Below are 288358 nucleotides of genomic sequence, written 5' to 3'. Positions count from 1 at the left end.
ACATTTTCCGTTTTAGTCACCGTTCCCTTTCTAATAATTCCCAACATTCTGTTTGCTTTTTTGACTGCCGCAGCACACTGAACCAACAATTTCAATGTGTTATCCACTATGACGCCTAGTTCTCTTTCTTGGGTTGTAGCACCTAATATGGAACCCAACATTGTGTAACTATAGCATGGGTTATTTTTCCCTATATGCATCACCTTGCACTTATCCACATTAAATTTCAACTGCCATTTTGATGCCCAATTTTCCAGTCTCACAAGGTCTTCCTGCAATTTATCACAATCTGCTTGTGATTTAACTACTCTGAACAATCTTGTATCATCTGCAAATTTGATTATCTCACTCGTCTTATTTCTTTCCAGATCATTTATAAATATATTGAAAAGTAAGGGTCCCAATACAGATCCCTGAGGCACTCCACTGCCCACTCTCTTCCACTGAGAAAATTGTCCATTTAATCCTACTCTCTGTTTCCTGTCTTTTAGCCAGTTTGCAATCCACGAAAGGACATCGCCACTTATCCCATGACTTTTTACTTTTCCTAGAAGCCTCTCATGAGGAACTTTGTCATACACCTTCTGAAAATCCAAGTATACTACATCTACCGGTTCACCTTTATCCACATGTTTATTAACTCCTTCAAAAAAAGTGAAGCAGATTTGTGAGGCAAGACTTGCCTTGGGTAAAGCCATGCTGACTTTGTTCCATTAAACCATGTCTTTCTATATGTTCTGTGATTTTGATGTTTAGAACACTTTCCACTATTTTTCCTAGCACTGAAGTCAGGCTAACCGGTCTGTAGTTTCCCGGATTGCCCCTGGAGCCCTTTTTAAATATTGGGGTTACATTAGCTATCTTCTAGTCTTCAGGTACAATGGATGATTTTAATGATAGGTTGCAAATTTTTACTAATAGGTCTGAAATTTCATTTTTTAGTTCCTTCAGAACCTTGGGGTATATACCATCTGGTCCAGATGATTTACTACTCTTCAGTTTGTCAATCAGGTCTACCACATCTTCTAGGTTCACCGTGATTTGATTCAGTCCATCTGAATCATTGCCCATGAAAACCTTCTCCAGTACGGGTACCTCCCCAACATCCTCTTCAGTAAACACCGAAGCAAAGAAATCATTTAATCTTTCCGAGGTGGCCTTATCTTCTCTAAGTGCCCCTTTAACCCCTCGATCATCTAATGGTCAAACTGACTCCCTCACAGGCTTTCTGCTTAGGATATATTTTTTAAAGTTTTTACGGTGAGTTTTTGCCTCTACGGCCAACTTCTTTTCAAATTCTCTCTTAGCCTGTCTTATCAATGTCTTACATTTAACTTGCCAACTTTTATACATTATCCTATTTTCTTCTGTTGGATTCTTCTTCCAATTTTTGAATGAAGATCTTTTGGCTAAAATAGCTTCTTTCACCTCCCCTTTTAACCATGCCAGTAATAGTTTTGCCTTCTTTCCACCTTTCTTAATGTGTGGAATACATCTGGACTGTGCTTCTAGAATGGTATTTCTTAACAATGACCACACCTCTTGCACATTTTTTACTTTTGTAGCTGCTCCTTTCAGTTTTTTTCTAACAATTTTTCTCATTTTGTCAAAGTTTCCCTTTTGAAAGTTTAGTACGAGAGCCGTGGATTTGCATACTGTTCCTCTTCCAGTCATTAATTCAAATTTGGCAATATTATGATCACTATTGCCAAGCGGCCCCACCACCGTTACCTCTCTCACCAAGTCCTGTGCTCCATTGAGAATTAGATCTAAAATTGTTCCCTCTCTCATCGGTTCCTGAACCAATTGCTCCATAAAGCTATCATTTATTCCATCCAGGAATGTTATCTCTCTAGCGTGTCCCGATGATACATTTACCCAGTCAATATTGGGGTAATTGAAGTCTCAAATGCTGCATCGGGAGGGACCAGGTAACAGTATCAATCTGTAATGTAATAACAATGTGTAAGAAGTGGAAAAACTAAGGCTACGGTGAAACATTACAATGTAACCACATACCTGTAAAAGTAGTCACTCGCGAACAGATATCTTCCCTGAGGGAAGATATCTGTTCGCGAGCCTGATTTGATTGGGTCTCGAGAGAAGTTCGCCTTCGCGCCTTTTTTCGGGTTTAAATGGCTGTCATTGTTGAGGGTGCTTGCGCTCCAGTGACTACTTTTACAGGTATGTGGTTACATTGTAATGTTTCACCGAAGCCTTAGTTTTTCCACTTCTTACACATTGTTATTACATTACAGATTGATACTGTTACCTGGTCCCTCCCGATGCAGCAGTCGCGAAACACGGGACCGTGTCGGGGGACTCTAAGAAACTTTTGTTATTACTGATGGAGTTGCCACGATTGAATATTTGTTATTATAATAAAAATAAATAGAACTGTTTGAAATTCTCAGTGGAAGTGAGAGTTGTGTCCTGCACTAGTGTGTCTGAGTACTTGCGGATGTGCAAGGTTACTGCTTCAGTGGATTATCGGTAATTGAAGTCTCCCATTATTACCACACTACCAATTTGTTTAGCTTCCTTAATTTCTCTTAGCATTTCACTGTCCGTCTCACCATCTTGACCAGGTGGATGGTAGTATACTCCTATCATTATAGTCTTCCCTGACACATAAGGGATTTCTACCCATAAAGATTCAATTTTGCATTTAGTCTCATGCAGGATGTTTATCCTGTTGGATTCTATGCCATCCTGGACATAAAGCGCCACACCACCTCCCGGGTGCTCCTCTCTGTCATTGCGATATAATTTGTACCCCGGTATAGCACTGTCCCATTGGTTATCCCACCATGTCTCTGAGATGCCAATTAAGTCTATGTCATCATTCACTGCTATACATTTTAATTTTCCCATCTTACTTCTTAGACTTCTGGCATTAGCATACAAACATTTCAAAGTTTGTTTTTTGTTTGTATTTTCATTCTGTTTTTTAATTGATAGGGATAAGTTAGAATTTTTTAGCTCAGGTGAGTTTTTACAGGCACTTGGACTACTTTTCTTATTATTGGACCCCTCACTGTCGGGATGCCCTAATTCTAATGCATCATTAGTATCCTTTGAAGATACCTCTCTCCAAACCATGCGCTGCTGAGCGACTGTCGGCTTTCCTCTTTGTTTTAGTTTAAAAGCTGCTCTATCTCCTTTTTAAAGGTTAGCGCCAGCAGTCTGGTTCCACCCTGGTTAAGGTGGAGCCCATCTAAGTAAAGCCAGTCTAAGCAAGAAACCATAAAGAGCTTTCTAAGACTGAGCATTTCCTATCTGAAAAACATAACTGAAAACTCACATGAAACATTTATAATTTGCATAACCAAAAGATGGCAGCATCCATCAACCATATATTTAAAATATTCACTTGAGATACACTGATTCACTTTCCTTTGTATAGATACTAAAAAGTATGAATTCAATTTATCCACAACCACGCAGAGAAATATTTGACAACTTTGTCAAAGAAAAAATAATCAAATCCTATGTTTAAAAAAAAACCCACAGCTCAGAGGTCCTGCCTATCTCGTAACAATCCTGTCTAGAAGAGATTTTAGGCCTGGATTGGCCACTGTTGGAAACAGGATGCTGGGCTTGATGGACCCTTGGTCTGACCCAGCATGGCATTTTCTTATGTTCTTATGATTGTCCCACTTGGCATAGTATAATATATTATCATCCTCATATGTTTGACCTGCATTCTTCCTTCTGGAATACCCATATGTTCTTCATGTTTTGGCAACATCAGAAAATGGATAGAGGAAGCTCACAGGCCAATTTTATAACAGCTCATTTAGGGGTGAATTTTAAAAGCCCCAAACTGGCAGAAACGCGAGTATGTCCGGCCAGCAAACGCCGAGTAGATTTTAAAAGCCACCCATGTATGCGTGTATCTGCTGGTATGCGCACAAAAGTAAGAAAGCCCAAAAAGGGATGGGGCATGGGTGTTCCAGGACTTTAACATGAAATATGAGCGTATTTACATGCTCAGTATTGGTGTGGGTCCCCGCCACACAGCTATACTACTGCTATGGATGGCGTGTAAGTAATAAAAAAAATCTAGGCTAAAGGCTAGCAGGGTTAAAGGGAGAATATTAAACTAGGAGGTTGGGAAGTCCTATCCTTTAACTGGGTGAACTGGGAACAAACTGGGAAAACTGCCTATGGTGTCAGTGTGCGCCCCTTATAAAATTCTCCCACTTATGCAGTAGAAGCGGCATTTGTGCCCACATGTGCACATCCATATAAAATTGTGCATACATGCACACATGTTCAGCCTATTTAATACGCGCAAATGTTATAAAATGACTGCTTCCTTTGCCACGAGTTGGCATACGCACATACATGGGCACCCCGTGCCAGTATCAAAGTTACCATCCCAGGGCTTCAGCATGAATTTTCAAAGCAGACATTCACCTGTATGTTCACTTTGAAAATTAGCAAGACTGTTATGGCCGCCGGCTACGGCGGTCCACAACCGGTGCCAGCCACTCTCAGGCGTGGACGGGCCGTCCCTGGGGTGCTGGCAGTGGCGGGCAGCCATCCCCGATGTTCTCCTCGCGGCAGTTCTAGCCACCGCTGAACATGACCGCGTCCCTGGCCTGCCTTCCTTTCCTGTTGCTGCTCCTCCCCCGCCAGGCCTCCCTAGAGCTGCACGTGCAGCTGATCTCCTGCATTTAAAGGACCATGACCACAAATTGTTGCGGACCCTCCCTGGGATTCCTTCTACCTGTTTTCCATTTAAGGTAAGGTCTGCTCCTCAGACCTTGCCTTGGTTTCTTGGCTCCTAGTGCTGTGTTGGTTTTAAGTTCCTGCTTCCGAGTTCCTGTTCCTGTATCCTGTACTCTACTGCCTGCCCTCCTCAGTCCTGCTCCTGTCTTCCTGCCCAGTCCCAGCTCCCACTCCTTTCCTCCTTGGATGGATCTTCTGGCTTCTGACTCCTGGACCGGCTTCTGAGCATTCTTCTGGCTCTGACTCCTGGACCGGCTTTCGAGCATTCTTCTGGCTCTGACTCCTGGACCGGCTTCCAACCATTCTTCTGGCTGTGACTCCTGGACCGGCTTCCAACCATTCCTCTAGCTTTGATTCCTGGACTGGCTTCTGACCTCTCTCAGGCTTCCTACCTTGGACTGAACATGGACCTTTCTACTGTCTTCACTGGGGTCCACCTAAGACCAGCCAGCCCCACACACCCAAAGGCTCAACCCGCAGGGAACGGGGCTGGTATTGGTGAAGCTCCAGTCGGCCCCTGCATCAGTTCAGCTTCGCCTTCCAACAGTAGGGACCTGAGAGGGCCTACTCTCTCAGGTAGTGCCAACTCTACCTTGGACAAAGGATCCATCTCTCAGAAGCCTAACAAAGACTGCATAAACTTTTGCACTGCATAGGTGCACACGTTTACACCTGATAGGGAGAAGTAGGCTGACTACTGGACCATAAAAGTGATTTAAAATCACAAACCTAAAAGCTAAATTCAATAAAAATTAACATATAAAAAATAATTTTAAAGGGTTAAAAAAGTAATTAAAAAATTAAAAATTATGGGTAGATTTTCAAAGGGTTACGCATGTAAGATACATGTAAGATACACTAGTAACCCCCGAAAACCTACCCCTCTGTGCGCTGAGCCTATTTTGCATAGGCTCGGTGGCGCCCACAAGCCCCAGGATGCACGTATGTCCCAGGGCTTTCCAAAATGGGCAGTCCGGGGGTGGGGCTGGGGCGAGGCCAGGAGCGTGGTGGCGGGCCGGGGGCGGGGCAGTGTGCCGGGGGTGGGGCGCCGGGCCGGCGTGGTGGTGGGCCGGGGCAGGGCCGGGAGCGTGGCGGTGGTCCGGGGTGGTCCCGAGTGCTCCGGCACAGCGGCCTGTGCCGGACCATGGCGCGCTGGCAGCCGGCCGGCGCACGCAAATTATGCCTGCCTCGGCAGCGCACGCATATTATAAAATCAGGTGTTCATTTGTGCACGCCGGGTAGTGCGCACAAATGTACCCCTCGCGCATAACATTTAAAATCAGCCCCTATATATAATAGTAACAACATACCATCTGTGAGAAAAACATATAAAGACCCCCTTGGAGGCACCACTGATGGTAGAATGGATATTCTTCCTTACTAAAAAATAAAATAAAATGATAAATAATTGGGAAACATCCAAACTAAATATTATTTATACACTCAGGCAAGAGGGATAGAGAAAAAGGGGGGAGTGGGGAGGGGGAAAGGAGCAGGAAAGGAAAAGAGCTTCTTAGTTAGGAGGTATATTTCATTCTTAAGTATTTTATTTTTGAATTATTTGTTGTTTTTTAGCCATAGTTTTTTTCATTTATTTCTTTTATGTGATACCATTTTTAAATTTGTATCATTTTGAAATATCATTTTAACAGTAGTATTAGTTTATGTATGGTTTTATTTCCTATGGTTTATACAATTTTTGTAATATTTAGTTATTTATTTATTTAAAAGCTTTTTTATACCGGTATTCGTGGGTACATCATATCGGTTTACAGAGAACTTAATGCGATACATAGAACAGCAGGGTATTAATGAAAACAAAGAGGGGGTAAAGCAAAAGGAAACTTTAACAGCGTTAACAGGCGATAAAAACATGGCATAAGGCATAGTAGCTAATATACACCATAAAAAGTACACTAATATACGCAATAAATAAATACACTATATATACACTAATATACACTATTTGTTATTTATTGCAGTTCTACTCATTTGATGATAGATTTTTATTGTTTCTTGATAGAGACTAAGGACAACCATTTATGTAATCAACCTGATGTAGACATCTTGTCAAAACATGGCCATGTTGGATGTATTTGATTCATCACTGTGTTCATTTTACATTAGATTTTTGATTTTTGATGTAGTTATGTTTTATTGGTATTAAATTTGTAATATTTTAAACACTTTTATTTATTTATTATTTTGTATGTACTGTATTTATTTATTTATCATCTCGTCCTTGTGTTCCACTCCTGTTGTTTATATTCAAAATAAAAGCCATGTAGACTAAAAATATCTTTTCTATTGATACCTTGTGTGTGGCAAATGTATTATGCATCTATTCATATTGCTGGACAGCTTGAAACAGAGTTTCTTACATTTTAAAACCATAAGTACTGCATCGCACACATTTTATCATGCATCAGCAAGATTGATGGTCTGTTTTTCATATTGGGGCATGGTACTGTAAATATGAAATACGGCAAGTTAATGCAAATGTGATCAGCAAGCACTCTGTAACTGTGTTTGGGATTATTTTTCCCAATATGCATCACTTTGCACTTTTCCACATTAAATTTCCTCTGTCATTCAGAAGCCCAGTTTCCTAGTCTCACAAGGTCCTCCAACATTTCCTCGCAATTTGCTCCTGTTTTAACAACTTTGAATAATTTCATGACATTTGCAGATTTGATTTTCTCACTCATTGTTCTCTTTTCCAGATCATTTATAAATATTTTAAACAGCACAGGTCCCAATATTGATCCTTGTGGTACTCCACTAATGTTTCTCCATTAAGTTCTACCCTTTGTTTCCTGTCTTTTAACCAGATACCACTCCACAATAGGACACTGCCTCTTATCTCAGGACTTTTTAATTTCCTGAAGATTCCCTCAAACTACTACTACTACTACTTAACATTTCTATAGCGCTACACGACATATGCAGCATTGTACAAACACTAGGCAAGTGCATTCTTTTTAACCAAATTTGAAAAATGCAATGAATAAAAGTCAATTTGTTTCTTTGGGGAGCCCTGAAATGAATTGATCCCCCCCCCCCCCCCAAAAAAAAAAAAAAAATAATTAAATAAATCCTATTTGTTGCATTCAGTGAAAAAAAATGTCTCCTTGGGCCTATGCTTAGGCCCAAAGCCAGGGCCTAGCCTAGGAATAGATCAAGACCAAAGCAGAGGACTATGGCCTATGTCAAAGCACGACACTGGCATCTTGGCCTAGGCCCAAGTCCTGGACCTCGCCTAGGAATAGGCTGAGGGTTTGTTGAGCTGCAACCTAAACCCAAGTGTTATGACGGGGTCTCAGCCTAGGCCTGGGCCTAATGCTGGGACCTTGACCAAGACCCAAGAAAAGGCAGGCCTCCCCCTGAAAATGTTTGCTGGGGTCAGGCAGTTAATTCACCTGCAGTACAGTAAAATGGCACCCTCCAACACAACTCCAGTAGATGGCATCATTTGAAGGAAGAAGACAGACGACTTCTATGAGACCTGGTCTGTGATCGCCGGGCCTGGACCTGACCCTGGGTTAAGGCCCAGACATTGGGACCCAGCTTCTGAGCTGGGCCCTGGCATTGGACCTGGACCTGGGCCTTGCCAGTAGATCCCCACTGGACTGGATAAGTGGAAGCCAGGGGCGATCCTAGCCCTGGCATTTTATTGGGTGGGGACGGGAGACCTTGGGAGGTCTGTTTTCCTTTTTTTTTCCTTTTTGTTTTTTAAAATTTGATTAATTTTTTTTAAATGAAAGAAACAAATTGAACATTAAACAAAACAAAATTTGTGGGGGGAAACCCCACAAAAATGAAACGAAAAACAAAACACATTTTTTACCCCTGCACACCCCTAACAAATACACAAAAAATACATCCCTTGCTCAATATCGCTTACAATCTAGTAAGACAAACATATAGAACAAGAAACTCAGGGCATTTCATAAGGTAGGACAATAGTTAATAAAGAAAAGAAAAAAAAGTTAGTTAATAAAGTTAAAAGCAGATAATCAGACCTGAGATTAAAAGCAATATCAGAAAGGTAGGTCTTTAAATGGGATTTAAACACGGGGAGAAAGGGAGCATGACATACCAGTTCAGAAAGACTATTCCAAGCACACAGTACAGCCAGGTAGAAAGCACGGAGTCAAGAATTGGCAGTACAGGAGAAGGGCACAGATAGGTGTATTAGTGGTAAGTGACAATCTTGTGGAAGTCACTTTGTATCTCGCAAAGGTTTAATTTAGCTCCTTTTGAGAGACAAATACAGTGATTTTGATTAATAGTTATAGGATACAGCTTTGTGCTTGATTGAGTTCTGAGAAAAACTTACCTCACTTTTCAGCACACCAAACCACACCCCCACACCCAAGTCTCATTAGAAGCAGCCTGGAACACTTCAAGGTCATAGACAGAGAAATATAAAATGCAAGATGGAGACAAGATATAGTCAGAAAAAAAGAACATCACTTAGATGTGAAAGCAAACCAGCTGGTAGCTAGGCAGTTAAAATCTTGTCCTTGAAGCACAGTACAAGCATAGTACAAGTATAGTAGAAGCTGGAATACCTGGAATTTGCCTTGATAGACACAGAATATAGTTTTACAGGTTCTATGGATATGATGTGCTTCTGGGGCACACACATTCTTATCTATTTTGATATTAGGTTTACAGTAGTGTTTGCTCCTGCAGTAACACTTATAAGATTTCTTTTATTTATATGACACTGATGATACTGATGCAGATATTATTATTATGATTCTGGGCATCCAGCAGAATGTGTTAGATTAACAGATAGTGCAGGGCTAGTAGTCCTACATGTGAAAGAGAATGATATACAAAATGGCGATTAGAAGTAGTGAATAAAAGATCAGAATCCACTATTTCAGAGTAGTCTGAAACATGCAGTAGTTTTTTTGTTATCAGTTAGTTTGGCCATTCTTCAAGGAGAGCAAGGAGACCAAGAAACACTACAACATATGTGCCAGTCAAAGATATAAGACCCTAATACTCGAGAGGAAGGGTGGATTCCTGCCAAAGGCTATACTGTTAGCATGACCATCTCGACAAAGACCTAGAGTTCCCTCAAAAGAGATCTGCATGCTGTCACATGCCAGCCTTCAAAAGAGATCTGCATGCTGTCACATGTCTGAAGAGATAGAGGGCACTCTTACAGGAAAGTGACCATTCTTGCTAGGCCATTTGTATATATATTATCCTTGTTAGCTGGGGAAGATTATTTACTCTGCTTATTTGTGCTTATATAATCTGTTTTGTTTGTTATTGTCAGACATTCTTATAAACATCTATTTGTGCATATATAATACAGAAAAATATTGCTTTTCATATTTTCATGTAAGATATAGTCAGGTGTCATTATTTTCTTAGTGTATATGTGTGTGATCCAGTCTGTAAGGTAAAAACCCCAATCCTTCCACTCACTACAAAAGGAGTGACTTGCCTGATGAGCAGAGTGCCCAAGGAGGGTTGTAGGAAGGGATTGGCAACATAAGAACATAAGAAAATGCCATACTGGGTCAAACCAAGTGTCCATCAAGCCCAGCATCCTGTTTCCAACATTGGCTATCCAGGCCATAAGAACCTGGCAAGTACCCAAAAACTAAGTCTATTCCATGTTACCATTGCTAATGGCATTGGCTATTCTCTAAGTGAATTTAATAGCAGGTAATGGACTTCTCCTCCAAGAACTTATCCAATCCTTTTTTAAACACTGCTATACTAACTGCACTAACCACATCCTCTGGCAACAAATTCCAGAGTTTAATTGTGCATTGAGTAAAAAAGAACTTTCTCCCATTAGTTTTAAATGTGTCCCATGCTAACTTCATGGAGTGCCCCCTAGTCTTTCTATTATCCGAAAGAGTAAATAACCAATTCACATCTACCCGTTCTAGACCTCTCATAATTTTAAACATCTCTATCATATCCCCCCTTAGCCGTCTCTTCTCCAAGCTGAAAAGTCCTAACCTCTTTAGTCTTTCCTCATAGGGGAGCTGTTCCATTCCCCTTATCATTTTGGTAGCTCTTCTCTGTACCTTCTCCATCGCAATTATATCTTTTTTGAGATGCGGCGACCAGAATTGTACACAGTATTCAAGGTGCGGTCTCACCATGGAGCGATACAGAGGCATTATAACATTTTCCGTTTTATTCACCATTCCCTTTCTAATAATTCCCAACATTCTGTTTGCTTTTTTGACTGCCGCAGCACACTGAACCGACGATTTAAATGTGTTATCCGCTATGACGCCTAGTTGGGTTGTAGCACCTAATATGGAACCCAACATTGTGTAATTATAGCATGGGTTATTTTTCCCTATATGCATCACCTTGCACTTATCCACATTAAATTTCATCTGCCATTTGCATGCCCAATTTTCCAGTCTCACAAGGTCTTCCTGCAATTTATCACAATCTGCTTGTGATTTAACTACTCTGAACAATTTTGTGTCATCTGCAAATTTGATTATCTCACTCGTCGTATTTCTTTCCAGATCATTTATAAATATATTGAAAAGTAAGGGTCCCAATACAGATCCCTGAGGCACTCCACTGTCCACTCCCTTCCACTGAGAAAATTGTCCATTTAATCCTACTCTCTGTTTCCTGTCTTTTAGCCAGTTTGCAATCCACGAAAGGACATCTCCACCTATCCCATGACTTTTTACTTTTCCTAGAAGCCTCTCATGAGGAACTTTGTCAAACGCCTTCTGAAAATCCAAGTATACTACATCTACCAGTTCACCTTTATCCATGTGTTTATTAACTCCTTCAAAAAAGTGAAGCAGATTTGTGAGGCAAGACTTCCCCTGGGTAAAGCCATGCTGACTTTGTTCCATTAAACCATGTCTTTCTATATGTTCTGTGATTTTGATGATTAGAACACTTTCCACTATTTTTCCTGGCACTGAAATCAGGCTAACCGGTCTGTAGTTTCCCGGATCGCCCCTGGAGCCCTTTTTAAATATTGGGGTTACATTTGCTATCCTCCAGTCTTCAAGTACAATGGATTATTTTAATGATAGGTGACAAATTTTTACTAATAGGTCTGAAATTTCATTTTTTAGTTCCTTCAGAACTCTGGGGTGTATACCATCTGGTCCAGGCGATTTACTACTCTTCAGTTTGTCAATCAGGCCTACCACATCTTCTAGGTTCACCGTGATTTGATTCAGTCCATCTTAATCATTACCCATGAAAACCTTCTCCCTTACGGGTACCTCCCCAACATCCTCTTCAGTAAACACCGAAGCAAAGAAATCATTTAATCTTTCCGCGATGGCCTTATCTTCTCTAAGTGCCCCTTTAACCCCTCGATCATCTAACGGTCCAACTGACTCCCTCACAGGCTTTCTGCTTCGGATATATTTTTTAAAGTTTTTACGGTGAGTTTTTGCCTCTACAGACAACTTCTTTTCAAATTCTCTCTTAGCCTGTCTTATCAATGTCTTACATTTAACTTGCCAACGTTTATGCTTTATCCTATTTTCTTCTGTTGGATCTTTCTTCCAATTTTTGAATGAAGATCTTTTGGCTAAAATAGCTTCTTTCACCTCCCCTTTTAACCATGCCGGTAATCGTTTTGCCTTCTTTCCACCTTTCTTAATGTGTGGAATACATCTAGACTGTGCTTCTAGAATGGGATACTGGTGTTGGCCTGAGGGGAGAGAGGGAGATATTGGTTCTCACTGTGGAAGTGGGGAACAGAGAGGAGGACACCAGGATGGAAAAAGAGGATGCTGGTAGTGTGGGGAGCAGACAGATACTGGGCAAGGGTGAGAAAGAGAGAAGGGGTGCTGAGCAGGAGGAAAACAGTAAGAGGGCTGCTGGCAGAGGGTGTCAGGGGAAACTAAGAGAGGGAGACGCAGCTGCTGGGATGGGGGAGAGAAGAGGGTGGGCAGGGCTAGCCAGTGCATGGCGTGGATGTTGTACACATGGCGGGATTATACTTTCTCACTTCCTCAGAGGTGCCAAATTGCCTGGCTACAGTTCTGTATGTCAGTTTTGAAGTGTTGGATCATTTTAACTTCAGATGTATTAGGTCTCTGGATGGTTCTGAATTTCCCTTTAGGTAACCTGATCATGAACCGTTGTGATGGCACCCGCTTAACGACGGTTTAGAAAAGACTTTAAATAAATAAATAAATAAATAAATAAATAAATAAATACATTTTAGTCAGCAGGCAGATAAGCCTTCTAAAACTCTGAAGAGGAAAAATAGGAGGATGCATGACATGGAAAGTAAGAAAAGTATCATAAAATTACCCAAGACAATAAATACCATCAATAATAAAAGTCATGAATTTATTGGTGTGTATTAGTGCAAGCTAAATGGTTTGATTCCATGCAATCTAGAACACAAGACCTTAATCCACTAGAAATACCATTTAACAAATACAAATATTCATTTCTTCTGCTTCTTTAAAATAAAATCATTGAAAAAACTTACAAATCCACAAAGTGAATAGATTTTGATATCATGTGAGTGATTTTTAAACTCTCTGCATTGGGACAAAGACCATACACACACTTTCTACCCACGAGCTTTGCACCAATTTCAAAGTGAAAATACATGTGTACTCGTGCTTTTATGTTGTGATTGACCAATCCGGAAGTGGATCCTTGGGCCGACCGCCGGAGGGAGACGGACGGGAGGCAGACTAGATGAAACGATGAATCTTCACCTGGGAACCCGTGACCCCTCCAGAGGAGCTGTGGAGGCCCGGGTCACTAGGGCTTAGGAGTCTTCGCCCTGGAAGCCCGAGATCCCCCCAGGAGGAGCCTGTAGGGACCCGGACCGCTGGGTCTTAGGTGATAACAGAAGAATCCAAGGAAGCGATACGAACCAGGGTACAAGCAGGCAGAGAGCGGAGTCAGGCAGGCAGAGATCAGGAACCAGGCTGGCAAACGATACCGGAGTCAGGCAGGCAGAAGTCAGGAACCAGGCAGGCAGATAAACGATACCAGAGTCAGGCAGGCAGAAGTCAGGAACCAGGCAGGCAGATAAACGATACCAGAGTCAGGCAGGCAGAAGTCAGGAACCAGGCAGGCAGATAAACGATACCAGAGTCAGGCAGGCTGAAGTCAGGAACCAGGCAGGCAGATAAACGATGGCAACTAGCACTCTGAAGAGAAACCTCGTTGCAAGGCGAATTGCAACTTCAAAAGTCCCGGCTTAAATCCCCTGCTCAATCAGCTGACGTCAAAAGAGGCGTGTCTGCACATCCGGGTGCAGACGCCTTAAAACACGGCTCTTCGCGCGCGCGCGTACCAGGGCTGGGGGGAGGAGTTTCTGACGACGTCTCCACGAGGAGACGCCACTGCCATGCGGCCCTGGAGGCCAGAAACCCGGCGGTTCGCGGCGCCACGGAGGAAGGTAAGAGCCCGGTCACTAGGCTAGTGACCGGGATCGTAACATTTTAAGCTCACCCGGGGTGGGCAAAGAACTTGTGGTCACGTGCACCTGTTTTTTGAGCAGGCAGAATTTTGCTTGAGATGTACATGCAGAGATATGAAAATGGTGGCCTCGTGCACGCATTTCCTGCTCCGACTTAAACATGCCTTGAGGAGCCTCGCCCCCTCAACGTGGCTAAAAGTCGTAGAACAACGTATGGTCAGATGTCTAGCTGCTTTGATGGTGGGCAATTGCCAGACAGCCAATTTATGCAGATAAAATGCTTTTTAACTTGCAGAAATCCCTTTGAAAATTGTCCTCCCCATCATCAGTAATCTGCCTGGGGCAGAACGCTCCCTCTACGTTAATGACCTGTCTGGCTCAGAGTCCTTAGGCATTACTTCAACACTTCATTTCTGCTAGGTAGGGTCTCTACAGAAAACAAACCCTTCCCATCAGAAACGATTGCCTAATTTTATACTGTTTTTACATAATTATGCTGGAAGTCCAAATAGAGTTTACTGTAATTAGGGATCAGATTGTTCTATGACCACAGTGTCATAAGACTTTTGCAGAGTTCATCCTTATGACTTTTTATTAACCATTAGAGTCCTAGTCACGCATTTTCTGCCTGTGTTTATTTCTCATATGATCAAATTGCCCATGCTAGAGAAGCCCAACCAGACCAATCTGATTGTTCAACTCAGCCTTTACTGATGCAGGAAGCCCTTGAATTGGATATGCCCTCTCAGAATGTTGTTGCTGTGGATTTCTTATGCCATTGAAAATTCCTGCATAAAGGTATAAATTTACATTGGTGCAGCTCATAAAATAAGGAGATGCTATATCATTTAGTGCAAGTCATAAAGTCATTTGCTCACACTTTTCCAGAAAAGAAAAAAAAAGAACAATGTCTCATATCACAAGCCAGCAAAGAAATGTGAGAACACATTAATGTAAACATGAGTTCTATATTCTCACATCTGACTAAGCCCCGAAATGTTTGACAAATTTAAGGGCCTTTAGGATTCTTTCCCAGTCTAATGTGCTCCTTTATACATGATATATTAGTGGTGTGTAGTAAACAGTATGAATTATTTGTATGTGCATCCCTTTCGGAGGTTGCCAGAATGGACTGTGCTAAAAATAGTGAGGAGACCTCTAGACTGTTCTAGAACATGGTAGTGGAGGAAAATAGGGGGTGCCGTTTGTTCTCTCTCTGCTGCAGTAAGTTGCAGGGTGCACACAGGCAACAGAGGAGCTGTGGTATGCAGGGTAGAAGCTGCAGGCTTAAAGAAAGGGACTTGTAGGCTCTCTCTATATTTTTGGAGAATGAGGAGGTGAAAACAAGTCTGGAGATTTCTCATCTTGCTTTTCCTTCTAAGTGTTAAAGTTGTGGACCAGAGAAGGAATACAGTTTCCCCAGAATGGAAGCTTGATCTCACTCTTAGGATTTTGATGAATGGAAGACAAAAATCCCAGTTTCAGTCTATTTTTGGTTCTCCAGGAGGAGAGCTAAGAACCTGCAGCTATTCGTTTGGTGAGGATAAGGCATTTTCCCACTAACTATTACAGTTAGTATACAAGGTCGAGTGAGAAAGGAGAGTGAGCTAACCAGGTACTACACAAATCTGAAGAAACTTGGACCCATATGGTGCTGAACCTGAAGAGAGGCACGGAGTGAAGACTGTCCTGGGGTGCAGGAGAACAGAGCCAGTGGAACTCAGGTACCAAGGAGTCTCCTAGAAAGTAAAGGAATTCATAGACCCCCCATCCATTAGGAGATTTCCACCAGCGAGGAGCAAGGGGACCCTGAGAGAGTGCGGTTTATACCTGCAAATATAATAAACAGATTCTTCCCCTGGTAAGTGCACTTTATGTCAGATTATCACAACTGCATTAAATGTAGCGCCTGTCCCTCTGGCTAACAGGGCTCAGGGTTTTCTGGGAATCAGTGGGGCAAACACCCCATGCTCCCAGGTACTTCTCCAACAGGGGCAGGAAAGGACAAACCTTTCAAGACCCTTAGGATTTCTGGAGGGCTTCTGCACTGGTCCAGTAAAAGAAATCACAGAAGCACCAGGTAGCTGTTGTTAAAAATTAGATCATTTTACTGAATTCTTGATGATTGCAGATAAAAGAACAACAAGGGGTGCATACACTTTGGAAAAGTTCAATACAGAAAATAAAATGCCAGAAGATAATCACAGGCACAGTCACTGATGAATGTGCCCTCTTCCTCAGGGACCTTCCCCAGTGGAACCTGCAGACTCTTTCCCAGCAGGAAACTGAAACTCCTCCTTACTCTTCAGGATCTCCTAGGCTAATGCTTGCCTTGCAAGTGATTCTTCCCTCTGATTCCCCACAAAGAAAATCCTCTTTCTTCAAAGCACTGAAGAATCTCTCTCAGACTCCCCTCTTCTTTAAGGCCTCTGCAGAAATCCAATACAAATCTAACTGATCTTAAGGGCCTGGAATACCCACCCTGCGGTCCACCAGGGGAACTCTCGCCTTGAAAGAACCCCAATATCAAAAGACCTCTGTGCCAAAGTGCTGATGACCTTTGCTAAACCCTTATTGCAGCCAGACGCCTCCTGCTGGGGAGTATCAGATACACTACTACACCCCTACTTCCTCTTACCTCATCTACCAGGGCCTTGGAGACACTGAAGTCAATAGTAAGGGGACACTGGTGATCTCCTTGAATAAGTAAAGTACAGTGCCCTCCCTTGTCCTCCCAGCAGAGAATGGTCTATACTGGCCTGACACAACTTATTGCGGCCCCAGGGTTCCTTTTGATCAGACAAGGAAGATATACTCCAGAGCCCTTAGGGATGTTTCTTCTTGAATTATAACAGATAATACAGGATTGTCAAGTGGTGTTTCAACAATAAATTATTACTTAACTATCAACATCTTCAGTGAAAATAACTTGATATAAGGTACAATTTTATTTATTTTTTTTTTAGGACAGGAGTGACCAACTCCTGCCCTCAAGAGTCATAAACAAGTCTTGAGTCACAAACAAGGATATCCACAATGAATATGCATGAGATACATGTGCATGCACTGCCTCCATTCAGGGCCGGTGCAAGGGTATTAGGTACCCTAGGCAAACCTTACAGTCTGGCGCCTCCTCCCCATATACAATTTTAAATTATGCATTTATAACATATTTTACATGAAAAATGACATTCTGAGGTAAAATTAATAAACAAGTTTTTGTGATAATTTCATGCACTGTTGTGATGCCAACAAGAAAACTTTGCATCTTGGAATTCATATGGCATCATACCTATTGTGATATATTTCGGCAAGGTCCTCCCGTATCAACACAGTACTATTTGCCAACACTCAAAGAATAACAACCTCACCTATGAAAAAGAATACCACAAATATTACACCAGAATCTAAAATATCAATACACCTCCTATCAGGAAAACAGAACAGGACAAGCTACTACAGATCCCTATAGAGAAACCACATGCTAAAAGAATGCTTCATCTCAGTCTTTGCATGCAGAACTCAAACCCTCACCAAATACAGAATAAAGCCACACAAAGTATAAATAGAAATGTGCAGACAAAAACTGAACTGTAAAACGCATCACGCCAGACTCTATACAGTGTAACAATGGAAAAACAAAAATTTCACCATTCCTGTGAAACAAATCAATAAAATCAAGATTATATAGATCATTAATCATAATTATAAAATCATACAAATAAAATTATTTCAAAACAGCTGATGAATAGAATATCCAATAATTAAAGACTCATGCAAATTTTGAAAGCTTTACCAAACACCAATAAAATATTTCAAACAGCAGACACATCACATACTACCCAATAATTAAAATGGTAATCAATCAAGAAAAATGAACTTAAAAAGCCATCTTTACTTACCCTTTCCAACAGTTCTCCTACTCCTTTCCCTTGCAGGCCACATTAGAAGCAGCAGTAGCTGCTGAAGCTGTCCTCACAGTCCTCTTCCTTAGGGACCACAACCAGTCTCTTCTCTCTCTCACACACACACAGCAATCACACCCTCAGGACCAGTTTCTGTCTCTCACATACCAATCATCTCCCCAACCAGTCTCTCTCTCTCTCTCTCTCTCTCTCTCACACACACACACAAGCACACACATACCAGTCATCTCCCTGATTAGTCTCTCTCACACATAAACACGTCACCTCTCTGGCCAGACTCTCTCAATCACACAATGCTCTCGCTCTCTTTTACTTACACACAGGCTTTCAATCACACACATGCTCTATTTCACTTACACGCAAGCTCTCAATCACACACATGTTCTATCTCACTTACAAACAGGCTCAATCACACACATGCCCTCTCTCACAGCCACAAGCCAGCCAAAAACATATTCCATCTCTCTCGCACACACACATTGATACACACAAGCACCCTCCCTGACTCACATATACACCATACACATACAGAAGCACCCTCCCTGTCTCACATATACACCACACACATACAGAAGCACCCTCCCTGTCTCACATACACACCACACACATACAGAAGCATCCTCCCTGTCTCACAAACACATTACACTCTCACAGAAGCACCTTGCTTTCAGACTTGCAGCATGATTTTTCACTTTTATTAAATGTGAAAGTGATGCTCCCAACCGTTAAATAAGAAAACCAAATTCCTATCAGAAAGCGAAATGACACCCTTCCTTCAGGTTCTGTCCTCCCAAGGGACAGCCACCCACACCATACAGCTTCTCTTGTTTTACGCTTTCAGGCAATAAAGCAAGTGTCTTTCTTCAAACTATCAGTCGTATGATTATTCATGTGGGAGATATGGAACAGAAAGACATCCTTAGTCAGCTTCCCTTTTAAATGGGAAGATTCCAGTCTTAGTCATTTAAAAATATACATTTTCTAAAGGCTTAAAAAAAAAAAAAGCAAAACTGTTTCAGATTGGAACTATTCTAGTCTTCATGCTTAAATTATGCTTAAAAAAAAACCAAATCCCACCTGGCATCAGTATCTTAACTTTGTGATTTTGCTGAGATGAACATTTTAAATACTTTAATTTTCTTTGCTTTAGTATTTGTCTCTACCCACTTTGTTAAATTTTATTTTCTAGAAGTGGGATGCTTAAAATTCAGTAATTTCATCTTTCATCCAACTTTTCAAAAGTTGCGCTACCAGCACAAAAGTTGAGGTATATGTATTATCACATTTCATTTTTTTGGCAGAATCCCAACAAAAAGGTTATTAATACCTGTAACACACACCTAGATATTAAAAGAAAAAGTTTGATCAAATAGGCCGCATGACCAAGTTTGTTAAAAAGTATGTCTTCCTACTAGAAGGGATATGTACCTCATTTCCCCCATTATAGTACCCTTTTTTTTTTTTTTAGATCCCATCTAGGATAAAATTTCATATTTTTTATTCTCATAGTCATCAGTCAAAACACCCTGCTGCGTAAGGATGGTGTGCGCTTAAATAGCTACTGCCATAAGTCATGGACACGCAGTGTCGGGTCTCTGCTTCTATGGTGGCCTGCATGGCGACAGGCCTCTGGATAGGAAGACTCCGTGCCACAGGCTGGAGGGCAGCCTGGAAGCTGGTGGTATAGGGCCCTGTCTCACACACAGAAGCACCATTCCTTTCTCACATACACACTACGTACACATACACAGAAGCACCATTCCTTTCTCACATACACACCACGTACACACACACACACAGAAAGAAGATCGGCACAGCCGATCTACCTGATCACGTGGCTGCAGAAAGATCGGCGCAGCCGGAGACCAGGCGCCGAGACTTAGGGAGCACCGCGGCAGGCAGCCAGCCCCAGACTCGCCCTGCCTCCCCCCCAGTGCCACCCTCCCGACACCCCCCGGTGGTCCAGCGGAGGGCCCGGGAGTGATCTGCTGCTCCCGGGACCTTGGCTGCCACTAACCAAAATGGCGCTGGTGGCCTTTAGCCCCTACCATGTGACAGGGGCTACCGGTGCCATTGGTTGGCCCCTGTCACATGGTAGGGGCTAAAGGTCACCGGCGCAATTTTGCTTAGTGGCAGCCGACGCCCCGGGAGTGGCAGATCACTCCCGGGCCCTCCGCTGGACCACCAGGGGGAGGCGTCGGGAGGCACTTTTTGCCCTTTCAAAATTCTGCTGCCTGCCGTGGCGCCCCCTAAGTGTCAGCACCATAGGCACAGGCCTAGCTCGCCTAGTGGTTCCTCCAGCCCTGCCTCCATTTTATGCAAATATATCTCATGCATATTCATCAGGGATAGCCTGAAAACTAGAACTGTCTGTGGGTCTTGAGGACTTTAGCTGGTCACTCCTGCCTTAGGACATGAATCAGTATCTTCCATATGACTTGCATTAGCCTTATATGCTCAGGAACCTTTTTCCTTGGTAGAAACTATTTCCAGAATGGGGTCGAAGAATTCCTATTCTCTTAAGGGTATGCCTCAATATCTGGGATCCTTTAATCCAGGGTTCTCAATCTGGTCCTCTGGACACACCCAGCTAGTCAGGTTTTCAGGATATCCACAATGACTATGCATGAAAGAGAATTGCATATAATGGAAGCACTGCGTATAAATCTCGCTCATGCATAGTCATTGTGGATATCCTGAAAACTGACTGGCTAGGTGTGTCCCAAGGACTGGGATGAGAACTCCTGCTTTAATATGAGCTTGCTCCACTTCAAGCCATCCCCTTTTCTTCTTTAGTGGGTTTAGTATCAGATGGGCTCGCTCCTTTTCCCTGCTCCTTATGGTTCTGAATTGACACAAGGTGAACAAGCTGAACAAGCAAGCAGGAGTAGCCTAATACCCAGGGAAACCAGGATTCAACTCCTACTATTGCTCTTTCTAACCTGGGGAAAGTTACTTTACCCTCAGGGACAAAATTAGATGTAATCCACTTTGAAGTGCTGAAAAGCAGGATATAAAAACCTAAATAAGTAAAACCCATTCTTGTTGCTGCTGGTTCCCAGAACCCTTTTCTCCACTTCAGAGACAAACCCTACGAGCTATCCTCCTGGTCAGTGGGAAAAATCGACACTCCTTTACGTGGTCTACGACCTCCACAACATCAGTTCACAGGCAAGGCCTCTCTTTCAGGTTAGGATAAGGGAAGGGGACTACATTTGCTTCTCTAGTTATAAAACAAAAAAATTATTTTATGACCTTAAAAGCAGCTGCATGTACCTCCTATTTTATAAACCATTACTGATAATTTGCTAATTCAAGGGTCCTCTTTTAAAACAACATTTTACCTTTGTCATAGAATGAGGAAAGTCATTTTGAAAACCAGACTCTAGGACTGCTGTGTTGAATAATTCTAAAAGCCTGGTTTTATCAGCACATTACTATAATTTTTTCTTTTAACTTGTTGACTGGGAAAGCCAAATTAAGACAAATGCATTGTTTTCAGCTGGATTCCAAAGGCACAGAAAATAGCATATTTAAAAGAGATTCTCTTCCATGAAAGCCATATAAAGGGTGACATTGAAACCAGGCAGGCAGCTTGCAGGCCTGCGGGGACAGACCTGCAAGCAATTTTGAAAGGGAAAATCTCTGTAGAGTTTCCCTTTGAAAATGTGGGCAGCAGGCATGTTTACCCACATATTTGCATCTCCATGCCAGAAAGTGCATGCAGCGATTTTAAAATGCAATCTATGCACATATTTTCCCCTCTCTCGACCTAACCTGGTCCTTTTATCCCTGCAGATAAAAGTTGTGAGCTGTGAAACAGCATGCATATTCTTACCCACAGTAAGGAGTTGGGGGAGGTGCAATAATCAAACCACATCTTTACATGGATGAACATGGGTTTACCCACATAGATTGTTTAATTATTGCCCCTTAAAAATATATGCCTTCCAAAAAACAAATAAAACATATATTAGTACTATGTTCATATTTATGTTACATATAAGGATGTGTCTTCATTTCTGTGTAATTTGTTTATCTTCATTTCTGACAGGGAAACTGGCCTTTTAAGATCTGTGGTCTGGGTCTATGTGGCTGTCCATCCACTGCTGTTAACTTTTGAATGGATCATCCAATTTTATTTAACATATCTGCTACGGAGAGTAGAATACCAAGTAACCAGATCACCTTTCTATGTGCTTCCAATATCTCCTATACTTATATAACTCCATCTCCGAATGATGACGATCTACCACTGGGGCCATTAAAAAATGTATTTATATATATTGGGGCTGGCTCCACTTCCACTGTCTCGCTCACAAGCCTTTTGCCCCAGGGCCAGATTCTTTTACGGGTGGAGGGAGGAATTTATCCTCCAAGGCCCTGGGTGCCAGGGGTGACAATGTAGCTCTTTTGCCTGGGAGAGGTATAAACTCTTTACCACTGTGGGTGATGCAGGTGCTAATAACAAACGCAGAAGACTGATGGAATGTAGAGAATGAAATTTACTGGATAAGGAAACGGCACAGTTCAAACAGTTCTCATCACCACAGACGGCCTTTACTATTCACAGTCTTTCCTCCAACCGTTCAAGGCTCTCTTGACCCCAGGGCCAGGGACACACTCACCCTCCAGGGCTTGGATAAATGAAGTTCCCAACTGAGTAGGGCTATTTTGGGCAGAAAAAAATCCTCCAATCCGGCCAGCAAAAAGGATAACACCATCTCTGCATAGAGCACCGATTCTCTTTCTTTCCCCCAGGGTGAAGACTCCAAGTGGGGGACCTCAAAAGATTTCAAAATAGTCTTACTCACAGTTCTCCAGAGTCTCTCTCACTCATGATCCCTGACTGGAAAGGATTGTCAAAGGAACACACAGCCCTCTGATGTGCCTCCTTCAGGGCAGGAAGGAGACAGCAAAACTCTTCCCTCCAGGTCTTTTAACCAAAAAGTCTTTTCCCAAAAACTGTGACCACCACCATACCTCTGTCCTCCAGGAGGGGTAAAGGGGCAGATCTTCCCTATCCTGGCCCCCCATAGGGTGACACCCCCCCCCCCAAACACACACACACACACCCCATAATCTTCTTCCAGGCAACACCCAGGAACCTTGCAAGGCTTCTTATATCGGAAAAATGACAAAAAAAAATTTAAAAAACTACACAACCCGAAAGGCAAACCCAACCAGTCAGTAAGTGGACTGGAAAGGCAGCTTCCTGACCTTTCCCAGTGACACCAAGCTGGAGTGCCTGAGCGCCAAAGGTAGGCCCCAAAAAATCCAAAATAGGAAAGAGCTCCTGCACTTCCTCTAACTCCACAAACCCAGACTTCGCTGCCCCAAGCTCTCACGGAGAAAGCTGCTTTTATCATCTCACAAGAGGGATGGCTATCCCAGGCTGTATCGAATGGTGCCTCCCCTGATTACTAACCTAGATCAAGGGATTCACTAGGGTCTTACCGGCAATGAACCTAGAATTGCTGTTTGTGGTAAGGGGGCACTAGAAAATGTGCTGTCAGATCATATGTAAGAGAGATCTCCTTGAGGAACAAGTTAAAATAATAATATTTATCCTGATAGTTAACTGTCATGGCCCAAGGTGAATCAGGTAAAACAGAAGTGATTTTCGCAGCATCACAGGGAGTGAAAAGGTCCAAACAAACCTCTCCTTGGCCACAGAAATTCACTGCTAGCAAGGAGAATGAAACTGAAACTGCCTTAAAGATGATTATGAAGCAGTAACTGCAATCCCTAAAGGTAGAAATGACAGAGGTTCATGCTTAAGCAGAGGTGGGCAAACTATGGCCCGTGGGTCACCTTTCACTTGTAGCAGCTTTCCATCTGGCTCATACAGGCGAGTTAAGTGGCAGTACAGAGACAGACTTGTCTCCCAACTTGCAATATTTATCAACAGGCAACAGGAAAATGTACAACTTATTGGAGGATGGTAATTCATGAACAGCATGCAGGGCATGAATAGCTCTGTGCAGCATACACATTGCACACAGCGCCTCCTCATCTTCCCCTTTCAGCTCTTCTGGCCACTGTCTTATCTCCAGGCTGAGTACAAAGGGAGACAGTGTGTATTGTGTAATGGTAAATGGAATCTACTTGTAGAAAGAATGGTGTTAAGTGGAGTGCCACAGGGATCTGCTTTGGGACCGATTCTGTTCAATATCTTTGTGAGCGACCTAGCGGAAGGGATAGAAGGTAAAGTTTGTCTATTTCCGGATAATACTCACCTGGAGTACTGCGTTCAGTACTTGTGCCCAGATCTCAAAAAGGATAAAGACAGGATAGAGGCGGTCCAAAGAAGAGTGACTAAAATGGTCAGGGGTCAGCATTGGAAGGCTTATGAGGAGAGGCTGAAGGATCTGAATATGTATACCCTGGAAGAAATAAGGTGCAGGGGGGATATGATACAGACCTTCAGATTTCTGAAAGATTTTAATGATGCACAAGCATCAAACCTTTTCCATTGGAAAGAAATCAATAGAAGTAGGGGTCATGAAATGACACTCCAGGGAGAATGACTCAGAGCCAATGTCAGGAAATATTTCTTCATGGAGAGGGTGACGAATGCCTACAATGCACTTCCAGAAGAGGTGGTGAAGACGAAAACAGTCAATGATAAACACTGTGGATCCCTAAAGGCTAGAGGATGGAAATAATGAAAAAAGTGCATGGGAGTAACTGGGGGGTAACTTGTTGGTGTGGCAGTTGCTACCCTTAACAAATGTATTTATTTTATTTATTTAAACATTTGTATATACCGGCATTAGTTGTGGACATCATGCCGGTTTACAGCAGAACTGGTAAAGTTTGGAAATTACATTTGAACAGGTAATTAAAACTGGGAGGAGGGTAACAATAAAATAGGAAAGAAGAGAAATAACAGTAACATTAACATGAACATGGTTCCTCGGTAAGAGGGAGGAGGGAGGATAACAGCCTATGATACTGTTAGTGCAACTCCATCATTGCTCTCTGCTTCAATGGCAATGAGAAATGGGGAACTGGATTCAGACAGCAATCAACGAGGGCCCCGACTTGTACGGTTTGGGGAACAAATAAACATGGGGGTAACCTGCTGATGTGGCACTTACTACCCTTAATCACTAAGCCTGATATTTTGATGCAACTCCAACATTGCTCTCTGCTTTCACAGCAATGGTTAAGGGAAATTGGATTTGCACAGCATCCAAGGGCCCTGACTTTTACAGTCTGGTAAACTGATAAGCATGGGGGTAACCTGCACAGTGGAGCAGATTCTAGCATAAGCTTGCTGGGCAGGCTGGGTGGATAATTTGGTCCTTTTCTGCCATCATTTCTATGTTTCTATGAATATTAGTGCCTAATACAATAAACCTTGGTGTGGACTTAAATGTGATCAATGCTCAAAGCCTAGAAGAGACCCCTGACAGGGAATCCTGGATACCAGATTGGTTTAACACCAAGGGAGAATCTTGCTACCTGAACCTTTTCTCTGAGATGTGGTCCCTGGGGCCTCTATCTAGGACTATCACAATTATATCTCATGCATATTCATTATGGATGACCTGAAAACCAGGCCTGTTTGTGGCTCTTGATGACCAGAATAGGCCACCCCTGTTCTAGGGAGAAGGTGCAGGGGTTAGAGAGGGAGGCAGTCAGACTCTTTTCTCCATACCTGAGGTGATGTGCAGATACTGCCTCGCAGGACATCCCTATGGTGGTGTACTGGATAGTGCACTGTAACTAGTTTTGAAGCTTCCTCCCAAAATTTGTTAGATAGGATGACAATTCCCAATTTAAATGAACTTAAGTAAAGTCCCAATTACTAATATCTTTCATCCACTTAATCAATCACTCTCCTTACTTCCCTATGGTTGGTACCTGGAATGTGCCTCATTACTCCTGTCTTCAACATCTCGATGATGGAGGTATGATTAATATCAGATGGGTGCCATTATTTTCTGCACTCCTCATTTCCCCTTCTCCCACAGGAATCAATAAGGATCCATTCCCTTCCAAGACGTTCCATAGTCTGCTGGGCCTTCCCCTATGAAAAACTCCATTCTTTACTGATGTTGCTGATCTGATTCTCAGGTACACTCAGACAAGTGGTGAAAATAAAAATAGTCTGACAATATAATTCAAAAAGGGAAAAAGGAATGGTGGAAGATTTAGCTGTTATCCTCAATTATATTATATATAATGTCTTAGGAATATAGGAGAGGGTTGGGAGTTCAATGGATAGACTTAGGTGGATAATCAGGGGAGGGGGGAAGTTGGGGGAGAATATGGTTCCTTTTTTCCTGCTTATGATGTCTCAGAGACCTACACTCCTGGATCCCTTGAATCGAAGGAGGTACTTACAGAGGATAATGATGGTCCAACCTGAAACTGTGTAACGCAGCATAGACAGGCTCAACGGTCTATTTGTAAGAGCTGAGTATATTTGTGGGCAGTGTCAAAAGGCAGACTGATTTCACCAAGAGCTGGGATACCTTCACTGGACAGAGTTTGGGGGTGTTAGACTTTCAACCTGATAGAGAGAAGGGGTCCAGGGAGGCTGACTGGAGGGATGGGGTGGAAACGGAGTGGAGAGGTGTTGGGTTGATGTCGGGAGAAGAAGGCTGGTCTCAGGGTGTCCCCCACTTGTCCTGGTTCTCTCTTGTTAGGAACAGTGAAGATATGGGGTTAGTAGGGGGTTGGGTCATCCTGGGTTTATCAAGTGTAGGTACTTGGATGCTGTGAGTGCTGGGGTTGGGTTGGTTTGGGAGAAGTGGGATGTGGGAAAGGGAGAGTAGGAGGTGGGTTCGTTTAGATCAAACCAGGAATAGATGCAAGCAATGGTTCTCCCTTTTTGCAGCTTTGGAGTTTTCTTAACTCTCTGAACACAGACTATGGCTAGCTCATCTCTTAATGTTATTTCCTTATATGTTCGGGGAATAGGGTCTCTGATCAAAAGAAGGTGGGAGGGAAGCAGCATCTTAAATCTTTCTATGCAGATCATGTGCTGCTATTTTTGGCTAATCTCAGGAGAGCGGGGGCCGAAATTGTTATCAGAGTTAGCAGCTTTTGGGGCAGTGGTTGGTTATAAAGTTAATTATCACAAAACTGAGGTTTTTCCTAAAGGTATTAGTAGGGTAGAAGATATCCTGGGATGTTTTGCTCCCTTCAAAAAGGTGTCATCTCATATTAAATATCTAATATCTTAGTCCCAAGTAACATGGGGGACCTTTGTAGGCTTAATTATGCACCGGTTTTTACTAAGATCAAGCAAGACAAGGATATGGAAGAGTCATATATATTCTAGGGGAGGTAGAATTAATGTCATCAAGATGAATATCCTGCCTTGGCTGTTTTACCTGTTTCAGCCCTTACCCTATTTTCTTCCGAAAAGGTTTTTTGTGGCAGTTAATAGTATGTTATTAGAATTTTTATGGTAGGGTAAGGTTACGCACTTTGTGCAGGCCTAAGGAATGGGGGGACAGGTTTGGCATTCCCAGACTTACAAGCATATTTCTGGGCTGCTCATTTAAGTGGAATTTTTCTCCTGATTGTATAGGGATAGATCTTCCCAGTGGCTTCCCATCGAGAGAAACTTAGATGAGGGGATAGACCTTATTTCATTAATTACATTGACATCGTTGTCATTGGGGGGGAAGGAAGGCATGTCGGAACTGCCCTACCATAGCCTGTATGATCAAATCCTGGAGGGCATTATGTAGGATCTGGGCATCAGAGGGATGGGGCCCTTTGCATTCTCTCCTCTCTGGAAAAACCTGGCATTGTCATTTCATACATATAGTCAAGGGGCAAAACAATGGTGAGGGGCAAAACAATGATGGGAGGCAGAGTTGTGCTGTTTGAATGATTTGTAAGAGGGGGAGAGAGTTAAATCTTTTTCAGAACTCCAAGATGAGTTTGAAATTCCAGTTCGGTTCCAATCATACTATGATCATTTGAGTGAGGTATTGAGGAACATGCAGGGAGAGGGTTGGCGATGGACTGAGCCTACACCAGTAGAATTAGCCTTTGTAAAGGGTTTTGCTAAGCGAAAAGTGTCCTCAATATTGATTATGCAGACTTATTTGGACCGTGATCCCACTCTGAAGGTGGAGAGGATATGGGCTGAGGACCTGGGGTTCCAGTTGGAGCCAAAGATGTGGAGGACAATCTGGCGTATAGCACACAGGTTTTCTTTATGTGCAAAAAGGGCAGAATTAATGGTAAACCTTATTATGCATAGTTATAGATATCCCATGCTCTTCTGTAAGTTTTCAAACATAGCCTCTCCCTTATGTTGGCGTGGGTGTGGGCAGGAGGGCTCCTATATGCATGTATGGTGGGGGTGCCCCTATAGTCACGCCTTCTGGATGAGGGTGGGAAGAATAACTGAGCAAATTTTAAATGCTCTTTATCTTTGGCACGAGGGTTGTGTCTTTTGGGATTATGGGGAAACCAGTCACTTAGCAAGTTTCAGAAACTACTGATACAGCAGCTGTTGCATTCTCCGTACTTTTCAATAGCTCTGAAATCGAAATCAGTACCAACTTTGGAAAACTGGCGAACTCAGGTTCACTCAGTTGATATAATTGAAAAGCTAACCTATATGTTAAAACATAAAGAGGTATTGTATGATAAGATTTGGGACCCATATTGGAAATGTTATCACTCTGTGTAACTGGAGGAGGGTAAAACCATTGTTTTGTATTTCACTCCAAACTGTATAAGGACTGTGTAATGCTAGGGTGGCTATGCTTGTAATCTGGTGTTTACTTAAATAAAAAGTTAACAAAAAAAGTCCCATATAGCCAAATATGTATTTAGACCGGGGTTTCCATACCTGTCCTGGTGATGCCACAGCCAGTCAGGTTTCCAGGATATCCACAATGAATATGCATGAGATATATTTGCAAATATTTGAGACCTAGCATCTGAAAATGTATCTCATGCTTATTCTTTGTAGATAGCTTGGAAACCCAATTCATTGTAGGGTCAATACGACAGGTTTGAGAACCAATATATTAAATTATATACAGTTTGTCAAATGCAGTAATAACCTAATTCATGTGATTATAGTCTAAGATGAGAAATGAAATTAGAATGTAAAATAGATTATTGTATTTCTTAATGTGAATGCTAGCATTTCATCTAAAACTTAAAGACTACATAACAAGGAAGTCTATCCAAGTGAATCTTTTTCTAAATGTCTAATTAATAGAGTGCAGTTTACTGAAGGAATAAGTGATCCTTTTATAAGTACAGATGCTTCAGTCAACTTCTGTGTAATAAAGGAGAGGACCATTAGTATATCAAATATAAATGTTAGTCCTCAGCTATACTTCATAGATAAAACTATAATGCTCAAAACAGAACTTTCAGCTTTTATCAATTTAGACATGACTCATGACAAAGAACCTCTTTTCTCCTTTTCACAACTTGAAATGGAATTTTGTTGAACAGATGAGTTCCATTATGCGGCTGTGTCTCATATGCCTTTGGCTCAGTGCATCTGCCTATCAGCATGAGTAACTGTCTGATAAAAAAAAAATGGCATAGAGATTATTGCTTAAATATTTATTTTTTTATTTACTTACTTATGATTTATATTCCGCTTACAAAATTGCTTACCAGGCCCGCTCATTCCATGTTTCCAAATTATTGCCATTATTTATTATTTATGATGTGACCTTATAACTGGGTCCATTTTCTTCAGGACTGGTTGATCCAGTCTTGGTTTTACCCAATTCCATACCTGTAGAAAAGAAGGACTAAAACCCTGGGATCAGCATGCATAATATTTTGCATGTGAAAAGCCAAAATTAATGGAAGATGCGGAATACAAGAACTGATAAATAAATGCATAAATTAAACACAATTCGTGACATAAACAATAAAGAGAAAAAACAGGCCCAGAATGCTCTAGGATCCTACTCCCATCAATAATAATGATAGGTACAGGGTAGAGAGGGGAAAAAAAACACAAGGGAGTAGTCAATGCATTAATACTGCAGCAGGGAACAAGGATGAGAAATCATGGCCTGGATACAGCAGAAAAAGTGAATGTAAATGCAGTGTCTGAAGAGAAAAAGAGAAAAGAAGATCTCATACTCATTCTTTCATGCCTTACCATGGAGAGTGCTCCAGGTATGGTACAGCAATATAAAAACAGAATCATGACAAAATAAATCAACAAAAGATACAAAAAAAATTATTTGCCATCAATACAATTATTATATATAATATATATAAAATAACAAACATGAAAAATTCAAATAATTATCTGTAATAAAATATATGGCAAATATTTTAAAATACAAGAAAATAAAACAGCAGAGGGCAGCTACTAAAATAGTGAACACTCTTTGAAAGCATATGAGGACAGATAAAGATCTAAGCATGCTGGAAAGGGGAGATATGCATTTAAATACATCCAACGAATAAATGCACAGGAGGTGGGTTTCTTTCAACAGAAAGGAGGCTCTGGAATAAGGGGGTCATGGGATGAGGGGGAAAGGTGGTAGGCTCAGGAACAATCTTTAACAGAAAGGGTAGTGGACAGTGGACACACGGAGGTAATGGAGATCAGGACCCGATCAGACTTTAAGAAAACCAGGGACTAGCACAGAGGATCTCTGAGGGAGAGGAAGGGACCATAAAGCTGAGTGGGAGATGTGGATGGGGCAGATTAGATGGGCCAAATGGTCTATGTTCTCTGTTTCTATGTAGATAATAATATAACACAGCATAAGGCCGGATTCCACCAGAAACATACATAACATGTGCCTTCACAGAGCAGGAGGCCTGGAGAGTAGTCTCCTGCGAGACGCTCTCGGCATTTCTCCTTCACATAAACACAGTAGTGACCGCACCACCTGGGTGGAATGCCTGAGCACTGCTGACCCTGGCATGATGAGAGATTCAAATACCCAGGGCTGAAACTTGAGCCAAGTGGCTCATCCATGATATTTTAATTAAAAAATAAACTCAAAAAGCTCGGTAACAAGGCTCCTTTAAATCCCCAGTAAAATGTGTTGAAATAAAACCCCTTTGAACTATAAATGCATTTCAGTAAATATGCTTAAAACTCAAATGGGATGTATTTCAAACTCACTGGTGGAAATTTAAATAAGGACTGCACTCTGGGGTTCGAACTTAAAATGTTTCAGACCTATTTTTTTTCTTCATCTTACTCAACTATGCCATAAACCAGCCCAAGTCCTCTGGAGTGAGGTAGGATAAAAATGTGAAAATGAAGTGAAATATTTTGGAGGGCACAGAAATGTTTAGCATTTGTTCTCAGTTTTCTATTACAGTGTTTCCCAGCCTTTTCACACCCAAGGCACACATATGCATTAACAAAATATTGAATGCCTCTACCAAGCAGGCATGGAGAAGACTCATGGCCAAAACAAGTGCTAGAAATGCAATAAAAGCCCTACCAGTCTTTCTTCCAAATTTGAAAACAATGGGGCAGAGACACACAATGAACCCATCACATCCATCCAGCTCCCTCTATACAAGTGCAGAAGGGAGAAGTGGGTGTGGTGCAAGCAACGGACTCAATTTCCTTGGCTGCCAAAGGCAGCTGGCAGAGCTTCTGCATCGCAGATGCCCTCATCACTCGGAGGGAGTGGCATCCAGTGCTCCGTGCACTCTCCCAGGCTCACCCCGCCTGGAGATAAGACACAGACTGGAAGAACTCGAAGGCAGGCATGATGAGGAGGTGCAGTGTGTATAAAATATGTGCTGCACAAAGCGGGACCCAGCTGCCCATGCCCTGTGTGCCTTCCATCCATCACTCCCTCAGGGCTCGTACTGTAGCTAGGAAGAAGAGCCTGCACGGTTGCACGTGTTCTTAGAAAGGAGCTCCTGTGCATTTTAACAGCCACCACTGGTGTCTCTTGCTGCTGCGAGGCGCTAAGAGCAGGGTCTAGGGGGTTTTGTGGAGATGAGTATGGTGATTTTTCCATGGCACATCTGATAGGTCTGACGGCGCACCGGTGTGCCCTTGCACAGTGGTTGGGAAGCACTGTTCTGTTAGTTATTGTGTAGTAAGAAGCACTTCTCTCCTCAGAGGATTCTGGAGAACCCAGAGGCCAATCTACAATCTACTAAATATTCATGCACAGGACCATTCTTAAATAGCTTCCGTGCATACTGATATTTTCATTTTCCTCAAATTAATGTAAATATGTTTATTTGAAGAGGAATGTGAGTATTTCCTGCAGTAAAGAACCTTAACATTTATTTATTTAAAAATTCTTGTATTCCACAATTTGCAGCATTGCAGTTCAATGCGGATTACAATTTTGCATGCAAAATTTAAATGTAAACATATTCAGAGCAATGCAAACATTAGAAAACAGGACTAAATATTCCCTTAAAAATAGATTAAAAAGTTAAAAGAATCTCAATTTTTACCCCTAAGCCTGCTGAAAGAACTTTTGCCTTTGAAATTGAGGTGCCCTAATTAGAGAGGTCTCTATCTGAAGTTAATGATCCAGTTACCCAGAAACATCCATAACTGTAAGCCAGCATAAGCAGAAAGCTTGAAAAGGCACATTTGCAATCAAATTTAATTAAAGAACAACATACAACCAGCTCTGCAAGCTGGGAAATGACATAACATTTCCCTCTGCCGAATCCATCATCTCTTTGGCTGTAGGGATTTCACACCCATGTATCATTCAATTCTCCATTAATATACAATAGATTTTTTCCAGCAGAAACTTAGCCCCCAGTCCCAGGTTTTCCTAGACTGCATGGTAGACAGATTCTGCAATGCAGCACTCAAAATGCATACCAGACAGGATGTATTGCTGGGATCAAGAACCATATTCAAAGAGCATGAAAACCTAACCGACCAACAAGTTGATTACGTCGGCATGCTCTTCAGAGACGTATAAAAATAAAATTTAGGGATACCCATATACAGTATAGACCCTCAGAAGGAGAAGATAATTATTTTATGAAAATCTGTTTCTATAAATGCAGGGCTGGATGTAAGATTTTAGCGCCCACAGGCAGGTCTGTAGGGTGAGTCCAGGGTTCCCCGCCAAGAGCTCAAACAGCAGGGATTTCACCACCAGATACTGCAAAGCAGGGGAGGGTTGTCTGGCAAGAGTGCCAGGGTGGTGGCTCTAGGAAGTAGCAGTGTCACATGACCCTAAAATAAATGAGGGAAATGCTCTTTTTAGGCCTGGATATTTGGCACTGGAGGCCAAAATTTGCCCATGTTGCCTCTGCCTAAATCCAGGTCCGAATAAATATTTTTCTTAGTCATCTAGTAGCTTGCTAAGCACATGTCCAACCTGTTGTCATTTGCTGAGTCTATGAGGGCCAAAGGCTCAGCGAAGCAGAGGGAAATGCTGGAGAGCTATCAGAGAGGGAACAGGAGTTCTCATGGTGTGCGCCAAGTCCCTATTTGGAGAAACAAATCATAATAAGCAGTTATTTTCTTCTCCTCAGGGTATGCTATATTTTAAGTGCTATATGAACCTATGCAACGCAATCTACTAAAGGGTTTTTCCTCATTTTGTGTCAATGAGAAAAATGCTTAGTACCTAAAAGGTAGATTTTAAAAGCCTTGCGTGTGCAAAAACAGCCACTTATGTGTGTAAGTGGCCTGAGTGGGAGCTTTGTGAATGTAAATAGCCAGGAAGGGTTTGTGTTCCAGGGAAAAAGTAGGTGAGGCTGGGTCTGGCATGCATAGCTCTACATTTTCCTCAGCTGGTGTGTGTGTGTGTGTGTGTGTGTGTGTTTTGCATGGCACTTTGCTACAGTTCCCTGTTGGGTGCAGGGGTCTAGTGGGTGTGGGGGGGAGGAGGAGGGAGAGGGAGGAAGGGAGAGAGAACCTCTTTATAAGGCTCAGTCTGATACCGTCTATATGGACCATTGTAAGGGGGCTCTTTCATTCGGGGTGAGTTTTTGGGTTGGGGTTGGGAGGGGGGGTTACAAAAACACTCAGAGGTATCCATTGTAAAATTCACATCATTAAAGAATTTTAGACCTTATAAGAGATGAAAAGGAGTTGATTTGAACAATGCAGCTAGCAGAGACTGCAGGGTACAAATCAACTCCTCTTTTTAGAATTTTCATCACTTATAAGGTCAAAAATTCTAATAAAGATTTGGCAAAGACTTTCTTGGGCATCTACTTCTTTGTTGTTTCCTCTAGTCAAGAATATGCCATATGGCAGAAAATTCTTGAGCTAATTCATTTTCAGGCCAATGCAGTAATCTGGGTGTTAGGAAAGTGTGCATTGGATTTCAGCATACAATTTTAACATCCAGATTAATTTTTTTTTTCACTCTTGATGCAATGCTATGCAAATGCATCGGGAGTTTAAAAAATGAGCATTGAGTGTAATGTGTGTGTTTGGTACAGCCTGAACGCACTTTTTAACTCAGGAATCAGGTGGGGGGGGGGGAGGGGCATCTCTGACAGGCCAATACAGGGTGTCCCTGACAGTCCTATTAGCCGCCACCGCAACTTATCCAGATAACTTATCTGCCACATAGCTGGATAAGTTTATATTTATCCAGCTAAGTAACAGCCGCCACCACATAGCCTGATAGGTATGGGCTTATTTAGACAAATGGCAGCACTGCTGCTTAGCAGGAAAGTCCATACTTATCCATCTAAGTGGTAGCCCTAAGCTGGATAAGTCCAGACTTCTTTTTCTTTTAAACTTTTTATCCATTTTAGAGGGTTTTAAGTAGTGCTGGAAGCTCCATCTCTGACCCTGGAGTTGTTTTCAGCACTAAGAAAGACCGCATTTGGCTAGCACACCTATCTCCATAGGGAAGTATTGCCCACATTTGCATGGGATTTCCATGCGAGGGTGCTAAGTAGTACTCCTATTTTAGAATGCACAGTTTGTGCATCAGCAAGGTCTACATTCACAAAATGAACATTCATTTTCAGGCAAAGCTGTGCTCTGGCCTGAACATGCCTTTCTGCATTAGCCTGTTTGTGAGTGCAGCCTACAGAACAATAGATAGAAGAACTAAGGCAAGTATTATTATACAGAAAAGCTGAATGCAACAGAAGTCTCTTGCACTAGAAACATGGCATTTACTGGTAAGGAAGAACCAGAGGATGACAGGCATAGTACCATTATTCCATAGACAGTGGCTGACATGGGATCCAGGAGAACAGAGTACAGATAAGAGTCCCTAACACATCTCATACCCGCACTTGCAAGTTCTCAAAGGCACAGAAAGCTGATGGAGAAAGACAGGTCACTCTTATAACTGAGAATCAGTTTATTTATTTATTTATTTATTTTAAAACTCTTCTATACCGTCGTTAAGTTAATTCACCATCACAATGGTTCACAGAAGGGCACAATAAGAAAAAATTATAATTGGTATAGATTACAAATTAAACATGTGCCAATATAGAACGGTAACATATTTTAATAATAGAAACTATGTGTTAAATGAAGCTTATATGTCGGTTAGAAAACTGTAAAGCGGTTCAAATCTACGTTAATATGTATTTGGAGATATAAAAGAAAAAACTAATTGCTTGGTGTGTCCTTATCTATCGACTGTTTTCCTCTTTCTCTGTCTTTCAAGAAAGCTTGTTTAAAAAGCCATGTTTTCAGATTAGTTTTAAATAGTTTCAAGGTTGTCTGCAGCCTTATTTCGAGTGGCATGGAGTTCCATAGAACAGGTCCAGCCAGCGACAGTGCTCTCTCCCTTACCTGAGTGAAGCGTGCTGATTTAACAGAAGGAACAGTTAGTAGGGCCTTATTAGCAGATCTCAGGTTTCTGTGTGGAACATGTACGCGCAGAGCTGTGTTAAGCCAGTCGGCCTTTTCATCATAGAAACATAGAAACATAGAAATGACGGCAGAAGAAGACCAAACAGCCCATCCAGTCTGCCCAGCAAGGTATGCACTTTTTTTTTTTTCTCTCATACTTCTGTTATGAATTATACACAGTGCCTTGTTCAGGCAAGTCACCTTGACGCCAGAGCTAGCAGAAGATATTGTAGAAAGATCCGATACTGCTCAAACCCTCGATAATCAACTAACTAGAGGCAAAATAATTTCCTTTCAATCACTGTAATCTCTAATCGTATCAGAGTAGCCTCTTGTGCTGACTGAATTACTGTTGTGCCATCGCTGTCCGACGTCTCTGCTCCGCCAACCTTACCTCATTGGCGACTCCCTCCGGAGTTGATGAAAGGCTAGCTGCTGCGGCGTCTCCAGGCCGTCCTCCTCCGGCATTCCCGGACCGGCTCGACGCTGCAAGCCGCCATGTTGACAGATGCCTAAGGGCGTGTGCACGCGCGGCCCGACTGATGTACCGGCGTTGGCGCGAACCTCAGGGGCGTCCCCCTGAGATAACGTCATCAGCTCCAGATATTTAAGGTCTCAGTTTTCGCTAACAAGTCAAGTTAGCAAGGTATGGGTTTCGCTACCTCCGGGTATCGTTGCGGATGGGACTCGCTCTCCGCAAACCTAGCTACTCTGCCTCCTCGGACTTCACTAGAGGTATCCGCTCCTCGGGGGCCTCGCTCTCTCTTTTTCATTTCAGGTCGCAGTCCAGAACCGGTACTCGCTCTTCGAGGGCCCACGTCCCGGACCAGCTCCTGAATACCACTTCTGTTAAGAAGTCATCACTGCTTACAGCATTAGTGAGTTTCCATCTATCTCTCAGAGCTTTCCCTGAGACCAGGTACTCGCGAGGGCCTACTGTATTCCAACTCCTGGGCTGCCTCAAGAGACTATGGTGTGAGTGTTATCATCAAGGACTTGTTCCAGAACTCTGCATATCCTATCTACTCACTTTCTTAGTTTCTCTGCAGCTCAGCCACCTTGGGATCGCTGTTCCAGTACCTGAGGGACTACAGCCCAGCCAGGTGCTTCAAGCTCACTACTGCCACCTCTGGTGGTTTAATATACTGCTTACTAAGAAGTCTGTTGCTTATAACATCAGTGAGTTTCTATCTATCTCTCAGAGCTTTCCCTGGAACCAGGTACTTGTTCCTCGAGGGCCTAATGCATACCAGCTCCTGGGCTGCCTCAAGAGACTGTTGTGTGAGTGTTATCATCAAGGACTTGTTCCAGAACTCTGCATGTTTTGCCTACTCACTTTCTTAGTTTCTCTACAGCTCAGCCACCTTGGGATCGCTGTTCCAGTACCTGAGGGACTACAGCCCAGCCAGGTGCTTCAAGCTCACTACTGCCACCTCTGGTGGTTTAATATATTGTCTAATAAAAGAACTAGTGTGAGTCTGTCTCCTACACTAAGCCTGACCAGTGGTCCCTCTCAGGATCTCCCCCGAGGGCGTGGTCACCTGCCACTGGTCCAAGGATCCACCCACAACTATTCTAAATAATAACAGATTGCTATATCCAGCAACTCCGTTAATAACAGATTGCTTTCTCTCAGCTTTAACAACAGAGCTCTAATAACAGATTGTTAATTCCCAGCTTCAACAACAGAGCTTTAGTAACAATTACTTAACAAACCAGCTCCTAAAACTGGCTGAATTGTGAACTTTGTACACAGGTTGGCTCTGTAATGCTGAGGTGTTTGATGGCTTGGATAAGTAATGATGACTTTAAAAAAGAAATTCTATAGCCTTTCTAATGTAGACAAGAAAACAGACAGCAGTTAATACATTTTTACTTAACATAAGCCCCCAATGTCTATATTAGCTAAATTGCACTAGTCTAATAAACCCAGATTTACAATTAATTAATTGATAAATGTCTTAAAGAGAAAGGATGATATGCTATGTGAATATTACTCATCTGTTATCATTAACAAAGTTAAGTTGTTGATCAACTTACCTGCACTTTTCTGTATTCTGAATGGATATTTAGTGCCACAGCTCTAAGTTTTAATAGGATGGCACCATTTTATGGACTAATAAACCTGAAAGAATTAGTGTGACTTAATGTTGATTGCCTTGAGAAGGTTTAGGTCTCTCAAAGTTTAGCTATCGTTATCAAAAGACTGATTTTCATTTTGCAGCTTGCTGATTTCTGCAATAGATAGGCTATAGGGCATACATAAAATAAAATTAGAAATGTTCATTATGTCTAAAAAGCAAAACACACAAGAAATGAAATCGTGTTGTTTATCTCGAGAAAAAAACTAGAAAGGCATTTTTCCTCAGGAATGGGAACAAAATTATTCAGGCTAATCTACTGTTATTACTTACCAGGCATATGCAGCACTTTACAGATACTTGAAAAAGACAGTCCCAACTCAGTAGAGCTCACAATCCAATGACAACACGCAAATGAGACATTTTTTTATCAATTGTAATTTTAGTAATTTTTATAGCAATTGTGTGCATGTAATTGCATGTTTTTGTGAGTATATGTGGGGTGTAGGAAGGTGTGGGATGTGTGTGTGTAGGGGAAGTAGGAGTGTAGGGTGGGGAGTGTGTGTTTGTATGTATGGTAGGTACATTTGAAGGTATGTCTGAGGGGTAGGGGTGGGGGGAGGTGGGTGTGTGTGTGTGTGTGTGTGTGTGTGTGTAATACTGTGTATGTGTGTGTGTGAAGGTAAAGGTAACTGTGTGTGGGGGATGTGGAAGTGTGATGTGTGTAGGTGTGTGTGGAGAGAATATATGTATGGAAAGAGTGTGTGGGGAAGCATGGCGATTTTAGATTTTCTAATTTATTAAGACCCTGGTGATTCTTTCCACAATTTTAAAATAGACAGAAATGAACCTATGAGGAGAGGCTGAAGGATCTGAATATGTATACCCTGGAAGAAAGGAGGTGCAGAGGAGGTATGATACAGACCTTCAGATACCTAAACGGTTTCAATGATGTATGGACTTCGAACCTTTTCCATTGGAAAGAAAATAATGAAACTCCAGGGGGAACAACTTGGAACCAACATCAGGAAATATTTCTTCATGGAGAGAGTGGTGGAGGCCTGGAACGCCCTTCCAGCGGAGGTAGTGAAGAAGATAACATTCAAAGAATTCAAAGAGGCATGGGATAAACACTGTGATCTCTAGGGATGTGAATCGTTTTTTGACGATTTAAAATATCGTCCGATATATTTTAAATCGTCAAAAATCTTTAGGGCCATGATACAATACCAATTCCCCCGATTTATCGTCAAAAAATCGTAAATCGGGGGAAGGGGGAGGGCAGGAAAACCGGCACACTAAAACCCCCTAAAACCCACCCCGACCCTTTAAATTAAATCCCCCACCCCCCCGAACCCCCCCCCCCCAAATGCCTTAAATTACCTGGAGGTCCAGCGGCGGTCCGGAATGGCAGCGGTCCGGAACGGCCTCCTGCAATTGAATTGTGTTGTCTTCAGCCGGCGCTGAACGACCTCCTGCAGTCGATCTCCTGCCGGCGCCATTTTCCGTACGGAAAACGATTCGCAGCAGGAGATCTTTTTCCGGACCCCCGCTGGACCCCCAGGGACTTTTGGCCAGCTTGGGGGGGCCTCCTGACCCCCACAAGACTTGCCAAAAGTCCAGCGGGGGTCCGGAACGACCTCCTGCAGTCGAATCGTGTTGGTCTATGGCCGCCGCCATTTTGCACCGCCATTTTGAAAAATGGCGCCGGCTGAAGACAACACAATTCAATTGCAGGAGGCCGTTCCGGACCGCTGCCGTTCCGGACCGCCGCTGGACCCCCAGGTAATTTAAGGCATTTGGGGGGGTTCGGGAGGGTGGGGGATTTAATTTAAAGGGTCGGGGGTGGGTTTTAGGGGGTTTTAGTGTGCCGGCTCACGATTTTCACGATACTTCAAACACCCAAACGGCAACAATACGATTCCCTCCCCCTCCCAGCCGAAATCGATCGTTAAGACGATCGAGGACACGATTCACATCTCTAGTGATCTCTAAAAGCTAGAGGACAAAAATGAGATAAGCATGCAGGGGGGTAACTTGCTGGTACGGCGGTTACTACCCTTAGTAGAAGGCATGGAGATTACTACCCTTAACCATAATGCTTTGATGCTTTTAATGCAACTGCTTATGTTTAAATCTCCACTAAGAGGGTTGTCCCACTTTATAACACAAAATATTCACACAGCCCCCTTTTTTATTATTCACACAAATCCGCTTCTATGAGATCCAGATTTTTTTTTAATATATATTTTCTTTCATATTTCATTATATATTTCCCCACCACTTCGTGATTATTTTACCTTTTTCAAGAAAAAATTTTTGAAGATGGAAGTAGATGTCTCATTCAATGACTCCTTTCATTAACCACATTTTAGTTAATGTTGGTCCAATTGTATATTGTAATCATTGACATGCCACCTTCCATCCTTCTTTTATTAAAAAATCTGAAAATCCCATTTACAAATAGTCTAACTTCAGTTAGTCAGCGAGAGTGACTCACTGCTCTCTTGATTAACAAATGTTGGTCCCTATTCAAACCCAATCACACTACCTCAACACCTTTCCAAGGTGAGTAACTGAGCTGAACTATTCAACTTTTTTACTTAGGTAGACACTGCTCCTAGCTTATTTCTAGCTTCTGGCTACTTTTTGGGGTGGGTTTTTTTTGTGGGGTTTTTTTTTTTTCAATACAAACACTCAGTTCTTTAAAAATCTGCAGAACACTCAGTTCTGCAGACTTTTAAAAATAAACAAACTACCTACTAGACATCATAATGGATAATACATTGTAATCGTCGGCTCAGCGTACTACAGCAGTCAAAAAAGCAAACAGAATGTTAGGAATTATTAGGAAGGGATTGGCAAATAAAACGAAAAATGTTATATTACCTCTGTATCTTTCCATAGTGAGACCACACCTTGAGTACTATGTACAATTCTGGTCACCGCATCTCAAAAAAAATATATAGTTGCGATGGAGAAAGTACAGAGAAGGACGACCAAAATGACAAAGGGGATGGAACAGCTCCCCTATGAGGAAATACTGTTCAGCTTGGAGAAGCGAGGACTGAGGGGGGATATGATAGAGGTCTTTAAAATCATGAGAGGTCTAGAACGGGTAAATGTGAATTGGCTATTTAATCTTTCAAATAATAGAATGACTGGGGGGGGGGCACTGCATTAAGTTAGCATGAAGTTAGCAAGTAGCACATTTAAAACCAATCAGAAAAAATTATTTTTCACTCAAAGTTCAATTAAGCTCTGGAATTTGCTGCCAGAGGATGTGGTTAGTGCAATTAGTGTAGCGGGGATTAAAAAAGGGTTGGATAAGTTCTTGGAGGAGAAGTCCATTAACTGCTATTATTCAAATTGGCTTAGGAAATAGCCACTGCTATTACTGGCATGGGATCTTCTTAGCATTTGGGTAATTGCCAGGTACTTGTAGCCTGGATTGGCCACTGTTGGAAACAGGATGCTGGGCTTGATGGACCCTTGGTCTGACCCAGTATGGCAGCTTCTTATGTTATTATGTTCTTAAATCGGGAAAGAACATTATTAGCTAAATTGAACTATATTGCACTACATTGAACAGAGAGATACGATAAAGCTTTGAGACTTCCTTAGGAGCAGTGTGGAGGGGGGTGCTGTGTGTGTGTATGTGTGTGTGTGTGTGTGTGTGTGTGTGCACACTTTGAAAGCACCTTTTTTGTACCATCCTTTGCCAATTGCCTCATGTATTTTCCCTGCCTATGTTGCTCTGCAGCAAAGTGCTGAAAATGAAAGAGAGAGGAAGTGAGGGCAGTGGTGAGGAGGTGTTTAAAATGAAGCGCTGATCAGCATTCAGTTTCTAACACTGTCCGATAGAAAGCAATGGGGATTTCTTTTAGGAGACTCAATTATATGAAAATACTGATATGAACTTCTTTCTGTATGCCAAATTTGGTGAATTTCTATCTTTTTTTTATTTTTAGAGTTATTCTGTCTACTGACAGACAGATGGACATTGATTCCTTTTCTGTAATTCTTGCCAACCTTCTATAATTGAGCCTGGCTAGGAGGCTTTGCCCATAGCAAAGAAGGAAGATGACAAAACCTGTTTTGGATAAAGAGTAAGATCTTACAAGCAGTTGTGCTCTATGGCTGGCAGCTGGGATATATCCTTAGTGAAATGGGCAGGAATAACCTGGCAGACTGGATGGCCAGTTTGTCATTTCCCCAGTCATGAGAGTTTCCCAGTTCAGCCAAATAAGGCAACCTGGTATGTGGCACCCAGAAGAAAGGCTAAGGGATATTTCATATCATAGCACTATGCAATCACCCTTAGGAAAGCATTTTCACCTGGTTTTGTCCAATATTTCTTTGGGAAACAAATTGAAATTTAGATTGCAAACTCTTTGGGGAGGTGGACTTCCGATTATTCTATTGTATCCCAGATTTTTTATTATCAAAGAGAGAAAAGATCAGTTCAAAAATGAATGCAGAGCAGTGGTGACAATATGCTTGGTTTAGATATAAAGCAAAGACAGATTTCAAGCCAAAATAGCAAATACTGAGATTTTCCTGAGGTTTTAATGATCCATATTCGACATGGAAAGAAATCAGTAGAACTAGGGGTCATGAAATGGAACGTCAGGGAGGAGAATTCAAAACCAACATCAGGAAATATTTCTTCACGGAGAGGGTGGTGGATGCCTGGCATGCTTTTCTGGAGGAGGCGGTGAAGACTAAAACACTGCAATCAGAGGACACCCAGATTTTCCAATTGTTCCAGTTACAATATTGATCTCAATTAATTTTTCCTCTGCTGGGACTGAAATGCATCTCAAAGGTCAGCTCAGTGGTTCAGTGACAGCACCCTGCACCGCCATGTGGAAGACCTGGGTTTTATTCTCCTGCCTGGACTCTGTGTCCCCAACCAACCAGAGTTGGAGGTGCTGCAGAAGCCACGATCACAGTCCCCGGTAGAGCAGAGAGGGCATCCCAGCCATTCTACCATGATGACACCCGGTGGTGACCAGATGCAGGGTCCATGTAAACACACTCCAGAGGAAACCACTGTATGTGTGTCCTCTGATTGCAGTGACTGCAAAGGCTGGATTTTGGAACATGGGAGGGCATATAAAAACGGGATCAGAATGAAACAGCTGGGCCAAAAAATAGAAATGCATTCCCTTTGTGTTTCAAATAGAGTCACTTAAATACATTTTAGATGTGGCTGAGAGAAACAAATGAGGTCTGTTCAATAAGAATGCATCAGCTTCTAATGTTCAAAACTATGTGAAATCAGTAAGAAATCACCAGGAAAGTTTGCTTTCTGTATTTGAGGAAAAGTGGGGAAGGGGGAGGCAGGTGAACTCTTAATTAAATCCCATACGTGAGGACACTAGATGGCAGCAGAGAAGGTCAAAAGATGATTACATTGTAGGTCAAAGCAGAAGACTTCCAATCAAAAAGAGAGAAATGGAACTCATTTGTTTTGACCCTGGCAGCTTCCCCGTTTGGGTTGCCAGCTGGGTCGGAACCTGTCTACCGCCGTGAGCCTTCATTTACATCTACTAGGACTCGAGCACAACCAAGGTGATGCAGTGTGAAATTAAACCTTCAGAGGACAGAGTGGAAAATTATATAATACATGGGTTAGTCGCTTTCAAATATTACTAATCGTTCTGCAGCCATGCCCCCTGGTTTTACAGGTATTCTTGAGCGAATACATTTGCTCTCACTGGTTTTTAATTTCTGCTACAGCAAAACAGCAAAATGTACTCAGACCCCACTAAGGTCCTCACAAGGAGCCTCCACTACAAAGGAAACAACAAAAGAAATCAAAAGAGCGGAAGTGGCGCCTGCTTTATGGAACTCCCTCCTGGAAGAGCTCCGCTGAATAAATGACTCCTCCCGTTTCAGGAAGCCCACAGAAACTTGGCTTTCCCACCAGGCCTTTCATGCCAACCCCCCCCCCCCCCCCTTGCAGAAGCGTGCATTAAATAACTGCAATAAACCGCCAGCACGCCACTCTGAAGCCTGAACATGCTACTGCAAACGTCGCATTTGAAGGAAACGCTAACGTATTTCGGTCAAGTTAAGTTTATGGCGTTCTTATATATTTCTCTAGAGTAGGTATAAATAGCGATTTAAAGTTTAGAAAAGGTTCTGCATTTTGTTCTACGTCAAGTTGCATATAACCCCAAATTATATGTTGCTATTTTACTTGCTGTACCCGGCCTCATATTCAAAAAGGTGGGTAATAAATGAAAATAATAATAATAATAATAATAATAATAATAATAATAAAAGGCTGGGATCAAGAGTTTTTAATTTTTTTTTTTACTTTTATTTGTTTACTTTTCTCCTTGAGCAGGGAGATGTGCTCCCTTCCGCAGATTCTTCAGTAAACACATTCAACCATCACACTGACATGGAGTATTGATTTTGGAAGTCAAAGATGGATGCACTTGCTGTCTATTTGAAAACGTGGCTTGTCACCAAGTAAATACACAGCAATTAGTTCATAAGTCAATCCTTTTAAAGTTAAAGGTAACTTGTCCTATATGACTGTAAGGGAATCTCCAAACTTGCCCTTTCCCAGTAGAGTTGACCTTAACTATAATCGCCACACTGGTCTCAACAGACCTGGTGTGCCAGTAGTGTAGAGTCCTTGATTTCAACAAAAGCTGCTCTATTAGTGAGGTCACTGCGTGTGTGAATGTGTTAGGAGGTGTCACATTTAGTAGCTTGCAGGACAGCCCCGTGAGCTGCACTTAGCAGACTACCACTCGACACTGCCGGTCCATCCTGAGGCTGAACGCCGCCGCCGCTATGTCTCCACTCCTTCCTTCACATGGGAGCTCCCTAGGCACGCCGCCATGTCTCCACTCCTTCCTTCACATGGGACCTCCCTAGGCACGCTGCCATTTAACGGCTTCGCGGCGGGAAGCTGGTCTGCTGGCGTCTCCTGATGACACCATGCGGCTGGGTATATAAGGCCCAGATGCACATCCTAAATTTGCCTTAGCAATGGACCTCCCAGATCTTCATAAAACAATCTATTCTGGTCCCCAAAAAGTAAATAACACCAGTTGCCCCATTCAATGGGCCACCACCTTGGAGGGAAGGTCTTCATTATCCCTGGGCATCTCAAACAGAGGGTTCCCCATTCCCTGAATACAGTAAAGTCCCAGGTATCCAGCAAGGCTCCTACTATGTAAAAGTCCAAAATTCCAAAATATTCTCATGAGGAAACCCTTATTCACAAGGGAATGATTAGCCAGGGAAATTTCCGACCTTACTCACAGACTGCCAGCTGATAGGGCCAGAATCTCAAGAGTAGGCCCAAAATCAACTTAGGAAAATCTCCAACCCTCCTCCTGAACTACAAACTTATAGTGCCCCCAAAGCTCTTGACACAGCACTGCCATAAAACCTCTGAAGTGGGATGTCCATTCCAGCACCCTCAAGGGGAGGGGCTGCACATGAATGGGTCCTCCCCTCACTAACTGCACTACCATGATATGTCCCAGGACTTCCTGGTTACCTGTCAGGATGGTCAGGTCACACCAATTTTTGGACTTTATTTTTCCTGCCATCAGTACCAGTAATGAACTTTTATTTGGAACAGCAGTTTTCGGAGTCAGTGTGGTGTTTGTGATACCCTGTACTGGGCTGATGAGTAGAAGGGAAGGAGAAACCCTTAGGACTTTGAAAAGTAAAATGTCTCCCCCCACCCCTCCCACTCCAACCATGCATTAACCCCAGGTGTTCATGGAGCCTCAACTATGTTATGAGCGAGGATCCTTGGACCAAGGTGGAGTTGGCACAACCTGAGGGAGGAGCCCTATAGGTCCCTACTGTCGGTTGGCAGAGCTAGCAGAAGCAGAGGCCCCACTGAAGCTTCACCAATATCAGCCTACGCCCCCTTAGGTTAAGCCCTCGGGTGCCGAGACCAGCTAGACTTAGGCGCCGGCCTCTGTGGAGGTGAAGATACGAAGAATCCAAAGAGTTGCAGGCCAAGGTCTGAAGAAGCACAAGAGAGTTGGAGTACAGGTAGAGGTCAGAGGTAGGCAGAGATCAATCAAGTCGGTATCCAGGCAGTGGTCAGTGGCAGGCAGAGTTCCAGATCAGTATCAGAGTCCAGGCCAAGGTCAAACCAGAAGATCCGTCCACAGTGCAACAAGGGATGGAGCATGTAGGGAGGCAAGGAGTAGGACAAGCAGGAGCGAAAACACTAAAGACTGAAGACACAGAAGGAGGCTGACCACAAGGAAGACAATGAACCGAACACTGACCACAAAGAAGACAAGAACTCAGGAGATGGACCAGACTGCCAACACAGGAACCAGGAACAAACTTAGGAATACATAACAGGAACAGGAACATGCTGAGCCAAAGCACTAATTCAAAGAAGTGGACCTATTGCCAAGGCATAGAGTCCAGGGAAGGAGAACCTTTTATAGTGGAAGGGCTGAGATATCATCTGCGGATTCCACAGGGAAATTCCCGTCATGGGCCCTTTAAATCATAGACGTTTGGGCACACGCGCACCTAGGGGCAGCCCACACAGTGTCTGTGACTCTCAGAGTTTTGCCACAGGGGCTTTGGGGGGGCCTGCCCCATGGGCCCCTCCAGCCCGTGGGGCAGGAGGGGCCCGTGGGGGCTGGAGTTCTTACCTCCAGCCCCCACGGGCATGGGGCTGGAGGTAAGAACGGCGGTCCACAGGTTGGGATCGTGGGTTGCTGAGCGCAACAATCTAGGCTATGAGCCTCCTTGTGAGCCCTTGGACCAGGACCACGTCACGATAGGGGCTACATGACTGATGCTCTTCAGGAACCAGCATTCTTGGCATTATAATTTTTGTGGTGCACATTCCAGATAACCTACATAAAACAAGTGTTTTTCAACATAAACAATCTCCAAGAATCCTGGCAATTGCAATTTCATGATCTTGAAAAATGTGACCTAGATCTTGCAAGCCAGCAATCACAATAAATTCAAATCTGTACTCTTAAACTTATGTGCAGACCCGATTTCATGATGAAGACCAGAGGTGTGTGGAGCCAGGCATGGGAAGCTGCCAGACTAAAGCATGTACCCTGTAGGCGTCTTCCCACCCTTACCTGAGTAAATCCCTGAGACTCGGGAGGGGGGGGGGGAAGGGGATGGAGCTGATTGCTCTACTCTTCTCTCACATATGCACACAATAAAAGGATACTGTCCGCTGCTGCTTCTACTTGAGCTGGCCCAGAGGGACCTCTTTCTTTAGCTGCTACGGCCTGGCCCAGCGAGTCATCGCTCTTTTGCTACCACTACTGTTGAAGCCTGACCTGATGAGTCCTCATTTTCGGCTGCTGAGATCTGGCCCAGCAAAGCCTCACTTTTCACCACTGTTGCTGCTGAGGCCTGACCCGATGGGGATGGGGCTGGGGGCCTCTCCCCCCCTCCCCTCCCCCCCAACCAGTGCTTCAACCAGCAGAAATCACATGGAGCCAGGAGCAGGAGGCCACCAAACAGTGTGTATGCCTCAATGGCTCTGGTAATGTGTCAGGAGTTTTGGGTGCCTTGGCAGGCAGAAGCAGCATCCTTTCTCCTGCAACCAGACCAAGATTGGTGGACGAGAGTGACAGAGCAGTGGGGGAAGGCAAGTGTTTAGGTAGGCTGTGCTGTAAGTGTGCTCTGTGAAACTAACAAATAGCTAAAACCTTAAAATTCATGAATTTCAAAATACAGGGACTGGGAAATTTCTGAAAAGAACAAAGAATTAAGCAGGGCCTTCCTAATTATGGCAGTCATGGATAGCAGGCAGCACAGGTGCACAGAATGCAGGAAAGGGGCACAATCCAGCAAAAAGTATCCAATTTCATCACTTCGTTAAAAACGAAGGATCAGCTTAGAACAATAAGATGGTGTCTGTTTATTAATCATTGCTATTTTGTCAGTGCAACTGGAACTGATTTGCATGAAGGGGAATTCCTGTCCTCAAAATGCAAGACAAATTCTTGGAAGTACCCCCTGGATGGACATTAAGACTGAAACCCCAGTGAACTGTGAGCTTTCTTACACATGAGAAGGCTCTCTGCTTCTGATGGTAGCAAACAGTTGAAGGGGAATTTCAGCAGGTCATCCTTATTGTGGGAAACAGTGGGCTTGCTAACGTCATTGACAGCCCACAGAGGCCTTTTCATTGCAAGATAGCTCATAATCCACCTAAACCCAATTGTCCAATCAGGGTGGGAGTGTGGCACCCTTTGGCCAGACAATAAGCAGTCTTAATTTTTAAGGATGGTTCCCCTTTAAGATGCTGAATCTGAACGTTCTTTATGGTGACTCATAATGCTTTTCAGGGCTGTTTTTACCTTTTTTAGATTTCTAGTGCTTTGGAGGAACTGCGGACCACAAGATCTAATTGTGACGCCCTCTCCTTCTACAGCCACATTATACCTGGGAAAGAGAGAGAGAGAGGAGGAAAGGGTACAGCAAGCTCCTCAAATTTATCTTCAAAATGAAAATTTGGCTGTAATTTTGTGTACTAATAGACAGGAGTGCAACTTCACCCTCTGATCTGCAACCCCAAAGTTAGATATCCTCTCATCTGGGAGCAGAGGACATCCTATAGTTTGCTTTTAATGTGGGGGAAAGGAAGAATAAGGGGGTCTGAGTAGGAGTGCTTTAAGGGTTGGGGGAGCTTAGTGAATGAAGTGGCTTAATGGGTGATAAGCCTGGGTTGGGGCAGTGCATTAGTAGGTGGGGGGCTTGTTGGGGGGGGGGCTAGAGGAGTGATGGGTTGAATTGCTTAGGTGGGGGCTTCAGTGGGGCGTGGGTTAGTGGGTGGGGGCTAGAGTAGTGGAGTAGTTAGGTGGCTGGGGGACATAAGTGGGGTGGATTAGTGGATGGGGTCTAGAGTAGTAGGGTGGATTGGTGGATAGGGAAATTTAGTGAGTGGGAAGTAGAATGGTGGGCGGTGCTGATGGATTGGGGGGAGGGGACTAGAGTTTGGAATGCATTCATGAATCCATGTCCCTGGGATTCTGGGTCACATGATCTCTGCTGCTGCCCTGCTGCCGCAGCACTGTCCCTCTCTCAGTACCTTTGGGTGTGCATGCCACTGCTTCCGCTGCTCTCTTGGTATCTTAGGGGGTTGATGTTACTGCTGCGGCTGCCGTGCCCCTCTTGTGCTGTCTTTGGAGGTTATTTGGGGGATTGATGCTACTGCTGATGCAGCCCTGCCCCTCCCTTGCTCCCCTGAAGCATTGTTGCCTCTGTTGCTGCTGTGTGCCTGCAAGTTTCTTAAAAACTGGATTGAAAACCACAGTATCATAGGTAAAAACATATCAGGCAGGCACTCCTTCTCCCATTGCATATAATTGATAGATTGTTTGCAGAGGGAAACTTTCTTAAAGCACTAAAAGCAGTGGTGGGACCCCTTTTGAAAAATCCTTTTGATGTTGCTGACATTGACGATTATAGATTATATAAAAGAGAGTGGTGAGAACTATATATGAGAGAAGGCATCAACTGGTACAAACATAGCAAAACAAAATGCCCCAATTCGCAAGTAAAAGCAGCAAGAGAAATGTGTCTTATTAGTCCAAACGTGACAAAACCCAATCGGGCCGATTCAGTAAAATGCGCAGGAGAGCCGGTGCTCCGAGGCGAGCGTCCGCTCTCCCGACGAGCGCCCAGGCCACTCTCCTGGGCACGCGATTCTATATGCAAATGAGGGCCTGTGGTAAAAAGGAGGCGCTAGGGTCACTAGCGCGTCCCTAGCGCCTCCTTATTGGCAGAAGCGGCGGCTGTCAGCGGGTTTGACAGTCGACGCTTAATTTTACCGGCGTCGGTTGTCAAACCCGCTGACAGCCACGGGTTCGGAAAACGGACACCGGCAAAACTGAGCGTCCGTTTTCCAACCCGTGGGCTGCGGGCAGATTTATTTATTTTTTTAAGATTTTTTTTTTTTTTTTTTTTGGGTCACAGTTTTTTCTGCTTTTCTGTACACTTTCCTGGTGCCAGCTGAAAGTAACTCATGCCTTTGGGCAGGCGTTAATTTCTGAGAGTAAAATGTGCGGCTTGGCTGTATAAGGGGTAATAATAGCGCGTGGAAAATGCGCGTCCAAACGGGGGCTAACGGTGCGCTCGGCCTGAGCGCACCGTACTGAATCGGCCTGATTGCCAGAGAAGTGGTGTGGAGGAGAAGAATTCCAGGGTGGAAGTTCCCAGGAATCCAAAAGAGAGAAGACGGCGTGAAGATTTTGGTGAACTAATGTACTGGGTGAGGCCAGCGGAAAGGGCATCCTGCCTGGGAAAGTTCGCCAGAATCAAAGATTGCTCCTGCCACAAGCAGCCAATTCAGAGAGAAAGAGAGAGAGAAAAGGACATTGGAGGAGAGGAGTAAAGCCATATTACTGGTACTGGGAGGGCCCTGTCTGGGAGACTGTGATCAACTTTTGTGATTTTTTTTTTTTCTGGGTTGAGTTGCAGCTTTAGTGCAGTAACCCAAGTGTTCTGTTTTGCAATTTGTGTTTTCCCTGCCATCAATCAGTAAAGATTTTATCTTAAAACAACAGTGCTGGTGTGGACATGGTCTTAGTGAAGTGCTTGAATGTTGTATACAGGAAGAGCCCCGAGAGACAGAACTATCCAAGGACTTTGAAAAAACGTTTTCCCACCCCACCCCCCGCAGTCTGGGAACGCCATGAGGTCACAGGACCTTGCGTGCTCGATGGACCTCCCCTTGTTACACCTGTGTCCAAGAGCTGACCGGGACTTGGGTTACAGTGTATCTAGGATAGGCAATTTTTAAGAATCCCATTTCTGCAGGTCAATCACTGTTTTATCCATGGTAATGGCTTTTAAAAAATATCCTGTCTATGGCCAATATCATTGAAAGTTGTAGTTCATTTATGGGAATTCCTAGGTCAAATTTTAGCTCCATTCCGCAAGACTGCATCTCTGCTATTTTTGTAAAAAATTGCATTTCTCTCCGGGCCCTCTTCTTCTGTCCCCAATCCCGAGGTAACCGCATCTACCTATTGATATTTAAATTTCTCAAGGCAACTCCATAAGAGTTACAGTCCAAAGTTCTGCTCAGCCATTTCAGATCCAAGCATGACATAAAGTAAATGTGAAATATACTCTCCACTTTAGATTAAGAAAATGTTTTATGATGATTGAATTGTGAATGGATGTGAAAGATGTGTGAATGGACAGTAGCCAGTACTGAAGCCTTGACAATTGGCGCTACTGCTTGCAAGTTTCAAATGTGCTGAAAGAACCCCTTTTGAATCAATCATCTGTCCAATATATGCGCAAGTATTTTTCTAGATCAAATAGAGAGTTTGAATACTTTTCAGCTGGGTGTTTGTCCCAGACACAGTACTGACACAGTCTCGGTTGCTCTTATGGATGATTTATATCGAGAGCAGGATATTCTCTATGGGTTTATCTGATGCTTTCAACACAATCGGCTCTAGTATTTTATTGGCCCATTTATGTAATCTGGCTCTGGATCTTTTCCTTTTTCCAGAAAGTAGTGCTGGGAGATTCATCTTTTGCCCCTTAGCCTACACTGAATGAAGTCCCCCAGGGATTGATCTTGCTTCCTTTATTATTTAATTTGTATATGATCCCTGTGAAAGGGACCATACAGAAATTTGGTGTCCACAATCACAGCATGTAGATGATATTCAGCTCTATGTGTCAGAAAAAGGGGATTTTGTAGAAGAGACTACTACATTAAATTCCTGCTTTACTGTTCATTGGTTGGAAAACAAACTTGTAGTAAGAGAAACGTGCTTACTGCTTAGGGTTAACATTTGTATGCCACAAAATTTAGCTATGCCTTTATGATTGGATGGGATTACCTTCTCTTTTAACCCTAAATTTGTCGTGTTGGAATGATTTTAGATCTATTATTACATATGGATAAATAAATTGCTGTCATTTCTAGGTGTCATTTTTTTATAGTTGAGGACGATTTGCCAGCTAAATCCTTTTTTAGACAGAGCAAATCTAGCAACAGTGATTCATGCACTTATAGCTTCAAGGCTGGACTATAGTAATGCTCTTATATGGGCTCTTCTCAGCGATCAATAAGAAAGCTCCAGTTAATTCAAAATGCAGTGCACAGCTATTGACAGATATTGTATTATATGATCATACTGGCCTTAGACTTAAGGAGCTACATTGGCTGCCAATTTCCTTTTGGAATTAGTTTAAAGCTTTGCATAGAACCAACCCAGTGTGCTTAAAGAATCCTTTACATTTTTATACCCTTCTTAGAATTTTAGGTTCAGTCAGTGAGGGTCTCCAAGTTATCCCTCCATTATCTAAAATCATTTTAACTAAGACTAGGAGATGTGCACTCTCCTATATGGCTCCACTGCTCTGGAACTCATTGCCAAAGGAAATTAGGGTAACCAAGGACTACTTAGTTTTTAAATGTTCAGTCAAAACCTGGTATTTGTATTAATATTTCTTATTTTGCACTTTTTGTTTTTTCCTCATCTTGCTTCCTCAGAAAATTGTTCTACAATGAATAAATAAATAAATGTACCTCAACTTATTAGGCATGTGAAGGGAGGAACGGATAAGAAGGATTATTTTCAGTCAGATCTAGTTGTATAAAAGCAGTATAAAGGAGCTGGATGGAACTGCTTTAAAAATGCCTCCAAAGCCAACACCCTACCTCCACCAGCACCACCATTTTAGTGTAAATAAGAGTTCTTTCGCAGGTACATAGCAGATTCAAAGTATGTCAGTACAAAAGTACTTGTGGTGTCTACTGGCCCTGAATTTTCAAAGGAAAATTCCATAGGGAGTTTCCCTTTGAAAAATGAGCTTACAGGTCTATGAGAACAGAATACCTGTGGACCTACAAGATGCTCTGGAGCTTCTTAGCAAATTTACATCAAATTATTATTAAGTAGGGGTGTGCATTCGGATTGACCGCATTAGTAAAACGCAACTCATATTTTTTTTTTACTTAAAAAATTGATTCGACATAAACGATCGGATTTCCCACATATCGAACATAGATATGTTCGATATGTGGGAAATCGCGATTGTTGAGCCAAAATAAAAATATAAACCCCCTCACCCTCCTTAATCCCCCCCCCCCGACTTACCACAACTCCCTGGTGATGGAGCGAGGAGTGAGGACGCCATTTCTGCAATCCTTGGCGAGAAGCATGTGACGTCGGCGGCACGTCGAGTGACGCCGGCGTCACGTGATTCCCGGCTCGTTCGCGCCGGACGGCTCGTTCGGCCCAAAAAGAACTTTTGGCCAGCTTGGGGGGGCCTCCTGACCCCCCCAAGCTGGCCAAAAGTTCTTTTTGGGCCGAACGAGCCGTCCGGCGCGAACGAGCCGGGAATCACGTGACGCCGCGTCACTCGACGTGCCACCGACGTCACATGCTTCTCGCCAAGGATTGCAGAAATGACGTCCTCACTCCTCGCTCGATCACCAGGGAGTTGTGGTAAGTCGGGGGGGGGGGGGATTAAGGAGGGTGAGGGGGTTTAAATTTTTTTTTGCACATATGTACATATACCCAACTCATTGGATTTTTTTTATGTCCATATTGGCCGCAAGTGGGACCCCCTTTCGGACATAAAAAATATGAACATAAAATTTTGCTCTGCACATCCCTATTATTAAGTAGAAATTTTCTGTTTCATCATCATAATGTGCTGAACATTGTAGAATGTTTTCTTGCTTGATCCTTTCTATGGCTATTTTTTAAACAGATATATTGACTTGCTTGCCAAAATTAAAAATAAATGTTTGCTTAACTATCAATATATGACAATATGTGATGAACATTTTCTTTACAGATGCACTATGTTTATGTTTCCTTCTGTAAATAAGTTAAAAAATGTTAAACTAATTATCTTTAAGTTCTGTTTCCTCAAACAGCAGGACCACCTGCAATGGCTTATGCATTGCTATAACAAGCAAACTTTACCAACTGCAAATGAAGGATTGACTCATCCATCCATCTGTACTCAGAAATAGCAGGATGCTTAGCTTATCAGCAAAGGAGTAAAAAGTACACACACAAGATGAGTTACGTAATTCAAAATTCCCTTTCTTTCTGGAATCAAAACATTATGGGGCGGATTTTAAATGCCCTGCGTGCCGGCGTGCCTATTTTGCATAGGCCGTCGGCGCGCGCAGAGCCCCAGGACGCACGTAAGTCCCGGGGTTTTTTTAAAGGGGCGGGAGGGGGCATGTCGGGGGTGTGGCTGAATGACGTGGCGTTTCGGGGGCGTGACGCGGCATTTTGGGGGCGGCGACGCGGGCATGGTTTTGGCCCGGGGGCATTCCAGGGGCGTGGCCGTGGCCTCCGGACCAGCCCCTGGGACCGGAACACGGACAGGGCAGCCGGCCAACGCGCACAGATTTACGTCTGCTTTTCGCAGGCGTAAATCGTGCGATAAAGGTAAGGGGGGGTTAGATAGGGCCGGGGGGGGTGGGTTAGGTAGGGGAAGGGAGGGGAAGGTGGGGGGAGGACGAAGGAAAGTTCCCTCCGAGGCCGCTCCAAAATCGGAGCGGCCTCGGAGGGAACAGGCAGCGTGCGCTGGGCTCAGCGCGCAGGTTGCACAAATGTGCACCCCCTTGCGCGTGCCGACCCTGGATTTTATAAGATACGCGCGGCTACGCACGTATCTTATAAAATCCAGCGCTGGATTTTATAAGATACGTGCGTAGCCGTATCTTATAAGTTATCAATGAGGACAATAAAAGTAACCACAGCAAATTCATTTTGCAGGACCCATAGGCAGATTCATATCTGCTAGCAAGTGGGGCATGGGAGCCAAAAGATCAGTCTGGTACTGCTAATGTAAGGTTTCATTCTGGTGGCGAGCAGCTGCTGCCAAATATATCCAGTAAGTGGTAAGAAGAAGAATCATCATGACTCAAAGGAGTGGCGAGTGGACAGGAAAATAGATCAGAACAAGAACAGTAGAAGGAAGAGAAGTAATTTACTAGGAACCATCAAAATCCATGTTCATTGATTTTTACGGAGCAATTCCTGGAAAATGTATTTGCTTAAGCTGAAAAAAATGATGATTTATCCTATTTTACAGAACGTAAAGAGAGAGAGCGTGAGAGAGGAAGAAAAATGTTAGTCTGACAAAAATAAAATTAGTTAAAGAAAACCAGCAAAAAAGTAGGGGAGGGATGATGCCTTCAATAGAACAACAAAAGCTTTAAGATGCATATTTTGGAGCCTACTAAGGTCCAGTCTCATTGCCTGAGGAAAGAAACTCAGAAGTCCTAGCATCATGCACCTTTAAATCATGGTTACCTTTATAAAACTGTCATCTCTACTATACGGAAACAAAGAAGAATAGAATCTAACGGCAGATAAGGACCATCTAGTTTGCCCAGTTTCATACCTGGTGCAAAGCCATAGACCAGCGGTTCTCAACATGTGTGTGTGTCACGAAGAGAGCTGGAGGTGTGTCACCATCCTCTGCTGGGCCCAGAAAGATACCGCACTCTTCTGCTCCATGGGGGCTTGGCAGGAGACAGCCACCCCATTTCTATCTCCCCCTTTTACCCATCATCCACAACAGCGCCAGGACTTCAGAAAGGGGTGAAGGGTGGGAATCAAACTGCATTTGCGGAAGGGCCATTGTGCAGCCCATGAAACAGAAAGTAAGTACATGAAATAGAAAGTAAGTGCAGTCTGCAGTTGACAACACTCAGACTCTGAAGCAACCCTGCCCCTCACAAGGGTTTCCTAAGTAACCGGAAGCCTTTGCGGCAGACGTTGGTAGGGTTATTTCAGGGCCTGAGTGCTGTCGGCTGCAGACAGGCTCTGCGTTTACTTTCTTTTTTTGTGTGTGTGTGTTTCTTTGGCTGAACCGTGGCCTTTCTGCAAGCACAGTTTTACTCTCTTCGCCTCACTCCATAGTCTTGGGGTCCTTTGGTTTCAACCAAGCAAATTGAGGGAGGAGGAGAACCTGGGATGGGACCATAATGAAAATATGCTGGGCAGGGGGAGATGCTGGTCTGGGGTGAGAGGAAGAGAGTGAAGGGAGATGCTGGATTAGGGTGAGACTGAAAGAGTGAGAAGAGATCCTGGGCTAGGATGGGGGGAATGAGGGGAGATGCTGGGCTATGATGGGGGTGAGAGAGTGAGGAGAGATGCTGGGCTAGGGTGGGGGGAATGGGCAGGGGGAGATGCTGGTCTGGGGGGAGAGGGAGAGAGTGAAGGGAAATGCTGGATTAGGGTGAGACTGAAAGAGTGAGAAGAGATCCTGGGCTAGGATGGGGGGAATGAGGGGAGATGCTGGGCTATGATGGGGGTGAGAGAGTGAGGAGAGATGCTGGGCTAGGGTGGGGGGAATGGGCAGGGGGAGATGCTGGCTGGGGGGAGAGGGAGAGAGTGAAGGGAAATGCTGGATTAGGGTGAGACTGAAAGAGTGAGAAGAGATCCTGGGCTAGGATGGGGGGAATGAGGGGAGATGCTGGGCTATGATGGGGGTGAGAGAGTGAGGAGAGATGCTGGGCTAGGGTGGGGGGAATGGGCAGGGGGAGATGCTGGTCTGGGGGGAGAGGGAGAGAGTGAAGGGAAATGCTGGATTAGGGTGAGACTGAAAGAGTGAGAAGAGATGCTGGGCTAGGGTGGGGGGAATGGGCAGGGGGAGATGCTGGGCTGGGGTGAGAGGGAGAGAGTGAAGGGAGATGCTGGGGTGGGGGAAGAGAGTGAGAAGAGATGTATGAGCTAGGGTGTGTGAGAGTGAGAAGAGATGCTGGGCTAGGGTGGGGAGAATGGGGGGGGGAGATGCTGTCTGGGGTGGGGTGAAGAGAGTAAGGGGAGATGCATGGGTTAGGGTTTGGGAGAGTGAGAAGAGATCCTGGGCTAGGATGGGGGGAATGAGGGGAGATGCTGGGCTATGGTGGGGGTGAGAGAGTGAGGAGAGATGCTGGAATGGGGGAAGAGAGTGAGAGGAGATGCTGGACTAGGGTGATGGGATTATGCAAGGGGAAAAGCTGAATTGGGTGGAGGGAGAGTGAGGGAAGATATTAGGCATGGGTAGAGATAATGAGAGTGGATAATGCTGGGTGGGGGGAATGAAGGGAGGTGATGGGCTGGGGTAAATATCAAGGTCCGAGGCAGATGAAGAAGACAGGAGGAAAGTCAAGAAACAGAAAATGAACAGAAGACTCATTTTTCTAACTCATTAGAAAAATGAGTTAGAAGAAACAAGAGGAAAGCTGAGAACAAGAGACTGGGACCAACATGGCTGAAAAAAATAAAATGTCCAGACAAATCAGGTAGAAGTAAAAAACATTTTACTTCCTCTGTCTGTGTTTTGTGTGTGTGAGAGAGGAGAGGGATTCTGCTACCTTGCAGTTTCTGTGTAGGGATCTATAGCAGTCCAGCTTGTTCTGTTTTACTCATAGGAAATGTATTGGTATTCTAGGCCTGCTGGAATATTTGCACTGCTGCCTTTTCATAGACAGGGCTGTTGATGTGTGAATCCTCTGAATTAGTGCTGTTTTGGAATGGCAGGATTGCTATGTATGTGCTGAGCAATTTTTCCAGGGTTTTATGTTTCATAGCATGTCTGGCAGTGGAGGGAACTTGTCTTGTTGTTGCTGAGGTGACACCAGAATTTGGATTATATTTTTTCATGGTGTATTGTAAGGGAAAATCTCCTAGCTCTGCTCTGTATAGATTCCAGACTCCACTCCCATATAGAAGAAATGGTCAAATACTTTTTAATGATAGTTTTACCGAGGGCTGAAACTGACCAGAGGTTTCTTTGCACCAAGATCCCTCAGGAATTTTTCTTGTAATGTCTTTTATAGCCAATTAAATAAGTGAAGATTAAATCTTTGTGGAAAAAAAATATATAACAACTAATTTCAATAGCAGCTTGTAAAAATGCTGTTAGCAATAGTTTATTTTTCCCTTGTGTCATTTTTAACAAGAATAAAAATAATATTTAGGCTTTTTTTTTTTTGCTTTAGTAAAGACGCAGATTGTAGTGTTCAGTGCATTACGCACATAAGCAACGCTTGTAAAATGAGTTGCGATGGAAAAAAGGTTGAGAAGCACTGCCATAGACCATTTGCTATGTCTCCCACTGGCATTTTAAAAGTTTGTTAAAATGAGGTCAGGGACAGATTTTCCTTTTTCTGCCTCTAGGCACGGTTGGTACTCTAGCCCACCTCAGTCCACCCCCTCCATCTTCCCTCCCATCACAGACCAACTCAGAACTGAAACTATTAAATAAAACTTTAATAAAATATACAACTCCTGAATGAAGGCATGGGGTATAATATCAGATATTCTGCACCTAAATTGTGACCTATGATATCTGATTATATTAAAGTTATTTTACTTGAAATATGTTTATTGAGCATATGGGTAACACACAAAACTGCAGTGGAATTCAAACAAATAGGACACAATCAGTCAAGTGCATAACTAGTACAGAACACCAAGTTCGTTAAAGAACACTTGAACAATGGTAGAAGTGTTATCCCAAGTAAATAAAATCCCCCTCTCCACCAAAGTAGAAAAAATACTATTCCATCTTGAAATCTATGTCACAAATTAACAATTTTTAATAAGATCTTCCTGGCTGTCGTGCTCTGGTCCAGCCAGGCCCAAGAGAAATCAGGAAAGAGTGTCAACACAGAAGACATACAACCCCCTGCACCGTCCAACGCACCCCAGTCCTAATAGTGATATAATAATGCAATACATATAGTCAAATAAAATGAAAACAAGATAAATGAAAAAAAAAACAAAAAACCCAGGGCTTCTATAAGAGTAAGCTCCTGGCTCTACTGGAGAGGCTCTGAACATATTTATCCCAAGTGCTAAAATACTTCTTTTTGGCGGCAGGGGATACAGCAGCTATCAAAGATTCCATTTGTGAAGTACTGTGGAGTGTATTCCACCATTGTCAAAAAGATGGGGGGGTCCTTCTCCTACGATTACAGCAAAATAGACCGTTTCCCCGTGTCAAAGCCTTACGTAGCAAAAATCTACCTTCCTCCTTCTGCGAGTCCAGTGATACACTTTGAAACTAATCCCCTATCTTCTTATCCTAAGTCTGACAGACCCTGGATGCCTCCTAATCCAGAAAAGGACGCAGGAGATTTGCAGCCACCCAAAAGGAATTGTAACTGGGGACAGCGACAAAAATACAACCAGAGACCGTCTGTGGAGAATCAGCTGGCTGAGTTGATGGCTGCCATCCAGAAACTCATTGAACAAAACCACAGTTTGCCCGCTAAGCCTGAGAAAGTTCCTCAGAAAAAACAGAAAAGGTCTGAGGAACCCAAGAGTAGCACCAGGTCTAGCACACCATAAGAGAGCCCCAGTACCTCTGGGTCCTCCCCTAGCATACAATCACTAACTGATCCTGTTTTTCCCCAGATCTCTACCATAAATACCTGAAAGCCTTCCCTGTTGGAACCCAGAGATGCATCCAGCCACAGGAGAGTTCTGCGCCCCTTCTGGATGTGGGCTCTGTCAGGAAGCATAAGGATTTTTTAGGGAAATTGAAGCCTCAGGGACTCTGCCATATGATCCCCATCTAAATACAAGATGTATTCATTTGTGAGGGTCTTCTAGAAACAGGTTCCGAGGTCACCCTAGTCACTCAGAGCTTGTTTGACAAGCTCTCTGCTTCCTTGGAGAATAGCTCCACTCCAAGAGTAGTCCCATGCGAAGTGGACCTAGAAGCCTATGGAGGAATTCCTATGGAGGTCAGAGATAAGGTATGGCACACCCTTCAGATAGGGAAGATGAAAGTGAAGCATCCAGTTCTGATCAGCAAGACTCCCATGAGGAATTCCTAATTTGGAATGAACTCCTCATGAGAAAGTCTCCCATCCTTGAATATGTAAATGAGGCCATGTGGACTCAGGTCAGGTACCCTCTCCCATATAGAAGAGTGGCTTAAAGGGGGAAGGAGACCCCCCTAGTTCCTGCTCCACAGAGAAGAAAGAGACTACTCTCAGAATAAATATCCAGAGGTCGGCAGATCCCTCCCTACTAGTACTTCAATACAGACAGGCCAAAAAAGGGGTAGATAATAATGACAATGTTATCCTATTAAAAAGGAGGCCATACTCAGCATTGTCCTAGATATATACCGAATGGAGATTTGCATCAACAAAACCCTACCTTCAAGTGACAAGAGCCGAGCAGACTCAGGAGTTCAAGAGGTAAGTCTACCTGTAACCAAAAACACATACCTGGTACACCCCAGGAAGCTGACCGCCATACACTGGAGTGGAGATGCCATTTCAGTATATGCCCAGCTAGCAGACACACAAAACATACAGGTACACCTGATGCTCAGTAGAGAAGACTCCTTGACAGAGTCCCTCTTTCGCAAAGTGAAAGATAAGATAGAACTGGATGCAATAAAACACAATAATACTTTAGTAGAGATACCCAGACATGAAACTAAATTGCAGATGGGAGCATGTAACTTAGAGCTGAAGTTAGGTAGTAAAATGTTCAAACACAACTTCTCCATAATTAGAGGTTTAGATTCACCGATATATTTGGGCTCAGACTGTCTCATCAGACTGGGAGCCTATGTCAACCTAGTGAATGATATTATCTAGAACAGACTGGAAGGTAATCCTGTAAGCAGCCCCAACATTCCCAAGTCGCTCAGGTCCGGCCAGGCAGTCCCTCAGGGATGCGAAGTAGTGAGTGCTGAAAAAGCTCACATCCCTAGCAGTGAGCAAAATTATCCCCTTAAAATAAGAATAGCCAAAGGTCAACAAGTGCTAGACAAGTTGGCTTTCTTCTAACCGAATATCAGATTTCTAGAATCTGGGTTGTCTGTGGGAGCCATACCTTGTATGGAGATGTTGGATTCAGTATTGTACCTGTTAATAACTGATACCAGCCCAGCCCGAATTACACTGAGAGACAAAAAACCCCTAGGCTCCCTAATCGGTGAGTCCTTCCCAGATCTAGAGCTAAACCTTCCAGTCATAGGTAAATTACGACATAGGAAAATGTGGGAGAGAGGTTCTGGAAGCCAAATTTAGGATTTTAGGTAGGAAGCTGAAATCCAGAATCTCCATGGTGGCATTCTCTGAAATGCTTCCTGTTCCAAGTGCAGGTCCCAAGGGGCAGGCAGAGCTCCAGAGTTTCAATGCGTGGATGAGACGATGGTGCAGGGAAGAGGGATTCAGCTTTGTAAGGAACTGGGGAAACTTTTGGGGAAAGGGGAGACTTTTCCGAAATGATGGGCTCCATCTTAACCAGAGTGGAACCAAGCTGCTGGCACTAACTTTCAAAAAGGAGATAGAGCAGCTTTTAAACTAGAACAAGGGGGAAAGCAGACAGTCACTCAGCAGTGCATGGTTCGGAGAAATATATCCTTGAAGGATACTAATGAAACAAGAGAGTTAGGGCATCCCAACAGAGAGATTCCATTAAAAGAAAACATAGTTCATGTGCCTATATGTAAAAAATCACCAAAGCTAATAATTTCTGAATTATCCCTAACAACTGAAAAGCAGGTTGTTAATACAGACAAAAAACACACTTTGAAATGTCTGTATGCCAATGCCAGAAGTCTAAGAAGTAAGATGAGAGAGTTATGTCTGCTTCTCGCAGGCGTAAATCTAGGGACAAAGGTAATGGGGGGTTTAGATAGGGCCGGGGGGGTGGGTTAGGTAGGGGAAGGGAGGGGAAGGTGAGGGGAGGGCGAAAGGAAGTTCCCTCCGAGGCCGCTCCGATTTCGGAGCGGCCTCGGAGGGAACGGAGGCAGGCTGCGCGGTTCGGCGCGCGCAGGCTGCCCAAAATCAGCAGCCTTGCACGCGCCGATCCAGGATTTTAGAGGATACGCGCGGCTATGCGCGTATCTTATAAAATCCTGCGTACTTTTGTTTGCGCCTGCTGTGCAAACAAAAGTACGCAATCGCGCTTTTTTTAAAAATCTACCCCTTAGAGTGTAGAGCAGCAAATGATGAGATTGACATAATTGGCATCACAGAGACTTGGTGGAAGGAGGATAACTAATGGGACAGTGCTATATCAGGGTACAAATTATATCACAATGATAGGGAGGATCAACTTGGTGGGGGTGTGGCACTTTATGTCTGGAAGGGTATAGAGTCCAACAGGATAAAGATCATTCAAGAGACTAAACGCTCAGTAGAATCTATATGGGTAGAAATCCCATGTGTGTTGGGTAAGAGTATAGTGATAGGAGTATACTACCGTCCACCTGGACAAAATGGTCAGACAGATAGTGAAATGCTAAGAGAAATCAGGGAAGCTAACCAATTTGGCAGTGCAATAATAAAGTTCCTGGATGTAATAAATGACTGCTTCATGGAGCAATTGGTTCAGGAACCAACAAAAGAGGGAGCTATTTTAGATATAATTCTTAGTGGAACGCAGGATTTGGTGAGAGAGGTAACGGTGGTGGGGCCACTTGGCAACAGTGATCATAACATGATCAAATTTAAACTAATAAATGGAAGGGGGGCAATAAGTAAATCTGCAGCTCTAACACTAAACTTTCAAAAGGGAAACTGATAAAATGAGGAAAATAGAAAAAAAACTGAAAGGTGCAGCAGCAAAGGTTAAAAGTTTTCAACAGGCATGGACATTGTTTAAAAACATAATCCTAGAGGCACAGTCCATATGTATTCCACACATTAAGAAAGTTGGAAGGAAGGCAAAACGATTACCGTCATGGTTAAAAGGTGAGGTGAAAGAGGTTATTTTATCCAAAAAAAAAATATCCTTCAAAAATTGGAAGAAGGATCCATCTGAAGAAAATAGGATAAAACATAAACATTGTCAAGTTAAGTGTAAAACATTGATAAGACAGGCAAAGAGAGAATTTAAAATGAAGTTGGCCATAGAGGCAAAAACTCATAATAAAAACTTTTTAAAATATATCTGAAGGATCACGTGAGCAAGTGGAGACAGCGGATGTGGAACCCTTAGCTCCGGGTCCCGTCTCCCTATCTGGGTCCATCCCCAGCCTAAAATAGCTTGGCACCCTTTCATTTCTCTCCCTACCTCTTAAAAACCTTGTCAGCGCCTCTCGGAGGGAAGAAGTATGGCAACACGGACCATCCGCAAGGACAAGGACAGAGAGAGGCCTAGAGGAGCGGATCCGCCAGCTTCGCCAGACCGTCCGCCGCCAGGCCAGCCGGCGCAAGGTATTGAGCTAGAGCACATAAAGACGGCGGTAGCGGCGGCGATTGGCCCCGATCTCAAAGCGATTGCGGAACAGATCGCCGAATTAAAGCAATCCCTGCAGGGGTTTGAACCCCGTATTGTAGAATTGGAATCGAGGATGTCGGAGGCGCACGACGACCTCGTGACGGCGCGGTCTGATATTGCTGCCCTTAAGGCCTCGGTCTCACAACAGGCCGCAAAAATCGAAGATCTTGAAAATCGTTCGCGCCGTTCCAATCTCAGACTGATCGGGATACCGGAGTCGCTGAAGGACTCCGACTTACCTGCTTATTTGGAAAAGTGGCTGGCGGAGCAACTGTCTCTCCCTCAGATGAACGGTCCGTTGCGCGTGGAGCGTGCCCACAGGTTGGGCCTGCGGCAGAGGGAAGCCATGCGGCCGCGGCCTGTCATCGTCAAACTGTTGAACTACGCTCACAAAATCGATATTCTTCGGGCGCTGCGGGGCGGGCGAAGCCTTCAGCTGGAGGGGCAGAAGATTTTGCTCTTCCAGGATTTCTCAGCGGGCGTATCTCAGCAACGACGTGCCATGGCCCCGCACTGCTCGCACCTGATTAACTTAGGCCTCCGAGCGACCCTTGTTTATCCAGCGCGTTTGCGGGTGGTGACTGATGGCGGCCCCCGTTGGTTTGAGACACCGGATCAAGCTAAGGTCTTCGTGGAGGAATGCACGGCGAGAAATGCGGCGAAATCATGAGCCCACGGCGCGGAACCGTGCTTGAAGGGAGACGCTATGAGGAGTCCAGCTGCTAGGTCTTGCGTTGTATATTGACTTTTAGTCCTGATTTTTTTTCTCTTTTTCTTCTTTTTGCAGTTTCTATTTTTTTTTCCTTTTCATCTTGGAGACCTGGGTTTGACTCTGGCAGGCAAGGCGCCACTGAGTAGTTTTTTTTTTTTATAAGGCTAACGCTTGCTCCTGTACCTGGTTTCTGGACTGGCACGCTTGGCCTGCCCAGTTCCCTGGCCCCGCCAGAATGCCTGGCTCTCGGACATATGTTTTGAGCCTTTGAATTTTTTTTATTTTTTTTCCTCCCTTTTTCCCTTTTTTTTTTTTTTCTCTTTCTTTCTCTTTTTCTTCTTTTTCTCCTTCTCGTTTGAGTTTTACTTTCTTTATTTCAGACTGCTGCCCACAAAGGGGTTTTTTATGTATTTTTATTCTTTGGTCGATGCATCGTGTGAAATGACACTGACACGAGTAGTGCTCCACAGACTGAGGGCGAAGTTGTTTAATCGCCAGCACTGCATATAGTGGTTTTTTTTATCTCTCCTCTCTCTTTTCTTTCTCTCTCTCCCCCTGTGCAGTTTATAACAGGGGGGAGGTGATCCAGTGTTTTTTTTTATTTATATCTATATTTCTATATTTAGGTTTTTATTTTTTTTTCTTATTCCCTTTTCTGGTTTCTTTCCTCTTTTTTTATTATCTTTTTAATTTTCTCTATTATTTTTTTATCCACTTTTGTCTACCGAGATACTTGTACGGGCTGATATTGTTGGGTTGTTGGGTTGCCAATGTGCGGTGTATTGTTATTTCTTGTTGGGTGGTAAGGGAGTTGGGCATGATACTATATAAGTTTGAGGGATGCCTAAGTCTAGTTTCGGGGAGTTGTTGGCTGCTGGGGGTGGGGGTGGATGGGGGGGGGGGGGGGGGGGTGAGGGGTATTCACCCGCTGGTGGGGAGGGGCTCCGTGATCTTCCTTGGCATAGCTCACGGGAGGATTCCCCTGATGGGTGCTATGCTATCAGTGGGGAAGGAACGAGGGGGTGGTGCGGAAGGGGCGGGGTTGCTAGGGGGGGATGGGGGGGGGAGCTTCTCTGTTAGGTCTCGAATTTGGTCCAGTTCGGCCGCAATGCCTGTTTACTTGGGTACCGGATTTTGTGGATGGCAGGCTCAAGTCTGGACTCCGGCTGGGAGAGTTCGGATTTGTTTGAAAGTATTACCTCTGCAATGTATGTATGATCTCAATGTATATCTCTAGTAACCTTACGCGTTTAATATCCTGGAATGTCGGCGGACTACACTCCCCCATAAAGCGTACTAAGATCTTGACTCATTTGCGGCGGAAGGAAGCGATGGTGGGTTTTCTCCAGGAAACCCACCTCACTGATGCTGAGCATCTTAAGCTTTGCCGTTTTTGGGTGGGGCAGGTGGCCTCTGCGTCGGCGACTTCCAGGTCTGCTGGGGTGGCGATTTTGTTTCATAAGAATCTGCCGCTTCAGATTCGTCGGGAAATTAAGGACCCGGAGGGCCGCTTTATCATTGTGGTAGCTGACCTATTTCACCGGCAGATCGTGTTTTGTAATCTCTATGCCCCCAATACGTATAATGCCCAATTTTTTCAAACGATATACGAGCACTTGCTGCCTTATTTGGCAGATATTATTATTGTGGGTGGCGACTTTAACACCATTCGGGACCCTAAGGTGGATACGTCTCAACCGGGCCGTAGGGAACATGGTATGGGGAAGGGTCCGGGGATGCTAGCCTCCACGCTGCATTTGGTAGATGTTTGGCGAATGCTTAATCCGGAGGTCCGGGAATTTACCCATTTGTCTAGAGCACATGCTACCCATGCCCGCATAGATTACATTATGCTTAGTGGAAGTGCCTTTCCTCTGGTGGCTGAGGCGGGAATTGAAACTGTTCTTATCTCTGATCACGCTCCGGTATGGGTGGACCTACAGCTTACGTCTCCCAGTGCTGGCACTCGGTCCTGGCGTTTTCCGTTTTACTTGGCGGAGGATCAAGCCTTTCAGAAATATCTGTTGGAGCGGTGGTCGGATTATGCAGCACTTAATGCGGCGCATATAAATAATCCATCTTTATTTTGGTATACAGCTAAAGCGGTGATAAGGGGGGACATCATCTCTTATGTGGCTCATCGCAGGAAGTCTATCAATGCTCAAATTATACTACTTAATGATCAGCTGCGACGGGTAAAACGCCAGCTGGTGAGGAGCAATACGGCTCAGGTTCGGGAACAATATCATTCTATACAGTGTACTCTGAATACAGTTCTCCACTCTCGTGCAAAAAAAAGTATACTGTATTACCAATATCAATTATACCGATATGGTAATAAAGCCGGGAGAATGATGTCCCACTTGATCCGCTCAGCCAGAGGAACTCGACACGTGGCGGGTTTAAAGAATGAATCTGGCCAGATTGAAACTTGTAACTCCACTATTTTGCGTCTTTTTCGGACGTACTATGAAAAATTATATAGTGCAGGGGAATGGTCAGAGGAGAAATGTAGCCATTTTTGTGACTCTTTGCCTATTCCAGTCCTTACCTTGGACCAGAGGCAAATGCTAAATGCTCCGATAACAGAACTTGAAATCAAGGGGGGAATTTTACAGTCCAAAAAGTTAAAGGCTCCCGGTCCTGATGGATACACGGGTGAGTTTTATAGGTGTGTGGTAGATAAGATCTGTGGCCCGCTGAGGGAGTTTTTTTTAGATTTGATTGCTAAGGGAAGGTACCCACCCCAAATGAATACTGCGCATATTACCCTAATTGCTAAGCCAGGGAAAGATCCTCAACGGGTGGACTCGTATCGCCCTATTTCTTTGATAAATTACGACCAGAAGCTACTGGCAAAAATTTTAGCTGATAGGCTAGCGCGGGTACTCCCCACATTGATAGGAGACCACCAGGTGGGTTTTGTGAGGAGACGATACGGGTTGACCAACGTTCGAAAGATTCTTACCGCTCTAGATTTATGTCATTATACGCAGACTCCTTCCCTTACGATTAGTTTTGATGCGGAAAAGGCATTTGATCGGGTGGAGTGGCCTTATCTTTTTTCTATATTACGGCGCATGGGGCTTGACGGTTTATTCTTACAGACCATACAGCTGCTGTATGCAGACCCGCAGGCGTCCTTATTGGTTAATGGTGACCATTCAGCCCCGTTCGATATTAAGAGAGGCACTCGTCAGGGTTGTCCCCTCTCTCCCTTATTATTTGTTTTACAATTGGAACCTCTTCTACTAACGATACGACGAACCCCTGGTATTCGGGGGATACGTTTAAATGATATGATTTTTAAAAGCGTAGCGTTTGCGGACGATCTTCTCGTTTTTCTAACCCGCCCGCGGACATCCCTTCCGATTTTGTTGGATCGCATGGGAGCTTTTGGGGACTTCTCAGGGTTTAAACTGAATCGGGGTAAATCCATGGCGTTAGCTTACCCTGCTACGCTCCGGGAGGGTTGGCCGGGGGATTTCCCCTTACAATGGGCTGCGCAGGCCATTCGATATTTGGGAATAAATATTACGTTGCACCCGGATCAGGTGTATGCGGCAAATATACCTTCGCTTCTTCAGCAGACACAGGTACTGTTACGCCGATGGGCCCCCCTTCCTCTATCTCTCAGTGGTCGGGTGCATCTTTATAAAATGGTGGTGCTACCTAAGTGGCTGTACCTTCTGCAGAATTTGCCCCTTCATCTTAAACGTTCCGACAGGATTTCTTTAGACCGCACCCTTGGTACTTTTCTTTGGAGAGGAAGGAGGGCACGCCTGCCCTTGGCATGGTTGCAACGGCGGTGGGGGGACGGGGGCCTGGGGGTACCCAATTTATATCTGTATAACTTAGCGTGTAATATGCGCATTATTAGGGACTGGATATTAGACGAGGCTACCTTTACTGCTCTTGAAGCGGACAAGGCGTTGATCACCTCGGTTGCTCTTACATATGCAATGCAGGCGGAACACACAAGTTTACCTTATATATTTGCTCACTCAGTAAATTTGTGTCCGATTAGAAATGCTTGGGTGGCGCTCACTAAGTGGTTGCATATGCCACGGATCTGCGCCTATCTTCTGCCGGTGGGGGGGAACCCAGATTTTACCCCGGGCACACAATCCCGGGTCTTTCAGGGGTGGAAAACCAAGGGCCTCCTCTATTTAGGTCATTTTTTCCATCCGGAGGGGCGTAGGCTTACTTGGCCTGAGCTACGGGAATGTTATGTTGTGGGAGGTAAAGATGTGTTCTCGTTCTTGCAAATTGACCATTATTTGAAATCGTTGCCTCCGGCCTTTCTGCAGCATGATATGTTTCAGAAACTTGAGGAGGTACTGCAATTGTCTGGTGCTCGGGCACCCTCCATCTCCTATTATTATCGATTCTTAATTAAAGACAGTAGCAGGGAGATCTTTGAGCAATTGACTGCTCGTTGGAATGTCGATGGGGAGATTCATGTGACCGTTTCTCTGCTACGTATTTGTTTCAGGGGGGTGTCCAAGATCTCGAGTAGTAGCGTTTACCGAGAAATGCAGTATAAGTTCTTGGGACGGGCATATATTTCCCCTCAAAGGGCATTTCAGCAGCGACTAGTGCGGTCGGACTGCTGTCTTCGATGCCCGGGGTGCGTTGGCACTTTGACCCATGCTTTTTGGTCCTGTCCGGGGGTTTTGCAGTTTTGGACTCTTATTGCTAAGTTTTTGGCGGAGCTTTTGGGGGTTTCTATTCCAATTGCACCCACTTGGTTGCTTTTTGGTTATATTCCAGCGTTGCGGATTCGAGATCTGGGCACTCGTCTTTTTATTCAAAAGGCTGGGGTAGTGGGGAAAAGAGTTATCTTATTGCAATGGAGAGAGGTGGATCCACCCTCCTTTTGGGTGTGGCGAAACCTCTTATATACTATGATGCACATGGAATCCATGTCTTCGCGTGGGACGCCTCAGCTGTGGACCCGGTTCTTGGATGTCTGGGAACCCTACCTGCAGGCGCTTCCTCACAGAGCCCGGAGTAGAATCGTAACTGCATGAAGTCGGGGTGACATACCTGCGGGATCTCTTCAGCCTTTGCATACCGGAGGTGCGGTGGACGATTGGCTTCTTGGCCGAACTGGTCGATTTGTTTGCGAGATCTGTTGGGGACTGGACAGAGGAGAAGATGGGAGGCTGGGGTGTGGGAGGGAGAGGGGGGGAGGGTCCTGTTTATCTTGTTCATGCGATGTTGTTTTCAGTATTGCTGGGAGCGGGAACAGAATCCACCCGCACCCAGACGTTGGTTTCTGTGTATTTTGTGAAACTTTAATAAAAATGTTTTGACATAAAATATATCTGAAGCAAGAAACCTGTGAGGGTGTCGGTTGGACCATTAGATGATCGAGGGGTTAAAGAGGCACTTAGAGAAGATAAGGCCATCGCAGAAAGATTAAATGATTTCTTTGCTTCGGTGTTTACTGAAGAGGATGTTGGGGAGATACCCGTATTAGAGAAGGTCTTCATGGGTAATGATTCAGATGGACTGAATCAAATCACTGTGAACCTGGAAGATGTAGTAGGCCGGATTGACAAACTAAAAAGTAGCAAATCACCTGGAATGGATGGTATGCATCCTAGGGTACTGAAGGAACTAAAAAATGAAATTTCTGATCTATTAGTTAAAATGTGTAACCTATCATTAAAATCATCCATTGTACCTGAAGACTGGAGGGTGGCCAATGTAACCCCAATATTTAAAAAAGGCTTCATGCCAGGTCCCAGCATTGGGCCAGGCCCCGGTATTGGGCCTAGGCCTAGTTCTGGGCCTCACTGATGAGACCTAGACTTGGTCTGGGCCCTGGCATTGGGCCTGGGCCTAGATCTGGGTCTCAGCTTCACTGACAGGACCCAGCCTTGGGTCTGGTCTCATCATCAGACCTAGGCCTTGACCAGGCCTCACTGACAGAATCTGGTTCTTATCAATGCGACCCAGCCTCAGGCCGGGCCCTGGCATTGGGTCTGGGCCTAGGCCTAGGCATGGGCCCTGGCCTATTTTTTTCTTTTACAGTGAAGTCAATTTGGCCTATAAATTACTTCACCCATTGAATTAAACCAGTATGATGTTTCCCACTAATGTCGGTATATAAAAGCTTTAAATAAATAAATAAAATTGAATTCAATGTAAAATGAAAAAAACCAAAATGAACAAACAAAATGAATGAATGTCTGTGACCTTTGAAACAAATGAACAAAACAATACAAATGTGTTAATTCTGCATACCCCTATTGGGATTTAAGGTTGAGTCTAGTTGCTATATGTTCATTAAACTAAATAGGATACCACCTATTTGTAGCCCCTGTCCTGGTAAACCTTTCGGCATGGGGACACTTGGGCAGGGCCATAGATCATGCAAGGCCCCATGACCTCCTATAATTCCTGCACAGGAGGCAAAAGTTCAGTCTTTTCAAGACCCTTAGGGTTTTTTCTCTCTGTACTTCATTTGCACACCAGCAACAAGCACACAAAAGAACCACTCTACACTCCTGGTCTTTTGTTCAAAACTAAATACTATAAGCTGATGGCAGGTAAACAATATCTAAGACAGTACACTAATTAATAGGGCACCCACAGCAACAAAGTCAAAAAGGCACAAAACTATGCGCAGTCACTTTCTTCTCCTTCTAAAATATCCTCAATTAGGTAAGCTCTTAGGTAAAGTTACCCTTCTACTCTAGTCCCTCCCACTACCTTTTGGGTAGCTGAAATTTCTTCTCTGTTCCTCCTTCTGTGTGGCAGATTTTTCTTGTTGAGCCAGTGCTCTGTGGATTTTCCCAGGCAGGATGCCTCACAACTGCTCCCCCCCAATTCACTCATCCTACAGATTCCAGGGAAACCTATCCTTATCAGGCCTCCTTGGAATCTGATGCTCATCAGCAACACTTTATCCTTCCACTCTCTGGACTCCCAGGATATTCCCTCCTCCCTTTCAGATGAAGCCTTACCAACCTCTCCCTAAGGCCCAGCCACCTCCTTTTAGCAGGATTACGTCTCCTCTCCTGAATCTTCCTTGTGAAGGGATAGGCCCACTGGTGCCACTCTGTGAAGAGGTAGTCCCAACATATATCAGAACTCCAGATCTTGGCATTCCTCTCCTTCTCTCTTTGTATCACATGGGTAAAGGGGTTTTATACACTCATCAAGCCCCTCCCATTGAGGAGTGGTATATCTCACTTTTACACTGATACCAACACTATCATACATGGCACTATCACACTCTAAGGGCATTCAGGCCAGCTGAAGCCTCAGGTGCCATGATTGTAAATGGAAAACACTTCTTAAAAGGGGCAGAATTGAATCCCCTGATACATGTTTATTTTTACCCTGTTTATTATTTTGGAAATAATTTTGCAACTTTGTGCATGAAGTAGCTGAAAAATAAACACATAAGTTACACCAATTTTCAAAGTGGACTTTCAAATCTAAATCCACTTTGAAAATTATCCCCACTCAAATTTACCCACACAAATTACTTCTGCTAAAATATCCACACAAATTTCTTGAGAAAATCAAATGCATGCCTTCAAGTGTAAACCTCTCCCGCATTGCAGCCCCAGAACACCCACTGCTCAGCTCATGTAAACTTACAAACGAACCGGACGTACGCGCGTAGGTTTAGCCTTCAGATCAGGCAGGCAATTTTTAAACAGCTCATTTCTCCAGATAAAACACTCTTTTACCCACTAAAATGCTTTTGAAAATTACTCTCCATATGTTTTGTTACTCATAATAAATTGTTTAATAAAGAAACCTAGACATTAAAATATAGAGCTTCTTGCTACAAGTTAAATAAATGATTTTCAACCTGTGTCTGATTTCCAGCCCCTACTTTTGCTCCTTTTCAGTCTTTCCTTAGTTCCCTCTCTGCCTCCTTATTCTTTTTCTTTTAAAATGTATTTTCCTTCTTGCTCTCATTTCTTTAGTTTTCTTCTTTCTTACATTTCTACATCTCTATATGCAGCAGACAGTGCCACATTTTCCACTTATCCTAGCAATTGTCTTTTTTTCTTACCATCTTCTAAGTCTTAGAAGCTTAGCTCCTGGTTCCTCCTCCTCCTCTTCTCATAACCCTTCTCTCAGCTTAGCAATCCTATCAATCACTTCCTTTGTCATAGATACCCCTCCATCCTCTTCCTCATTCTCTCCCACTTCTCCATTGCTTTCTCATGCCATCCCACCACCACCTCATCATGCTGTTAACCCCTCTCCCTTTCATCAGTCCATATAAACAGCTATAATTTGTTGCAGTTCTAGTCTACCCTCCTCTAGTCAAGTCCTCTTCTTCCAATAGGGATCCTCCTCTGCTCTTCTCGCCATTAAGGGTTGGGGAGGACATGAAGTTGTCACTGTTGCTATAGATTCGCCCTTCTTTGTGTTGAAGGGGGGGGGGGTGCTCCTGACAAGAGCCAACTACTGCAGTCCTCCCAGGATTGTCTCCCTCTCACTAACAGGCCGATGCAATATTGGCACGCACGTTAAAGGGGCGTTCATGATTAAACGCACGCCAATCCACCTCCCCGGGGCACCCAATGCTAAATGCAAATGGGCTGCTGCAGTAAAAAGAAGGCGCTAGGGGAAATTGCTTGCCCCTAGTGCCTCCTCGGCAGTGAGTGCCCAGGAGAGGTGGCTGTCAGCCCCTTAGGAAAATGGACACTCAATTTTAGAGCATCCATTTTCCTAACCTGACTGCCAGCGCACTTTTTTTTTTTTTTTTTGTGACATTTCTATTCTAGTTTTTTAGTTCCTCTGACTTAATATCGCCACGATTTAAGTCAGAGGAAGTACAGAAAAACAGTATTTTCTGCTTTTCTGTACACTTTTTAGGCTTCTCAAGACAATGCCAGCTACAAAGCTAGGTGCACAATTTATGTTTTGCGTGGAAGGGGAATCAATAGCCTCATCAACATGCATTTGAATGTGATGAGCACTATTACATACACACATGTTTGGATGCGTGTTCTGGATGTGCTAAACCTCCCTGCAGCCAGCACACGGTATCGCATCAGCCTGTTGGTGTTGGTGTGGGAAGTGCCTGGTTTCAAAGATGTTACCATCAAGGGCTTCTTTCTCCCCTCTTTCTGAAATCGTGGGAGAGACTGGTTCTCCTCCAGAAAGCTTTGCTCACTGCAGTTGAGTGCTATATGGTGCTATCAAGCACAGCATATGCTGCTTCTCTGGCAGCAGCTGCCATTCTTCTGCAGAGGCTCTGGAACTCCAGCAGGAATTTGGATTGTCCTGGCAATGTGTGCAGGTGATGACCTGCTGATTGAGGAGACTTTGCAGGCCTGAGTATAAGCAGCTGAAAAATCTTCACAGAGGAGCAACTGTGAACAGCATGGGAGTCAGAGGCATAGCAGGTGGCAATAGGTATTGGCCCAGCAGGGGCTGCCGGGAGCCATGAACAGTAACAGGAAGGGGACCAGATAGCAGCTGTTCAGAAGGCAAGAGGGGACAGGAAGTAGATCTTTAAAAGGCAGAGGAATCAAGGAAGCTGATCTTTGTTCTTTTTCCCCCATAGATACCGCTTGGAGACAGGAGCAAGTGTCCGGTTTTTGGCCCATGTGGGCTGCTGCAGTCAGAAGCAGCAAGTTGTCACCCCTGCAGGCTATCTGAGAAGAGGCAGCAGTGACCACTCACTAATATGGCCTCAGCAACTGTGGTTCTGTCTGGCCCTGTGGCGGACCACAGTGACATCAGGGGTGAGCAGAAGCTCTTCCACCATGGGCCCCACTGGAGGGAATTGGCAGCTTTACTCTGGCCCTGCTATGGACCGTTTAGGGGGTGAGTGAGAGCTCTTCTTGGGCCCTTGCCACAGGCCACATTGGCTGGGAGGGGTGGCTTTTCCTTGGCCCTACTTTAGGCCACATCAAGTGGGGGGAACAATATCTCTATTTTCTTTTCAGCCATTGGCCACCGAGGTAGTAAATGTGTTCCGCCTGCCGCCTTCCCTCCCCCACTCCAGTTTTTCCCACTCTAAGCACAGGCCTAGTGTCTAGGCCTGAATGAAGTGTGACCTTAATGTTGAAAGCTGTATTTCTTGATGTTGGGGGTAATTGTAAAGCAAAAGCCTAGGGACAACACTAAGGGTGTGCAGCCAAAAGATTTTTATTTTTTTAGGGGGGTTGGGGGGGGGGTCATTTCCTTTTATGTTATTTCATTTTAGCATGCATGAAATTTTGTAAGTTTGTTTTTTTTTTTTTTAATCATTTTTAAGCATTATAACAAAGACAGAACCAAGAAACCTCGTACAGAAATAAAGCATTGATAAAAATTGATAAAAATAGCAGTTCAAGAAAAACAAACCATAAAGATAACTATGTTTACTCAAATGCTACCCAGTACACAATATAAGAGGCTAGGATTCACAATTCAAGGAAAATAAGTATCTGATGGAAAAAATATAAGGACTCGTAGAAATACCAAGACATGATCTTCATACCAAGAACTTCAAGGATTAACAAAAGATATAATTTCAGGAGATGGAACTACAGACAGCTCAGCACCCACTTTGTTACTAAGAAAGGCAGTGAGGAGAGAGGGAACATAAACATAACTGATAGATTGATACTGAGAAAATTAAGTAAACAGAAAGCCTCCAATCTGTATGACTTTAGGCCTTAAAAGAAGAAAAATGTTTCTGCTTCTTCCGCATGGCCTTATCAGGAAACGCTCTCATTTTACAATTCAGAAAATGAGTCTCCGGATGCCTGGCTCTAGTATAAAATTCACAATTAAAGTAGCGGGAATTGATTTATCATCTTACCCCTCAAGCATCTGAGTTAAATTCAGAAAATCAAATGAGAACTAAGCAGTCTGACCTTGATCAACTTCCCTCTTCTTTTTTTTTTTTCTTTTTTAAAGGGAGGCAGGTTATAAGCGCTAAATAAAGTGGGGAAAAAATTTTAAAATTTTCAACCATTCCATTATATATCTCTTAAACAAATTCAAAGGTGTAGCTGTAGATATTTTGGGAATAAATCTTAAAGTATAGTGCCTAACCGTATTTTCAAGTCTCTCAATTTATCATTTAACAGAGAATTGTCTCTAATTAGGCAGCCTTCCTTGTCTAGTATTCTCTTCACTTTATTCCGTCTGGTATTATCAGCAAGATTTGTCTCAAAGATCACCATTTTCTCCATAAAATTTTGCAATTCATTAAATACTGCTTGCGTGTCGAATAAGAAACGTCTTAAGGCCAGCAGTGGCATCCCACAAGTTCTCCATTCTAACTACTTTAGGCTTCAAAGAAATAATACTTCAAGAAAAGCCAAGATCATGACCCACGGAATATGGCTTACATGATTCCACCACACGCTGCCCCTCCAATAGTACCTGTGGGCTAAGATCCTCCAGAAGCCTGAGCTGCATACTCGGCCATCCGATCGTCAGTCTTCATCCCCCAACTGAAACTCCAACAGGACTCAGCCATGGAGGCAAGCTGGTGTGCTGCTTGGGGGCAAGAGGAATCCCCCCTCCCTTCTGCAGTTCCACATCATCCAGCAGCACCTTACTTCAATGTGACCTTTCACCGGTGGTGCCTTTAGGTCAGGGCTTAGCAATGTTTCCAACTCTAGGAGGGTCAATGGCTGGTCCCCGGGCAGCTTCAAAGATCGGTCCCAGGGCAGCTTGATGTCTTGGACTCAAACAACAAAGCCCTCAGTTGGATCCATCACCACAGGGGATACTTTGGATGGGAACACCTACACCTTTTCCTTCCACTTTACCATCAGGACTCCACAAGGCTGAGATAAAAGGTTATCAAAATGAGGAAAGTAGTGGAGTACCTTCGCTCTGTGTCCGCCGTGTTGCTCTTCGTCCCCCCTTGTAGGTTTATTCTTGTCTCACTTCTGTGCTGGGAAATATTTTATGGGTGCATCTACTCTGACAGCATACAAACCTCTGCAGAGGAAAAGGGAAGATAACCAAAAAGACTTCCTATGGATTCACCAGAATACATTTTGATATATTTTCTTTTCATTAGATTTATCCTTTCCAATCTAGCAAATATAGTAAAACTCACATCAATATTCATGTATTGTGAAAAAAATTGCTTTCTTTTTCAATAGAAAGAATTCCTCATACTCTTTGTGTTCCACTGACAAATAACTTTTCTGATAGCGAAGACAGCAAAGGACTCCAAAATCATTCTTTATAACATTAAAGTTACAATTCAAAGCATAGTAAGATTAGATGAGCATTATCAATGGGAACTAATGCTTTCTAAATCATATTTGAAGTCCAATTCTTATCAAACAGATATGACTTTTAATCAATTGTTATGGCTTTATTGTGTTATTTAAAATGATTGTCTTTTATATGTTCAAGGTTTTGATAAGAATAGAATGTACAGAAAAAGTTTTGCATTTTTTTTTTATAAGAACTCAATATCACATTGCATGCTGGAATGAGAATCTAGCAAAATGGTGCCATCCTGGTTAAATTCTGAAGAAAACAGGAGACATTTACCATTTACCATTTCTATAACTTTCAAAATAAATAATAAAAAATCACTCTGACTATAAAATTTGTCATTTAAGTATATCATCATTCTTTAGTCTAGCCAGTTTGATAAGGGGAATTGCCGTGCTCTCATTCCTGTATGTACAGGAAGAAGGGTAGGCAAGGTTTTCCTGATCTCTTACATTTTTCATCTCAGGAGCAACAGGAGGGAAAGACTTTGTATACAGAGAGAAAAATTCATCTTCCTGGTAAATGAGCCCTTTCCAGACTCATAATCAACCATTCAAGGAAGCTCCAGCAGTGAAATTAAAACCTTGCTTAGCAGTTAATAGATGTTTTAGCAGTAGGAATATATGTGAACCATCCAGTCTGAATGTTGAGTTCATGGCACTCTTATAATGGTTTAAGCAGCTAGATAGTTGTTCTTCAAAGCTTTATATTGCTCTATATATCTTGTAGACCAAAAAAGCAATATTTGCCAGTGATCACTCAGTGGGGCAGATTTACAGAACTCCATCTCAGTTAGTGACTGGAGAGACTGGAGAGTATAAATAGCTGATCTAAAATACTGCAGATTAACACACAATACATTTACTTTGTGTCTGTTCACTTTCATATTACACATTTAACAACTCTCATTTTCTCTAGGAGACAAGAATGCAGTTTCCTAGAGTAAAAAGCAAATTATTTTATACAGAAACATTTCTTCTGCCCCAACTGTAAAGAAATATCAGGTAAATATCAATTTGCCCTTGCCTATGGACAACACAAAATTACTTTTAAGAAAATATAAAAATATAGAGGTCAGTATTCAAAACTAAACATGACGAGGTCCATATTCAAAAGCCATTTAGATGGATAACATAATAGTTATCCATCTAAATGGCTTACCCGGCTATATTTAGCTCTTATCCGACAGATGAGGGAGTGTTCCTTAGGAGGCAAGAGGTCTTCCAAGGAGGAACGGAGTTAGTCGCTTAATTTATGCAGCTAACTCTGGTCGGGCCGTAGAGTTAGCTGGTTGCACTGTACCTTGTGAGTTAGCTGGATATCTTGTGAGTTATCCATCTAAATGGTTTTGAATGTCAACCTCAGGGTGTATGCCACTCTGACACTCACAATACTTATGTAGTTGGTCCTCTGCTTGGGTGACTTAAGCCACATCCAGGTACACCACAGGTCCAGGTCCAGTCCAGAAAGGGAGAAAGAATTATGTTAATCATGATCTCAGCCACAAACTCACATGATAGTTCTAGGATTTTTAGAAGGTGCCAAATTGTCCAGAAAAGTAGTAAAGAGCCAAAACCAATAAAAGGGGTAGAAACCAATCTTCAGACTAGTGTCTATCCATTCAGTTCTTACACTGGGGTTGTAGGAAAAAAATCATCATGAATCCAACGTGATGCTCAAAAGAAAATCTTTACTGCAACTTAAAGAAAAGTATCCAGGCCAAAAATCACAGAAATAAGAACCAGCATCAAACAAATCCCCAAAACAGATGGTTTCCTTGTCCATTCTTTTCCCTCTCACTTCTCTCCCTGTTCTTGTACCTGCATCCATAGAAAATATATCCTCACAGGGGAGGGTGGAATAACTAGAATGTAGCTTCAGCATAAAACTGATCAGATGGAAAAATATCCCCAGGCACAACCAAGAGGGAAAAAAAACACTTTAAAAATCCCCAGAACATGGGTCAAAACTCTTAACTGAAATCCAAACTCAAGAATCTTCAAGTCTCTTGAGTTCTTAGCTCATAAGTCTTAGACCGTCTCTCATGCTATTAACTGGTCACCTGGGCAAAAAGATCTTTGATCCAGTAATTTGGGTTACCTGTTGTAGACCCTTCAATCTGGCATTGGTCAATCAAATCCAAACATCTCTAAATCTCTTCCCTCAAAAATCTTGCTTGAATGCTTGAATTGCCTTTCAGATCCTGGGGAAATCTCCAGCTCTCCAACCACTCTGCCTTGATATCCTGGGGGAACCTCTAGTTTTCCAGCTCCTTCTCCAATCTCTCTCTCCAATCCACTTGCTTGATCCAGTGGGGATCTCTAGCTGTTCTTCTATCCCTCTGAGTTACTGAGCATTTTCTGGGGGACTTTCTATGCCACTGAAGTCTTCCCTCCCAAAAGGTGGGGGTTTATAGCCAGAGGAGGAATCAAAATGTCAAAAACCCCTCCTACTGCCTTGCTAGAAAAATACTTAGGGATAATGTTAGTGACTGGCAAAGCCCCATCACATTTATATAGAAAAAGGACATTGGAGAAAAAGTAAGTATTTATAGTGAGTTCTAAAAACTTACTTAGTTCCTATTAAATAACCAACTCAAATTAAGCAAGTATGTGTCACTTAATATTAAAATTCTTGCCAGAATTGCATGTCATTGTTCAGTCCAAGCTCAGATGACCAGTAGGAGGGTTTAAATTAATCCCACATGTTATCTGGATGATGAGCAGACAGTCAGTGATTCTGGATGCTTGCACACTCCTATGATGAACCCTCTTCCACAATGTAGGATACGGAAGCCCACTTGATTTGGAGCATTGAAACCTATTCTAACAATATAAAAAATTAAACAAAACGTTCTCTCTGTTCCCAGTTCAGCACATGATCCTTCCACATATCTCCTATAATGATATAAAATGTGTGTGTCCTACTCATCATTGTTTTTAATAAAACAGAAAATACAATGATGTAATCTATTTCGTTCCATTTTATTTTTATCATCTAGTTAAGGTATATTCTGAACCTTGGGTTGTTTTCACAAAAGCTTGAATTTCTTCCTCTACCTACTAACCAAAACATCCCAGAAAATTCAAAGGGGGAGGGGGGGTCAGAAAGCACATTAGCTTCAATAAAAGCATTTACTTATTCACTTACTCCCAAAGCCCAGCTGGGATTGTTTCCCCCTAGACTTCACATGGCAGCTCTGTTCTCTGAACAAAGAATTCATCAGTTTTTATATAGGATTCTTCAAAAAGAAAATTACAATTGGCTAATTCACATCTGAACAGCCGACACTCTGCTTCTTACTGGTTAACATAGTCAGTTTTCCAGATTTGAATTAGCCAATGGTAAACAACGGGTCATTGGTCTTTCAGCCAATGAAATCTTAAGCTTAAACTGCAAGGAGCAGATCAGAGCTTCATATAGTTTTTCATATGAATTGATTCTTCCCTATAAATTCAGAACTAAACTTTCTTTCATATCTGAAAATGCATTAGTTTGTGTTGCAACAGAATATACTTCTCATGGCTACATTTTCAAACTTTTCTGGCTTAAAACTTTCACAGAAATCTAAAGGGTCACTTTGTAAGTAATCTTTACACTGACTAATGAGTATTTTGCTCACAGGGAGATCACATCCTCATGAAAAAAGTCGAATGGAAATCATGACAGGGCGGGGGGGAGGGTGGAAGATTTGTTCTAACAATCATCTTTGCAAAGCCTCCCAAGGATCTCTCAGATATCTAAGGAAGATATAGTTACGGTGATCATCCAACCATATAAAACCAAACTTTGAAATCTATGTTAGTGAAAGGCAACTATAATTTCTGTTACAGGGCTAGCAAGAGAAAATAATTAATTTAATAAAGATTTCTTAATCTCTGACTTACATTATTTCAGGACCAGTTAATACATTGCAGATTGAAAGTACTCAGTCTATGTTTTTGTCTTTTTCTTTTTCAAGGTAGGAGAATACTACACGACATAAGAAAACATAAGAAAATGCCATACTGGGTCAGACCAAGGGTCCATCAAGCCCAGCATCCTGTTTCCAACAGTGGCCAATCCAGGTCATAGGAACCTGGCAAGTATCCAAAAACTAAGTCTATTCCATGTAACCATTGCTAATGGCAGTGGCTATTCTCTAAGGGGTAGATTTTCAGACGAGCGCGAACAGCCTACTTTTGTTTGCGCTCCAGGCGCAAACAAAAGTACGCTGGATTTTAGTAGATACGCGCGTAGTCGCGCGTATCTACTAAAATCCTGGATCGGCGCGCGCAAGGCTATCGATTTCGTATAGCCTGCGCGCGCCGAGCCGCGCAGCCTACCCCCGTTCCCTCCTAGGCCGCTCCGAAATCGGAGCGGCCTAGAAGGGAACTTTCCTTTGCCCTCCCCTCACCTTCCCCTCCCTTCCCCTACCTAACCCACCCGCCCGGCCCTGTCTAAACCCCCATCCTACCTTTGTCGGGGGATTTACGCCTCCCGGAGGGAGGCGTAAATCCCCGCGCGCCAGCGGGCCTCCTGCGCGCCGGGCCGCGACCTGGGGGCGGGTACGAAGGGCGCGGCCACGCCCCCGGGCCGTAGCCACGCCCCCGTACCCGCCCCCAAAACGCTGCCGACACGCCCCCGCAACGCCGCGCGCTCCGGCCCCGCCCCCCGACACGCCTCCCGACACGCCCACTCCGAAAACCCCGGGACTTACGCGAGTCCCGGGGTTCTGCGCGCGCCGGGAGGCCTATGTAAAATAGGCTTCCCGGCGCGCAGGGCCCTGCTCGCCTAAATCCGCCCGGTTTTGGGCGGATTTAGGCGAGCAGGGCTCTGAAAATCTACCCCTAAGTGAACTTAATAGCAGGTAATGGACTTCTCCTCCAAGAACTTATCCAATCCTTTTTTAAACACAGCTATACTAACTGCACTGACCACATCCCCTGGTAACAAATTCCAGAGTTTAATTGTGCGTTGAGTAAAAAAGAACTTTCTCCGATTAGTTTTAAATGTGCCCCATGCTAACTTCATGGAGTGCCCCCTAGTCTTTCTACTATCCGAAAGAGTAAATAACCGATTCACATCTACCCGTTCTAGACCTCTCATGATTTTAAACACCTCTATCATATCCCCCCTCAGTCGTCTCTTCTCTAAGCTGAAAAGTCCTAACCTCTTTAGTCGTTCCTCGTAGGGAAGCTGTTCCATTTTCCTTATCATTTTGGTAGCCCTTCTCTGTACCTTCTCCATCGCAATTATATCTTTTTTGAGATGCGGCGACCAGAACTGTACACAGTATTCAAGGTGCGGTCTCACCATGGAGCGATACAGAGGCATTATGACATTTTCCGTTTTATTCACCATTCCCTTTCTAATAATTCCCAACATTCTGTTTGCTTTTTTGACTGCCGCAGCACACTGAACCGACGATTTCAATGTGTTATCCACTATGACACCTAGATCTCTTTCTTGGGTTGTAGCACCTAATATGGAACCTAACATTGTGTAATTATAGCATGGGTTATTTTTCCCTATATGCATTACCTTGCACTTATCCACATTAAATTTCATCTGCCATTTGGATGCCCAATTTTCCAGCCTCACAAGGTCTTCCTGCAATTTATCACAATCTGCTTGTGCTTTAACTACTCTGAACAATTTTGTGTCATCTGCAAATCTGATTATCTCACTCGTCGTATTTCTTTCCAGATCATTTATAAAGGATTTGATTCAGTCCATCTGAATCTTTACCCATGAAAACCTTCTCCATTACGGGTACCTCCCCAACATCCTCTTCAGTAAACACCGAAGCAAAGAAATCATTTAATCTTTCCATGATGGCCTTATCTTCTCTAAGTGCCCCTTTAACCCCTCGATCATCTAACGGTCCAACTGACTCCCTCACAGGCTTTCTGCTTCGGATATATTTTAAAAAGTTTTTACTGTGAGTTTTTGCCTCTACTGCCAACTTCTTTTCAAATTCTCTCTTAGCCTGTCTTATCAATGTTTTACATTTAACTTGCCAATGTTTATGCTTTATCCTATTTTCTTCTGTTGGATCCTTCTTCCAATTTTTGAATGAAGATCTTTTGGCTAGAATAGCTTCTTTCACCTCCCCTTTTAACCATGCCGGTAATCGTTTTGCCTTTTTTCCACCTTTCTTAATGTGTGGAATACATCTGGACTGTGCTTCTAGGATGGTATTTTTTAACAATGACCACGCCTCTTGGACATTTTTTACTTTTGTAGCTGCTCCTTTCAGTTTTTTTCTAACAATTTTTCTCATTTTATCAAAGTTTCCCTTTTGAAAGTTTAGCACGAGAGCTGTGGATTTGCACACTGTTCCTCTTCCAGTCATTAAATCAAATTTGATCATATTATGATCACTATTGCCAAGTGGCCCCACCACCGTTACCTCTCTCACCAAGTCCTGTGCTCCACTGAGAATTAGATCTAAAATTGCTCCCTCTCTCGTTGGTTCCTGAACCAATTGCTCCATAAAGCTATCATTTATTCCATCCAGGAACGTTATCTCTCTAGCGTGACCCGATGATACATTTACCCAGTCAATATTGGGGTAATTGAAGTCTCCCATTATTACTGCACTACCAATTTGGTTAGCTTCCCTAATTTCTCTTACCATTTCACTGTCCGTCTCACCATCTTGACCAGGTGGGCGGTAGTATACCCCTATCACTATAGTCTTCCCCGACACACAAGGGATTTCTACCCATAAAGATTCAATTTTGTATTTAGTTTCATGCAGGATGTTTATCCTGTTGGACTCTATGCCATCCCGGACATAAAGCGCCACACCTCCTCCCGGGTGCTCCTCTCTGTCACTGCGATATAATTTGTACCCCGGTATAGCACTGTCCCATTGGTTATCCTCTTTCCACCATGTCTCTGAGATGCCAATTAAGTCTATGTCATCATTTACTGCTATACATTCTAATTCTCCCATCTTACTTCTTAGACTTCTGGCATTAGCATACAAACATTTCAAAGTTTGTTTTTTGTTTGTATTATCATTCTGCTTTTTAATTGATAGGGATAAGTTTGAATTTTTTAGCTCAGGTGAGTTTTTAGTTACAGGCACTCGGACTGCTTTTCTAATTATTGGAACCTCACTGTCGGGATGCCCTAATTCTAATGCATCATTAGTATCCTTTAAAGATACCTGTCTCCGAACCATGCGCTGCTGAGCGACTGTCGGCTTTCCCCTTTGTTCTAGTTTAAAAGCTGCTCTATCTCCTTTTTAAAGGTTAACGCCAGCAGTCTGGTTCCACCCTGGTTAAGGTGGAGCCCATCCCTTCGGAAGAGACTCCCCCTTCCCCAAAAGGTTCCCCAGTTCCTAATAAAACTGAATCCCTCTTCCTTGCACCATCGTCTCATCCACGCATTGAGACTCCGGAGCTCTGCCTGCTTCTGGTGACCTGCGCGTGGAACAGGGAGCATTTCAGAGAATGCTACCCTGGAGGTTCTGGATTTAAGCTTTCTACCTAAGAGCCTAAATTTGGCTTCCAGAACCTCCCTCCCACATTTTCCTATGTCGTTGGTGCCCACATGTACCACGACAGCCAGCTCCTCCCCAGCACTGTCTAAAATCCTATCTAGGTGACGCATGAGGTCCGCCACCTTCGCACAAATACCATCTGGCTTCATTGTTTTTGTTTTTTGCTGCACAGGTTAATCCATGCCTAGTTGTACCATACTGCAAGTATCAACCTTTAGTTCAGATTTTCCTAATATTAAAAAATATATTTAGAAAGACCAGCCCATGTATTCAATGGGACAAAACCAGGATAGATTAGTCAGTCACGAAATGGTGGAATCAGTTGGTATGTTTAGTTTAGGTTTTTTTTAGTGTTTGATTGATCACCTTTCTTTATATCATAATCAAAGTGATTTACACAGTTTTTAAAAGATATTGTAAACTTTTAGCTAACACTATAAAACCTATGAAATGCAAAGTAATTTACAAAAGTTTAAAAATTATTGTAAATTAACATTTAAAAATACTATAGAGCCTATAACAAGCACAAAATAAAAGGTACTATAATAAAAATGCTATTAAATAAACATAGAATTTCAGAGAAAAAAAAAAGCAATTACATACAAGATAATGGGGATATGATTACAAAGCAAGAGTACAAAGTAAACAACTTAAAAATATAAAAAGAAAAATCAGCATTAAAAACTATTAAATTAACAGAAATAATTAAACAAAAAAACCCTCTAAAACTCAGTAGAAGTAAAATCAAAACAGTAAGTGGATCAGAAAGAGCTGATATAATTGTGCATGAAAAGGTAAGTTTTGAGATCTCTCCTAAATTTAACAAAATCTTTCTCAATATGAAGGATAAAAGGAAGAGAATTCCATAAACTGGGTGTCAGGTAAGAGAAACTTTTCTCGCATGTCATCTCTCATCTTATTTCCTTCAAAGAAGAAATTCTTGTTGTGAGGAGCGAAGGTTTTTGCCAGGGGTATAAGGACAAAGTAAAATAAAAAGATACAGTGAAATGCCTTTTATACCATGCATCTGTTTTTTGAAGAAAATATGGAAAGACACTGCTAACCAATGAAGCTTGTATAATAGTGGAGTCACACAATTGATTTTTTTTTCTTTCCAAAGATTATTTTGACGTCTGTGTTCTGGACTAATTGCAGTCTTCTAGCATGGTTTGAAAGAAGAGCAGAATACATTGTATTACAATAATATAAATGGCTGAGTACCAGAAGTGAATGGATTAAAGTTTTGAAATCATCTGTACCTAGAAATGGTCAAAGTCTGCGAATGAGTCATAAAGAAAAATAGCAGCATTGAATAAGTCCTGAAATACGAGCAGAAAGAGAGAGAGATGGGAGTCAAGCATGGTAGCTAATGTAGTGACAGTTTTCTTCAGGGTTATCAAGGAGCCTGACATTGTGGGCGAAGGAAGACTGTGCAAGTCGGCATTTCTGGTAAACCACAATGCTTCCGATTTAGATGGATTCACTTTCAGCTGGAAGGTGCTAAAGCCAGTTTCCAATTTTAGTAAAGGCAATGCTTGGCTGATCCCTTGGAAAAGTTTAATTTGAAGCTCTGGAAAAGCATGCAAGTAAGGCAATTCAAGGTTCCTTATCTTTCCAAGGTCTCTGACCACCAAACCAGCAGACAGGCTGAGAAAGTACAGTCTTGAAGCACTTAAAATGCCACTGGAAGCAATCCTCACTACGGTCAAGGTTTATTATTTGACAGGGAAGAAGCAAAGTGGTGAGGGACAAAGGCCTGCTGATGGTGAACTATTTATGAATCGTCTGAACCTAAGGCAGGTTGTAGAGGGTCTATGCATGAAACCACCCCTAGGGCTTTACTCCTGGTATCTTATGCTTTTGAAACAGAGTCTAGATTCTGAGGGATTTTTCCGGCATATAATGTTAAATGATTTGTTAATCAACCAGGAAATTTGGATTTGCTTGACCTCTGTAAAATTAGAGTGTAAAAGAGATAATTTTCTTTCTCTGCACCAAGAGGATTTGATTAGTGGCGCAATATTTTTTTTCTTTGCTATCCATTTAAGTGCTTAATTAAGTGGCATATTAATCTGTATATTTTCTCTGACTCTGAACAATTGAGTTTTTCTGTGAAATAAAATGTCTTCCAACTTGAAGATTGTTAACATGTAGGCCAATGGGCCGGGTGCTACATATCACTGCTATTAACAGGGACATTTGGATGCCCATTAAAATATGTATGCTAAGTACTGTTCAAGTTTTCATTTTCCTAATTATTTTTCCATGATTTTATTATCCTATTAATTAGCTTATAAATTCTTCTTTCTTTTTGGTGGTCTACTAGTAAGTAATAAGCTTTTCCCTTTTTATTGGCATAAATATTTCCTTTCTTTATGTTTATTCCCTGCATATGTATTTTATTTCCTATTTCAAGTGTTCTTGGAATTTAACTGTACAAAAATAAAGTTTAAAAAAATCTGTTCTCCCTTTCACTACCTACCTAAATTATTCTTTTTTAATGCAATCTAACTTTTCAATATTACATAGGCAGGCAGCAATTAAAACACAGACCTGTGAAATCTGTAAAAGTTCATTTCCCATGTCCACTATTCACTGTTTTTCTATGCCATGCCAACAATAGTAGAAGCTAGATTTTTGTGTAGAGTAATAGTAGCCAAAATGTTTCTGCAGCAAACTGAAATTTTTGTGAGCTCTGTGATACACTTTGTCTAGCTAAGAGGAAAATGGTGTAGTACAAGAGTTTGAGACCTATCTTGAAGAGACCAGTGCAGTCTCTAAAGGTCATGCACTATACCATCTTTCTTGATGGTCCACTGAAAGGTATTGCAATCTAAAGTTATCAACATGCCTCCTTTACACCTGCTTCTTCCTCTAATGATTATATTTCTAAGACACCTTTCATTTTTAATTCCTAATTATTTTCTGTTGTTTGTCATGTAGCCAAATGAAAAGCAGTGAGGCACTATGAAGGAGTGTTTAAGAAACTCCCTCGGAACACAACTATCAGGTCCAGTCATCCTTAAGAGCCAACCCAGCAAGAGATTCTGGGCCAGGGAAGATTTTCTCCTGTTTGGGACATCGTGGTAAACAAGTCTACAGCAATTTCAATTACAGATTCAGAGACCTCTCGGTCCACTTCATATCATCCTACTGTAAATCTCTCCCGGATTGACTTCTGCAATCCCTCCTGTTGTGCATAATCATATGAGAAAATCCTTATTAAAATATTTTTCAGCTATGGAACTGGAGGCCTTCGGGTCCGGTTGAAGTTACATTTCCACACTCTTTTGTCCGCGATGGTCCCAGCGGATGAACTCCTCTGGTGGTGCAGATTTGTTTAATTTTTTCAAACAGGAGAAAGTCTTTGAACTGCATAGTTCCAAGACTTGTTGAACTGCTTTAGTTTCAAATTCACTGCTTCTAGCTCTTTGATCTCCTGTCTTGAGCTGCTTGTTTACCATCAAGTTATCTGCAGACATCTTGTCCTCATTGTTAACTTATAAATTTTGGAAACTCTTGGCCCCCTGACGCAGCCTGACACAAAACACAGCCGTGTCGGGGTCGTTTAGTAACACAATAATAAAAAGTTGTTTTGTCTGTTAAACTATTATTGCTCAGTATATTTATTTGCTGCACATTATTTTTTTGGCTAATTATCTAAATGTGTGTGCTTTCTACTCCGCACCTCCTTTGTGCTTTGGACATTTAACTGATGACACGGATTAGTTTATCGTAGGGCCGATGCAAAAAACTCACGCTGAAAGCGGGCGCTGTGTATTCAGCGCCCGCTTTCATAAGGCACCTCCAGGCACCTCTCCTGGGGGTGCGATGCAATATTTAAATTAGGTCTTGCATTGTCGAGGAGGCACTAGGGGTGATTGCGCACCCCTAGCGCCCCATTGACAACACAAGCCGGAAAGAGGTCCTCTGTGGTGGCTGTCCGCCAGTTAAGAAAACGGACGCTGAATTTATCAGCATCCTGTTTTCCTAACCAGCACACATGCAGGGGTTAGGAAAATAGACGCTGATTCAGCATCCATTCCCCCAACCTGACTACCGGCACCAGAAGGAGTGTATGAAATCAATATTAAAATGACGGGCACTTAATATTCATTTATTCACTCCTTCACTTATTGAAGATTGGTCCCTTTACTGTCACATGTCAGTGAAAGGACCAATCTCCTTTCAGAAGGCTGTCCTGAAAGGGGATTGGTCCTTTCACTGACATGTGACAGTATAGGGAACAATTGCTGAATGGTCCCTGTAAGCTGTAAGAAAGCAAGTATTAATCCCATAAACAATCTATATAAGAAAAGCAGTAAACAGGGTGGGTGCTTGAGGAGTAGAGAGAATGGGAAAAGGGTCTAAAAATTAGTATTTCACCCCTTAATTTTTTAAAAGAAATTCAAAGAGAAGCATGCAGGTAAAACCAGAAAGTGTCTTCAGCCACTTCTATAGGCTCCTCTATAAGTGCCAGAGAAGACAGCACAAAAAGGAAAGTAACAGACTTATAAAGTCAGATAATAAGACCATAAGACCATAAGAAAATGCCATACTGGGTCAGACCAAGGGTCCATCAAGCCCAGCATCCTGTTTCCAACAGTGGCCAATCCAGGCCATAAGAACCTGGCAAGTACCCAAAAACTAAGTCTAGTCCATGTTACCATTGCTAATGGCAGTGGCTAATCTCTAAGTGAACTTTATAGCAGGTAATGGACTTCTCCTCCAAGAACTTATCCAATCCTTTTTAAACACAGCTATACTAATTGCACTAACCACATCCTCTGGCAACAAATTCCAGAGTTTAATTGTGCGTTGAGTAAAAAAGAACTTTCTCCGATTAGTTTTAAATGTGCCCCATGCTAACTTCATGGAGTGCCCCCTAGAGTCTTTCTACTATCCGAAAGAGTAAATAACCGATTCACATCTACCCGTTCTAGCCCTCTCATGATTTTAAACACCTCTATCATATCCCCCCTCAGTCGTCTCTTCTCCAAGCTGAAAAGTCCTAACCTCTTTAGTCTTTCCTCATAGGGGAGTAGTTCCATTCCCCTTATCATTTTGGTAGCCCTTCTCTGTACCTTCTCCATCGCAATTATATCTTTTTTGAGATGCGGCGACCAGAATTGTACACAGTATTCAAGGTGCGGTTTCACCATGGAGCGATACAGAGGCATTATGACATTTTCCGTTTTATTCACCATTCCCTTTCCAATAATTCCCAACATTCTGTTTGCTTTTTTGACTGCCGCAGCACACTGAACCGACGATTTCAATGTGTTATGCACTATGACACCTAGATCTCTTTCTTGGGTTGTAGCACCTAATATGGAACCCAACATTGTGTAATTATAGCATGGGTTATTTTTCCCTATATGCATATATGCATATAGTGATGCATATATGGGTTATTTTTCCCTATATGCATCACCTTGCACTTATCCACATTAAATTTCATCTGCCATTTGGATGCCCAATTTTCCAGTCTCACAAGGTCTTCCTGCAATTTATCACAATCTGCTTGTGATTTAACTACTCTGAACAATTTTGTGTCATCTGCAAATTTGATTATCTCACTCGTCGTATTTCTTTCCAGATCATTTATAAGTATATTGAAAAGTAAGGGTCCCAATACAGATCCCTGAGGCACTCCACTGTCCACTCCCTTCCACTGAGAAAATTGTCCATTTAATCCTACTCTCTGTTTCCTGTCTTTTAGCCAGTTTGCAATCCACGAAAGGACATCGCCACCTACCCCATGACTTTTTACTTTTATAATCCAATTGGCCCTTTTCACTGTCATAGTGGCATTAAATTACAGGTGTTACATAACACCAGTGGGAACTATGACTGATGCAAAAAGGGGAGGTGATCTTCTATCACAACTACCCTCAACCTCCATTCCTATTCCGTTATTAACTAATGACATAACCCATTCAATATATGATTTTTCCAGAGGTTGGGAGGGAAAGCAAAAGTAGAAAGATGTCACAATTTTGATACAGGGTAAGTTGCATTTTTTTATTTTATTTGATAAGCTGTGACACTATACAATGGAACCAGTGATGACAAGATGATACATTGTAATGCCACTGTGAAACACCTGAATAGCTTAGATAATTATTATTTATAACAATTTAGTTAGATTTTTTTTCTAAGGAAATTTAAAATGCAATGTTTATTTTCTTTACAATATGACTTTTCTTTTTACAGGTTTTTCAAAGACAACCCAGAAATTGGGTAATATAGGAAACTTGATTTGATACCAAACTGTCTTTTCATATGCAGATTTCAGCTGTGGTACATGCACCATTTGGCTATTTACATATGGTCCACCAGCTGAAAGTCTTATTGACACTAAAAAAAAATCTAGCTACATTGATCCAGGCTTTGGTTTTTCCTAGCCTGGATTACAGTAAAGCTATTTATGTGGGCTTATCACAGATAAATCTGGGTAGACTTCAGCCAGTACAGAGAGCACAGCAACCAGAATTCTTGGAGGTTTTGGTTATAAAGATCATATCTCTCCTTTGCTGATAATGCTCCACTGATTACCTGTGGAATAGTGTTATAGATTCAAGGTTCTGATCATGACATTATAAGGCTATGAATGATTTGGGTCCAGAATATTTGACCAATAGGCTTATGTTCACACCAGCACAGAGCTTGTATTCTTCACAAAATGAGCTGCTATGCAATGCTTAAATGAAGGATATTCATTTGCAGAGAGCCATATGCTGAGTATTCTCTGTTGCGGCATCTATTCTTTGGAATAGCCTTCCAAAGAAAATTCAGTGGCAAAAAGACCATCATCATTTTCCTAAGGAAATAAAGTTCTGTTTTTTGGGGGTTTTTTTTAATATGGAATTCCATTAGTGAGCAATGTTGTTGTAGTCACAGTTTTATAGTAATTTGCAGTCACTGCATAATTGTGTGCAGGTAGAATAGCAGCAAATGTCATGGAGTATGGGTTTTATGTATATGTTAAGGGAAGTTGATGCTAAAGGAAGATTATTGCTTTGGAAGGGTCAGTGGATTATTGTTGCAATGCATTGTATATTTTATATAATGTATTACTTCATCTCTTTTGGATGATGTTTTGGAATTATTTGTTGATTGTTATGTGGAAGTTTGTTGTATTGTAATTGCACATGTTGTGAATCACTTTGAGCTGTTAGTGGGAGCGATAAATGTAAATAAATGAGAAATGGAAAATGTGACCCACATTGTACTTTTCTAGAGCTCTAATTATCAAAAAATAAATTAAATTATATGAGAGTAATGTATTTGTAATTCTTATCAGAATTATGTGCAACCACCCAGTTGTTTTGGTCACACAAAAAAGAATTTATAATCATGGGGTTCTTGTCATAGGATGGCAGACATATATTTTGTAAGGCCTTCTTGTGGAAATATATTGCTTTGTCCTGTTTACATGTGCTCTCAATTAACATTCTGGTAGGGATGTGAATCGTTTTTTGACGATTTAAAATATCGTCCGATATATTTTAAATCGTCAAAAATCTTTAGGGCCACGATACAATACCAATTCCCCCGATTTATCGTCAAAAAATCGTAAATCGGGGGAAGGGGGAGGGCAGGAAAACCGGCACACTAAAACCCCCTAAAACCCACCCCCGACCCTTTAAATTAAATCCCCCACCCTCCCGAACCCCCCCCCCCCCCAAATGCCTTAAATTACCTGGGGGTCCAGCGGCGGTCCGGAACGGCAGCGGTCCGGAACGGCCTCCTGCAATTGAATTGTGTTGTCTTCAGCCGGCGCCATTTTTCAAAATGGTGGCGCAAAATGGCGGCGGCCATAGACCAACACGATTCGACTGCAGGAGGTCGTTCCGGACCCCCGCTGGACTTTTGGCAAGTCTTGTGGGGGTCAGGAGGCCCCCCCAAGCTGGCCAAAAGGCCCTGGGGGTCCAGCGGGGGTCCGGAAAACGATCTCCTGCCGCGACTCATTTTCCGTACGGAAAATGGCGCCGGCAGGAGATCGACTGCAGGAGGTCGTTCAGCAGGGGTTCCGGACCGCCGCTGAACGACCTCCTGCAGTCGATCTCCTGCTGGCACCATTTTCCGTACGGAAAACAATTCGCGGCAGGAGATCGTTTTCCGGACCCCCGCTGGACCCCCAGGGACTTTTGGCCAGCTTGGGGGGGCCTCCTGACCCCCACAAGACTTGCCAAAAGTCCAGCGGGGGTCCGGAACGACCTCCTGCAGTCGAATCGTGTTGGTCTATGGCCGCCGCCATTTTGCGCCGCCATTTTGAAAAATGGCGCCGGCTGAAGACAACACAATTCAATTGCAGGAGGCCGTTCCGGACCGCTGCCGTTCCGGACCGCCGCTGGACCCCCAGGTAATTTAAGGCATTTGGGGGGGGTTCGGGAGGGTGGGGGATTTAATTTAAAGGGTCGGGGTGGGTTTTAGTGTGCCGGCTCACGATTTTCACGATTTTCACGATACTTCAAACACCCAAACGGCAACAATACGATTCCCTCCCCCTCCCAGCCGAAATCGATCGTTAAGACGATCGAGGACACGATTCACATCTCTACATTCTGGATACTAAGAATATGATTCCCAAATAAAGTAGTTCCTTTACTGAAAATCTTTAACAGAGGAAATAGCTGTAGCACGTATGTAAGACGTATGGACCCTTGCTACTGTGGTGAGATTGGCTCAGTCCACGGGGTAGGCCCCCACAGCTGGTGGAGCTACACAGGAAAGACACTGGACTGGTGCTTCACCCTTACCAACCACTTTCCCCTTGGGTTGAGGCCTTGGGTTCTGGGGGCTGGCAGGTCTTAAGCGAGAGTCTCTGTGGATATGGCATAGGCCTGCCATTTATCCAGGGCTTGGCTAGGGTCAGAAGCAGGCAGCAAACAAGAATGGTCAGTGTCCAGGCAAGGGTCAGAGGCAGGCAGTAAACAAGAATGGTCAATGTCCAGGCAAGGGTCAGAGGCAGGTGGCAAACATTCCCTTGTGGACGGTAGGCTGTGAGGAGATCCAGGGTAATTCCAAATTTTTTACAAAGACCCTTCCGATATTGGGCCGAAAACTGGACGCCTCTGACAGATAGGATATGAGAGGGTAGTTCATGTAATTGAAAGGCATGCTGGATGAAGAGGAGGGCTAGCTTAGGAGCAGAAGGCAAGCCCAGGAGAGGAATGAAATATGCCATCTTGGAGAATCTGTCCACCACGACCCATATCGTGGTGTAGCCATGAGAGAGGGAAGTCTGTGATAAAATCAGCAGACCAGTGGGTCCAGAGGCTTAGGCAGGTGTCTCTGTTGAAATGGCATAGGCATGTATCCAGGGCTAGGCTAGGGTCAGATACAGGTGGCAAAAAAGAATGGTTAATGTCCAGGCAAAGGGCAGGACCAGAAGTCAGTCTGAGTGGAGGTTGGGAGACGAGGAGCAGGACTGACACAGCAGGGCAAGCAGGCAGGCAAAAGGAACTGGATGAAATGAAGCAGGACAGGCTGGAGAGACAAGGTAAGGTTGGGCTGGAGAGACAAGGCAGGAACAGAAACGCAGGAAGCAGCAACACGCACCACACACAACGATGCAAGAGACCCATTACTGAGGCGAAGTGGGGGTGTCCAAAGGTCCCCTATATAGGGCAGCGGCTGCCGTGTCCGAGAGCTCTGGTTGGGTCCTGCCACAGAGGAGAGACCTGTGGTTTGCAGCATTGGAGGTGAGTGCGGTGGCCTACGGGGATGTCCCGCAAGCTGCCAAATGAAACAAGTTAGTTCAGATAGCATTATCTACTGCTCTAGAGATAGGAAAGGACTTATCTTCATGATTCTACATAAGGGGACTTTGGATACTAGAAATATCTTCCTGGTTGTATCAACTCCTTACTTCTCACATCTCTCTTTACTGCTCATTGAAAGTCACTTTCTGGTTTTCAAAGAATATGACTTACTTCTGACTAGGAATTAGCCTAGCTTTGGAGTAGCTCCCTTCACTCCTTCCTCCTTGGAATTCCTAGCTCCACTCTCTTTTCTCTCTGCTTTCTGCAAGACTAACTCTGAACTGCATCCTTCCTCATCCAGGGACAGTTTCCCTTAGGGTCTCTGCATTGCCACTTACTGGCAGGAATCTCCATTTGCACTCGCCATACCAGAACATTCTCTGTGCTAGAGAATGCATTTACCATGTATCAAGGTAAATTACTTTTAGCAGGAACAAAAGCTCCCTACATATGTTTAAAGCTTATGAACTGGAGAGTTCACCTGACTCTTCTAGTAGTTTAAAAAGGTGAAATCCTGTGCAGCTCCCTCAACGTTCAGTCCCTCAAAGCAGACTGGAAAAGCCCTCTGGGGCAAGCTAGATGCTCGTTCTGGAACTGAAATAAAACTGCTCGTCTCGACTGGGTCCATACTTTCGGAGTTCCCTACACATTCCTATTATCCTGCCTGTGCAACTCTTTTATTGTATTTTAACTATTGAAATAAAATGCAAACAATTTACCTCACTAGGAACATGTTTAGGTTGCAATATTGCCAATTAAGATGCTAACAGTATTCAATTAGCTTTTTAAAAACACCAGCTGCTCACTCCTAGGCCAATTAAGTTTAAGCCAAACTAATAGAAGCAATTGCAATACAATTTTTACAACTCAACACAACCAGCCCCCTTCATCCACAGGTGGTGTTCTCAATGTGCAGTACTTACCCTTATTATCACCATACAGGAATTTAAATACTTTTACTCTACTTCGGATCTCTGTCTGGGTTACTTTGCCTCTCTCCATCTCTGTGTTCCAATCACACAGACTCATGTAGCTGCTGTCAGCAGAGGTTCACTTGAACCAAAGAAAAATCAAACAACATTCCATCCACTTTTGGTGAATTATAGGGTATTATAAGAAAGAATGTCTTACTGGCTGAAAACAATCTTGCTAATTAAACCTAAATAGCATTGGCTAAACCATTTCAATTCTGCATATTATTGTGAACAGGGCAGGAGCACCTAGGCACACGCACCTAGCAGCCGCTCTTGCTACAACTAGGATAAACTTCCCCCAGCTGTGCTAAGGCTCCCTGTCTGTATCATGCATTCAGATACAGACGGACGCAGCCAATGGAAAGCCAGGAAGCAGGACTGTCACAAGGGCGGGACAGAAGAGCAATCGGCTATTACGAATCTGCCCGGGCTAGCGCCATGGGCAGCTTTTCCACCTCTCTTTTCTTCTTTTCCCGCGGCCCGGAGGCTGCCCATGCCTTCCTAGCACGGCTGGAGCCGTCCCTGTGCAACTACATGGCCGGAGGTCACCGACGTTCTTGCTACTGCGCTGCAGCCAGGAGGCCCCCAAAGCTGCTCCACGCGGTCAGGAGACCCAGCGGCGTTCCAGCTGCTGCCCGGTGGCAGGGAGCCATCCTGGTGCACTCCTGCGCAGTCCAGAGGCCGCTGAAGTTACCTTTTCCCCGAGGGAGGGGCCTCCATCCTCAGTCTTTCCTGCAGCGGGGAGCCACTCTCAGCTTCTCCCTGTGGCTTGGACGCTGCCACTCCAGTGTCGGGGGCCTGTTCCATGGCCCAGTCCTGCTACTGCTTGCTCAGCAGCAGGGATGCCGCTCTCCAAGGTCCTGCCCACTCCTTCCTCCTTAGGCACTGGGCTGCACCTCTCTTCAATTCTTAAAGGGCCAGTGAAGGAGTGGTGCTCGTGTGATGTCATCATGGAAGTCTCCTCTTCAGCCATATAAAGAGGGCCTGTCTTCATTGTTTTGTTGCCTTTGCAAGGAGCCAGTCCTCCCTAGGACTTCTCTTTCATCTTGCTTCTCATTGACTGTTCCATGTTGGAATTCCATGTCTTCGTCATGTCTTCATCTTCGTCAAGATCTCTCATCGGATCCTGTGTCTTCTTCGTCCAGATCCTGATGTTCCTGATGTTTTGTCCTTCAGAGTCCCTGAAGTCCTGATGTTCTATCTTCCTGATGTCTTCATGTTCTGATCTTCAATATTCAGATGTTCTTTGTCTTGGCAGCGTAAACCTCCAGAGGATTCCGGCTTTTAACCTTCTAAGCTTCAGGTTCCATACTCCGAGTTCGCTCGAGCTCCTTGCCGTGCCTTTTACTCCGAGTCTCTGGATCCTGAAGTCCTTCTCTGTATCCTGAATCCTGTCCAGGTCTTTGGAGCCACTTGCGTTGCTTGTCCATATGAATGAACTCTGCATAACCTGTTTCATAATAGCATGGTCTGTGCCTTGCCTTAACTGGCTGTGGAGGGCGCACCTCGGTGTAGGCCTCATCGGAGTCTTCGTTGTGGAATCTCCAAGTAACCTGAGTTGGGTACCATCAGCGTGGTCCGCGACCAGCCTTGATTGGCTGTATAGGGTGCGTGGTGTGGCAGTACCTATTCAGAGTTCTTAAGTATCTTTGTGACTCTTTCAGAGTCCTTCTCTTCAAGTAACCTGAGTCTCTCTCAGTTCTTCAAGCAACCTGAGTCCGTCTCAGTTCTTCAAGTCTTCATGTCAATTCTTTAGTATCCTGAGTCTCGACTCAATCTTCAAGTCTTCGTCTCAACCTTCAAGTATTCTGACCCTTCATGTGAAGCCCTCACATATCTTGAGTCTTCATCTGCGTCTGATGTCTTCACCCTTCAGCCTCTGTCCATCCTGTCGCACTCGCTGTTTCCGTACGGCGGGTCCGAAAGGGCTATTGAGTGGCCAGAGGGCTACCCGAGGACAACATTGCGTTGCTGGGTCTCTTTGATGCAATCAGGTTTGGCAGAGGCCAAGGTTCTGCATCTTCAGCCTGTGCTTGGACACTCCTCACCTGCCTCACCGCTTCCCGGAGCTCCTCTGCAGTTGCATCGTGGCCAAAGGGTACACGAAATCCCAGAAATGGGACCGCCTTGGAGTTCCCATAACACCGGCCTGGATGGCAAGTCTGTGTGGGGGAGCCACGCTTCCCTTCTGAATTGGTCTGCAAGCACAAGAGCCTGAAAAGGAAGGGGAGCACTGAAAGCAACCCTTGCCTGAGGCACTATTTTGTCCAGTGACTGTTCTGCCAGAAAGAAACTCCTTTGTGCACAGGAGCATAAAAAGTACTAGAGAGATCCAAGAAACCAAGAAAGATGAACATGCACCAGTGAGTGTGTTCATTTAGCTAAGTCATTAGTTTACTTTATAGTTAATGACAAGTAGAGGCTGTCAATATTAATTAATGAGCTAGTTTTCCTGAGGGTCTATAAAGAAGTGGCTAGGCCTCTTGTGGCAAGTTCCTGGAGCCTAGAAAAGGAAATCCATTCTGAAGGAAAGCACTCCAGTGAAAAAGTTGGGTGAGTCCAGTAACAGAGCAACAAAGAAGCAACAGTGCCTAGAAGAGGCCAATGGTATCTACCCATGCCTATCGGTGCCAACACCCAGTCTCCAATAGCATTAAGCTAGTGCCCTGCATAACAGCCTTGTATAACAGCTGCTATTAGCTAGAGTTGGGGTTACAGCACAGTGAGATTGAGTTACCTAATGTGCCACTACAGAGCCAAGAACCAAGAACATGAGTAGCAGACTCTGCCTGCCATTATTCTTGCAGTATATTCTTCATTTACAAAATAGTTTATTGGACCTTCCTTTCTGAATCATTTTGATAAACACCACCACAGAACCCAGCATCTCAGAGGTGGGAATGAAAGAGGAACTGCAAACTAACATCATTATTAACGATAAAGCCACTGGATGTCAACACCACATCTTAACATTCTGAGCTATCAAAATTTATCTGAGGAGAGTTAATGATCAGGTCTCTCTAAATTCTAGTTCAAATTCAATAACCATAAAATAAATAAACTATACAAGATTGCTGATTATTCTCTTTGTAATTCTATTTTCATATATGATTTTTTTTCTTGCAACTGCTGTGACATTTCCTTAATCAAGTTTTACTTAAATGTTACATTTTGAAAATGAATAAAGCTAAAGTAAAATACACAAGATTCATTTCTGCTATAAATAAAGCTTCTAAATTATATTTTACATTATCCCAACTCCTAAGGAAAATTAATTAAATAGAATAAAATACTCTCAAATTAAAAAAAAAGTGGAAGATAATTTTCAAAGCCATTTACACAGGAAGTGATCTACCTGCAGAAATTGTCCATCTGAAAATTGCCCATCAGTGCAACCATGGCCCACCCACTTTGCACTCAGGCCCACCCATTCAGTTACCTGGCACCTGAGAAGAGAGGCTCGATACAGGGCCATCACAAAACTCATCCCGCACAGCCTGACACTCGAAAAGAGGCCCGACTGTCTCAGAGCAATCGCGGAGCTCATGCTGCATGGCCCATGAAGAGGCCCAACCATCGCAAGGCCATTGCGGAACTCATCCTGCAAGGCCTGACCATCTCAGTGCTATCGCGGAACTCAACATGCACAACCAGAGAAGAGGCCTTGCAGCAAGGAGGCCCAGAACAGAAGAAGAGGACCTGATAGAGAGAGAGAGAGTGTGTGCGTGTGTGTATTTGTGTATGTATGTGAGAGAGAGAGACAGAATGGGAGTGAGAAGCATTTGTGTATGCATGTGTGTGAAAGAGCATGGGAGTGAGAAGCCAGTGTGTGTGTGTGTGTGTGTGTGTGTGTGTATGTGTATGAGAGGGAGCATGTGAGTAAGAAGTGTGTGTGTGTGTGTGTGTGTGTGTGTGTATGTATGTATGAAAAAGAACATGGGAGTGAGAAGCCTGTGTGTATGTGTGTGTGTGTGTGTAAGAAAGAGAGAGAGAGAGAGAGAGCATGGGAATGAGGCCTATCTGTGTATGTATGAGAGCATGGGAGTGGAGAGCCTATGTGTGTATATATTAAAGAAAGCATGTGGGTGTGAGAGATAGTTGATGTATATGTATTAAAGAAAGTATGTGGGTGTGAGAGACAGTTGGTGTGAGAGAGAGCATGTGGGAGTGGAAGCCTGCATGTGGGAGAAAGTATGTAACTAAGCGTGTGAGTGTGTGGGAGTTGAAACCTTTGTATGAGAGTGGGAGTATGGGTAAAAGAGAATGCGTGAGAATGGGAACCTGTAAGGGACAGCCTACATGTGAGAGAAAGCATGTGAGAGAGAGAAAGCATGTGAGAGTGGGAGCATGAGTGGGAGCCTGTGTCTATATGAGTGAGAGCATGCAAGAGAGGGAGTCTATGTGAGAGAAAGCATGTGTTTGAAAGAGTGCATGTGAGAGAGAATGTGTGTGTGTGTGTGTGTGTGTGTATGTGTATGAAGGAAGAAGAAAAAAAGACGAGAGAGAAGGAACAGAAAGAATAAAAGAGACCCTGAAAATGGCTGTACTAATATAGCCCAGAGCTCTGTGTGCATAAAAGCTCGAGAGTAACACTGTTATGCAAGCACTTTTTCACAGAGGACGTCATTTTTCAAGGAGTTACGAATGTAAATGTAACATAGTATCATAGCAATTTTCAAAACCCATTTATATGCATAAAGTGCACTTACACATGTAAAACCCAGTTTTAAGGGTGTAAACCCTTTTGAAAATTACCCCCAAACTATAGAGAGGTGTTCCGGGGCTGGAATTGGAATTTATGTGCACACAGATTTTCAAAAGTGCGCACAAGTGTACTCTTGTAATTTACTCCTGAGGAGGAGCAGAAGGTATGACTTGATGCGAGGTTATCTGTGCATGCTCTGGACCAATTACGTGAAGATTTTCAAAGCAAACTTATGCATGCATGTACGCTTTGGAAATTCTCAGTGAAGTCTGTATGTACAATCAATCATTATGCAGGGAGTTTTAAAATTACCCTCTAAGTAACCTGATGCTTTGTAATGGTCTAGCAAAAGCTTTTCTTCAGGAAATTGTTGCTCAGGCACTATATCATCACTATGGATTTGAGCCAGGGGATCTTTTATATTTTTTTTTATTTGTTTTTCATGTGTCCATTTGTACTTACAGGAGGGGTACGCTGAAAAGATGTTGGGATGGATACTGTTTACCGGTATTTACTTTGACATGCTAAGACATAAAACCATTTGGCTATGAATCTGATAGATGGTAAAACCTCTCCATGCAGAAGTAGCACACAAAAATCTTCTCCCCTTTAAATTTACTGTACGTCATGTGATTTCATTAATTTCACACTTTTATAGAGAACCAGTGTCCAAATTGAAATCATTCTGTTTGCTGATTTCATATTGAGACCCATGAATGAGGATCAATGAATGAATGAGGAGGTGGTGAAGACAAAAACGGTGAAAGATTTCAAAAGGGCATGGGATAAACACTGTGGATCCCTAAAGGCTAGAGGATGGAAATGAGGAAAAGAATGCATGGGGGTAACTTGCTGGTGTGGCAGTTACTACCCTTAACAAATAAGCCACATCTTCATCATTGCTCTCTGCTTCAACGGCAGGGAGAAAGGAGGAAAAAGGAATCAAATATAGACAGCAAATAACTAGGACCCTGAATTTTGCGGTCTGGGAAAAATAAACGTGGGGTAACTAGCTGATGCGGCTGTTACTACCCTTAACCAATAAGCCTGAAACTCTTGATGCAACTCCATCAGTACTCTCAACTCCAAATTACTCTCTGCTTCTACGGCAGAAGGTAACAGGGAATTTGCACTCTAATAGCAACCAACAAGGGCCCTGACTTTGACAGCCTGGGAAACTGATAAGAAATGGGGGACTTGTATGTGGCTCAACAGAAACTACCATATACTTGCTAGGCAGAGTGGATGGATCATAGGTCCTTTTCTGCCATCGTTTCTATGTATATTTGACCTTCTGCAATGCTGTTTCATCAAAGTTACCTTCTGAAAAAAACATCTTCTCTCACTCGGTTGTGGGTTGATAAATGTCATCAGCCACAGTATCTCCAAATGGGGGGGTTTTTTTGTGCATATCTTGCTTGACCGGCATGAACCTCATTCATAAGCCAGTGTATGTTATGAATCACCTCAATCTCTCAAACTGACTGCTGGTGCTCTTCCTGAAACTTGCATTGTGCCAAAGAGAGCTTCCTTCTGGTGAGAGTAGGGTGTAACACAGGATTTGCAAGCAACATATCAAAGTGCACCAGGAAGTTCTTTGCAATCAGGTCAGTGGCATCCAATAAAATTGGAACAATTTCTGTAACTTTCTGCCATATTTTCTTGGTCTTTAATTGCATTTTTTGGTGCTTGAGGATCTTCTCTTTCTCCATACTTCATGCAGAGTTGTCTGTTGCTATTGAGACCTCAATTAGCAATGCCATTTTTGTAAAACTTTCATCAACAAAGTGACAGAGGTTGGAAAGGACAATGTCTGGACACACTGCAATGCAAGATGACAATTTGTATCTAAATTGTAATAGCTCTTTATTTTCACAGCACTTTCTTCCATTTTCTCTTGGATCCTGTTTGAGTCCCTTTCAAATCCTTAATGGTAGCCTTTTTCACATGCGTGTCTTTGAAACACCAGTCTCCCATTCATCACATGTACACCTTAGCCAGTGATGAGGATGGGGAGAAAAGCATCAACCAAATTCAAAACATCATGGAACAAGTACAGAGAAGTATTAGTGAAGGTAAAGCTATTAATGTCCTATAGATAAATTGGGTAATTTAGGGGTTCTCAACCCAGTCAGGTTTTCAGAATATCCACAATGAATACGCATGAGATAGGTTTGCATGCTCTGCCATATGCATATTTATTGTGGATATCTTGAAAACCTGACTGGCTAGGTGTGTCCCAAAGACTAGATTGAGAACCACTGGACCAGATGGGCCTTGTGGTATTTTTCTGCCATCGTGTTCCCATGTTTGTGTAAGAGAACTGACTAGAACAACTAAAATAGTCACTAGTATTAATATCTTTTTCTTATATCTATGGCCCATTCAATAACTGGTTTTAAGTTATCGTGGATTGGCCACTGTCAGAGACAGGATGATGGGCTTAATGGACCTTTAGCCCAACATGGCACATGTATGTTCTTTATGATGCCATGCAGGGATTTCTCAGGGGCATGTTACCTTTGACCTTAGTGATACAATGGTGCAGCATTGGCTTTTGTGTGTATCCTGGTCACAGAGATGATTCAAACTTCTTCTGTACAGTGTGTTTTCTGAGAAACCCTTGCACTAGGTAAAATTAATACAGTAGACAACATTGTGATAAATGTATACTAAACATTTTGTTAAATAAAATATCTCATTGTAAATTGGTCATCTAATGCTAATATATATGTATAATTTGTTACCCGCCAAGTACATTGGATCGTAGAGGGATATAAATCTTTTAAAATAAAATAAATTAATATAAAGTTTTGGATTGCACAGCAGCACATGGACAGCTTAATGTTTGGTATATTAAAATTCAGTGTAAAGATCTTTGAGCCTGGGACTTGATTTTTTTTTCACCAGCTTTCCTCTACTATTAGGTAAATTCGTGACACATAACAACCTTTAGATGAATTGGCTGCCACAAAGATCGCATTGGGAAATGTGACACAAATAAAGGAAGAAGTCTCAGAGTCTGACTATCAATCTACTATCAACTCTATTTCTAAACAAATAGGTCTCACTACTTCTAGCCACAGTCTGTTAGAACAGTTTCAATCAATCCAGCAGGAAGGAAATGTTCCACCAGCTCTGTGTCAAGGTTTCACCCTTGTGACACTTCACCATACAGGCAAACTACTGACTGTTCTCAAGAAGAAGAAATCAAACCATGCATTAAATTGCACTTAGTGAGACTCGAAATGTTGTATCAGCAAGTGTAGTTTTGTCGGCAAGGGGCTAGAAAACGAGCAAAATAAAGAATTGGGTAGGAGAAAATGAGGAGGGAGCTTCTGGAGTAGGGGAAGGGTACTGGTGGCTGCAGTTTTTATTTGCTGGTTTTTAAATGTGTGGCTTGGGAAAGCCAGATTAAGGAAAACACCTTGGCAGTTTCCTGTGTCTCCAGGCTTGCCGAAGGTGACACAGAGTCAGTGGCAGAGGGACGTTTTGAGTATAAATTTGGACCACGCCTCTTGCCCCCTTAATCTGGAATAGAGGGCAATGGGTAGGAATGGAAGAGACGCTAGGGATGGGCACTTTCTTTCTATTTACCATGGGTCTGAGCTGATACTGCAGTCTGTTTTCCTCTAGAATATATGTCAGCATATGTCAATCAAACAGAATAGTAAAAGTGAATAGGAATAAGCTCATTCCTGTGTGAACAAATAATTTCATTTCCTGTATGTGTGAAGCCTGTCTTACAAAATATCAAGAGTTCAAACAGATTTGGGACTGGAGAGCATCATCAGCTTTTGAAGTGCATGGGCCTGTTGTAATAAATCCCTGCACAAGTGCACGGATTGGAATGTAGGGGTTCCATCCTGTTATCTTAGGGTACTAATGGGATTTCTTATTCATTACTTTGCATTGCCTGTTTTATTTACAACAGAAAAGGTTTACTAAGATGTGTGGTGGACGCATTCCCGCTCTATATAAAGTTTTAACTCTTTCCTTATATTTCTCATGCTCCAAAAGGATGATAGCAAAACGAAAGTGAACTGTAGTGACTACTAGAACATGGAAACCTCTCATTTTAATGATGATACACAATGCATGCAGACTGAGCCACACTCCATTGCTCAAGGGAGACAGGTTTACTTAACAGAAAATAGATAGTAACCAAATAAGCACAATATCTTATTGTTCAGTAAGACCAAGAATTGGAGATAGGTTTATTGATCACTTGCAATCTATTTGACTCTAACATAAATATTCTATTTGTCATACAAGGGAAGGATTCTCATTTAAATGATTCACATTTTTCTCTATTAGTTTAATTTATAAAAAAAATCCAATTCCTAGAGTTATGGGCTGCCTGAAAGCATTAGTAAATGTAGTGCCTCTGTCTGATTTATCAAAGCTTCTGGATTGCAGGATTGGTGCTACGACAAATATCGATCAGATCACAGATCACTGGATTCCTGTGGACCCACACAGCATTTCTTTTATAAGAGCTTATTTATACTATATAATGGGGTCTATAGATGGAGCAAGAAGAAGATTTATTTATTATTTATTTAACATTTTTATATACCGACGTTCTGGTAACAATGTTACCAATCACTTCGGTTTACATAGAACTTAGAAATGACTTAACACGAATGTCTTACAGAGAACAGGGAAACTATGGAACTTGGACAACATTGAATTGAATAAATAGTAACTTATACAATATACAATATATACAATTTTAACTAGCAGAATTCCTATAAATTAGGTTAATCATGTAACAAGTGGTTGAAGATTGGCAGGAGGGAAATTCAGAATAATTCAAGGATTATTAAGCAATGTGGGATAAAGAGATCATTAACCAGGCAGGAAAAGTGATATAAAAATGATATATAAAAAAAGATGTTGCAACCGTCGCTGCCTGATGGCTTCACTCCGCCTACCTTTCTTTTTCTGCGACTCCTCTTGCTCCTTGTGGACATCTGGCTGCCACGGCGTCTGCCCGCCATCCTCTCCGGCGTCCCTGGACCGGCTTGGGCACTGCCTCCTGCCATACTCCTCAGGTACCTTAGGGCGCATGTGCCGCGTGGCCCTCATTCTTATTTCCTCTATGGTGCGAACCTCAGGGGCGTCCCCCTGTGATGACGTCACGCTGCCCAGATATTTAAGCCTACTGTTTATTGCTAGTGTTGAGTTAGCAAGGGTGTTCTTACGGATGGGATTCGCTCTCTGTACCCAGCTACTCTGCCTCCAACTTCTATTGGACTCATTTTTGTTAATGGGGTACCCGCTCCTTGGGGGCCTCTCTGCTTTTTTCAGGTTGCTATCAGGAACCGGTACTTGCTCCTCGAGGGCCCATGTTCCCTGACTCGCTGCCTGTGTCCATCTTGTCTTCTACTTGGAAGAATTCGCTACAGACACCATCAGTGAGTTCTACTACCATCTACTCCTCAGAGCTGTTTCCCTGGAACCAGGTACTCGCCCCTCGAGGGCCTGCCTCCGTTCCAGCACCAGTGCCATTTCCTACATGGAACTGCTGCGTGAGTACTTTGCCAACAAATCTCATTACCTCCAGGGATCTGGTACTCGCTCCTCGAGGGCCAGCTCTTCCTATCTCAGGGCTTCTCCATACAGGGGACTCTGTGAATGTCTCATTGTACTCATTCTCTCAGTTCTTTTCACTACAGCACTACTACCAGAGGAACCGCTGTTCCAGCGCCCTGAGGAATACTAGCCCAGCAGGGCTCCATCTTACTACCGCCACCTCTGGTGGCTTCACAAACTGTCTAAATAAAGATATAATCTGTGTTTGTGTGTCCAGAGCTGAGCCTGACCTGTGGCCCCTCACGGGACTTCCCCCTGTGGGCGTGGTCAGCTGCCACAGTGTCCAAGGGTCCACCTAAACCTTACAAAACATAACAGAAGAACAGTCAATCAACCCAAGACCAAGAACTTGCTTAAGCTTGATTATATTAGCAGACAGCTTACCATCTGGTTTGGATTAGTACTTTTCTTTTCATTAAAGGCATTCTCCATTTTGCTTGTTTAGATTTTGTATGATACTCATATTTGTTTTTATTGTGTTTGTATATTTATCCTTATTGTTCACCGCCTAAGGCCTTGGCATAGGCGGTATATAAATAAAGATAAATAAATAAATTCCGCCTGAATAAAGCTTGAGAAAAGGGAAGCAAGTAAGAAAAGACTTGCAGACCAATTCTTATGTGACACTTTTTTTCTCAGGTAACCCCTGGGCTAGCTGTACCCAGATAGAATTACCAGAGGCCATATCTCAAATACAGATTCAGATGATAAAACGTCCCATAATGCTAATGTGTCTTAAACTTCAGAGTTCCCTAAGAGGGGGGTAAAGATAACCTTCAAAGCTGAGTGGGGCATCCCTAGGTGCACGTGTGTGCGACACAGCCCTATTTAAGGCCCATGGCGGGGAAACCATTGAGGCACCCGCTGATGACATCACAGGTTCTTCACTTCTTAAGGCCTGCTCAGACCAGCCTCAGACGCCTCAGCAGTGGTGCGAGAATCTGATTGCCTTGCTGTTCCTGGTTCCTGATCCTGCTTCTGTTCCAGTGCCTTATCTTTGTGTTCCTGGTTCTTTCCTGTGTCTTTGGATTTCCTGCGTTCCTGTCTTGTGGTTCCGCATCCTTCCTCGGTGTCTTCCTGCTGTTCACCTTGCCTCCTTCCCTTGGATTCATTTCTCATCTTGACCTCGGACTGTTTCTTGAAAAGTTGCCCTCTGCCTGCCTTGTGACCTCTGTTGCTCCTTGTCTTGCCATACTCCATCTGCCCTTGACCTCAGTCCGCTCTCTTTCCTGCTATCTGCTGCCTGCCCCGACTTCTGCTTGGACTGACTTCGTCTTCTGCCTGTTGGCCACAACCCCTTCTGAGACAGAGTCTTCTCTTTACAGAGGCCTGCACCTAAGTCCAGTCGGCTCCAGCACCCGAGGGTTCATCCTAAGGGGAACATGGGCTGGTATTGGTGAAGTTTCTGTTGGGCCTCTGCTCCTGCCCACTCCACCTGCTGATGGTTAGGACCTGCAGGACTCCTCCCTGTGGGTAGCACCAACTCCACCTCAATCCAAGAGTCCACTTCCACAATAGTGGTGTCTTCTCTGTGCCCTGTGAACCTTTCTAGTGTTTTGTGTTGTGCCCTTTAAGTGCATGCCTGTTTGATGTATGGATCTGTGTTTGTCTAGTCATGAATGAGGCAATTTTCAAAACTGCGTGGGCAGGTGCAAATTCTGTGGATAATTTTGACCAGGGTTATCGCAAAGGAATGTAAGTGCGTACTTTCCTTTTGAAAACTGCCTGTAGCCCGCCTTTTGAAAAAAATACCTGTAGTTCCTCTTCTGGTATTTATGTGGGAAGGCAGGGGTCACTCTCAGTTCTGAGGCTAAGTCTTTGCGAAGTCCCAACAGCCCCGAGGTGTAGATTCTCTGAAAGCAGCAGGGTGTTTCAAAAGTAAAGTTTACTGCAGAATATCTTCAGTGGTTATCAAGTGGCACCAAACACACTTCCTCTTAGTTACATTCATGAAGAGACCAAAATGTTAGTTCTCTCTCTCTCCCTCTGTATATGATTCTCAGAGTGGCAAGCACTCTGGTAACCTTTCCATCTGGATTTTGGAAGTATGGCTCTCAATAAGATTCTCCTTCCTTCCAAAAAGTTGCAGCAGTTCCTGATGTCATATATGTTCTCAGAAACTCTACTTTCCCAAGTCCTTTCTGTTCCCAGGTATAGAGACACTTGTGAGGATCTACAGATGAAATCTTTTGCACCTCTCCACTTTCCTCTCACATGTTATCTGAAGCTTTCTGGTTGAAAAGCCCAAAACAAGCACAGCAGGAAAAATTCCTCTCTCCCTACTAGGCAAGAAGGATGGGCAAAAACATCCTCTCAAAACCAAAACGTTAACACTCCAAAAACAGCTTCATTGGCACAGAGTCACCACTGTCCATCCACTGCCGTGAGCTAGAATCAACAAATCTTCTTTATCGCTATCTTTTCCAGAGCAGGGGGGTTTCCTCTCAGAGTCAGGACTAGAAGATCTGAGAAAATCTGAAAAATAAAATCCAAAACTCCTTCCACAATCAAAGCACTGAGACACACACAGTGACTAGGAAGGTCCTATTCTGTAGTGTCAGGGGTGCCAGGCCCAGCATGCTAAAGCAGAGAAACATGAAACCCCACCACCTCCCAGGAGAAAGCAATCTACCATTGAGATGAACTGCAATAGAAAGAGGTGGTATAATATAATCTGTCAACCTAGGAAAGTCAAGCAGGCTGAAAAGGTGAGCTAACCCCTACTGTGAAGTTGATAAAGCTCCTATTGTAGAGATTCAGGATAGGGATTTACACAGAACCAAACCTCTGGCTTACTGCTAAATTACAGTTGTAGAGGGACTCCCACTTGGCTTGTTGCCTGGAACCAGGGAGCTACAATGCTGGGGTTCATCCAGTGGAGGGGGAGGGCAGGGATGGAGGATAAACCTTCTGGGCCCTGAGTGCAATTATGGTTATGGTTGTCCTGGTTAGGTCTCATTCCACGTCTTCTGATCACTGGGCAGGGAAGTCCCCCAGGAGGAGAAAAGAGAACTAAAATAAAATAAAATAACGTATGCCCTCCAGGCATTGACTTAATATCCAACAAGAAGCAAAACTCACAGAGTCCTATAATGTGTTCAACATAAAAGTTTACTTGAGTTTGAAAATCAAATCCAAGCCACTATAGAAAATTGAGAAATAGCATCAGAAACATCAAAGTTAGAAAAGCAATTGACTCCTCCTAGATGCTCTTCTTACCCCTGCAGCAGCATCCACTTCCATGATCCCTTTCCCTTGGAGGCAGAGTAGCCTATGCACAAGAGCTGGAACAAGGTGAGAAAAGTCCCTTGTCCAAAAATATAACCTTCAATTACATAAATCTAAAAGCTTTCTCAGCAATGTCCAAGATCTCAAACATCTTCACTCTCCTCAGCCTTGCTGTTGCTATGAGCAAAGGCAGAAGAGAGAGAACCCATCCCTTCTAGATACCAGGAGTTTCCTGTGCTTCAGGAACTGATTCATCTCCAAAAGTACAAAAGCTCTTCCAAAATCTTCCATTCTCCACCTCCTCTCTTGGTCAGTCTACTCTATCAGCAGCAAAGACCACCTCCAGATCACTCCTCCTGGGAAAAGGCAATGACCTAGATCACATGCTCCAAGGAACATGTACAGTATAATCCCCAGATACCTCCCACAAAAAGGTGGAGATAAGGCAAGGGGAGGATTCCAAAATGCAAAAAAAAAAAAATTCTCCCTGATGGAAAAGATAGGGAAACACTTTAGTGACAGGCAAAGCTGGGTTACACAGTCAAAAAATATTGGTAAATCCTAAATTGCAGAACTTTGACTAAAAGAAGAATTCGTGCTGGAAATTCATTGAAAGACAGTTCTAACAAACAGATACATTTCGCACTGAACAGCAATAGGGGTTAAAACCCTTGGGCATCTGTTTTTAGGGCAGAAAGAAAGGCCTCACAAGACGGAAGAGCTTGCATTCCTTCTTCTAATGTCTTGGCTGGGTCTTGGCCTTGTAGCTAGATAAAAGCTTATTAGTAAGCTATGGACTTAGCTGAGCTGGAATCATTGAGCCCTATAATTATTGAGCAACAGGCAACCTAGCTAAGCTATAAACCCTAGCAATGGAAACTCCTCCCACTGAGAAAAAAGCCTCAGGAGGTTAGCCAAGCAGTGGTCAAAAGAGTAAATGCAGCAACTGATTGAGAGTTGAAACTGGGTATACCAGAGGGCCAAGGAACCCAGCAGCTGATTTGGAGGTAGAGTTGGATTCCTAGGAGGATAATGAGCACAGCAGCTGATTTGGAGGTAGGGCTGGGTCCTCCAGGAAGGCACAGACCCTGGCAACAGATTGGGAGGCAAAGAGATCGGTCCCCCAAAAGGGCGCACACGTAGTGACAGATTGGGAGGTGGAACTCAGTACCCCTAGAAGGGTGCAGAACAGCAGTGAATTGGAAGGCATATTTCACTCTTTTCTATGTCTCTCATTTACAACTCGTTTTTGCTTATTTACAGATTGTTTGTATCACTAACTTGAAGATCCTTACAGTTTCTTTTCTGTCCCTCCCAAATCAACCACTGCGAAACATGGCCCATGTCGGGGGTCCAACAGTGCTGTTACTCTAATTGAATTGCATTCTCTCAGTCCTTATACAGATAAGACTGCCTATTTTTTTAAATACATTTATCTCATGCGATAAGACAAATTTGTCTGTAGATGAACTTCAAAGTTTGCACACACCTCTCTCCAATGGACTCGTGTTTGGTGTGCTGATGCTCTCCACCTAAGTTTTGGTTTGGCCCACAGAAAGCCATGAGTAAACAGAATTACAATTTAAATACATTAAAACATCCCATACCAAAACAGCACTAACTGCCAGCACTCAAACAGTAATAACCCTACCTATGAAAAGGCAACACTGCAAATATTACTCCACAAAATCAGCAAATGGCCATTGTGCAATACACTGGCAACATTACTGCTTTTCCAGAGAGAGTCCATGTCACCATTATAGCCCACACTCAGCAACAAAGCATCAAAACCCTCAGACTGTAAGCATCCCTGTCTACAAGAAAAGAGTCCAGAGCTAGCACCAGCTGCAGCAGAGAAGACTGGCTCAAGGAGAAAAAAAAAGGACCTAAGTAAAACGTCCAAGACACAGATGGCAAGAAATATATGCCCGCCGGGCTGAGTTTTTTGTGTACATTGCTGAGTTGAAACTGAAAAGCAAAACCAGAAACCCAAACATACAATAAATTGGAGATAATTGCCAGAATTTTTCCTTTAACAAAATCATTCAAATGAACTGTGTTTTAGCATTTGAAAAGAACCCAACATTTGCTCTTTTCTCTATGCATAATGGGTTCACAGAAAGTGACTCGTCATTTTGTTCCTCAGTGCACTAAAAAGAAGAACAGGGTAGGATTTTCCGTAAGAATGTCAAGTAAAAGTAAAACCGCGCTGCATGACAATTCATAAAACTGGAGAGTCTACAGGCAGTGTTGTATTTAGTGCTGACACATTTATAACGTCCCTCATTGTAAACAAGTTAAATTCTTTCCTATTTGCCGTCCATTTTGTCCTTTCACTATAAAAAAAAATGCTAATATTCCTTGCTATAGATCAAGAGATTTAGAGGCACAACAAAAGATGTCAAAACAGGTATGGCAGCAAATTAACAGCCTGATTTTCTAAGTCTTTTCCACCACCCACTCTCCCAGTCGACATAATGGGAGAAAAGCCTTAGTGAATCAGGTCTTGAATGTTTGTCCGATTTGTAAAGAAAAACGCATTTGCTGTATATAAAATAAGTCTCAGTGAACATGTCTAAGCAATGCTTACCATAAGATAAATGTAGCAATTTATATGTATTATAAAATTATTAATCATTTTACTAGATTTTTAAGAGGGTGTGACTATTCTTTAATCCATTAGTCACTCATCAGTCTAAATCTTTTATGTTCTGCTGCCAAAAGGTTAATATGGTAGAAAGTATCATTACGTTCCCGTGTCAAATCGCTTAATCCATCGCTTGGCCTTTTCTTCAGTCTGGTTTTGCACCCACATTACTGCAGCTGCAATATTTTTGGACTGCCAGTCAACCTTTCTGAGAAATGTTCTCTCAGATTTAAGTCTATGATTCCAACAACTACAGTCTTGTGATAAGGGTGAGCATCTGCTACAGGTCATAAAGGGCAAGCAACTTAGTCCTGGTTTTGCAACTCCTGTTACAAAGCCTTCTGGGAGCTTCACAAACATGAAAATCTTTGAAACCACAGAGTTGAATATAGGGTTTCATATTTTCAGAATATGTTGATCCAGTCCTGCTTTTACCAGAGTGTCTGCATGGATTTGTAGTCTTTCTTCTTAGGGAAATCAATGGGGACACCAGAATTACAAGTCCATGTGGGCAACGGAGTAACACCAGGATTGGATCAATCTGTCCTGAGAATCTGGAGTCAGCTGGCAACCCCAGCTGAATAACGTAAGACAGTGGTTCTCAAATGTGTCACGGAGAACTCCCCAGACCATTGGATTTTCAGGATATCCATAATAAACCATGCATGCAAAGTTAACTCATGCATATTCAATTGCATATTATAAAAACCTGATTAGCTGGAGATCACACAGGACAGATTTAGGAATCAGTGACCTGGACTAGGTATAAGCAACTGCAGTCCTCACATGCCACAAGCCGGCTGGGTTTTCAAAATATCCACACTACACATTCTTGAGATGCACTGCATCCACTACTTCCATTGCATGCAAAAAGCATCTCATAAGAACATAAGAACATGCCATACTGGTTCAGACCAAGGGTCCATCAAGCCCAACATCCTGTTTCCAACAGTGGCCAATCCAGGCCATAAGAACCTGGCAAGTATCCAAAAACTAAGTCTATTCTATGTTACTGTTGCTAGTAATAGCAGTGTCTGTTTTCTAAGTCAACTTAATTAATAGCAGGTAATGGACCTCTCCTCCAAGAACTTATCCAATCCTTTTTTAAACAATCGTATTCATTGTGGATATCCTGAAAAGCTGATTAACTTGTGGCCCTCAAGGTCTGGAATAGCCTACCCCTTGTTTCTTCTGACCAATCATGCTTTAATGCACATCTTTACAACATGTAGAATCCTTTGGTTCTGACATGAATGCTACAGGCATTGGATGTCAGCCGACCGATGTTCTGTTCTGTCAGCCATACTAATTGTATGTAGCCATGTAAGAAAGTGTGCAGTATTTAAGAGGAAGGCCTCAGCTGGTAGACAGTTGAACTGTATGATTTTTACTTTACAGCTCAGCTAAGGGTCTGATTCGTCAAAGTATTTTGCCATAGACGGAGAATCCACAATGCTATTGAAAAATGGTGGAAGAAAAATATTTTCAATAAATAAATTTTTTAAAAGCCTGTAGTGAGCCAAGCCCTGAATGCAGGAATTGATGAAACATTCCACAGCTACATAGGAAGATTCGGTTGAAAGAGGAGGCGAGCTCCATGAAATCCAGCCTTCTTCTATTTGCCTAACAGGTCTCATTAAGGCAAATTTTAAAAGCCCTGCACGTGCCAAAGCCAGGAGATATGTGCAGGCCAGCGCACGCCATGCGGATTTTAAAAAGCAAGGACGTGCATATCTCCCAGTATGCGCACAAACCATTTTTTGCAAAAAGGGGGCAGGGCATGGGCGTGGTCTGGGCGGGGCATGGGCTTTCCTAAATTTCTCAAGGAAATCCGTGTATAATTACTATTTACATGCACAAGCGTGCGCCAGGATCCCCTACCGCGTAACTTTACTTCTGCTGTGGAAGGCGTATAAGTCCTGAAACAGAAAAAACTAAAGAGGTTAGCAGCATTGTAAGGGTCGGGGCTAACAGGGTAAAAGGTAGGCTAGTTAACTAGGGGCGTTAGGAAGTCTTATCCTTTACCTGGGCGAACTGGGAACAAACTGGGGAAACTGGTAATTGCATCAACGCACAAATCTTCTAAAATCCCCCCACTTACACGGTACAGGCAGCATTTGCGTGCACATGCATGCTTCTACACAGAGTTGTGCGCACATGTACGTGTGTGCAGCCTATTGTATACCATGCAGGCATACGCACACATATATTATAAAGTGGCCGCATCCATTGGCGTGAGCCAGCATATGTGCGAACATTTGCGCCCACACGGCTGTTTAAAAGTTCCCGTCATTATGCGGTAATCCAAGGCAGAGTGAAAGATAACATGGTGTATCTGTAGCCAGTTCTACAGCAATGAAAAATGTCCCCTGCCAAATGCAGCAGTCAGCTCAGAATCGCTGGATTAGAACGTTTCCCAAATGTATAGCGATACCATAACACCTAACAATATTTAAAATCTTGTCTCATTTACTTTTGAACTGATTTAGCATTGAAGCCATGACTGTCTCTACTGATAAAATGTTCCATACTTCCAACATTCTGAATTAAAATATTAAATCCCTTCCTTCATAAATGCTTGCCTCTAAGTTTAGTTAACCGTTTTGATGGCACTAATGGAATTGCGGTATATCAAGTAAATACAAAATAAATATCTAAAAATAAAATTAGCAGTCGAAATTCTCCAGATACTTATTTCCAAATCAAAAGTACATCATGAGGCACTAAGTAACAACAGTGGTGCCTTCCAACGTATTATACAAGTACATCAAGGTAAAAATAACATGCTGACATTTCAGGTGAGTTTTGCCAAAGATAAACATCTTTCTGGGTTTATTTATTTATTTAGCATTTTTTATATACCGAGGTATAGCAGAGTTGCCTTCACTCCGGTTTACATACAGAAACAACATGTTACATTGAACGATATATGAAGTTTACAATTTAAAAATTAACGATAAATAAAGACATAACAAGGAGAATGAATATAACAAGATAACACAGGATAGAACCATGAATAGATGAGCATAGACCTCATGAAGCAGTGAAGGGCATCTGTATCATTGAAACAGGGAGATTGGAAAATAGCAGAATATGTAAAAGTATTTTAAAGTCATTGAGTGCTATCTTTAAAAGATTGGCTGAGTAGCCAGGATTTTAGGTCTTTTTTGAAGGATTTTAAGTTTTCTTGATTGGTGAGGAAATGAGGTAACGAATTCCAGAGCTTAGGGCCGATGATGGAAAAGGCTCTGTTTCTGGTGGAGGATAATTTAGCCTGTGGAAGTGAGGGAATCACTAGATTAATTTTGCTGGCAGTTCTTGTAGTTCGTTGAGAGCAATGAATGTTAATGATGTCATCAAAGGCGGAGTAGTCTGCTTTGTGGAGTATGGTGAGAACTTTGAATTCTGCTCTTTTTTCAATAGGGAGCCACTGTAATTGGTTGAGAACAGGTGTAATGTGATCAGCTTTTCTTTTACCTGTTAGTACTCTGGCTGCAGCATTCTGAAGGAGCTGCAAGGGCCTCAAAGATGATTTTGGAAGGCCGATCAAAAGGGAGTTGCAGTAATCCAAACCTGAAAAAATGAGGGCTTGAAGGACGGTTTTGAAATCATGGGGGTGAAGTAGGGGTTTTAGATGTTTTATTATTTGAAGTTTGTGAAAGCCTTCCTTTATTTTTGTGGAGATATGTTTTTTGTAGATTAGGTCAGTGTCTAACCAAACACCCAGGTCTTTAACGCTCTCTTTGAGATGGACGAGGGTCTTGTCAAAGTGGAAGGGTGGAATTGTTAAATGTCCAGGATTTTTTTTGGCAATTAGGATACATTCGGTTTTGCGTATTCAGACATAATTTAAGATGAATTAGCAAGTTTCTGATTGCATCCAGGTGTGAGGCTGCTTTAGACATAGCATCTTCTATCGAGGAAGAAATAGGAATGAGGAATTGTATATCGTCTGCATACATGTAATACGTTATGTCAAAACTTGATAAGAGATGGCATAGAGGGGTCAGGTAGATGTTGAATAAAATTGGTGAAAGTGATGATCCTTGTGGCACATCTTTAAAAATGGCGCGGGTCATCCAGTGCTCCTACCATGTGACAGGGGCCGGCCAATGGCACGGATACCCTGTCACATGGTAAGGGCAAAGGCCATCGGTGCCATTTTTATTAGTGGCAGCCAACGGCCCGAGAGCAGGAGATCACTTCCGGGACCCCCACTGGACAACCAGGTACCTGTAAAAAGTTTTGGGGGGGTTGGGAGGGTGGGGGAAGCTAAGGGATTCATTTTAAAGGGTCAGGGTGGGTTTTTTGTTTATCGGCTCGGGCGCAGCCGATAAACAAAACCGCGATCGGGCTGGACGAAAAAAAAAACACGATGTGAATCGGAACCGGAATCAGAACCGATTCCGGTTCACATCTCTAATGCACCCTGTGCTAGTGAGTATTTGTGTTTTTAGGCTTCACAGAACACCGCTATTTTGTTTGTTCTATATACTATGAGAATCCCTAAACTATGATTTGTAAGCTACTTGTACTGTTTATTAACATCTGCAATTCATAATGGTAATATAATGTTTCCAATATCTGTATATTGCTGATCTTTAGATGAATATCTACCCCACTGGTTCCCAAATTTGTTGTTCTGTCCTCAGCAGTGGGTACATGTTCGTATCTGTACATATTGTAGTTTAACTGTGTTTAGTGCAGTCCTCCCTTCTGAGGATTCTTAATACTGAAACACTTTTTATAACCCTTGATAAAAGTCTGTGAGCCTTTGACTTTAAGAGGAGCCTTTGCCCTTAAGAGAAGTTCCCTCCCCCCTCCACTTTGCCTCACTATCGGAGACTCATCTAGGAAGACTCAATCTAACTTGAGTCTTCCTAGGTGCCTCAAAGGCTCAAGGGACTGCCCTTTATGTTCCCCCTGTGTCACATGGTTCTTAGGCTCGCTGCCATTGGACCTTGCCCCCTGCCCCTAGCTTGTGGAGGCGTTTCCTTTAGCAGCTCTCGACGAGAGTTCAGTCTTGCCCATGCTTGCTTCTGAGCCAGCAGCGCTCTGTAAAACCCTGTGAAATGATTAGGTTTTTAACCTTTTCTCTTACTGCCTTCGTCTGAAGACTAAATCAGCCTCATATCCCTCAAGCTTCCTACCTCTACCATAAACTAACTCCTGCAACACAAGAGACCTCCTTCTTCCTCCTGCTACCCTGTCTCCAGGTACCAAAGATCTTTGCCCTGGGGCTTGCGTTTGAGATGCAACAATTGTAAGTAGAATTTACCTGTACAATAAATAATTTCAAACTTAAAGAATCTTTGTCTTGAGGACTGATTGGAGAAAAAGTTTAGCTGCCTGGATGGTAAACTCAGATGTCTGCCTGACCCAGAGCATTTGTCACCAAAGCCAGGAGAGTTTTTAAGATATTCACAACTGATATACACAAAACAAATTTACATATACTAGGTCTTCACTGTTTGCAGATATGCCTCATTGTGGATATTCTGACACCTTGACAGGCTGGAGGAACCACTGGGCTAGCCCTTTGGTGGCACCTGAGCTTCCCCTACTCTTAAGCACAGGAAGTTGACCATCATTTCTTCCCAACAGTTTATTGCTCACTGCTCTGAAGTAAAAAGTGCAATGTCTAAACAGAAAGATTCAGAAATAGGAAATAATGCCTATGCACAAAAATCTTGCAATTGGTCTTTCCTAAATGGTAGCATTTAACTTTTACAGTCTTTTTGAAAATTGCTCACCCTCTTTGCAGGTAACAGTGCACGCACTGTTGTGGAGGCATTCCTTTGGGTGGGATTGGGTTGCAGGAGGCAACAAGGCATAAGATTTTCAAAACTACACATGCCGTTTTGCTGGGAAAACAATTACTCAGGAAAAAGCAGGTGCAAATCTCTGTGGCTATTTTTTCCAGTGGTAATAATCAAAGAAAAATTACCCACGTACTTTTGCTTTGATTTTTGATGTAAACCCCATGGTAAAAAAAAAAAGGGCCCATGCCAGAATCTGTACCACTTCAGGCAGTTTATTGCCCCTTTACACATGATGCCAAGTCGGCATGGAGACTGCAAGTACATGGGCATTCTGAATGTATTTAACATACAGTAGACATTTACAGAGCTTAGCATTTATTCTGCTCATGGCGTCCAATATACATTCATGTCTTTTTCCTCTCATAGACAAATTCACAACAATTAGCAGTGCAAAAACTGTACATGCAATAAAACCTGACCAAGCAGCATCCAAAACATCTGTCTTCCTTGCTGCACCTAGAGCGAAGGGTTGGTACGTAGAACATTTTAAGAACTATTTTAAATATGTTCTAATCAAAAAAATGCCCTTTCAAAGCCCTGAGCTGAATGAGTTATCGTGGAGCTTTGTCTTTCGAGTTTTAAAGCAGCGTACAAGCAGCTGCTTGACAATAAAGACAAATGTAAGCTAAGCTTACAGTAAAAATATAGCTGCCAATAACACTCTAGACCTGCCACTTTTATTATCTAATTCCCAACCACAGACAAATTATTTCATTCACAACCAAGGTAGGGTGCCAACCTGCTTTATTTCCAAAGAGCATGACTGTAGTTAAAATTGCATTTACATGCAATATATTCCACAGTGCTTAAGCCCATTTGTATTGCTCCTGCATCTAATGCGCTCCTGACCAGCATCCCTATTTACCCAAAGGCTTGTTTCAAAGAAATTGCATGCTGCAAGGTCTATACATCAATTTTACGATGCTGTATTTTCATGGAATCTGTAAATAAGGTCAACAAGATAGGGATATTCCAGATGACAGGATCTTTAACAGTGTTTGAGGGATGGCATGTTGCTATGCAAAAATGTTGATTTACTTTCTGACCCAGTCCTTTCAAAAATAGTGTTTCATGTGAAGAAGGGCAAAACTCTAGAACTTTCATAGGCTATGGGTAAAATGTTTTTTTGTCAAACTAACACAGGTAGAAAAGACTTGGAAGGTGGAAAATGATGAAGCAAAATCACATCTCAGTCAAAAGTAGAGGCAAAAACCAATGGGTGAATTTAAAAGCCTTGTGCACACCAAAACTGGGAGATACGCACACAAGTCGAGCCAGCATGCGGCGAGCAGATTTTAAAAGCCGCCCGAGTACGCGCATCTCTCCTGCTGCGCGCACAAATGACAAGTTCCAAAAAAGGGACAGGGCGTGGGCATGTCGGCAGGGCATGGGCGTTCCTGGATTTCACATTGAAATTAGCACATAAGTACTTATGCGCATAAGCATGCGCCTGGGTCCACTGCCGCATAACTTGATTTATTTATTTAATGTATTTAGCTGCGGGGGCATGGCGATGACTTAGACCCGTGCACACGCTCTGATCTCTCGCCTCCTAGGGGCCTGCGGGGCTTCCCTATATTTGCAATTTTTTTACGTGGCGCAATTCTTTAAAAAGCAGCGGAATCGCAAGGGGGACACCTGGGGAACCAATCAGTGAGGTTGCTGGCATAATGGCGGGTCACCCAAAATGGATCGGCATGGAAAAACCTGGATGCGGTAAGGACAAGAAAGCGCTTGAGGCCCCTGGGGTAGAGGACCTCTTGGATGCAGTAATTCGTGATTTTCCACGTGCCATATCCACAGCCCTGGGCAACCAACTTCTGCAAATTCAGTCTTCTGTAGGTGAGTTTCGGGAGCCGGTGGAGTCCTATAACACTTCCCTGTGTAGGCTTTGTAACACACTGTCTGATCACGAGAACCACATGGCCGCGCTAGAACCGGACGCCACGGTGGCCCGCAATAAACACCGGTCACTTGAGGAAAAGCTCGACGACCTGGAAAACCTCAGCAGGCGCAATAATCTGCGGAGCGTTGGGGTGCCTGAGACAGTCCACAAGGAGGAGCTGCTGTCCTTTTGCGAAAAATGGCTCCCAGAGCAGCTCCTCGGGATCACAGCTGACAGGCTGATCCTAGTGGCGTGTGCACACCGGCTGGGCCCCGAGGGCCAGGATCTATAGAGGCCATGGCAAGTCATCGTTAAATATTTGAATTATACTGACAAAATGAAAATCCCTGCAAGTGTATCGCAACAAGCAGGATGTTGTTTATAAGGAGGCTAAGCTGCTGATCTTCCCAGATTTTTCTAGCAAGGTGCAAGCGGCCTGGAAGGGATTCTCGCCCTATTGCACACAGCTATTTCAGTGTGCTATAAAGTTTACACTGCAATTCTCTGCTTGCCTGAAAGTCTTTCATAATGGTGGTCCTCACGTGCTTGAACTCCCCAGGAAGCTAAAGTGTTAATGAATAAACTGCAATGACTGACTCAGAGTTGTCTGCGCTGTTTCTTTTTTGTCTCTGCCTTGGGGGTCGTAGGTGCCTGTCACCCTCTTGTTTGATTTTGTGGATTGGGACCTATTCTTTGCTCTTCATTTTTTTGACTGGCTTATGCCATGATATCAGGACAATGGGTTGATATGGCACTGCTAGACAAGCTGTGTTCGTTCTGGGGTTCAGTTTTTTTGCAGCTGGAGACCCTCTTGTTTTGTTTATAAATTGTTTGACTGGTTCTACTTGTAGCCTGCTCTCCGTAAGTGATTCTAGCTGCTCCAATCCTATCTCTGTGCCCGCTACGGTTCTTCCTGCAGGCCCTGGGAGCCCTTGGATGACAGTGGTCACCTTCCTGCCATTGCAGAGAGAAGGAATACCTCTTTGCTGACTTTCTGGGAGATCTGCTTCTGTTTTGGGGTTGAGATTATTTGTTGTCTGTTGGAATTGAGAGATGCATGAGGGGATGGTCTTTCTTTCTATGGGGGGGATGGATGCTTGGGTTTGTGTGTTGGATGGTTGGTTCTGAGTGTATGTTGATTTGGGTGACCAGAGGTTCCTGGTTTATTTGGAAATGCTTTTGGCAAAGGGAGAACCTAGGTTAGGGAGTTCTCCCTATCTGTACTGCCATTGCTGCTGCAGGGCTCTATTGTCTCTTATGGTCTTATATGTCTAATGTAGTAATATCTTCGGTTAATGTTGATGGCCTGCACTTCCCTGTAAAATGCACAAAACTTCTTACTGAATTGCGCAGGCTTGGGGTGAATATTGCTTTCCTCCAGGAAACTTTCCTGGATGAGGGCGAGCACTCTAAGCTGCAGCAGAGCTGGGTGGGCCAGTGTTCTTTTTCTTCTTTCACCTCTCGCCAATGGGGAGTAGCCATTTTAATTAATAAAAATGTCACTTTTATGAAGGAGAAAGTGTTCTCTGATATTAATAGCTGTTATGTCATACTGACGGGGGATCTTCAGGACAAAAAGTGTTTTTTCTAAATCTCTATGCCTCCAATGTTGATTCTCATAGCTTTTTTTCCACGCTGACAGCTAAGGTCTCAGCATGGGAAGGATATGTCATTATTATGGGAGGCGATTTTAATGTGGTTGATTGTTGTGAACCTGCCCGCTTCACTCACCTCTGCTGTTCCCGACACGGCATGGACGCTGCCGTCGGGCCTGCCTGCGCGGCTGGAGCTGCGGACTGAAGCCCCTCCCACAGCCCGGAGGCCGCCCCTGTGTTCTGACTTCACCGCGGCCAGAGCCGCGGACTTCTCTACCCTGCTGTCGCGGCTGGAGCCACCGCCGACGTCGTTGACATCTTCACGGCCAGGAAGCCGCATCCCCGAGCTGGAGTAGAGGCAGGAGCCGACCCCGGGGTTGCCTGCAGCGGCTGGAGCCGCTGCCATCGTCAGGGCCTGCTCCTCAGGCTCTGCCCTGCTTCTGCGACATCAACACTGTGCAGGCCGCTGTCCATGGTCCTGCACAGTCCTGCTTCCTGCTTCCTAGTCGCGCGGCCACGCCTCTCTTCTGTATTTAAAGGACCAGCCACAGGAAGTGTGGCTGACCCTACCTAAGATTGGACTTCCTGTTCCAGCCCTATAAAAGGGCTGTCTTCATAGTATGTATTGGCCTTGCATCGGAGTGACAGCCTTCTGGAGGCCCCTGCCTGCCAGAACCTTGTAAGGCCTCCTGTTCTTCGTGGAGCTCCGTGTCTCGTCTGCTTTCGTTCCATGTCTCCTGTCTTGATGTCTTGCCTGAGGTCCCTGTCCAGATGTCCTGTCCAGGTATCCTGATGTTCCTGTCTTGATCCTCCAAGCCTACATGTCTCATCATGATCCTCCTCGTCCTGATGTTCCACCATGATCTTCCACGTCCTGACGTTCCTGCCTTCCTGGATGTTCTTCCCTGCGTCTTCATTCTGTGCTCCTAGCCTTCTGACTTGCTGAGCCATGGAGTGGCCAACAGGAGGGATTCGTCCCTGTGCTCTGGAGCTCCTGTTCCTGCCAGCCGTCGGCGCTTCGGATGTCATTGGTCCCGACATTGGAGATCCTCCTCGCCTGGATCTTCCCTGCGTATGTCCCGCTCTCCTCGTGGTCCATGACCAGCCTTCGGGCTGTGTGGGGCGTGCAGTGGGACGGGGTGGTCCGCGACTCAGTCCCGTGGGTGGGCTGGGTAGGGTGCCCTGAGAGACTGTGCAATTGTCCTTCAACCCAAGTCTTCGTCTGTGATGCCGTCGCATCTACCCAAGTCTCGTCTGTGATGCCGTTGCATCAGCCCAAGTGTCTTTGTCTGTGATGCCGTTGCATCAGCCCGTGATGCCGTTGCATCAGCCCAAGTGTCTTCGTCTGTGATGCCGTTGCATCAGCCCAAGTGTCTTCGTCTGTGATGCCATTGCATTAGCCCGAGGGTCTTCATCTGTGATGCCATTGCATCAGCCCGAGTGTCTTCGTCTGTGATGCCATTGCATCAGCCCAAGTGTCTTCGTCTGTGATGCCGTTGCATCAGCCCAAGTGTCTTCATCTGTGATGCTGTTGCATACTGGAATATGCAACGGCATACTGGAATACGCCGTCAACCCTCGGCTCGGCCCTGGTTGCATCTGGGGTCGGGCTGAGGCCCAAGGGCACACTAAACCCTTAAAATCATAACAGTTGATAACTCCTTAGTGGACTGTAAACCACCTAAAACTCCTAAGAAGAACTGTAAACAGAATGCTCCTAAGAAGAACTGTAAACAGAATGCAAGGCCATGTGCTTGACAGTGGTTTCAGTGATGGATTTGCCTTGTTCTGACTCTTGCCTGTGTTCCTGGACTGTTATGGGACCGAAAAAAAAATTTTCAGGACAGTTTTTCCCTGGTTACGACCTGCTGGAGGCACCAGCTGTCTGGATTTCTTTTTTGAAACGACCTACAGGAGGCACCTGTATCCAGACCCTTTTGCTATCTTGTTCCCAGGTTGGGGTTTTATGACCTTATTTATTTATTTATTTATTTATTTTATATACCGACATTCAATCGAGATATCACATCGGTTTCCAGATAACCAAGAGAATAGGGCGTAGTCCGCCCTATTTTACATTATAACATGGTAACCAAAAAAAACAAAAACAAAAACAAAAAAAAAAACAATTATAACATATTATAACAGTGGTACATGGAACAAAAGGTTATAGGATATAACAAAAGGTTATAGAAAATAACATATGTACATGAATGTGTTGTTGATAAAATAAATTTAGGATTAGGGACTTGTTGGTTAGGTAATTTAGGAATAGAGGTGGGGGGGATGAGGGAAGGGAGGGGGGAAGGTGGGGTGGGAGGAAGTAGCGGAGTGAGGGATTCAGGGGGGTGAGAAGACTTGAGTATGGGATGAGGTGTGTTGCGTTCGGGCAGGTTAAGGGTCGGGTGGGAAGGCTTTTAAAAACAGCCATGTTTTTAGGTGTTTTTTGAAGGTTTGCAGTGATGGTTCATTTCTGAGACAGGTGGGGAGGGTGTTCCATAGGGTGGGTCCCGCTATTGTTATGGCTCGTTTGCGGGTTGCGTTGAGGTGTGCAGATTTGAGATTGGGGATGGCTAGGAGGCCAGTGTTGGTGGATCTGAGGGTTCTTTGTGTGGGGTGTGGATGTATTGCGTTGTTTAGCCAGTTCATTTTGTTGTTGTGTATTTTTTTGTGCATGAGGGTGAGTGTTTTGTAATGGATTCTTTGTGTGATGGGTAGCCAGTGGAGTTCTTTGAGGGTAGGTGTGATGTGGGAGGATTTTTTGTTGTTGGTGATGATTCTGGCGGCGGCATTTTGTAGAACTTGGAGGGGTCTGATGTGGATTTCTGGTAGGCCGATGAGAAGGGAGTTGCAGTGGTCGAGTTTTGAGAGGATAATTGATTGAAGGACTGTTCGGAAGTCGTGCGCTTGGAGAAGGGGTTTAAGTTTTTTCAGGGTTTGGAGTTTGAAGAATCCATCCTTAATTGTATTGGAGATGTGTCGTTGAAAGTTGAGTTGGCTGTCAATTGTTACTCCTAGGTTTCTTGTGGATGGAGTGAGTGAGATTTGTGAGATCTGTGGCACTCCCGTGTTGATTGAGGTTCCTGGGTGGTTGGAGGGGGTGCACTTGAGGGGATAAGAGGGACGGTCATCGTGGATGTGAAGGATTTCTGTTTTGGCTTGGTTGAGGCATAGTGATAGTTGGGATAGTAATTGGGACAGATTTGAGCTGAGGTTGTTCCATTTTTCCATGGTGAGTTGGATGGACTTGTTTATGGGGAGAAGTATTTGTATGTCGTCTGCATAGACGAAGTAGGTGAGGTTTGCATCTGAAAGGTATTTGCATAGTGGGAGGAGGTAAATGTTAAAGAGGGTTGAGGAAAGGGAAGAACCCTGTGGGACCCCATGTGTGAGGGGCACTTGAGAGGATTCGGATGAGTTTGTCTTGACGATGTAGGATCTGTTTGAGAGGTAGGATTTGAACCATTTGATTGTGGTGTCTTGAAGACCAATTTCTTTAAGTCTGGCGAGGAGTGTTCTGTGATTGATGGTGTCAAAGGCGGCTGATATGTCAAGGAGTATCAGGAGGAACGATTTGCCTTTGTCACGGCCTCTGAGGATGGTATCAGTAAGGGAGAGGAGGAGGGTTTCAGTGCTGAGGAATTTTCTGAAACCGTGCTGTGCTGGCTGAAGAACATTATGGGTTTCAAGGTGGTCTGTAAGTTGGTTGTTGACTGTTTTTTCTATGATTTTTGCTAGGAATGGGAGGTTAGAGACTGGTCTGTAGTTTGCTGGGTCTGATTTGTCGAGTTGAGGTTTTTTGATGATTGGTTTGATGATGGCATTTTTGAGTTTTTCTGGGAAGATTCCTTGTTCGAGGGATAAGTTGATGATGTAGGTTATTGGTTTGACAATGATCTCTCTGATGAGTTTTAGGGTTTTGACGGGGATGGGGTCTAATGGGTGGGATGCAGGGTTGGTTTTTTTGATGATGGGTTCGATTTCTGTAGAAGCAACAGGTGCGAATTGTGACCATATGTGGATGGGGGGGTGGATGGCAGTGGGGTCGTTGTGGGTTTGTGGAATCTTGGCAATAATGTTGTCGACTTTGTCCTTGAAGAATTGAGCTAGTTTTTCGCTGGAGATGTTGCTGGAGTTAGGCGTTGTGTCATTTTGGATGGGGTTGGTTAAATCTTTGACATAGGCGAAGAGGGTCCTTGGGTTAAATTGGTAGGGGTGCAGGGTTAAATTGGTAGGGGGTCCTTGGGTTAAATTGGTAGGGGGTTAAATTGGGTTAAATTGGTAGGGGGTCCTTGGGTTAAATTGGTAGGGGTGCAGGAGGCGCCTGCACCCCTACCGGTTTGCTGGTTTTTTCTTTGCCCCCTGGGCTTCTTGATATTCCTTGGTGTTTCTTGTTGGTTCTCGCTTGTTGCTCGTTTGTCCTGTTCTTTGTTTTGTTCCTTGTTTGTCCCTTGCTTGTTTTTGTTCCCGCTTGTGGTTTCCCGTTTCTGTGCTTCCCGTCCTCCTCGTTCCTGTGTTTGGTTCCCTTGTTTCCCTTCTCTTGTTCTGTCGCTCTTTCGCCCTTCGCTCTTTCGCTTTCCGCTCTCTCGCTCTTTGCTTTTTCGCTCCTTGAGCTCCCTTGCTCTCCGCTCCCTTGCTCTCCGCTCCCTTGCTCCCTCGTCGGGCCTGCCTGCACGGCTGGAGCTGCGGACTGAAGCCCCTCCCACGGCCCAGAGGCCGCCCCTGTGTTCTGACTTCACCGCGGCCAGAGCCGCGGACTTCTCTCCCCTGCTGACGTGGCTGGAGCCGCCGCCATCGTTGACATCTTCGCGGCCAGGAGTCCGCATCCCGGGGCTGGAGTAGCGGCAGGAGCCACCCCCGGGGTTGCCTGCAGCGGCAGGAGCTGCTGCCGTCGTGTCTTCGTCTGTGTCTTCATCTGTGATGCCATCGCATCTACCCAAGCCTCGTCTGTGATGCCATTGCATCAGCCCAAGTGTCCTCGTCTGTGATGCCGTTGAATCAGCCCAAGTGTCTTCATCTGTGATGCCACTGCATCAGCCCAAGTGTCTTTGTCTGTGATGCCGTTGCATCAGCCCAAGTGTCTTCGCCTGTGATGCCGTTGCATCAGCCCGAGTGTCTTTGTCTGTGATGCTGTTGCATCAGCTCGAGGGGTCTTCGTCTGTATGCCGGTGCATCAGCCCGAGTGTCTTCGTCTGTGATGCCGTTGCATCAACCCAAGTGTCTCATCTGTGATACCGTTCCATCCACCATTGTCCTGTCTTCATGTCAAGGCCTCCGACTGCCCTCAACCTCAGGCCAGGCCTGCTGCTCCATGCTGTTCCTCGCAGCAGGTCCGAAAGGGCTCGGAATGGTCGGAGGACCATTCACATTCCAACATCTCTTTGTTGTTGGCCGTGGGAGCCTGCAGGCCTGGTGGAAGGTAGCCCACCAGCCATGCTGGAATACACCGTCAACCCCCGGCTCGGCCCTGGTTGCGTCTGGGGTCGGGCTGAGGTCCAAGGGCACACTAAACCCTTAAAACCATAACAGTTGATAACTCCTTAGTGGACTGTAAACCACCTAAAACTCCTAAGAAGAACCAGGCTCAACTGGAGGTAGGCTTTGTGACCCAGGAGTTGCAATTATTGGATTCCTGCGTGTATTGCATTTGGCTGATCAAGAGTATACTTTTTTCTCGCATGTGCACAATGCGTACTCGTGTCTTGATTATATTCTCATTCCCGAGGCCTTTTTCACCAAACTGGTGGCGAGTGATATTCTGGATGTACCTTTTTCTGATCATGCCATGGTTGTCAAGACTCTTGCTCTGAGGCCGGATACCCTGGGTCAGCTTCGTGGTCTCAGCCCCTTTATCTGTACCACAAACGCTTTGCTGCTTTCCTCAAAGAGCGATGGCAGGGGTATGTGGAATTTATCTTGAAGCCTGATGTAGATCCTATCACTTTTTGGAAGGTAGCCAAAGCAGTCATGCAAGGGCATATCATTGTGTATCAGACATGTACCAAAAGGGCCAAAAATGAAAAAAATTTAGATCTCTCTAAGACAATAATGTTCCTGTACTGAGAGCGTATGAAAGATATTGGGCAGGCATCCAAGGCACATTTGGCTGCTGGTCGAGCAGAACTTAATGCCTTCCTGGAATGCAAAGCACAGCAGAACATCTTGTTTCTTAAGTATAAGCTGCACCAATGGGGCAATAGGTTGGGGAAACTATTGGCCCACTTGGTCAAATCTAGCTCATATTCTAAAGGCCTCATTAAGTGTCTTCATTATGACTTGCAAGATCTGCTTACTACTCCCGCTATCTTGGGACCTGGTGGATAAGCCTATCATGGAAGCAGAGTTCTGTTGCATCATTGCCCACTTGAAACTGCTCAAGACCCTGGGCCTTGGTGGTATTGGGCCTGAATTTTATAAATTTCTGGGGGACAGCATGTTTCACGCACCTTGGGACCGGGGTGAGTTTGAGGAGAGGCATAACCTCGCAACAATTATCCTACTGCCCAAGCCAGGCAAGGACCATACCTTGCCCTAGTCTTATAGGATATCAAAATCTTGGCTGCAGTTCTGGCCATGCAGGTTAATTTGGTGGTTAAGAAGATAGTTCATCAAGATCAAACTGGATTCATAAAAGATCGCACTCCTAATGCTAATATCATGAAAGCTCTGCTTGCTGTGCATGCACCTGAGCTGCCGGATCTGGAGGACTTCTCACCAGCCTAGATGCGTAAAAGGCATTCGATCGCGTAGAGTGGGGATATCTGGAAGCAGTCCTGAGGCAGTTTAATTTTGGAGATGGGTTTTTGGGGTGGACAAAGTTATTGTATAATTGCCTCCAGGTGCAGCTCTTGGTAAACAGAGCTTTATCAGATATATTCATTTTGGGTAGGGGCACCAGACATAGACAAGGGTGTCCCCTCTAACTCCTTTGTTATTTATTATTGCGCTGGAACCTCTGCCAGTGAAGCTCAGGAGTCTTGCCTCCTTTCAGGATATACGAATCTGGGAGAAAGTTGTCAAGGTGAGCTTTTTATAGAGATTCCTCAGGCTATTATTGGGGCAATTACTCCGTTTGGGTCTTTCTTGGTTATCGTATTAACTTTGGAAAGTCTGGGGCTTTCCCTGTTGTCTCCTGCCTTACCACGGACCTGGACGGGTTCCTTTCCTTTGTTGTGGGCTGGGGATCATTTTCACTACTTGGGCATTCATATTGCCCATACCCTTAATGAGCTGTATGTACTAAACTTTGATGCTTGTCTGCAGAATATTAGACAGCTGTTGCATCGATGGCGAACCCTTCCTCTTTCCTTGGTGGGTCGATGTGCCCTGGTAAAAATGATGATCCTTCCTAAACTGCTTTTTTCTATGCAAATGCTCCCCCTCTGGCTCAAGGCGCAGTCTGTTAACTTATTTTGAGCGTTGGTGTGCATCTTTATTTGGCAAGGTAAACAAGTATGAGTGAGCTATGAGGTGTTACAGTTAGGCAGGAATCATGGGGGCGAGGGTGCCTTCCTGACTTGAGGGTTTACAATGTCTCTACCCTTCTTTGTTATATGCAGGAGTGGGCTTCTCTTCATTCTAAGTTTAATGTAGAGGGACTCATGTCAAATTGGGTATCCCCTTATTGGCCTGTGAATTTACTACATTTGCACCCAGCTCAGCTGTCTTTCTTGCAGCTATGGGCATTTTGGCTCTCTGCAATCCATAAGGCTTAGTGTTTGTGGTGGGGTTCTCTGTGTCGCAGCTCTGTGGTCTCTCCTTATTTAACATGGGTGGGGAACCCGAACTTCTTTCCTGGCTTGGACAACTCAGTTTTTCAGGTTTGACTTCGCAAGGGCCTTTGTAACCTTTCTTATTTGGGAGATTCTGAATCCAGTTGAGAGAGGCTTGGGATATCCTACGATCACATTTTTTTGCGTATTTACAAGCCCGGCATTACTGTACGGCTGTTCATGCACGTGACATATTTCTTATTCCTTTGACTAATGAGAACAGCTTTTTGGAAACACCGGCCAAATTTAACAAACTTGCAATCTTGTCTACTCACTTGAAAGAGCACTTGCCCACTCCGCATATACAGCGCTTAGGCTCCCACAGATCGTCACTCCATAGTGCCGCTATCTCGGTTGAGCACTTGTTTCAAGCCTTTAAGGCGTTGTATCAGCAATATCTCTTGGCTAATATGAGGGAAATTCAATACAAACTCTTTCATTGAATGTACATCTCTTGGATTCTGGGTGTGAAAATGAAATTGTGGGAATCAGATGTCTGCTTGAAATGCCAGGTTCATCCTGGGGATCTTTGCCACATGTTTACAGGTGTTCGAAACTGCAGCCATTTTGGAGCAAAGTACCAACCTTTTTAGAGCGGGTTGTGGGATGCCAAGTGCCCTGGATGGGGGTGGCTGTATATTTGGGCCTCTGAAGCCAAGAAACTCATAGCAGTGGTTCTCCTCCTGGCCAAAAAGTCCATTTTGTTGAATTGGAAGTTGGAGGTGGCCCCGTTCGCTCAATGGGAAAGATTGATGCAGCAACATGCGCAGTTTGAAATGCTACAAAAAAAAGGAGGCTGCTTCACTGCATTCCTTTCCTGTTAGGAGGAGTTACTATGTGCTTTGGCAGAAGGTCCTGCTTGCGACGTAAGCTGCATGGGCCGTAGCTGTCCGTGCTGCATGGCTACTATGGGAGGAGCTTCACTGCCTGTCCCCCTTTGCTTGGGACGGCAGGGGTTGGAATACTCTGGTCTCTCGTGGGTTATGAATGTGCCGGTGTACGTGTATGGTTGTGCACGTGCATGTGTTGGGGTTTCTCTTCTGTTCTTCTCTCTCTTTTACTTTGCTGCTTTATTTGGAAAAGTTTGGCGAGTCACTGGGTAACCGGCTATGGTCCTTTGTATGATGGCTGTTTTGCTGCTTTCATGGCTGCTTTTCTTTACGTGATTGATGTGGCTCAGAGCCGTTGTAATTCCCTCTGACTCAATAAAGATGAAGCTATAAAAATGTATGTAGCTGCATTTATGAATCGCTTTACAGATTGAAGCAATCGCTATGGATGACGTGTGAGTAATAAAATAAAGAGAAATAGGCAGATTGGTGGGGTTTTCGGGTCAGGGCTAACAGGGGGAAAGGGAAGCAATAAAACTAGAGGGAGTTTGGAAGTCCTATTCCTTACCTGGGTGAACTAGGAATGAACTGGGAAAACTGGTAATGGTGTCGGTGCGCATCTTTTAAAATCCCCCCCCCCCCCCCCCATTTATGCTATAGAAGTTGCATTTGCCCACATAGGCGGGCGTCCACTTAAAATTGCACTCACATACGCACACAGTCAGGCTATTTTATAACATGCACACATATACATGTGTATGTACCTGCACACATGTTTAAACGTTACCATCCAACTATATGTTTATTACGTTTTTGGCATCACCAATGTGTTGAGAGAAGTATGACTCCATTTCTAAACATAACAGCATCAAAATAGTTCAGCTCAATTCACCCCCTTAAGCTTTGGGCTTCCATTAAGTGAATGCTAGCTAAAAATAATTTTTTGACTGAATATAAATTCATATTCAGAGGCATTTAGCCAAATATTGCAGAAGTTATCTGGCTAAATGCCAACTTTTGAATATTTTGGACATTTATCCAGCTAACCTTTAGACAAATATCTCATTATATGGCTAAAAGTAGGGGCGTTATGGGCATTTCTTGGAGGAATTAGGTTATTCAGATTAAATAACAGTTAGCATGATACATTGAGTTAGCTGAATAATATAACTGGTTGTACCATACAACTGTCCTAAAAGCTATATAAACTTATCTGTATATATTTAAGAGAGCCATCTATATTCAATAGTGCAACTGCACCACTGAATATCTCTCTAAAAGTTAGTCAATGTTTGTCTAGCTAACTTTGCAATCCATCCAGTGAATATGACCCTCATAGATGATGTCAGCATAAGCATCAAAACAGGGCAGACCACAGGGGCAATGACCTGGCCAAAATCTAGCCCCTTCTCACACAATCACTGCGGAAAAATTTGGGGATCAGGCAGACAGCAGCTGTTTGGCGGCAAGAGAACAGCAGTGCGTTAGCTGCAACCTTCAATTCTCCAGCTCCAGATCTGACTGAATCACATGGGATTCTGTACACCTACTACATAGTTCAAAGCAGCAGTCAGCTCAGGCAGCAAAGGAGAAGGAGGAAGTGGCCTAAGGCACGATTGCCTCTTCCTCCTGCAGCTATTCTGCGTGGGAGGGGGAAGGGATGGGAAGAGGCAGATCTTGGTTGGCTTGGTTTATCTATTTTATGCAGTGAATGTAATGTTATAATCTGTCTAGAGTTAATGATAGTGATATGTTTGTTGGCTATTTTGACATATTTATTCTTTTCATGGATTTAATATTATGAATGATGTCTTATATCTCTTGATTTTTTTGCTTGATGTTTTGTGAGGAGTGATTAAGTTTCTGTTTTTCCATTGTTGCACTGCATAATACATTCAGACTTGTTGTCATTACCAGAGCATGTTTGTGAGCAAGGAATAATGAAGAGCCAGTGAGCATACTCATATTTAAGCCAGTGGGTCTGTATGTGAGTGTAAAAGAGAGCGATTGAGTCAGTGAACAAGAATGAGTCAGTGAACATATGTGTCAGCATGTACATGAGAGAACATGAGTGAGCCAGTAAGCATATGTGTAAACAAGAGCATCAGTGTGGGACAGAGTGAGCATGTCAGTGAGAGAGAGAGAATGTTAACCAGTAAGCATGTGTGACAGAGAGCATGTGATCTGGTGGGCATGTGTGTGAAAGAGAGAAGAAAGTTTGTGCATATCTCCCACCCCTTACTAATCCATGATAATATCAGAGTGACTAGTATCTAAGGTTCCCAGGTACAGAGAGGAGGGGATTTATTTTCGCTTTAATTTTAACTATTGGGTGTTGTTTGCTGTGCCTACTAGTTTGAAATATTTTATTGATGTTTGGGAAATTAAAAAAAAAAAGTTATCTGTTTGTAATCATTGGATGTTCTTTTCATCAGCTGTTCTGAAATATGTATTCTTTTTATGAATTTGGTTTTACTATTATGATTGATGCTTTATATTTCTTGATGTTATTGTTTGATGTTTAGTAAGAAATGATATTTGTTTTTCTATTCCATACAGAGTCTGGCTTATTGAAGTTTCAAGTTCAGTTTATGTCTGCATGTTTCTAGTTATATTTCAGCATCTCTTCATTTTGCATTTGGTGAAGGTCTGTCTATTCTACATGTGTGACTGAGGTGAGGTGTTCTCCTAGCGTGTAGCAATGCTTCTTCCAAGGAATGACTAGGTTTGTACACATTTTTTTCAGGTAAGCAACAATTTTTTAAACCATTAATTTTTGAGCACCAACATTAGTGTTCCATTTCTGAATATAACACAAAGAAAAATGCATGTGAGCAATCATTTAAAACCTGCTCTAAAATGTATGAGCAATTGCTCACGCACTCAGAGGGAACTATGACGTAGTTTCTTTGCCCACCCTGGGCACTGCTAAACACTAGCTCACGTGACTTTACCCACAGCAGGCTGAGGCGATATTGGGGAATGGGATGGAGGTGGGTTTGTACTTAGGTTTGCATGCATTCAAATTTTCAAAAGTTTGGGCATATTTTTTCTGAAGTAAAATCTACCTGCATCAATTAACAGTTTATACGTACGCACGTAATTTCACTTTGAAAGTCTGCAGGTAGAAGATACTCATGGACTATACACCAATGCAGGCAGTTACAAAATTACCTCACCCAGAGGTCAATTTTCAAAGAGGTTTACACAGGTTAAAAGAAATAATAATGTTATTCGCATTAATCGGCTATCTGAAAACCACCCTGCCTCAATGCGATTAAAAGCTTGCACGGTGTTCAATAATGTGCAGACCATTAGCTACAAAGAGAGATGTTTCCAAGTGGAGGGGAGAGAGAGGGTGTTTAGGTCAGTGGTGGAAAAGCACATGCAAAGATGGCATTTTCAAATCTTTGTGAGCAAATTTCCAGCAAAAAATTGGCCTGTCTGAAAATTATCCTCATTCAATCCAGCCAAATGTTGATGCAGAGGAGGTCTGCAGCCCCAGGGCCGGCGGAAGTACTAGGCGAGATAGGCCTGGGCCTAGGACACTGACCATTAGGGGGCACCGCTGCCGCATGAGGCAGGGTGAGGTGGCCACTTCAGGCGGCATAATTTTGAAGGGGCAAAAGGTGCCCCCTTCAAACTTCTGCCTAGCCCCTGCCTCGCCCTACCTTCCCCCCCATCGCGCCACCCTCCCGACTCCCCCAAGACTCATGAAAACCCCTGGTAGTCCAGCGGGGGACCCGGGAGTGATATGCTGCTCCCAAGCCATCGGCTGCCACTAACCAAAAAGGCGCCATGGCCATTAGCCCCTATCATGTGACATGGTGCCATTGGCCGACCCCTGTCACATGGTAGGAACAATGAATGGCCTGCGCCGGTCATCCATTGCCCCTACCATGTGTCAGGAGCCGGCCAATGGCACCAATAGCCCCTGTCACATGGTAGGAGCTAAAGGCCACTGGCGCTATTTTGGTTAGTGGCAACCAACAGCCCGGGAGCGGCAGATCATTCCCAGGCCCCCCGCTGGAAAACCAGGGGTTTTCCCGAGTAGTAGGGGGGTCAGAAGGGTGGAGGTGTTATTTTATTTAAATTTGGGTGGGCAGCACAGGGAGTGGGGGAGTGGTGGCATATGGTTCCTGCCCCTGGAGTCAAAGCTGTGACCGGGGGCGGGGTGGCACAAGGCAGAAGGTGTCTAGGGCACCCAATCCCCTTGCACTGGCCCTACACAGCCCATGTACACATTGTACAACTGAGGAGAGGGGCACCTAGCAATGTGTTTAGGGTGGTGGACTGGAAACTGTATGCGCAGACTGGGATTTTCAAAGCTACTTGTGCTGTTTTCCAACAAAAGGTCTGCCTGCAGGTGCAAAGCCCACAAGCCCTTTGAAGCCATGGAAGATTTTCAAAGGAAAAGTACACACCTAGGTGAGTTGAGGGAAAATTGTTTACACGAGAAATACAATAACCTGAGGAAATGAAGGGTCTAGGAAGCAGAGAGAATGAAAGTGCCAAATGAAAAATTAAGCAAACTGATTTGTTGATGCTCAATAGTTGTTTTGGAGATTTTAATTTTCTATAAAAAGAAAGCAAATACTACTGTAACTACAGTATAAATGTATTCAACTATTGCCTACTAATAAACTGCAACAACACTTACTGAAGTAATACGATCCAATGGATTCTCACCAAGAGTCAAAAGACTTATTAAATATTGTTAGAGTCAACTGCCAAATCCAACATATGGCACATCTTCAACAGATTATAACAAATGGTGCTCAGGCGCCATTGGATCGTTTAGTATGTACCATTCCATATTCTGAGACTTTGCGATCAAGTCGATCATAAGTAAGCACTAGCACATTTTAGCCAGTACCAGGCCTTTCAATGAACCTCCGATTTTTGCACTAAAATGAAACAGGAATTTTCATGACTAATTAGTTTCCGCTGTACTCCCTATAAAAGATGTATCTCTCAAAGGTGGGCAACATTCTCCTTATGGAGCATATAATTTTATCCATATGCTTTAACCTTGTCATCTTTTGAACATCCTGATCTCTCTAAGCGCTACAGCAATCCGGGGATGTTTAACTGTCAAACGGCCCAATATGTGATCATGTGTCCAGGTCAGTTACTCTATGTTGGACAAGCCAAAAGAAGTGTACATATCCTTATCATGGAACATAAAAGTTGCATCCATACTTCGAAGCTTCAAACCCCACTTGAAGCATCAACTCGAAGACCTACAGTTCTTTGTGATTTGTACATTAATGCTTAATCATGGGGGTAATATCTCCCGTGCTCTTAAAAAGAAAAAAAGAAGATTGCTTTATTCATCAGTGGGGCACACAAAGTCCTAGAGATCTCAAACAAGATCTAGAATGGGCCTCTTTACTATGATATATATTAAACATATTGGCCCTTCTGGTAAAGATATGCTTATCAATTATTGGTTGACCACCTAGTGTGAACTAAGTGACGTGTGTTTGCATCACTGGATCTCTTTACACTTTCTTAGTTTATGTTAATTTATTATCACATGTACGTATGCAAGGCTTTTTCATTCTGTCATTTCCTTGTCAGCATTATAGTGGGTGCAGAAATTGAGAAGCCCAGTAAAAAAACCTTTTGAGGTAAGCTTTATTAAAAATTTCTGTTGATGATGCCTTTTTGGTGTTTGTATATGGGGTTTTGTGTTTGGTCTTCAAAATAATTTAGTAGTTGAATATTTGAGTTAATATCACTTCTTTAATCTTTAGGTATTTTTGCTGTTGACTGCTTGGAGAAAAGTAGCTGATCAAATGTAGTTTCATTACTTTTTAAGGACAGCCATTTATGGCGAGTAATGCAAGTAAGAACCATTATAATATTTGTAATATTTTGGATTAACTTGATAAAATATTTTGTGACTAGGCAGTTGTGTTTAGGTGTGCCTGTTCTGTTAGGATGAATATCAATTTGACCAGCAACTGAACCTAAAAAAACATATCAACAAAATCCTCAAAGAAGGCTACTACAAACTCAATGTGATGAAAAAACTAAAACCTTTACTGCACACCAGTGATTTCCGCACTGTCACCCAAGCCATTCTCTCTTCAAAACTCGACTACTGTAACTCACTCTTCCTAGGCCTCCCCTCCACCACAACTGCTGCAGAATGCAATAGCGCGAACTATATCCAATGCCCGTAAATATGACCACATCACTCCCATCCTCAAAGACCTGCACTGGCTCCCTATCCCCTCCCGTATCATCTATAAAACCCTCACCATAATCCACAAAGCCATACACATTCATAATTCCAATTGGCTTGAAGAGCGATTCCAACCCATATGCTCAAAGCGATTCACTAGAGCTTCCAATAATGGGACCCTTCATGTGCCTGCCCTAAAAAAAGCTCACCTCACATCCACAAGGGAATGAGCTATTTCCATACCTGGACCTATACACTGGAACTCCTTACCTACTAACCTACGGCTCGAAACATGTCCCTCCAAATTCAGAGCTAATTTAAAGACCTGGCTCTTCAAACAAGCGTACCCTCAATAATCCCAGCTCCGCCTCTCCTCTCTACTCGTCATGCCAGCTCTTAGCTGAACCCTGTACATAATTCTGTTATAACTATACTTATAACTATAATTATATCTATAATTATATTTATATTTTATAATTGTTATTTAAGTAGTTGATGTTTGACTGGTTTAAACGTGACACTTCCTTGCTAAGCTACTGTTCCTATGTATCCCCTCCCCTATACCTATTCATTGTAATTTCCACCTGTTGTTATGCTGTAAACCGATATGATGTCACTACGAATATTGGTATAAAAAAGTTTATAAATAAATAAATAAATAACTATTCAAAGATATCATTTGTATGAATGCACTGGACAACGTTTTCAGTGTTTTAACTGCAGAAAAATATAACAAACAGGTAGAACAGTTCTATCTACATTGTTTGGAATCCTTTGATTATATAGATCACATGTTGAATTTGTCAATTGACTCTAACAATATTTAAGAAGCCTTTTGATGCTTGATGAGAATCAATTGGATTGGATTACTGCAGTAATTATTGTTGCAGTTTATTAGTAGGCATTAGTTGAATACATTTATACTATAGTTACAACACTATTTGCTTTCTTTTTACAGAAAAAATCATTATTGAGCCTCTAAAGATGAATGGAATTCCTTGAGAAATTTAACGGTTGCCAGTGCTCCTCTCTCAGCAAACATCTTTAAACCATTTATGGTTTTTGCGTATAAATATCTTATAATCTGTTGAAGGATTCTCAGTTACCAGTCGTTTTCAGAAATCCCCCTGAAGAAGCTGCTCTTCAGTGAAACAGGGGCCTTTTTGGGATTATAAATATATGGTTATTAATCATATGTGTATTTACAGACTGTGGAAAAAGGGTACTTGTAATATCTAAGGGGGACATTCTCTAAAGTTTTCGCTTGCAATAGATAGCTCGGGGCGGAGTCGGCCCCAGAAGAGGAGGAGTTGGGGTGACACCAGGGCCGATGCTGCGGACACATTGCTGGAGGCGAAAGGTAGGATTCCTTATCGCCACCAGTTTCGCGCCGAATAACTACACCTTTTCAGGTGGCAGAATTTTGAAGGGGTAGTTATTTGGCGCGAAAACCGGCAGTGATCGAATCGCGGAGGTGCGATCGCTGCCAGCTATCACAGGACCGCCCCCCCCCCCCCCCCAGCTTCTCCCCGCCCCCCATTACTGAAGAGCCAGGCCTCAGTTTGCTAGGATATTTATTAGTATGTATATATGAAGCTTGTAAGTATGGTATGTATGTGTCATGATTTTATGTACAGGTGTGTGTAAGATATGTGGTGCTTTTAGCTGATGTAGTTTTGCCTTGTATAATTTATAGGCATGTCTCAATATGTTAGGTTATATGACAAAAAACTATAGAGATTTTTTTGTAAATTATAATAAAATTGCTAAATTGATTTGTTCACTTTCTTATTATGTTTTCATTGCTGTACCATTTTAGAGATTGTATTATTGTACCTTCTATTCTTGTATACCTAACAGTGTTTATTTAGAGCACATTTAAACTGCACACTGGGAGACCTGGGATCTCTATCAGATTTTTTTTATTTTCATTGTAATATCACCTTACATGTTCAAAAAGTTCCAATTAACAGAAATTAAAGTTTGCAAGTACCAGCCATTGTTAGCTAATTAGTAATCCTTGGGTAGTTCATTTATGGGCATCTCAGTTGTTAAAACCAACTGATAGCTCTTGCTAAGTGATTTTTTACAGCCAAATGGGTAAAAGTAGAGGTTTTCCTGCTGACATCTCAACCGAATCAACCATTTTGTGGGACACCTGTGGGCATTATACCTCTATCACTCTAATACATCAATCGCTGGATTGATCCTGTTTTATAATACTAATGGTAAGTGTTCTGGGATTTGCATTCCTGCATTTTATTATAAGAAAACAGGATGACAAATATTAGGTCAGTTTAAAAAACCAAAGTATCCCTGGTGCTTTGCATTTATTTAAAGGATCGCCTCCATTCTATCTAAAGTAACTGCCCTACTAGCCAATCACCTTGGGTCCTGGAATACACTGGATAATGGGAAAAGCTGGATATCTGGACTCCATGCTTGATGCCATAGTAGACAAAGCAATTCTGAGGCAGCAGTGGGAGACACTGCAGCAGCAGTAGGCCCGTGGTGCTGACTAGTGCAAGGCCAACATGCAAAAAAGGGGAACATAAGAAGTGCCACTGTTTCTGACAGCGACCAATCCAGGTCATTTGGAAGTATCTGGCAATTCCCAATAGAAAAATCCATTCTACATTGCTTACTTCCAAAAGCAGAGATACCCAAGTCTATCTGGCTAAATATGGACCGTCCCCCCTGAAGTTTGTCCAAACTTTTCTTAAACTCAGCTTTATTACTAGCATTGACCATATTCTCTGGAAACAAAGCCCATAGCTTAACTATGCATTGGCTGAAAAAAATGTTTTTTTAATTCTGCTACTAGTTAATTTTATGGAATATCTCCTAGTCCTATTTGATAAACTATTCACTTGTTCCATACCACACAATTTTATAAGCCTCTATCATATCCCCTCTTACTCTTTAGTCTATCTTTATAAGTGTGATAACCCTTTGGGATCTTCACCATAAGGCCCTAGTCTTGAACCCTGTGAGCTAGGATAGGAAAGGTAGTGGAGGGAGAGGGGCTCCATTTCCAAACAGCTTCTCCACTGATATTGCTGGAATGGCCAGCCCCCCCACCCGCCTATAAAAAAAATCCTATTAAGACAGTTGAAGAAGCAAACTGTGAATAAGAAGTAAATTTCTATTCTGAGGACCCCCAATGGGAGACAGACACTTAGGGGAGACTGTGCAGAGACTGCAATTCTTTTGCTAATCAGTATTTTTGGAAGGGGTTTTCCGACGTCCCATCTAAGGCTGCCCTTCCTGACTGGGAACTTTGCTTGTCTAAACCATAGAGGGTGAGAGTGTTCCTGCTTGATACTGAGAGATGCTTCCACAGATAACTTGGAGTACTGTAAATTTCATCTTATCAAGACAAGTACTGTTGTGAAAGTGCCATTTCTAACCTTTAAGAACTCTTTACAGAAAAAGATGTAATTTTGGACACTCAGTCTGAGCCTCTAGAGCCTTTTTGGCACTCGCATCCTTTGACGTTGATAGAGACATGTTATCCCCCCCCCCCCCCCCAGGGCAGCAAGCAGAGAGTCACCGCTGGAAGATTTAGTCCTCCCCGTCCCTCCCCCAACCACTGGAAAAAGAACCCTGTCCCACAGCCCCTGGACTGGGCAGGAGTGGAAGTTATAGGACTGTGCTTGGGACCCTTGTGTGCCCCTATTCTCCTGGTCTCTAAACCGGAGAGGGGGGGGGGTTACATAAAGGAGCAGTTTCATCACTGCAATCATTTTTCTTACCTTTCTCTGCACTTTTTCTAATTCTGCTATTTCTTACTTGAGATTTTGTGATCAGAAATACCCACGATACTCAAGGTGTAGTCAAACAATGTGTCCTTTCAGAAGTATGAAAGGATGCGGGCGAGAGAGAGACGAAGGATGGTGGTCACTGGGGTCCAAATAAGCAGCTGATGCTGGTTTGTTAGCTGGACTTATTCAGTCTCGCATGTTCAGTGCAGTGTCCTGCCTTCTTCGACGGAGGACCAATATCACCCACCCGACTCTGCATGTTCACAAAGGGATAATGATCGTCATGCATGTTGTAATGAGGCCAAGAATGCAGGGGTAAAATCACGGAAGAGAGCATGAGAGAGAAAGGAAGAACATAAGAAATGCCATCCTGGGTCAGACCAAGGGCCATCAAGCCCAGCATCCTGTATCCAACAGTGGCCAATCCCAGTCACAGGTACCTGGCAAGTACCCAAACATTAAATAGATCCCTTATTTATTAATAGCAGTTTATGGATTTTTCCTCTAGGAACTTATCCAAGCCTTTTTTAAACCCAGTTACACTAACTGCCATAACCACATCCTCTGGCAATGAATTCTAGAGCTTTGATTTGTTTTAAATGAGCTTCTTGCTAACTTCATGGAGTGCCCCCTAATCCTTCTATTATCTGAGAGGGTAAATAAACAATTTACATTAACCTGTTCAAATCTTTTCATGATTTTGTAGACCTTTATCATATCAGCCATCTCTTCTCCAAGCTGAACAGTCCTAACCTCTTCAGCCTTTCCTCATAGGGGAGCTGTTCCATCCTCTTTATCATTTTGGTCACCCTTCTCTGTATCTTCTCCATTGCAACTATATCATTTTTGAGATGTGGCGACCAGAATTGTACACAGTACTCAAGGTGCAGCCTCACCATGGTGCGATACAGAAGCATTATGACATTTTCCGTTTTATTCGCCATTCCCTTTCTAATAATTCCTACCATTCTATTTGCTTTTTTGACTGCCGCAGCACACCGAGCATCAGGATATTTGAATGTTCATTAGGCCCTCTCAGAAATTTGAAAGGTTTGGGTCCCCCGACAGCATGATAGAGAAGGTTTAAATTGGCTTTCTGTAAACTACAAGGAAAACCAGTTTCAGATATTGAGATACTTAAGCAGCTTTGGTAAAATCAAACAGAATATTATTGAGAACGGCAAGACTTAAATGTCAATAAATTAGCTCTCATGGTTTCTTAACAGCTTGAGGGCGTCACAACTTGGTATTTATTTAGTAATGTTTTATGAGCCACGGTTAGATATTGACACAGCTCAAGTGATTGAAGACACTCATTTCTACAGGGAAGGGAATCTGCAATAAAGTATTTTACACAAATTGCAATTGATGGAGTATTCAATTTCATTTGAAAAAAATTTCTTTCAGAATACAAATACAGCTGTCTAAGGCAGCGCATTCTAAAAATATTTTGATTAACAGCACGCATTCCTAACACAAACAATCCGATAAATTTATGAACATTTAAAAATATTTCTTGCAGTTTTTCTGTACTATTATCCAGCTTGGATCCATTCAGATCAGTTTTGGTTCAATGCCCAGTAGTTTTCCCCTGCTCCTTTGGGCTTCCTGCTGAAGTGGCACCAGGGCTGGGGACTGGTGCCATGAGCCATCATTTGCCTTTATCCAGGGGGGTTTTTTTTACCATATTTTACATCCCCCACTCTCCTCCCCACTACCACCACCTTACTGGATAAGTTCCGTCATTTCAGTGATGGCCCTTGGTCAGGGGCTATGCATCAGGGTTCCTTCTGGAACTCTGCAGTCAGGAACCTGAAACCTGGTCACAAGGTGTTGCATTGAGTGATGACGCCAACGGCTGTGAACATTGCCTCTACAGTATCTCCAAAACCCAGCTGACCCAGGGTCCACTAAAGCCAAACCAGGAATTAAACTCAGGTCCCTCTGCGTGGCAGTGCATGGCCCTGGCATTGGGTCAGCCTTGATGTTAATACAATAGTTAATATGTCTCTTGGAAGTCTACCAATGAGAAATCAAGATAAAATAAATGTTGCTTTTCTAGCCTTCATATAAATAAACAACTTCTCCGATAGCACCCATAATGGGCTGCCTTGAGTTTCAATGTTCAAATTTTATAAGGAGCCCAAATGGCAATAGATTTTTCACATCTGCCACAGGGGCTGCCACTGAATCATTATACCTTGAAATGTGATATTATTTTCTGACCGATAATAAATCATGAAGTCAGGCTTGTGTCACTAATCATGGATATTCTGCCTTTCTTGTGACCTTTCATTGGCCTGGACCAACTATACTCTCTCAAGAATCAATAGAAATAAATTCAGTATTCATGCTAGATCGGGTCTGGATTATTTGACAAGAGACTGCCTGCTGTGCTACGATGAGCTGTACAGTATATGCGGTAGATATGTAACATGAGGTGCTGTCTGTTACAGATTACACTGTGTCAATTAAAACACTATCAATCAGAGCTGTCCTGGACAGAAGCCATAATAGACTAATGAATTTCCAAATGAGCTACACATCCTTCCTTACAGAGTATTTTCTTACACAATCATAACCTCCGTTTTATTTTATGTGGTTAGTATAAGATCGTTTCAATTCCTTTCTATAAAAGACTGCAAAAAGGAACTTTTTTTTTTTTTTTTTACAGAAGACACAGACTGATCTTAAGAAATCATGAAGCTGGCTGGTTCTTCTGTAACATGGTGTAATGTCAAGAAAATATTTATTTATTTATTTCAGATTTTTATATACCGGCATTCGAGACAGCAGTCACATCGTGCTGGTTCACATAAAACAGGGGTGCATAGTAAACATAACTATAACAACGGTGTTGAAAAGGCAGTTACATATAACAGGGTGATAAGAACTTGGCTGAGAAGGAAGAGAAAGGAAAGGTTATTAAAATTCACACAGGTAAACGATAGAAGATAAGGATGACCATGGTGTATTTGGAGATTAGTTAACCGAGTTGGAGATTAGTTAACCATGTTGGAGATTAGTTAACCATGGTATAGTTGGAGATTAGGGGTAGCTTGGCGGTGTTATTAAACTGTTTACATAATCAGGTATTTGGAAAGGATTTTGTTTTAGAAAAAGAAAATATGTATCTATGGCACCCTAATGTAACATGGATATACAGAGAGCAACAACCCGAGCCTCAGCAACAGCTAAGATCTGGTCCTGATCTTAATACCTCTCTTCGCGCACTTCTTTTGTACCTTCCTGCACTGTTCTGGCCCTCGGCCAACACTGTAAAATCTGCCTGCTTCAAACGGTTTGGGGGTGGACCATGGAGGAACGTGTGAAGTAATAAAGCCTTTGGGGATAGGGGAACAAGAGAGACCTTGAAAAGAGGGGAGAAAGCAGCAGAGATCAGAGAAGAGACGGGTTTTATTAAGAAGATGAGAACATAATAAAAAATGCCATGCTGGGTCAGACCAAGGGTCCATCAAGCCCAGCATCCTCTTTCCACCAGAGGCCAAACCAGGCCACAAGAACCTGGCAAGTATCCAAACACTAAGAAGATCCCATGCCACTGATGCAATTAATAGCAGTGGCTATTCCCCAAGAAATAAAGCAGCACATCGTACCTGCTCAGGAGCCAAAACAATTAATGGATCTCAGACACAAGCAACTTGTGAATGGGAGAAAGACAGAGGAAGGAATACAAGGGTGGGGGAGAAAAATGACTCAGGCTCAAAATGGACTTAAAATATTACAACTTAGATACTATCAAATAGAACTGTACAAAAAGTAACAAGGACTTTTGGTTGTTTGTGGAAATAACCAATCACAAGAGACTAACTCCCCTGAAGAATCCAGCACAGCTCAGAAGTGCACACAGAGAAAAAACATTTTCATTAAAAATAAAGAAAATTTCCAGCAGAATATAATCACTAGAAAGAAATATTTCTCACATTGTCATTGTCTGCTACACAAGCCAGGTCTCCTTATATACAGCATCCAATCAGGGGACATACCCAAGGCTGGTCCAATCTGGGGCCATCGGGGATATGGACCGCTGTTACCAGGTACACATGGTAATTACTGCCAAGGTGTTTCAAGGTCAGCCAGTGCTGTGGTTAATACTGAGGCTTTGTGCTCTGAGCCCTGAGGGTTACCAGTTCAAGACCTGCTGTTCTTTACAGATATAAAGAAATGAGAGAAGGGAAAAAATGGTGAGAGAGAAGAAAATAGATCAGAGGAGAAGTTAGACACACTGCAGAGAAAGAGGATGTGAGGGTAAAGTCTGTTTGCAACCTTATCAATGAATGTCCACCTTAAATCTCTGGTGCAAACTTCTTGTCATAAACTCAGGTTACTTCAGCATCTCAAACCATTTCTTGACCCCAATGATTTCTAAAGTTTTTTGCAAACTCTTCTCTGGTATAGATTATTCTCCTAGGACAAGCAGGAAGGTAGTCCTCAAACATGGGTGACATCATCAGATGTAGCCCGGCACGGAAAACCTTTGTCAAAGTTTCTAGGACTTTGACTAGGCACACTGAGCATGCCCAGCATGCCACTATCCATGCGTCTGTGCTGGTCCCTCTTCAGTCTCTATATTTCCATAGAACTACCATATCGTGGATGTGGAGCTCACACTTTGTTTGCTGGAAAATGTCCTAATTCAAGTATTTTTGCTTTTTTCTTCCACATTGGGTCCCTCAATCTTTTCCTGACCTTAGAGAGCATTGCGGTAAGTGTTTGTATGTCCCCTGCAGTCGATTCTGGATGGTGCCATCTCCCAGTGGCCACTGGCCATCGACCGCTCGCTGATTGATTTTTGCAATGGTGTCGTCGAGTTTTCACCGATGCCCCCAGTGCCCTTGGACTATTTCTATTACAGACCCCCATGAGGTCTGTGTTTTGGCCTGGGTGCATCTCATGATGTCAGGGGGTGTCAATTCTGCATTCAGATGACCCCCAAGGGTCACCATGCACGACTCAACAAAATGGAAAAGTTGTTCAGCCCCAGGAGGTCTGATCCATCAACCTTGGCATCGGGGGCATCGACGCTTTGGGGAAAGGAAGTACCGGTAGCCACCAGTCCAGGTCTAACTTCTCCGTTGCCGGATCCCCATGTTGAGTTAGTCGCTGGAGACCAGCTGCTTTCTCTTTCCTCTCATTCCAGGTCCAGTTCCTCACCGTCTCCCTCAGCACCATGAAAAGATCGGGCCGAGAACCATGGGAAACAGCATCGACATTGGTTGCCTTCCTCCAAAAATTCCAAGTCCGGGAAGGCACAGGCATCAGCTGAAATGACCCTGAAGCAGCCATGTGCCCTCCATCAAAACTGAGGGCTTGAGGCAGTCCCCACCAATTCCGGTGCCGGACACCAGTCTCCCTCGGGACTCCGAGGGAGACCTGGTCATGCCTCCTCTTCCTCAAGCTGTCATATCTTCGGCAGAATTTGAGGAGGAGTTGGAGTGCAGGATGTGCTTGGTGGTTGGCTGAGCCCTACAATTCATCAAGCTGCCGGCCCCATCGCGGCCACCACCACCACCACCAAAGCCCACACAGTTGATGATAGCACCATTGTTGGTCATCTGGATTTGCTCCTCGGTGTGCTGCTGACGCAGCCTGTTCCAGTGCTCCGGGTGCCATCATTGCCCTGAGGCCATTCCCATTTTGATTCTTCAGATGAAGGAAGACCATGGGGGCCAGTAGCCCCACTTCCAAGGCTGACCCCGCGGCTGGTGTTGCCAGAGCTTTTGCTGGATCCATTGGTGCCTTTGATGACTGCGGCACAGTTGATGCCCTCGGTGCCTTCGGGGCCATCAGTGCTCACAGTGCCCTGAACCAAGGCCATGGTTAGGGCTCCCCCACTGGTGTCTCCAGGTGATCAGAGTGATGAAGATGCCCCATACGATCCATGGGGAATGAGGAGTCCATTTCCTCCTCCGTTTCTGAGGACCTGCCCTCTGAACTGTCTCCTCCAGAGGAGAGACGTCGATCTCCTCCCAAGGATTTGATGTTTGCAGACTTCGTGAGGGCTATGGCAGAGTCAGTTTCTTTCCAACTCCTGATGGAGGAGGACTCCAGACACAAGATGTTGGAGGTCCTTCAGTTTGTGGATGTGCCTAAGGAGATGGTTGTTTTCCCAGTACATGACATCTTTAAGGACCTATTTGTCCGGCTCTGGGAACGGCCCATCTCTGTACTCCCGTTGAACTGTAAGACAGATGCGGTATATCTGGTTTAGCCTACCGTGGAGTTTCAGAGACATCACCTTCTGCACCAATCTGTAGTGGTGGAATCCGCCCTCAAAATAGCAAAGAGGTCTCATACCCATGCCTCAGCTCCCCCAGGCCATGAGCATAAGGATTTGGATGCCCCAGGGCTCCATGCTGCTGGCCCATATTGCTTGTTATCAATTGTATATGAGCCAGTATTCCAGGAACCTTTGGAAACAGGTTCAGGATCTGGTGGAGCTCCTCCCTCAGCAACTTCAGGAGGACTTCCTGAAAGTCATTGAGCAGGGATTAGAGTGTAATAAGCATGAGCTCCGCTGCACTTATGATATCTTTGAGATGGCAGCACAGGTAGCTGCAGCAGGATTGTTGCTCAGCGAATGGCCTGGCTACATGCCTCTGACCTCCAGCTGAAGGTACAGGAGGGCCTTGCGGACTTGCCTTGCACTGGGGAGAACCTTTTCAGCAATAAGATCAAGGAGGCAGTGGCGCAGCTGAAGGATCATCATGAGACCCTCCAGCATCTGTCAGCCAGCACCTCGGACCCGCAGTCCTCGGGCAAGAAGTCCTCACGACAGTGACCCAGATGCCCGTTTTACCGGCTAAGGAAAGATTACTGTCCTGTGGCCTGGAAGAGGTCGTAGCGAACTGGGCCTAGGACTCACCCGAGGCAGCCTCGTACCCCTAGGACCCAGCAGAGCCCTGCCACGAGGTTTTAACTGGCTGCAAGGGAGTGTAAACCAGCTGCCAGTACCTTCACCAACAGACACCCCCCCCCCCCCCCCCCCCCCCCCCATCAGAAGTCAGCTACAGTTCTTTGCAAAATGATGGCTGGCTGTCACCTCGGACTATTGAGTCCTCTCCATCGTTGAGGGTACAAGGTCAATTTCCAAGGTGTACTGCCAGACTCTCCCCAGTGTCCCTCGTGGGGCCTCTCAATGGATCCGGATGTACTGTTGACAGAGCTCTCCAGCCTCTTAATGGCCAGAGCAATCAAGTCCATTCACCACAACAGCAAGGAACTGGCTTTTACTCCAGATATCAAAGAGAACAGGAGGCCTCTGTCCTATTCTGGACTTGATTGTGTTGAACAGGTTCCTAAAATTGGAAAAGTTCAAGATGATCTCGCTGGGTGCCTTAATCCCTCTTCTACGAAGAGGCAACTGGCTTTGCTCCCTCAATCTAAAAGATGCCTACACCCATATCGAGATTTCCTGGGTCCACTGGAAATATCTTCGCTTTGTGGTGGGCGAGAACCACTTCCAGTACAGAGTATTGCCCTTCGGCCTGGCATCCATTCCTCATGTCTTCACAAAGTGCCTGGCAGTGGTAGGAGCCTACCTGAGATAAATATGAGTGCAAGTGTTTCCCTATCTGGATGACTGGCTCATCAAGAGCCCTACAAGCGAGCACTGCAATCCCTGCATTTCTTTCTTCGGATATTAGAAACCTTAGGTTTTCTGGTCAACTACCCAAAGTCACAGCTGGTTCCATTGCTGCGGCTGGACTTTATTAGTGCCAGGCTCGACATGGTTCAGGCTCAAGTGTTTTAGCCCCGGGATCGAGCACTCACCTTGGCATCCTTAGCAGGAGCGATCGCTCAGAGTCCCCAGGTCATAGTGCACCACATGTTGCGCCTCTTAGGGTACATGCCTGTGACTGTCCATGTCACTCCCTTTGCGTGTCTACACATGCACAGGGAGCAATGGACCCTGCGGTCCCAGTGGCTCCAGGCCACCCAGGACCTTCAAGTGTGCATTCAGGTAACTCTGCCACTTCACCCAATCCAACTTGGAGAAAGGGGTGTCTTTTCAGGTGTCCCCTCCTCAAGTTGTATTCACCACAGATGCTTCCCACCTGGGCTGGGGGGCCAACATGGAAGGTCTTCACATCCAGGGCTGATGGTGCAGGAGGAGCAGTGTCAGATAAACTTCCTAGAGCTCCGGGCGATCTGATATGTGCTCTGGGTGTTCCAGGATCGCCTAGCTGATCGGGGTAGTCCTAGTCCAGACCAACAACCAAGTGGCAATGTGGTACCTAAACAAGCAGGGAGGCACAGGATCATTCCTCCTCTGTCAAAAGGCAGTCCAGATCTGATCGTGGGTGCTATCCCAGGACATCTTTCTCTGAGCAATGTATTTGCCAGGGACGGAGAATGTGGCGATATGAGTCATTCCTTCCACCCACAAAAGTGGTGCCTGAAGCAGGAGGTGGCGGATTGGATCGTTCGTCACTGAGGAACTCTGGATGTAAATCTCTTCGCTTCCCCCTGGAACAGAAAATTGTGTCACTTCTGTTTCCTGTTCAGGGAGGACAGCAAGTCGGCATCAAATGCCTTTGCCCATCATTGGGGCAGGGGCCTCCTGTATGCATACCCTCCGCTTCCACTAGTGTCAAAGACTCTCCTGAAGCACCAACAGGACTGAGGAACCATGATCGCTCCTTACTGGCCATGGCAGATCTGGTTCCCACTTCAGGATCTCTCTCTGCAGGATCCGATCAGTCTGGGACCTCCCCAGACCTCATTATACAGGATCAGGGCAGGGTGACCTTGCAGTACTTGAACCTCTCGGAGGATGTGTCTCAGGTCCTGGTAGAGTCCAGGAAGCCTTACACTAGGAAGTCTTATAACCTGAAGTGGAGGAGATTCTCCGGATGGTGTCAGCGTCATGGTTTGGATCCATTCTCTTGCTCCACCGCAAAACTTCTGGATTACCTCCTTCATCTCTCAGAGGCTGACCTAAAGACAAACTCCGTTTGAGTCCACTTAAGCGCTATTGGGGCCTACCATCAAGAGGTGGATGGTTCACCTGTCTCAGTGCAGCCTATCGTTAGTCACTTCATGCAGGGTCTCCTGGTTCATAGCTCACTGCTCTAACCACTAGGCTACTCCTCCACTCAAGCCGAAGGAGTAGGATGATACTGGTAAGCCAAATAATTTGTAGGCCTCTATAAGGAGTTTGCCCTAGAATTCCAAGGGCCCTGCTTTTCTGTATTTCACACTACTTTTAACAGTGTGCAAACAAACTATCAGTGGGATCAGGAGCTAGCTTATATGGGGATGGGAGAGGAAGTGGGAGAGGAGTTTTGACCCAGAAGATTCTTCCTGCTCCTTTGTTCTCCAGTTCAACTGGATGGAGGTTAGCTTTCATGAATAACTACCCAGAGATTTTTCCCCCTATTTTATATTCCATCCCACCCCCACCCCTCCGCAGCATCCCAGCTCCAGCCAACCTAAGGAGTGAAAAATCTGACTTGTGGCTCGAAACAGGGACCTTCTGCATGGTGCTACTGAACCAGCAGGCTGGACCCGCTTATGTGTGTGTTTTTTAAATTTAAATATAATAGCCTTTCTAAACTCATCCTCAGCTCCTCTCTACCTGTTCTCTTAAAGGCAGTGGGGTTTCAGATATAAGCGAGATGCTTTAATTAACTCCTTCAGTGCTGCAATTATATGTAAAAATTCTGAATACTTAGTTTTGTAGGTTACTTTTGCAATGATGGCATTAATGCTGTGAAAAAATTAATATAATAAATATTTTAATAAGTATTGTATGTGAAAAGTGATCATATTTGTGCTGTACTTTATTATATAGTATTAAATACTGTATTTGTGCTGTGCTATACAGTTCATTTTATTCATTTTCAACTGTTATATAGAATCATAGTAACAGGGCCAGCCTAATCAGGTGTTCAAACTATGCATTTGCAGAGGGCAACAATTCCGAGCATGTAGGGATGGCACTGCGCTGCTGGACCACTGAAGCAAAGGCTGCAGATGAAGTCATCTCCTAAACTTACATTCTTTGCCACTCTATTGGCCTGCACAGGTTGCACAAGTCACAGCATTAGCACATCATCTTCCATCCTTCTTAATGTTCAAGTATGTCACCATCATAACATGCCAACCCAGCTGGCCCTGTCGTGTCAGTTGGCTTGAGCCCCAAATTGAGCCCTTTAACTATACCATAACATGACTGTGATGATGAGGAGGCTTCTGGCACATCCTTTCTCCTTTTCCTCCCAAGATGCATTCCCCCTATCCTTGCTCCCTGGGAACCTCCTTTGGCTGGTATATCCTCAGAATGGGCCTTATCGACTCTTTCTCCCATCATCAGCATCCAGGTCACTTTCTTAGGCTCTCTCCCAGTCATCTATGTAATCCTCAGGCTCATCCTCCTACTTCCAGGGCTCCTCTTCCCCATTATGCCCTTACAACTGTTGGCTTAACTCTTTTGTAGACCTCAGGGTGGGACTGAGGGTGGAGCCAGGTTGAGCTGGGTTCCTTCTTCTTCTCCAGCTTAGAGGTGTCAACTAGCTCCAGATTTTCAGGACAGGTGGATCTAGTCCTGTTTTATGCCATTGCATACGGGGATGTGTAATTCTGATTTCTCTATTGCAGTGGTTCCCAAACCTGTCTTGGGGGACTCTCCTAGCCAGTTGGGTTTTCAGGATCTGCAATGAGTACGCATGAGATAAATTTGCATGTAATGGAGACACTGCATATTCATTGCAGATATCCTGAAATCCCAATTAGTTGGAGGGCCCCAAGGATAGGTTTGGGAACAACTGTTCTACTGGATTCCCTAATAAGAGCAAGACAACAAGTCCCTGCATGCAATGGGGTAAAAACCAGGACCAGATCAGCCTGTCCTGAAAATTTGGAGCTTGTTGGCAACCAGCTTCAGCTCTACCCAGAGACTTCCTTCAGTTTTTCTCTTTCCCTACTACCCCCTTTGCTGGTGCTCTCTTATTTTTTGCCCCTTGTCTGCATTTGCTTCTTGCTTCTTGTCACTTCTTTGTGGTTCTCCATCAGATATAGCCTATGGAATCAGTTGTAAAAACATTCCAAATACACAGTCTCCTCTGAAGAGCCCCACAGAGAGGATCTAGTATGGTGGCATATTGTTTTGATATAATGACTGAGGATGGACCATTTAATGCATATGAAATCACAGAAAGATATAATATGAAGTCATCCGGGACTCACCTCTCACCCTCACACTCCCATCTCTCAGTCACATAAATAACTCTATATAAACACAAGTTTGGGAGGTCAAAGGCTGCAGCTTTAATACAATCGAATAACCCAAGCCAAACAACATAATCATTATATATAATCTGCAGAAAACACTCCAACATACCAGACCTGATAGGTCAACCGCCACAGCCCAGCAAATTGACACTACCCACAGGTCACTTGACCACAGGCCTCCGCCACAGTCAGCAAGGAGCCAGTCACCCGCAGGGCTGAACCCAGACCCTACAGCACAATACAACCCCAAGAAATTCCAAATCATACAAAATTTACATTTCCTGCTCAGGTACCCCACTCAATGCAACAAAATAGTATGAAAGAAACAAACAATCAACAATAGTATATCAACAACCACTAAAAAAACAATAGAGTGAAGGGCAGGAGGGTGGAAGAAGTTCTACAGGCAGGGAAGGAAAGTGCGGGGGACGTCCAAATATAAATAGGAGCAGGAGGGAGGAACTAAATTTGAAAAGGGGCCCTCTTGTACCACGGCCAACCAGGATCAGTGTTGATCCGTTCTCCTGGCGACGCACGAAAAGCCACAAGAAGGAAGGGGTAGAGTATTTTTTTTAATTTAAATTGACAAACAGCCAATTAAAAGAAAAAATAAGAGGGGGGGAGGTCACATTCCCAGCTCCCCCAGGGCCCATAGTATATTTGGCAGCCCAGGATGAACCTGGGCTGCCTTCCAAAAGATACTAAAAATAATTTTGCAGTTTATGTGGGTCCATTACAGACGTGTTTCCAAGGAGTTCCCTCAACATCAAGAACCAAAATATCTAGGTTTAAAATCTGCAGCATATGATTCAGTGGCAGCTGACAATTGCACAGGACAGTAAATACAACTTTGTACAACCCAAAAGTCAATAACTAATTCCTTCAAGCCAATCAAGAAAGCAGATCAAAGCATATAAATATAAAGCAAAATAAGGTAAAAGGATAGGTTTTTATTTCAGTTGGGGGGTTTTTCCCTTGGCTTGAGAGTGGGCCATCAATATGGCAGGAGGCAATCATTTTCTTGCAGGAAAACTTGCAGCAACATGTATAATAGCAGCATTCACATGGCAAGACCTACAGCTTTTCTAGGCATGAAAGGGATTCGCTTTAAAGTGTACCGATCAAAGCATTCTAGGAGTAATCAGATATCGCTCAGATAAAAGTCAGTAATTTCAACTGTTTCTTTCATAGAAAAGTAATATAATGAAGCAGAGTAGAATAAAAATTGCAACTGAGATAGATCACTGAGAACTGATCAGAAGCAATTGCCTTAAAATGTATCTTAATATATTTATCTCTTGAAGCTTGTCATATGGGGGTCATTGACTAAGCTACGGCATTTTCCCCAGAGAAGACAATACCAAGACATTCACAAACCAGCAGTAACCGGTACTCAGAAGGTTCGTCAATCTCACATCTCACAGTAGTTTACCGCCAGGAAAAATACTGTGGCCAAGCAACACTGTGATATGGTGTTCCTACTCCTGTGGCCCCCCCGTACTTCCCTCTGCCAGAGTGGTAAAATTGGTGGGCGTCTAATTTCTGCCCCCCTCCCCAACTGCCCCCTTCCAAGGCAGCAAAACTTTCAAAATAAAAATTGTCCTGCACCCCCCATCCCAAAACCTCTGCCCTTGCGATTAAAAATACTGAACCCTTCCTCATGTCTCCTTCCCCTTCCCTGGTCTTCTGACTTGTAGGCCTTGCTGGTCTAGCACTGATTGCCAATGCACGCCCTGGGCATCCAGGTGCATCACTGCCATTTCCAAAATGCAATCAGATACCTAGGGGCACTCTGGGGCAAGCCCCACTGGACCACAGGGCCTACAAGTAGGCGATCTGGGTACCAGGGAGGGGAAGGGAAGGGAGCAGAGAAGGGATTCACTGTTTTTAATACAAAGGGGAGGGGTTTCAGGACTGGGGACAAGACTACGTTTGTGAGAGAGAAGGGGGGTCTCATTAGGCCTCATTGATTTTATCAGTGGCTCGGGGGGGAGCACTGGGAGCTGCACAACCCCTTCAAGGCCTGAGCCTAGGAGAATTGGCACATGCAGTAGGGTCACAGTGCTTCTGGGGAAAGTTAGCCACACCTCTTCAGACGGACTGGGCAAACTGGTAGACTAATGGGTAAAACTGGAAATGGCCTTCACGCGAGCATGTTTTAAAATCCACTTCCTTGCACACGTTAAAGCCAACACATTTTTAAGGAAGATATACGGTTTACGATTGCTCGAGTAACCGCTTAAAATTAGGAGCACACCTACGCACGGTTGCCGTATTTTAAATCAAATGTGCATACTTGCGTGCATGATTTAAAACTTCAGCATACGTTTGCTCGCACACCCAAATGCATGGGCATTGGTGCCCACACTCGTGTTTTCAAGTTACAGTCTTAAGTGTTTCTCCTGGAAGTGTAGAATTCCCTACTGTACACACCCTTTCCTGACCCTGAACAACAAGATTGGGCCAGACCTGTACCAGAAAATCCTACAATTATCACCTCCTTTTTTCTGCTCCCTATGCATCCCAGCATTCTTCTGGCTCTGGCCACCGCTTCATAACACCATTTTGCAGACATTATCACCCTGAGGTATCTGTCCTGCTTGGTACACAGCAGTGTCGCCCCCTCTCTCACCCCTCATCATGTACTGCTCCTTTTGTACCCTAAAATGCGTTGCCTGCACTTTTATGCACCTAATCCGTCAAATACTCTACATTACCAGCCCAGTAACTTATAAAAACTATATTGGATTTTAGATTTAATTACTTATACTTTCCAAATCCATGTTCAAGACAGGTTACAATTCAGGTCCCTACCCATAAAAGCTTACAATGCTTGAAAAGTATACAAAAGTCTTAGATATTGTAACCCTTTTTCCATGGATTGGCTGCATCCTGTGGGTCCAAAAAAGAATTATTCTTCAGGGCTAACTCTTCTGACCTTTTTCCACTGTTATTAAGTCCCAAGGGATGGATCCTTTCTATGGTGGGAAGGCTAACCTTCTTGGCCCAGGCCCTGGAAATATTCTGGGGTAGATTTTCAAAGGGGTACGCGCGTAAGATATGCGTGTACCCCCCCGAAAACCTACCCCAAACCCCCCCCTGCGCACGCCAAGCCTATTTTGCATAGGCTCGGCAGCGCGCGCAAGCCCCGGGACACTTACGCGTGTCCCGGGGCTTGCATGGAGGGGCGTGTCGGGGGGCGTACCGGGAGTGACGTGGCATTTCGGGGGCGTGTCTGGAGTGATGCGGCGTTTCGGGGGCGTGTCTGGAGTGATGCGGCGTTTCGGGGGCGTGTCTGGGAGGCATGGTTCCGGCCCAGGGGCATGACAGCGGCCCCTGGACCAGCACCCGGACCGGAACATGGAGCGCGGCAGCCGGCCCGGCGTGCGCAAAGTTACGCCTGCTTCCAGCTTCGGGATAGAGGTAGGGGGGAGGTTTAGATAGGGCCTGGGGGGTGGTTTAGATAGGGTCTGGTGCGCAAACAAAAGTACGCGTGTGCGCAGATTTATAAAATCTGCCTCTCTGTGTTGCCATGGCTCTTCAGGACAAGTACCGTGTCAAAGCCGGCTGGGCTCCATGGATGGGTGTTCAAAGTAAAGCTTACTGATACTGACTGTATAAAAATCAAGAAGAGACAATAATAAAGTGTCCAGTTACGTCCATGGTCCTTATTCATACAGGAGTACCGGCGTAAGATGTATCTCTCTCTGAGGAAGTGTCCCTTTGTACTGATTTCTCCCCGGAGTGGAAAGAATACCTGTCTCAAGGTGGCTGTGAAAGCCTAGTAGTAAGGCTTTAGGACTGGATCATTCTTCAACTTTTTTAGATTTTCAGGAGTGCCTTAGAAGCTTAGACCTTGTTCAATTGATCTCTACCCAGACACACAGAGGCGGGAATATTTTGGATCAACTAATAGTGCTCAGTGACTGGTCAATGATGTCGAGGTTCCACCAGTATTATGGTCTGATCATTATTTTATTTCCTTATCCCTGAACCTAATGGGTAGTAAAGTGAGGTATTATAAAGACCCTGTTTTATGAAAATTCAGAGGGCCTATTGACCCAGCTTGCATTAAAAAAGAGTGGCTGAAAAAGGTTAATTCTATCAAGGTGAATACGGCCACATTGTTTGAAAATGATATTTTTCAATCTTTGGGGAAAATCACAGAACTGGTTTCCCCCGTGCAAAGTAAATTTACCATAAGGGAAAAACCTGGTATAACGAGAACCTGAGGCTTAGAAAGAGACAACTGCATACACTTGAAAGTGTGGCACAAACTGTCCGCTGGCAGAAAAACAGGCATTATATTTATCAGCCCATCAGGATTATAAACGTTGTTTTGAGGAAGCCAGAACCATATATTTTAGATCCTGCTTGAGGGAGGAAGCTCAAAATCGACCTAAGGAGCTGTTTTCTGTCATTTACAAACTTTCTGGGCATAAGGAATCAAATCAAGTGGGTAACTATTTTACTATACAAGAATTTGCAGACAGCTGCTCTCGTAAGCTATCTCCCTTGGCAGAGAAAAATAGGGATACCTAAGGCCGAGAGAAAATAAAACACAGTATCAGCATACTAGAAGGTCTTACTAACATTAGCGAGAACTTACTAGAACCGAACAGAATCAAATGGGAGTTTTTTGATCAAGTCAGTCAAAATGAGGTAGAAGAGTTTATTCATCTTAGTCCAATAGACCCATGTCCATTTACTATTCTTTATATATATATATATATATATATATATATATATATATATATATATATATATGTCTTGAAATGTTTTTGCAGAGGTTCTAACCAAATTGTTCAACCAATCGTTATCAGAAAGCTGTTTACCTCAGTTCAGCCTGTTTTTAAAACAAATACATCTATGCCCCAAGATCCATTCAACTACAGGCCAATTTCTAATCTAAACACCCTAGGCAAAGTACTGGAAAAAAATAGCCTATAGACATTTGAATGATTTCTTAATGGATAATAAAATTTTGCATCATTTTCAATGCAGCTTCCGGAAGAATCACAGCACCTAAGCTCTGCTGGTTTCATCCTTGGACTTTATACTTGGTCAGTTAGACAAAAAACGCTCAGTTATCGCTGTTTACTTAGCAGCTTACTGTTTACTTAGCAGCTTTTGATACTATAGCACGTGATATCTTGCTACTACGTCTAAAGCACGTGGGAGTGGAAGGTAAGGTTTTTCAGTAGTTTGCATCATATCTTTCAGGAAGAAAACAGTGGTTTGGTTACATGGGTCACATTCAAATTAGTATGAGACTCCACAAAGGATTCCTCAGGGATCTATCTTATCGGCCACGTTGTTGAAGAGCTAGGGATCAAGTCTCTACACTATGCCAAAACAAATGAAAAAAAATCAATACACCTCTTCCCGGTTTATTTTCTGTGTGGCCCAGGCTCTAAATTAGGACCTTTTCCACTAGAAAATGCCCTTCATTTTGCTCCTAAATTTTGTCACTTAACCTCTACCTTTGGTTAAGCTAAGGTTTTCCATTACAGAAGAGTATGGCAATGTTTCACAGAGGCCTCTTTAAATAAAGGTATTAGAGTAGACCTCTGGGGGAAGTAAGCCATGTGCTCAGTGTGGGAATGGCCGGGCTCTTCCCTGCAATAAGAGCGGGGAGTTTGGCTCTAGTTCTCCTGGTCCAGCAGGAGTATGCCATTATGGAAGCTGGATAACCATCAAAAGGCTCCTAGGGGACCCACAGACTATAGTCACCTTGTGAGAACTACTGCTGACAGTAGTGGAAAGTATGGCGAAGAAGAGCTCCATTAGGGGATGTGAGTGCTGCTGGGACATAGTTTAAGATGAGTTGAGAATTTGAGGATGGTCCAGTGAGGAACTAGGGGAGGAAGAAATGAAAAAGGTTATTTGTTTTGATATGCTGGTGATCTCTGCTTTGGATTCCTGTGCTTCATCTTTGTGACAATTTTATTATAATTAATTGACTGCTGGTAAGAATAAACATTGTTCTTTTTTATTTTTGAAGACATCTTTTTAGTGAGACTATAGGGCAATTTTCAGCCACTGGCCAGCTTGCAAAGTTAGATAAACCTATCTGGCTAGCTTTGTCAGAATATTCAGTGGCCACATCACTGAATATACCTGATTGTCTTAAAGATAGCCAGCTAACTTTATCCAGTTAACTTCAGAAAACTATCATTAAATTCATCCATTGTACCTGAAGACTGGAGGGTGGCCAATGTAAGCCCAATATTTAAAAAGGGCTCCAGGGGTGATCCGAGTAACTATAGACCAGTGAGCCTGACTTCAGTGCTGGGAAAAATAGTGGAAACTATTCTAAAGATCAAAATCGTAGAGCATATAGAAAGACATGGTTTAATGGAACACAGTCAACACGGATTTACCCAAGGGGTGTCTTGCCTAACAAATCTGCTTCATTTTTTGAAGGGGTTAATAAACATGTGGATAAAGGTGAACCGGTAGATGTAGTGTATTTGGATTTTCAGAAGGCATTTGACAAAGTCCCTCATGAGAGGCTTCTAAGAAAACTAAAAAGTCATGGGATAGGAGGAGATGTCCTCCTTTCATGGATTACAAACTGGTTAAAAGACAGGAAACAGGGAATAGGATTAAATGGTCAATTTTCTCAGTGGAAAAGGGTAAACAGTGGAGTGCCTCAGGGATCTGTACTTGGACCGGTGCTTTTCAATATATATATATATATATATATATATATATATATATATATATATATATATATATATATATAAATGATCTGGAAAGGAATACGACGAGTGAGATTATCAAATTTGCAGACGATACAAAATTATTCAGAGTAGTTAAATCACAAGCGAATTGTGATACATTACAGGAGGACCTTGTAAGACTGGAAGATTGGGCATCCAAATGGCATATGAAATTTAATGTGGACAAGTGCAAGGTGTTGCATATAGGGAAAAAGAACCCTTGCTGTAGTTACACAATGTTAGGTTCCATATTAGGAACTACCACCCAGGAAAAAGATCTAGGCATCATAGTGGATAATACTGCAGCAGTCAAAAAAGCAAATAGAATGTTAAGAATTATTAGGAAGGGAATGGTTAATAAAACGGAAAATGTCATAATGCATCTGTATCACTCCATGGTGAGACCGCACCTTGAATATTGTGCACAATTCTGGTCACCGCATCTCAAAAAAGATATAGTTGCAATGGAGAAGGTACAGAGAAGGGCAACCAAAATGGTAAAGGGAATGGAACAGCTCCCCTATGAGGAAAGGCTGAAGAGGTTAGGGCTGTTCAGCTTGGAGAAGAGACGGCTGAGGGGGGATATGATAGAGGTCATTAAGATCATGAGAGGTCTTGAACGAGTAGATGTGAATTGGTTATTTAAACTTTCGGATAATAGAAGGACTAGGGGGCATTCCATGAAGTTAGCAAGTAGCACATTTAAGACTAATTGAAGAAAATTATTTTTCACTCATCGCACAATTAAGCTCTGGAATTTGTTGCTAGAGGATGTGGTTAGTGCAGTTAGTGTAGCTGGGTTCAAAAAAGGTTTGGATAAGTTTGGATAAGTTCTTGGAGGAGAAGTCCATTAACTGCTATTAATCAAGTTTACTTAGGGAATAGCCACTGCTATTAATTGCATCAGTAGCATGGGATCTTCTTAGTGTTTGGGTAATTGCCAGGTTCTTGTGGCCTGGTTTGGCCTCTGTTGGAAACAGGATGCTGAGCTTGATGGATATGTTCTTACTCTATGACATGACCAGAGTTAGCCAAGCTGATTTACTTTTAAGGAAATGATTTCTCGGGACCTCAGCCGCTAGAGAGTGGAGGAGGGGAATCGGAGCTCTTCTCTCTCCCTGGCTCAATATAACTGTTCAGTTCCATGGAGGGAATGCCACTGGACAACCCTGCCGCCATAAGAGGTGCCCCGAGTTATGGCCCTGCCTGCGGCTCACCGCGGGCAGCCCCTCCACCCACCTGTTCTCTTCAAACGCAGCAGGACGCTGCTCATGACTCCACCTTCCGCGGCCCGAAGGCCACAGCTGTCTCCTGCCCTGCACAGCAGGACTGAAACTGCCGGGAGCCATCCACCGCAGCCTGGGATGCCGTGGCCGACGTCATCTTCATGCGGCCTGGAGGCCGTACCAGCCAGCTCCTCTCACGGCAGGGAGCCGCAAGCCAGTCTACTGAGTGGCAGGGGAAAACCCGCTGCCACTCCGACGTCATCCTGAGGCCCGGTCGCCGCCCCAAAGCCTGCCTGCTCCCTCGCATCTGCGCTGCAGGACGTCGCTGTCTGCAGTGCTGCTTCCTGCTTTAGGCACCAGCACGCGCCTCTTCATGTCAGTTAAAGGGCCCGCGGCCGGATATGCCCCAGGCTCCACCTGATGACCACTTCCTGCTTCTGTCCGATAAGAGGGCCTCCTCTTCAGTTACTCCTGGCCTTCGGATCGGGTTCCACAGTTGTCTGTGTCTTCTGACCGGTCCAGGTCCTCCATGGTCTTCTCCTGTGTTGACGGCTTCGTCTTCATGTTCCTGATGTCCTTCATCCAGATCTCCAGTTATCTTCAGGTTCCTGATGTCCTTTGTCCGTGTCTTCAGATGTCTTCATGTTCCTGATGTTCTTCTTTGTACCTCCTGATGTCCAATGTCCTTCCTGATGCCTTTGTCTTCACCTCTGCCTCCATGCCTTGGTTCCCTGATGTCCACTTTCCTGGCATGCCTTTGTCGTGGCCACGACCATTCCCATGGGTGGGTTGTGTAGGGCGTCTCACAGTACTAAGGCCATCCTCCTCTCCACAGTGCAACCCTCCTGAAGACTTTTGCTTCAGTCCTAAGTTTTAATCCTTGAGAATCCTGTGCTTGAAATTTGTCCCGGTCTTCGGAGCCTATTGCAATTCGCGTCTGTCCATGTCAAGACTCTGTTCGATCCTGCTTTGCACCAGCATGGTCCGCGACCAGTCCCATGGGTGGACTGTGTAGCGTGTGCCCCAGTGCAGGCCTCTTCAGTATCTTCGTCATGTTCTGGTATCAGCTTCCACCATCCCTCCTAGAGTCTGCTTCAAGCCCAGCATGGTCCACGACCAGTCCCGCGGGTGGACTGTGTAGGGCGCGCTGCGTCGCAGTCTCGACCCAGTGCTTTGATCCTTGCCTTCTTCTACAATGCCTTGATCCTTGCCTTCGTCTACAGTGTCCTCGCTTCAGTCTTCGTCTACAGTGTCCTCGCCTCAACCTTCGTCTACAGTGTCCTCGCTTCAGTCTTCATCTCCAGGTTTTCGCTTCAGTCCTCCTCTAAGTCTTCTGTGTTCTAAGGACTCCGTCTGCCCTCATCCTTTGTCTGGCCTGCCACCTTTTGCCGTTACCCAGTGGCAGGTCCGAATGGTCGGAGGACTGTTCATCGATCAACATTGTGTTGTTGGTCGTCCTGGGGTGTACAGGTCCGGTAAAGGGTCAGACCTCCATATCGGCTGGACCCAACTGAGCTTGCTCACCTTCTGGCCGGCCATCTCCTGGGCTGTGCCGCGGTGAGGTGGGGCACCCTCCAGCGTTTCACAGTGTTTCGCAGCCTGCCCTACGGTCCCATGGTCGCAACAACGCTGCCACCTTGAGCTCTACTCCCTAGACGTCCTTACACGCGTGCACTGTCAGCATGGATTTAAAGAACACAGGGCGGGAAGCCCTGAATCCGCCTCCAGAATGATGTTATCAAGGCAGGATATTTAAAGCTTCTTCCGATATTCACTCCCTGAGTTAGCAAGGAGCCGCCCTGCTATTCCTAGCTTCTCTGGATTTTCTTATTTTTCGGATTTCCTTCTCATTGGATTTTCTCTCTTCAGAGTCCTTCCTGCTTCCACTTCCTCCGGATACCTATGCCTGGATTTTGGACCCTTTTTCCAGCTCAGCGCCTCTATAAGGATGATCAATCTATCTCCTATCTCCAGCTGGTGACTTCTTCTTTTTCCAGTCCTCGGTCCTGGTGACTTGCCGCTTCCTGGCTGCCGCAGGAAATCCTCTCTGCCCTTCGGGTATTTCATCTAACCTGGGTACCCACTCCTCGGGGGCCCTTGCTTTCTTTCAGGTGCCTATCTGGGACTAGGTATTCGCTCCTTGAGGGACTGCTCTTCCTGCCTGGTGCCTGCAATCCAACTACTGCTGCCAGCTGGGATCTACATCTATACAGTTACCAACTTAGTGAGTAATCTAACCTTTGTCAGTCTGTCTCAACTACAGCTCATCACCAGGAACCTGCATCTACTACCGTGTGCTGACAACATCTACCATAGTGGGATGGGTCTCCTCTGCCGAGGGCTCCTGGACTGTTCTACTGGTTCACCTCACTACTGCCACCTCTGGTGGTATCATCTTACTGTATAATAAAGACAGATCCTATCTGTGTGTGTGCCAAGACTCTAGCCTAGTACTGCAGTTCCTCATGGGGCTCCTCCCCATGGGAGTGGCCATCACTGCAGTACCCAAGAATCCACTCAACACCTCAAAACCATAACACATATTACAACAGTTGCTCCCTGTTAATGTTAAATTCAAAGAACTAGATGAAAAAAATTAATGTGTTGACAAATACAAAAGAGGAGTTGGAAAAACAAATGTCTTCTATTAGGTCGCAAATGAATGGAATTCAGCAAACTCAGTCAGTAATGACCAGAGATAGAAATAATTTGTCTTTAAAAATGGAAAACTTGGAAAATTTTGTAAAAAAACAGAAATTTGAGATTTATAAACTTTCCGCAAGTACCGTTAAGCTCTCCAAGGGAGGTATTTAAAAGATATCTTACTGAAGCCCTTCAAGTGATGGAAAATGCAATACCACCTATCTCAAAGATGTTTTATTTAACAAAGTTTAGAATAGCAGATGATCAGAATGATGGGTTAACACCTTTAATACCTGTGCGTGAACAGTCTTTGAATCTTACAACTGTTTTGGAAACCTTGGACACAGAACTAGCGGTCCCTGCGACACTGATAGTGACTTTGGCACTGGAGCCGGACAAGGAATGGCTATTGAGACTGTGTCTTAGGCATAGAAATGATATTTTTGGGGATGCAAAGTTAGAGTATTCCCGGATGTCTCTCGCGAGACCCAAAGAAGGAGGAAAGCATTTCTCCTATTGAGACCACAGGTCTTGTTAATTGGGGGGGGGGGGGGGGGGAGTTTCTTGAAGTTTCCATGTAAGTGCATGGTAAAATATCTTAATAATACTTATGTATTTTTTGATCCCCCGCAATTAACACAGTTTTTGGTGGGGAAACCCCTGTGGCACCCGTGGAGTCCAGCTCAAATATACCGAGTCTCTATTAGATAGAATAGAGTTGCTGGTATCCTATCGAGTAATTTCTTTGTATATAAAAAAAATTTTCTTTAGGTTAAGGTAGATCCTTCCCCTCAATATGAGGACTTTAGTTAGAGAGAGGAATAAGATATTGTATGTTGATATTTTCTTTAAAGAAATGTACCTAACTCTCTATATTTTCTGTTCAAGATTTTTATCTTGTGATTATTGTAAAATGCTTACATTAAAAATTGAAGAAAAAAAAAGGAAATGATTTCTCATGATGTGAATATTATAGCTGTAGATATTATACTAGGTTTAAATGTTTATGCAATCATTTCAATGCATTTAAAATGTCACTGTGTTGATTTTCAGACTTTATTGTATATGATGTAAAATTTTCATTGCTTTGTTATTGATCGTTGATTATTGTTTCGACTTTGTACCATGCTTAGAGATGTATTTTTAGTGTGTAATGAACTATCAAATGTCAATCAGTGCTTCTGGAGCAGAGCACCCTGCATAAAGCTTAATACTCAGTCACTTCCCTTGCACAGTGCGGTTTTACCAAGCCCAGCCAGCGGCTCAGGAGGCAAGGTTCCTGTCTTTTGCCCAGCAGGCTGTGGAGTTTAAAGCACAATAAAACCTTTTCACCCTTAACAATAGGTCAAGGACTTTCTTGAGCTCAGTCACAGGCATGGCAGCATCGGAACTCCACAGACATGCTGATGGTGAAGCATACACCCATGTGCTCCTCTTCCCCTGAGAAACATCAGAGCATAAACTGGAGTTTTCCTATATCATTTTATTTTTGTTGGACTTGATATACTACTTGTAAAAGCAAAATTACCCAAACGGTTTACACGATGATATAGTGGTCTCTGCAAACCTTCTACAGGCAGAAACTGCTTATCAGATTACCAATGGGGATGAGCAGGGATGTACCACTCTTTGTGTTAAAAGAATGCCTTTACCATTTAATTGGGGCACAGGGCCTTTACACTTAGAATTCTGCATCCCATCTGTGGGAGGCTGGCTCCCTTTATTGGCTTATATGTATTTTGCAGAAGATCAGTGTCCCTGGCTAGGCACAGTACACTTTTCTAGGGGAATAAGATATACCAGTGTCTGTCATATCTGTAGCTTTCTTTCCCCCAGTATGGCTCTTCATTCCTACCCACCCTTTACACTCTCATATTGTATGGGTAGGAATCAGGAGGATACTAAAAAAAAACAGCTCTTACCTTTTGCTCACAGCAGAACCAGCCTGTAAGGGAAGTAGCCACAGTACACCAGGATTTGGCCCTTAAGTATTTCCTGTGCAGGCAGCTACAGCAGTAGTGTGCCCCCTGGTGGATATGCAGAAGAGCAGCAGGAAGTTTGGTCAGGTCAGTTTTCAGGTAGGCGAGGTTCGTCTACTGTGGCTGTTTAAACAGCAGACTTGCTGCAATATAACTCAGACTGGGAAAACAAGCTTCAGGGAAATGGAGATGTTAAAAATTAAAAGTAATTATTCCACTGAATGTCCAGGAAGTAAAACTGCCTAAATATAAGATTCATAATAACGTTTCTTGACAGCAGACGTAAATAAATGTTAAAAGACATGTGAACTGAATAGTGTGTAAACTTACCCTGACCAGCTGCCACTGCAGCAAATATCGGCCCACAAGCATTCTTGAGCACTGCAAAAAGATATTTTATGTCCATAACTTAGTATTCAAAGCAGGAAAAAAAGAGCATATATGTCAAATCACGCAAAAGATGAATGGAATATATTTTTGCCTTTATCCCACAGTAACACAATCAGATTCTGCATTATCTTTTTAGTAGGAGCCTATATGCCAGGGATTCTCTGAGAGGGCCGCAAACAGGTCTGGCTCTATCCAGAATGAATATTCATCAGATGTATTTGCATGCATACGGTCTAAGAAACAAGCTATTTTTGCAATGTTTGGTTACCTTAAAAAGTTAAAAACCAGCCTTCATGGGCAGGAGTTGGCTATAATGTGCAAAAACCATATTTACAGTTGCCACCTGACCAAGGACAACCCTTTCAGACTGACCCAGTTTTGGCTTTGCCCCATTGTGCATATGGCCTTCTAGTTCCATGTCGATAGGAAAGACAGGACAAGTCCATGCATGCAATAGGGTTAAAACCAGGACTGGCATAGCCTGTCCCTGAAGACTTGGAGTCATTTGGTAGTCCTAGTAACAGGGCCAAACAAGAAAGGATCAGCCCTGTCGGGATTGATCTAGGTCAGGTGGCATCCTTGGCCATAATTGAAGGAATATGTAGTCTTGTGCTGATTCAATATTTCATAAATAAATTGATTTTTGGCACTTCAAAAAAAGTTTGGGTTTAAACATCAAAGACGTTTTAGATTAACTGACAGGAATTCTTTATGAAGGGAGTTTGCTAAATGCATATACTTAAAGTATGCATTGAGAGAGTGAGCAGGTTCTCTCAGTAGATCAGGCCTTAGGTACTGGCAGACAAAACTAGAAAAAAAAAAAAAAAGGTAGAAGCTCTGTGGGAGACTGAAGCTCAGACACATTTTTCTGGTCTTTTTTTTTTTTTTTGTAAGCATGTCAAGACTTATTCCAAACTGGAACATAACTTTACAATTTAATTACTTTTAATCACAGAAAGCAAGCCTGATTTTTTTTTTTAGACAGCAAAAGTACGCTAACAATAAGTGAAGAAGATACCTGTGGCGGAGTATTGTGTATAATTCAAGCACAGATCAGAAAGATGAAGACTGGGAGATAAAATTACAGGGGTAACTTACATATCCTAAACTTTTCCTGCCAGTTGACATGCTGGCATTTATTGAGAATTATATTCCACCTTTCAGCCATTTCAAAGTGGATTACATTCAGGAAGTAGAGGCATTATTGGAAAATAACGAATCTTCGGAAAATCTGAGGAGCAAAGGCTTCACTTTTTATTTTTTTACAGTCTCTGTTTCCCTCTCTCTCTCTCCAGCTAGAAGATATCTCTATATATAAGTTGCTTGATTACTGTGTATGTCATGCTCAAAAATAACACAGTATATAAAGAGTCTGAGAGCAATCCCGTTAACAGACTCCCACGTTTCTTTCTTTGCCAAAATGCAAACTTTATTCACTTATAATTTACAAAGGTTTGAATGCAAAATGTTCTGAGTCCCTCGACACAGGTCATTCAGGTGAATAGCATTCTAAATTACAAACTACGTAGTAAAAATCATGCCAGATTTAGATACATCATTTGAGAAAACAGAGGAAATAGATTACGTTAAAATACTACAAAGATGGCACCAAAACGTCATGTGACAGAGATCAATCACAAAAAAATAAAGAAAAGAAAAGAAAACCCAGGTATATTAGCTGGGTAAGACCCACTGAATATCCAGATATGGTTATATGCATACCTTCACCCAGATAACTTACTTGCTCACTGGCTTTCTGAAAATTGACCTCAAAGCATTTTTCACATAGAGAGAGAATGGGGAAAAGCCTTAGTAAATCAGGCCCTGACACTCTCACTCATGCTCAGAAATGCATGTTTTCATTGCCGTTTTGGGGACCTTTTGATGACTGATTCCAGGTCCTTAAGATCTCCTTTCTATGTGCTACCAAAACTTTTCCCTTAGAAATCAGAATTAAAGGAAAAATACAATTAAATGAGTTTTGATGCTCAAGAATACGTATTTGGGCTGCCTTTTTGGGCCATTTGATGCTTGATTTCAGTTCCTTAGGCGCTCATTTTGGAGCCCCATCCAAAATTGTCTTTTAAGAATTGTAATTAAAGGGGAAATACATTTAAAATAAGATAAGTACCAGATAAATAAATACAAGTGCGCACTTTATCCCAAAATGTTGCAATCCCCTCAATGCAGACATAGCAGCACTTTTAGTAAAAATATTGCCAACCTTGCCAGTACATTCTTATTTGTCTGTCTTGATGCCTCACCACATTCCCACCTACACCTAACCAGTCCACTCTTGTGTCAGCAGTCTTGCCTCTACTAGCAATAAAAATCCCTTCCTTTTGGATCCTGAATACATTACCAAAGCCCCAGTATTCCTGATGGACAGGAGATATGATTATGAACCGAAGACTCTTACATCACAACACAATCAGCACTATAGCCAAGCCTTGAGACTAACCTATGCTTACATAATTTAAGACAAAACATGTTGTGCCAAATACATTTTTTAGACTTCACTTTTTTCCCTGTGGACATTTACCATTAGGAAATAATAGTGATTATGAGGTTAAAAGAAAATGTCTGAGGGGTGTTTATACTGTGATGAGTGTAAAGTTTCTTTAATTTGTGTTTAGATTATTTGTGGTCTGTAATTTTATGTTGTAGGTGATGCTTGATATCTAACTGTGAACAGCATTGAAAGCAAGGGTGTGTTTGTCATCATGCACTTCTAAACTTCAGTATCGCTTGCCTTTTGGAAGGAGCTTGTGAGCGGCACTCAAAAAACTGTGTGATGGTTATCCTAAATCTTTTAAAACATCAGCATTATTGCTTATCCTTCGGAAAGGGAAGATGTTCGTGAATGACATTTTCCAATTGTGCGTTGGCCGCTACAAATCTCCTTGAACATCTGTGGCGCTGTTCATTTGGATTGACTTCAACTTTACGTGAAGATAGAATTTAGCAGAATCAGATACATTGGCTGCCAAGACAAATGCTAGTTGTTTTCAGTGATTGCTCTCAATGTTAAAGATTCGTCTAGTATGATCCTCTGATGAAGCCATTTTCTGGCGAAACAAGGGCTCCTTGTCAGGGTCTGAAAGACTGAGAATTATTGAAATTTTAAAGACTATCCCTGGGAATTTACATTGATCTCTTTCACAACATTCTCCTAGAGTTTTGTATTATCATTGAGAAATGTTGTATAACATTAATTTATAGCTTTTTATTATTGAATATTGTTATATACATTTGTATATGTACAACTGTGGCAAAATATTGTATGGTATAATGTGGTTTTGTATATGCATCCGTTTTTTATGAAAGAATCGTTTGATAGGAATATATACATTTATAATATTATTTGTTAAAATTAATGGTAGGTTCCTTTTTGCTTGTTATTATATTTATCTTCACTTTATCTTTTACCTTAAAAATGTCCATACTAAATGTCCAGCATTTGAAAAGCAACCCCTAGACAAGTTCTCCAGTTCAGCTTTTCTCAAATCTTGGGAGGTAATTTTCAAAGGATTTATGCATGTAAATATAACATATTATAGTAGCAATATTCAAAAGCCATTTACCCTTGTAAAATGCACTTACACATGTAAAACCTGTGAACAATTCAATGGCATATATTATAACAATTTTCATAAGGCCATTTGTATGTGTAAACGGTATTTAAACTTGTAAAACCTATAAAGCCCAGTTTTAAGCATGCAAACCCTTTTGATAATACCTCTTTAGGTGCAGTTTTTCACTGCAGTTGTTTGGCAAGTGGCTAATCAGAGATAGGGGAAATTCAGAGAGATTGTTTATTTCTGCAGATGGCAAAGCTGATGACAAACCATTGCATCAGAAAGGACTTTTCAAGGGAGAAGTTCACCACCTCCTAAACTGACATTGAATAAACATTAATATACAGGTCTTGCAATGAAGATCCCCCTTTCCCTATGGAAGAAAAGGATGTTGTAGGAATGCTTCAAAAGCTTTCTTTTATCTTAAAAATTGTCTTACATTTTTTTTCAATTTGCCGTTGTTCCTAGTAGCAGATGTTATACACCTGTCACTGGGAGGATGCACCCTGCTGCTTACCCTCAACCCGCCTCCAGCACACAATCCCAGGGACAGGCAGGTTCACAGATGTTGTTTTTCTACAGAACCCTCCACTCATAACTTTACCCTGTACCAAAACCCTTTTGCAGGCTGACTCACAATTTCCGCACTCTTCCCAGTATTGCATCCCTTGGTCAGTTTGCCCTGTCTCTGCTGCTCTCCAAGCTCTCAAGACATATGTTACTGCTAGTCTTCTCTCCCCACCCAGCACTCCGTGGGGGTTTCCCCGCTCAGGCCACTTGCTAAATTTCAACAGCTTTCTGGTGCACTGCCTTGACTGCCACAATCATTGCAGCCACTACCGAATGATTTGCTTAAGTCCCTCTTCGTTTCACTCCAGCCAGGACTCAGATGCTTTCACTGACTCCAACCTGCACCATGGTCACCTTCTACTACCCAATGCCACCGATGCTTTCACCATCTCTCTCCAGCTCTCCCGGAGCAGGTTGTCCTCAGCCAGGCAAGCCAGAATTCGTTTAGTACTCACTTTTACTAGGGCAGGATAAGATTGCAGGTGAAAACGTCCTTTCGTGATTCCCCTCTCTCTTTCTCTTAGTCGTGCATATGACAGTATCTTGGGCAGGGGGGGGGGGTTCTTTCCTTTCTCTTCTCTCTCCATTGCCATACACAGATTCAGATGACTTTATTGGCATGACAATTGTACATGTTTTATCAAAGTAGTATACATAATGATTAAAATAGCCAGGAAGAAAAGCATTACAAAATAGTAAGAGTGGAGAAAAATGACAGGTTACAGAAAGTACAACGACAGGGACAAAACTCGGGTTCTGGTGCTGGTCTATGTATACCCTGTCCATTTTCCCTTTCGCTGTTGCGTTTCTTTATTTCGCTCAGCAGGGGGCAGTTGTAGACTCCATTCATTCTGCAAAGTCAATGGGATCAGATAAATCTTGCCAAATGAGACTTCTGCTGTTTGGCTCTTGCCCGAAGCCAAATGACAAAGCACCCTCCTCCTTATGCCCTCATCAGAAGGGAAACAAGCCAGGAATCCGTTAGATACCACTTTCATTAACCCTTTACAAAAGTTTTCAAGTCACTTTTCCGAGACCTCTGTATGTTTTCTCCCAAAGGGAAAGTAAACTCTAACATGAGAACTGTAATTTAGTGTAGAAAGGAAGCTTGATTCTGGTGTGGAGGAGGAGTGGCCTTGTAGTTAAAGCTCTGGGCCAAGATCCAAATGAAGCCAGGGTTCAAATCCTACTTCTTGTGACCCTCAGCTAATCTTTTAACCCCTCTGTTGCCCCAGGAACAAACTTAGGCCTAGATTTATCAAAATGCGGTAAGTACCGCATGCGATAGCAAAAGGGGCGTGGGTTATGCTAATGTAGTGTTTATCGCAGTTTGCAAAACGTACCTGTGTGAAGAGCTAAGTTAGTGCACATTGCGATACCACTTCATATTCTGCGATAAGTGCCAAACCTGATGTATTTCCTGCATGCAACCACTGGTCCTGGCTGCTATCGCACAGCCTAACGCATCTGAAAGAGGTGTTGTTAAAATTGGCGTTATGGCTCTGCGATACCTCTTCGCAGGCAGGCTAACCCAGCCCACTCTCCGCCCAGGTTTTGAATTTGCATCCCCTACTCCTCCCAGTTTTTGCATCGCACCATACGATATGGTGTGATCGCATGCGTTAAAGGCCTATCGCATGCGAAAACGGGGCTTTTTCGCATGCGATAAGCCCTTAACGCATGCGAAAACGCCTTACCGCATTTTGATAAATGACCCCCTTAGGGTCTAATTTATTAATGGATAAATTTTTCAAGGACCACGCGTGCACCCATATATGCATAGGTTTTAAAATGCTTCTCACACACATATGTCTACAGGAGAGAGAGAGAGAGAGAGAGAGAGAGACTATAAGGCTCAGCCTAACACTCAGATTATGGTCCATTGTAAGGGGGGCACTTTGATTTGGGGTAAGTTTTCAAGGGGTGGTGTTACAGAAACATTCAGAGGTATTACTTGTAAAATTGACATCATTAAAGAATTTTAGACCTTATAAGCGATGAAAATTCTAACAAGAGGAGTTGATTTGTACCCTGCAGTCTCTGCTAGCTGCATTGTTCAAATCAACTCCTTTTCATCACTTATAAGCTCTAAAATTCTTTACTGATGTCAATTTTACAATGGTTACCTCTGAATATGTCTGTAACACCACCCCCTGAAATCTCACCCCAAATCAAAGTGCCCCCACTAACAATGGTCCATATCTTGAGTAACAGGCTGAGCCTTATAAAGAGTCTCTCTCTCTCTCTCTCTCTCTCTCTCTCTCTCTGAGCTGTAGTAAAGTTACATGCACTGGCTGAAGAACATTAGGCGTTACATGCATCAGTGCTGGAATACCCTGCCCCTTTTTCAGGGCTTGCCTACATTAATGTATGCACACCCTTCCTGGCTATTTAAAATTTGCATAGCTCACGTGTATGTGGCCATTTTTAAATCTACCTCTAAGCATTTTCCCATAGAAACAGAAAAGGAGAAAAGTCTTAGCAAGTCAGACCCTTAGGGGCCGATGCTCAGCCGAGCGCACTGTATAACCCGCAGTCGGATGCAGGTTAAATAGGCGCTAATCCGCCCCCTAATGCAATAGGGGTATTAGCGCCTATTTACCTCGCGTCCGATGCGGAGTGAATGAGATAGCGCTCATCACATGCTCATTCACTCCAAATGCAAAAAAATAAATGTGCATCTCAGAGGCACATTTATCACTCAGCTATTAACGCCTGCCTGGAGCACATTGAAAAAAAAGTACAGAAAAGCAGAAAAAACTGCTTTTCTGTACTTTTTAAAAGGTTAAAAAAAAAAAAAGAAAAAAAAAAACCTCTGCCGGCTGCTTTGAAGACCAACGCCGATACGCTCGGTGTCGGTTTTCATAACAGGCCGGCTGCATTATGAAAACTGACGCCGATAAACTCGGCATCGGTGTTCATTACTGGCAGACCGCCGGTAACTACGGGGTCGCATTAGCAAGGAGGTGCTAAGGTCAAGCAAGCGACCCTAGCGCCTCCTTGCTAGCGCAACCCCCTAATTTGTTTATTGCATGGTGCTCCTCTTGCGGGCGCCATGCACGCATTAAGAAAGCGGGTGCTGAAAAGTCAGCGCCCGCTTTCCACATTTAATATTGCATCAGCCCTTAGATTGTAAGCTCTTTGGGACAGGGACTTCGACCTTAAAGTTCATCATTATTGTTTATTGTATAGTACTGCATATTTCCAGTAGTGCTATTAAAATGATAAGTATTATAAGCCCAAACATGTTCCTTTGCTCAGTTCAGAATGTAATAAGAAACTTACAATTGAAAGTCAAGGACCCTGTAGAAAGGGAAGTACATGGTGCAATATATTACATGGCCATATGACAGTGTGGTGAAGTTTATTCACATGTCCCAGACAAAGCCAGCTGACAGCCTTCCTTAGACAAAACAACATCATTAGGCACAAACAAACAACTGACTATGATACAATCATGCACCATGCCTTTAAGTGACCTTTTTAGTTTATTTGGCCAGTCATGGGGGTTTGTGGTATCAGATGACCCAGACAGAGAAAGGTTTGACATTTAAATAAACTGAAAAACAGAAAGTTGGAGTTCACTATACGGAGGGCACTGTTGGGGCCAGTTACATGAAAATTAGGAAATCACTGACATCTGCTTAGAACTGTGACACTAGCAGTAGAAATCTGCAAGATTGAAGCACCAGGACTGACCTGTTCATGTTCAGCTCCTGCTGTGTCTGTGTCACCTTTTAGAAGGTTAGCAAGTGCCATCAAGAGTCTAAAATGAAAAAGGCAAGGCATAACTAAACAGATGGCAGCAAATCATACCACAGTAACAAAGATTTATAAAGTTTTTCAGACACAGACCCTGTCCGTGTCCATTTACATAGAGGGCAATAAGCAAACTGCCTGGATTAGTGTAAATGCCGTGGTTACTTTTTACCGGCTGGGTTTGCACCAGTATCAAAGCAAAATTCACAGGTAGATTTGCTTTGGATTATTGCCCCTGGAAAAAGTACCCACAGAGATTTGCATCTGCTTTGTCTGTCTGCAGGTATTTTTCTGGCTGAAACAACATGCATGTTGTGGAAGAACACGTTACCCACGTGGGGAGTCAGCAGTTTCCACAATACCCATTTCCATGGGTAAAATCCTGCTTAACCCAGAGGAATGGCTTTAAAAATTGCCCTCCCTGTTACATAGGCGTAGATGCTGGCAGATAACTACCAGTTGGCCCACCTAATCTACCCTGAGGTTCCTGCCTATATTGTTCTAGCAAAGGATATCTTCCAGCTGTCAGACTTATAAGTCTGACTGCCTATAGAAGATCTTTTGTTATCCAAACTGGCCCTCTATGGTTTCAGATAGATGAGCTTACAAGTTTCCATAATTGGGACAATCCCCAGGCCTCACATTTTTTTTTACTCATCTTCTTCCCATCCCTGTTCTGATCACTGCTCTCTCTGTCCCAAGCAGGCATTAATTAAAGGTAAGGATGTGCATTTGTTTTACCTAAAAAGGTAAAATGGGATGAATGAGACCATTTTGGTTCATTATGAATGAAAAAAAAAAAAGTCAAAATTGTCCAACAGGAGACCCTCCAACACCCTCCCATCCCCCCCAAAAAAGCCCTGGGGCCTGGGTCTATCTAGGTGGGCTTTGCTGTGCCCAGCTGGAGTCTCCCCAGGCTCCTCCAACTCCCAGCTGCAAGTTAAAAATGGAGCCCAGAGCCCAGGCCTACCCATCTGGGCCTCACCAGGCCCCTTCCACCCATGCCCCACAGAACCATGAGACAGGTTAGGAAACTCCTCCCTAGCCCCCACGTACCTTCTTCCGAGGGGTCTTTATGATGAAAAGGGCAGGAACATTGTCTTTTACCCCTGCCAGCAGGACAGCAGGTTTAAAAATAGCACCAGCCATATGGGCAGAGGTACCATCATTTTGGCGCCTGTCTCCAGGAGATTGGTGTCATTATGTTGTAAAGCCATAAACGCAAACATCCAATTTTGCCTTGCAATAGGAGGACTGGACGAGCCCAGGGAGGCCCCAGCTGGGCCCAGCAACGCCCAGCCACGTGGGCACAGGCCCCGTGGCTTTCTTGCCCTTTTTGCTTTCCTTTTTGTTTTGAGGGGGTTGTTTTTTAATGTTTCTGCAGTTCAGAAAATGATCTGAATACAAAGAAGCATAAAAACAAAATGAAAAATGAACTAAAACACATTTTTTATTGCACACTCGTAATTAAAGATCTAGCTATTAGTACATTTACCTAGTATAACCTCTTATCCCTTGAAGTGAATGCAAAAAGAATTATTGAAATGTGCCATTGCGTAAACCCATTTGTACTCAAGGCCTACAAGATGAATTTATTTTATTTAAACTGAATCTAGATTGCTAAAAGCAGATCACAACGCATGCTGAGCTTGATTCACCCAGATTCAGAAACTGAAAAAGTTGCCGATAGGGAGATAGTGGGTGATTTCAATGAACAAATACAGTCAAAGCCTTTTCCCAAAAGATATCACTCGGTTACATTGATGAAAACTGGTTAGAGAGAGAGAGCAGACACCTGCCGCCATTTTCTGCAACAATTCACGTCAGCACGACTGGGCTTTTATTCTGGGAATGCCTTTTGGTTTCGCTGGGTGGGGCGGGGTGTGTTTATTTCAGAGTAGTGCTGAGCCTTCTTTGAAAGGCATCAGACTGACTTCCCTGGCAGTGCAAACCAAGATCTCCACTAAGAGGAGGCGTGACCTGTGCAGAGCTCCCCTTTTTCTGCCCTGGATCAGACTCCTACCCCTTCAGCTATTCCTTTCGTGCCTGCAGTTCCCCTGTGACTCCGTCCGTGCGTGCAGGGAGCCAGGCTGGAAACTTAAGGGCCGTCACTTTCCCCAGAACAGACCCTGTGCCACTTAAGTCGCCCTGACCCTCCTTTCCTCCCGGTGCCCCCTCAACGTAATCTCAGGTCTCTCCCGAGGGACTGACAACCGGAGCGAAAAGAAAAAAGTTGCTTTCAAGTCGTTTTACTGCACAGCATTTTCTTCAAAGGCGGGCACTTTGGGAGCAGGTGTCAGTCACTCTCCTTTTCTGCACTCGTAAAGTCATTCATTTCAAAAGCCAAGGAGCAAAAGGGGATCTCTGGCAGCTGAATTGGTTCTGGTAGTTAAGGAGTTATTTGAATTTTCTCCCTGTGATGAGACCACCAAATGGTAATGAATTCAGCTTGCAGCTTCTGCTACTGGGCTAATGAGCCCACTGTGAAAACCAGATAAAAGGGAAGCCGGCCTCAGTTTACTTCCCCTTTCACCACTTCTGTGTAACCCTTCATGCAGTCTTGGGCTTACGTCCTGGTGTATGACTCAGATATTTTCTAATGAACTTACTTTGCGGATTTAGCTCGAGGTGTGTCCAATATGTGCGCACATATATTTTTTTACGTAGGATTTTGGGAAATTTGTAAAACTTCCCCTGCGCTAAATGAGACCTCGAGGTTGAGTTCATTTATATTTGTTTAGTGCTGCTTGAGAGGCTCTGCCAGCAAGATCTGATCCCCAGATCATTAAGAACACGGTTTACTAAGCATTTTTCCCAGAGGAAAAGAATGGGGGGGGGGGAAAGCCTTAATAAAACAACAGAATGATGTGATGGTCTTTATATAAACAGGGGCCCTATTGGGATCACTACTAAGGAGGAGTATGGCCTAGTAGCATGGTCATGGAGAACAATGTAAATGTAAGGAATATGCCATCTTTGCCACAGCACCCCCATGAGTTGCTGCTTTTACATCATAATGTGACCTTAGCGTGTATGGATTTTTTCATTGGGTTTTTTACCTCCTCATTACTTGGTTTTGTGGGCCCAAAGCCTTGGCTGAGAAATTAGCTGCAAAATCATTTCCTGTAGCTGGCAAGCTATTTTCGGAGCCTGCCTAAGATCTGGATAGAAGCCTCAGTTCCTCTAAGGCCTTGTTTCTTACAAGAAAGACCTTGGCGGTATTTTAGAAAAAAAAGGAGATTTGTTTTTATGGCTGAAGGTTATTCTGAGGTTTTTGAAATTTTCAGTCACCCTTGTGTTCCTCAGCTTGAAATGAGCCGCTCTGAGGACATTGGCAGGTGGGGAATTTGACTAGGACGGTACAGTTGTCAAACCGTAATGCAGAAGTCCTAAGGCAAGCTCAAGGAGGACAGAAACCTCCCGTGGAGCAGAAGGGCATACCCAACCCAGCAGACTTTTGGAGAAGGAGTGGATACCCATCTGGTACCATATGTGGGTGGAAAGAGGAGGAGAAGAACCACCAAGTGCCCTCCCAGCAGAGAAAATAAAGGAGATGCCTACAAGGATCAACAATTAGGAAGAAGAGTGCAGAATAAAGATCAATGAGTAGATGCCAGGAATTGAGGAGAATCCCTATGGAATAGGAGAACCCTTTCCAGTTCGCCCATGGGAAGCTTCACATTCCAAAAGGGAATAGAAGGTGCCCTAAGGAAGAAATAAAAGGAACCCAGATTCACTGATTTACTGCTTTAACCATGAATTGTGGTTCCTGCCAGACAGAACTGTATAAAGTGCCACAAGGTGAACAAATAGTTCAGTAAAGTTTATGATGGAACACTATCTTAGAGTCCTGAAATTAGAGGCACTTAGAAGACAAGAGTGATAGCACCTTGAGCTTTGGAGGTTTATCCTTTCCCCCAATGGAGACCTTCATCGGAATGACAAGAGAAAGACGGGGACTTAGCACCAGTATTGAGTGTGAGTCTCTTCACCCTGGTCTGAATTTTATATATATAGATATAGATATATGTAGATATATGTGTATATGTAATTTTAAAGGGTTATGTCATGTTTAATGGCCCCTGTTAAAACAAATAATGATTGGCTGCCTTTTGAAAAGTTATCATAACTCTTGTTTCATGCTGGCTCTTCTGGCAGATAGCATATGTTATTCTACACTACGGTTTCCCAAACCTGACCTGATGATCCCAGTTGGTGTCTCAGAATATCCACAATGAATATGCATGAGATAAATTTGCAAGTACTGGGTTTGTAATGTATGCAAATGTATCTCATGCATATTCATTGTGGATATCCTGTAAAGCCGACTAGGTGTGGGGTCACTAGGATATGCTTGAGAAGCCCTATTCTATGCATTGTCCACTTTCAGCAAAAGTCCACGCGGCAGTTTTCTTCTTTCACTTGTTATGTTCTTACACAAAACTCTACTCGCCATGTACCAGGCAATGGTCTAGAGCCACTAAGCTGCGATGCTGTTTTGTGGGAGGGGTCCCACTATTGGAGGAGGGTAACACAACAATAGTGGGCCTCTCCCCCCAAAAAATTTGCGGCTTGATGGTGCATTCTTTTGTCTCATGGCAAAATATTGTGGGACAAAAGAAAATGGCTAGTGGTCCTTTAGGTGCAATGGTGGCCTCAACCTCAAGGGACCACCATTATCTTAAAGGGCCACTGCCTTAAAAAAAAAGTGCCATTGCAGAAAGACATAGGTGAGTGAGGATCACAGTTGACCCCCAGTTCATCCCAGGGCCATCATTTGAAGTGACCCCTGACATCCACAAGTTGAAAAAAAGAAGTATGTCCATGCATGGTGACGGTTCCGACCCCCTCACACAGTCAACCAAAAAGTCCATGTCCCCCCACCCCTTCTCCCCATAGAAAGCAGGACCACCAAGGATCCCCCCATTCACCCACCCCAATAGGATTACTAAATTGTTAGGGTATAGTGCCCTTTCCTCCTCCTCCCAAGCCCCCAAATCTAATAAATAAAATCATTGGGGTTCAGTGTCCGCCCCATCCCCATCCCCTGTAACTCCATGCACTCCTCCCCCACCTCTCCCCACCTCCCACATTCCTCAAAACCTTTAAATCCTGAAGAAGAGCCCTTGATGGGGCCTGGGGCATTCCTTAGCCCCAGGCCCCGTCATGTGATAGGGGCAAGGTCCGGCGATCAAACCTAGCCACATAGCCTAGGCCTGAATCCTGGACCTTGCCTTGTCACATGGCTGGGGCAAAGTCAGGTCGGCACCATTTTGGAAAATAGTGCCGTACATATAACGTGAAATACACAGTTTAATATTAATCCACATTAGAGCACTACCAGATCTTGATGCATCACCCAAAATGTTTGAAAAATATATTTGAAAAGTAGTAATACTTGTTACTATGGGTGGCTTAAAACGTTATTCCTTTGTAAGGATCCTTTGATTTCCTTACCAAAGGAGTGAACCAAGTTTGTAGGACGAGAGAGCATATTGAATAGAGGTTGGGGTCTGAGCTCCCCAATGAGGGAGAAAGAGACAGTGTGCTCTAGCACTATATAAAATCCTGCCGCCATCTTAGGACATGGATTTTAGTTGTGGATTATTAGTTAGATTTTCCTGAGTCGCCCTAATTTTGGTACAGCTCTGCTTGTGCAGTCCTGCTTTTGATTATTTTTCAGACAATTAAGAACTCTGGGGGTTATTCTTCACGGAGGCTTGTCCCTGGACAGTGCGGACGCTGCCGACTGCCATCTTGCCCTTGGAGCGCCGCACGCTTCCAGGCCAGTCTTATGCATGTCATGGCGGAACCTCGGGGGTGTCCCCCCGGATGATGTCATTCTCCATGGACTCTTAAGCCGGCTGGCCCTATCTGCCTATGACTTGGCAAAGAGTTCCCTCATTGCTGAATCCGCTTCGCTCACTACGGACCTTCCGTTCCAGCTCCTGCTTCCTCGGCATGAAACGTCCCGGGTACCCGCTCCTCGGGGGCCCTTTCCTTGTTTCTGGCTATCCGCTCCTCAGAGGGCCTTGCACCTAGAACCGCTGCCTGCCTCGTTCCCCGGGGCTTCCTCTGGAACCTTCACTATTTCCACTGTGAGTACTTCGCTTGCGGACCACTACCGTATCATCTCTACTGAGGAACCCTCATCGGTGTACCCCGCTCCGCGGACCATTACTGTATCATCTCTACCTTGGTAGTATTTACAGTATTTATTTATTAATTTTATTTAAAAGGATTTATTACCCATGCCCTCCAATGTTCGGGCCAGGTTCCTGAAGAACTTTTATCCTGTTTGACTCAATGCTGTCTTAAATATAAATATAAATGTTCATTGTATCAGACAACGGAATTATATTTCCTGCTTATTCTGTTTTATGTAAACCGGTATGATTTACATTTAATGTAAGAATGTCGGTATATAAAAATTTAAAATAAATAAATAAATAAATATAGAGTGCCACTCCTCCACCAATTTGATCCATCCTATCATTTCAATATAATTTATACCCTGGTATAACAGTGTCCCTCCCATTGGTTATCCACCAGGTCTCTGAGGTGCCAATTATATCTACCTCTTCTTCCAGTGCTATGCACTCTTAACTCTCCCATCTTATTTTTTAGACTTCTAGCATTTATATACACATATTTCAAAGTATGTTTTTTGTTTGTATTAACAACCTGCTCATCAGATGACAAGGGTAATTGGACTCTTTCTGCTCTTTACTTAAAGACACCTGGTCCACTTTGGCATTCATTGCAACCTCTTTATTGGGATATCCTATTTTCACGGTTCTCTTAGTATCCTCTAAAGATACATCATTCCGAACCATGCCCTTCTGAGCGACAGTCAGCTTTCCCCCATCATCTAGTTTAAAGTGCCAGCAGCCTGGTTCCACTCTGGTTAAGGTGGAGCCCATTCTTTCAGAAAAGGTCTCCCTTCCCCAAAATGAAGCCCAGTTCCTAGCAAAACTAAAACCCTCTTCCCTGTACCATTGTCTCCTCCACACATTGAGAATCTGGAGCTCTGCCTGCCTCTGGGGTCCTGCACGTGGAACAGGAAGCATTTCAGAGAATGCTGCCCTGGAGGTTCTGGATTTCAGCTTTCTACCTAAAACCCTAAATTTGGCTTCCAGAACCTTCCTCCTGCACTTTCCTATGCCATTGGTACCCACTCGTACCACGACAGCCGGCTCCTCCCCAGCATTATCTAAAATCCTATCTATGTGATGCATGAGATCTACTACCTTCACACCAGGCAGGCAAGTTACTAATCGACCCTCATGTTCACCAGCCATCAACCTTCCTAATAACTGCATCACCAGCTATAACAGCCATACTAACCCTTCCCTGAAGACCTATCCTCGGTGCTAGAGGATACTATATCATCTTGAGAGCAGGTCCTAGCTACAGGATTGCCTTCGAGGGATTTTGTAGAAGAAAATAAGGAGGACCAGGAATTGGGTGAAAAGATGAGAAGACTGGGGATGGGGGAAGAAAGTGATAAAGAGAGTGTGGACAAGTTAAAGATAAAAAAACAAGTTTTTACCTGCTGCTGAGAGGGGTCACCCATATCCCTGAGGATGCCTGCTGGGCTGACAATGGGATCCTGGCACAGGCTGGCAGAGAGGAGCAGCTTCAGGATGCTTGAAGAGAAGCAGGCAGGAGCAGGCTGAGAGAGCCTGAGATCTTAAAAAGAAAAAAATATTTTTTTCCCTGTCCTGGCCTGAGTTCAAAAGAGGCCCGTGGCTGGGATGGAAAAGCAGATCCAGCTCACTAAGAGTGAGTGCTGCCGCCAGCGGCTGCCGCTGCTGTGTGCTGGCCCCGGGGTGGCAGGAGAAAACAGCCAGGAGCCTGGGACACTCCCGCCGCTGAGGTCAGGCTTCAGCTGGGCCCGTGGGCCCGGCAGTGATGACATCGCTGCTGTAACCCTTAAAGGGTCGGGGTCACAGCAGCGCAGTGGGGGGCAGCACAATATAAAAAATGGAAAAAGAAGTAAAAGAAATAAAGCAAACTAAAAGGAGGGGGCACACAGGCAGCATGGGACCCCCCAAGTCAGGCCTTGCCGCTCGACTAAAGCCCCCCAGGAGTTCCAGCCTGCTACAGGACATACAAGGGGCCATAGGAAGGGCCCTGCTGATGTGCTTGGGGAGAAAGCGAAAACCCAGAGGCCAGCAGCAATGCCACCTCTGGGGAAATGTTTTTTTTTCTTTTTCATAATTTATATCTTCATTGAATTTTTTAATTAATTACAATAAAATAAAGAAAATACAATTGTTGCAATACAATAATGAATATAAACAATAATAATCTTCACGAACCAGGAAAAAAGAAATACAGGAATTGAATGTCCTATAATCATGAGAAGTTACACAGATATTTCAATAGAATAACCAGTGTAATTACAGGAAAAGGAATAAAAGTACCTGAATCTTTTTAATTTCTTTATGGCCTATCCCCTCAGCCTTCTCAGGAACAGGAGGGAACCCTAACCTTCTGATCCTCTCTCAGCATTTTTATTCATAATAAAGGTTTCCCAGTGCAGGGGGTCAGTAAACACAAACCTGTTAGTATGCATAGTTATGAAACACCTACAAGGAAATTTGAGAGAAAAAGGACACTCAGAGGGCAAGAACTTTATCTTTTAAAGAGAGGAAATGTCTGCTACGCACTTGCGTAGGACAGGAGACGTCAGGAAATATTTATATCTTTTGCCCACAAAAGGAGAAGTCCTTCTTTTTCAGGTATCATATCTTTGTCCTGCTCTGCCCAAAATGAAACAATCAAAGTCGCTCTATTACTTATTAAATCTACCAATTCCTTGAGAAAAGTTGAAAGACCCGGACTCTCTGACTGCAAAGATTGCTTAGGCTGATCTGACCCTTTTCTTTTTTTTTTTTTTTTTATAAACAAATAAAATATCTTAGATATATTAGGAATATCAATTTCAGAATAAGACAGAACCTCCTGCAAGAATTTTTTTTAAACATTTCAATTGCAGATAACAGCCTGTCTATCTCCTGGAGCAAACCCAAAAGCAGGAGGGCCAGCGTTGGTTACTTCACACCGTGGGTGTGAAGTAACCAACCCGCCTGGTATTTTTGGGACAGCGCATCAATTTTAAGGAACAATAGAAATTAAAACAAAATGGCTGGAACCTGAGCCATGGTCCTAAGAAGACTGAGAGGGTGTAAGGTCAAGGTACGTGAGAACTTTTAAATGGACTACTTTATTGTGATGTCAGCAGAACAGGGACCTGCTCTGGAGAAAAAAAAAGAGGTTTCACATGGAAACTAGGGCAGGAGACAGGAGGTAAGTGTTACTCAGCAGCTCCGCCAGACTCTGGAGAAATCTTGGTGGAGACAGCATACTCGAAAGGGGGGCAGTCACAGCGAATGGCAACAACTGTACTACTGTGTGCCTGAGAGGATTTGAAGAAGAAAACATGAGTTTAATTCAAGGTGACTTCTGTGCCCTGAGCCAAGGGAAAGGGACAGGATAGTTAATTGTAAAAGAAGTGAACAGGAACGTGGTTTAATTTTGCCTTATTAGAGGGGAGTGGAAAGATTGAGAGAATGAATACTGTTCCCCCTACTGGTTTAAGAGGCAGAGTCCTGCTTATCATTTATTTTTTTTATAGTGCGCTGAGCAGTTCAATTAGCCACCGGACACCTCATTAGCAAGACACTTAGCTGGCGGAAAATTCAAGGAGATAGGCTTTATTATTGATTTGGTAGTTAGAGAGTAGATACTACCTGGAAGAGAGAATGCCGGAGGAAGGACAAATACCCATGCATCTGGACTCATAGCCCGGAGGACACCCACTGCATTTGGAACCCACGCCCTGGAGACTTCTGCTGCAAGGGAGACCATTGCACCCGAGCTTGGACCATGACCAAAGGCCAGAGATAAGTGTGGCACTCTCACATATGAGAAAACACACTAGGTCTGGCAGACTAGTTACCCTTTGTTGAGCTCGATGGCAGAGCAAAGATTGAGAGAAAAAAGAACGGACACTCACGGAGCGAAATAAAAGACAAGAATACTTACCACAAAAGGACTCTGTTCCAGAAGAGCCTAAAAGAGAAAACAATACATAATCAATTTCTTAAAAAACAAGTTTAGAGTACAAACCCAATCAAAGTAAAGAAAAGAGGTATACAAAAGCAATGCTTATCGGACTCATAAGATTTGACAGGGGAAAAAAAAATCGTTAACAGTGTTTCTGGATAACTTTACACTAAAGAAAAAGTTGAATGTGTTTACATTCTCAAATTGTTGCCTAAGTATCTATATCAGTATCCAAAAAGCCGTTTTTGAAGTATTGTTTATCTGCTAAATCATTGTTGCCAGCCTTTTGTATTTTCTAGTGCAATACAGTTTGTTAACCCTTTCAGCACGGCTTCATTTCTTTTAGCAGAGGTTTCTTGGACTAATATCCTCACTCAGGACGATTTCCTAAATGCATCCCTACTTTCTCTCCCTATAGCCAGGGGACTGACTGGATGGGTTCTACTTAACCCTCGCAGAGCCTGGCAGTAAAGACGGCTTTTCAGGTGGGCCTCCCCTCCTCAAGGAGATACTGTGAGTCCCTGCTTACCTTCACTCCCAAAGTGTGAGGGATCCCACCCTGAGGTGGTTTGTAAGAGAGAGGAGTGGGGAGAGGGAAGAAGAGAGCAAAAGGACTGGGGATGGGAATGGGGGAGATGAAAGGGGGAAGAACCATAAATTTGGGAGAAGGATTGAGGTTCTGGGATTGAGGAAGAAGAGGAGACCAGAAGAGAAACAATCTTGTATTGGGCATTGGGGTGAATTCCAATATCAGGGGGAAAGGGAGAGGTAGGAAGGATTGGAGGCTCCAAGATATGGAGGATAGAATCCAAGATGATGAGCCAAATTATGGTGGGGGAGGAAAGGGAGGTGTCCCATCTCTGCTTCAATTCTTCTCCCCCTCGCATCGCTATCCTCTCTCTAACCTCCTACACAATCCGTCACACACACACACACACAACATTCACACCTAGAACAGATCCCTTCTCTCTCCCACTCTCAAATACCCCTTTCACATTTCCCGCTCCCACACATAGAAGCACATGCTCTCCAGCCAAACCCTTATCTAATCTCCCAATGATGCTCCCAATGATGCTCTCATTCCCCCTTCCCTAGTGATCTCAGGAACTCCTCTGCCCCTGCCACAACAATTCCCCCTCTCATTCCTTCCTCCTCACCCCCACTCCCACTCACATGTCCCACTCATACCTCCATCGCTGCAGCTGATCGTTGCCAGCAGGAGGAGAAGATCAAGGACAGTAACAACACATGAAGGGAAGGGCTCTATTAGGGAGAAGAGCAGTTTTTCCTTGCTCTGCTCTGTCCCTTCAAGTCTATCCCTTTTGCCTCTCTTCAAGGGGCCCCACCGTGGCCTCACAGGCCTCTCTTCAGGCCATGGCAGCATGGACAGCACTGTGGCCCCTCTTCCTTTTATTGGCCTTGGTAGGCGATTTGAGCAGGAGTGGAGGAAAGGAGACCATGAGACCACGTGACCAGAGCAACCGGCCCTCTGTGGGATGCCCAATCAGCCAATCCACCCCTAGCATCGACAGGTGCAGTAGCCTGCCAATGTTCTCAGGATCTAGTTACCTACGCCTCTTGAGGTATAGTTAACTTGTGTACCTTACGACAGATTGTGATGTTCATCCCAATCCGCATAAAACCTTTTGCATACCAAAGAACTGCTTGCATGCGACACAACTGATTTATTTGCTTGGAATAGCTAGCTATTTTCCAATTGCACATGATAATGTGATTTTATCGTGCACTAAGTACAAATTTCAACATTTAGCGCACAAGAGCACATTATCACATTCTGTAAATAATTCCCCTAGAATGAAAAGTGATTCTATAAGCTATAAATTTAAAGCCTTCCTGCTTAAGGTGTTTTCTCTTCCAGGGAACAAACACATTGATAATTTCTATCATGCAACAAATATTAAAAATATACTGATATTATGTTTATTATGTAAATCGTGCAGATGGTAAAGTAGACCGTGCTTAAGGGCAAGCAAAAAATTTAAGTAGTCCCAAAACATGAAGGCCACAGAGACTTTACTGCCAAACTATAAAAACTTATTGGTGTACATAAAAGTTAATGGTGGCTTTTACAGGAGGACCAGGCACAATAGATAAATCAGTTCACAATCTTCACCCAGTTAGAGCGGTTAGCCTTGCTATATTTATTTATTTATTTATTTATTATATTTCTCAGCTGCTTCCACGTGCTCTTTTGGGCTTCCAGCTCTGTGAAAACTATGACAGAATTTAGATATGCCTCAGAAACGTACAGAAGGTATTTGTGGAGTGGTAAGTGAAAGACATGGGGGAAGGCTTGGGTGTTGTTCTAGTTATGGTCAATTGCCTTGAACAGTAAAGGGTCCAAGGGAAGAGATGACAAAGCTGAGGGGTGATATGCCTGTGCCATATGGGGCCTATGTCCTAAATCCGTCCCTACTCCACTAGTTATGTGCCCTTTTAGTTGAGTTCTAACTTGCATCATTTACATCTATATTTGGCTAAATGAAGATTTTTCCTATTACAGAAGAGTATGGAAAAACTGACATAAGGACACGGGAAGAGTATGGTGTATTCTTTGCTGCCTTTCTAAGTAAACTTGGACCTCTAGGGCAGTGCTTCTCCACCCAGTCCTGGGGGCACACCTAGCCAGTCAGATTTTCAGGATATCCACAATGAATATGCATGAGACAAACTTGCATACAATGGAGGCAGTGCATGCAAACATATCTCATGCACATGAATTGAGGAAATCCTGAAAACCTGACTGGCTAGATGTGCCTTGAGGACTGGGTTGAGAAGAACTGTTTTAGGAGGAGTGTTGAATAGACGTTTTTGCTCAGAGTGGGACTGGAATTTCAGATTTGGGCTGTGAAAGATTATAGCCAGTATTCAGCAGAGATTCCTGATGGGTCTGCTGCCATGGGAGAAGGAGTAACATCTCTAGGCTTCTAGGTGTAACCCCCCTCCTTTGCACAGGGGGGTTACCTTCCCAACCTCAGGGTGCAGTGTAGTTACTGTCCCGAGGTGGGGAAATAAATCTCCGGGGCTGAGGGCTGGGGGCAGGATAGCCTGCAGGGCCAGTGCTGGGCCGAGAACACTCCAAGTAAATAAGACACTCTCCAGTCTCTTCTCCAAGCTGAAAAGCCCTAACCTCTTTAGCCTTTCCTCATAGGGGAGCTGTTCCATCCCCTTTATCATTTTGGTCGCCCTTCTCTGTACCTTCTCCAGTGCAATTATATCTTTTTTGAGATGCGGCGACCAGAATTGTACATAGTACTCAATGTGCGGTCTCACCATGGAGCGATACAGAGGCATTATGACATTTTCCATTTTATTCACCATTCCCTTCCTAATAATTCCTAACATTCTGTTTGCTTTTTTACTGCTGCAGCACATTGAGCTGACAATTTCAATGTATTATCCACTATGATGCCTAGATCTTTTTCTTGGGTGGTAGCTCCTAATATGGAACCTAACATTGTGTAACTATAGCATGGGTTATTTTTCCCTATATGCAACACCTTGCACGTATCCACAATAAATTTCATCTGCCATTTGGATGCCCAGTCTTCCAGTCTTGCAAGGTCCTCCTGCAATTTATCACAATCCGCTTGGGATTTAACTACTCTGAATAATTTTGTATCATCTGCAAATTTGATAACCTCACTCATCGTATTGCTTTCCGGATCATTTATAAATATATTGAAAAGCACCAGTCCAAGTACAGATCCCTGAAGCACTCAACTGTTTACCCTTTTCTACTGAGAATATTGACCATTTAATCCTACTCCCTGTTTCCTGTCTTTTAGCCAGTTTGTAATCCACGAAAGGACATCAACTCCTCCCATGACTTTTTAGTTTTCTTAGAAGCTTTTCATGAGGGACTTTGTCAAACTCCTTCTGAAAATCCAAATACACTACATCTACCGGTTCACCTTTATCCACATATTTATTAACCTCTTCAAAAAAATGAAGAAGATTTGTGAGGCAAGACTTGCCTTGGGTAAAGCCATGCTGACTTTGTTCCATTAAACCAGGTCTTTCTATATGTTCTGTGATTTTGATCTTTAGAATTGTTTCCACTAGTTTTCCCAGCACTGAAGTCAGGCTAACCGGTCTATAGTTTCCTGGATCACCCCTGGAGCCCTTTTTAAATATTGGGGTTACATTGGCCACCCTCTTCAGGTACAATGGGTGAGAAAACATTGTAGAAATCTCAACTTTGTGAGACTTTCCTCACTCTAAATGACATCAAATCTTCACCGAGGTGTACTGTGCTGTTCGTACGTCTCACTCTGCGTGTAAAACTGCCCCCTAAACTCTAAACCACCACCAATACCTCACCTCAGGCTATTAGCTGGCCCTCCTATAGTGACATAAATACTTGAATACTGTGAAAGCTTCCCCCAGAGGTTCTCTCTACTCTCTACTACTCTTCCTCCCCAAGCCCAGAAATGGCCAAAATGCAATTTGCAAACTTTATCACAAATTGCATTACAGCCATTTGAAGCTTATTGTACAGCTTAACACCAGGAAAAAAGTTATAGTTATTTCCAGTATTAAAACCGTGCAATAGCATGCATTATGCTATCACACAGTGTGTTAATACCCCTCATTTTAGTTAATCCAACCCATACCCCTCTGCAATCCCACCCCTTCTAAAAATTTGCATTCACACCATGCAGTAACACATTTATCGCATGCGTTAACACTATAACACATTTTGATGAATAACCCTGAAGGATCTTTAAATTTCAATCAGGTGCTTTTGAGGGGAAATTTTTCATTCAAAGAATATACATGATTCCTAAAAAGGACTATAAACTAAAGACTTCAGCTGATATATCCTGTTTAAAATAAATTATATATATATATGTGTGTGTGTGTGTGTGTGTGTGTGTGTGTGTGTGTGTGTGTGTGTGTGTGTGTGTGTGTGTGTGTGTGGGAATACTAGCAACCTTATTTTTTTATACAGGATATACTGCAGAGCTCATACACATACAGCATGGAAAATATGACCGGGATGACTAATAATTTCAATTTCAGACACATTAAGTCTTAGTTTTCTCACATAATTTTTGCATTGGATGATTTGTTACGTTCACAGATTTTCAAAAGCAAACTTCTGCTCTTTGTGCTCAATTCAAATGAGTCGTATTCTTCCTGTTTCCCTGCTCGGTCAGATACAGAGATAAATAGATTATATAGGTTCGTGCCATGCTAACAGAAACCGAGAGTACCCTTGATAAAAGAAGCAGAAAAGTTTCAATCAAAGAGAAAAAAGGGATCTGGTCCCACCTTGAACATGTCAGTATCTGAGTTTAATGAAGGTATCACGCAGCTTCAAAAAGTAAATTTCAAGAGTTTTGCCAAAGGCACAGAATGGGAGAAGATTCTTTGAAAATTAATTTGTTAATTGCTTAGGACAGGTAGGGTCATATTGTAGTTATTTATATACAAACATAAACCTTCTCAGTATTTATGTTGTAGCATGATGACTTATGGGCTGTTCCCCATATGGGGATATGGAATACCTGTTTATATACAAACCTTTCTTTGCAAACTTACTTAATGTTGGATTCATCACAGTCATAAACATTCATTACAACACAATAAGTTTCATTTTCACCTCCATCCCAGCCTATTTCCCTGAGCTCTTGCTCCTTCCCCAGTGTCTTATTTCCACACTCCCCAGTCTCATTTCCACTCTCCAGTCCTCAGCTACTATCCTCTGCCCAGCTCCTCCCTTATTGATCATCCTTTCAGCCCTTTCTTCTGTCTCTTACTGCCAACCAGCCAATTATCCTTCTTTCACTGCCTCCCCAATCCCATTTCTACCCTCCTCACAGATCCATCCCTTCTCTCTCACCCCTTCACAGCACCCTCATCCCTTTCCACTGCTTCTCCCCCTCTCCCCAGTCCTCCAGGTCATTCATACTAGGGATGTGCATTTGTTTAAAATTAATGTTCACAACTCAATGAATGAGGCCATTTTTGGTTCAGTACAAATGAAACAATCCAAAAATAGCCTCTGACAAAAATACCTGAAAATTATCAAGTATTATCGTATTTGTATATATTTTTAAAAAAAAAAAGGCCTCTAGCATTTCGAGGTCTAAGCCTGACACTGGAGCCTTTGTCCTGGAGCTGTGGCTCGGCTCTTGTTGCTGAGGCCCAGGACCAATGCCAGGGCCTGGTCCAAGCCTGGATTCTGTTGCCAAGGCCCGGACTAGCCAAGGCTGGGTCCCATCACCAAGACCCAGGCCTAGGTCTGATACTGGAGCTAGGCCTGAGGCCAAGCCCTGTTGTGTAGACCCCGGCCCAACACTGGGGTCCAGCCCAAGGCCATCACTCTATCACTATATATTGGACCCATCAACAAAGTCTGCATACCTAACCCTTTTCACACAGAAAAATAGAAGACAAGACATGCCAGATTTCAAGGATTTGCAGAAGAAACCACCAGACATAATTCTCCTCATCCCAATAGCAGTCTTGAAGAATCAACTGAAAGAAAACTGGTGGACAATAGATGGGGGTTATAATTATTGGCAGGGGATGATACCATCTTGGCTTTTAGTCAGGCAATGTGTAGAAGCATGTGATTAATTCAGCTTTTTTATACTGTGTCCTGGCCCAGATTTAGGCATAGGCAATATAGGCAACTGTTTGAGTGCCAAATTTTGATAGGTTCTGATCACTGCCACCATCCAGGCCTACTAATGATTTTCTCTTTATCCAGCTGCCAGGCACACCATGAACTTTAGGCAGCTAAAGTCAGCTCTAGCTGAGGGGATCCTGCCCTTTGCATAGGTTTCCCTGGTAACAGGACGCCCATGCTCGGAGTAGGGAACAGGGCCACCAGAGTCTGTGAGCACTCCTCAGCTCATAGGCCCCTTGTTGACTTTAGTTATCTGTAGTTCTTTGTGTGGCCTTCAGATGGATAAAAAAAAAATCATCAGCAGGCCTTGAGGTGAGGTGAGGTGAAATGGATGGGAAGCCAAGGAGAAAACCTGGGCAGGTCCCCACAGCTTCCAATTTCTGGGGGGAAGCAATGGGGGACATCCCCGCCCCCAATGCTTATGAGTACCAGAGTTTTTTTAATCCAGCTCTGAATATGTCTAGCACTACCATCACTGGGATGGTTCATTACTATCATTTATAGGGCCCAGGTCTGTTTATTCCCAGTTAAACACAGCTGAGAAGCATCCTGTGCTCCTTGTTGATTCTAAACAGAAAGCGAGAGAAGGGGCAAGAAGCATGAGTGGCAGCAGTCGCTCTTTGGTATAGATATGACCATTTCTTTGTGCATGGCCTGCTTACTCCGAGCACTGTCGTGATTCTCTGCTCAAGCACTGATAGCAAGAGGTGTGCAGGGCATCCTAGCCTGAAAGAGACAGTGCCAGCCCATATGGATGGGTTGTAGAAGGGGAAAAGTGCTTACAGGAGTGGGATGGTTGAAGGCAGCATCCCCCTCTACATTGGCTTGAGAGCTAGGGGTAGGTGAGATAGTGATGGACCGTTGAAAACAAAGCGCCACTAACCAGGTCTCCTGGCCTTACTGGCCTGAGTGGAAGGGGGCTGTAAGATTGCAAAGTTATGATAGCAATGCTGGGTTTAGGATTGCATGGTGAGTATAAGGGAAAGGTGTTTGCATGACTGATGATCTGTGAATGCTGTCTCTTCGTGCAGAGAACAGTTTTGAGTGAAGGATTGAGAATAAAGATGATGTAAAAGTGAGCATGTATTTTGGGATTTATTTTATTTGGACACATGCAGGCCCAGCATGCTAGCATGTTCTCCATTTATTCCCAAGGAACTGGAACAAGTAAGTTTTTTAGACAGTATGCAAATAAGGCAATATAAAGAGTGAAGTACGGGCAATCTTTTTTGCTTCTTGCCCTAAATTCATGCTGACATTGCAGCCCAAGTATCCTGAGTGCAACTTCTGCATCTTTTTCAATAGAGGACCAAATGTCACCAGAATGGGTTTGCATATCAGATAAGAGATAATGAAGCTTATGCATACAGAAGTGAGACCGCTAATGCACTTGCCACTCAGAGTACAGCAACTCCAAAACATTTCATTATATGCTCATTATTGCCCTATTTGTCCTCCCACTCAGCCTCTGCTCCAAGATTGAATAGAAAATATTTTTCACCCTCAGCCTGATTTACAAATGTGCACAGCCACAGGTGAGGAAAATGGACACTCGTGAACTGAGCGTCTCTTTTCCTAACCTAACTGCCTGCACACTTAAAAAAAAATTTTTTTTTAAACATTCTCCTCTTTTTTGTTCCTCTGACTTAATATCGAGGAATGCACATTTTCTTTTTTTTTGCATCGGGGAGGGGAGAATAGCTAATAGCCTCATCAACATTAATTTACATGTGAGGAGCGCTATTAGCTTGGCAGGGGGTTCGGACATGTGTTTTGAATGTCCTAATCCCCTTATAGAATAAGGGGTTTGGATGCGCGTCCAAAACATGCACCCATCCACGGGTTAACCAGTGCGCTCAGCTGAGCGCACTGTATTACATCAACCTGAATGTGCATCGGAAGCACAACCATGCAATCAATTGAACACAATAAGGTAGGTTATGAATTTGTTCCTCAAACTGATTTAAGAGAGTCCTTAAACTGAATGTGTCTAGGAAGAAACTTGTAAGCACTGAACCTGTTTATTGTATAAACCAGGGGTGGCCAACTCTGGTCCTTGACAGCCACAATCAGGCCAGGTTTTCAGGATATTCACAATGAATATGCATGAGATAGATTTGCATACAATGCAGACAGTGCATGCAAATCTATTTCATGCATATTCATTGTGTATATCCTGAAAACCTGACCTGTTTGTGGCTCTCGAGGACCGGCGTTGGCCACCCCTGGTATAATCACTAGTTAACATTGTGTAAATTGTATATAATTTACTGTGTAAATTGTATATAATTCTCACCATGTAAGCAATTACTCTCTGCTTACATGCACTGCTCTCCAGTTAGAAATTGTTAATCTATCCCTTTTTTCTAACAGCCTTGTTCCACATTCCCTGTTGTAATGTAACTTTCGCTTTCAGTGTTAACTGGTTTACCCCCTAGTTTATTGTAAACCGGTACGATAAGACCTGGTCTTGAGCATCGGTATATTAAAAGAATTTAAATAAATAAATAAATAAATAAATAAATAAATAAACAAACAAACATTTCCTGTTTTTCCTTACATTAAACAGAGATCTATTATTACCATATTTTTAAAATAATTCATTGCGAGATCCTTAGATCAAACTAGCATAATTTGCAATTGTAGTCAGATTGTTTTACAGACACAGACTAAGAATAGATTACAAATATCTGAACAGTTAACATTATGTGCTAACGGCTTATCCAAGCTCTCAGCACTGACTAACTAAACAAAGGGTCTGATTTTCCATTCTGTGCCTATAGGAAAAAAGCTTAGTAAATCCAACTCTAAATCTGAAAACAAGTTAAAAGTGATACAAAAGGGAGGGGTAAGCAGAGCAATATTGAGGATTTTTGTTGCTGACCAATTTATGGCAAATCAAATGTGCAGAATGTTAGAAAATTGAATCTGTCTAAGAACCAATCAGATGGGAATGCTGGTGGTCTTTATTAGACGTTTACAGAGCCAGAGTTAATGTCTCCTGAAGATCTTGGAATATTTAGGACAGCCTAGCAGAGCTGACCTTTTGTAAGTTCTGGTAATGTCTCCTAATGACGATGTATGCCTAATAGTTCCTGAATTAATAAAAACCTTACAATAATAAATTGAAACAAAATAGAAAAACATAACACTTTGGAAATGTTTTAGCGAGTTTTACTCAGTGATGATTATAATCCAAACCTCGGCTAGGCTTACTGGAGAAGTGACGGGATAAAGCTAATAATAAGCTGTGGGTTTCTGGATGCAGAAACACGAAAATAGGATGGACAATAGAGCGGTCTAAAATAAATGAACTGCATGCAGAGTAGGCGCTCTATATGTTGTTGAAAACACTCAGCAATCGTTGATTAGATACTATTGCTGTGGGGTAGCTTTCCCCCACAAATGTGTGCATATTCCAGATAATGAACACCTGCATTTTTGCAGAGATTAAAAACTGCTATGGACCATCATAATGGGACAACTTACCAACTCTATCTAGGCTATCAACTGATTCAGTCTTATGCCATTGTATGCATGAACTGGCAGTCCTTATCTGCCCAAGAAAAGCACAAGTCCAAGCAAGCAGGGGAGCATTGCCAGCCTAGTCTGAAAAAAAAAACCAAAAACCTAGATGGTAACCTTCACCTCTCGGATTGTATTGAAGCTTCTCCAGATGGAAAGTAGAAAGAAAGGATAAAATGGAACAGAAAACTTTTCAAGGCTTTCCTGTTGCCCTCACAGTACAAATGTAGTCACCACTCCGGATGCAAACGTTTATCTGGGGGACACAGTCACGATCAGGGTTTAGTCCTGACTCAGTCCTACAACCCTGACATGGATTCTCCAAAAGAGGGGGATGATTTACCTCCGGAGCCCAAGGCAAATTGTTGGTGAAATACCAAAAAGGGACACTAGTCAAAGGCATGGCGTTCCCAAATCAAAGTGTTTACTGAAAATGGATAAATGGCTTATTTTGTACCTGTTTGGACACCTTTTTTTCCCTGGCTGTTGGAGGTGGCGCAGCTTGCTGGCAGTAGTCATGATCAGGATCAGTGCAAGTGTATTAGATGCCCTGCTGGACCATATAGACTAGCACTCCTGCCCCACCCCACCCCGGACCTCCCCACACACAAGTGAAATATACATGCATTTACAATGACATATTGTACATGGCACATACACACACTGAGCAAGGCGAAAGTGCTCCTGTCATCAGCCACAGTCCCACTGATGCTGCTACTGTTCCGTCGGGACGAAGCTTGGGTTCCTGAGTTGACCATTCAGGCCTATGCAGCCCACCCGACGCTACTGCATCTTTGCTCTGCCTCCTTCTAGCCTCGTACCAGTCTGGCTTCACCTGTTTGCTGAGGTTCCCACCTTGACGTGCTTAAGACTGGCCCGTGCGCGCGCACGCCTAAGTGATCCCGAAGGCAAGATGGCGGTCAGCAGCACCCACACCATTACAGGGACATCAGGCAGGTCAGTGGTAGCTGGCGGAGGCTGCCACTTTCCCTAGTGGTGTTAGTGCAGCAAAGAAAGAGGTGAGCATTAGTGGTCGCAGCCATCTGCGACCGATGGGCGTAACAGTATCCCTCTTCTTAGGTCCCCTCCCCGGGGGTTTTGGGTTTCTTGGGTGAGAAGTATGGAACTGTTTGATCAGCTCCTTGTCGAGGATGTTGGCTGCAGGCTCCCAACTATTCTCTTCGGGGCCAAATCATTCCCATGAGATGAGATATTCCCAATGCCTTCCACGCTTCCTCAAATCCAAGATATCCTCAACCTGATATCCTCTTCAGCAGTTGAGGTTGGGGTTCAGGCGGATGGGTAAAGGGTAAAGGGGATGGAACAGCTCCCCAAGAGGAAAGGCTAAAGAGGTTAGGGCTGTTCAGCTTGGAGAAGAGACGTCTGAGAGGGGATATGATAGAGGTCTTTAAGATCATGAGAGGTCTTGAACGAGTAGATGTGAATCAGTTATTTACACCTTCAAATAATAGAAGGACTAGGGGGCATTCCATGAAGTTAGCAAGTAGCACATTTAAGACTAATTGGAGAAAATTCTTTTTGACTCAACGCACAATAAAGCTCTGGAATTTGTTGCCAGAGAATATGGTTAGTGCAGTTAGTGTAGCTGGGTTCAAAAAAGGTTTGGATAAGTTCTTGGAGGAGAAGTCCTTTAACGGCTATTAATCAAATGTACTTAGGGAATAGCCACTGCTATTAATTGCATCAATAGCATGGGATCTTCTTGGTGTTTGGGTAATTCCCAGGTTCTTGTGGCCTGGTTTGGCCTCTGTTGGAAACAGGATGCTGGGCTTGATGGACCCTTTGTCTGACCCAGCATGGCAATTTCTTATGTTCTTATGCGAGTTTTGAGAACTGCTGTCTCTTGGTCTGCTGCAGTAGACTTTAGTTTCATGGTGAGTGTGAAGTGGCTGAGGCTTGTGAGGGGGAAATGAATGAGAAAAGGCTGGGGATGGACTGGAGGATTTGAGGGGTGGACAGAGTTCTGTTTGGGAATGAATGTGATGAGGTTGGGGTGAGCTTGGAAGGGGGGGGTGATTGTGAGGGGCTGGGGACCAGGGCCAGGCTTGGAGCAGGGGGATGACTCTGAGTGGCCGAGGCTGGGCTTTCAGGGAGTGATGAGTGTATGGGGGTTGGAGGCTGGGTTTGGAAGAGGGGATGAGTGTGAGGGAGCTGGTGGCTGGGGCCAGACTTGGAGAGCGGGATGAGTGTGAAGGGCCGAGGCTGGGCTTGAAGAGGGTGATGAATGTAAGGAAGCTGGGGGCCATGGTTGGGATTGGGTATGGAGGGTGAATGAGTGTGAGGGGGCAGGGGGTGAGTGTAAAGTGGCTGGGGGCTTCGGGGAGGACTGTTTGGGAAGAGGGAGGGTATAGGGGATGAAACTCTCGTCCCCATGCCTCTCCCTATCTCCAGCAGTCTCTCAACCTAGTCCTCCCCACTAGGCATGTGTGCTCTCTCTCTTTCGCTCATTGTATTTATTTATTTATTTTTATATTCCTCTTTTTGCACTTTTTTTAAGCACTTCAAAGCGGATTACATTCAGGTACTATAGGTATCATCATGGGGAGGAGGGAGACTGAGAGAGGGACTCCTGTGAGCATGAGTTGAGATTTGAGACAGATTTGAGAAACCTGATAATTTGCACGTGTTACTAAAGTAATACAAAGTGATTACAACAGAAGTAATATTTATGAAAAAAATTACATAAAATAGTATAATAAAACTATTATAGGTCAATAATGAGAACAATTCCCAGGTTCTGGTGCTGGTCCTAGTGGCAGGGTACAGCATATTTTGTTGCTAGAATTGCCGTTTCTCCTGTTTTTGGAGTACATGGAAGCACTTCTGGACCAAAGATGCTATTTTGTTAGATTATTTTTGCTGATGTATTTTTAGATATTTTATGCTTATTATTTTGGGTCTGCTCTGGGTGAGGAAGGCCAGAATATAAAAGTGAATGTTATATTCTCTCTGGAGTTTTTCTTGCTTATTCTTTCATGAGAAGTGTTTCATTTTCGCTGCCAGTTTTGGAAAATGTGCATCCCTGATATCTCGGTATTTTGCACAGTACAGAAGGAAATGCATTTCTTTTTCTCTGATGTTACACTGCAGGCAGATTCTGGCTCTTAGGGTCTTCCAGTTCTGCTTTTGACTGCAGATTTCAGGTTTGTGGTCCCTTTTTCTGTACTGGCATGTGTGATCAAGGTTAGGTAATCTGCTATTATGCTTACGGGTAGGGATCCGTAGCAGTCTAGTTTGTTTTCCAATCAGTACTTCCCAACAAGTGGGCGTATTGTCTCCTAGAGCAGTGGCTCTCCCCTATTCAAAAAAAATGCATTAAGTGTTAACCCTCCAAAAGGTGCACTATTCAGTGCAGGCCCCATTATTCTGAATGAGCCCTGCTTACTAATAAAGCACCTTTTTGGATAGGGATCTATATTTTTACATTACAGTGTGATTTTTGAGGTTGTATGCCTAATGCCCACCCATGTTAACCTCGGGCCTAGCCAAACAAATCAGTTCTGGCTAGGCCGCTGTTTGCATTGCAGCCTAGGTGAACGGTTGTGACTTCTACACGTCTGAAACAAACTAAACACCAAAGCCTAATGAAAGCTGTTAATGGTGTTTGTAAGTATAGACAGTCCTTTCCTTTTCCACGTAGTTATGTGTTTGCGCAAGGCTACGATGCATTGTGCCAGCGCTTCTGTGCTGACTTGCATATCTGTGCAGCTGTCGGAAAGCAAACAATGTTTGTTCTATATTTTGAATCATGGGCAAGAGTTTTTGACTTCATGCCTACATTCCCTGAACTGGTAGGGCACGTTCAGTGGACTCCTTTCCCCTTCCAGATGTGAATGATAGCACCCAGGGAATAGGTATTGTGGAAGGAGGGGATGAGCAGGAAAAGGGATAATAGGTGTCAGGGCTCAGAAGAGGTGCAGGGCTTCGAAGCTTCGCAAACAGTGACATAAAACTTTTTTTTTAAGCTGGGCTGCAGATCGCACTGGCACCAAAATAGTTCAATGGATATATTCAAAGATCCCTAATAAAATTTGTCCTTTAGCAACAGGACCTATACAAAATTCCGCTTGCAAGCTATTTATGTCTCCTTTTGATTTCCTTTACATATGATAAATAATTGACTTGCTGGGAATCCATAATATATCGGGCTTGGTAGTGTGTCCGTCAGTGCTCGCGCATGTTCCCCAGCCCGCCGATAGATGGTGCAGGCGGCTCCCTGACTGCCTTGGAGGCTCAAACACGCCACAGGTACGAAGGACAGCGGCCATCGCAGGACAGGCAGAATATAGCAGAGGAGACCCTGGCATGCTGCGAAAGGAGCGCGTCCCACGGCACATGCTCCGTTCGCGACGAGGATGAAGGCCCGATGTGCCATTCGCGGTGAAAAGGGAAGGCCCCCGTGTGCCGCGATCTGCACGCTCGGGCCTTCATCTTCACCGCGAATGGAGCATGTGCCACGGGACGTGCTCCCTTCGCAGCATGCCGGGGTCTCCGCTGCTATTTTCTGCTCAAGGCGAAAATGGAAGGCCCCCGTGTGCCGCGAACAGCTCGCCAGGCCTTCATCTTTGCCATAAACGGCTCGCCAGGCCTTCATCTTCGCCACGAATGGTGTGGGTCCTGCAGCATGCTGGTAAGAGAGAATGTGTGTCGGGGAGGGAAGGGTGAGAGAGAGCAGGAGGGTGTGAGAGAGAGCATGGGGGGGATGCCGGTGAGAGAGAAAGTGTGTGTGTGAGAGGGGGGGTGACAGGGAGCATGGTTGGTGAGAGGGGGATGGGGAGGATGTGAGAGAGAGCATGGGAGGTAAGAGAGGGTGGGTGGGGGGATGCTTGAGTGTGGGTTTCAGAGAGTGGGAGCCTATATGAGGAGAGGGGGATGCCGGTGAGAGAGAAGGGGTGTGTAAGAGAGGAGAAGGGGTGTGGGGGAGTGCGAGAGACAGCTTGGTTGGTAAGAGGGGCAGTGTGTGGGATGCTTGAGAGTGGGTTTCAGAGAGGGAGCCTATATGAGGGGATGTGTGTGTGTGTGCCAGAGAGTGAGGGAGCCTGTATGAGGGTGTGTGTGTGTGTGTAAGGGACACTCTTACAGTGATTTTCTAGGGAAATTCTGCTCAAAACAAGAGCAGATGTGCCAATAAAAAGGCTCGCCGCCCGGGCATAGAACAGATACAGTTGCTAGTTTGCTGTATATCCTTATTTACTATGATTAAATCCACTGAGAGAGAGGACCGAACAGGGAAGGGAAACACTTTAGAGGGTACCTCAGGCAGTTCGATTCATGCAGTCATTCTTGTGAGGACACTAAAAGAATTAATCCCATTCCAGCTTTTTCTACACTGGTTACTGGGGTAATGTGCTCTTTGAGGTCTTGTTTAGTAATGCTGGAGGCAGAGTGTTTCTGGGATGGCAAAGCTACTTCAAAGAGACAGATACACAGGAGTCAAATTAGTTCAAAAGACAAAATAAGGTTAGTAGTCAAACAGTGTAGAGCGGGAGGCTACTGGAGCTCCTCGGCTATAACGGCAGTGGTGGGAAATGAGTCGCTGAACACGTCCTACCTAGAGACGCAAAACGGCAGAATGTCAAGATACTGAATATCGTTTTACTTCTTGCCACACAGAGCCAAGGCGCCCAAACAGAATTCACTCAAAAAGTGCAGTGGCCATAGATATTCCATGACAGCTGGGCTTCTGAACGTGTTCCCGACTTTTCTGTAGAAGCCATTAACACTATATTTATGGGGAGCTCCTTAATTCCTTTGTATGTGAGACACGTAGCGAGCTTTATTTCCAGGGAAACATGAGTCCATCCCCCACTGCCTTTTTTTTTCTTACGCACAACAATGCCAAGAAGATGAAAACATCCCCAGCAGTAGGAGCAGCAAACCAGAGCCCTGCCCCATTACTGCATTGTCAGGGTCTTTCACAGAAGGTTATTTCCTGAGATTTCTGGATTTACGTTATTTGGTTTAGTTGTTTAAAGTTCAGCTCCCCGGTGTTTACAGTTTCTTTCACCATTTTATTGCTATCAAGTGAAAAGCAGTCCAGTTAAATGGCTCCATGGGATAGGAGACTAATAAAAAAAAAAAAAAAAAAAGTCTGAAAACAGACATACAATTTGCCACCTAAAATTACTCCTAAAGCAGAGAACTCTTGAGTGAGCAAAGGAATCGGAGCTGCAGATTAGCTGTTAGGAATTTGTAGCATACTCATTCAGTCTTCACATGATGCAGAAGACAAGACAAATATTTTCCACCAAACGTATCTTTCCGAGAAAAGTTCAGTTCTGCACACAAAAGGGGCCTACATTCTAAGTGCTGTCTTTCAGAATCCTCAGCAGAGAAAAATGCCAACTCTCCCCCTTTTTCTCTCAGTTTATAAACTCCCCCTCCACGCAGTAGGCCCCGATGGTACCAGGAACCCTCAATGACCACAAAGGCTAGAGACACGTCGCCTACAAAACAATTCCCCCCCCCCCCCCCCCCGGTGCCACTCCATGGCCAGCAGGAGCCACCTCGTTCGTGGAAGCCATCTCCCCTCCCCCAGAACTGAGTATGTTGCCGCTGCACAAAATGCATAATTAGCATACGAACCTAAGCGTACTCTCGTGGCCTTAAAATGCAGGCACTCTTTTCATGTGAGAACTTTGTGGATCTATCTTTCAGTATTTTTCCCACTAAAAGTGTACTACTTCAGCAGCTGTTTAATCTTTGACTGGCCCAATAAAAAAAAAAATATGCAAAGCCAAGTGAGTGTCACAAACCACCATGTAATAGTGAAAGAAGAAAAAGATTGGCAGAGAAAGTTACAAGCAACAGGAACAAGATGAATGATAAGAAAGTAGTCACAAGAACTATATATTATATATATTATGACTCCTGCCCTTGGGCAAATTCCTTGCTTAAATTCTTCCAACCTATTCACTCTTTACGCTCATCACAACATTGCCTCCTGGAAGTCCCCTCACCAAAAGTTGCCCATCTCTACATCACATGTGAATGTTCCTTCTCCGTGGCAGGTCCTGAATTCTGGAACTCACTCCCTTTTGAAATGCGGCAGTGTAACTTTGTTAAAAACTTCAGAACATTTTTAAAACTGTTTTCTTTAAGTTTGCTTATTTTTAATTCTTTTATGTTTATGTTTTGTGATGAAACATGATTTTATTTTGTTTTATACATGATTTTATTTTGTTTTATTAGTTTTGTATTGCTGTTTTTATGCTCGTTCCTTTGTAAATCGCCTAGACCTTTTCTGTCTTAGGCGATCCATAAATTTAAGAAAATGTAAAATGTAAATGTATATATAACACACAATACTAAAATCTTTACATAAAACCTAAGTGTAACCCCAGCTAGGGTGCAGAAAATAAAAACCAGGAGCAAAAGGGTTCCATTCTTGTACTGGTCAGTGGGCTCAAAAAATGTGCCGAACAGATGGTGTAGTAGACTGGCACAAGGGGTTTTTTTTCTGGACTAGGCAACTTCTGCTCTCTGTGGATGGACAGACAAAGAAACATAGAATATGATGGCAGAAAAGGACAAAACGGTCCAGCCAGCCCATGACAGCATCTGCCATGCCATACAGGTCACCCCCATACTTAGTTTCCCAAATTGTCAAAGTCATGCCCCTTGTTAGTTGCTGTCTGAGTCCAATTCCCCATTACTTACCTTTGAAGCAGAGAGCAATATTGGAATTGCATCAAAAAGTATCAGGCTTGTTGATCAAGGGTAGCAACAGCTGCATCAGCAAGTTACTTTTTTTCCCAGACCTTAAAATTGGTTCTTGTTGGTTGCTGTCTGAATCTAATTCCCCTTTTCCTCTTTTCTCCCTGCCGTTAAAGCAGAGAGCAATATTGGAGTTGCATCAAAAGTATGAAGACTTATTGGTTAATGGTAGTAACCACCACACCAGCAAGTTACCCCCATGCATTCTTTTCTTCTTTTCCATCCTCTAGCCTTTAGGGATCACAGTGTTTATCCCATGCCTCTTTGAAATCTTTCACTATTTTTGTCTTCACCACCTCCTCCAGAAGGGCATTCCAAGCCCTTTCTGTTAAGAAATACTTCCTGACGTTGGTTATGAGTCGTCCTCCCTGGAGTTTCATTACGTGACCCCTAGTTCTATTGATTTCTTTCCATTGGAAAAGGTTTGTTGATTGTGCATCATTAAAACCTTTCAGGTTTCTGAAGGTCTGTATCATATCTCCCCTGCACCCCCTCTTATCCAGGGTGTACATATTTAGGTTCTTCAACCTCTCTTCATAAGTCATTTGATGGAGAAACCCCCCCCCCCCGCCCCATTTTTGTCACCCTTCTCTGGACCGCCTCCAACATGTCTCTATCTCTTTTGAGATGCGGTCTCCAGAACTGAACACATTACTCCAGGTGAGGCCTCACCAAGGACCTGTACAAGGGGATTATCACCTCCTTTTTCTTACTGGTATTTCTCTCTCTCTCTATGCAGCCCAGAATTCTTTTGGCTTTAGCTATTGCCTTGTCACATTGCTTCACTGTCTTCAGATCTCTAGACACTATCATCCTGAGATCCCTCTCTTGCTCTGTGCACAACAGCCCTTCCCTACCCTCACCCCATCACATACAGATCTTTTGGATTACCACACCCCAGATGCATGACTCTGCACTTCATGGCATTAAATCCCAGCTGCAGTATCTTCGACCACTCTTCCAGTTTCCTTAAATCACATCTCATTTTCACTACTCCTTTCAGCATGTCCACTCTGTTGCAGATCTTAATATCATCCGCAAATAGACAAACTTTACCTTCTATTCCTTCCGCAATGTCGCACACAAAGATATTGGATAGGACCAGTCCCAACACCAATCCTTGTGGCACTCTGCTTAATACCATTCTCTCTTCAAAGTAGGTTCCTTTTACCATTACACACACTGTCTTCTATTCGTCAACCAGTTTATAATCCATGCCACCACCTTGGCGCTCACTCCCAAGCTTCTTATTTTATTCACAAGCCTCCTATGCGGGACCGTATCAAAAGCTTTGCTGAAATCCAAGAAGATCAGATCAAGGGCTCTTCCTCAATCCAATTCTTTAGTCACCCAATCAAAAAAAAACCACTCAGATTTGTCTTACAGGCCCTTCCCCTGGTGAATCAATGCTGCCTGTGGTCCAGCAATCCTCCTGACTGTAGATAGTTCACTACCCTTTCCTTAAGCAGAGTCTCCATTAATTTTCCCACCACTAAGGTGAGGCTAACCGGTCTGAAGTTCCCAGCCTCCTCTCTGCTCCCCCGCTTGTGAAGTGGGACCACCACTGCTCTTCTCCAATCTTGCGGCACCACTCCCGTTTCCAGGGACCTATTGAACAGGTCCTTCAGTGGACCTGCAAGCACATGCCTGAGCTCCCTCAGTATGTACCTCATCCAGCTCCATGGCCTTGTCCACTTTCAATTTTCCTAGCTCTTCCCATATTTTCTCTTCTGTAAACAGAGTTTCATCTACTCCACTCCCATCCACATTCTTGTCAACTAGAGAAGGTCCTTCTTCAGGGTCTTCTTTAGTGAACACTGAACTGAATAATTTGTTTAACATTTCAGCAATTTCTTTGTCCCTCTCCTCATATTGATCATTGTCACCTTTTTTAGATTTTGGAAATCTTTTTGTACTTCATGGATACCATTTCTATTGAGGTCATTGTTTCCCAGATGGATGATAACACTGATATCAAAGTTCCTACTTTCCTCTTCAATGACTTGGACTTTCTGGTTTGCATTTCTATTTACTGAGGATCCTGGAAGGCATTTAACTGTTGTTTCACCATCAAAATGTACTCCCAAATTTGTTGCTCTGGTGATTGAGTCTCCCAGCAGAAGCAGCTTTCTTTTATGACATTTGATTCTGTTAAGGGGCTTCTGGGTACATTGGTTGACTTCACTTTTTAGAAATCCCTTCAAAATCTGTTGTTGAGGCTTCTTCATTCTGCAATGCAGAAAAAGCATTTTGTAGGGGTGACATTGGGGAGAGTGGGTGTCTCTTCATCACAGGCCTTATTCTGCCAGATCCCACTGTTATCCAGTTGTTCCTGGGTTTTTGAATCCTGGATGCCTGACATCTCTGTGGGAATGGGGGTTGATACACAAGATGCTCTAAAGTTGGGGAAGGTGGGTGTCTGATCACATGTCTTGTTCTACCAGAGCCCACTGTAATCCATTTTTTGCTTGGATTCCGAGACCTCTGTGGGAGATGGACAAGAGAAGTTGGATGGGTCAAGGAAAGGGAGGTTAATTGAAACCTGGAGAATTCCTCCCTTAGATGAATGAGTTCCATTTTAATTGCAGACAGCTGAAGGCAAAAGGGACAACCTTAGATCCTCCAAATGATAGGGCTTGGAACATAAGCACTACAATTGTTGCATTGAATGAAAGACATTTTGTTAAATTATCACTAATTCCATAAAATAATGTAGATAAGTTAAGGTAAGGTAAAATTTAGGAACTAGCAAAGATGTTTAGTAGGTATTTGAAGTAAAAACTAAAAGACAAATTGGCTTCTTTAGGATGACACCAACTTAACTGGCAATCTCCATCTCAGACAAACCCAAATCCTGGGGAAAAGATTCCTTGAATCAGTGGCTCCAATAATGGCAATGTTTATTAAATACAAAAATAGGGTGTCTTACAGAAGTTCAGTCTTCACAGGCTTCCACAGTAAAGATAAAAAGAGAGTAATAAAAAAACCAAAATAGCGTTAGCAGCACTACAAATTCCTCAACGAAAGAGAATTGATTGCTGGCAAAATTCCAGTTCCGTTCATCACTTACTCCAAATCAGAGATTAGAATAAATGATGAGACTTCCATAATGGAGGCTGATCTCTTTAAGTCTTTAATGATTGTCCCCATGATTCCTTCTAGGGGATGGTCTAAAAGAAGCTAGGCCTTTAACCTAGAAGTAGGATATAGGATTTACGACCTCCATGGGAAAAGAAAGGTTGTCTCCACTGGTCTCTGCACCAGGGAGCGCAAACAAACCAAAGCAGGCAGAAAAATGGGTAAAATGAAAGCAAGAATCTCTTGGAGCAAAAGACTGGAGCAAAGACCACCACGCCTGCATGTCTCACCTTTATTCCACTAGATGTCACTCTATGACCTTAAAGATACAAATACCATTTTGCACCATCCACCACTAAAATAATTGAATACCATTGGTTTTCCTGGGTAGAGGTTAAGTAAAAAATAAGATAGTGGTTAAGTACTGACTATATGGATCTAAAGGTCACAGATTGGAAACAGAGTCACATAAGTGATAATAGAAAAGTAAAGAAACCATTTCAAAACCATTAATTGTTACAAAAAAAGCATAAAACCATAGAATCCTAAAATCCCACAAGAAAATACTTACATCTGAGGACCATATGTAAATTGGTTCAACAGGGAATATACTGAAATTGAAGTTCTGACATGGCCTTGTTTTATCCTCCAATGCCTAGTTCAGGGGAAAATTAAAACCATTAAAATGTTGCGATTCTGCCCGTGGCTATGGCCATGGGCAGCCTCTTATCTTCGCAGCTGTAGCTGTGTTCCTGTTTTTCTTGCGGCCCGGAGGCCACCATTGTGCCAACTTCATCCCGGCAGGAGCCATGCTGGGGTTCCCTATGTGGCAGGAGGCCTCTGCCGACATTATCTTCACTGCGGCAGGAGCCACAGACTTCAGCATCTTCTTTGCGGCATAGAGCCGCTGCCCACGCCGTCTTTGGCAGGCCTCGGGCCTGCTCCTTGGTGGCAGGACGCCGCATTGCTCCACCTCCTTGAGCGGAAGGATGCCGCCACTTCTGCGTCAGGCCTGTTCTGGCTCCTCCTCTTCGCTGCTTCAGCAGGACCGCTGTCCATGGTCCTGCACCTCTCCTGCTTCCTCTCCTTAGGCGCGGGGCCACATCTTCTCGGATTTCAAGATCCAGTGAGGGAGTGGCCTTCCTGGCTCCACCTGCTGATGTCATCTGGGAGTCACTCCTTCTGCCCTACAAAAGGGCTCCACCGTCATTCCTTCACCGCCTTCGCAAGGAGCAAGTTCCTTCCTAGAACTGTCCTCCTGGAACTGGTCTTCTCCTGACTTCCCTGTATTCTTCACTCCTGCTTGACTTCCTGTTTTCTTCATGGGATCCCTCATTGTCGTCGTCATCTCCTCTTCTGGTCCTTGCTGATGACTGTCTGTTCCTGATGTCTCCTTCATCCCAACTCCTGATGTTCCTTTGTCCAGTCTTGATGTCTGTCTTGTCCAGATGCCTCAGGCTTCGCTTGATCCATCCATCTGGAGTCTTCTGGATGTTCCACTTCATCCATCCTGGCTGCTCTTCACCGAGTGTCCGGAGAGTCATCCCAACTCCTGATGTTCCTTCGTCCAGTCTTGATGTCTGTCTTGTCCATATGCCTCAGACTTCGCTTGATCCATCCTAGCGTGGTCTGCGACCAGCCCAGCTGGGTTGGTAGAGCACACTGCGGCCCAGTGGTCCATGACCACCCCCTTTAGGGTGTGTAGGGCGCTGGTGGGTCTTCTCCATCGTCGGAGCCGTGGATCTCCATGTTCCTGTCTGTATCCTCCTGGGTCTGGAGTCTTCTGGATGTTCCGCTTCGTCCATCCTGGCTGCTCTTCACCGAGTGTCCGGAGAGTCCATCCCAGATGTCCTGGATCCTCGCCTTGAAGGTTCGTCCTATCTCTCCTCCGATGCTCTGGACTCTGGCTACGCCTAGCCCCCGGCGGTAAGCTCCAGTGGATAGCCTGAGGGCCCGTCTGGCCACTGCAGTCCCTTTGGCTGAAGGTGTTAGAGTCTACCCAGAGTCTTCTCCATCTCGAGTTTTTATCCTGGTTTTAACTTGTCTCTTCTCGTCTGAACCTGAGTCCGTCTGAACCTGAGTCCATCTGAACCTGAGTCCTCATCTCATCCTTCGTCGTCTGAACCCTGTCATCATCAGCATTCATGTTCCAGTCCTCATCCACCTATGCCATGTTCGGCCTGCCACCTCTGCCGTTCCCCAGCGGCAGGTCCGAAAGGGCTGGAAATGGTCGGAGGACCATTCAGAGACCAACATTGCATTGTTGGCCTCACCAAGGCATGCAGGTCGGCAGGGCTTGGTTTTGCTTCGTTCCCAGATGAGGTATGTCTTGCCGCAAGGGTACACACTACTTGTCCCACGCTGGGGAGCACCCCCTAGCGCTCTCTTCCATCCTCAGTGCAACATTAAAAACTGAAGAAACACAAAAATCCCCCCAAAAAACATTTTGGGGCTGAAATCCAAAGTGATTCACTTCCTCAAAACCTCCACCAATATCAGTTCCTCAAATGAAAAATCACCCAATGGTAACTTTGAAAAGGGAAGTTGTCCAAAAAAACAGACATTTTATTCCATTACTCCAAATAATTTATTGACTGCATTAAAAGTTTGATCATCTCAGTTTCTGATGGGCACTTCTAGTCATATTAACCTGTCTTCAAATATTGGAAAATATCAAAGGGAAAAAGGCTGTGACAAGATTCCTGTCAGGGCATTCACAGAGAAAGACAAAATTGGTAATGCTACTGGTATGTGATTTGACACAGCCTATGAGGTATGATGGCCACAATTTTTATAGTCATCAAGTGGTTCCTAAAAATATTTGGAGCAAGAGAATAAAATGTCCCCCTCTCTTGGTCATCTTCCCTCATAGAGGTTACCTCTGGATGATTCTGCATTTGAGGAAGTGATATTGCTGGAGTTGGCCCTGTGTTTCCTCCTTGCTTCTAACTCATTAAAATCAGTGCTGGGATTCTGGTGCCATGAGCCTTCATTCACATCTACTGCTTTAATAGACCCACACTGTTCCTAGTCTGGTCACAGTAGCAAAGGTTTTCAGGCTGGAAGCCATGCACCAGGGCTCCTTCTGTGACCTTGTATCTTGGCTTCTAAATCCAGCCACAAGGTATCACCCTTAACAATGATCAGGACTCCCTCCCCCCCCAGTGGCTGTGAATGCTGCCTCCGCAGCATCCCTAGATGCAGCCAACATGGGGTGATGAAGACCCAACTCAGGGATCACACTGGGAACCCTTCTGTTTGGCGGTATGCAGCATTGCCTCTGAACCACCAAGCCAGCTATTAGAGAAAGTGAGTCAGCTTGGGTTTCAGCCAAAAAAGGGTTTTGCGGTTTTATCGTCAGTGTTTTTCTTTTCCCTTGTAGCAGGCATTAGATACTGAAATATGGCCTGGTATGTTTTATTATGTTTTTGTTAAGTCTTCTCTACTGCTAGAGAGAGTGGAGGATGGGAAAAGGGACTTATATTTATTTATCACGCTGTTATGCACTGTATTTTTAACAACTTGCTGTAAAACACTTTAAGTCATATCTTTTTGAATAAGGGGGTCCATTAATATAGCAAGTTATAAAGGCTATACACCCCCATGCTAGCTATGATGCCTCTGGCTGACCATGGGGTCCAGCATGCCGGACGCCGGCTGTCACTTTATCCCACCACAGCCCCCTCTAGCTACTGCTCTGCCAAATCATGTGGATGACCGCGCCTGCCTGATAGCCCCAAGGCCCAAGCTGCCTTTCCTGTCTTTGCCTGGCACAGTGACCCCATGCATCACGGTGTTGCGGTCCGGTCCGCGAAGCTCGCATCCCGGCCCTTACCTCGAGGGTCTTTTCCAGCTGGGAACGAAGTAGAGTCGGGTCCTGGGCGTCCCCGTGGGGGAGACGCCATTGCTGGCCTGCCTCTAGGCGAGCGCGCAGCTGCCCCGCACTTTTCTAGGCAGTTTCCCGCCCGAGGGTGGCTCCGCCCCCCTGGTCTGACGTCAGACGCCGCGGCCTATTTAGGGTCACCGTGGACACCTGATCAGCGCCTTGCAACAGGGTTCCCTCGGTCCCCCGTTGCCTCGAGCCCCGGAGTTCACTAGCGTTCTAGTCACTCCGTTCCTGCCTGCCTGCCTGTCGTGCTGGTACTCGTCTTGCTCTCTGGTACGGGTTCCTGCCTGTCTACAGCCCAAGCCGGGTTCCTGCCTGCCTACAGCCCAAGCCGGGTTCCTGCCCGCCTCATCCAAGCCTGGTACTCGACTGTTTCGACTCCATTGGCTGTCATACCTATCCTAGGTCCGGCTCCGGGCCTCGCCTAAGTCCCAGCGGTCGGGCCCCTACGGGTTCCTCCCGGGGGGGCTCCGACTTCCAGGGTGAATCTCCTAAGTCCCAGTGGCTGGACTCCCAAGGGCTCCTCCCGGGGGAGTACCAGCTTCCAGGGTGAAACCATCTCCACCTGTCCGCCAGAGGTCTGCCTCCCGGCCTGTTCAGTCGAGACCAGTGAAGCCCTTCCCAAGTCTCCTGTAGGCCGGCCCAAGGGTCCACAAGTCCATTGATCACAACACACGGCCCAGAGTACTACATCTAAGGTTGTCACAGACAGAGAGATAGACAGATACAAACAGGAGAATTAAGAGCTGAGTTTTTGGTAAAAATTTTCAAGAAAAAAATTAAAGATGCTATTTGCACAAGCATTTAGCCTTGAATCTGCTGATGTTTGAGAATGTTAATCTAAGATGAAGGCCCCAATTGACATGAACATCCTCTCCTGTATCTGTTAATATAATTAGAAGAGCAGAGTTTTATGTTGTTGAGTTTTTGGTTTTTGTCTAAATTTTTTATGAATGTTTTTATTTTATAGCTGACTAGAATTGTACAGGGTGGCCCATGGAAAAGTAGCCTGCCTCCGATGCACTGGTATTAGAGGCGGGCTACCTTTCCATGGGCCACCCTGTAGCTAAGTGGGCTATATATTTCTTAAATAAACCAGGAGATAAGGTGTTTTCCTACGGAAAGTAAGAGTAAAAATGAAATGACCATGTTGGGACTTCAGTTGTAATATATTCCCTGTTGAAACGATTCACCTATGGTCCTTAGATTTAAGTATTTTCCTGTGAGGTTTTAGTTTTTTATAGGTTTTATGCTTTTTTGTAAACAATAAATGACTAATGATGTATGAATGATGAAAACCGTTTACATTTGAGATAAACAGCCTAAAAAATAAATAAATAAATGCATAAATGGCTTTGTGAATATTTCTTTACTTCTCTATCACTTAGGTTTTATGAAAAGATTGAAAAACTGTGTGTAATGTTATCCTTTCACTGTTTTCTTATCATTTATCTCCTTCCTGTTGCTATCCTTTGAAGGTTTGATTTATGATTTTTTGGTTTCCCACTCTTCTTTATAAGAAGTTTGTTGGTTTAGTCTCTTGTCCTTTGTTTCTTTTGTTTTGCTGTTTCATATGTGAATGGGGCACTTGTGAGGGGCCCACATAGTTGCGAAATAGGGAGAACATTTACCCCTGCGTGGTTTGTAACTAACTTTTAAGGGTACCAGTGTATTTTGCAACTTCCCTTTGTGCGAGTGATGGGAGGGAGGTAAAATAATGCCAAGTACACGGGGGAGGGAGAAGAGACGGCTGAGGGGGATATGATAGAGATGTTTAAAATTGTGAGAGGTCTAGAAGGGGTAGATGTGAATCGGCTATTTACTCTTTCAGATAACAGAAAGACTAGGGGGGCACTCCATGAAGTTAGCATGTGGCACATTTAAAACTAATCGGAGAAAGTTCTTTTTCACTCAACGCACAATTAAACTCTGGAATTTGTTGCCAGAGGATGTGGTTAGTGCAGTTAGTATAGCTGTGTTTAAAAGAGGATTGGATAAGCTCTTGGAGGAGAAGTCCATTACCTGCTATTAAGTTCACTTAGGGGTAGATTTTTTTAAAAAGCGCGATCGCGTACTTTTGTTTGCACAGCAGGCGCAAACAAAAGTACGCTGGATTTTATAAGATAAGCGCATAGCCGCGCGTATCCTCTAAAATCCTGGATCGGCGCGCGCAAGGCTGCCGATTTTGGGCAGCTTTCGCCCTCCCCTCACCTTCCCCTCCCTTCCTCTACCTAACCCACCCCCCGGCCCTATCTAAACCCCCCCCTTTACCTTTGTCCCTAGATTTACGCCTGCGAGAAGCAGACGTAAATCTACGCGCACCAGCGGACTGCTGGCACGCCGTCTTCCGACCCGGGGGCTGGTCCGGAGGCCTGGACCACGCCCCCGGGCCGGCGCCACGCCCCTGGTCCCACCCCGAAACGCCGTGCCCCGCCCCTGAAACGTCACGTCATCCGGTCCCGCCCCCGACACGCCCCCTTTGAAAAATCCCGGGACCAACGCGCGTCCTGGGGCTCTGCGCGCACCAGCGGCCTATGGAAAATGGGCGCACCGGCGCGCAAGGCCCTGCTCGTGTAAATCTGGGCGGATTTACGCGAGCAGGGTTTTTAAAATCCGCCCGTTAGAGAATAGCCACTGCCATTAGCAATGGTAACATGAAATAGATTTAGTTTTTGGGTACTTGCCAGGTTCTTATGGCCTGGAATGGCCACTGTTGGAAACAGGATGCTGGGCTTGATGGACCCTTGGTGTGACCCAGTATGGCATTTTCTTATGTTCTTATGTTCTTATGATATCAAGCCATTCAGTGGCTAGTTAGGTTGGCCGGTACACCTATCCAGCTAACTAAACCAGGATATTCAGTGGCGTGGTAGCTGAATATGCGCAGCTATCATAAAGTTAGCTGGATAGGTGTACCCGGCTAACTTTAGACCAGAGTTAACTCCAGTTCTCCCAGAAATGCCTATTACCCGCCCCTGGAGTGCCTTCAACTTAACCAGCTATATTCTTAGCTTTAAAATTGCAGTTTGGCCACCTAGATGGATAACTTTTCAGTTATGTGTCTAAATGGCTTCTGAATATCCGCCCCGCTCTGTTTTACTCTCCTGATCTAAAGACGCCCAAGGAAATGCACTTTTTTAGTGAGACTAAAAGTACATACATTGTGAACCATGCGTGAACTTTTTAGCTGCTTCTCTTGGGTAAAATACTTTTAAAACTTTGCCACAAACAAAACAAAAAAACCAACTGAGGATGTCTCTAGCAGCACTTCATTTTGATAGAAAGATGTTTCCAAGGAATTTAGAAATGTATCTACTGATCTCTCTCGTGAACATCCTGTGCAGACAAATGGATTTTTCAGCCAATGCCTATGAGTTTTAATTATGGAAAGCAATATTTAATTTTATGATTATCATCATCATGACTTGCATATCAGATGTACACGGCACTTTACAGAGACACATAATAATGCTGAAGACTTTCCAATGAGCTATGGGAGAAGATTTTTGACTTCACTAAAACTAAGATGGACAATGTATATTCTAGGCCCTATTTTAATTTAAAAAAAAAATGTTTTTCCATAGACAAGAAATGAGAGAAAACCTTTTGACAACTGTCTTTTGTCTCTGCTCAGAATTGCTTTTCACCCAGCCGCTCCACCCCGTTGACCTCCTAGAGCTGCCCCATGGACGCTAATCCTATTCAAGCAAGATGACAGAGCTGTAATGAGCATTTGGGGGAGGTTAATGTAAGGCAAAGAATACGATGACCCACATGGACTGGAGTTACTTTAGAACACGGTAAAATCATTGAAGACATTCTCAATTTGTTTTCCTTTATTTTTTTTTAAGAAATATAAATGCAGTAGTATCAGGGCGCGGTTTTACGGATGATTACCCTAAAGAACGTCCTCATTATTCCTTCCAACACATAAATGCGTACACACATATACATTTTGGTTTTCGCTGAAGAATAATCTTATTACTGCAATAGGTGTGAGCGAATTTAGATATGAGGCTCACAGGCTGCTAAAGCATAATTGCCAGTGCCACTATTTAAACTAACAACTGGTAATATTACAAAACCACAAGCTAATGAAGAAGTCAGCGAAATGCCACTAGACCAAATCCTTCTGAATGGGCAGCTTGGCAAAATAAAATCTGTGTGCAACTGTAAAAAGCATCTCTCAGGAAAATGCCCATCCTGAAAGAACCATTGCACACACATAGACAACACACACACACACACACATACACACACATGCTCGCTCGCGAGCACGCCGGCTCTCGCCTTCACCCTTCCCCTCCCCCCACCCCCCTCCTCCTTGACTCTGAGAAAAATTAACTGGTGGGCACCTTTAAACAAAGAGGTCAGGGCAGATCAAAACGCCACAATCAAGTCAGCGAACACAAATCCCAGAAGCCAAGCTGGTAGCGAGGAAATATTCAAAAGGCATTAAGGAGGGGCATGTTTATCCATTTGATAAAGGTGCAGGATTATAGTTTCCTATGGAATACTTCTCTAAAGATTTATGAATTTAATCACGGCACAGATGATGCATGTGAGGCAAAGAATGCGGATACAATATTATCCATCTTCACAGTCTAATGAGTTGTTTGTTATGGTTTGGAGAGGTACAGTAATTACACTCTTCCACAAATGGTTTAACAAGAGATTCATGTATCTTAAGAGTGACAAAAAATATATAAAATATTCAACTCGGTGTTTCTAAAATGCCTTTTATAATGATTTCAGATGCCGTGCGATTCTGCAATATATGGGACTGTTTCTAAGCTTCTTGCTCTAAGCTCCGTGGCTCTGATGAGACTTCTTCCCAGATCCCTCACAATCACAGCCCACAAGAGACAATGCTGGAGTGGGCGATTCGACAGAGCATTCATCTCGCCTCCCACCTCTTCACTTCCTGCTGGATGGTTGTGGCATCTCTCTTCCTCTGAGCAGAATATGCTCCATGCCAGCCAGGATGGATTTAGGTTCCCCCCCCCCCCCCCCCCCAGACACTGTTGATGGCGTGACCCTTCCTCCCAACCACAAGAATGGCCTGTCCCCAAAGCTCATCCTTCAGTCCCCATGCTCTTTCCTCCCCACCACCACCAATTTATCAGCTCCCATTCTTTCTCCCATCTCATCCTTTGTTCCCCCTCCTCCTCCTCCTCCTCCATCCCTATGTCCCCAGCTTGGTGGCTGCTCCTCCAGCCTCCAGGGGACCTCTCTTCTATTCCCTCCCCATCGCCTTGTAGCCCAGTCTGCATGAGATCAGGGCCGACAGGAGCCACTGGCTCCTCTCCCTCCCATGCTGGTCAGATCAGCTGTTTGACTGCTGCAGAAGGAAGAGGAGCCCACTGTAGCAGAAGCCAGTTAGAAGGCCTGATAGCTGGCCCCGCTCTACCCTGTGATTCTGCCTCTCACCTTGGTGGGTCCAAAGAGCCATGGGCAACAGTGGCATCAGCTGGGCCTTAGCCCTGCCCGGGCTGGCTCAGAAGGGAAAGGGGCAGCCGCAGAAAAGTTTAATTTTGACCCAGGCTGCATCAGAAAGAGAGGACGGGGCAAGCACTGTGCTACAGGCCCATCACCCGGATCGACCTCCCACTCAAAGATGGGGGGGGGGGGGCAGTGGCAAGGACAATGGTGGGTAGGCAGAGTGAATGGCATCGGAGCCAGCAATTCTCTCTGGCCCTACTGCAGACCACATCAGGTGACATAAGAGGAGGGTGGCAGACAGCGGTGGCGACTGTGGTTCTGGTGGCTCTGTTTGGCCCAGCTGCAGGACTAGGTCAAGGATGGATAGTGAATAGGGGCTCCTCTTAGCTTGTTGAAGGTCCCATCGGGCAAGTGGTGGGCGGCCGCAGATCTGCTTTAGCTCTACACCTGCTGCAAGGGCAGTGAATCTTCATCGGCCGTAGTGAGCAAACATCAGAGTCTTTTTTTTTTTTTACTGCTAGGAGGCAGGACATATTTTTACTAAGCCTAGGCACAGGCGTCATAGTGGATACATTGAAATCATCAGTTCAGTGTGCCTCTGGCGATCAAAAAAGCAAACAGAATGTTAGGAAATATTAGGAATGGAATGGAAAAACAAAATGGAGGATGTCATAATGCCTCTGTTTCGCTCCATGGTGAGACCGCATCTTGAATACTGTGTGCAATTCTGGTCACCGCATCTCAAAAAAGATATAGCTGTACCGGAGAAAGGGCAGAGAAGGGCAACCAAAATGATAAGGGGCATGGAACGGTTGACCTATGAGGTAAGGCTAAGGAAGTTAGGGCTGTTCAGTTTGGAGAAAAGATGAGTGAGGAAGGATATGATAGAGGTTTACAAAATCATGAAAGGTCTTGAACAGGTTAATGAAATCGGTTATTTACTCTCTCAGATAATAGAAGGACTAGGGGGCACACCATGAAGTTAGCAAGTAGCTCATTTAAAACAAATGAAAGAAAATTATTTTTCACTTGGCGCACAGTTAAGCTCTGGAATTCAATGCCAGAGGATGTAGTTACAGCAGCTAGTGTCACTGGGTTTAAAAAAGGTTTGGATAAGTTCCTAGAGGAAAAAATCCATAAACTGCTATTAATTAATAAGCGATAATAGTTTGAGATTTATTTAACGTTTGGGTACTTGCCAGGTACTTGTGACTTGGATTGGTCACTGTTGGAAACAGGATGCTAAGCTTGATGGACCCTTGGTCTGACCCAGTATGGCAATTCTTATATTCTTATGTTCTTATGTCCCTATTGACAAATTACAGTCCCAGTCCTGCATGCCAAACGTGCATGAGTCTGGTTCTGTAGTTCCACAGACAGATCTGGGTTCAGGATAGCCACTAGAAATATTCATCTTTTATATATATTTGCTTAATTTTAGGATTGAAACTAGGTTAATTAGGATAGCTTAGTTATCCTGAAAACAGACCTGTTTGTGGTCCTTGGGTTGTGCACCCTACTCAGTACTGTCCATTAAGAATGACATGACCAATGTTATGACTCATCCAGCTTCATATGATGAAGACTCCAAGAATTGACTTGAATAAGGTACAATATCCTACAAGATGTCAAACTTCTACAGCCACCAAATGGATGTATCCTTAGGCGTGTAGATCAGAATACCTGAGCCAACTGAATAGGTCACTTGGACTTTATCAGCTATCATCTATGTTACTATTTTATGTTACTATACCATGACTTCTTGTCCTTGAGCGCCATTATTATGGAAAATGTTAATTTCAAACTTTAATAATTTACAAAAGGGCAGTATTGTCTATAGAAAAAGAAACTCAAGGACAAGGGGTCTTGGTATCAAGTAGGATGGAGGGAGGATCAGAGGAATATGAGGGAATACCACTTGGTGGTATTGCAGGGCTTGAAATAAGACAGAACAGACTGAAATGTGATTCTAGAGATACAAAAATAGACTCAGGCCTTTCCAATAGCAAATTTTATAACCACCAAAAGGAATGGGTACAGAGGTGGTTCTCAACTCATTCAGATTTTCAGGATATCCACAACGAATGTGCATGAGATAGATTTACAAGCACTGCCTCCATTGTATGCAGATCTACCTCATACATATTCATTGTGGATATCCAGAAAACTTGACTAGCTGGATCACAAGGACTGGGTTGAGAACCTCTGGAATAGAGGGTAGTGAGGGAGAGGAGAGACCTTATTGGAAAAGAGAAGAGGTATTACAAGGAGAGATAAGAAGGTGTAAAGAATGGTCACTGGCAGGGACAGATGAGCAGATTTGATTGATGGAATGGTACTTATCTGCCACTATCTACTATGTTAGGATAACAGTCACTTTGCTTTAAATAGTTAAAGGAAACACATTGAATATTAAAAAAAAAAAGGGGGGTTGAACATATGTAGGGGATATTTTGTTTCTATGTGTTTCTTAGAAGAAAAAATATTAAAAGATCTTGGAGTTAAACATGGTTTTTTCTATGTATATTTAGGTAAAATGCTTGCTTACATTTGCTATACAGTAACAAAGGATGAGTGTCCTTCATGGACAGAAATGGTTGTTATTCATGAAGGCCTAAATTTACCGCACCAGTATTTACAACAGTAACCATGAAGAAATAAAACAATAAACAGTTTTAGGATTACACTGTAGCAGATAATTGGGCCGTTAGGCAAGAGGACATTATTAGGCAATGAAGTTGACAAAGCAGCTAGCAAAGATGAATTACAACCCAGAGTTTTGGAGGAAGTAACAAAGGAAATAGTAAAAGCCTTAGCTCACGATGCTGAGACTTCAGAGAAAAGAAGAGGTGAAGGGCGGGATGTACTATGGAACCCAGATCTAAAATCCAAACCGTGGCTCTGAAAACGCTTATGGCGGCAGAGTGAGAGACAGAGAACGGATCATGAATAATTCCTCACAGAGGACCAGCAGAGACTATGGTTCCATGTGAAAATGGAATTCTTTGTCGATATCGTTATCTTTCGTTAAACTAACGGAGCAGTTACCCTAAACTGTTCCATTCCCTCCATTTTCCAGACTACATTGGGCCCCCTTCTTCCACTGTGTGATATCGAAATGTATTTATAGGGGCCACAAGCTTGGAATTATGCCAGAACGCTTGAGAAGTTTACTGGTTTTTTCTGAGAATATGACAGATAATCAAGCAATGAAGATTGAGATGAATGACTGCAGTTGATCTGGATTTGGGAAAGCTGGTGCACACAATAAATTGATGAATCAAGTCAGAAAGCATGCTAATGAATTCGGTTCAAACTGTACCGGCACAGAAGGCTGTGCCATTGAACAGGAGCAGTTCAGGGTGGGAAAAAATAACAAAGATCGGAGAGGGGGAATGCAAAGGTCACTCTCGGGGTCACTCATGTTATTTTCATGTTAATGGCCTTAAAGCAGCACGCCATGTCAGTTAGTTTTCTTTAAGCTGTCACAAAGTCTGGGCATTACGGTCGCTATTGGCTGTCTTATTGTAAATTTCTTTGTAAATAGGGATGTGCAATGCTCCCCAGTCACCCTGCGCACTTTATTCTTAAAATAATGCACAGAACAGATTACCAGACATCAGCTTCCGTCTGTCTTTCCAGAACACGTTTATTGAAAAACCAACCAGTCACATATCACCTACAACCCTACAACTTTATTTTATTAGCCGCCATCTACTTTTCTATGGCAATTTCCTTTTTGTTCTGTTTTGTTGGTTTTTTTTTAAAGCGGGGAGCACTAGTTAAAAATAAAAACACTAGACTGGTCCTTTGTCTTTACTTTGCTACTGAATTGAATATTTTCTGTTTTTTCCAAAAGAGGCATGCATATCGCAGTCTTGGCTGCCAGTTGGAATCGTGTCTAGCTAATCTGGACAGCTGCAAAGGTGTTTTCAATGTGATAGATCTCCCCAGTTGCACCAAATTAGAAAACTACAAGAACTGGCAGCACAGGAAGATCGAGAAAGCCCATTCTGGGTAGTGGGTTAAATCACTTTTACTATTCCAGCCATATAGGAGAAGTCAAATGGCTGTTATAGTACAGCAAAAAAATGTAGGGTGAAACTGATGTGAAAAGTGCTCCTGTTTCTAGAAATGTATTCTTAATTTAAAATGTGTAAAGAAAATGACATCACACTAGATAGAACTTGACAGAGACACAATGTAAATAATATCCACAAAGAGACATTACTGCACAATGTAAATAATCCACCTCTGTAAAGATTATATTATTCTTGTCTATTCTTGTCTCCTTCCTCCCCCAGTTCATCAACCCTGTTATAATGTAACTTTTTTGCTTCCTCTGCACTGGTTAAAAGAACAAAGTTATTGCCCCCCCCTGTTATTTGTAAACCGGCATGATATGATTGTATCATGAATGCCGGTATAGAAAAGCTTTAAATAAATAAATAAATAAATAAATAAAAAAAAAAAATAAACTTCTCATAAGAAAACACGAGTATCACTGGATGGGTTATCACTGTTTATTCAATATTCTGCGATTACGTTTTTGTTCCTGAAGGATGGCTTGGCTACCTTACACCTTGTATTCTCGGAGCCAGGAACAAACAATGCAATTCTATTTGTAGAGCTGTGTACAAAATCAGTGTACCTTAGAGTTTCTTAACAAACACAGAATAGGGTTGAATTAGCACTTGCTTAGCAAACAGTGTTTTTGTCCTGGTACTAGGCTGATGCCACTGGATGCAGCATCAACAGGAGCGGTGCCCTCTGCAGTTTGCAGTCTGAGATTTGAAAAAAAGAAAAAAGCCATAGTGGGGTGTATTTCTCTTATTATTATTCTTCATTTCCCAGTAACTCTTAAAATGATTTTTCTTTAAATACTGGTTTAAAAATGTATTTGGCTGATCCACGTTAGCCAGGGCATACTTAAATGAAAAAAGGATAAGTAAACCAGGACAGATGGAAACAGACATTAGTTTTGCATATTGATCGTGGCTATCCTGAAAATAAGACCTGCTGGGAGGCCTCGAGCTGAGAACCACTGCCCTGAGCAGGCTCGGAAACACTGAATTACATGAAACACTATACATTAGATAAAGTGAGTGAAAAAGACACTCAGTAGACCCAGCTCTGTGGTTCAGGGTCAGACTATTGCACTGAGCACTGTGGCACATGGGGATGTGGGCTTGGCTCCTCTGTCTGTCAGGCCCGGGCGTGCCACGGAGATCATGCACTCACGCCTGGGGAGGGAAGAGGGCTGCTACCACCGTTCCCACCCTCTTTGGCCAACAAGGGTCCACCAAGCTGCCCAAGCATGCCGTCTGGGAAGGATGGAAATGGAGGCAGTGAGATTGAGTGGGAGAAAAATGTAAATATTGAAGAAAAACAACTCAAAAGAAGTAGAGATGAAACTTCTATTAATGGGTGTTTAAAGCTGAAAGCTAACCATTTCATTGATTTATATTCTGCCTTTCAGCCACTTCAAAGCAGAGGCTAAGGGCGCGATGTGCTAAGACCATCTAAGGGCCCGATTTGCTAAGACTATTCTCCCGTTCTGCATCTCTGGGAAAAATGCTTAGTAAGTGAGACCTTAAGTTCGTACCTCAGGCAACGGAGGGTAAAGTGACTTGCCCCAGGTCACAAGGAGAGCCAGCAGTATTTAAACCACTGCTCTAACCACTAGGCTATCCCTCCGCTCGACTTCTCCCTTTCAAACATTTACTTGTACATCATCTCTATCCAACCACTTTCTTGAGGTTCTTCATAGAGCTGTATTTTTCTCAGGTTAAATGCATAGGTAGCACTTGGTGATAAAATTCAGCATATGGGTTTGTAGGGAAGGTATGGCTGGGCAATGTAATCCCAATTCAAGCTCCTATGTGAAAAGTGGCGTCCACATGGTACCATGTGCTGGAAATCGTTGATGGATTTTTTTTTTCCCCCCAAACAACAGTAACAAGGACGGCAGCAAGCCACAATCTGTCAGAGGTCAATTCAACCTTTATTTACAGAGGCTCTAACTGCCCGGTGACATGACAATGGATGGCATTGCTGCAGTTTACCGGCCAGCGTGCAGAGCTATCAACATGCTGCCATTTCATGGCTGCAACAACTTAAGCACAACAGCTTTTTCATCTTTATGGGTCAATATTTCACAGCGTTGCTCAACGTCGCCAGTTCTGCAGTTGATTCAATAAAATGCTGTCAGCACCAAGCATGTATATTAATGGTGAGCATACAGCATAAAGGAGAAGAGGAAGGGAGTGTCGAATTCCACTTTGCACACACCCATAGGCATAGTTTGGTAGGGGGGACATGAGAAAGAATTGCCCCCCCCCTCCCAAATGCCCTGGGATAGTGCTAGGTCAGCCCTCCCCCCCCACTTCTCTCCACCCATCAGTCTGACCGCCCTAGCCCTTGCTGCCCAAACTAAGCAGACGAACTGCGCCTATGCACACACTGTGGACAGTGCTTCATGGAAAAAAACACATCATATCAGGAGCAAATCTCCAGAATCCCGGGGGAAAGCGGACGCAAGGGTTTTAATGAATTGGGACCATAAGCCAGGCTAACATTTCCTCTTTCTTGAGAGCTGCAAATTAAGAAACAGCAAAACAATGACTTCTGATAATCCTTTCACATAGGGTTTAAATTCCTAAAGTGGTTCCTGAATTGGAGGAGCTGCTTTGTTTAACAATGAGTTTTATACAAAGACTCCCCAGGGCAGGAAGACAGACAGGATACCAGCTCTGAAAGTTTGCTAGTCCAATCAAGATTTTTATAGCCTGTGGCTACAGAACACATTCATTTTGAGAACTGTTTATGAGATTGTTCTTATGCAATGGCTTTTCTTTCCTCCTGCTCATACTGAAGTCCTTTGTATGCATTAGTTTACAACTTTACTGCTTCCTTTCCTCATAAAGCATATTTTTTTTTAAATATGAAATTGTATTTAGGGAGTTTAGTGCATCGATTGTTGCATTCCTGCTTCCCTTCTGCCACTAGGAATTTTAGGGCACACTGTAATGCAACATGTGCCTGACTTAAAGCTTAGACTTGCATCGTTGCCATTGTGCTGCATGAAATCGATGCGCCATTGCATGGCAGCGCACTGTTGTCTGGTGCAAGTAGCAGCAGGGCTGGCTATTCCTTTCCAAGACAGGAGTGGGGGGAGGGGGGGTGGAAGGCATCCCTTTTACAGGGACTTTAAGAGGGATGGAGACCTCAGGACCAAGGGTGAGGAGACATGAATGCACTATGGCAGCACTTGTGTGTCCTTAAATCCTGGATGACATTTGCACAAGGGATGGTGCAGCTTTTGCCTCCTATTCTCTCTTGGCAGTGGGCTGAATTATAAGAACATTTGCACATTGCCCAAAGAGAAACTGATTAAGTAACACCAGGGGAAACAAGAACTGCAAAGCAGATGCTACTGAAAGGAGAAGTTTTCCAATTTTTATTGTATTATCATCTTTCACAAGTTTAACCAATGTGCTAGGTTCACAGTAAGCAAAGCAATCCCAGAGCAAATGGGGCTAGGGAATGGAGAGGGAGCCGGAGAGTGTTGTGCTAACTACTTACTGCACCTGATTGCATCTCACCTCCAGCTCAGATTTGGAAAAGCGAGTAACCAAACCTAAAATTCTAAAGATAAAATCCTCTTGCCTCTGCTTCATCTGCTAAAACATATATTACCAAGGGGGAGGGGGGATTTGATTTAAGATGTAAGGACCTATGTACTGAAGGAAATTTATCATTAATACCTGTATTTACTGCACATGAATACATGTTAACATGCATTAATTCACATTAATGCAAGCAGATAGAATGTATGTTATTTGCTTGTGCTATCCGCATTACCCATGGTAACTTAATGCCCTCTCCCCCAAATAAAAAATGTTACCATTGGATAGTATATTCAGCCTTAACCGCAAGATTTAACACAGGCCACTTAAGACATTCTATTTCTTACAGAAACTTAGCTCCCCAAGGATGGAGGAGTGAATGCACATTCACTCTGTCCCTCTGGATTCTTGATCCTACTCCACAGAAGGAGTAGTAAGCGAGAAGGGAGTGTGGCGATCTTCTTCTATGGAGTAGGACTTACAAGCACCAACAGCCTGCAAATATCCAGCTGCAAATGCTTACTAGCAACTGCTGGCTCTAAAAATAAACCTGCCTTCCTACTGATATGCCACACACTCACAGATATGATCGAAAATCTGCCAGATATCCTTCAACTAATCTCTGCTGCTTGATTTGTTTACTCCTCCTTAATCATCTTCCGTGATCTCATCCTTCATGCAGAAGACCCTGTCAGTGGACCACTTAGGGACTTCCTCAAAGGCATGACCACCCTCTTATTCAACCAGTGTATAAACAAGCCCACACATCAAGCCAGGAACACTCTTTCCTTCATCTTCCTGCATTTTCCTCACTCCTTCTCTGCACTGATGGCAATCCCCACATCCTACCACTATCATGGTCTGACCCTAGTGATGCTGACATTTATCCACCCACCCAACAGACCACCACCACCCACCCGCACAGTCCATGGAAACCCGCAACATCAAGATTACCCTAGAATTCCATCTTGAGACCCTCCATCTTGATCTCTACACCTTGGCACTGTAACACTCAGCTGGGCATGGGACCATCACATGCCCGGCTTCACTCTCCCCCATTTCACTTCAACTTCAGGTCGCTTCCTGCCTGCCCTGCATGCCGTGAATCCCTCCAGTGGCAAGGATGCCACCAGAGACTTTCCCTGACCCCATCTGCCCTGCTCCAGGAGCTGTTTCCCTAAGTGCACACACGCATGCATACTGTTGCATCAAAGATAAAGTCCCATGGTGGAAAAACCAAGGGCGGCACAGAGTGATGACATTGATGTGGAGGTTATTTAAATCCCAGCAGCGCTTCCAGCAGATGCCTCAGCAACAGGTCCTCTTGATTTACAGTGTGTTTTACAAGTCCTACCCTGCTTCATCCATCCTGCCTTGCTTCATTCTTGTCTGCCCTGCCTTCGCCTGCTGGCTCCTACCCAGCCTCCTCTTTGGACTGCTCTTCTGTGCTCTGACCAGTGCATGAACTTGATGCTGCCTGATTTCTGCCTGCTCTGACCAGTGCATGGACCTGATGCTGCCAGATCTCTGCCTGCCATGACCATTGCCTGAATCTTGTTACCACTGTTAACCACTTGCCTTGAACTTGGTCTGCCTCCTGACTTTGCCTATCTGCTCTTTTCAGGTCCTGCTGGCCCCGAACCCAAGGGCTCAACCTACGGGGAACAAAGTTAGTATAGGTGAAGCTCTACCTTGCCCCAGGACTTAGCATGTTTGCCTGCTGTCAGCGTGGGCATAGCAGGTTCATCTGTGAGGCTGCGTCTACTATGCCACAGCTAGAAGGGCTCACACTCCATGTAAGATGGCTGAGGCCATGAGCTCGGTGGATTCATCTTCAGCCTAGGCCATACCAGGTTTAACCCTCTGTGTCCAGCAACAGCAGGAGTAGCTCAACCTAAACGCAGGCCTCCTCCAGGGTCTGGCTGGCCAGATGGATGTTATGTAGGCTCATCTCCCAATACCGACATTGCCTCCACCCCCTGTGGCAGCTCCAAGCCATGCTCCTGGACCTATGCCACACTTGGCACCTCCACCCAGATACGATGGAGATTTGAAAGTCTGCAGAGGATTTTTAAATCAGTGTCTTATGTACTTTGAGTTGCAAGCTCCCAGTTTCCCATCAGACTGGACCAAGATCACTTTCATATTGTCTTTGCTGACCGGTTCAGCCCTAGCATGAGCCTCCCGATTCTGGGAATGAAATGATCCCCTCATGAGAAATTTAGGAGAATTCCTATGGCACTTCTGACATGTCTTTGATGAACCCAAACACTCTCCTTTGGCTGCCACCATATTGCTTCGGCTCAAACAAGGGTCCAGGACCACCAGCAAGTACACCATTCAGTTTCGTACATTACTTTCTGAATTGCACTAGATTAAGGACAGCCTTACAATGGTCTTCTGGCAAGGATTGACAGAGCGCATCAAAGATGTGCTTGCAAGCTGAGATGTTTCTACAGGCCTCAAGATGCTCTTTGCTCTGTGTATAAGAACATAAACATAAAAAACGTAAAATATGTCATACTGGGTCAGACCAAGGATTCATCAAGCTCAGTATCCTGTTTCCAACAGAGGAGCAGGTAGGGCAGTAACAGTGGTACAACTGCACAGCAAGGAGCTGAACCTGGAAAGAGACAGGTCATAAGGGTGGACAGGGACAGAAGAAACAGTCTGGACAGAAGCAGAGCAAGGTTCCAAATTCTAAGATATCATAAGAGACGCAGAAGAGTAAAGGTTTTTCTTTTTATATCTTTTTTTAACTGGTTTATTTTAGGCCAAAGCTCCTCAGTGTTACCAAGAAAGATGCAGGGTTGGTGGAACAGGTTGATCAAGAAGAGTGGTACAAGGACACAACAATGAGCCGAACAAGAACAGTAGCAGAGGATGAGCAGTGGGCTGGGAAGATGTGGGAAGAGCGGCAACACATCCAGGTGCTGAGAGCAAAATCTGTGGTCATTGGTTCACTGTAGCTGTGCACCCAATCCTCCTGTCACTTGCACAGAAATTCACAGAAATCCATTAGAGGAAGGTTTGTTGAACTTTGGTACTGCTGGGAAGCTTTTGCAGTTTTGAAACAGCTAAGTAGTTCTTAGTTAAACAACAATTTTTATGGGCATAATCGTAAAATAGTTTGTAAAATACAGTAGGGCATTTTTGTTAAGTGAAAAGTAATCCTAGTTGTCTGTTTGATGGTGAATGTTTTCAGCACATGAGAGTGTTATGAAGTAGAAAAAAGTTGTTTGAAATTATTTTTGATATTTCACTTATGTTTACGTGATTTTTCATTTATTGTGCTTTTTGGTGTCCTTTACTGGCATGTTAATTTAATAAAGACCGATTTTCCACCAACTCTGCTTCCAACTGTGAATGATGTGTTTAATACCCATGATGAGCATTATGAGTATCTTGTGATGCCATCTTTGTAATGCTCCGGCCATATTCCAACATATGGTCAATGAGATATTTCAGGATCTCTTTCAGTCCTGCATGGTAGTTTACTTAGATGATATTCTATCCAGGAGTGGCCCCAACCTGTGGGCCTTAAAGGCTTGCAACGTTTTTTTGGCTTTACAAATTACTACTAGCAACTCGTCCACAATTATTCCACCTTGGCCGCCCCCGCTTACATCCCTTACCAAGAAGGGCTCCGATACTAAAAACTGACCAGAAGAAGCTGTTTGAGCATTAGCTCAAATTAAAACTGCATTTCTCAATGTCTCTTGGCTCCAGCACCCTGACCCTCTAAGCTAGGGGTGGGCAATTCCAGTCCTCGAGGGCCACAAACCTGTCGAGGTTTTAGGATATCCTAATGAATATGCATGACATAGATTTGCATACAACTGAGGCAGAGTGCATGCAAATCTCTCTCATGCATATTCATTAGGGATATCCTGAAAACCAGACTGGTTTGTGGCCCTCGAGGACCGGAATTGCCCACCCCTGCTCTAAGCCCTTTATCGTAGAGGTAGATGCCTCCACTACAGGAGTAGGGGATGTCCTCTCTCAGCACGGTAAAGGAATTCTCATTCCATGCTTCTTCTGTTCTAAGAAGTTTACTCCCACAGAAAGGAATTACACTTTTGGTGACACAGAGCTCCTAGCTGTGAAACTTTCTCTGGAAGAATTATGCCATTTGCTAGAGAGGGCCGCATACCCTGTCACTATATACAGTACACAGATCATAAAAGTCTTCAGTATCTCCAGCAGGCACAATGTTTGAATCCACATCAAGCCCACTGGTCATTGTTCTTTACCCGGCTTGATTTCGAACTCAGATATTATCTTGATTTCGAACTCAGATATTATCCAGCAGATATGTGCGGAGGCTCTTTTATGCTCCTTTGAAGCAGAGGATACACAAGAACAACCCCATCATTTTATTGACCCTGAAAGAATCCTAGCAGCTGCAGCAGTTACAGTACTGCCTGGGAAGACCATTGTTCCTAAATGTCTTCAAGAGAAAGTTCTTCATTGGGCACATGGTTCTCGACTCACAGGCCATCCAGGCATCAGGAAAACATTGGAACTACTCTCTCAGCATTAGTGTTGGCCTCTAGAAAATGGGATGTCCACTGCTATGTGGAATCTTTCCCTGATTGTGCTATGAATAAATCTTCCCATGCCTGTCCATGGGGACTGTTACAACCATTGCCAGTTGCCTAAAAACTACAGTCCCACATTGCTATGGATTTTGTCATGGATCATCCTAACTCTAATGGTTGTAATGTCATTTGGGTTGTAGTGGACCAGTTCTCAAAAATGGCCCATTTTCTACCGCTCTCTGGATGTCCCTCTGCTCTCAAGCTGGCATGTCATTTCTTTCAATACATCTTTCAACTCCACGGCTTGCCTGAATATGTGCTATCTGATCGCAGGGTACAATTCACTGCAAAGATTTGGTAGAATCTTTGCCAGAAATTCAAGGTTTCTTGGCAAAGACTAAATGGACCAACCAGGTTCTCAATAATTTCTTGAGGGCCTATGTGAATGAATGGCAGGATAACTGAGCTTCTCTACTACCTTGGGCAGAGTTCTGCCATAACAATCACAATGGAGAATGCATAGGCTCTTAACCTTTCAAAATCATGTATGGCAGACATCCACTCACTCTCCTTTCAATACCTTTAGCCAAACCTTGCCACTCAATAAATGCTATGGCTCAAAGCTTTGGAGACTTATGACAATAGAATCGGCAACTCCTTATTTTGGTGACAGAAAAGTACAAGACACAAGCAGATAAGAAACGCTGACCAGTACCTTAGTTCAAGTCTGGTGATATGGGGGTAGATTTTCAAAGGGGTATGCGCGTACGATATGCGCGTACCCCCCGAAAACCTACCCCAAATCCCCCTGCGCATGCCGAGTCTATTTTGCATAGGCTCGGTGGCGCGCGCAAGCCCCGGGATGCGCGTAAGTCCCAGGGCTTGCATGTAGGGGCGCGTCGGGGGCGTGTTGGAGGGCATGCCATGAGTGACATGGCATTTCGGGGGTGGGCCCGGGGGCGTGGCGCCGGCCCGGGGGTGTAGTCGAGGCCTCCGGACCAGCCCCCGGGTCGGGTGATGGCGCGCCAGCAGCCCGCTGGCGCTCGTATATTTACGCCTGCTTTCCACAGGCGTAAATCTGCCAACAAAGGTAGGGGGGTTTAGATAGGGCCGGGGGGGTGGGTTAGGTAGGGGAAGGGAGGGGAAGGTGAGGGGAGGCGTAAGGAAAGTTCCCTCCGAGGCCGCTCCAATTTCGGAGCGGCCTCGGGGGGAACAGGCAGCGCGCACTGGGCTCGGCACGCACAGGTTGCACAAATGTGCACCCCCTTGCCCGCGCCGACCCCAGATTTTATAAGATACGCGCGGCTACGCGCATACCTTATGAAATCCAGCATACTTTTGTTCGCGCCTGGTGCACGAACAGAAGTACGCCCGTGCGTACATTTATAAAATCTACCCCATGGTGTGGTTAAACGCCCGCAATCTTCGCCTAAAGATGACCTTCATGAAGTTTGCACCATGGTTTATCGGGCCATTCCCCATTGTCTGACGGATTGAGCCAGTTTTTTATCAGCTTAGACTACCTCCCTTGCTCAGAGTCCACAATGACTTCCATGGGTCTCTTCTCAAACTATTACTCCTGTCATGGCCATCAAGACCCATCCATAACCCTACCAATATAACTGCTGAAGAGGGCACAGAGTATGAGTTACAGAGCATCCTAAATTTTAAACACATCAAAAGCAAGCTAAATTACCTCATCCTGTAGAGAACTCGTGGGAGCCTGCTTCCAACATTGAGCTCCCAACCTCACCAAGAAGTTTCATTGGCACTTTCCCCATAAGCCTAGACTCAGAGGTATGGGGTGTTATGGTTGTGGACCCTTGGGCCGGCTGAGACAATGGATGGTATGCTGCGGAGTCCCACAGCGAGTGTCCCAGCCGGGAAGCGGCACTGAAGAGACTCGGACAGGCTTCACCATTGGAAGTCCGAGGTCCCCCCAGGAGGAGCCCGTAGGGACCCAGACCTCTTGGACTTAGGTGGGATCCTATGCCAGTGTTTCCCAACCCTCTCCTGGAGGCACACCTAACCAGTCGGGTTTTCAGGTTTGCCACAATGAATATGCATGATATAGATTTGCATATGTTGGAGACCCAGGGTATGCAAATCTATTTCATGCATATTCATTGTGGCAAACCTGAAAACCCGACTGGTTAGGTGTGCCTCCAGGAGAGGGTTGGGAAACACTGTCCTATGCGACCAAGAACCCAGGCAGCGGCTGAAGAGATGGACGACGGCTGGGCCCAGGTAGTAGAAGAGTCTTCACCCTTGGAAGCCCGCGGCTCCCCCAGGAGGAGCCCGTGAGAGCCCGAGCCGCTGGGACAGGAGAATCCTCTGGGCCAGCAAGTACCGGTGAGGTGAGGAAGAAGCCGAAGTCGGAGTCCAGGAGCAAAGCCAGGTCAGAAGCCAGGAGTCTGAGGTACAAACCAACGCCAGGGATGAAGCAGGAGACGGAGTCATGGACGGAGCAGGGTCGGAAGCCATAAGTCAGACGTCAATACCAAAACCAAGGGGCGGAAGCAGAAGAAGAGTCAGGAAGCAAGCTGGGTCGAAGACAGCAGCAATCCAAGGATACAGTGGCAACTAGCACTCAGAAACCTGAGGAACCTCGTTGCAAGGCAAGGAAGGAACCAGGATGCAGGGCTTAAATAAGCCAGAGCGTCTGACGTCATCCAGGGGCAGTCCTAAGGTTTCCCGCGCTGGCCCCTTTAAATCTCCAGCCCCTGTGCGCGCGCCTAGGGGGCGGGGCCAGCCGCGGTGAAATGCCGGCGTCTCCCTCGAAGAGGGAGAGCCGCGGCAGAGGCCCGAACAGGCCTAATCGGATCCGCGGCGGCCCGGGCCGGCCTCGAGGTAGGTGGGGGACCCGGGACACGGCCCGGGGCCGCAACATGGGGAGGGGGTTACTGTAATGCTCAGCTGAGTGTGGGACCGTCCCACATCCAGGTTCTCATGCTCCAAAGTCAGCTCACATTCAGGTCACTTTCTCCTTGTCCTGTATGTCATGAATCACTCTAGTGGCAAGGATGCCACAATAGGCTTTCCCCAACCCCATCTATCCTGCTCTAGGAGATGTTTCCCTAATCACGAGCTTTCGTGTATGCTGTCATGCCTAAGATAAAGGCCAAACGGTGAAAAAACAAGAGCAGTGCAGGGTGATGACATCACCGTGGGGGATATATGAACCCTATTTATGACTCACTGGGATTCAAAACCAACTAAGGCTCTGAACAAGCTAGCCCCAAGGAGATATCAGGTTCCAAAGAAGCACAAGTCTCTACCCTGGTTCACATAAGCACATATGAGCACATAAGACATGCCATACTGGGTCAGACAAGGGTCCATCAAACCCAGTATCCTGTTTCCAACACACAAGAATCAGGCAAGTACCCAGACATTAGATAAATCACAAGTTATTATTGCTTATTAATTACCATAATAGCATTTTATGGATTTTTCTTCTAGAAACTTATCTAAACCTTTTTTACACTAACTGCTGTAACCACATCCTCTGGCAATGAATTCCAGAGCTTAACTATGCACTGAGTGAAAAAAAATTTCTTTGATTTGTTTTAAATGAGCTACTTGCTAATTTCATGGAGAGCCCATTGGTCCTTCTACCTGACAGGGTAAATAACCGATTTACATTAACTTGCTCAAGTCCTTTCATGATTTTGTACACTTCTATCATATACCCCCTCAATCATCTCTTCTCCAAACTGAACAGCCCTAACTTCTTTAGCCTTTTCTCATAGGGCAGCCGTTCCATGCCATTTATCATTTTGGTTGCCCTTCTCTGCACTTTCTCCAGTGCAGCTATATCCTTTTTGAGATGCAGTATTCAAGGTGCGGTCTCACCATGGAGCGATACAAAGGCATTATGACATCCTCCGTTTTATTCACCATTCCCTGGACTCCAAGCTATAGTTGGACTCACAAATCGCTATAGTATTAGTGGCAAGAAACATCCTCAGGCAATTCAAACACTTAAAACCATCTGAAGAAAGACCATCTGGCCACTATAACCTATGCATTCATCCTTTCACAACAGGACTGCAACATACTGTATGTGGGTTTCCCACAGAAACTCCTCTATTATCTACAACTAGTGCAGAAAGCTGCCATTTGAATACTATGGTAATGCAACTACAGGGACCACATTACCCCAATTCTCTATTATTTCCACTGACTTCCTATGCCATCCCTGGCCCAGTTCAAAGCCCTGTGCATCATCTTCAAATCATGAAAAGGGCTAGGCCTCACCTATCTGAAAGACTGCCTTTCCTCCTACAAACCCACCCAGAGGCTGAGTGCTAAAACAGGGGCCCTCCTATTACTCCCTGCTCTTAAAGATGCCAGACTAGCCTGAATACAGAAGCATGACTTCTTCCTGATCTTCCCCAGGCCCTGGAACTCTCTTCCAAAAGAACACAGACTAGCCACCAATGCACTGTCATTCTATTGTAGTCAAAAACTGGCTCTTCCACCAAGCCTAGCCTCCCGATCCCCTATTGTCACCAGCTTTGACCTCTACCTCATTGCTTACAAAGACTACTACCAGCCTACCACATAATATCATCTTGTCCTTTATATCTATTCCACACTATATGATTCATTGCACTATACTAGGGGAGACCAACTCCAGTCCACGAGAGCCACAACCAGACCAGGTTTTCAGGATATCCACAATGAATATGGATGAGATAAATTTGCATACAGTGGAGGCAGTGCAGAGTTGGCCACCCCTCCACTATGCATATATGAACTATGACTTATATGCTATGCCTGGAAGTATTGTAACTATGCCTATATTTATTATTTATTTATTTATTTATTTATTAAAAGCTTTTATATCATACACCATCAAAGGAATATCTGAGCAGGTTACAAGTAAACATTCATAATAAAATACATAAAATCTATTCAAAACTTACAAAATAAAAATTTAAAACACAAAAACAAAGACAGCAACTATGACATCAAACAGCTCTGAGGCAGCAGTTCTTAGGTTGCGTCAAATCACATCCTGAAAAACATATCAGCCACTAAGAAAATTATAAACAAATCACTGAACGCTAAGTTAAGCAAATGGGTCTTTAAATGTTTTTGAAACACTGGGAAGGAAGATTCTTGCCTCAGACTTGCAGTAAGCAAATTCCATAATTCAGGACCTGCCACATAAAAAATTATTTCCCTTGATTCCTCTAATCTTACAAGTTTAAAAGAAGATATAGTCAACAAGTTCTGACTAGCAGATCTTAAAACGCAAATGGAGTTAAAACAACTGGGGACAAGACCATGAAAGGCTTTAAAAACCAACATTAAAACATTGTACTTAATTTTTTAAGTCTCCAGGAGACAATGAAGGCTAAATAGTATGGAAGTAATCATGTGATCGTGGGCATGGGTTCCGGAAATTAGCCAGGCCACCACAATGAGCAGAGAGTGGATTGTGGAAGACTAATATGCAGAGAGTTACAATAATCAAGCATTGAAATCACTAGTATATGAATCACAAGTTTTAGATCAATCATACTTATGTATGGTTTAATATGCTGAATTGTAGATTGTACGTCAGCTTCTCTTAAATTACTTCAAAGGATGAAATAGTCGGTACCGAATCCAACTATGCAATATTCATACAAGTGATTTGTTGACCTTCATACCAGCAACGGTCCTTCTCCAGGGTCTTCTTTAGTGAATACCGAATTCAGCCCTGGTAATTAATGGGCAGCATGTAGGGCAACAAATCACTTGTATGAATATTGCATAGTTGGATTCGGTACCGACTATTTCATCCTTTGAAGTAATTTAAGAGAAGCTGACGTACAATCTACAATTCTGTGTGATCTTCGTCAGTTTGGAAATAAGCAGGAGTTATTTTCATGGTTTAATATGCTGCAATAACCGTAGTTTAAAAAAGGCAGAATGTACAACATTTTTCACTTGATATTTGAAAAATAAAGCAGTGTCAAATTGCACTCCCAAATTTTGGGCCTGATTAACAATGGGAATCTGAAGGCCATCAAAGGTTAAATACAAAACACCCTCATCAGAAGGAAAACAAGAAAGAAATACAATTTCAGGTTTTTTTCAAATTTAAAATGAATCTGTTTGATGACATCCAGTTTTTATAGATTCAAGACATGAAGCAACTTTAGATAGTGTCTCCATAAAAGATGACCTAAAAGGAATAAAGAATTGGATGTGATCAGCGTACAATCAATAAACGACATTCAAATTTGTCAAATGCACACACAAAGGATACATATATAAATTAAAGAGACAAGCAGACAGCCTTGAGGGACACCAGTTAATAAAGGTCTAACTGATGAGGATACAATTTCAGATTTAGCAACTTGAACTGATCTAAAAGAAAAGACTTAAACCAAATAAGTATAGAAGCTGCAACACCAAATTCATGGAGACGTGATAACAAAATAGCATTGTCTAGTGTGTTGAAAGCTGAAGACACAACTAGAAATATCAACAAAAGAGGGGCAGATCCAATATGGCGGCTTGAAGGGAAGCTTGTCCCGGCTGTGCGGCACTGCTCTTTTAATTTTTCCTGAAATTTGTGTTATGCCACACAAGAGAAAATGGAAGGTTAGGGTATTCCCGACCAAACCTAACCCTCCTATGGATCAGCACCTAATCCGTGAATTTGTGGTTCCCGCAGTGACTTTGGGAGCGGTAACCCCCGCTGGTGGAACGGAGAGAGGAGCTCTGTTCTCACCAGGCGAAATAACTTTGAGCCCCCCAGACCCTCGACAATTGCTGTTGGCTTCCCCCTTGAGAACTACCGCAGGCGCTGGAGGAACAGGAGGGATTCCAGCCGGTTATCTCCAGGCGGACGGAGTCAGTGGTGTGGATCCTAAGAGGGCCAGGACTTCAACCCCAGACCAGAGTTTGGATTCCCCCGGAGAAAGAGGTGGTGTTGCCGGGGAAGGCTCACCGGTGGCGGTAAGCGGAGATGATCATGTACCTGGTGCTGGAGGGGTGAGTCAGAGCCCTGTGGGGATTGTAAAACCAGCAATTGTTACACTAGAATCCCTTTGGGATTTAATGGCAGGACTTTCTACTCCCTTTCAAGAACAGTCTCAACGTTTTCCAGGTGTTTCTTCAAAACTGGATAGGGTGGCCCAGGACCATCAACGTATTCTGTTGGAACAATTTACGGCTATTCAAAAACTGGAGGAGGAGGTGAAAAATTTTAAAATACAACTGCGGTGATCATACGTGAACGATTGGCTTCAGTTATTTATTTATTTTATTTTATTTATTAAGGCTTTTATATACCGACTTTCTTGATACAAATCAAATCAATTCGGTTTACAATGAACTAAGCAGAATATACAATTAACCAATCAACAAGAGATACGGAGCATACAGTTACATTATAACAAGAAAGCCTTAACTTGGAGTAGGAAAATAAAGAAGGGGTGAACGGAGCAATAAATATATAAATAAAGTGAAATAAAATAGAATAAATACTATATACAGAAGAGGGGGCAAGGGGCCAACCTCTCTTTAATGGATATTATGCATGAAAAATTTGGAGAGTTTTGTTTACAGAGATGTGTGGTGTACAATTCTAGATCAGGCAATGGAGTTTGTAGTGGGGAAGGCTTGGCTGAACAGCCATGTCTTTAGTTTCTTTTTAAAAGTTGTTAGACAAGTCTCCAGTCTGAGGTCCGGAGGCATGGCGTTCCACATGAAAGGGCCTGCGGTAGAAAAAGACCGGTCTCTGAGGTTTGCGTGGTGCACTAATTTGATTGTAGGAACGTGTAAAGATCCCTTGTAAGCATCCCTTAAAGGCCTGGCTGTCGAGTGCAGTCTGAGAGGATGAGACAGGTCAAGCGGGGTTTGATGGGGGATATTTTTATGAATGATTGTGAGAGATTTATGGAGGATCCGGAAATTTACTGGGAGCCAGTGGAGATCTTTTAGTTAGGAGATCTTTTAGTTAGGAGAATGGAATTCTTGGAATTCTTGGAATTCTTGGAGAATTCTTGGAATTCTTGGAGATTCTTGGAGAACTCTATTCATCACCTCAATTTATGGATATTAAATTTTCCTAAAGTAAAAGATGAACTTACTGCGATTACATTAAAAAAGTATCTGGGGGAGATTTTAAAAATCCCTCCGGAAAGTGTCCCAGTGTCTAAGAGGGCAATATTCTTGTCTCAGAAGCAAAGCTCATCAAGATTAAACCCTCCAGAAAATGTATCTAACTTAGCCCAATACCTAGAAGAATCAAAGGTAGAAATCATAAGCAGAGTAATACTGCTTGTGACTTTTTACTCAGAACAGGATTTGAATATAGTAATGCGTTCTTATTTTAAATGCATGAATACATGGGTTCTGGGGGGACTGGTAAGAATCTATCCTGATTTAGCTAGGTCAACCCAAATACGCAGAAAGGCTTTTCTTGAGATGAAACCTGAAGTAGTTTCTTTGGGGGCAAGATTCCTATTAAAGTATCCTTGCAAGTGCTTGGTGAAGTTGTTGGGTAACACATACATATTTTTCGATGTTGTTCGGCTAAGAGATTTCTTGGCAGCTAGAAGGCAAGGCCTTGTCATTAATATAAGTGGAAGTGGATCTAATTAAGATATAAATGTGGGAAACCTTCAAGCTAGCTGTATTTTCCTTTCTTATATTAATATGGTTAATGTGAAATCTCCTCTGTTTTTTTTTCCTATTCCTCTCCCTCCCCCCCTCCCCCCCTTATTTCCTCTGTGATGCTGGAAAGTGTGGAATAACTATGTATAATTTCCTGAAGTAAGATTGTTTTTCTTTTAATATGGTTTATTCATTGTTGAACACACTTGAATTTCTTATACAAGGTGGATTACTTTGTTATTGCGAAAAAAAAAAAAAAGAAATATCAACAAAAAGCATTTGCCGCTGTCAGACCCCGCAGCAAAAAATATTAAGAGTGGATAAAAGAAGTGATTCAATGTTATAGGCTTTCCTAAAGCCAAATTGGTGAATATCAAGTAGATCTTGATCTTCAGTAAAATCATGCAGCTGGGATGATACTGTTGACTCAATAACTTATATAAAAAAGAAAAGGAAGGGATATGATGATAGTTACCAATGTCAACAGAGTCAAGAACAACCTTCTTGATGATGGGTCATAAGTTGGCAGTTTTCAAACTGGCTGGTACGATTCCCTCGGACAAAAACGAGTTAACTAACTGGGAAATGAACCCACTTAAATCTTACCTGAGAACTTTCATTAAGGCAGTAGAGCATTGATTCAGAGGTCACAGTACATTATTTATTTTTACCAAAATATTTATTACAATATCAGAAGAAACTGTTGTCACTCAAAGGCAAAATGCTGGGAGGAAGAAGCAGAGGGAGGAAAGAAGACAGTAGGTCCTCTATCTTCTTAATGAAAAAACAATCAAATCTCTCACAATTCTCAACAATACAATCCAATGGACTCGGCATAGGCACGTAGGTAATAGATTTAACAATGTGAAATAACTCTTTGGAATTGTTAGCTGATTCAGAGATTCTATGAGAATAGAAATCTCTCTTGGCTGCATCAGTCGCTAATCTGTATTCAGAAAGGTGCAATTTATAATCATCTAATGTTTCTGGGGATTTAAATTTATACCAAGCACGTTCTGACTTTCTAAGAAACCCTTTCAAATTCCTAAAAGAGCTGGTGAACCACAAGTGGTTCTTAAATCTTGATGAAACAGGTTTTTGGGGGGCAATCATATTGAGACTGGTATTTAAAGAGGATTGTCTATGCACCTCTATGTCTCATCCATTAAATCCTGACTCCATCCACTCCCATGCTTTATCATTATCTCTTTTACCCAATAAGCTCTAAGCTACACCCTGTTGCTCCATTCTGTGATCTAACATATCCCACATACTCCTCTTCCCTTTAATCTCAAGACCTGCCATTGCCCACTCCCACTCCATGCCTTTATCTATTTTCTAATCTATCATATGGCTGTAAGCTGCTAAACAACCGTGGACCTCACTCTGAGTACTAAAGTAGGAAAACGAGAAATAAAGCCTTGTAATAAATAACCAATGGGACAGTGCTATACCGGGGTACAAATTTTAAATATATCCGAAGCAGAAAGCCTGTGAGGGAGTCAGTTGGACCGTTAGATGATCGAGGGGTTAAAGGGGCACTTAGAGAAGATAAGGCCATCGCGGAAAGATTAAATGATTTCTTTGCTTCGGTGTTTACTGAAGAGGTTGTTGGGGAGGTACCCGTAATGGAGAAGGTTTTCATGGGTAATGATTCAGATGGACTGAATCAAATCACGGTGAACTAGAAGATGTGGTAGGCCTGATTGACAAACTGAAGAGTAGTAAATCACCTGGACCGGATGGTATATACCCCAGAGTTCTGAAGGAACTAAAAAATGAAATTTCAGACCTATTAGTAAAAATTTGTAACTTATCATTAAAATCATCCATTATACCTGAAGACTGGAAATGTAACCCCAATATTTAAAAAGGGCTCCAGGGGCGATCCGGGAAACTACAGACCGGTTAGCCTGACTTCAGTGCCAGGAAAAATAGTGGAAAGTATTCTAAACATCAAAATCACAGAACATATAGAAAGACATGGTTTAATGGAACAAAGTCAGCATGGCTTTACCCAAGGCAAGTCTTGCCTCACAAATCTGCTTCACTTTTTTGAAGGAGTTAATAAACATGTGGATAAAGGTGAACCGGTAGATATAGTATACTTGGATTTTCAGAAGGCGTTTGACAAAGTTCCTCATGAGAGGCTTCTAGGAAAAGTAAAAAGTCATGGGATAGGTGGCAATGTCCTTTCGTGGATTGCAAACTGGCTAAAAGACAGGAAACAGAGAGTAGGATTAAATGGGCAATTTTCTCAGTGGAAGGGAGTGGACAGTGGAGTGCCTCAGGGATCTGTATTGGGACCCTTACTGTTCAATATATTTATAAATAATCTGGAAAGAAATACGACGAGTGAGATAATCAAATTTGCAGATGACACAAAATTGTTCAGAGTAGTTAAATCACAAGCAGATTGTGATAAATTGCAGGAAGACCTTGTGAGACTGGAAAATTGGGCATCCAAATGGCAGATGAAATTTAATGTGGATAAGTGCAAGATGATGCATATAGGGAAAATAACCCATGCTATAATTACACAATGTTGGGTTCCATATTAGGTGCTACAACCCAAGAAAGAGATCTAGGTGTCATAGTGGATAACACATTGAAATCGTCGGTGCAGTGTGCTGCGGCAGTCAAAAAAGCAAACAGAATGTTGGGAATTATTAGAAAAGGAATGATGAATAAAATGGAAAATGTCATAATGCCTCTGTATCGCTCCATGGTGAGACCGCACCTTGAATACTGTTTACAATTCTGGTCGCCGCATCTCAAAAAAGATATAATTGCGATGGAGAAGGTACAGAGAAGGGCTACCAAAATGATAAGGGGAATGGAACAACTCCCCTATGAGGAAAGACTAAAGAGGTTAGGACTTTTCAGCTTGGAGAAGAGAAAACTGAGGGGGGATATGATAGAGGTGTTTAAAATCATGAGAGGTCTAGAATGGGTAGATGTGAATTGGTTATTTACTCTTTCGGATAGTAGAAAGACTAGGGGGCACTCCATGAAGTTAGCATGGGGCACATTTAAAACTAATCGGAGAAAGTTCTTTTTTACTCAACGCACAATTAAACTCTGGAGTTTGTTGCCAGAGAATGTGGTTAGTGCAGTTAGTATAGCTGTGTTAAAAAAAGGATTGGATAAGTTCTTGGAGGAGAAGTCCATTACCTGCTATTAAGTTCACTTAGAGAATAGCCACTGCCATTAGCAATGGAATAGACTTAGTTTTTGGGTACTTGCCAGGTTCTTATGGCCTGGATTGGCCACTGTTGGAAACAGGATGCTGGGCTTGATGGACCCTTGGTCTGACCCAGTATGGCATTTTCTTATGTTCTTATCTTCTTATGTACACCTCAAAAGATGCTCTAATGTTTCTTGGCAGTGGACCATGTTAATGCAGATCACCACTACATTTCCCCACCACCACTACTTCCTGACATAACTTCCCAGATTAAAATCAGGCTGATGGATCCACAAACTTTATACTCCCTTCCACACATCTCCAAATGGGCCTCCAAACCCTCAGCTCTGCACCCCAGAATGAAGAGTGAGGGGCTTTCACAAACTGAGAAGGCCCATTTGCATCTGGGAATTCCAGAAGGCTCAGGTGGGCTGTCTTCTTTCCGAGATCGGAGTTCTGACTGACCTCAAAAGCCCATCTTCATTCTGGGAGGCCCAGAAGTTTCACCTGTGTTTTGAGGTATAAGTTCTTTGGGGGCCCAGAAGGTCCATCTTCATCCTGAAATGAGGAGCAGGAGGAGCCTGTTTAGAGTACATAGTGGGAGGTTTCTCTGAGCTAACCAGCACTTTAATTTTGAGTTGGTTAATGCAAAGACACCTATACAGAGCACAGCCTGCATTAACATTGCCATGTTATCATTAATAAGATCATGGTAAACACTTCTGTATGCTGCATATTGTTAATTTTGTACTCTGAGTATTAAAACCTGATGTAACACCAGCATTAAAATTGACAGTTAACTCATGTTATCATGCTCGGTTTAATGTTGGTTAATACATAAATGCCTTAAAAAAGCTCTTTAAATGAATGTTTTGTCACTTATAAGACAGGTTAAAAAAATCAAGGCTTCTTCGCAGGTGAGTAGGTTTGCAATATAGATAAAATCCAAAGAATTGTCCATATAAATTGTTCATAGTTATATAGAAGACAAGGTGTTAAAGTTAAAAAAAAAAATTGAAGATACAAATTTGTTTAATAGGAACCAATAGCCCAACATTTCTTTCTTTTGTGAGATTTCCAAGATATCTGGTAGGATTTCTGTACAAAAGATGCAGGGGCGGATTTTAAAAGGGTTACGTGCGTATATTACGCACGTACCCCTGAAAACCCGCTCCTGTGCGCACCGAGCCTATTTTGCATAGGCCTGGCAACGTGTGCAAGCCCCGGGACACATGTAAGTCCCGGGGCTTAAAACTGGGCAGGTCGTGGGCGGGGAGGGGAGGTCTGGGGCGGGGCATGGGCGTGGCCAGAGGCCTCTCCACTGCTGCTGGGCCCGGGGATCCCGTGCCAACATTCAGCCGGCGCACGCATCCTATGCCTGCCCAGAGGCAGGCGTAAATAAAAAAATAAAGGGGGTGGATTTAGATAGGGATGGGGGGCGGATTAGATAGGGGAAGGGAGAGGAAGGTGGGGGGCGGAAGGAAAGTTCCCTCTGAGGCCGTTCCGATTTCGGAGTGGCCTCGGAGGGAATGGGGAAAGCCATTGGGGCTCCCCTAGGGCTCGGCGTGCACAAGGTGCACAAGTGTGCACCCCCTTGCGTGCGCCGACCCCGGATTTTATAACATGCATGGTGGACCAGGAGCTCTGTTAGGGCACAAAAAACTGTTTGTCATCAGAATATAGTTTATAGTTGATGCCCAGGCAAGCTAGCAATTTGCAAAGCAGAATCCAATAAAGGTTGAAGGGAGCAGCAGACAATGCAGAACCTTGAGTTACTCCAGATTTTAGATTGTGCTAATTGAAAAAAGAAGATGATATAATCACTGGGTATGACCAGAGAGATAAGACGCAAACCAACTGAGGACTGTTCCTATGATCCCAATCTCCTCAAGATGATGGAGTAAGATGGAGTGACTCGAAGTGTTGAAAGCAGAGGACACGTTGAGCAACACCATCACATAGCACACGCCCCTATCAAAACCACATCTAATGGTATCAATACTAGATAAAAATAAAGTCTCTGTACTGAAATGAAATGTTGAGAAAACAAAATTGGAACTGGTCTAAAATATTATGTTGCTCCAAAAACTCATCAGGTTGTACCAACACAGCACCTTCAATGATCTTGGCCATGAAAGGCAGGGAGGAAATACGTATATATTTGCTAAATACTGGTTGGTTTAAGGACGGTTTTTTAAGTAATGGTCTAATAGTAGCACTGTATAAAGTATCTGGTAAAGACCCTTCTGATAAGGAAAGGTTGACAATTTGTACAATATAGTCAGATAGATCCTTATGAAGGATTTAGAGTAGTACAGGGGAACAATGGATTTAATCTGGCTAGAATGCTTTCTATTTCCTTACTGGACACTATAGAAAAAGTATTCCATAAAGATAAAAGTTGTAGAAGTAGCTGAAATAGGATTTAAGGCAGAAGTGTGGAATCTGTCGCAAATTTTGGAAACCTTATCCTCAAAAAAATGCTGCAAAATTTTCACAGAGGTCCGGAGTTAGAGACATGTCTTTATCCTTTGCAGTAGAAGGGTAGGAATTTAGTTTTCTGACTAGTTGGAATAATTGCCTTGAACTTTTGTCAAGAACATGTATTCGGGCTGAATAAAAAACCTTTCTTGGCCACATCAGTTTGAAATGTATAATTGGCTAATCAGATTTGCGACAGATTCCACACTTCTGCCTTAAATCCTATTTCAGCTACTTCTACAACTTTTATCTTTATGGGACACTTTTTCTATAGTGTCCAGTAAGGAAATAGAAAGCATTCTAGCCAGATTAAATCCGTTGTTCCTCTGTGCTACTCCAAATCCTTCGTAAGGATCTATCTGACTATATTGCACAAATTGTCAACCTTTCCTTATCAGAAGAGTCTTTACCAGATACTTTATACAGTGCTACTATTAGACCATTACTTAAAAAAACGTCCTTAGACAAAGCCATGGGGCCTGATGAGGTTCATCCAAGGATACTGAGGGAGCTCAGAGATGTGCTGGCGGGTCCGCTGTGAGACCTGTTCAATAAATCCCTAGAAACGGGAGTGGTGCCGAGTGATTGGAGAAGAGTGGAGGTGGTCCCGCTTCACAAGAGTGGGAACAGAGAAGAGGCTGGTAACTACAGACCAGTTAGCCTCACCTCGGTGGTGGGAAAAGTAATGGAGTCGCTGTTGAAAGAAAGAATAGTGAACTATCTACAGTCGGGAGAATTGATGGACCAGAGGCAGCATGGATTCACCAGGAGAAGATCCTGTCAGACAAATCTGATTGATTTTTTCGACTGGATAACCAAGGAATTGGATCGAGGAAGAGCACTCGATGTCATCTACTTGGACTTCAGCAAAGTTTTTGACACGGTCCCGCACAGGAGACTGGTGAATAAAATGATAAACTTAGGAGTGAGTGCCGAGGTGGTGGCCTGGATTACAAACTGGTTGATGGACAGAAGACAATGGAACTTACTCTGAAGAGAGAGCTGTGTTGAGCAGAGTGCCGCAGGGATCGGTGTTGGGACCAGTCCTGTTCAATATCTTTGTGAGCGACATTGCGGATAGGATAGAAGGTAAGGCTTGTCTTTTTGCGGATGACACTAAGATCTGCAACAGATACTTAAAAGGTTTTAATGATCCAAAGACAACGACAAACCTTTTCCGTTGCAAAAAAATCAGCAGAACCAGGGGTCACGATTTAAAACTCCAGGGAGGAAGAATCAGAACCAATGTCAGGAAGTATTTCTTCACAGAGAGGGTGGTGGATGCCTGGAACGCCCTTCCGGAGGAAGTGGTGAAGACAAAAACTGTGAAGGATTTCAAAGAGGCGTGGGATAAACACTGTGGATCCATAAGGTATAGAGAATGTGAATGAAGTGAAGAGGCATGTGGGGCGGCTTGCAGGAATGACAGCTACTACCTGGAGATTAATATCCTAATTAAATAAACATACACACAGTTAATGCGACTCCAACATTGCTCTATGCTTCCACGGCAAGAGGAAATGGAAAAAAAAGGATTTGCATCCACAAAAAAGCAGGGGAGTAGCTTGCTTGATATGGCGGTTACTACCCCAAACCAAATTAGCCTGATACTTCACTTTCAATGATATCCAGCATAGTTCTCTGCTTCAACGGCAGAGGGAATGATGAAAAGATCTCTGCTTCAACGGCAGGGGGAATGATGAACAGATGATTTATATTCGGACCACAACCAACAAGGGCTGAGTTGCACAGGCCTGGATAAACATGCGTGAGAGAAGCTTGCTATGATGGTGGTTACTACCCCTAAACAATTAGCAAGATACTTCACTTAGATGCAGCTCCAGCACTGATACTTCACTTAGATGCAGCTCCAGCACTGCTAACTACATCGATGGTGGGGGTGGAAGGGAAATAGATCGATGGCGGGGGTGGAAGGGATGGCAGGGTGGAAGGGAAATAGAACAAAAAGTCACTTACAAGGGACAAGAGAAAAAGACAAGTAAGGGGGAAAAAAAAGTGAAAGCTTGCTGGGCAGACTGGATGGACCGTTTGGTCTTCTTCTGCCTTCATTTCTATGTTTCTATGTTTCAGGTGTAATATTTTTCAAGTCACTCAGTAAAAATGAGTACGATACCAGTGATGCTTGAGTTTCCTAAGTACAGGAGTGAACCATGGGATATTATGGCTGCATTTAGGGTAGATAAGCCTTTCAGAAGCAAACTGATTGGAAGCACACACCAGTATATCTAGAAAGGAACTGACAGTGTCATTAATTTAGACAGATTAAAATCTGTCAATTTAGGAATCAAACTTTCTTTAAATTTTATAAAATTGATGCTTTTCCGAGTCAGAAATTGAGGTACAATAGGTTTATTAGGTCTGTCAATAGCATTAATAATCAGTTGGCTGGATAACAAAAAATGATTTGACCAAGGAATTCTATGAGAGGCACCCATGGGATAAACTTGTGAAATTAATGAAGGATTAATATAGATTAAATCCAGCATGTGACCACATTTGTGGGTAGGCCCAGTAACAATGAGCTCCCAACCAAGCACAGTCATAGCTTCTTCAAAAGCCTCAGCAGAGGAATGAAGTGAGAGTAGAATCCATGTGGAGATTAAAATCACCTAAAACAATAGTAGAAAAGTGATCACCAAAAATAAAAAAAATCTTGTGACACCAATTTTAAATTGATAAATTCTTTAAAAATCGCAAGTCCCCCTCTGCGCCTGTTTGAGCATCATTGAAAAATAATGAAAATCTATGAAAAGCCACAAAGAACCAAATAACATAATATGCTTTTACATATCTTTTATCAGAGACAAATATGTAATATTACTTGATGATATGCTTCTGCATTGTGTTATCTTCTGGTATATTTGTAGACCCTGGATCATGGTCAGAGCTGACTCCACCCACAGGGAGAAGCCCTGTGGGGACTCACCACCATAGGCTGTGGCCTTAACTGAGACTGACACAACAGCAATAGACTTTATTATATTGGAAATGTAGAGGATTCCTCCAAATGATAGATAGACACAATCCAGAGATATGGATGGCTCGTAGATGATATCCCCAGTAATGGTCCGTGGAGCGGGGTACGCTGGGGAATCCCTCCTTTGCTGGAATCTCCTGAAGGATCCGGTAGTGGCCTGCAGCGCGGGGTACGTCGAGGATCACGGGAGATATGTTGAGAGTAGAGCAGGAGGTCAGCGGAGCTGTAGAGCAGATGGTACTCACTCTGAAGTGTGCAAGGAAGGTTGCTGAGGCGATCACAGTAGTGGCCCGAGGCACGGGGTACACCGGAGGTTCCGTCAACAGACGGTAGCGAAGTCACAAGGCTGAACCAGACAAGTCTGGAGTGGAGTAGAGAGATTCCAGGTGAGAGGCCCTCCGAGGAGCGGATAGCCAGAACACGACAAGTCCCCCGAGGAGCGGGTACCTAAAGCGTTCAAGTTTCTGGTCAGGAACGAATTCAACGTAGCAAAGCAAACGTCTCCGAAGAAGAGGAATTCAGCAGTAATGAAGTCCTTGCTAACTCATAGGTAGCTCAGCCCGGCTGGCTCAAATAAACGCAGGCAGATGATGTCATGCGGAGGGGACGCCCCCGAGGTTCCCGCCATGACATGCATAAGATGGAGCCTGGCTCGCGTGCGCGTGCCTTAGATAATACCCAATTCGAGATGGCGGACAGGATTGCCCACGCCGTCCCAGGAACGCTGAGGAGAGCGACATGGAGAGGCAGAGGTCGCTAAAAAATGTCCGAGAATTACTGGTGCAGGCAAAAAGGAAGTGAGCAACAGAGGTCGCAGCCATCTGCGACCGATGGGCGCAACACATTGTGAGGGTTTAAATAATTTTTTGTATTATTTTGGAATAAAGATTTTGTGATATTACATATGTCTCTGATAAAAGGTATGTAAAAGCATATTATGTTATTTGGTCCATTGGGCTCTTCATAGATTGGGTATCCATTATGAATATATAGTATTACCCCATCGTTGAGAAATAGCACAATTGAGATTACTGCAAAGAACCTAGAAAGTGGAAGTGGCAACCCAGTAGCTACAATACAGCTCTAAGGTTAGAGCTGATGCCAGCACAACTATGTGATGGCAAGAAAAGGTGCAGACAGTCCATGTTGAAGGAGTGCACGCAAAGGGAGGCAGTGTAAGGGGCCAAAGCAGCACAGTTTGAAGAAGGCCCAGACGGTCCATGTTGAAGGAGTACACACAAAGGGAGATAGCCTAAGGGCCACATCATCAAAGTTCAAGTAGCAGACAGCAGGACCAGGACCAGAGAGCACAGCATGGAGGCAGCAGCAGGATGAGAGGAGATCAGACACTAGCATAGAAGCAGCATCAGGATGAGGAGATGAGACACTGGCAGCAGAATCAGGAGATGAGAGAGGATAAGAGACAGCAGCGGGATCATGACTGGAGACTGGCAGTTTCCTGGGTGAAAGCCGTGGAAACAAATAAGAAGACTTAAATATGAATGCTAAGAAGTGTACATATAAAGTTTGGCATAAGATGGTACACTTTCCATCATTCAATGTGAGCATCTTATGCCAAAATATGCGGACTCTGTAGCAGATTTTACATTCACAGTGTTAGAAAAGCTCTGAGTTAGAGCTGAGAGTTAGCAATCTGAAATGAATCTGTGTTGCGGGCTCCTGAAAGAGGGAGGAGTTAGCAATCTGTTAGGAAAGCTCTGATGCTAGGTGTTAGCAATCAGTTAGAATCTGATATAGTAGTGGGTGAATCCTTGGGCCGGAGGCAGATGACCACACCCCCGGGAGGATATCACGAGACGGACTACCAGCTAGGCTTGAGTATGGAGACAGACACACATTAGTTCTTTTATTAAACAGGTTTTTGAAACCACCAGAGGTGGCAGTAGTGAGCTGATATGCCCGGCAGGGCTGTAGTCCCTCAGGCACTGGAACTGTGATCCAGGATGGCTGAGCTGTTGAGAAACTGTAGAAAGTGAATAGGCAGAGTAGGCAGACTTCATGAACAGAACTAGATGACAAAACTCACATAAGGTCTCAAGGAAGCTCAAGTGCTGGAAAGGTTTAGGTCCTCAAGGAGCGAGTACCTGGTTCCAGGGAAAGCTCTGAGAGAGCAATGGTAACTCACAATTGTTTGTAGCAGCGATAGCTTCCAGGCAGTACAGAATCTTCAGAGTGTCCAGGAACATGGGCCCTCGAGGAGCGAGTACCGGTTCCTATCTGTAATCTGAAAGTAAAGAAAAAGAGCGAGGCCCCCGAGGAGCGGGTACCTCTGGTAAGTCCAAGGAGGCAGAGTAGCTTGGGTTGCGGAGAACGAATCCCATCCGCAGCGACCAGCAGGAAGCTAGGTAATGAATCCCCTTGCTAACTCAGTTTGTTAGCGTTAACAGAGACCTTTAAATATTGGAAGCGGATGACGTCATCTCAGGGGGATGCCCCTGAGGTTCGCGCTCTTGCTGGTATTTGAATCAGAACGCGCGCACGCGCGTGCCCTAAGTCTTCAGGCAAACATGGCGGATCAGCAACGTCGAGCCGGTCCAGGGACACCGGAGGGAGACAGCATGGAGACGCCGCGGCAGCCAGCCATCCATCAGACCCAGAGAGAGTTGTCACAGAGGTAAAGGGGGCAGAGTGAGGATGTCGAGCAGCAACGGTCGCAAACCACAGGTGAGGTGAACTTACCAGCCCTGGCTCGCATGGTATCCAGGGCCTCTTCCATCCCCTCAAATACTTCCGGTCCCAACCGTTGAATCAGGCGCTGCTCCATGAGGGTCAGGCGATGGGAAGGGCCTCTTCCTCCTGTTTGTTGCAGATGTTTGTTATGGCTTGCCACCTTGATCTTGAGCTGGGCCTTTATGTCGCAGTAGCGGTGGGCTACCTGCTCTCCAGTCCTCCTTCCATTGTGCTGAGATATGGCCTGGGTGATGGTGCACCAGATCTGTCCTTTGGCTGTCCTGGAAGTCGTTGCCGCATGGCTCCTGAAGAGCACGCTGTAGTTCTTGAGGACCCTGGTGATCAGCATCTCATTGTCCTCAACGCTGAACTTGTGAACACGAAGACAAGTCCTCCTTGCTGCCTGGCTGCCAGATGATTGGGTTGCCACTTCTGCTTCCGGAGAGGTGTCACTATCCTTGTTCTCGATCCCACTTCCCACTCCCCACCCTTCCTCCTCCCCCTCCTGGACCTGCCCTGCCAACTGCCCCCCCCCCCCCCATCCTCTCTGTATATCCTTTGCCTACCGTCCTCCTCCCGCCACACTCGCCTGCCTATCCCCTTCCACCTCCTACCTCCTCCTATCCCTTCCCTTCTCCCTATCTCTACTCCTGTTACTATCCTTATTCCTACTCCTCCGCCTCCTCCTATCACCCCTGTCCTCCTCCTCTCTCCTCCTTTCCTCCCTCCTCCCCTCCTATCCTCATGCCTCTCCTCTCTCCCCATGCCCCTCAGACTCCAACCTCTCCAGATCTTCATTCCTCATCACTCTTTACCACCATCACTCCTCCACACCACCACCACTCCCCATCACCAACACTACCACCACTCCTCACCAGCACCACCGCCACCACCATGCAAAGACAAACTGACAAACTTGACAAACAAACAAAAACTTCCACACGGAGACAAAGGTTAAGGTAAACAAATGAGAACAGAAGACAGGAGAACACACTCAGAAATCGCTAGCTAAACTCCTACTTCAATCATTATCCAACAAACTCACCTGCTCTCCTCTCTCTCTCACGCCTGACACACCCTCAAAGAGATAGCTGCAGGAAGCCAGGATGTATATAAGCAAAGAAAATAATGCATGACGCATAAAATGATGCACGATGCGATACTGCATCGCACATTATGCAATTTACCTACGCAGTGTGGTATTTCAGAAATTTCCCTAACCATGCCTCTTTTTATCGCAGACACCAACATGCCATATTTCTGCTTTCTTTATAGCATTTTGATGATTCTAGGCCTAGGTTAGGTGCCAGCTCAGCTCTATTTGAATATCAGCCTCACGGTGTCCAAGTTTACAATTTTACAGGACTGACCTGTGCTAGGTGAAGGATAATAATGATTGTGGAGTTTATTTTCGAAATAGCGGGGGAAGCATATGGGCCTGAAAGTTAATTGGAATAGGGGCAAAGCTGAAGATTCACCTAGGGTGCCTAATTCCCTTGCACTGGACCTACACATAGTACAAGGCCCTTAACACTGCACACGTGCCACATTTGCACGGGCCCGTGCAGACCGAAAGAAGATAGAAGCATGCTTGCTTGCAGCGGTCTACATAGCCCAGAAGGTGGCGGTGTCCTTGCATCATCCTGCACTGGCTGGTAGGAGGAGGTGGCATGCGGCTGGCCCTCCTGTGAGCCAGCACTGAGGAGAAAAGCTGCTGAATTGGGTGAATAGCATCAGATTAATGGGGGGAGGGGAGGAAAGAAGGATGGAGGACAGTGCTGGGGTGAGGAAGGAGAGGGAGCGTGGCAGTCAGTTTGGTAAAAAAATAAAATGGGGGCCCATCCATAAAAGCTTGCCCATGGCCCATTGTTATCATCGGTGTCTCCCAGTGACTGCAGCACCAGCAGCAACAACATGAAAAAAACCCAGCACTGGGCCTGTGAACCGGTGCACACTCACAGGCCCTGCAGTGGCCCTACGCCTCCCACAGTTTTCCAAGGTGACAGGAAGCCTGTGTGGGGAGAAAGGGACAGGACTGCCTCAGGGCCTGTGAGTGTGGTGCCAAGTTCATAGGCCTCATGCTGACTTTCTTTCAGATTGCTGCAGCTATCACCTCTGCTGCTGCTGCTGCTGCTGCTGCACAGAGATGTTCAGCATCACGACCAGGGCAGCATAGAATGGAGAAAAAGGAGGAGGGGGAGAGGGGGCAGGGGATGAAGGGAGGAGCCAGATAGGGAAGTGCTGCTGGGCAGGGGGCTTGGGGAGCAGAGAGAGAAATGTTGCTGTTGCTGTGCTGGACAGGGGAGTTGGGGAAGAGAGCGAGAGAGCTGCTACTGCTGAGCAGAGAGTTGGTGAAGGGGCTTCTGGTGTTGGGCAGAGGGTTGGTGTGGGAAAGGGAGAGGAAGAGGGAGCTGCTGCCTTTTCTGGGCAGGTGGTTGTGTGGGCGCGTGGGCTGATGCTACTGGGCAGGCAGTTTGGGGTAGAGGGGGCTTCTGTTGCTGAGCTGGGAGAGAAAGATGGGCTGCTTCTGGGCAGAGAGCGAGGGAAAGTTAGTAGACAGGGACAAGGAGGAGAGAAAGGCAAGCTACTGGGCAAGAGGTGAATGTGGAACAATTTTATGAATGTATATTTTGTAATCCGCCTTGGACAAATTGTTTTGAAACGTAGTGGAATAGAAGCTGATTTCAATAAATATATAGTGGATGGATGAGGGGTGGGTGGATGAGAGAGGAGGCAGGCTGTTGCACAAGGAGTGGAGGGGTTGCACTGGCTTCCTATAAACTAGAATTGTTGATAGTGGAGGGACACAAGGTCTCTCTGATTCCCTGGCAATGTACGTTCTGTCTCGAGGACTTGCTAGTTATTCCATCTTATAATAAACATAGGTTGCAGGAATTGAGGACTAGACTATTCTCTTTTGCTGGATCATCAGTGTGGAATGCATTATCTAGCAAGATGAGAGGGGAGGAAATTAATTAAAATTCAGGAAAAAACTGAAAACAATGTTTTTCTTAGGCAATTCTATGGAAGCGATTAAACTTTTGTTGCTAATTTTATGTTTGTATATTTATGTTTTTCTTTCATTTATTTTATCTTAAAATGAATGTTTTTATTGTAATCTGTTTTGATCAATTTCATTGGAATTTAGCAAAAATATAAGATTGTATAAAGAAAGAACCAGAGGCAAGGAGAGGGTGGGGAGAAAGGGACACATGCAGGGCAAGGAGTAGTTGGGGGGGGGGGAGAGAAAAGGGGGGATGCTGGGCAAGAGGGGAGCAAGAGAGGAGGGGGCCGTGTTGGAGCTGCCACCACCAGAGGGACAGCTGTGCCTTCGCTGCCAAAGGAGAGAGCGCTGTGCCAGAGCAGTCACTGATAAGTCACGGAGGTGGGGACCATAATCCTATCTGCCCATGGGCACAGAAGAAGCTGGTCCCAGCGTTGCAAGCTTAGATTGAATGCAAAAACGCTCTCTGTACTGAGGGTGATCTGAACCTACAAGCCTTGGAAGAGCAATGCCTCCTCTTACCTCTTTCTGTGCTTTGAAAGTAGGTTATGCCATGCACTGCTCCCAAACCACAAAGAAAGTGACCGTTAAAATGCGAAACCCACAGATACAATGTTTTCTTGATGTTTATGAGCTGTTAAGCAAAGGTCTCATCAGATAGACCGGAGGGCTTCCCTAATTTACACTTGTGAGAGCAGGTTAGATGATTACTCAACAAGCAAATGTGGTTGAAGCATGACACGAAAACCACTTTTTGCACAAGTTCAGCGGGAGAGAAGTTTTTGCAAGGGGAAGGGTAAACTACCAGCGAGGGAGGGGAAGGCGATCTTTGGCCAGGGATATCCTTTCTTGACACCAAGAACGTTCTTCCTGAAGAGTCAAAGTAAACAGTTTTTCAGCCCCAAGTTGTACAAGCATGTCGTCCCCCAATAAAAAGAAAGCATTGCAGAAAATGCAAGGCATGCACAGAGTTCTGGGTGCATTTTCAGTGCACACAGTCAGAGGGTTAGACATACTGACGTCCGTCCGTAGGCAGTAGGCTGGCAAGCAGCTACTTATCCTTGTAAAGTTCCCCAGATAACTTTAAGCAGGATATTCACTGTGATAGGGTCTCCCACTGAACACAATTGGCTAAAGTTATCCTGGCGATTTTTCTGCTCACCTGCTTTCTCAATGTTTGCATTTAAAAACAAAAAAAACCTTGCAGGCCAGCAGCCTCCCCCCCCCCCCCCCATGCTAACACTAAAATGGTTGGGGCTGTAGTGGTCCCATCCCCCCCCCTTCCTGTGAAACCCCGCCCTCCCAAACCCTCTAAAGCCCTCCGTTACCCCCACAGACAGGAAGAGGAGAAGCACATTGCTCCTCGCCCTCAAATTAAAAGTGTCATTCTGGGAGGAGTCCCAAGCCCCTTGCATCCCCTCTAAAAATGGTAGGGGGGGAACACCAGCTTCGTCCTCCCAGTTAAGCGACCACTGTTGCTCTGGTAGCATTGTCTTTAGTGTGCATTATTGGTATTAGAGCAATATTGAAGGATGAAGCCTGACTAGTTTTTTTCTCTCTTCTTCTGGTGGTGTTTCTGGGGAATGGGGGGGAGAGCGGATTGGGAAGTGGGGCGCTTTCACCAGTGGGTTTCCCGTCGGGTGGATGGGAGGGGGTGTTGTTGCTGCTGCGGCTGCACGTGATTGTGCATTCTAGTGGGTGGGAGGGGAGGGGATGTCTGGCACTCCTCCCCCCGGAGGTTGGGCATGACACTTTTACTGTGTGGAGAGCAGGTATGGACTAGAAGCCTTGGGGGTGTTCAGGTGGATGGAAGTGGTGCCCCGCTTTTGTAAGCAGGGAAGTGGCGATCAGACAGTTAACGCCTCAGCATTTTTTTTTTTTTTTTGTTAACTTAAGGGGTGGGGTGTAGATTGGGTGACTACTGGCCTGTAAGATGTTTTTTTGTAACTTATCCAGCTAATCTTACCTGGGTAATGCTGAAGTTTAAGCCTCACCCCCCCCCCCCCAGGACACCCCCGCTAAAATAAATCCATTGTCAGCGGGGAAAATATTTAGGGCCCAATATTCAAAAAAAGCTGATTTCCTGAGTTAGGCACCTATTTTCAGCCAAAGTACAGACTCTAAGTTTTCAACTGAAAATACACATAAATGTAGGGGCCTAAAAGCTAAGGGCTGGATTTTAAAAAGGATACACGTGCTGAGCCTATTTTTAAAAGGCCCGGCGACAGGCACAAAGCCCCAGGACCCGTGTAAGCCCCGGGGCAGAGGCATGGGCGGGGCGGTCCAGGGGCGGGGCAGGCAGGGGCGGGGTCATATCCCGGCACAGCGGCCATATTTTCCGCTGTGCCGAGGATCGCGCGCCGGCAATTGGCTGGCGCGCACAGCTTGCGCCAGCCCAGAGGCAGGCGCAAAAGGTAAAATAAAAGTCAGGGGGAGTTAGAGTAGGGCTAGGGGGGGGGAAAGGTTAGGGGAAGGGGTGAGAAGGTCAGGCTAGAGGGAAGGGAAGTTCCCTCTCAGGCCGCTCTGATTTCGGAGTGGCCTGGGAGGGAACGGGAGTAGGCAGCGCGGCTTTTCGCACGCAAGGTGTACAATTGTGCACCCCCTTGCACACACCGACCCCTGATTTTATAACTTACGCACGCCTGCACGCGCAAGTTATAAAATCAGGTGTACATGTGTGCACGACAGGGAGCCCGCGCTCTCCTTTTAAAATCTACCTCAAGCCCCTAAATTTAAAACTATTATTCATTTGTCTAGATTTAGGCTCCTAAAGTAGGTGACTAGTTCTGAAAATTGGTGCTAAGCTCCTAACTTTGTTTCTCTGCCCTAACTCCGCCCTCGTAGCCACCCACATTTTAGGCTCCAAACCTCAGAGGCCAAATGAACCTAGCAGCCTGAATTTAGGCACTGAGCCCTAGTAAATTTTCAAAAGGATCAATTTAGGATCCTAACTCCAAAAGTTAGGAGCCCAAACCCTTTGAAAATTGACCCATTAAAATCCAAGTCTAAACTTAACCGGAGAAATCCTTATGAATATGAAGCTCACTCTGCCTGACTATATTTTTCAAAACATCCATACAACACTTAGAAGCAGGAACAATCAAGTGTATGCAATTGTTTCCACACTGTAGCAAAACGGATTTCTGAAATAACGAGTGTGACAGTCGCACCCTGGAAATTTTAGAACTGTAAGGACTTTTCTGTAAAGGTAATGGTCAGATATTAGGGTTAGAAATTTGGTACATTTCTTATTTGTTTCACTGCTGAAGGATGACGGTTCTCAATTGCTGCTTTTATACTCATGATCGCATTAGCATTTGCAATTATGAGCAGATGTGGTGAGGCCATCTCCACACCAGTGGGGAATTCTGTGGCTACAGAAGTCCTAACACGCCAAAATTACAATCATGCCAGGTTTCACTTCAGACTTTCATGCTGTGTTTTGATGTAGAAAGAGGCTCATCCAGTTTTGTGATTCATGATCAAAAGTCACCATCAGGATCAACCAACTGGATGTACTGACCACGCGATCCAGCAGAAATTCTTAAGAAAAGTCACCAACCAGATCGAAAAACACAGCACCACTCTGAGAGAGGGAAACTGAAATTACCCAGGGGTGGGGGGAGGTAAATTAAAACAAAATAGCTACTGTTATTTTCCACTGATGTACACTGTAAACTATTAAAAAGCTAGACATTTCTGTGAGAAGCTGTTGGCAGTCTACTGGCGGCTTCATGCTAAGCATGCAGATTCCTGAGCAAGCCTACAAGCAACTGAAGATTACCCTGAGAAGTAGAGAAAAGGACTTTGGATACAATATTGTATTCACTAAAGACTATTACCACATTGGGTCTAATTTATAAAGCTTTTTTTTCCCATAGAAGCTAGAGTCAGCAAATACATTGTGGATGATACCCTTTTATGTTTTGTTTTGTTTTACCAATAATAAGGTTATCACCTACAACTTTTTTCTTAACCCCTATTTCTGCATATTCAAGTGGGCTAACATGACAACTGAAATACTTTGCCCATAGACCAGTAAGCCTGACTTCAGTGCCGGAAAAAAATAGTGGAAACTATTCTAAAGATCAAAATCACAGAGCAATATAGAAAGACATGGTTTAATGGAACAATGTCAGCATGGATTTACCCAAGGCAAGTCTTGCCTCACAAATTTTTTTGAAGGGGTTAATAAACATGTGGATAAAGGTGAGCCAGTAGATGCAGTGTAGTTGGAAGGTGTTTGACAAAGTCCCTCATGAGAGGCTTCTAAGGAAAGTAAAAAGTCAAGGGATAGGAGGCAATTTTCTCACTGGAAAAGGGTAAATAGTGGAGTGCCTCAGGGATCTGTACTTAGACCGATGCTTTTCAATATATTTATAAATGATCTGGAAAGGAATATAATGAGTTAGGTAATCAAATTTGAAGATGATACAAAATTATTCTGAGTAGTTAAATCACAAGCGGATTGTGATAAATTGCAGGAGGACCTTCAGAGACTGGAAGATTGGGCAATGAAATGGCAGATGACATTTTTTGTGGACAAGTGCAAGGTGATGCTGTAGTTACATGATGTTAGATTCTATATTAGGAGCTACCACTCAGAAAAATGATCTAGGCGTCATAGTAGATAATAATTAAATAATCAGCTCAGTATGCTGCAGCAGTCAAAAAAGCAAACAGAATGTTAGGAATTTTAGTTGCGGTGGAGAAGGTACAGAGAAAGGTGAACAAAATGATAAAGGGGATGGAATAGCTCCCCTATGAGGAAAGGCTAAAGAGGTTAGGGCTGTTCAGCTTGAAGAAGAAAAGGCTGAGATGGATATGATAGAGGTCTTTAAAATCATGAGTGGTTCAGAACGGGCAAATGTGAATCGGTTATTTACTCTTTCGGATAATAGAAGGACTAGGGGTCACGCCATGAAGTTAGCAAGTAGCACATTTAAAACTAATTGGAGAAAATTCCTTTTCACTCCATGTACAATTAAGCTGTGGAATTTGTTGCCAGAGGATATGGTTAGTGCAGTTAGTGTAGCTGAGTTTAAAAAAGGTTTGGATAAGTTCTTGGAGGAGAAGTCCATTACCTGCTATTAATCAAGCTGACTTAGAAAATAGCCACTGCTATTGCTGGCATCAGTAGCATGGGATCTACTTAGTGTTTGGGTACTTGCCAGGTACTTGTAGCCTAGATTGGCCACTGTTGGAAACAGGATGCTGGGCTTGATGGACCCTTGGTTTAACCCAGTATGGCATGTTCTTATGTTCTTATTCAGAATGGCAGAAAAGACTTTAGTGACTCAGGCACAGTGTTGTTTGTATACTAAAATTCTAACAAAATCTGAAAAAATACAAAAACTGCTTCACTAAATATCAGCTAAAGCATCACATGAAATTAATTCAATAAAAATTTAGAAGAAAAGACTTCAAATACCTAAGGATCTCATTTAATAAGCATTTTTCCCATAGATACAGAATGGGAGAAAAGTCTTAGTAAATCAGGCCCTAAATGAGCAAAGTTCTCACATGAAGTTAAATGTGATCATTATTCCAACTAATTTCATTTTTTATACTATTTATCTTCTTATACTCCAACCTATTTAATGTTTTTATGTCATCCATCTTATTATTTATCTCAAAAAAGTGAAAACCCCCCTCACCTCAATTTGTAGTGAATTAAAATTAAATAGCTTCAGTTCATTGGGTATCCTGAGACTTCAACAGGTCCATTCCACATAGCTCAAGTTTTTAAAACTTTCCAAAGATATAGCTCATGCCTTTACCAAAATGTGGTCCAATGTGGCCAATATTTTGCCCTCAATTGGCTGCATCAGGGATCTCTCAAATGTATCGAAACATATGCCCTAACAGTTTCTGTAGCTTAATTGTGAAAAATCCCAAAATTAGACCTTCATACTTACAAAAGTAGGTACAATTCTTAAGTAACAAACATTTCCAGAGGCATACTGCCTATTGAAGTTCCTTTCAAGTTTAGACGACTGTATAGGCATTGTAAGTTTCTAATTCCCTGTATGTATGTACCCAGATCAGCACAGACTGCTGGGTTATGCCACCCTTCCAGCAGATGGAGATAGAAAAACTTGAAGAACACCCCTGTAAGTAGGATGCGCCACCTGCAGTTCCTTCAGTATTTCTGTCTCCAGCAGATGAAGGTGGTAGAACCTGCACTCCTGGCTAATTGACTCTAAACAAGAAAAAAAAAAAAGAGAGTTGCAGTGACAGGAGTCCTTTAAATTTGTTTGGCTAAAACAAAGTTTAAAAAAAAAAAAAAAAGAGCCGGGCCTCCCAAGGAGCAGAGTCCTTTCTCCTCGGTGGTAGGCCTGCGGTGTGCTTTGCCCTTCACTATGAACACAGCATACCCTGTCTACTCCCTATCTATAGTTTCTCTACAGCTCAGCAACTCTGGGATCGCTGTTCCAGTACCTTGCCGGGCATATCAGTTTACTACTGCCACCTCTGATGGTTCTATTAACCTGTCTAATAAAAGAATTATCTGTGTCTGTCTCCGTACTCAAGCTTAGCTGGTGGTCCCTCTCAGATATCCTCCTGGGGGCAGTCATCTGCCATCGGCCCAAGGATCCACCTATCTACATTCCTCTACAGCTGAGTGCTCTCTCCAAGCACTCCGCTGGTAACAGATCGCTACTCCTTCTCCATCAGGAGTCTTCAGCAACAGATTCATTACAGATTGCTACTCCGCAGTCTAAACCCTAACAGATTGTTTACTACTCCCTCTACAGGAGCTAAGCATATCAGATTGCTAACTCCTCCTTCCACAGGAGCAGATTCATTACAGATTGCTAACTCCTCCCTTCCTCAGGAGCCAAAGCATAACAGATTGCTAACTCCTCCCTTCCTCAGGAGTCGAAGCATAACATTCAGTTACCTTGTTTTCTGTTTTCTATGACATTTTAGGGAGTATTTTTTTTTTTTTTTGCCAAAATGATTTTTATTGACTTTTTCCATATACCACAACTTGCAGCGCATTGTCAGTACAACCAAACCAAAAGACAAGAACACATCAACATAGACATATGTAACCGTCAATACAAAGCAAATATAAAAAAAAGTAGGCCTGACGTGCAGATACAGGTTCATTCATCCATCCATCTACCAGACACCAGACATCCCACTCATCCTCTCTATCAACTGCATTCAACATCCTCCCCCCCCCACCCCCCCCATCCCGGAGACTGAAAGAGGCCAGTAGAATGAGATGTCAAGTACCCAACTCGAGGATTTTAAATATGTTATCCAATGGATGTCTGGGTCTCTTTTGCATTTATATTACTGTAGTGATTATATTTTATTCTATGCACTTTATTGAAACACTTTTTGGGCATCCTGGGGGTAAAGCGTAAAAAAGTAAACAGTTACTTCCCTTGGACATTAGTCAGTGTGTCTCTAAGATTAGCACTTTTGGGCATCAGTCAGATGGAAGAAAATTTTGTGCCCTGGAACAAGAGTGTAGACAATGAAGTAACACAGGCTGTATCTGAATTTGGGCTACACCACCAGCCGTATGCATACCATGAGCCATCTATATTCTGATCTACATGAAGGACTCTATGGGATCCATGGGGCAGTAGAACATCGTCTCCAGGAGACTTGCGAAAAAGCACAGAGATATCACCTGGATAGCCATTCAGGGCAGCTTGTCCATAAGGGCATTCATGATCTGCAAGTTCAGGCACAGCCGAAGAGACAGCCTGTTCCGGGACTGCCCTTTGCACAGGATGACGAATTCCCAAGGAAATATCAAACCCAGAAGCTGATGTTCCACGGAATGTTTCCACGGCTGGGGAGCCATCCAGTGGGGAGGTGCAGGAGAAGCGTTTTCCTTTCATTTCTGGCCTGCTTTCATCTTTTCCCCCAAGTCAGGATTGTTTTTTTTTTCTTTCATTTTGCTTCATTTCATTTCATTTGGTTTTAATGTGTACTATTTTAGAACAGTGTGCACTAAAACCAAAATCTGAACGCTCCTCACAGTTCCCTGCAGGGACCCATAACTCCCCCCTTTCATGTACTCTAAAGGGATAACCTCCTCTGGGGGCAGAAGTGATCCCCAGTTGCTCCTGCCCCACCAGTGCTGTTTCTGATCATGGAACCAGGCTATAGCTCCCCAGGTACCAACAGAATAAGTCCTGGCTGTTGCAAGCGCGGAGGTGTGGTCATTTCTGGAACGGGTGTTGTGAGCCCTTGAGCCACGGCACGACTCAGAGAGGAGCCCCGAGACACACTGCGGGAGGTGAGCTGGTGCGTGCATGGGTAACAAGGAGCAGGATAAGGCTGGAACGATGACAAGGAGACGGGAGGTCTGACCCTCGACCGGACCTGCACGCCCCAGGATGACCAACAACGCAATGTTGATCAATGAACAGTCCTCTGACCGTTCCAAGCCCTTTCGGACCTGCTGCTGGGTAATGGCAATAGGCAGCAAGCCAGACAGAGGATGAGGGCAGATGGAGGTCTTGAAACATAGAAGACTCTTGGATGTAGACATAGGCGAAGACTCTTGGACGTCGGTTCAGGAGCAAGGTACTGCAGACAAAAGTATACAGGAGCAGGATCAAGTACTGGGTCAAGACTGAGACGCAGCACACCCTACACAGCCCACCCGCGGGGCAGGTTGCGGACCACGATGGGCTCGAAGCAGGCTCTAGACGAGGTGTGGTATAGATGAGACTGGAACATGACGAAGATCCCGAAGAGGCCTGCACCGAAGCGCGCTCTACACAGTTGCCTGAGTTTGGTCGTGGACCACGCTGAATGGAGCAGGTTCAAACAGAGTCTTAGACATGGACGGCCACAAATGCAAGGGACTCCGAAGACTGAGACAAGATTCACGCTCAAGATACAACTTACAGGATTCTCAGACAACTCGAAGTTAACGACTCGGGAGACAAGCGGAAGTCTTCCGAAGGCTTGCACTGCGGAGGTGAAGGTGGCCTTGTGCCATGAAACACCCTACACAGCCCGCCCGTGGGCTGGTCGCGGACCACGACATGGCATGACGGGAAGATGGACATCAAGGATCCCAGGAACTGGAGACAGAGGCGAAGATGAAGACGTTAGGGAGGCACATCAAACATCAGGAACATGGAGACAACTGGAGATACGGATGAAGAACATCAGGAACATGAAGACCTCTGGAAAGATGGACGAAAGACATCAGGAACATGAAGACGGAGCTGTCAAAGCAGGAGAAGACCACGGAGGACCTGGACCGAAGAAAGTACACAGACTGTGAAACTCAATCCGAAGGCCCTGACTGAAGGCAGGCAGGACCCTTTTAAAGGGCTGTAGCAGGAAGTGGAGGAAGACGTCCCTCCCACGGGCCACGGTACTTTTCCCGCCGCTGGCCCTTTAAATCTTGATGAGAGGCGCGCACCCGCACCTAAGGGAAGGCAGGAAGAGCAGAGAAGCTGGCAGCGTCCTTGCTGCATGGAAGGCCCAAGGTGGAGTGGCTCCTAGCCACGAAGATGCAGGAAGAAGCTGGCACCAGCAGGGACAGCCTTCCTTCTGAGAGAGGACCCCAGAAGCGGAGCGGCAGCGGCAGCACAGCCGCGGAGAACGGCTCCCAGGGGGATAGCCCTGTCGTGCAGGGAAGAAGATGGTCGCGGCCTCCGGACCACGGAGGCCGCGACCTGCTTCACGCGGCATCCTGCCGCGTGAAGAAAGCAGGTGGGTGGAGGGGCTGCCCGCGGATCACCGCAGGTAAGGCCGTAACACTGGCAACTTGATGGAGAGCACGTATCATCTATGTTACTATATTGTCATGTTAATCTAGTTCTATATGTGCTTTCTATAATCTGCCATACAAGACTTTTTTTTATTAAATTACATTTACACTAACTGCAATATATCTAATATTGTTATTGAAAGAAAACAGTTGCTTTAATGTTTTTAGTCCAACTCTTTCAGCACAAAATTGTTTTAATGTAATCTACCAATTACAACAAATATGTAAGTGATGTTGTTTTTAATTGCAGTGTATCTGATGTCAAAACACCAAAAAAGAGCCAAATAAATTGCCAAAAATAATGACACCAAAAACCAAAACAAGGCAAAATAAAAAATTATCAGACATCAAATTAGACCCTAATGTACCTGATAGTGAATGCCTAATATAATTCACACATCAGCAAGCCTGACAGCGTGCCCTGATGTAGATGGGCCACCCAGTCTACTACATCATTTGCATACTACAAAAGTCTCTTTTTTTTCAAAATCATATTTTTTTTTTCAAAAAAATTTTAAGTTGCAAATAAAAAAGATTAAAGAGTAACAATGATCACAGCTCAACAAAGGCCAGTGTTTCGCAAGAAAGCTTCTTCAGGAGCATCTCGATCGTGTCACCAAGCTGAATAATTTCACTTATGCATTAATATCATAGCTGCCGGACCAAAGGTCTCATAACACTGTCAGGAGAAAAAGGAACAGCCACATTGATGATTTTTTTTTTGATCCAGCAGTTTCCTCCAGCACCTTTGTATTTCCAGCTCAGTTGAAGCATTTTCCAGTTCAGTTGAAGCATTTTTGTCCCTATATTACATCCCCTAGTCTGGCCATTGCAGTGATGGTCTTGGGCTAGTGGCCATGTACCAGGACTTCTTCCGGAACTTTACAATCAAGGGTCCTGAATCTCACCATTAGGTGTCACCCTTTATCAATGACCACGAATCCCTCCCCCCGGGGGCTTGTGCGTACTGTTTTTCACAGCATCGACAGCCACAGCCAACTTGGAGAATGGAATGCCTGCACTTCCACACCAGGCCTGCTCTATATTTCCCTTTATCATTAACGTTTATGCTGATGTTTTTAATAACTAGATTGAGCTGTCAGAAATGGTACGCAGTGGATGTACTATTTTTGCCACCCACACGGTGAAACAGAAAGTAGGGGAATGCATTTCACTGTTTCAGCACAGAGCCCTAGATTCTCTAATTACAGCTTTGCCCCGGGGGCGGGGAGAAGGAACTAAAAATCTGGCAGAGAATTACACCACAAACCTAAACAATGAGGTTTCTCTGGAAAATGGCATAAGCGATACAAAAAAATTCAGCTCACATTGAGGCAAGAGTACTAAACCAAAAAAAAAAGGTTTTGCAAATCCCACTTTGCATACAAAAGCAGCAAACAGCAAGATGAGAACCAAGGAAGCCAAGGATCAAATCATGTTGATAGTCCTTGTAATCCTGGCCAACCACTTCACCCTCTCTTGGCTCAGGCACATACTTAGGGGCCTGTTTACTATCGGCCATAGTGCATGGTTAACTTGCGATTGGATGCGCATTTTGGACACGTGTCCATAACTCCCGATGCAAAATGGGGATTAGCTCGTCCAAAACGTGCATCTTATCGCGCACGTAAGTAATAGCGCTCATCACATGCAAATGCATGTTGATGAGACCAGAGACGCACAATTTTACTCTCAAGAATTAACGCCAGCTCCTACATCCTGAGGAGCCCAAAAAGTGTATAGAAAAGCAGAAAATACTGCTTTTTTTATACTTCCTGCAACTCAATATTGTGGTGAAATTAAGTCGGAGGAAATAGAAAGCTTGAAACGTCCAAAAAAACCTTTTTTTTTTTTAAAGTGTGCCGGCAGCCAGGTTAGGAAAACGGATGCTCCAAAATTTCCTAAGTAGCTGAGGGCCACCTCCCCTGGGCGCCCGCTGCCTAGGAGGCGCTAGGGGTGCACAATTTCCCCTAGCGCCTCCTTTTTACACTGGCAACCCATTTGCATGACGCATTGGGCTCCCCGGTGAGGACTGGCGTGTGTTAAGGGAGCGGGTGCTCAATCATGAGCGCCCCCTTTAACGCGCGCCAATATTGCATCAGCCCAGAAGGGTTTTCTCCATTCTGTGTCTGTGGGAAAAGAGCTATACAAAAGGGCTTGTAGACTGGAAGGCTTCCATAGAAAGAAATATATTTACTCACATTAAACTACCACTGCAAAGGTGTGAGCTAAGTCCAAATACATTACCTGCAATAATGCACGACATTTGATGGTTTAGCATGCGAAACAGACTTTGCAAAATTTTTGTGACTTTGCAAAGAGTAAATTTTGTGCATAATTTTACACATGCAAAATTATATTTAAATTAATAGTTAATGAGTTTCTGAGATGCAAAATTATGCAAAGCAGTTCACTAGCTATTAGCACATTGTAAAGCTATGCATGAAATTTGCTTCGCAAAGCCAATTTCACAAAATCTTTAATTACATCTCAATGAGTAGAATTTGTTTAACACCTCAATCTCCTGTAAAAAAAAAAAAAAAAAACTACACGCGCTATTTTTCTACTGGGTGTATTTTCTCATCAGTCCAGTAGAAAAATAGCACATGCTAGTTCGCAAATAGTGCATGAAATGTATTTTGATTTAGGATAGAGGCCTCACTGTATGTAATTATAGGCATAATTAATTTTAGTAGAAGCAAAGGTCAATAAACAAGTTGTAGGAGATAACTTTTCATTGGACTAATGCAAGGGTAGGTAACGCCGAGCCTGAATTGCCACAAACAGGTCTGGTTTGCAGGATATCCACAATGACTATGCATGAACTATCTTTGCATGCACTGCCTCCATTAAGTACAAATCTATCTCATGCATAGTCATTGTGGATATCCTGAAAATCAGGCCTATTTGTGGCACGCCAGGCCAAGAGTTGCCTACCCTTGGAATAATGTAATACATTTGTGACTAGCTTTCAAGAGCTCTGCTTGCATCATCAGGTAAATATAGAATGAGCAGTGGATGATGTCCATACCTGATGTCCATAGCTCTGAGATCATCGTGGGGTTGCAGGGGGCCTGGTAGTAGCATGTGCACAAACGTTCTATCACACACTAGCACTCTCATGGTCACTCACACTCTCATACACACATATATGCTCATTCTCACACACATTTCTCTTCCTCACACATGCACATGCCTACTCACTCTTCTCCCTTTTCCACATACACACATACACATGTACATTCATTCATTCCTCTCCCTCTTCCATACACATTCATGCACTCTCACACACAAATGCACACTCACTCCTCTCCCTTTTCCACATACTCATTCACTTCCCTCCCTCTTCCACACTAATACATGCACTCTCACACACACATGTATACTCACTCTTCTCCCTTTTCCACAAACACACACACACACACACACATATGTACATTCATTCATTCCTCTCCCACTTCCATACACATTCATGCACTCTCACACACAAATGCACACTCACCCCTCTCCCTTTTCCACATATTCACTTCCCTCCCTCTTCCACACTAATACATGCACTCTCACACACACACATGCACACTTATTTTCTTCCTTTTGCAATCAAACACACATTCACTTCTCTCCCTCTTCCATACACATACATGCACTCTCACACACACATGTATACTCACTCTTCTCCCTTTTCCACAAACACACACACATATGTACATTCATTCATTCCTCTCCCACTTCCATACACATTCATGCACTCTCACACACACATGCACACTCACCCCTCTCCCTTTTCCACATACTCATTCACTTCCCTCCCTCTTCCACACTAATACATGCACTCTCACACACACACATACACACTCATTTTTCTTCCTTTTGCAATCAAACACACATTCACTTCTCTCCCTCTTCCATACACATACATGTACTCTCACACACATGCACACTCACTCTTCTCCCTTTTCCACCCATACTCATTCACTTCCCTCCCTCTTCCACACACACATGCACTCTCATACACATACACGCATACTCTCTTCTCACCTTGATTCCCATTTAGTCACAGGAGACACCTCTTTCCTAAGCTCACGAGACATATGTGCCACATCCTCCTGTTCTGCAACATCAGGCCCTTGTTTCCTTTCCTGTGTGCGGCCCGACATTCCTGCTCTTCCTGCATCTGCAGTTTTCTCTTTCCTCGCGGGAGGGAGGCTGGCACTATGCTCCTGCTCATCTCACTCCTCCTGCGTGGCCCCGCGCTTCTCCTCATCCTCCTGCAGCACAAGTGCTGATGCTGCTCCTCCTTTGGGCCTGTGCTGCTCCAGCCGGTTTTTCTTCCGTCCTTATGTAGCAGGAGACCCGGAGTTTTCGGGTGTTGGCCGGGAGACCCAGCAAATCCGGAGAGTTCCCAGGTATGATGATGTCTGAATATATATAAGTAAATTACAGATTTCATTACAGTTTACATGTAAATTCAGGAATCATCCTTAGCTCATTCCAGTATTTCCCAGCCCTCTCCTGGAAGCACACCTAACCATCGGTTTTCAGGATATCTGTAATTAATATGTATGAGATAGATTTGCATACATTGGACAAACCTGAAAACTTGACTGGACAGGTGGGCCTCCAAAAGAGGCCTGGGAAACACTGACTCATTCTGCACTGACCTGATGGAGGGACCATAGCTCCTAAACTTAGTCCCAAAGAGTTCGCTGTTCAAATGCTTTGTCTGAGTACGCTTTGGAGATCTGAACATTTTTCCTCACTCCCTGGCTAAATTTTTATCCAGGCAACTCATTTCCCGCCCAAAGCTTACCCCGATAAAAAAAAAAAAAAAAAAGGCAATGATGCAGGCATTCCAGGGGCAGGACCAAGTTTTAGCTGTTGAGTGCTGCTGTTCGGTGCTCCCTGGCTAGAAAAATACCTGTCATACAGTTATCCGGCTAACTTCGGCTGGGATAGTCGTGGCAGGCTTATCTGGCTAAGAGCTGCTGAACGGCCAAGTAAAGTTACCCGGCTAACCTTCTTGTTCAGGACTCCACTAGGCTGCGTGCATACAATTTTTTCATTTCACTTAGGTTTTTTTGTTTTGTGTATTTGAAACAAAAAAAAAATTGGAATTAAAAATGCATTTTTAAAAAAGAAATGAACAAAGAAAACGTTGGGTCAATTGCAGGGCAAAATAAATGCACAAATCTTTCCTGGGCCCTCCCAGCCTGCCCGGATCTTCTGCCCCTGAGTCCGCTTTCTTCACGGGGTAGGAGAGATCCCGGGGCTGCTCCTGCCAGGCTCTTGTCACAGCTGTAAATGCTGCTGGCAGCCTGAGCCGGGCCAGCGCCATGCTCCTGGGTGAAAGCAACTGATAATGATGCCAAGCCTCTGTCTGCTGCTGCCCATCACAGCTGTGACACAGGTTGGGTGCAGGAGTGGCCGGGGATCGCGCCCGCCCTGTGAAGAAACACTTGGGATAAGAAGATCTCCGGAGGCTGTGAGATGACTGAAGGAGGGCCCGGGAGGGGGTTCGTGAGGGCTTTCTTTTTCACACTGGGGGGGGGGGGTGCCCTGTTTTTAAAACCTACAAATTGAGAAGGAATGAAATTTTGTTTATTTTTCTTTTTGTTTCATTAAAAAAAAATGAAATGAAACAAAACAGGAAATGTCCCATTTCACTTCCAACAAATGCACATCTCTACTGAATATCTACTTTCATGTCTTGTTAGTCCAATAAATAAGCATCACCTACAGCCTACTTGTTGACCCATATTTCTAGGTAGCCAAATGTTCTAACAGAGCAATCACTCTTGTTGAAGTCATATTAGAAAACTGGGGTATTATATTACTGGAGCTAATCAAATATTTGTCACTTCAAGATGTTTAAGCTGGATGAGTAACTGGATGCTGTTTTGAATTTGACAGCTTTTCCTTGTGTTTCCATTGCTGTATATGACTAATGACTCATTTAGAGGATTGTTGTATATGATAAATGGTTGTCTGCATTATTATATAAAAAAAATGTGCAAGAAGGAGAAAATTACTGAAAACTGTCTAAGTACCCCATCTTATTGTTTAGCTACATTTTTTGTGTAAAATATTAATAAAAATTTGAAGTGGACAAAAGTTCAGGCAGTCCAACATTAAGGCCTTCCTTAGATGTTGATCTGTCCCTTTCGTGATCCAGAACCAAGGATAAACAACCTCATCATCACTTGCATCCAAATGGAGATTTACTATTTACCAAAAGGATTAACCTTGTTCAAAGTGTCTCTTCTGAGTCAATTCAGTCTGAATGTGCAAACAGTTTTATCAGCCATAAACACAGTGAAATGGAAGAAAGGAAACTAGAAACTTCAGGCATTTGGTCCTCAGTTTGGCTACCAAACATTAATTCAGGCAAGGCTAATAAAAAAAATACAATTCTTCTAGCCAATTTGCTAGAAGAATTATACATATACAACACTGTGAAGTGTTATTTCTATCCCAGGCGAGCAAGGAGATGATATTTCTCAGTATTCCAAGCAGTTGTAAATGAAAATACTCATTTGTTAGAAGGAAGGGGGGCTTCTCTTTAGGTGTCTATTGCCAACTAATTATTTTCAAATATAAAGACAAATGCTCAGGCAATTGGCTGAGCTGTGACTTCATCTTGGCCATTTGTGCACTTACCATTTTGCTAAGTACATGGTTTTATTAGTGCATGCCTCTGGTGAGTTTAGAAACTGAGCACTTAGCAAGAAATAAAGGTGCACAAATGGCCAAGCTATAAGTGAACCTTATTCAATTGTGCAAGCATTTGTTTTTCTTTGTTTTTCTTACTTTGGAAAACAGGCTTCTTACAGGGTAAGATTTAGCTGAGGTAATCACATGGCACATCTAATCCACTCAGAGGTACGGGGCGGTAATATTATAATTGCTCTCACTGTTGCAAAGCCTGTGTGCACTTTTTAGCCCCGGGCTTAACACTGTTTTTCAAAGGGAAAGTAAGTGCAGAGTTTCCCTTTGAAAATTATCCCAGAAAAACTGCCCAAACACATATGCACCTAATTTGTGCAGGCAGATTTTCCAAGAAAACCTGCACACATATATCTGAAAATCCAAAAGTGTGCATGGAATTCCAGACCGCCCCCCAACTCCACCCACAAGAATGGTTCTGCACATTGCAAGTAAAGGCTCTACACACATACTTTCATCCACATTTAGAGTAGGGAATTTGTAAAAAAAAAAAAAAAAAACAACAAAAAACATTCCATGGGTAGAGCATGGTTTGCCTGTGGAAATGGCCTTGAACATTACCTTTATGGTGTCCAGGCCTGGCGGCTGAACCTCTGAAATGATATAGATAGAGCGGAGGTAATTTTCAAAAGAATTTGCGTGCATAAAAGTAGCATATATCGTAGCATTTTTTCAAAAGCCCACTTACATGCATAAAACCCAGTTTTATGCACGTACGTGTTTTTGAAAATTACTTCCAGCAGAAGCAGTCTAGAGAAGAATCCCTACAATGGGGCGGGGTCTGCACCAAAGCCACTATGAGATGAGACGTAAGGACCTAAATATACATACCCTAGTGAAGAAGAGAAAGAGAGGACTATGATAGAGACAGTCAAATACCTGAAAGGTATAAATAGTGCACAAGAAGCAAATATTTTTCAGTGGGTCCAGAAGTCATGTTATGAGGGTCAAAGGAGTAACATTACAAAATATGTCCTGACGGAAAGAGTGGTGGGTGCAAGGAACAGCATTCCCAGGAGGGCAAATACAGTAAGAGAATTCGAGAAAGGATGGCATAAGAAAAGACGATCCTTTGCTGTAAAGAAGCGAGGGAAAGGCCAGAGATCAACTCTGGTTGATGGCATTGTAACAGGAAGTAAATTGGGCAGACTAGATGGGCCTTATGAGCCTTATCTACTATCCTATTCTTTGCGTCTGTGTTTCTATCCTATTTAATCTCTTCCTTTATTTCCCCCATGACCAAGGATCCTCTGTGTCTGTCTCATGCTGTGTTTGCTTCCACCACCTTCAGGGGGAGCCATTCCATGCTGTCAGCGCGTTTTCTCTGAAAATAACATTTCTTGATATTACATTTTATTATAGGAAGGATTTTTATAATAATTTTTTAAACAAATGTACAATATTGCCTTATCATTGCAGTCCATATATTGCAGGCATTTAAAAACAGAGAAGCCAAATTAAACATTATTCTTTAAATTTGAGTCTTTCTTGGCCCTACCGATCAGTTTCCTTTCAAAACCGAAACTGTATCAGCCATAGCAGAGTTTCTTGGTGGAAAATAGACATCTAAAGATATATTGATATAAGTGGGGCAATCAAGCATTAGAGTGACTCTGTCCCTCATTGAATATGGCTCTCACCCTGGAGAAAAACAATGCTGGCAAGTTGTCTTAATTGGTAGAAACTTGGTAGAAGTCCATTACCTGCTATTAATTTCACTTAGAGAATAGCCACTGCCATTAGCTATGGTAACATGGAATAGACTTAGTTTTTGGGTACTTGCCAGGTTCTTATGGCCTGGATTGGCCACTGTTGGAAACAGGATGCTGGGCTTGATGGACCCTTGGTCTGACCCAGTATGGAATTTTCTTATGTTCTTATGTTCTTACTTTTGGAAGAAACTTTTGATAAGAAATTTCTAAGAACAAAACTACTAAAAATATACATAAACATGATTTAATAGGGAGGAGCCAGTATGTATTTAGCAAAGTGAGGCCATGCCTTGCTGATTTAAGAGAATTCTTTGAAGGTATGAATCAGCATGTGGACCAAGGTGAGCCAGTCGACATAGGGCAACAAATCTATGCCCGATTTTAAAACATGCATGTGCTGCCGCGCACATGTTATAAAATCCAGGGTTGGCGCGCGCAGGGGGCTGCACAATTGTGCAACCTGCGCGTGCTGAGCAGAGCAGCCTGCCTCCGTTCCGCCCCCCATGCACCTTCCCTTCCCTTCCCCTATCTAACCCGACCCCCAGCCCTAATTAAAACCCCCTTGACCTTTATTGAGGAAGTTATGCCTGCCTCTCGGCAGGCGTAACTTGCACACGCCAGCTCTCCATTCCCCAGCCCGGTGGCTGTTCCGGAGGCCTCAGTCCGGCCCCCGGAATGGCCCCGCCCCCGAATGCCCATTTTTTTCAAGCACTGGGACCTATGCGCGTCCCGGGGCTTGCGTGCGCCACCGAGCCTATGCAAGATAGGCTCAGCGCGCGCAGGGGGAGGCAGGGGAAAGTTTTTGGGGGTTGTGCGCGTATCTTACGCGTGCAACCCTTTGAAAATCTACCCCATAGCGTAGTTGGATTTTCAGAAGGCGTTTTGATGAAGTCCCTCATAAGAGACTCCTCAGGAAACTAAAAAGTCTTGGAATAGGAGGCAAGGTGTTACTGTGGATAGGTAACTGGTTAAAAGATAGGAAACCAAGAGTAGGTCTAAATGGTCAGCATTCCCAATGGAAAGAGGTAAATAATGGAGTGCTTCAGGGATCTGTACTGAGATTGGTGGCGTTTAATGTATTCATTAATGACCTGGAAAAGGGAGCAATAAGTGAAGTGATCACATTTGCTGGTGACACAAAAATATTCAAAGTAGTTAAAACACAAGCAGACTGTGAAGAACTGCAGAAGGACTTCCCAGACTTGAGAACTGGGCATCTAAATGGCAGATAAAATCTAATGTGGACATATGCAAAGTGATGCACGTAAGGAATAATAATTCTAACTATAGGTACACAATGCTGGACTCTGTTTTAGGGGTCACCATCCAGGAAAAGAATCTTGGTGTCATTATGGACAATGCATTGAGATCCTCAGCTTCATCTGCAGCAGTGGTCAAAAAACAAATAGAATGTTAAGAATTATTCAGAAAGGAAAAGAGAACAAAACTGAGAATATCAGTATGACTCTGATAGTATGACTCTATAGTGCGACTGCAGATTGTGTATTACGTTCAGTTCGGGCTGTCCCATCTCAAAAAAGAAAAAGTGGAACTAGAAAAGATACAGAGAAGGAGAACAAAAATGATAAAGGGAATAGAACTGTTCCCTTATGAAGAAAGCATTGCGCCGGAGGTGGAACCTTGGGTCAAAGTGAGGTTGACGCAACCCGTAGGAAGGATCCTACGGGTCCCCACCGTCGGCAGGCGGAGTGGGCTGATGGACAGAGGCCGGCTGGCGCTTCACCAATACCAGCCCTCGTTCCCCATGGGTAGAGCCTTTGGGTACCGGGGCCGGCTGGACTTAGGTGGGCCTCCGTATGTTGTCGTCGATGGAAGGATCGAGGTCAGCCCAGATACAGCAACAGAGGAAAGATACAGTCTGTACTGGATGAGGTAGAGTCCCGAAGACCCAGGCACCAAAGGAGCAAGTCTTACAGGGGGTGCCCGAGCAAGAGCAGACTGAAGCCTGAATAGGACAAGTCCAGGACAAAGACTGAAGAGGCGTCAAGAGGCAAGCTTGAGTTAGGGCTGGCGGCAATCTGGAAGTGGTGACAAGCAAGGCTGAGGTCTGAGCGAGGAGATAGGTAAACGTAGTTAGGCAATGCAGAGGTCTGGGTCTGGAGAGAAGCAACGGAGTAGTCAGGCGATGTAGAGGTCTGGGTCTGGAGAGAGGCAATGGAGTAGTCAAGCGATGCAGAGGTCTGGGTCTGGAGAGAGGCAATGGAGTAGTCAGGCGATGCAGAGGTCAGGGTCTGGAGACAGGCAACAGAGTAGTCAAGCGATGCAGAGGTCTGGGTCTGGAGAGAGGCAATGGAATAGTCAGGCAAAGCAGAGGTCCGGGCTTGGAGAGAGTTAACGGCATGGTCAGGCAAAGCAGAGTCTGGGTTTGGAGAGAGTCAACGGCGTGGTCAAGCAAAGCAGAGGTCCGGGCTTGGAGAGAGTCAACGGCATGGTCAGGCAAAGCAGAGTCTGGGTTTGGAGAGAATCAATGGCATGGTTAGGCAAAGCAGAGTCTGGGTTTGAAGAGAGTCAATGGCATGATCAAGCAAAGCAGAGGTCCGGGCTTTGAGAGAGTCAAAGGCATGGTCAGGCAAAGCAGAGGTCCGGGCTTGGAGAGAGTCAACGGCGTGGTCAGGCAAAGCAGAGGTTTGGGCTTGGAGAGAGTCAACGGCGAGGTCAGGCAAAGAAGAGTCAAGGTCATAGAAGGCAATCTGAGGAAGGGTTGAAGAATAGGATCGCAGGAACAAGGAAACCAGGAATAGGAGTCAGCAAGGATCAGGAACACAGGAACAAGGAGAATCCCTCAGGAGGCAATGAGTACTCGACCAGCGAGGAGACCTGTTGCAAAGGGACAGCTAGGGAGCAGAGCCCGGGCTTATATACCGGTGCTCCGCTGATGTCAAGATCCGGGACCATGGCTTGGTTCTCGCCGCGGGCCCTACTTAAGTCACAGTGATGCGCGCATGCATGCCTAGGTAGGGGCGCAGTGCCGAGTAGCAGTGTCTCTCCATGGGCCATGCAGAGAAGCCCTACGCAAAGCAACAGGAGCGGTAGCTGGACTAGGAATACCAGGGTCTGTAGCTGAGCCGGAGGCACCAGAGGTGGCCCGAGGACGGAGCTGGCAACCTACCGCCGCCAGAGACGAGGGACCAGGCACTGGAGTCACTTGAGAGAGATGAGGGGGCCGAGCCAGGGGTCTGCCGAGGACAGCCTGCGTAACAGAAAAGTTTAATAGGTTAGGGCTCTTCAGCATGGAGAAGAGAGGACTGAAATGATATGATAGAGGTGTTTAAAATCATGAGAGGTCTAGAATGGGTAGATGTGAATCGGTTATTTAGTCTTTCAGATAATAGAAAGACTAGGGGGCACTCCATGAAGTTAGCATGTGGCACATTTAAAACTAATCGGAGAAAGTTCTTCTTCACTCAACGCACAATTAAACTCTGGAATTTGTTGCCAGAGGACGTGGTTAGTTCAGTTAGTATAGCTGTGTTTAAAAAAGGATTGGATAACTTCTTGAAGGAGAAGTCCATTACCTGCTATTAATTAAGCTGACTTAGAAAATAGCCACTGCTATTACTAGCAACAATAACATGAAATAGACTTAGTTTTTGGGTACTTGCCAGGTTCTTATGGCCTGGATTGGCCACTGTTGGAGACAGGATGCTGGGCTTGATGGACCCTTGGTCTGACCCAGTATGGCATGTTCTTATGAAAGGAGAAATAATAGAGGTTTATAAAATCATGGGTGGGACTGAACAGATATTGTAAATAAGGAGTGGTTATTTACTTTTTCAGATACTACTAGGACGAAAGGACACGCCATGAATCTAATGGGTAGCAGATATAAAATAAATTGGAGAAAGTATTTTTTTTCTCAACCCACAATCAAGCTGTGGGATTTGGTGTGCTCAAGGCATCTACCGTAGCTGAATTTAAGTTCTTGGAAGAAAAGTCCATAAACAATTATAAGTCAAGTAGACTTGGGTATAGCCAACACAAATCCTAAGAAGTAGGCAACAAATTTAACTGAAATTAAACCCAGGGCCTTTTTATGTATCAGACCTGCTTTGTAGAATGCATTACCAATTAATCTCAGATTAGAAGTAGATTATACTATATTTTGAAAACAATATAAAACTTTATTGTTTGTTAAGGACTTTGCTTAGTGTTATTGTATAGCTCAGCTGAGCGCACTGTATAACCCACAGTCGGACACGGGTTGAATAGGCATTAATGAATGACCTAATGCAATAAGGGAATTAGAGCCTATTCAACGTGCGTCCAACCCAAAGTGAGTCTAATAGCACTAACCACATGCAAATGCATGTGACTGAGGCTATTAGCATTCGCTCCAGATGCAAAAAAAAAATGTGCGTCTAGGACGCACATTTAGCACTCAGCAATTAACTCCTGCCTGGAGCAGGCGTTAATTGCTGAGCGCTTCTTAAACCAGTACAGAAAAGCAGAAAAAAATGCTTTCTGTACTGCCTCCTATTTAATATCGTTGCGATATCAGCGCCCGCTTTCTGCGCATATTTATTGCATCGGCCCCCATTGTATTTCTCTTTTATTGTACATCATCTTATAGCCCAATGGGAAAGAAACAGTTTATAAATCCAAAAAGAAATAAATAAAATCCGGGGGTTCTGCCGAGTACTTCCTAGAGATCCAGATTGGTCACTGTTGGAAACAGGATGCAGGGCTCAATGGACATTTGTTCTGACCCAGAATGGCATCTCTTATGTAAGGAACCATAGATGAACTAAAATTCTGGGAAGATACAGAAAGCTTAGAAAGTAGAGACTTGGTTATAGCCTTCCCCATGTGGGAGAGGTAGATGGTGTGCTTTGAATATATAAACCCCTGCCACCATCTCAGAGCATGGATTTTTCTTAAGTTTACCTTTTAAAGAGCAGCATATCCAATGATGATCTATGTTAACTATTTTTCCCAGGTTAAGACTCTGGGTCTCTCTGAATGGGATAAGTTAGGAGACAGAGTGCCTAACTCCTGTCCATGGTTTATTGGTTAAGTGAGGAGGAAGAGTTATTTTTCCACCCTTCCTGCCTCTTATTTGGTTTCCTCTTTTTAGCGAACTTTTCCACTTTGTGTTTCTGAGTGCCCACCAGCTCAAGGACTCAGAGGTGGGGTATCTGAAGTTGGGGTATCTTCTACTCATGTCCAGAAAAGATATGAGAAGAAGAGGTGTCATCAGCTAAGAATGGACTCTCATCCATTCTCAGAGAGACGGAATTTGAAGAGTACGGTTTTAGGTCCTGGGCCACGGATGCAGGTGAGTGTCATCTAAGAAGAGCGAGAAATCCTCTGCCCTATTGGTACTTGAGAAGACTGTAGGAGAGGTATGAGAACTGGGATTTTCTTTTATGTTGAAAGTAAATTGGATTTGTATAGCACTACTTTATTGTTTTTAAAGAAACATCAAGTATTTTTATTATGAGGCTGATGAGTGGAGGAGTAGCCTGGTGGTTAGAGCAGGAGACCAGGGTTCGTGTCCTGCTGTCGCTCCTTGTGACCTTGGGCAAGTCACTTTACCCTCCATTGCCTCAGGTACAAACTTAGATTATAAGCCCTCTGGGGATAGGGAAATACCTACAGTACCTGAATGTGATCCACTTTGAAGCGCTGAAAAAAGTGCAAAAAGCGGAATATAAATAAAAATGTAAGGCAGCTAAAGATTTTGCAGAACCTAACTGGCAGTCAGTCACAGCTAAAGCCGGCCCTAGTTTGATACTTATTTATTTATTTCATTTGCATTTTACTGATTTATATTCTGCTTTTTCAGGTATTTCAAAGCGGACTACATTCCTTCTAATGCTGTCCAAGATTACCAAGGAGGAAAACATCAAATGCTTATAAATAAAAAAGGAAACAAACGAACAGGAGGCTATCACATAATACCTCTCGTCAAGGTTGGTCACCACTGTGAAGGACAATCACTCAAATCCACTGAGCTTTCAGCTGACACACAATAACCTTCGAAAAACAATGCCCAACTTACCGTGGGGCCTATCTACTACAACTGCATTAAATGAACAGGCTATATGCTGAGAAAGAGAAAGCTCCTCCTCAACGGCCCTTCCAAACAAGCGATAAGGCCAAGCCGGCAGGAGGAGAGTAACTTTTAATTATAACTGGCTCTGCTTCCAGTGATGATCTGTCACCATCTGGGGCACCTCAAACTTTCAAAGTTCAAGGCAGCACCAGACCATTGCTGAAAGTTGGGTTAGGAGGAGGTAAGCGATTCTGCTCCTGCTGGTTCAGCCTTATTATCGGTTTAGAAGGGTCATCAGGGAAGGGCTCTGAAGGGGGTGGTGTCCAAGGGAGGGTTTTGCTCCAAGAAGGAAGAACCATGAGTGAAGGAAACTAGGATAAAGGGGTTTGAGGAAGGGAGGTGCTTGAGGGCATTCTATTCAAGGGGAGAGAGCAGGTGTCTGGAGAAGGGAGTTAAAGAGGAAGGAGAACTTCTCATGGATTAACTGGTCCTTTCACTTTGAGCTCATTAGCACAGAGGACTTGAGGCTTATGTTTATGCTTAGTAACACAGTAAATGACAGCAGAGAAAAGACCAAATTGGCCCACCCAGTCTGCCCAGTTGTGATTCTTCCACCTATGGTACATTCCCATACTCAAGCCAACATTCACTCTCACCCACCATGACTTATGTCTGAACTTTCAATCGCTTTTCTACCACTGCCCTCCAAATCATTCTCATGCATGCCCAAAATGTGTTAAAGTTCCTCGTCTCTACTACCTCCATTGGTAGGCCATTTAAGGTAGGGATGCCAACCGTTCTGATTTTTTCCAGACTGTACTGATTTGTGGGTTAATGAAAAAAAAAAGAAAGGGAGGGCTAAAATGTTCAGAAATGTCCCGATTTTAGCCCTCTAACTGCAGATTAGCATCCGATCATCCCCTGCAATTATTCGATACAGTATGCGCTTTGGTAGCTACACTATATTCAACTAGGGTAGTTTTATAACAGCTCCACAGGGCTGAAATCCTCATGTACTTCAACTCTAATTTCAAAGTGGACTTGCTCAATTTAAGTCAGCAGGATCATTCGGACTTTAGCGCAGCATCGGCCCGGACATTTACACCTGCTAGGGAACAAGGGTGAATATCCACGCAAATATTTTTGCGCATACTTTCAAGAACCAAAAGTCACAGGTAACTCCCGATCCTATTCCACCTACATCTCTGGGAACTCCTCTTTGCAATATGCGTAAAAGTAAACATGGAAACCCTTCTGCGAGTACTTTTACTCCTACAACCTTTTAGAATTATTTTTAGAACGCCCATTTCCATGATTAAAACTGCATTTTACACACATAAATCCAACCCAGTATTTGTTGTATATATTTATTTTGTCATTTACCTAGACTTCAGTCCATGGTTTAATCAGAGGCCTAAAAATCTTTTACAAAATGGTAGTTTGGGCCCTTGGGGCTGGTAAAAGCAAACCTTTTTCGGAATAAAAACATTCTAGAATTAGTGGTCATGCTATGAGGTTCCAAAGGGGTAGATTCAGGAGTAACGTCAGAAAATATTTCTTCATAGAAAGGACGGTGGGTGCATGGAACAGCCTCCCATGGAAGTGATGGAGACAAAAACAATAACAAATCATAAAAGATAAGAACAGAGGATCTTTAATTGAAAAGAAGGTCAACTGGGGTCTGTCGCTGTAGCAGGTAGTAAGCTGGGCAGACTACATAGGACCATAGGTGTTATTATATTTTATGTTTCTGTGCTTTTCTAATGGTGAAGAGTCACAGATGTGAAAAACACCTCAGCGATGATATTAAACAGCGTCTCCAAGGGTTTGGAAATTTGATGGTTGAAAGTTGGCAACCCTAATTTCAGGCCTCCTTTTATATAATTCTTAACACTAAATCCAACATCCAGATCCCCTTTCAATGTCTTATTACCAATTTTTCTAATAATCCAAACATCTATCAAAACTAGTAAAGCCATTGTCCAGCACATCCAGCTTTCCCATGCACACTGAAGTGTGGGGTTTAACTAGGATCATTCCATGCAGGTTACCCCATGCCTTTTCAAAAGCTTGACGATGCCATCTTGCCAGTGCTGTTTGGGCTCTAACTACTGTTCCATGCAGGATACTCCAATGCCTTCTTGGGCATAGGCAGTTGGGATTGGAGTTGTAATTGTAGCTCCATGCAAGCTACCACAGTGCCATCTTGGAATCTGTTGCAGTCATGCAACTGTTAGGGTCAAAAGCACACTTTTAATACATAGGAAAATGTCCAACTGGAGAATAATAACCATAAAACGTTTTCCAACCACTAATTGGTTAAAAAGGGTTCTTCAAAATGATTTAATTAAATGAAGGAACCTTGCATATGGTCGAGGCCGGTTCAAGAGTATTAGGCGCTCTAGGCAAACCTTCTGCATTACACCCGCCGCCCCATCGTGCCGCCCTCCCCATCACGTCACACCCTAACGGCTCGAATCAAACTATTATCAGTATAAAATGACAGGCACATTAATGATCTGCAAACGATGACGGTAAGAGCGGCATGAGGTAGGAACTTCCCAGATTATGATAAATGAACCAAGCATAGTCTCCAAATATAGCAATTCCTACTGCATGTGCATAATGTCCTTTTTTGATAAGGAAATAAGGAGCATAAAAGTTGCAAGGGGTCTAAGACCAATCTCAGGCCATGGTGGAATAAAGCACACTAGGTTGCATACACGTTAGCGTGCGCATCTGTGCACATTTTTTTATTGAAGAATTTTACTCCCGATGTAGACAGGAGTTTTGCACACAAGAAATGTGTGCACAAATCTGAGTAAAAAAATATGCACACAGTTCAGCACTCCTGCATGCAAATTCCATGTAAAACAAGGCATTCATTATTACTCCCCAGTGCAGAGAGGTCTGTAGTCTTAACTCTTGCTTTCTCACGGGCTGATACAGAAAAACCCGTGAGAGAGCCGGCGAGCGCCCACTCTCCCAACGCGCGCCCAGGCCATCGCTTGGGTGCGCGATTCAGTAAGAAAAAATATGTAAATGAGGGCCCGCAGTAAAAGGAGGCGCTAGGGACACTAGCGCGTCCCTAGCACCTCTTTTTTGACAGAAGCAGCGGCTGTCAGCGGGTTTGACAGCCGACGCTCAATTTTACTGGCGTCAGTTCTCGAACCCGCTGACAGCCACAGGTTCAGAAAACAGATGCTGGCAAAATTGAGCATCCATCTTCCAACCCGCGGGCCAATTTTAAATTTTATTTTTTTTTTTTACTTTTGGGGCCTCCGACTGTCGCTATGATATCGCTATGATATTAAGTCGGAGGGTGTACAGAAAAGCAGTTTTTTCTGCTTTTCTGTAAACTTTCCCGGTGCCAACCAGGAAAGTGCGGCTTGATTTGCATGTTGCGGGTGCTATTAGTTTCGGAGGGGGGGGGGGGGTTGGCCGCGCGTTTTCGACGCACTATTACCCCTTACTGTATAAGGGGTAAAAATAGCTCATCGAAAACGCACGGCCAAATGCGGGCTAACAGTGCGCTCAGCCTGAGTGCACTTTACTGCATCGGCCCGTTAATGCTGGAAATGTAAATTCTGCTCAAAGGTGGCGTAAGGTTTCTGGGGTAAGTGTTAATCTATGGAATTCAAGGTGCCGGGGCAGGGGTGGCTCAAGGCAATCTGCTGCCCGAGGCAAGGGATGACATGGCACCCCTCCCCCGCCCCTCTCTTTCCCATACATGCATACACACACATCTACACTCATTCACTTCTCTCCCTCTCCCATACACTAATGCACTCTCATTGTCTCTTCTCACCTCCATTCTCATTAGCCACAGGAGCCTCCTCTTTCCTCAGGCCCACGGGACATATGCTCCACTTCCTCCTCCTCCTCCTCCTCCTCCTCCAGCAGCATTATGCTTCGGATTGACTACACGGACTTTGACTTTGCTTTGCCTGACTAAGCTACAGCCTATCTCCAGACCCAGACCTCTACTTCGCCTGACTACGATACAGCCTATCTCCAGACCTTCACTTCGTCCGACTACGCTATTGACTATCTCTGTGATCAGACCTCAGCTTTGCTTGCCATTGCCTCTGGATTGCCGCCAGCCCTGAGTCAAGCCTACCATTGGACGCCTCTTCTGTCTACTTTCTGGACATGGATTCATCAGGCTTTGACCTACCTTTGCTCGAGCGCCCTCTGTCTGCCTTCGTTCCATTGGCGCCCGAGTTTCCAGGACATTATCCAGTCCAAAGTAGAACTGTACCATCCCTCGCCTGCTGTCTCTGGGCTGAATCTTCTTTTCCTGTGACTGTACACAGAGGCCCACCTAAGTCCTGCCGGCCCCAGCACCAAAGGCTCAACCCGCGGGGAACGAGGGCTGGTATAGGTAAAGCTCCAGCGGCCTCTGCCTTTCAGCCCACTCCACCTGCCGACGGTGGGGACCCGTAGGTTCTTACCTACGGGTTGCGTCAACCCCACCTCGGCCCAAGGGTCCACCTCCAACGCAACATAAAGGTGATTTATGCGTGCTATTTATTTTTATTTGCACACATTTTTTAGGTTTATGTGATTTTTTTTTAAATGTCCGATATATCTGCCTGCTATTAGCATACTGTGTTGGGAATTAACTCTCTTTAACGAGTACTCTAAGAAAATGTGCACTGAATGCATCACATATTTTTTACACCTGCCTTACTACATCGGGCCCCCCAGAATAATTTCTGCAAGATTGCCTTAAGGGCCTGATTCTAAAAAGCATTTACATGCTGAAAACTGGGTTTCTCGTGCGTAAATGCACGTGTGCGTGAGCTTTTGAAAGCTACTACAACATATGCCACTGAATTGTCCATAGGATTTACCTGCATAAGTGCATTTCACATGGGTAAATGGCTTTTTAAAATTGCTATGATGGTATGTTACATTTGCATGTGTAACTCATTTGAAAATTACCTCCTAAAAGCACTCTTCAGAATGGGTGCAGTAGCTCACACCTCATCCAAAACGATTTTACAGAAATAATCCCAGTATGTTACCTCTATCCCTGCTTTTTCACATTACCCTACTATATAGGTCTGTTATTTTCTGAAAACAGATTCAGAAAAAAAGATTATTATGCCACCTATTGCAGAGGCACCAAATTTAAAAATTTCAAATCCACCCCCCCCCCCCAAAAATTACCTTCTTAAGTCAATGATTGCAGTATTACAAAAAAAACCAAACAAACCCTGGAGTAAAACAAATCATTTGTAAACCAACTTTAATCAGAACGTTTATGCCATACCACATAGTCTCCACATAAAGCTTTTTGCAATTCTGGAAATTTTTTTAAAAAGTGTTAGGTCCTTTCCATCATTCAATGTTGTCTAACAAACCAAAACAGATTAAAAAAAAAAAAAAAAGTTAACAGCCACCACCAGCTGCAGGATAAATAACAGGAGGTGGTTTTTAACAGAAAACTACAAGCCTATTGTACTGAGGTAGTGTGATTCCCCCAGCATACGTCAATGCCTCAAAGCAGAAGGAAAGGAAGTGCGCCCCCAAGAGCAGCAGAGATTGATAAAAGCACCAAAAGCTGGGCGAGAAAATTCAGAGACGCTGCAGCTGCAAGCTGGAAGCCTTAGCAGCACAGAGTCAGCAACTTTTCCTCCCAACTTCTGCCTGCCGCAGCATGGAGGTAAGTGGTCGTGGAAGAGCCACCGTGCACTTTTTATAAGATTCCCGAAGCCCATAGTGACTTCGGAACTCGATGCTCCGCGATCCAGGAAGGTTACAAGAAATCTTGTGCTATTAGGACTGCGAACGTTGAGAGCGAGGGACTCCAGCGCAGGAATGCACTATGTAAATAGCAGCGCACGTGCGTTTGTAAGCGAGCGAATGCGCAGCACTTTGCACGTTAAGAGTTTCACAGGAGAAAATACATGCAACAGAGAAAGTTTTTGCCGGGAGGGGATGAAATGGCGACGGAGGAGGGCAGTTAGAGTACGATCTGCCGCCCGCTGTGTCATTCACGTGGGGGTCTGAGCATTGTCACTTTCCGAATGATCCTGCCTCGAGCTTTGCATACTAATGACAACAAGAAAGAAAAGTAGTTTGGGCAAAGCGGACTTTGTTTCTGGGGAAGTCGATTTTCTAACGCCATTTACCTGGGTGAAAAAGGGCAGGCTGGAACTTGCCCGCCCTTAGCTAAAAGAAAGAAATTGGGGGAGGGGGGGGGTGTTCACGAGGAGGCATTTCCCGGGAGAGGGAAATAATGCGCACAAATGACATTTTCAAATCTCTGTTGAAAAAAAAAGCCAGTGCCAATGTACCCGCAGCCGGTGTGAAAGTGGAAATGTGTGCAGACTTTCTCTTTCGCGGAGGGGGGTGCAAAATGCTGGGTAAAAAAGCGCTGGCAGGCTTTGCAGCAATGTGGGGCACTTGGGCAAACTGCCCCGAAATGGCTTGGGAGCTGGCACAGTGGGGTGCGTGTGGGCGGTGCTCCTGCTTGTACTTCTTTTCTCATCTGTAACGTTTCCTTCGCCTCTTGTCACTTTCCTCTCCTTCCCTCCCCCTGCCCTGCCCCTCTAAGCACAACAGATGGAGACCTCAGGTCTCCTGGGATCCCAGAGAAGCTCCAGCCCCTTCGCTGCTTTGTTAACAAAATGGAACCAAGTGGTTCTCTAGGATTAAGAGACTTTAGTACCTGAAAATGTAGGGAAGAAGGGAAGGTGGATAATGATTTTAGCAAGGCCAGCCCCAATGTCATCAAAACCCACAGTTCCTTATGGGTCATCAAGGCACACTGGGGCTCCTTTGACAAAAGTTGTGAGCCAGTCTAGTGTTTGGGGGGGGGGGGGGTTCTTTCCCCTGTTATAAAGAACAGGACATTTTGGCTGGCGAATCTGGCGCAGTGTTTGCACTGGAGTGAATCTGGCGCAGTGTTTGCACTGGAGTGAATCTGGTGCAGTTTTGCACCGGAGCAAACCGGTGCAAATCTTTAGTGAATGAGCCTCACCGTCCAATCATTTTTGCCCCTTCTGTCACAGGGGCCTGGATGTCGTTTGTCTGTGTGGTTATTACTCATTTCAGGGAGGCTGTCAGTTAAAATCCCCCGAGTGGAATGCGTCTTTGTTCTTCAGATAGGATCAGTCAGTTGGAGGTAATAGACAGGGATGGGAAGGGAGCTGGAAATCTCACAGTAAGAACGGGAGTGAAACTTTTTATGAATCATCATGAAAGCAAGCAAGATAGTAATAATGTTAATCCTGCTATAAGAACATGCTGCTTCAAATATCCTTTCACACGTTCATTGCTTCCTTCCCACGAAAGTAATTCCTCTTGTGAAACCCATTCAACTTGAAGGCATAGTTTTAGTTGATGCTAAGGGTGCTCGTGTAAATGAATTTTGCTGCATTGCTCATAAGGTTATTTACCAATTTGTGTTTCCCTCTTTCTTTGAAAAAGGTAAATAAAAACCACCTCTTTTGTGCATTTTACGTGACGTTCCAGAATTGCAGATAAAACTGTGAGCAAAATATCTGGCAAAGCAGAATCTGTCACAAGTACATCGTCTAACATACTTTTCTTTGTTTCTTTCAGTTTCCTGAATTCATCATAAATGTTTCCTCAGACAACACCTCAGATGACATGGGATCTGGGGACTTTGACGACTTAACCGAGCCTTGCTACAGGCAAGAAAATACCGACTTCAATCGCATCTTTCTACCAACCATCTTTTCCATCATATGCGTGATTGGAATAATCGGCAACATGTTGGTTGTCATAGTCATGGGCAACCAGACAAAGTCAAGGACCATGACAGACAAGTACAGGTTGCATCTCTCGGTGGCCGATCTCCTGTTTGTCTTCACCCTGCCCTTCTGGTCTGTGGAGGCAGCTGTGGGCTGGCAGTTTAAGATCCCTAATGTGTTGTGCAAAGGAATCAATGGTATTTATACCATCAACCTGTACAGCAGTGTCTTGATTTTGGCATTCATCAGCCTAGATCGTTACCTGGCAATAGTCCACGCCACAAATAGCCAGGGGACAAGAAAGCTGCTAGCTGAAAAAATGATTTATGCAGGCGTGTGGCTCCCAGCTGTGCTTTTGTCACTACCTGATTTAATTTTTTCCACAGTTAGCGAAGAAGAAGGAGGCTACGTCTGCAATCACATCTATCCTTCCCAGGATCCCATAAAATGGGTAACTGGTTTCCGATTTCTTCACATTATGGTAGGATTTATCCTTCCAGGTCTCATAATCTTGACCTGCTACTGTATCATCATTTCAAAGCTGTCACGCTCCAAAGGACACCAGAAGCGCAAAGCTTTGAAGACCACAGTCATCCTTATCCTCACCTTCTTTGCCTGCTGGCTGCCTTACTATATTGGACTTGCCACGGAGATTTTAATTCTTCTGAGAGTGATCAAGCATAACTGCAGCTTGGAGGCCAACGTGCACAAGTGGATCTCCATTACAGAAGCCCTAGCTTTCTTCCACTGCTGCCTGAACCCGATTCTGTACGCCTTCCTTGGTACCAAGTTCAAGAAGTCGGCCCATAATGCTTTGACCTCAGTCAGCAGGGGGTCGAGCCTCAAGATACTGTCCAAAAAGCGAGGTGGGCTCTCATCGGTTTCTACAGAGTCTGAATCCTCCAGTTTTCACTCCAGCTAACAGCATCCCCCTGCTCCCTGCCCTCCTGTTACCACAGACAATGTTCTTTTGTGGTTATGCAGAGTTTCAGCAAAGGAGAGAGACTGATCCTTGCCTATGGGGTTGTTTCCCAGTTGGAATTTATTCCTCTGTCCATCTGCTAGTTGTCGCTATCAAACACAAGTAACTTATTTATATGAATGTGTTCATGGTTCGTGTTGTCGTTTAGTACAGTGGTTTAGGCAGGGCCCATAAACCACTGACATAAAAATGACTTAAATGTTTGTTAAGGTGTAAAATATGTTCATTTTCAGTGTAACAGATTTTATAGTTGTCAACTGAGCATTTATAATTTAGTGAATGAAAGTTAAATAGCAGGAAATATTGTTCATTATTTGTACAGAAATGGTCTTCACACAACTGTATAGTGCAACTGTATAGTGCCTTAAGTTTTCCAGCACTGTTCAAAACCTCTGCAGTGCCTAACCTGTCCAGTTTCTGCCTGTTATTTAATTCTGCTGGAAATGAGGAAATTTCTAGCCCAAACCTCTTCCACTCTACTTTTCATACAGGCAAATTTCACTCCAGGGTTTGTAAAAAAAAAAAAAAGCTGAATATGTATAATTTGTTAATAAAAACACAACTTGATTTCTCTTCTCCTGCGCTGTGTTTTTATTTTGGCCGGGACCTTAAGAGTAGACTCCCTCCTGAGCGCTTGCGGCACGTCATTTCAGCTTCCGTCAGGTGCCTTCCTTGGCCGAGGTCTCAGCTTGCCAAATCTCGCCGCGCGCAATACGATGCAGGAGAAATTCCATAAGAGATGCCTCGGTGATTGGCGGGAGGGGTTATCTATCACTTTAATCTGGCTTTCTGTGCATGTGGTATTTAGAGGGTAAGCATCTCTAATTAGTTCCATTCCTTGTACAAATGCCTTTTTCTCACTTCTCCTTACCCGCAGCTCTTTTGAGCATTGCAACTGAGTCATGTGACACCAGTGGTGACACTGAGCAGGAACAGGTAACTGTTGTTTTCTTTAATAATCTAAATACTTTGCAGAATTCATGGATATTTTAATTTGGACCGGCCGTGTAACTTTTATTGCAATTTGCTGCCTTCTTTCTTCCCTGTATAAAGGAAGGGACAATCAGCCGGCCGAGTCCCTCCATCTATGCGTCTTTCCAGTTCAGGCTCCACTCTGGCAGACCCTTCTAAGTGTCATACCAGCCAACGAGCGAGCTCCATTTACCAGTTTCTGGTTAGAGCTCTGTCATGGCAGACTTGCAGTGCTGCCGAATGTTGGCAAAGAGACCCCTCTGGCGGGTGAAGTGGCAGCGTCTGAGTTGCATTTGCCAAACAAACTTTCATCATAGAATGATACAATAAAATATTATACATTATCTTCTATTGCTCCTCTTGTGGTTCCCAACTCTGTCCCGAAAGCAAACCTAACTGGTCTGGTTTTCGGGAGATTTGTAATGAATATGCATGAGATAGATTTAATAACAATACAGATATATTTTAAAATTGGTTTTCCTTCCATTTTACAAAACAAATAAATGGTCAATCAGAAATATATTAAAAAGAAATACAATCACAAAGCAATTAAAAAAAAATAGAAACACGATGGCAGAAAAAGACCATTCGGTCTATCTAGTCTGCCCATTTAAAGAGTATTCTCACTGCTATCACGGTAAGCCCAGGTACGTTCTGATGGTTCTCATGTCTAGCAGCAGCCAGTACTCAATGACTGAGAAACTACAGATGTAAATAATCATTTCCCACCTGGCTGAGTTAAACATTCCCAGCATTATCATAAGTGCAATAAAAAAAAAGCTGTTAAACAAGGGTGGAAACCGAAACCCGTATGGCCACAAGTTATCAGGGGAATCCCAACAGCAGATCTTCAATCAGCAAATGATGATGCACACATCACGGCTCACACAGGGACCTAATTTACTAAAGGTTTTCCTCCCATTTTTAATGCATGGGGGAAAATGCTTAGTAAACAGAGCTCACAATAAGGAATATACATCTGTGAACCATATTCACAATAGAAAAAATTCCTTTAATATTTAAGTGAAATAGACCCTGTAACATCTTTTTTAAAGAGAGATAATGTGTTAAAAATATTGTGAACCTTTTCTTTTTTTTAGATCATAGAAATGTGACAGCAGATAAAGACCATATGGCCTACCTAGTATTGCCCATCCATCCAGCTTTACGATTCCCATGATACCGGTGGTATTCACTTCCAGCCCTAAATGGATCAGGTTTTTCAGGATATTCCTCATGAATATGCATGAGAAAGATTTGAAAGCCCACTGCCTCTATTGTAAACAGATGTAGCTCATGCTAATTTAGTAGGCATAACCTGAAAATCTGACCTATATGCGGCCTTCGAATACCACTTTCATATGCTTTCCAGTCCAAGGAAAGATTTAGACTTTAAAACTCGTTAACCAAAAAAAAACCTTGTTGACGATCCTAATATTAATATTGTATACAGCTGAAGAATTGCAATGCTAGACTCGTGCTTATAAAGCTCTTGACTTAGGTTCTTCAAGATTCAGGGTGGGGTTTACAATGTCGGTGGCAAACCAAGTGCCCATAAAAAAAAAGTTAGGCGATCAGTAAAAATCTGGCAGACAGGCAGTAAAATAAAATGTCATGAGCTGGCAACCCTGCAGCAGACGTTGCAAGACATTCCTGAATGTGCCCAGGGGACAGAGGTGAATATCTCCCGAGACAGCACTGAGAGCTTCTATTGCAGCATGGGAACAGTCACCACAGGGAGAATATCTCCTGTTATTGGCCCATGTTTGCAAGCGTAGGAGTTTTGCAAACTTAAAAGACTGCAGTGACAGCAGCAGTAATGGAATCTGAGTATAACTCAGAAGGTCTGAAGTTTCCCAGTACTTCCCTCTAACCACTAGGTTACACTGCTAGACAACTTTGGTATCCATAGATATAGATACAGTATATATATATATAGAAAGAGAGAGATATGCTATGCATTAATGTCTGGCTTGCTTAGTGACTTGTCCTTAACAACTTATGACTCATTTACTTCATGGAGCTTCATCTTTTTGAACATTCTTTTTCTTGAGATTTTTCCAAATAAAATTTGCGGATTGCAATCGAAACATGGAGGAGGTTTTTTTGTAAGCAGTCGCACTAGTATTGATTGAAAATCACAAACATTAGGTGCAGAGCAACACAGCAAGAAGATTGGCATCAACACCCCAAGATAAAGAGTGAGGGCTGAGGCAGGAAGAAGAATGGGCTTTTGATGTCACAATCAGGCCGATACAGTAAAAATCGCGGGAGAGCGGACGAGCACCTGCTCTCCAGGCGCACGCACAGGCCACTCTCCTGTGCGCGCGATTCAGTAAATTAATTTATTTAAATTAGGGCCCGCGGTAAAAAGAGGCGCTAGGGACACTAGCGCGTCCCTAGCGCCTCTTTTTTGACAGGAGCAGTGGCTGTCAGCAGGTTTGACAGCCGACGCTCAATTTTGCTGGCGTCGGTTCTCAAACCCACTGACAGCCACAGGTTCAGAAACCGGACACCGGCAAAATTGAGCGTCCAGTTTTCAAGCCACGGGCCGATTTCAAATTTATTTTTTTTAAACTTTTTTTTTAACTTTCGGGACCTCCGACTTAATATCGTCATGATATTAAGTCGGAGGGTGCACAGAAAAGCAGTTTTTACTGCTTTTCCGTGCACTTTCCCAGTGCCGAGAGAAACTAATGCCTACCTTTGGGTGGGCGCTAATTTCTGAAAGTAAAATGTGCGGCTGGGCTGCACATTTTACTTTCTGAATCGCGTGGGCATAACTCATAGGGCCATCGACATGCATTTGCATGTTGCGGGCGCTATTAGTTTCGGGGGGGTTGGACGCGCGTTTTCAGTGCGCTATTAACCCTTACTGAATAAGGGGTAAAGCTAGCGCGTCAAAAACACGCGTCCAAATGGAGGTTACTGTATTGGCCCGAATATAATTTATTAATGTCCAATTGTGTGTTCACCAGTAGCACTGTAATACTGACTCACAAATATAAAGTCAAGAGTCTTCAGTGTAGCTGGACAGTCCAGCTTTGGGATGTTTTCATAAAGTAATCTAATGGGTTTTTCACATTTAGGGAGGAGGGTTATTGTAATTTTATTGTGTATGTATTTGGTTGTACTCCGCCCTAGACAGGTCTGGTATCTGAGCTGGATGATATATAAAACAAATTTCAAATTAAATAAATAAAGCGTTTTACCGTGTGAATCGACTGTCTAGAAATTGCCCTCTTTGGTTAAGATTAAAAGAGTGCATGTTCGGCCACAGCACACCTACTTCTAGCAGTGTTTGGAGGAGGCGCCCCCAGAGGGGTGTCTTAAGTTGGGGGAGGAAATCAGAAGTGATGTACTAAATACAGAATGTCTGCTCCAGAAAAAAAAGAACAAAAAAAAAAAAAAATCCCCTCCACCACACACAGACCAGTCATTGTAGCTTATCTTCATTTCCCAAGAATGTACATTAAAAATGAAAGTTAGACATTGTATCTCTCTGACGTGCACAGTACAGTGGAAAACTCTTGCATGTTCGTCTGCCGTCTTTTCGTGCACACCAGCTTCAGTTGTGATTCCCCTAGGACTGCCTTCTGCTCATGCAGAGGGAAGGGGGAAAGACGATCCCGGACAGCACTTGGGTACAAATTGTAGCAAATTTACAAAGAGAGACTGCCGGCATGCCTTCCCTTTGAAAACTGCTACCAAGGGAGGTGGGGAGGCAATTTTTCTGCAGGCAGCAGGACGGGGCAAAACAAGCTGCACAATTTTTTTGCACATCGGAGCTATGCACGTTGCTTTCCTCCCTTGGCCTAAACGCATCCTCCGGGAACATCTCGCAATCTGAAAGTACCCGCAGGGTGAAAGTCCGCAGATTTTTTTAGCTGGACCGATGAGGGCAGTTTTGCATGGATAATAAATACCTTTGAAAACCGTCCTCATGAAGTATAAGGTAAGGAAGCCTCTTGGAGGGCTCCCCCTCTCCCGCATGCTGGTGCTCATCACGTCTACCAAGAAAGCCTTTCCCGATCAACTTCTTTTTCCTTGCAATATTTCCTGCTAGGCGGCAGACAGGACTGCAGCTCCCGTAGAAGTTTGGGATTAAAGTTACATGTAAAAAAAAAAAAAAGTATCCAACAAGCTGGAGAAACGTGTGTCCTCAGAGTCACCCACTTGCATGGCTGAAACTTTAGCATCTACTGCAGCAGAATCCGCAAAACCACTGAGAAAAGTAAGTTTGCAGTCAAAACAACAAGACTTTCTAGGACTGGCAAACTCAACGTGCTATAGAGAGTGTAGAGAAAAAAAAAGAATGCTATAAATTAGAGTGCCCTATAAAATATTATCTTCCAAACCCTACATAATCAGTAATATTTTCATTTGGAGTTCCATAAAGCCACAAAGTATTCTTAGCTGTGAAGAACTATAGATAAAGCCAAAGGTAGGGTGGCCTCTGTTGGACTGCACTGGGAAGGGTAAATAGTCAGACCAGCTGACTCATGTGGTGCTCATCTCTTGTCATAATCTACATTTCTGTGTAGCTCTAGGCCAGGTTCTGTAAGGTATCCTGCTAATCTCTCTAAAACTGAATTAAGAATTACGGTTTGTGGTTAAAAGTGACAATACTCTAAAACAGAAAAGCAGTATTAAAATCAATCTTAAAGTGATTCAGAATTGTTCGTCTGCACGACAGTTAAGCAGCTGGAGACTGCTCACTACAAAAAAATATTAAAATCTGCCACCAGCAGGACAAGCCCTTAATTTATTTTATTTATGTATTTGTTTATTAGCTTTTATATACCGACATTCGTGGGTACATCATGCCGGATTACAATATAACTGAATGTGAATGTGGCAAAGAAATACTGCAGGGATTTTGATTATGGGCTGGCACAAGGATTATAGCACTTTGAGCATGGTTCCTACTGAAAACCATTATCGGGCCTAGAATTCTTGCAAATTCATTCCTTCAAATCTTGGATTTGATCATCTGGAACCTAAAGTAATATAGATTAAAGGCAGTTGAGGGTATTTTAATCTACTAATTTTATTAAAATGAATATAGTTATGAAGCATTTATTTAGGAGTTCATATCTTAAGGTATTTTATTGCTCTCGTCTGCTGCAGTTGGAATTGCCCTATAAGGCTATTTTTGAAAATCATATTCTGTTATGGAGCTGGTCAGGTGGTTCCGTGGCTAGTACTATGTAATGCCATGTGGCGGGCCCAGCCTCTGCTTCCCAGGCTGACTGAAGCTAGAGATGCGATGGAGAAGGTACAGAGAAGGGCAACCAAAATGATAAAGGAGATGGAACAACTTCCCTATGAGGAAAGGCTGAAGAGGTTAGGGCTGTTCAGCTTGGAGAAGAGACGGCTGAGGGGGGATATGATAGAGGTCTTTAAGATCATGAGAGGTCTTGAACGAGTAGATGTGAATCTGTTATTTACACTCGAATAATAGAAGGACTAGGGGGCATTCCATGAAGTTAGCAAGTAGCACATTTAAGACTAATCGGACAAAATTCTTTTTCACTCAACGCACAATTAAGCTCTGGAATTTGTTGCCAGAGGATGTGGTTAGTGCAGTTAGTGTAGCTGGGTTCAAAAAAGGTTTGGATAAGTTCTTGGAGGAGAAGTTCATTAATGGCTATTAATCAAGTTTACTTAGGGAATAGCCACTGCTATTAATTGCATCAGTAGCATGGGATCTTCTTAGTGTTTGGGTAATTGCCAGGTTCTTGTGGCCTGGATTGGCCACTGTTGGAAACAGGATGCTGGGCTTGATGGACCTTTGGTCTGATCCAGCATGGCAATTTCTTATGTTCTTATGCTGCAGCGGTAGTGTTCACAACCCAAGTGAAAGAGGGAGTCTTAGCCATCATTCAATGGCAAAACCTAGTGGCCAGACTTAAGTTCCACATTTATGTAGGAGATTTTGTCACTCGCTAAAAATGCCAAAGAAAACTCTAAAAGGCAGATTTTCAAAGCCTTACGCGCATAGGGGGAGTTACGCGTGCCTGGCCTATTTCATAAAGGTCCGGGGACGCGCATAAAGCCCCGGGACGCGTCTAAGTCCAGAGGCTTTGAAAAAGGGGCGGGGAGGGGGTCAGTGCCAGAGGCAGGCACAAGAGGTAAGTTAAAGAAATGGGGGGGGTTAGAAAAGGGCTAAGGGGTGGGAAAGTTAGGGGAAGGGGTAGGAAGGATAGCGTAGGGGGAAGGGAAGTTCCCTCACAGGCCGCTCCTAAATTAGAGGGAACAGGTGTAGGCCGCAGACGTCAGCACATTCAAGATGCACTAGTGTGCACGCCCTTGCGTGCGCCGATTCCCGATTTTATATAAATCTGGGTCTGCGATCAGACACAGATTTAGGCATAGGCAATGTGGGCAACTGCTTCCAGCGCCAAATTTGTATAGGTGCTGGACCATCGCTGTCAGTGCCATGCCTTCAGCTGATCTTCCGCCGCGGCACAGGCTCCACTACAGTGGCAGTGAAACGAAATTTATAAAATTCAGCAGGAGGCCTCCTGCATCCTCGAGCGCTGACCAACCCAGCAGCGGCCCCCACACCTTTCTCACTCATGGGATTCCTGTTATCACAGAAACATGTGCAAGGGGAGGAGCTCTGTGGAGCTGATCAGCATACAAGAGCTGCGGGAGGCCCCGCACTGAATTTTGTAAATCTCAAGCTGCTGCACTGATGTCGGGACATTTTATGAAAACCTAGTGGCCAGACTTAAGTTCCACATTTGGACCATTTTGTTGTGAGGGACATTTTACGAGGCATTTCCAAATGAAATGAGACAATCTAACAGGCATTAATAAAACGAAACAAGTTAAGATCTTTGTTTTTTTAAAGGGAAATGTTTTGGCATATATATTTATGTGGCAAACTGGCAGGAAACAGAGAGTAGGATTAAATGGTCAGTTTTCTCAGTGTAAAAGGGTAAACAGTGGAGTGCCTCAGGGATCTGTACTTGGACCGGTGCTTTTCAATATATTTATAAATGATCTGGAAAGCGATACAGCCTGCAGGGCTGGGGTTGGTAGACTGTGCCCATTTAGTAAGGCCATTTTAATAGGCCTTTAGTAAGGCCATTTTATATAGCCCCAGGGCAGTGAGGATGTCCTTTTTCTACTCCCTGGTGAGCTCTACCAGCCTCACCATGCTTCTTGTTTTTGAAGAGAACTCTCATCGTGCACTCCCTGCCAGAGAGGGTCCCTCTACTATTAGTTACTGCGAGACAGACATTTGGGCCAGATTCCCTTTGGGGACTCTCATTCAGAGGACTGAAGACCCCTGAGCTCTACGTTACTCCCTAGGTGGGTAAGAGCAGTGACAGAAACTCATGAGTGAAGTTTTGATGGCCAAATATGTATCCAGAAGTTTGCATTAAGACAGTATTTTGGATATTGGTTGTGGAGAGGTTTTTTGACTCGCCCCTCCCCATGGGGATCCAGGGCTTGGATAGCCTGTTTCCCGTGTTTTAAAGACTTAGTCACAACTACCCGGCCCAAGAAGTACGGCCCAGGATCTATGGAGTTTCCCCATCGGATCTCCAACCTATGGGACCAGGACAGGCTGGCGTCCATGAAAAAAACAGGACTCAGGACTGTTTCGTGTTTGAGGCCCCCCCCCCCCCCCCCCCCCCCCCCGGTTTGGCCCACTGGGAAATCTTCATGCACTTTAAAATCACCATGGGAAGCTTTCCCCAGATACCCAATATAAAGGATACCTACACAGAAGAGAAAAAAAACACCTTTGTACATCAGTCACCTGTAACTTGACCTTTATGGAAACAACATGGACATTAATTTAATGGTTAAAGAATCAGTAAAAATGTCATTTACCACCCAGTGCCTTGTCCTGCCTGGTTTGTCCCAGCACCTCACCCCTTGAGATGCCACATCTAACACCACCACACAGAAAGGAACCCACCACTGCCTGGGCCATAAGCGAGAGCTTCCCCACCACAAAAAGCTTCTACCCTTGGGACAGAGAGCGAAGTTATGGGAGACGTGCTAGCCAAAACAACCTCGAAAAAGAAATACATGTGTGTGCCCTTGAGACCCAACACCCCCCCCCCCCCCCCCCAATCAAGGGTTACATATATAACTATAAATTATTTGGGGGATTGGCAAAGAATTGTAATGGACTGTTTTATGCACAAGCGTTTGAAAACATTTTTTTAAAAGTGGTATGTGATGACGGTCTTGGTGTTTAGCTGGGCTGTAAAAGATGCCTTAGCTGCCTTTATTCTAAGAGTGGTTATTATTTTTGTAGGTCCTTTGATCCTCCTTATTAGGTGATTATCTTTCTTAAAAGAAACTTCCCTCTGTTGGATTTCCTGGAATTTCCATGCGAGTAGCAGGAGGATCGAGTTTACAGTTGGTTACAGAGATCCAATCCCC

General features: G+C 43.9%; 1 protein-coding gene across 2 annotated transcripts; it reads left to right on the top strand.

Annotated features, from left to right (window-relative positions):
- The first annotated feature begins 275734 nt into the window (after nucleotides 1-275734).
- Nucleotides 275735-279554, top strand: LOC115093539 (C-X-C chemokine receptor type 4-B-like). Of its 2 annotated transcripts, none has more exons than XM_029605399.1 (2): nucleotides 275735-275936; nucleotides 277841-279554. In XM_029605399.1, the coding sequence occupies exons 1-2, from the start codon at nucleotides 275931-275933 to the stop codon at nucleotides 278912-278914; spliced, it is 1080 nt and encodes a 359-aa protein (XP_029461259.1). In that variant the 5' UTR covers nucleotides 275735-275930; the 3' UTR covers nucleotides 278915-279554. The 2 variants fall into 2 exon arrangements, with proteins under 2 accessions (XP_029461259.1, XP_029461258.1); XM_029605398.1 differs by lacking the exon at nucleotides 275735-275936 and adding an exon at nucleotides 276618-277705.
- Nucleotides 279555-288358: the final 8804 nt, after the last annotated feature.

Source organism: Rhinatrema bivittatum, chromosome 6, assembly GCF_901001135.1.
Source record: "Rhinatrema bivittatum chromosome 6, aRhiBiv1.1, whole genome shotgun sequence".
Classification (NCBI taxonomy): Eukaryota; Metazoa; Chordata; class Amphibia; order Gymnophiona; family Rhinatrematidae; genus Rhinatrema; species Rhinatrema bivittatum.
Note: the sequence above shows the minus strand (reverse complement) of the source record. Positions and strands in the feature narration are given on the sequence as shown.

What these genes read in the sequence shown, in the direction of transcription:
- LOC115093539 (XM_029605398.1), top strand. Translation starts at nt 277,640, where the DNA reads ATGAATTTTGCTGCATTGCTCATAAGGTTATTTACCAATTTGTGTTTC. An exon ending in TCCCTCTTTCTTTGAAAAAG is followed by an intron (nt 277,706 to 277,840) that starts GTAAATAAAAAC and finishes TGTTTCTTTCAG; the next exon opens with TTTCCTGAATTCATCATAAA.